We start from the raw sequence: 243,793 nt of genomic DNA, 5'->3' as shown, positions 1-243,793 counted from the left end.
AGGTGGGGTGAAGGAGTAGTATATTGTAGTTAATCTTTTCTTGGTTAGTAAATGTTTTATTCTTTTGTTAAAAGTTAATCGGCAGTCTTGCGACTCTGTTCATCCACATCTATAAACAAAAAACAAAATAACAATCTATTGAGCCAGGGTTCCAGTCTGGGACCTGATTGTCCTGTAGTAACATCAGCTGGGATATAGCAGGCTGAATAACCCACTGCTGTTTTTAATCTTTCTACACGTCATGACACAATTTTGAAGGTGGCCATGAGTGCGACTGGGCGAGCAGGGGGGAAAAGGTTGACATATGTAAATATAAACAGCGGACACAGGCCAAGGCTAGTTCAAGTAAAGGCCACTGAAATGCAGCTACCCAAGCTATTGCAGAGGTTAGAAACTAAGAGATTATGGTGAGAAATGGAGGTCAGATACAAATGTATCCTTGCAACAATTGTTTTAGCATTTCTTGTTGAGATATTTTCAAACACATGATTTTCTTTTTATTTATTTACATTAAACGCAGCTTTAAATGCATGGTTTTGGCATCCCACAAATGCACAGTTAGAAACAAAGTACCAACATTGAAATGGTTTAAAGAAATTCAAATGTTTGATGAGCAATTCCTTACAAGTTTATTTAAAACAAAATCCAAATTAAATCACATCAGTATCTTGCCAACAACAATGTAAGAGCCAACAGAGTTAAGGACAGGAAACTGCTCATCACGTTTGTTGAGAATATGAAAACTTTGTAAACTAGGTTGACAAAACAATGTTCAGCTACAGAATGTTTACAAATGGAGCCACAGACAATGAGTTTCTGGCATACTGTATTTATAAATTACCTCCAGAAGAAAAAAAAACAATTAGCAAATTGGTGGAAGGTACAAACATGAATATTTATTTCTAAACATTATTACAAATAAAAAGAGATACTTAGCCAAAACCTTTGAGCTGGTTCTTCGTCACATGTCTCCTATTATTTGCAATTTATCATCCCCCTTTGCTCTCTAACCTCATAACTGCAGCCAAAATGTTGCACATGCAGCTAGTTCCTAGGCTGCCTCTTTAGAAAGCTAAAAGGCAAGAATTCTCCCGTCCACTGTTATTGTTCCCTTCTGACTCTCCTAACAAACTGGCAGAGAATATCCATACTCAGCTCATTATCTAACTCACAATGACACGGACTGACACTCCAATTGTGTTTATTCCGGCTTCATCTCAAGAGTAACCGCACATTATTTGTAATCTTCAAGATACAGATGGGATAACTTATGATGTGCAAACCGGATGTATGAATTTTTCACAATGTATTATTTCTTTTTTTTTTAATCTATGCCTGAAAAATAGGCATCAGTGCTGGAGTCAGATGAGGAAGGGAGTGGGTAAACTTAATATTCAACTGTACACCAAGCATTACTGCTGGTAAAAGGCACACCATATACACAGCCACTTGAGGGAGCTAAAAGTATTGATTACACAGCCAATGGTTCACCAATATCAAAGTTATGCTAGTTCTTTCACAAGTGAAATGCCAGAAACTCAAGTTAACAATGAATGCTTAGTAAAATGGATACAGCCTCTGGAAGAACCGTAAACATATTTTAGAATGTAATATAGAACACTGCACACTGCTAATTAAATGTTATCACACACCCAATCTTGATTTTCATTCAAGCAAAATATTGATGTCTTAAATAGGAAAGTGAGTCATCACACACCGCGATAATGTTATATATTAAATGTAACAATTTCCAAAACACCATGCAAGTTAAAAAATTGTCTTGTGGTTGTGATTTCGGATTTTGATTTATAGAAACCCGTTTAATGCTCAGCATAACTTGAAATAGAACACGCTCATACAAGGACAACTGAAAAAGTATCCAGTATTGAAAGAATTCAAAAAAATACTTTAATTACATGGATGATGCAAGTAACATTATCCATTTATCCCTATTTTGTAAATATTAATGTTATCCTTTAGTCCCCAGGACACTATCAAGAATATTTCTCCTTCCTGGAAGTTAACATTTGCAACATTTTAATTTAATCAAAAACCCATAATTCACAAAGGAGGTGCATACAGTATATCCATTCTGTACAATGATATTTTCCCCGTAGGAAGCTGACAGAAAAGTCACTGACTTAGAGAGAACATTGTACAAAGTTGATAGTTTAACATTAAGTAACATTTGCTTATAGAATTGAATTAACATGCAAAAAAAAAGTTACCAATAACAAGCAGGTATGGCTATATGATTGGTGCAAAAGTTATTGAAGGACGTAAATAGGCAGAAATTACAATCAGAGCTGATCACCCATGCCTTTAAAAAAAATTACAAGGTAATTATGTGACTTCCAAGCATTTAGTGCTTTTTTTAAACTGACAATTGCATGTCCTGCTTGCTGCTGAATACATTGGTCAAACACATTCTCAGTTTTATTGTAACAGGGCATAGAAGCAACATAATAAGTTTCACATCTTTTCTGCAAACACTTGCTCTGTGTCCCATATTAAAGAAATTTTAGCTGACAAATTCTACTACAAAGTTTACAAAGTGTAAGTTGTTAATTATTTTTTGATAGTCTGGAGATTTCATCTTTAAGATGGTGGGATTTGCTTACTGTCCAAGAATCCAAGCTTCAGCTGCTGAGCACATCCGATTTACAGAAGATTTTGGTTTCCAAAAATATTGTTGGGATCCACATACTGCTTAACAGATTTCAGCATCCCAACACCGACATCAGAGATACTCTCCTTCAACCAGCGTTTTCGTAACTTACCCACTAGAAGTAAGACACAAAATGGTTGAGTACACACTTTATGTTGAGAGATCAATCTTTTGAGCATGGCAAATAAATACTGTGTGATAAATGATTTTATTTAGAAAAGGAGAAATGCAGTGTGTCATATGATTTATTGAGCTCCACGGACTATCAAGCTCATTAAACTCAGTGCTCCCCAAAAGAGTACAATGCTGCACAGCCCACGAGCTCGGTGCAAAATGGAGAATTAGCATCAAGACGATGTAACGATCTGAAGCATTTAATGAAAACAGTAACACTTGGTAAAACAGTGTCTTTAATTGTTTTTGAGTAAGGTGCATTTTTCTGGTCTCTGGGGCTGGTCTAACCAGCTTTTAAATTTACCAGCTATTCAAAACTGGGGTTTATTTCAGTATTCCTTACTGATTTGTAACTGGCACAGCTGAGTGCAAATCTATGCTGTGCCCTTCGGCTGTATAATTTAGCTGAATTATTTTGACCTCAAAAAAACTAGTGCAATTTTGTACTTGTATTTAATAGAAATAGAAATATTTAACTGAAATAGCTGGTGTGCACTCTACAGTCATTTCTATCAGGTAAGCATTAAAAAAAAAGTTCAGTTTATATTCATTCATTCAGCACAATAGTTCATAAATGGTGATCTTAGCAACATCACCGCACAAACCTATTGATGAGACAGCTCTGCACACTGCTGAAAAGATTACGAGCATTATGTTACTTTCAAGTGCAGACATAAATATCACCAAATAGCTACTCTAGTTACAAATGTAATTGTCCAAAAAATAACACAGTAGTTGACAGGATGCAACATATTATTGCCAATACAGGGTGTACAAACCAACAGACGTGCTTGACTGCACACCTCCAGCACAACTGAAACTCCATGTGGAATTGTACTGACGTCTGAACAGCCAGAAAACAAACATTCCTGCATAAAAAATGAAGCTGCTCAGAGCTCCAAAAGCAGAAGGTACTTGGAGTGCATCATTAGCTTTGTCAGAGTGTTAATTTGCACATCCATCTTGTCATTTTTCTTCAGTTTATATTTTTATCATAGTAAATTGAATATTCATTTGACTAGTGAGCTGAAAACCTGCAGGTCACATGGCTGCCATATTTGCAATCTTGCTTAAAATGTCTTTACCCCTTCACCTCTAATAAACAAAGTCATGTCCACTTTTCACTGTAAATCAAAAGACAATAGAAAAGCAAGTTTACAATCTGGTAAATATTCTGGGTGGGGGGGGGGGGGGGGTGGCGATGACAGGGGTGCAGCAGTGCTTGAGGAAGATAGAGGCTAAATAATAAGTGAAACTGATGCTTCTACTGTATTGTTACAAGAACAAACTCTAGCTCAATATGACCAAGCCTAGTTGAGCACAGATTTCATGAATACATCCTAATGTTAATCGGAAGTGACTCTATTGGCCAGAAACTAATAAAATGATTGAGCACTTGAAAGCACAAAGCCCCACATCAACAAGAGTTCCTAGAAAAACGAATTATTTGCGACATTATATGCCAATGTATAAATTTTTACTTCAACACTTCAAACCCAGTGAACAATGTTAAAAGGTCAAGACATTAGATGGCCTAGATTTTTTTTGCCTCGGGAAAAACTATCCAAGGGAAAACCCAGCATCTTGTGCTATGAAATAAAACACTAGAGAATAGAAAGCTAAATAGTCAGCAGGAGCGCCTGGCCATCAAGAATCGATTTCGCTTTCCACCCAAAGTAGTGTCCATTAAAGTACGAGTAATGAGTTCAAGGCATGAAATTTATTGCTACGAAAGTCATGGCTCTTTCTGACACACCAGCAACAAAGACCATTTAAAGACTCATTTAGCTCACAGATCTTACTCTGCCATTTTTGGAAACAGGCATTACTTTCACAATTTCAGGATAGCGACCGACCCAAAACTAGATGGGAATAACTTGCTTTCCCATATTCAGTTTCTAGTTTTTGAGAAAGAGTTCCAGTTTCCTTCCCTGGTTAATATACTTCATTCATTCTTACTTGTGTGATAGGCCAACTATTCAATGCACAGAATACCCCATTATCTACTTGCACTTGGGTTTTCAGGCTGATAACGGGATATAATTTCACACAGCATTCGTATTGAACATGGAAGACACTAAATAGTTGTTGATCAATCCCATTTAGTGCTAAGAATCAACATTCTAAAATGATCCTTTGTTAATGTTGTTTCTAAGTACTGTGGTTCAAATTCCACAATGGGACAGTAGCACAGAATCTACAATGATGCATCAATGCTGTAGCTAAGTTCTGCATTGCTGGAGGTACTATCACTCAAATGATCCATGAAAAACCAAGAGACAGCAGTTAATTCAAGTGTACATTAAAGATTGCATACGGTTACTAGAAGGGAATGGAGTTCTTGCAGTATCTGTGCCACTACTAAAAAATAGATTAGGCATTCAATTCTTTGCAGTTGCCAAATTAGCTGCATGCAAAATGGCTGTTGCTTTTTCCTACATAAAAATGCCCAAATAAAACATTGGACACAGAAAGAATTGGGATTTCATATCGTGCTTATGTAAATCCAGCTTTCAACAATACTCACTTCTGTACAACAGACATCTTATGAGTGAAGTTTGTAATTCTTCCAGTCTTCAAACTTAGATTACATCAGTTTTCTTCAATGCACCAATGGACAAGTAAAAGAACTCCATTTATCACAAAGTAATTGCAAGCAGACAAACTAGTCTGCCTTTCCCCAGCTAACTACTATTAATCACAATTACAGTTGAGACAGTGCAAGAGAAACAATCAATTTTTTAGATGACATTAAATTCTCAATAGAGTATACAAGGGCAAGACCTCAAGGTCAGTAAATGAAATGGATAACAATAAGAAAATTCAGCATGGTACATCTTCCAGAATAATTTATTACACCTTATACAGCTGTATGGTGAATATTTGTCTTTTTGTGCTCTGAAAATTCACGCTCAAGTTCAACAATCATTCAGTTTCATTGCTGCAATGCAACGCATCCAGCCTATGGTACGGATGTTCTTTTGATTAACTGCATTCTCCTTAATTCAGAAGAATTGATGTTTGAAAACATTTCATTTGGACTAAATGTTTTAAAGCGGGTGGGAGAGGGCAAGAGGATCAGAAAGCTTTATCAGTTTACAGCATCAGTGACTAACATGGGAAATAGTGATGAGAGTAATGGGGTTGGGTGTGAGAAGAGGGAAGAAACAATCAAAAGATTCAGAAGACAGAAGGATGTGGGAGGAGACAAAGTTCCAACAGTGCCAGAAGCAGGCCATTTGGCCCATCGAATCGGCACCGACCCTCTGAAAGAACCCCCACACTATCCCCGGAACCCAATCTAACCTTTTGGACACTAAGGGCAATTTAGCATGGCCAATCCACCTAACCTGCACTTCTTTGGACTATGGGAGAAAGTGCAAGCTCCACACAGATAGTCACCCAAGGCTGGAAATGAACCCGGATCCTTGGCACTGTGAAGCAGCAGTGCTAACCACTGTGCCACATGGTTGGGATGATTGCAGAAGTCGAGTTTAACAAGGCCGTGAAAGGATTGGATGAGTTTATAAAAATTTAATATGTTGAGAGGCACAAAATGAATGATGGTGACATGCTGAGAAGGGACGGGTTAGTGGAACTTTGTGCGAGATATGGCATAGAAGACTGAGCCTTGGACAAGTAGTAATATATGGAGGGAGAAGAGTGAAAAACTAGCAAAGGCCATTCGAATATCATGGTGACAAAGCATGGAAAAGAGTAAGTAGAGGTGAAAATAAACTTAAGTGATGGAAAGGAAAATAAAGCTCAGCTTTGCAATAATGAGGACAGTTGGGTTCACGTCTCTTGGTTCATTTAGCAATGAAGTGAACTGGAAGTGAAATGGATTTAACGGCAAGGGAGTAAAAATTATGGCAGGGATCTTACGGATGTTCAACTGTAAGAAATTGCTACTCATCCAAGATATAAGACAAGCTTGAAAGTTCTTGTAGGGTAGTGGCGGAAGAGGTAGAACAGCCATTAGCATAAATATAGGAGCTGGTACTTGATTTGTCACGCAGGTAGGTTCGATGTGGACTGGACTCGATGCAGGGAAGCTAGAAACAGACGTCTAACACCGGAGAAGATCCAACACCGTTTTATTCAACGATAGAACTGATATACATATTCAGCTGTGGGTCGACACTATACTGAACTGACTGGAGACCTTTTAGTAGCCTGACCAGACTTACTAGCTACCGCATGGTGTTTGCACTGCGCTAGCTCGTGGACTCTGACTGTCTCAGTGGCTGGGTCCCGAGAGAGCGGGAAACCTAGTGCCCTCTGGCTTTATAGTGTTAGTGTCCTGTCTGGTGATTGGCTGCACTGTGCTGTGTGCTTACTGGTCATCCTGTGTGTCAATTACTGCCTGTCTGCACTCCATTATATACATGAGTGGATATTATGACATCTCCCCCCCCTTTTTTTTAGATAAATAAATACTAAGATGTGCGTGCGTATATATATATATATATATGCCTAACTATATACAAAAGGTGTCTAAATGAATGTATATAGGTGTCGATAGTGCAGGTACATGGCAAAAGAAACAATATTTACAGAGGTTAAATCGATGAAGTCACAAAATGTACAAAAGTCCAGTCTACAGATTCAGTTTTTGTGGTGGGTGACGAATTCTTGTTGATCGCCACAGAGGTGGATCAGGAGCCGCCTGCACGTGGGTAGGCTGGATCGCTGCCATCGCAGTCGTCGCATGGGCCGGCAGGATTGCTGGTAGATCGGTGGCCTCGTGGCAGGGTACGTCCGGTTGAAGCATTGCAGGTAGCGGGCGTGGAACTTTTCGCAGTGCCCGTCTGTTGCGCCATAGCAGGGAGCCAATAGCCATGCGGACAAGGAACGATCTTGGGGCCACTTGTTTGATCACAACAGCTGTGGCTGACCAGCCGCCCTCAGGCAACTGGACACGAACTTGATCAGTTGGGGCCAGCTCGGGTAGATCCATGGCATGAGCATCGTATGTGGCCTTCTGTTGGGCCCGTGACTGCTGCATTTTCTGTAAGACTGTGAGGTGGTCAAGGTCTTGAACATGGATGGCTGGAACTGTGGTTCTCAGAGTGCGATTCATGAGCATCTGCGCTGGAGATAACCCAGTGGACAGTGGGGTTGCCCTGTATGCCAGCATCGCCAGGTTGAAGTCGGAGCCTGAGTCTTCAGCTTTGCACCGCAACCGCTTTACAATATGGACCCCTTTCTCGGCCTTCCCGTTTGACTGCGGGTAGTGGGGACTGGAGGTAACATGACAGAAGTTGTAGGACTGTGCAAAATCAGACCATTCCTGGCTGTAAAAGCAAGGACCGTTGTCGCTCATTACCGTGAGTGGAATCCCATGCCTGGCGAACGTTTCTTGGCAGGCTTTGGTTACCGCCTTCAACATGAGGTTGGACAGTTTCACCACTTCTGGGTAACTGGAGAAGTAGTCGACCAGGAGTACGTAGTCACGCCCCTTGGCATGGAAAAGGTCTACACCGACTTTGGACCACGGAGAGATCACAATTTCGTGCTGCTGCAACGTTTCTTTGGGTTGAGCTGGCTGAAACTTCTGACAGGTAGGACAATTGAGGACTGTGTCGGCAATGTCCTGGCTGTTGCCCGGCCAATAGACCGCCCCCCGAGCTCTGCGTCGGCATTTCTCGACCCCAAGGTGACCCTCATGGAGTTGGCCCATGTGTTCCTGGAGCGTAGAGGATCAGATAATTACGTCGCCAACGTATACTCGCACCCCCTCGATGCCCTCCATTATCTGCTCCATGATGCGGTGAAATACTTCGGAGGCAGATATGATCCCAAAAGGCATCCAGTTGTAGCAGTAGCGACCGAACGGGGTGTTGAACGTGCACAGCTTGCGACTGGACGCGTCCAGCTGTATTTGCCAAAAACCCTTGGAGGCGTCCAGCTTAGTAAAGAATTTGGCATGAGCCATCTCACTGGTCAACTCTTCACGTTTTGGTATCAGGTAATGCTCCCGCATGATGTTGCGGGTTAGATCCTTAGGGTCAATGCAAATGCGAAGCTCCCCTGACAGCTTCTTTATGCAGACCATGGGGCTGACCCAGTCTGTTTGCTCTGTGACCTTCGATATGATGCCCTGGTCTTGGAGGTCCTGTAATTGCTCTTCAGACGTTCCTTGAGGGGTGCCAGCACCCGGCGTGGTGCATGAATTACAGGGGTGGCGTTCGGCTGGAGCAGGATTTTATTTCGGTATGGGAGCACTCCCATTCCATCGAATACGCTGTGGTACTGCGTGATAATGTCATCTCTGTCGGCTTGCAAGTTTCCATCAGGCGAGGCCGTCGCCGGTGATGATGACATGGTGTGGACTCGCTGAACCAGGTTCAGGAGCTTGCAGGCTCGAGCACCGAGCAGGGACGCTCTGTCAGGCCCGACGATTTCAAACCGCAGTGTTGCCTTGATCGCTTTGTTGGATACCCCTAGTTGACAGGAGCCACTGGCAGCTATGGCATTGCCATTGTAGTCAAGGAGCTGGCAGGCCGGTGGAAGAATGCTTGGTCTGGCGCGGATGGTGTTGAGGTCGGACTTTGAGATAAGGTTCGCTGATGCGCCGGTGTCCAGTTTAAATCGGATGCGAGCCTTGTTAACTGTGAGGACAGCAGACCACTCGTCGTCGGGATCCACACTGAGGATCGAGAGGCATTTCGCCGTTGTGGTGGAAGGCAGCGCATGTGTAGTTATGATGCTCACCCGGTATGGGGACTTGAGGCACTCAGCATCAGGGTCTGTTGGGCTGTCGGGATAGGAATCTGGCATGCCTTGTTGTATTGAGCGGAGACCTCTGCGCCGCAGCTGGGATCGCTGGCTGCTGAGCAGTGGAGCAGATCTGCAAAGGGCTGCGTAGTGGCCAAGCTTGCCACACTGTAGACACTGGCGTTCTTTTGACGGACATTGCCGCTTTAAATGGACGGAGCCACAGTTCGGACACATCATGACGCCGACGTCAGCACGTTCCATGCGCCATCGCGCATGCGCAGTGCGGTCGGTCGACGTACACACCTGCGCAGTCGGGTTGTCGGGCTCGTCGTCCACTCGGTCGTGGCGCGCGTGCGCAGGGACCCAGGAAATGCGCGCGAAACGGCCACTCTCCTCGATGCTCAGGCCCTGCATTTGTGCAATGGCCTGCACCCGTTCCGCCTCGAGGGAGGCCAGCTTAGCAGTTTCTGCCGCCCTGATGTGGGAGTAACGATTCTTAGCATGCTCATGGACAATGCACGTTTCGATAACGACAGAGGGGGTCAACTGTTTGACTTTCAGGAGCTGCTGCCGAAGAGAGTCAGAGTGGACCCCGAAAACGATCTGATCCCGGATCATGGAATCAGCCGTCGAGTCATAGTTACATGACTGCGCTAGGATGCGGAGATGGGTCACGAAGGACTGAAAAGGTTCATCCTTACCCTGAAGCCTCTGCTGGAAAATGTACCGTTCAAAGCTCTCATTCACCTCAATGTCGCAGTGGCTGTCAAACTTCAGCAGGACTGTTTTGAATTTTGTTTTGTCTTCGCCGTCAGCGAACGTAAGAGAGTTGTAGATGTGGATGGTGTGGTTCCCCGCGGTGGAGAGAAATAGCGCGATCTTCCTGGCATCCAACGCTGCTTCGAGGTCGGAGCCTCGATGTACAAGAGGAACTTTTGTTTGAAGATTTTCCAATTGGCGCCGAGGTTGCCGGAGATGCGGAGCTGCGGAGGAGGCTGGATGTTTTCCATTTCACCGGGTGGCTGCTTACTGGTCAATGCTGATTCACTCGAGGTAGGTCCGTTAAGATCAGTATCACTCTGGTACCATGATGAGTTAGGCAGGTAGGTTCGATGTGGACTGCACTCGATGCAGGGAAGCTAGAAACAAACGTCTAACACTGGAGAAGATCCAACACGGTTTTATTCAACGATAGAACTGATATACATATTCAGCTGTGGGTCGACACTATACTGAACTGACTGGAGACCTTGTACTAGCCTGACCAGACTCACTAGCTACCGCATGGTGTTTGCACTGTGCTAGCTCGTGGACTCTGACTGTCTCAGTGGCTGGGTCCAGAGAGAGCGGGAAACCTAGTGCCCTCTGGCTTTATAGTGGTAGTGTCCTGTCTGGTGATTGGCTGCACTGTGCTGTGTGCTTACTGGTCATCCTGTGTGTCAATCACTGCCTGTCTGCACTCCATTATATACATGAGTGGATATTATGACAGTATTGACAGCCAATGATGTTACTGAGGGGCAGAATTTGGATAAGGAAGAGAAGGATGCTTACAATGGTTCATAGGAAAACATCCGAGCTGATGGGATGGCCAGAGAAGTTATTTTTAGAGATGCGCGCTAAATACATCAATTTTAGCAACCAAACTCACTTGCAATCACTTAATATCAAGCAAACAGGAAAATTCATCAAAAGCTAACTAATATTTCTGGTTTCCTGAAGCAACTTTTCTCATCGAGACTGCTAGCATCCAGTCGATGTCCCATGTCCCCTCTTTCTGCTGAATCCAACTGCACACCCTTTCTTGTCTATTCACAATCCCTTCCACCCATTATTTTCCCCCTCTCCCTCCCCATTATCCAATTAACCCCACCCTCAAAGACTCTGACCTGAATACTGTACTTGGTCGAAACATCCCAAGTGCAATGACACAGGTGACCAACAGTGCATCACATAGATATTACAACACTGAAATAGGCTAATAGTGTTTATTTATGATCCACTTGAGCAGTATTCCCAGTCCCATAACACTGTCCTAATCTCATATCCCTTCATAGAATTGTAGCATCACTACAGTGCAGAAGGAGATGCTGCATCGAGTCTGTGCCGACCCTCTGAAAGAGCATCCTACATAGGCCCACTACCCCATCCTATCCCTGTAACCCCAGTTAATCTTTGGAGACTAAGGGGCAATTTAGTGTGGCTAATCCACCTCACATGCACATCTTTGGATAGTGGGAGGAAACGGGAGCACCCAGAGGAAACCCACACAGACACGGGGAGAATGTGCAAACTCCACACAGTCAGCCGCCCAAGGCCAGAATCGAACAAGGGTCTCTGGCACTGTGAGGCAGCAATGCTAACTACTGGGATTGGATTGGATTTGTTTATTGTCACGTGTACCGAGGTACAGTGAAAAGTATTTTTCTGCGAGCAGCTCAACAGATCATTAAGTACATGAGAAAAGGGAATATAAAGAAAATACATAATAGGGCAACACAACATATACAATTTAACTACATAAGCACTGACATCGGATGAAGCATACAGGGTGTAGTGTTAATGAAGTCAGTCCATAAGAGGGTCATTTAGGAGTCTGGTGACAGTGGGGAAGAAGCTGTTTGAGTCTGTTCATGCGTGTTCTCAGACTTCTGTATCTCCTGCCCGATGGAAGAAGTTGGAAGAGTGAGTAAGCCGGGTGGGAGGGATCTTTGATTATACTGCCCGCTTTCCCCAGGCAGCGGGAGGTGTAGATGCAGTCAATGGATGGGAGGCAGGTTCGTGTGATGGACTGGGCGGTGTTCACGACTCTCTGAAGTTTCTTGCGGTCCTGGGCCAAGCAGTTGCCATACCAGGCTGTGATGCAGCCCGATAGGAGGCTTTCTATGGGCCACGGGAAATGACACCCCTTCATTTCCACTTCAACTACCTACCTAACTTATTCTGAAATATTGACAATGTCTCTGCTTGAATCTCATTCTAAATCTTTGCATTTCATCTTATAGATAGTTCAAGATTCGTCAATCATTGGTGACAGACTGTTTTGGTTTGGTATATTTCCTTCATAATTTTAAAAACCTCAAACCAATCACTTTTCTACGTCCTCTGTCCCAATGGGAACAGTACCAATTAATCAGGTTTTCTTTGTATTTTTATTTCTTCATACCAGCATCCTAATAAATCTGCACTACTCCAGTTCAATTGCCTCTGATTTTCATATTGATCTGTGCATGTTACTTCACTACAATCTTGCTGAGGTGTTATATCGGCTCACAATTGCATCTTGATGTATATTTTGCCATAAAGTCCTGAATTCCATGAGGTTTATTTCTGGCCTTATGCAATTGAGATGCTACTTGTAATATCTCATGAATCCGAAACCCCAAATCTCACAGCTTTCCTCCAGGAAGTACTTCCAAAAACAGTAAACGAAAGGCCAGTTAGCAGAACATTTGTTGCAGGGAGATTGTTCGAATCCATTATTTTTTTTTGAAAAATATTTTATTGGAGGCATTTTCAAATACATACATAGCAAAGAAGAAAAACAAAAACCAACCACGGCCATAGCCTCAACATCCTGACACTCCCCCCTCCCCCACCACCACTCTACCTGCTGGCACCCTGGCACCACCCACCCCCTTTTTTAAACTTTTAACCCAGACCACCAGCCCAAACTGAAAATGACCCCCCCCCGCGCTGATGTCTCAATAAAGAAGTCAATGAACAGCTTCCACCCTTAGGTGAATCCTCCTCTGCACCTCTGACGGCAAACTGGATTTTCTCTAAGTGTATGAACTCTGCCAAATCACTCATCCACACCCCTGTACTAAGTGGCTTTGAGTCCCACCAGCCCAACAAAATCTGTCTTCGGGCTATCAACAACGCATAGGCCAACATATCGGCCTCTCCCCACCGGCACTCCCGGATCCTCCAACACGCCAAATATTGCCACCACCAGACTCTTTGCCCCCAAAACCTTCAACATTACATCTGCAAATCCGTTATGTGGGTCCTGTGTACCACTTTAAACTGGATGATACTTAGTCTTGTAAATGACGAGGACGCATTAACCCACCACAAAGCCTCACTCCATACTCCAGCCCCCAGCACCCGACCAAGCTCCTCCTCCCACGTACGCCTAACCTCCTCCACCGGGACACTTTCTCTCTTCAACAGCTCCCCATATATATCAGAGACCTTGCACTCTCCTATTTCCTCCTTAGACAGGAGTTTGTCCTGCAGCATCATGTGTGGCAGCACCAGAAGCAAGGTCACGTCCTTCCTCATCAAGTCCCTTATTTGCAGATACCTGAACCCATTCCCCTTCAGAAACTGATATGTCCCCTCCAGCCCCTCCAGGTCTGCAAACTTCCCTCCAACAATAATTTCCGAAAGTATTCTATCCTCATCTGCCGCCACCCCCGGAACCTCATCGAGGCAAACCTATGATTGCTATAAATCGGAATTTACTTCCATTCTAAAATGCTGCCGGCACTGGTTCAACAACCTCAACACTAATACCCCTGGCAGGCTCATGGAGTATTTGACCAGCGGGAACGGAAGGCGCACCAGCAATAGTGCTCTCAAACTGGTTCCTTCACTTGAGGCCACCTCAATTCCCCCCCACCGCCCCCCCACATCACTGACCTTCAATCCCTCTCCAAGAATACCTTCCTCACCAGCAGAGCCTTACCCTCCCACACAAACCTCAAAATCATCCCATTAACCTTCCAAAAAAAGGACTTGGGCACAAAGATCGGGAGGTTCTGAAATACAACCAAAATCTTCGGCAACACCATCATGTTTACCATCTGGAGCTGACAATGGCAGCAGATCCCACCTCTTAAAGTCTGCCTTCATTCCCTCCACAAACCTCGACAAATTCAACTCATGCAGTTGGGCCAACTCTGCGCCACTTGTATCCCAAGGTAACAAAAAGCTGCTCCTACCAGCCGAAGCGGAAGCCTCCCCAAACTCCTCCCCCTGTCCCCGGGCCTTAATTGGGAATATCTCACTTTTCCCCATATTGGCCTTATATCCTGAAAAGAGACTAGACCCCCCAAAAATCCCCATGATCCTGTTGAAGCTCTCGACCGGGTCTGAAATATACAGCAGGAGATCATCTGCGTACAAAGCAGCCGCCCCCCCGCCGCTCAATAATCCTCCACCGCCTCAAGACCCTAAGCGCCATCGGCACAATTGTGAAGACAAGGAGCAGTGGGGAGCAGACACCTCTGCCTCGTACGCTGGTGCAACCCAACATACTCTGAGCTGACCTGGTTTGTCCAAACACTCGCCTTAGGCGCTTTATACAACAGCCAAACCCAGTCTACGAATCCCTGTCCAAACCGTCCCAGCACCTCGAATATGTAGGCCCACTCAGCCCGATCGAATGTTTTCTCGACATCCATCGCCACAACACTTCAACCTCTTGGTAAGAAATTACACAAAGTTGTGAACACAGCCCAGTCCATCATGCGAAACTGCCTCCCATCCATTGACTCTGTCTACACCTCCCTCTGCCTTGGGAAAGCGGGCAGCATAATTAAAGACACTGCCCACCCAAGTTATTCTCTCTTCCAACCTCTCCCATCGGGCAGGAGATACAAAAGTCTGAGAACACGCACTAACGGGTTCAAAAACAGCTTCTTCCTCGCTGTTACCAGACTCCGGAATGACCCTCTTATGGACTGAACTGATCTCTTCACACATCATCTCTACTGAGTAGTACGACACTCCATATGCTTCACACGATGCCCGAGTCTATGTATTTACATTGTGTATTTATGTATGTCCCATGTTTTTTTCATGTATGGAACGATCTGTCTGGGCTGTACGCAGAACAATATTTTTCACTGTAACTTGGTACACATGACAATAAATCAAATCAAATCCTCCAAGGACATCATAATTACAGTCAGTAACCACCAGACATTTATCAACAGCTGCCGCCCTTTCAGAAATCCCGTCTGGTCCTCACCTATCACCCTCAGCACACAATCCTCTATCTGCGTCTCCAGTACCTTTGTATCTACATTCAACAGCGAAATCGGATGGTACGACCCACACTGCTCCGGGTCCTTGCCCTTCTTTAAAATGAGCGATGTCAAGGCCTGAGACAGAGTGGGTGGAGCTCTGCCCTCTTCATCGACTCATTATACATCTTTATTGACAGGGGCCCAGCTCTGACCCAAACTTCTTTTAGAATTTGGCTGGTACCCCTTCCGGACCCGAGGCCTTCCCCATCTGCATCGACCCCACAGAATCCATTACCTCCCCCAGTCCCTGCACCTTCAGCACCCTTGAGAACTCCATCCAAAAACCACCTCATACCCTCATCCCCCACCGGAGGCTCCCAGGTATACAATTTCAGGTAAAAAGCCTCAAATACCCCATTCACCTCCTTCAGTCCAGTTACCACAATACCTCCGTCATCTCTTATCCTCCAAATTTCTCTCGACGCCGCCGCATGCCTCCTCAGCTGATAGCCAACAGGATGCTTGTGTTTCTCCCCATATTCATATTACCCCCCCCTGGCCCTGAGCAGTTGCCCCACTGCTTTTCCTGTGGACACAAGTCCAAACTCCATCTGGAGCTTCTGTCTCTCCTTCAACAGCTCCTCCTCAGGCGCCATTGAGTACCTCTGCTCAACTCTCAGAATGGCCTCCACCAACCACAACCTCTCAGCCCACTCCTCCCTCTCTTTCTGCACCTGGAGCTAGATAAACTGCCCCTTTACTACCATCTTCATTGCCTCCCACAACGTGGAGGCGGAAACCTCCCCTGTCTTATTCTGCTCCACATAGTTCCAGATAGCCACTCCTATATTTTTGCAAACCTCCTTATCCGCCAACAACCCTACATCCAAACTCCACTGTGGTTGCGGAGGACTCCCCCTTGCCACCCGCAAAGCCACCCAATGCAGCACATGGTCAGACCACGATTGGCGAATACTCCGATCCAATCATCCCTGCCAACAGTGCCTTGTCCAGGTCAAAGAAATGAATCAAAACAATCCAGGAGTACACCCGATGGACTTGCGAGAAGTACAAAAATTCCGTCACCCTAATTTCATATGATTGATTTCTAGTCACTAAAGGATGTCGAAGCCCCAACAAAAAAATACACGATGAAAAGAAGCAAGCGGTAGTCCATCTGAGAGCTTGTGTTCGGTGTGGCATTCTGTTGGTGGAAAGATGATGGGAGCTCGCCGGGTGGGGCTGCGCCCATTACGGCGGATAAGCTGGCTGAGGTGTTGGCGGTGGAATTTGAGCAGCAGTTCGCCAAGCATTTCGAGCATCGGGAGGGATTGAGAGACCCCCATTCCAAATGATAACGTGGAAGGTGCGGGGGTTGGGCGGACCAGTGAAGCGAGTAAGAGTCTTCTTGCCTTCGAAGAGCTGGAGTGCCAATGTGGTGCTGTTACAGGAGACTCACTTGAGGGTGTAGGACCAGGTAAGGGCTGGGTGAGTAAGGTGTTCCATTCAGGCTTCGATAGCAGGGCGGAATGGTGGCAATATCGGTGGGTGAGAGAGCGAGGTTTCAGATGGAGAAACTGATGGGTCAAGGAGGCAGGTACATTAGAGTAACGGGGGCTTTGGAGCAGGCCTGTACTGTGCTGTACTGTTCTATGTTCTATAATCCCAATTTGGGCATTACACGGTTGGTATAGGCCCTTCAACCCAGGATGTTGTGCCAACCATTTATCCTAATCGAAGATCAACCTAACCTACACCCCTTCAATTTACTGCTGTCCATGTGCCTGTCCAAGAGTCGCTTAAATGTCCCTAATGACTCTGACTCCACCACCTCTGCTGGCAGTGCACCCACCACTCTCGGTGTAAAGAACCGACCTCTGACATCTCCCCTATACCTTCCTCCAATCGTAGGTACAACAATTGATTAGGAAGGTGTAAGAGTGAGTTAATAGATTTAGTAAAAGAGGGATAGATCAACAGCCCTGCATTAGAGTAAAATTGTATGCTTGTCAAGTGCTCTCTCTCAAGGTCCTAATATCAACAGAATCCGCCAGCAAGGCTATTTTTTTTTTTTTAAGAAGACAGTTGGAAGATAGAAGATTACAAACAAGCTTTTTGGTGAAGGTTTAATAATAAACCTACGTAGGCAAGATTGGAATTTTATCTCACTGTTCTGTGTACTGACGAACTGTATAGTAGTCAGTATCTAGGTGGGAGTTATATTAGAATGCTCTTCCTGTGATTGCTGTGATAGAACTGTGAGAGCTGTATTAGAGCAGGGTGCTCCTCCAGAGGTTTCCTCCATGATCAAGTCATAAACAAACTATTATAACCTGTTCTTGGGTCTCCTATGGTTAGTTAAAAGAAGTCCAGCACAACAGAAGGCAAATGGAATGTCATTGTTTATTGCAATGGGAATGGAATATAAAAGTTTTACTGCAGCTGAACAGGGCATTGGTGAAACCAGGGCCAGAATTCTCCATTTGGGAGACTATGTTCTCCCGCTGAAGATGAATCACCTATGATTTGTGTTGGAACTCAGAATGGAAACCAGAGTGAAATCCCTTGACACGCAAATTTATGCACAGCGGGGATTGCGAGGGATTCCCTCGCGAATCCCGCTATCGGCCGTCATTTTGAGCAGGCGGCGGCAGGGTCCCCATCCCGCCGCAAAATAATTTTGCCATCCCCACCACTGGATTTTCTGGGTCACCCCCCACTCTGCACAGCACAAGGGTGACCCGACCATCCCCATCAGAGACCCCCCCCTTCCCCCATAAGAGATCCCACACCAGGAAACCCCCCGTTACAGAAACCCCTGCTGGGAAGCCTCCCCAATTCAGAGAGCACTGCCTGGAGCTCCCCATTGCAGAGACCCCTTCCTGGAAGCTAGAATGCCGTCCAGACAGTCCATACACCAGCTGGCTCAGGTAGAGAAAGCAACACCTGTAACTTCCTAGAAAGGGAAAAACACATCAGCTGGGTTGAAACCTCCTTTCATTCACATCCATGTGAAATTGATTTTACTAGGCTGTGATTGACAGTTTACAGACAGTCAGCGATCTGGATTGTTTAATCTCATTTTCCTTGACGCTGGAGTGGTTATCAAGTAGCCAGCTGCGAAACTAACCACAAAGTTTATAAACATCTAGGTATAATTGGCAGCGCTTGGACCACATCAAAGGCAGTTTTTGTAAAGTGCTCTCACTTCCTCTTGTTCGCTGCAGTAAGCACTTCCTTTGATGTGATCATCCAGGCAGGGTCCGTCTTATTGGACATTTCTCTGGTGGGGGTTTATGTTAGGGGGTCTCAGCAAGGGGGAGGGGGTTCTGGTGGGTGTAATGGGGAGACTTCTGGTGGTCGGGGGCCTCTGTAATGGGGGGGGGGGGGGTTCTGTTGGGGGCCTCTGTAATGGGGAGGTTCTGGTGGGGGCCTCTGTAATGGGGAGGTTCTGGTGGGGGCCTCTGTAATGGGGAGGTTCTGGTGGGGGCCTCTGTAATGGGGAGGTTCTGGTGGGGGCCTCTGTAATGGGGAGGTTCTGTTGGGGGCCTCTGTAATGGGAGGGGTTCTGGTGGGGGCCTCTGTAATGGGGAGGGTTTCTGGTGGGGGGGCTCTGTAATGGGAGTCTGGTGGGGGCCTCTGAAATGGGGGTTTTTGGTGAGGGCCTCTGAAATGGGGGGGTCCTGGTGGGGCCTCTTTATTAGGGGGGTTCTACGGGGACTTCTTTATTGGGGGGGGTGGGAAAAGAGGTTCTGCTGGGGACTTCTGTATTGGGGTGATTCTGGTGGGGACCTCTGTAATGGTGGGGGTTCTGGTGTGGGATTTTGTAATGGGGTGTTTCTAATGGGGACATCTGTAATGGTGGGGGTGTCTCTTCAGGGGGGTGGTTTCTCTTATGAGGGGCTCTAGTGGGGTGTCTTTGGGGGAGGGATGGGCAGGATTTGCATTGTGGTGAGGAAGGGGATGTGTCCGATAAACCTGGCGGTGCAATTCCTTAAAAAGAATTACCCCCTTGGCCCATCGTGAGGTACCCTATGCCAACGTCACGTTGGGAAATACCTTGCCAATGCTCTGGGCCAGGATTCACGCAGGCTTTGAGAATCAGATGCCCAGCCATTTAACAGTTTGACCCATTTGCATCCTCCCACTGGCACGGGGCGCAATCCTCGATGCAGTCGCCAGCTGGTGACCAGATCACCGCAATGGAAATGGTGCCATTTTTTTTGCCAACTCTGGATTCTCCGCTGCATCGGAACTCCACTACCGGCAGCAGGCGCTGGAGAATCCAGCCCCATAACTGGAATATGGTGTATAATTTTGGTCTCCTTATTTGAAATGGGGGGATTTCTGGTGGGGGTTTCTGTGTTAGAAGCAGCTCAAAGAAGGCGCGCTCAACTCATTCCAGAGCTGAAGGGCTTAACTTATGAGGAAAGGTTGAACAAGTTGGGACTGTACCCGTTGGAATTTAGAATGAGTGGTGATCTTAATGAAACATACATGGTTCCCAGGGTACTTAATAGGGTGGATAGTGCGAGGATGTTTCCACTTTTTGGGGAGAATAGTTTACAGGGGGACACAAGAAGTCTCCATTTTGAGCTAGAGATGAGGAGAATTTGACTGTCTGAGGGCTGTTAGCATGTGGATTCTCTTCTGCAGAAAGCAGTGGAAACTGAGTGACTGGATTTTTTCAAGGCAGAGTTCGACAGATGTTTGAGAGACAAGGGTGTCCAGGGTTAGGGGTGGACAAAGAGGAAAGCAGAGTGAGACCACAAGCAGATCAGTCATGATTTAATTGAAAGGATCGAAAATGTACCACTTTTCACCTATTAACGTTGACTTCCATTTGCCCATTTTTTCACATTCCATCAATATCCCTTACACAGATCCTGAGTTTTGTTTTAGCGTTGCCTGCAGATTCAGACACCACTGCCTTTAGCACCACATCCAACTCATGAAAGTATAACTTTTCAGTCCCAGAACAGAAACCTGAGGAACACCACTGTGAGAAATTGATTTTAACCTCCCCCCGCCCCCCCGACTACCAACCACACCATCCAACTGCTCAAACAATTTATAGGATCTATTGAAATCAACATTGGCTGCTTCAAAATGATTTCCCCTTCATTTAGATAATTCATTATTTCATTTTGGAAGAGGGGCGGCACAGTAGCACAGTGGTTAGCACAGTTGTTTCACAGCTCCAGGGTCCCAGGTTAGATTCCCGGCTTGAGTCACTGTCTGTGTGGAGTCTGCACGTTCTCCCCGTGTGTGCGTGGGTTTCCTCCGGGTGCTCCGGTTTCCTCCCACAATCCAAAGATGTGCATGTTAGGTGGATTGGCTATGCTAAATTGCCCTTAGGTTAGGTGTGGTTGCTGGGTTACGGGGATAGAGTGGAGGTGTGGGCTTAAGTAGGGTGCTCTTTCCAACAGCCAGTGCAGACTCGATGGGCCGAATGGCCTCCCTTCTGCACTGTAAATTCTAGGATTTCAACATTTTCCCTAATACAGATGTTAAACCAACTGGTCTGTAATTACCCTCTTTGGAAACTCTCCAGTCCCCCGGGCACATGTCTATTCTCAACAGAACTTAAAGCTAATTCCTATGGCCTCTGCTGTTTCTTACCTCATTTCTCTCAGGACCCTTGGATGCATCCAATCAGGTCTCAGCACTTTTGTCATCTTTTAGCTTAACTAACATCTCAAATATTATCCTTTTATTTTGGTATCTATCATCTTGATTTTAGTTGAGATTTACCCAACATGGAATCCCTACAGGGCAGAAGACGGCTATTCAGCACATCGAATCTGCATTGACCTTCGGAAAGAGCACTCTACCTAGGCCCACTCCATCCCCGTAACTCCAACCGTTGGACACTAAGGGGCAATTTAGCACAGCCAATCCAACTAAACTGCATATCTTTGGACTGTGGGAGGAAACCTGGAGGAAACCCATGCAGACACGGGGAGAATGTCCGCGGAGTTTGCACAGCTACCCAAGGTCAGAATCCAACCCAGGTCCCTGGTGCTTTGAGGCAGCAGTGCTAACCACTGTGCCACCCATGCCCATTAATCTTCTTTAAATTAGCGTACATTCCAAAATAGCAATGTGTCAGGAAAGTAAAAGGTAGTTTTAAGGCATTTATATTTGTATTGGTAAACATTAGTAATAAGGTATAGTTTTAATAATAAATAAATAAAAAATATGTGGGTTTAATTTAATGTTTCTCTCCCTGGAAGGGTAAAATTGATCATTAGATTCATGCTGGACAAAGGCGTTTTGTATGTGTGTGGATTGGTTCCAATTCCACATAGATGAGAGAGGCACTGTGGCACAGTGGTTAGCACTGCTGTCTCACAGCGCTTGGGATCCTGGTTCAATTCTGGCCTTGGGTGACTGGGCAGGGTTTGCACGTTCTCCCTGTGTCTGCATGGATTTCCTCTGGGGGCTCCGGTTTCCTCCTACAGTCCAAAGATATGCAGGTTAGGTGGATTGGCCAAGGAAAATTGTCCCTTAAGTGTCCAGGTTAGGTTACGGGGATAGGGTGGGGGAGTGGCCATGGGTAGGATGTTCTTTCAGAGGGTTGGTGCAGACTTGATGGGCCGAATGGCCCCCTTCTGCACTGCAGAGATTCTATTGTGCTTAGAGGGCTACAGCATGAAGAATAAATAAACCAGCAAACTTAGCAACTGGGGCCTTATAATGTAGAGAAGCTTTTAAGTTTTGGTTTAGCTAATTTGATTATAGTTGGAGAGAGACGGCAGCTGTCACACTTCTGCTAGAAGCAGTTGGTTTTAGAAGGCTAAAGTGGAAACATCTCTTTCAGCCTTGCTAGAAGAAAGCCATACTGTGGAGTAATGGTTAAGAAAACAGATGCCGTAAATCCTTCTGCATTGTAGGGATTCTATGATTACTGCTCAGTAAAATTACAGAGTATAAAGGCAGTGGATAGTGAGAGGCCAGAAAGATAATCGCGAGTTTGTGAGAAATTATTACAGTTTGAGAGACATTATTTGAAATGTGGAAATTGCTGGTTGGATCTCAGAGTTTGTGCAAAAGCCTTTAAGACAAAGAAACCTGAAGGGAGCGGTGTAAAACCTGAAAGCGAAACCTTGATGGAGGCAGTGGAGGGAAAGCATAACTTAAAAGAAAATTTGAAAGTGTGACTTTTGAAAGCCAAATTTGAAATCCCTCATGTGGAAGCCAAGTTCAGTGTGACAGTGTGGCTCACGGTATAAGAATCATCTGGGGGGATTTTGAGGAGGAACCCACAGGTTTCACTTGGGTTCAGAGAGGAGTGTGTCGTACCATAGTCATCTTGTGTACATAAAAGAGACTTTGTGTGTTAGTGAGGCCTTTGAAGTTTAAAATGTACTTTGTAATTGTGTTAATCTTGAAATCTGTATGGAATTAAGCTACTTAGGGTCCTGTGACTGTTCCTCCACGTTTTACAAAAAAACGTAAAGGTTACAGTCTTTTGAGCCAGGGTTCCATTCCGGGATTTTCCTATCCAGTTATAGCACCAACTAAAGTATTGAATGAATTGAGATAAGATGATATGATGAGGTAACTGCATGGACTTATCTGCATGCAGGAATGATATGTTGCGCACCCCAGATGACCAAAGCAAATCAACCCAACTACTCGGGGCCATTTTAGCATTCATTCAATTTTAAAGACATCAAGATGCATTCATCTTGCATTTTAGATACAGTTTAAAAATTCCTTTTATTACTCAATCCATTTAATTCAAATCCTTGGTTGCTGCAGTTTGCATCCTTAAGTGCAAATTAAATGATACTGAGCTGTAAATTAATTGGAATCAGTGTCATATAATCACGTTCTTAATCGGATTTCAATGAGGTACATATTATAGAAAAATTATCAGAAACTTATCAAGTACGGTTACATTGTCTCATTTGCCTTACTGTTAATTTGAATACAAACACAGTTGTGCAGCTGTGAAGCATTTGTACAAGAGGTTTTCACGGACAATGGGCCCAAATGTAACTCTATGCAGATATTGGGTTTTGAGTCAGTTAATAAATGTAATTGTTTGCAATTAGTTTGTCCATAATTGAGGTTAGAGATGGTGTGACCACCCTGCCTGTTGATCTTTACATAACAAATTAAACTATTGTGCCAACTGTTGAAATTTGCATATTTCTATTCAATAAGACTTCAACTATTGTTATCATTACTTGCCCAGCCCCACGACACCTGCATTTTTAAAACATTACAAATCCCCTGTTGCTGGGCAAGTGCGTCCTGAAGCATACAAGAAGCATACAATTGCTTCCATTGGAAATATTACATGTGCAGCTTGTAAGAAAAAGCTCAATTTTAATTTCTATGACACACTTGACTGGATATTTTGTTTTAAAGTTCATAATAGCAAGTTTCTACAAGATGATTATGAGAAGAAAATGGCATTTTACATAGGAATGCAGAGCACTGAAAAAGATATGGCAATCTAACCGGGTGGTCCCAAATATCAATATGCCTCAATCATCCACTGAAACATTAATTCAATTTTCCTATTTTTCAAACATTCGCCACTTTCAAATATTCACCACCCTCAATGTAAAGTCTAAACTGTCTGTGATTGGACAGCACTTGCTGAACAATCCTGAATGTACTAAGAATTATACCAACAACCAATTTAAGATTATCAATGTGGCTCATGCACTTGCTGAAAGCTTCAAATATTCATAGGCAGTGACCTGTCCACTAGAGGCAAAAGGAACACATTCAGGCATTGCTCCTTTTCTAAACTAAAAAGTTTGGGGGACAGCAGGTCTCTGGTGCATTCTCCATGGTAACGTGCATTCTCCATGGCAATGCCTCGACCAGGGTCAACTGGCCAACCAATCAGCACCGTTTTCTCACACAGTATAAATCGTTGCTCCCTTTGAAATATGGCATTCTTTCGTCTTCAGTGATGAGTGCAAGTGGAAAAGCTTCGACAGCTTGCATCTTTTTTCAGCAATATTGACAAAACTGCACTTTTCAAAAGACTGTTTGCTCAGTATGTAAATGTGTTCTGTGGTATAGTGCTATCGACCTTTGCAAGTTTGATCTCCCTGCCATTAGCTGGCCTTCGCTAGTTAGGTGCAACAGTTGACTTGATTTTAGTGGGGAAGATGAATTAATCAGGGCACTGTCCCATGATAGATCAGACTTGAGGCATCTCTGCCTCCACTCGCATTGGGAGAACAGTAGCTTGAGTGAAGCACCAGAAGCCTCTGGAATATTGTATTAGAAGCCTGGGGGAGGAAGGGGGAAAGCACATGATGAGAAAGCAGACTCACCTCCATGATGGTGGGAAAGGCTTCCTCCATTCTCAAGTATTTCTTCTCTGGCTGAAGCCTGATTTAATAAACACAAATTGAAACTGTTAATTAAATACATTCAGCAACACATACCTCAAGTCATTTTCAATTATATAGAATCAAAGCTATTACAATGCCACCCTTCAAGCTTTCTCTGTATATTTTAATATTAATTATAGCCAATAGTTATAATTTGGAAGCATAGAACTTGAACATTGTTGAAAAGAGAGATAATTTGCTGAGGCTTTTCGTAGATTCCCTACAGTGCAGGAGTCCAATTAGCCCATCATATCTGCACCAACCCTCTGAAAGAGCACCGTACCTAGGCCTACCCCTTGCCCTATCCCTGTAACCCATCTAACCTACATATCCTTGGACACCAAGGGGCAATTTAGCATGGCCAATCCACCCAACCTGTTTTTCTTTGGACTGTGGCTGGAAACCGGAGCACCCGGAAGAAACTTATGCAGACACGGGGAGAAAGTGCAAACTCTACACAGACAGTGACTCAAGGTTGGAATTGAACCGGGTCTCTAGCGCTGTGAGGCGGCAGTGCTAACCACTGTGCCTCCTTTGAATTCATCTTGCATTCATTAGGACAAATGCAAGAATGCCAAATAGTACAACAATTTATAATATAGGAGAAAAGGCTGCTGATTGATTAGCAAGTCAATTCTAATTGCTTTCTCCATGGCATCGCCAAAGAAGAACTAAAGCCTCCCCAAGCTCTCAGGTAATACAGAAAAAGCTGCAAGTTGCCCTTTGTTTACATAGAATGAGTCCCTGCTTGGAAAGCGTCCCGCAAGTCTAAATGAGCCATGTTGTAAGCTTGACTGATTATCTTAAATTTACTGTTAGTAAAGTTAGCTATTAGCGCACTAAGAATTGTACAAGTACTGCCCAATTGCAAAATCACATCTAGCAGTAGACACTTGTTTTGGATTTTGAGTATGGTTTGTATTCTGCCTATTACAAACAACCAAAGGAACTTGCTGTTTGATTCAATTAGCCAAGCACTTGCATGTACAGTCTACGTAACTGGCATCATATCAGCACTGAAATTCATACAGATCATTGCTCATTTGTGTGGTACACAGAATGTCTTTTCAAAAGATGATAGCACCTGTTAGTGGAAAATATCAATTGCATGGCCACTGCATAGGAACAGCATAAAACAGCTTGCAAGCCAATTCAGATTTTTGAATTTGCCTTTCCAGGGTAATTTGAAGTGGGTTGGGAACTTTTCAGGTCGGACAGTGGTGGACTTTGGCCCATTTACCATATTGCACTATACACAGCAATCAGTAATCTAATCGGGATTGCCATTGTCCCTCAGGATAGTTTTGATGTGCTGTATTTCTGCGTCAAGTTGCAATGTGAGCAAATAGCTTGGGCTCGAGTTACAAGATTGTTGATCAGGCTAATAAGAACATAAGAACTAGGAGCAGGAGTAGGCCACCTGGCCCCTCGAGCCTGCTTCGCCATTCAATGAGATCATGGTTGATCTTTTGTGGACTCAGCTCCACTTTCTAGCCCAAACTCAATAACCCTTAATCCCTTTATTCTTCAAAAAACTATCTATCTTTATCTTAAAAACATTTAATGAAGGAGCCTCTACTGCTTCACTGGGCAAGGAATTCCATAGATTCACAACCCTTTGGGTGAAGAAGTTCCTCCTAAACTCAGTCCTAAAACTACTTCCCCTTATTTTGAGGCTATGCCCCCTAGTTCTGCTTTCACCCACAAGTGGAAACAACCTGCCCGCATCTATCCTATCTATTCCCTTCATAATTTTATATGTTTCTATAAGATCCCCCCTCATCCTTCTAAATTCCAAAAAGTACAGTCCCAGTCTACTCAACCTCTCCTCGTAATCAAACCCCTTCAGCTCTGGAATTAACCTAGTGAATCTCCTCTACACACCCTCCAGTGCCAGTACGTCCTTTCTCAAGTAAGGAGACCAAAACTGAACACAATACTCCAGGTGTGGCCTCACTAACGCCTTATACAATTGCAGCATAACCTCCCTAGTCTTAAACGCCATCCCTCTAGCAATGAAGGACAAAATTCCATTTGCCTTCTTAATCACCTGTTGCACCTGTAAACCAACTTTTTGCGACTCATGCACTAGCACACTCAGGTCTCTCTGCACAGCAGCATGTTTTAATATTTTATCATTTAAATAATAATCCCTTTTGCTGTTATTCCTACCAAAATGGATAACCTCACATTTGTCAACATTGTATTCCATCTGCCAGACCCTAGCCCATTCACTTAACCTATCCAAATCCCTCAGCAGACTTCCAGTATCCTCTGCACTTTTTGCTTTACCACTCATCTTAGTGTAGTCTGCAAACTTGGACACATTGCCCTTGGTCCCCAACAGCAAATCATCTATGTAAATTGTGAACAGTTGTGGGCCCAACACTGATCCCTGAGGGACACCACTAGCTACTGATTGCCAACCAGAGAAACACCCATTAATCCCCACTCTTTGCTTTCTATTAATTAACCAATCCTCTATCTATGCTACTACTTGCCCCTTAATGCCATGCATCTTTATCTTATGCAGCAACCTTTTGTGTGGCACCTTGTCAAACGCTTTCTGGAAATCCAGATATACCACATCCATTGGTTCCCCGTTAGCTACCGCACTGGTAATGTCCTCAAAAAATTCCACTAAATTAGTTATGCACGACCTGCCCTTTACGAACCCATGCTCCATCTGCCCAATGGGACAATTTCCATCCAGATGCCTCGCTATTTCTTCCTTGATGATAGATTCCAGCATCTTCCCTACTACCGAAGTTAAGCTCACTGGCCTATAATTACCCGCTTTCTGCCTACCTCCTTTTTTAAACAGTGGTGTCACGTTTGCTCATTTCCAATCCGCCGGGACCACCCCAGAGTCTAGTGAATTTTGGTAAATTATCACTAGTGCATTTGCAATTTCCCTAGCCATCTCTTTTAGCACTCTGGGATGCATTCCTTCAGGGCCAGGAGACTTGTCTACCTTTAGCCCCATTAGCTTGCCCATCACTACCTCCTTAGTGATAACAATCCTCTCAAGGTCCTCACCTGACATAGCCTCATTTCCATCACTGGCATGTTATTAGTGTCTTGCACTGTGAAGACTGATCCAAAAAACCTGTTCAGTTCCTCAGCCATTTCCTCATCTCCCATTACTAAATCTCCCTTCTCATCCTCCAAAGGACCAATATTTACCTTAGCCACTCTTTTTTGTTTTATATATTTGTAGAAACCTTTACTATCTGTTTTTATATTCTGAGCAAGTTTACTCTCATAATCTATCTTACTCTTCTTTATAGCTTTTTTAGTAGCTTTCTGTTGCCCCCGAAAGATTTCCCAGTCCTCTAATCTCCCACTAATCTTTGCTACTTTTTCCTTCAATTTGATACTCTCCCTTATTTCCTTAGATATCCACGGTCGATTTTCCCTCCTTCTACCGTCCTTCCTTTTTGTTGGTATAAACCTTTGCTGAGCACTGTGAAAAATCGCTTGGAAGGTTCTCCACTGTTCCTCAACTGTTTCACCATAAAGTCTTTGCTCCCGGTTTACCGTAGCTAGTTCTTCTCTCATCCCATTGTAGTCTCCTTTGTTTAAGCACAAAACACTAGTGTTTGATTTTACCTTCTCACCCTCCATCTGTATTTTAAATTCCACCATATTGTGATCGTTCCTTCCGAGAGGATCCCTAACTATGAGATCCTGAATCAATCCTGTCTCATTACACAGGACCAGATCTAGGACCGCTTGTTCACTCGTAGGTTCCATTACATACTGTTCTAGGAAACTATTCTTCTAATGTAGAGCTATACAAATCCCAACATGTATACTAACAAGTGAAGATAGGCTTGTGGTCAACAGTAGCAGAGAATCCATTAGATTTCTCAACAAACACATCGAGGAAAGGGAGCGATATAAGCAGCTTTCTGCACTGAGGAGATTCTATGAAAAGTGAATTTGAGCTCACAATGGATCTAATTAAGGCATGTAAGCAAATTGTTTCACAGAGCTGCAAACTCAACAATCGCAAACGTATCGACTACTTATCGGAAATATGTACAGGGCAAAAAGTTAATTTTTTTTCCTAATCTTTATTGTCACAAGTAGGCTTGCATTAACATTGCAATGAAGTTACTGTGAAAAGCCCCTAGTCGCCACATTCGGGCGCCTGTTTGGGTACACAGAGGGAGAATTCAGAATGTCCAAATTACCTAACAGCACGCCTTTCGGGACTTGTGGGAGGAAACCAGAGCACCCGGAGGAAATCCACACACATACAGGGAAAACATGCCGACTCCACACTGACAGTGATCCAAGCCGGGAATCAAACCTGGGACCCTTGAGCTGTGAAGCAACAGTGCTACCCACAAGCAAGTTAGGGCTCTTTCTATCAGAAACACGTTTATCATGGAAACCGATAGAAACATTAGCGTGCCGGATCTAGATCCCAAGGCTACACCATCTATTTTGGCATACGTGGTGTATTAAAACTGAACTTAACTGCATGAGTTGCTAAGTTCATAAGTTTAATGAATACAGATTCAGAAAATGGCGTTGCATCTATATTGCCATGAGAGCGTTACATAGCACAAACTTCTATGGCTTCCTTCAGCGGCACGTTCATTCATAAGCTTGGTTGAGCTAAACTCAAATGGTTTAGTGAATGGCAACAGCCAGTTCTTCGTGAGATTTCAGCATACATGGTGAAGGATTCCTTCATCTTTGCAAGACTATACATGCCCTACGTACTGACAGAAATGCTTTGCCTGTGCTCATTCGACATTAGGAGCTTATTTACAAATATGCCACTAAAGGAAGCCACTACCGTCTACCACAAATCTACCTTCACTGGTCAATACACAATTTGTATAGCTCCAAGTGCTATGAGATTGGTCTCATCAGTAAACCAGTTAATGGGTACCTAGTCATTTGACAGAAATAGGTGCATCAAGGTTATGCTGCGGGCCAATGGTTCTCCTGATCGGATCATTCTTTACTGTGTATCGTGCAAACTTGCAAATAGACCTAAGGCCACTAGTTTTAGACATGAGAAATGTGCAGTCTACCTCAAATTACGTTGGAAAGGCCAAGTTACTCAAAAATTTGAACAGGTTAAGCAAGCCATTTCATACGGCTATTATGCAGTAGCCATGCATGTGGTATTTTGCATTAAAGGATGTTGTCATCAGTCCAAAATGATGTTGTACCTATCACACAATACAGAGTGTCATGCATGAACTTGAATGCTGGTGTGATGTCAAGTACATAGGTCATAAATCCCAATAATAACTAATCAAATCAAACAACATGTTCCTTCAGCTATCACAATAGGCAGAGTACAGCCATACTCAACCAGCCCAAAACAAAATGTTTACTAAATTAATAAACATTTGTTCACAGTTGAACAATCCCTTCTGTGCTAGCAGCTACACTAAGAGCTAACAAATGATATTTAGTCCAACTTGTAACATGGCACATTTACTTTTGCAAGAAGCTAAATACATAGAGAAACATTATCTGCAAACAAAATAAATATGTTCAAGCCGTGCACCTTTTCTGAAATACCTTGTAGCTGGGAAGCCTATGGTTTCCCCTTGTTTTCTCTATGGCAATGTCTCGGGCAATCAGAGTTGACTTGCCAATCAATGAGCATCCTCTTTTCCTGTAGTATAAATTGTTGTGATCATTTTAAATTTGGCATTCCTGCATTTGTCCGAATGAGTTCATGACTAAAAACTTTGACAACTTCTCTCTCTTTTCAATATTCAAGTTCTGTACCACCAAGTTTGTATACTGGATTTTGTTTCCTTCACAAAAGCTCATCCGGAATAGGATAGCAGAACACTTTAATAGCTCTACAGTAGCTGCAATAAGCATTGGCCAAGATAATTATCAGAGTCTAAAGTTTGTTTCAACAACTAGATTATAAACCAAAAAAAATCTTCAACTTTGTATAACCGTAGTGTATCTTGTGGCCTGCAGAATCTTACACCTATTTGTAAACATGTAGGTGATCAGATGTGTTTCAAAGAGTTCAGAAAAAACATAAGTTGCATAAAATAGGAACCAGTCACATATTACTATTCTCATTCTGCAAATTAATAAAAATTTTCAATTAATTCAAAATATCGTCAAAGAAAAGTCGATTTTTTACATTACACATAGCTTTAAAATGAACCAGATACAGGAGTATTTGGAGAACGTTACCTCAATTTGCTCAAACACACTAATTGGGTCACTTATACCCCTGTAATTAAAAGCAAAGTAAAAATAGACGCAAGCTCCAGCATCATAAGTTTGGGTAACTCTGAAAGAGAAACAAAAAAGTTTTGTTAGACAATCACACAAATAGTCTCCTCAATAGTTTGTTATTATATTGTTCTTACATTAATACAAGTTCACTGATAGAAATCCATGACCTGGTTTTGCACAGGGATGCTGCTGTGAGGTGAAACCAGAAGGAATGGGTTTCCTGCGAACGTCCTGCAGAATTTAACTGCAGGGCTGTTTACATTTCTTTTCTGTGGTGTTCCCATCCACGGATAGCTGAATTGACAGACTGGAGGCCTCTTGGGCAGGAAGCTTACTTCACATGGTGGGGGAATGCTTTGAAGAGATAGTTGTGGCAGAGGGAGTCATTCCGTAGTGATCTGAGCGGAGTCCTGATTATGGGGAGAGGACTGGATGGTGGCCAAGGGAGGAAGTGGGGAGTGGACGTCCGAGTTGTCCGATTGAGGCAGGCGAGGGTTGTGGCCAACATGGTAGCATGTTGGGCCTGGAGGAAGTATTCCTGCTCCTTTTTGCCTAAAAGCAGTGCTGCAAAGACACTCATCTCATGGATGTTTTCCTTCTCGCTTTCTTTCAGCTGATGAGTTTCCCAGGCACAGGACACCCAGCTGCCTATGGTTGAAAATTGAATGACTGTTAAAATGAAGGCATGCTGCCTCATTATAACATTTAAATGTTCGAACCACTTCCAATGATTGGGTTGGTTGTCTGCCCCTTGTCCCACCTTTGATAAAACCAGAATTAGGCAGATCTGGTTCCTGTTCCAGATTTTTATGCATTTAAGCCAGACAGTCCCAAGCATCCATTTTTGGACAGTTTATATCTAAACAACGGATTGACTCAGCTCTTACCATCTACTGATTGGCAGTTGAAACTAATGGTTTGACCAGGTTGAACTTCAATGCTCCATATTCTAGTCACCATGACCACATTCTGCCCTTACTCACACTGCTAATGAAACCATCTAAAACTTGGCTAATGGGATTCTCAATTTGCACCCTTCAAAAACTACAACTCATGCAAACTCCACTGCGCACTGTCTATCCTACACTAATTCCTGCCCTTCCATCACCCAACCTAATTTCCTCAACAAGTCCCTCCGTGGTCTTTCCTCTTGTTACTTTCCAAGCTCTTCTAGCACCATGTGTCAGCATATTATCCACTCTCATAGATCTGGCCTCCTTTGCATCTCCCTCAATTTACTCGAGTTATCATCTCCAAACTTCCAGTCACTCACACTGAAATGCTTTACCCAAATTCTTTCGCCTCTTCTTCTTCACAAGTCTCAAAAAACACCTGTTATTTTTTGTCACCTACTACAATCTATCTTCCATAAGTTATCACCTCTGAAGTTTGTTGTGATGAGATTGTTTGTTGTGATGAGATTGTAACATCTTATGATTGACTCTATCTTTTACAAGATATTGCAATGGTTGCTGTTGGTACGATGTTAGCAATTTTAAAAAAAAAAACTGCAGTAAGGCTGCATTTACATTAAAACACCTTTACACTGCAACAGTATTATAAAGGTAAAAGTGCACCATCACTGCCTTCAGAGGAATCAAAACTCACCTCAAGATGTGATTTTCCCAGTCACCTATGGAGGTAGTAGGAGCAAAGCAAAATTAACAGCCACCATGGAGGGGCAGGTAGCCATTTTCTTCCTTTCAAAAGTAGGCAAAGCACTCAACTTGCTTATTTATATCAACAACACTGTTTACCACTTGCCACAGAACTTCCACAAGGACCAGGAAGGATCTAAGGGCTGATTACCAACTGTGAATGGAGTGCCCCAGTTATTTATTGTACAGCTAAAAATAAATGTATCCCACTGAATTTTTGTTTATTCAGAATATAGCTTCACAATGCAAGTAAAAGAATAAAATATAATTATAATAATTACTTCCATAAATGTCAGTTCAGGACTGGGCTTGATGAACAAAGTCCCTCACTCGCTATAGTCAACATTTGCAGAGCTCAAATGATCAAATATATTTTGCCTAGTTCCACAACAGGTGCATGGGAAATAAGTTCCAACAGATTAAATGTTGCATTTCAAAGTGTTTTATTCAGCAAGGTCCGATGCAAACATGTTGGCCAGTGAGTTATTCCAAAGGACAAGACAGCCAATTATGCATTCACATGGACAAAGGACAACATAATTGCAAATCGCAGACTTGGATATTTTAGAGGGCTGAAACCACAAGAACCAAACATATTTGAGAGCAGGATTTAAAAAGAAATACTTACCTACATGTAGCAAGAGGGGGAAACTGAACACCTCTTTCTTTACTTTCTCTTACTAGTTTCTCTTTCACATTCCTGCAGAGGTCAATCACCCTAAAATACATATTCAGAGTAAATTGTTGGGTCTATTTACACTATCTGCCTAACACCTTCTAATAAAAGATGGTTGAAAATTTGTCAGTCTGAACCAATTCTTCTGCAATGCCAAAAGTAACAGCAATGAATGATTTTCTAACAAAAGGTCAAAATATTGTACCATGTACATTCATTTAGTATTCAAGTAATTCAACAGCATATATCACATCTGTTAATTATATATTAACCATAGTTGGACCATCAACATAACTGATCGCATAATGCATAACAACTAAGTTAATAACTATTAAGCTAATAACTATACTGGTTGATCCTTCGCGATGATGTACACAAGGACCCAATATTAAATGCAGTCTTCAGGTCTAGTAGGATGAAAGAACTGGGCATGCAGACTTAATTAAATTCTCATTTTAAATTCATATATTTTGTCCTTTTTTAATATAATACTTTTATTTTATATTTATAGTAGCAAAAGTTAATTGAAGCAGAGGAATTTACGCAGAACCAGCCAAGAAGCTTAAAGATGTAAACTGATTCACGACAGCACCACTACTGGCACGGTTCAATATCAGCACAAGAAATTTACTTAAGACAATTATCAATATAATGTGGACATCTAAATTTATGATGGAAAAAGCTAGCAAAATGTTTTGAGAATAAGTTAACAAAAGGTAGTTATACAGACAAGTGTACACAGGTGTAAGATTTCAAATATATTATTGATGATAATGCATTAAATACCACATACATTTCCACTTTTATTCCCAAATACAATTGACCAATGTTATTATCAAGTAACTATAAAAAAAAGGGAGGCACGGTGACGCAGTGGTTAGCACCGCTGTCTCACAGCGCTGAGATCCCAGGTTCGATCCCGGCCCTGGGCGACTGCCCGTGTGGAGTTTGCACATTCTCCCCATGTCTGTGTGGGTCTCACCCCCATAACCCAAAAGATGTGCAGAGTAGGTGGATTGGCCACGTTAATTGTCCATTAATTGGAAAACAAATTATTGGATACTCTAAATTTTAAAAAAAGTAACGTAAAAACTGCTGTTGTTAGATCCAAACTATGTAGACAATTTAGTTTCAAGGGCGTGACACAAAGGCACAGGCCTTTAAACTTGGTATACTGGCTGACTTTTTGAGTGGTTTAAATGATACAGATGAGAACACTTTCACTTAATGATGGGAAGACTTCAAATGCCATTGAATGGCACATCAATATCACTCCCAGCGCCAGTGTGAACTCAGGCTTTCCACTGGCAGCAGCATTTAGTCGCCGATTCAGGAGAATCGCAGCCACTATTTTTCCGACAATAGGTCACATGACAAAATTAGCACTGAGGGAAAAGAACATTCTAATTTTTAAAAAGTTAATTAAATTTAAAGAATAGTCCTTGGACATTCTTCGGTAAAAAAAAGACTGCATTTATATGGCACCATATCATATTCTGAAGATGTCTCAAAATTCAACAACTTATGTAGGCAAGTGTAGCAACTAATTTGCACACCGCAAAAGGTCCACATACAGCAGGTTTGTGTTAAACATGTTGATTCAGCGAAGAATTATGGTCCGGATAGAGAGAACAATCTCTTTACTCTTTAGTGCCACAGAATCTTTTCATTTCACCTGAGCCAACAATAGTGTCTCATTTGGAAGACTATACCTAAAATACTGTGGACACTGCTGGTCCAAAAGGTTAATCTTCTGCCAGTTATAATATGCCCCTCGCCAGGATTGGGTAGGGGAGAATTAAGTCACGAAACTACCTCTGAAATTGTGAGGTGCATATGAACAGCCAATGGGTCAAAACTGAATTGAATCTCTTGAGGAACTGATATTTTACTTAACCATTATGCTGATTGATGACCAATATTTCTTCAGCCCAACTTGGCATGACACAGTAGTTGAAGTATAGAATGAATGTCTGAAGATCCTCTATGAAGTGGCTCATATGAAAGTGATTGGCACATTGCGATTTATAATCATCTTAAATATTCCCACAGGAATTCAACATTAAGGATGGAATTTTACAGCCCCTCCCACTAGCAGGATCTTCCGTTCCCGCCAAAGTCAATGGAGTTTGCGTGCCCTCTCCACATTTTATGACCCCGCCCCCTGCCACAACAGGGATGTACAATTCTCTCCTAAATTGGGGTTATGTGTTGTTGTCAACAAGAGTGCACAATAACTGAAGATATCGTTCCTAATGTCTATTCCTAGAGGTACTGCGGATTACCAGAATACCATGGTAATTTTAAACTGGTGTTGGGCCTATTCCAGTGACTATCATCACGGCCAATGCAGACATGTGCATTTTGGCCTCTTCTGCAATGGATGCAACATGAAAAGATACAAGTGGTGTGTTGCAGGTTTTAAACATTAACCTTTTTCTTTAGGCAGAGCTGTACATTCATAATAGAGAGTAACCATTTCATCAACCAATAAATACTACAGAGAAGAATACAAATGCTTTTCAGTAAGAAATGTTTACAAGAATTCTTTACCGGTCCCAAGGAACAGAGGTTTCAAATGATTCTCCTATGATGTAATAGTCCATGCCCAAGTCCTGAGGATCATAAAATGCAGTGTTAAAAATAGTATATCTTATACTACCAAACAGTAACCATATTCTAAAATATCTGTTAAAAAAACATTTCCCCATTATCAGAATGAGGCATTTTTGATACAATCAGCTATAGAAATAGTGACAGCTCTGTCAGCTGTTGTCATAGTTGTAAAACGATGGTTGCACCATAGTGGACATTAGTGCACGAAAGGTGCAGGCTTGGTAACCTGCAGTCAGGTTGCTGTTGTTCCACACGCTCTTACTCGGCATAGACAGAAAAGCTTCAGTTTTTGTGATGTGGGTGTTGATTTCAGCATCAAGTGACAGATTGCTGACGGTTATATATTTGTGAAGCTATCAACAATCTCCAGTGTCGCATCGTCAATTCTGATAGATAGTGGCTGTATGGTAACATCCCCGACGATGGCATTTGTCTTTCTGATGTTAATGGTCAAACCAAACTCTTTACAGGTGTGAGAGTCTGTCCATTTGTCACTGAAGGTGTCCCTCGGTATGGAATACTCAAACAACATTGCAATTATAGAGCAACTCACTGAGGAGAACTTGTTTCACTTTTGTCTTGGATCTCAGGCGAGCAAGGTGGACCATCTTTCCGTCTGTTCTGGCAAGTAAGTAAACACCTCTGCAGCCAACCAGAAAGCATATGGCAGCAGCAAAGTGAAGAAAATGCCAAAGAATATCGGTGCCAAAAAACAACGATATTTGACACCACTTGCGCAATGTTGCCCCATCTAGCTGATTTTACTCATTTGGAGATCACATTGAGCAGTTTCGGCAGGCAGCAAATTTTTTCCGTAGCTTAAATGCATCGCCTCTGCTCATATGGTCGGATGCCTTGGTGAGATTGATGAAGGTAATATATAGTGGTTTCCTTTGTTCACAGCATTTCTCTTGTAGCTGTCAGACTGAGAGGTTTAAGTCAATTGTAGATCTTCCAATTATGAAGCTTCGCTGGGATTTGAAATGGATGCATGCAGCCAGGATCTGCCATCTGACGAGGGCAACATGAGTAAACGCTTTTTCCACCAGTCTGCAGGAAGATGCATCAATAGTTGTTGCAATCGCTGTGGTCATCATTGTTTGTGTACAGGGTCAGAATCTTTGCATCATCCACATCCTGCGGCACTGCCCCCTCCCTCCAGGAAGGACCAAGAAGTTTGTGTAGATGCTGTATGAGTGCCAGGTTCCTGTGCTCAATGAATGCCGAAGGTATAGCATGAACACTGCAGCTTTGTCCATTGCAATTCAGTAAACAGCTTTGCTCAGCTCTTCCACTGCGAGTTCAATATTCAGCCCTACCATGTCAGGCAGGCTTTCTAGGTTGCGAGTATGCTCGGTGACAGTGCTATCCCTAGAGTACGACTCAAGGTAGTGTTCCACCCATCTCTCCAACTGTTTATTGCAGTCGGTGATAACCACCCCTGCCTTTGTTTCAATGAATCCGCTTTCTTTGCTGATGGGCTTGCCACCGTTTTCTCTTTCATACCCTTGCATTTCCTGTGTTAAAAAAACTGGATATTCTTGCAAAGTTGTAACTAGTAGTCACTGGTGCACCGCCTAGCAGTCTGTTGGACTTTACTTTGAGTGGCTCTTAGCGCATTCAGAGTCTTCTTGCTCGGATCTCTCTTTGAATTAATGAGATCGGACCACTTGGCTTCAATGACAGTTTCCACGAAAATGATGTTAAACTCAAAACAGTCAGCATTTTTCTGCTCTAGCTTCCCATGAGTTGACAGTGTGGTATTGCGGGTGGTTTCTTAAAAGGAAGTTCCATTTTGCTTCTGCACTGTGCTTGGGATTTTCAAAAAGCGCTTGTTCAATTGACTCAAGGAACTTTAGTTTTTTATCTGGGTAGGCAGCATGGCTGTTGCTGCTAGGAGGGCAGCGATGAAGTGAGGCTGGTTAGGCTGGGGTTCTTTTCCTCACACCAGAGAAGGCTGAGGAGGTCCTGATTATGGTCTACAAAATTATACGGGATATAGATAGGGTAGACCAGGAAGAAACCTTTCCCCTTGGTAGAGTGTTGGGGGGGGGGGGGGGGGGGGGGCATAGGTTTATGGTAAGGACCAGGAAATTTAGACAAAAATTTGCGGAAAAACATTTTCCCCCAGAGGGTGGTGGGATTCTGGTAGGGTGGTAGAGGCAGAAACCCTCACAGCTCTTAAGAAACATATAGATGAGCACTTGAAACGTCATAGTATATAAGGCTATGGACCAAGTGCTGGGAAATGGGATTAGAATTGTTACAACACCCTGGCCGCGTGCCAGTCAATTTCAGTCCCATAAACTCCAGAGTACAAACATAAGTGAATTACCAATAATTTGTATGCTTTCCTGAGATCTGACCCCCAACTGCTCCAATAATTTACAGGCAGCAGATTTGTAAGTAAAACATATTAAAAACTGTTTATTTATAATAAAAGAGATAAGCATGTAATGGAAACAATAGAACAATGGCCTACAATCTATATATCCCTAAACCCCGTCCCACTCTCACCTAGACACACACAAGACACGGTGGGCGGGAAGGAAAGGTTCAAAAATAACAGGGGTTAAAAGGGCTGAGATGAATCTTTGCCAAGGAGGTGGTAGTCTTTGTAGTTAGAGATCTTGTAAATCATTGGTTGGATTGGATCTTTTATGGTTTTTCTCTAATTAGAACTCGCAGGCTGTAAAATATTCTCTGTGGAGTCACTTTCATTTGACTGACTTCAGTTCCATATCTTAGAATTCTCTACCTAAGCATTTAAAAGAGGGTTTCCGTCCAGTCTGCCTCTGGACGCTTGTCTGCTCCTTCTGCAGATTAAGATTAACTGTAGTTAAGAGAAAGTAAAAGGCCCTTTCTTCCAGATCTCTAGAGATCTCAGGGGAGAGCTATCACCACGTGCCTTCACCAGCTTTCCAAACAAAGATTGGGCTTTCACAGATTTGACTGGAGGCTACCTGCAGCCTTTTGATCAGAGGTCAAATTTGCACAGGCCTGGCTGGGTAGAATACTTGAGAGCATTTAAATCAGGAGTTACACTTTCACAGGACTGACAGCGAGTATTTAAATCAGCTCCTGCTGCTTTCTAGGTTTCCACAGAACTGAGATAAAATGGAGACTGCCTTCTGTTCCAGAATCTTCCGAAAGGCTCTACCAATCCCAATTGGAAACAGGAAAATGTTCCGGAATTGCAGAAGAGGGGATTGGCTGCCCGCCAAGTCCATCAAAAGAACATCACGAGCTATGCCATGGAGCGCATTGCATCAAGGGGTGTTCCTGGGTCAGTTCAAAACCAAAAGTCTGTAGCTTTAAAAACAGCCTGCAGGGCAGACATTAAAAGGAAACCAGGCTCAGAAGTTCCTTACAGGATAGAAAGGTGCTAGGTGGCCAGCGCAGGCACGAAGGGGCCTCTTTCATTGCTGTAAAACTCATACTATTTCGCCTATGAATGAAAAAACTTCAAGGGTTGCATCCTGACACTGGTCAACACCAGGGAGTAATCTGTATCACAGTCAGTGCTGTGGTAGCCTAGATGCATTGAGAATACTGTTCAGTCACATCTGGTGATGATCAGATCCAGCTGGTGCCAATGCCCTGATCTTGGATGTCTCCAGGACACCTTGCTGCATGGTTTGTTCTGAAAGGTGCCGTTACACAAAGCTCACGGTAGCAGCAAAGCTTGACTAATCTCGGTCTGTTCTCATTTATCTTTCCCAGGCCATGATGTCTGTGGCAGAAAGGCCAGGCCCACACCAACTCTTGCATTGAAATCCCCTGTAGATAGATATCCTGACTTAGGGATTCTGCTGATAGCAGTGTTAAGATCATCAAAAGAAATAGTCATGGAGCACAACATCAAAGTAAAGATACTCTTGAGGTTAACTAGACCAGAGCTGAGAGGTGGATGGAGGGAACACATTCTGAACCATTTGTTTGGGACGGGATGCTTACAACATCAAGTTAACAAATTCTTTACAACAAAACCTGCACCTTGCTCACACATTTCCTCTGAACTCTTAACCTGTCAGATGAACGTGTAATGTTTTTCTTTCAAAGATCTGCTCTCGGCAAGCCTGGTCTCTTGTAGGAATAATGATGATGTTTATTTTTCCATGATCAATATTCAAACCTTAATCAACAAATGCATTTTAACAATTCTCAGTCCTTTGCACTAGGTGGGACATCCATGCTATGAGAATAAAATAATCAATTGTTTGTACTGAATAAGAAATTACCAGCCTCCCTTCGTCTATGATGAATAATTAGCTTCTAGTTACAACAAGGAACTTTAAACTTCTCATTACGTTGAATATTAATGGTGCTTAAAAAGTTGAGAAGAATTTGAATCAAAAAAAAAAATGTCTTAAATTAAACAGGCTCACTAAAAATTGTTGGCTAGAAGCTAGAATTGTTAATGTGGATCCGTATTGAATATTTCCATCTGGTATAGAATTTATCATCTGGTTAAATTTTGTTTTCCTCAAAATTCAGCCCCAAAAAGGTTTTTGCTGTCTAGGGGAAAATGCACCAAAATTACTAAATTGAAAATGAAAAATACATCAACAAACAACATACCCGAATGTAAGCAATAACAAATGTTAGCATATAGCCCCGCTGTCCGTTATCTTCCCCAGCTGCCAGGCCCCTGTAATCAAAAACATTCATCTTAACAGAGACAAGGCAGTGCTCACAGAAATCAAAAATATTATTCATTGATATTTGCAGAGTTTTTCATTTTAATTGGAGCCAGTAGTCAGCACACTTGTTGCATTTCAAAACATATGCATAGGTCTCTGTTTTTCTGCACTTGACATTGATGAACTGGTGATACCAAAAAGTCTTCCAGTGATTGTCGGTTGATGCACAATAATTGGGGGGTAGATCATAACAAATATGAACAGAATGAGGATTTACGACAAGCTTGCCCAATATGTGGCCCAGGGGTCCGATGCGGCCCTTGAAGCAAGTTCCTGCTGCCCCTTGGTGCCAAATTTCAAAATCCCGGTCGAACATGTACGTTTGAATGAGGATTCAGCATGGAACTGCTCCTGTAACAGGCTGTCTCTTTCCCATGTTTGGGAAGAGAAATAATCTGTGATGGGAGGATCAGCAAACATTAGCGATGGTGAGTTCAGGGACTGCGAGTCAACTGCCGGAGAGCTGAGGAGCAGAACTGGGGGTGAGAGGGTGCAAAATGAGGAGAGTAGCTACAAAGCAGCTTCATGGCTGGTACCTGTCCATACAGGTTGAGGTTCTTTGCAGCTTGTGTGGATAAGGCAGGGGCTGCAGGGAGGATGAGCAAATTGATCACCACACTTGTGGTACAGAGGACCATTTAAGTTGGGGGGAGTAAAAATCAACGTAGAGGTGATTATGGACAATGGTTGGGAGATAGATTCTTCTCTCTGCAGCTAATAGAAGGATGCCCCTTTGCTCCTTGACATTTTTGATATTCAATCTCCCTCCCACTCTCTAAATAATCCCAGACCTTCCCTTTTGTGCCACCTGACCCTCTCTTTTTTCAACAACATAAAACCCATCACATTTCTACCTCTATTCGTATCCAAAGAAGTCATATTGGACTTGAAACATTAACTCTGCTTCTGTCTCTACAGATACTGTCAGGCCTGCTGAGGTTTTCCAGCACTTTGTTTTCATTTCAGATCTCCAGCATCTACAGTGTTTTGCTTTTATTTTAGTGTCTTTTTAAGACTCGTCATTCAATATATTCAAGGCTGAGGTGGACAGATTTGTGAACTGTCGAGAAGCTGAGGGTTTTGGGCGAGGAGCAGGAAAGTGCAGTTGAGTTCAAGATCAGATCAGCCATGGTCGTTTGAGCTTATTGAATAGCTGAGCAGGCTTGAGGGGCTGCATGGCCCATTCCTGCTCTTATTTCTTATGCTATATTTATGCAGCACAAATTAAAGCACGTGGGATCCAGATACTTAGAAAATAGTCAAGTAGCTGTGGACAGCTTTAGCTGTCAAGGAGCAAAGAGTGTGGTAACAGTAGTAGTAAAGAAACAAAGCATTTGTCTCCCCACATTTCTCCACAGATGCTGCCAGATCTGCTGAGTTTTTCCAGCACTTTCTGTTTAGGAGTTAAACAGGCGACCACCGGTGCGGAACGGTGGCGGTGGTTAGCTCTGCTGCCTCACAGCGCTGAGGACCCAGGTTCGATCCCGGCCCCGGGTCACTGTCTGTGTGGAGTTTGCACATTTTCCCAGTGTCTGCGTGGGTCTCACCCCCACAACTCAAAGATGTGCAGGGTGTGTGGATTGGCCACACTAAATTGCCTCTTAACTGGAAAAGAAAGAATTGGGTACTTTACGTTTACAACGAAATAGACAACCACTTATTCGCCATTTCAAATACAATGACTTCTACCTTAAATTGTATATTAATTATTATAGAGTTTATTATATCTAAGGAAGGATATGGTGGCCTTGAAAAAGGTCCAGAGAATGTTCACAAGAATGATACCTGAAAAGAAGAGCTTGGCATAAGAGGAGCAGTTGAGGACTCTGGGTCTGTACTCGATGGAGTTTAGAAGGATATGGGGGGGGGGGGGATCTTATAATAATAATAATCACTTATTGTCACAGGTAGGCTTCAATGAAGTTACTGTGAAAAACCCCTAGTCGCCAAATTCCGGCAGCTGTTCTGGGAGGCTGGTACGGGAATTGAACCCGCGTTGCTGGCTGTGTTCTACATTACAAGCCAGCACTTTAGCCCACTGTGCTAAACCAGCCCCTATCGAAACTTACAAGATACTGCGAGGCCTGGATAGAGTGGACGTGGAGAGGATGCTTCCAGTAGTAGAAAAACTAGAACCCGAGGGCACAACCTCAGACCGAAGGGGTGATCCTTTAAAACAGAGATGAGAAGGTATTTCTTCAGCCAGAGGCTGGTGAATCTGTGGAACTCTTTGCTGCAGAAGGCTGTGGAGTCCAAATCACGGAGTGTCTTTAAGACAGAGATAGATAGTTCTTGATCAATAACGGATATGGGGTTATGGGAGAAGGTAGCAGAATGGGGATAAGAAAAATATCCGCCATGATTGAATGATGGAGCACACTTGATGGGTCGAGGGGCCTAATTCTGCTCCTGTGTCTTATGGTCTTATAGAAGCTTAATGTCGTGTTGGTAGGGATATGTAACTATTGTATGTAATTGTAATTGGAACTAGAAAAGTAACCTTTTTAACTCACTATATTATGTTTTTTTTTAAAGTCTTACCCAACTTTGGCAGCAATATCATAAACATGCTTTTCCTGTTGAAGAACCTTTTCTCTGCTACCTTCAAAAAGTAGGGTAGCTACGCATAATTCATTGGGATCAAATCCCTTGAACTGTGGAAATAAAAGTATGAGATTATTAAACAGAATTGGAATGCGTGAGGAAGCTGTATCTAAAACCAGAGATATTTACACCTGAATAGTGCAATTAAAAGCACTTTTGAATTACCACCACCCGGTTCTACATGGTACATTTAGGAAATGGAAACATCCTCAATTCCCAAAATGTGTAAAATCAAATCTGGACGGAAATCTGCCATCTTTACTTGGTCTGGCCTACATGTGACCCTAGGCCCACAGCAATATGGTTGAATTTTAACTGCCCTCTGAAATGGTCTAGCAAGCCATTCCGATCAAGGGTAATAATTAGGGATGGAAAACAAATTCAGAGCTTGCCAGTGATGCTCACATTCCAAATAACCCCTACAGTTCAGAAAGAAGCCATTCAGCCCATTGAGTCTGCACCAACCCTCTGAAAGAGCACCCTACCTGAGCCAACTCCCCTGCCCTATCCCCATAACCCTTTAACCCCATCTAACTTGCAGATCTTTGGACACTATGGGGCAATTTAGCATGACCAATCCACCTAACCTGCACATTTTGGACTGGGAGGAAACCAGAGCACCCAGAGGAAACCCTTGCAGACATACGAGAACGTTCAAACTCCACGCAGTCACCCAAGGTCGGAGTTGAACCAGATCTCTGGTGCTGTGAGGCAGCAGTGCGAAGCACTATGCCACCATGCCGCCCATGAAAAAATAAAAAATTAGGAACCGAGATGTTCTGCATTTTTAGACCAAGACCATAAAACAAAAAAATTTACATATATGAACCACACATTGGAGTTAGTACACACTAGTTGATAACCACAAAACTTAGTTCCTTTGACAGAATTCTTTTTAATAAATAGGTGTACAACAGGTGGTGGTTTTCCCATGCATTTGCTTTCCCTGTCCTTCAGAGAGGTAGAAGTCACAAATTTGGAAAGATGCTGTCGAAGGAGCCTTGGCGAGTTGCTGCAGTGCTCCATATAGTTGGTACACACTGCTGTTACTGTGCTGGGAGTGAGTATTGAAGGTGAGTGGGCTGCTTTTTCCTGAAAGTTGTCAATCTTCTTAAGGTGTTGCTGGAGCCGCACACAGGCGTGAAACTATTATTTTACCTCACTCCTGGCTTGTGCCTTGAAGATTGTGGAAGGGTTTAGGGAGTGAGTTACCCTCTGCAGTAAACAGGCATCTAACTTATTCTTATAGCCACAGTATTCATATCGCTAATCCTATGAAGTTTCTGGTCAATGGTGACCCCAAAATATTAATGATGGAAGATTTCAGTAATGGCAAAGCCACTGAATGTTATGGGGACATAGTTAGACGTTCACTTGTTAGAAATGGTCATTCATACCACACTAATAACAGGCAGCGCTACTTGCCACTTATTAGCCCAAGCCTGACTTGTACAGGTCTTTCTGCATGAGGACACAGTTTCTGCATCTCAGGAATGGAACTAAATATTGTGCAATCATCAGTGAATGCACCCGCTTCTGACAATGATGGAAGAATGGTAATTAATTTAGCAGATGAAGATGGGTCTAGGACATTGTCCTGAGGATCTCTTGCAGTCATGTCCTTGGGGTTAAAATGATTGGCCTCTGTCAGTCGCAATCATCTTCCTTTGTACTAGAATGTACTCTAACCAGTGGGGCGATTTCCCCTGATCCCGCACGGTCTGCAATTTTACTAGGGCTTCTCGATACCCCACACATTCAAGCTGCTTTGATGTCAACGACAGGGCAGTCAACTTTCAGCTCAACTTATGAATTCAGCTCTTTTGTCCATACTTGGAGGTTTGAGGAATCGAACTGAGGTTTGGGGGCAAGTAGTCCTGGCAGAACTCAAGCTGAGCATCGTTTATCACTGATGCTCAATAGCATTGTTGATTAAACCTTCCATCACATTGATTATCGAGAGTAGACTGATGGGGCTGATAATTGGCTGGATTGGAGTTGTCCTGTTTTTGTCAGTTAGATTCCAGTCTTGTAAGGATACTGGAATGACTTGACACAGTACACAACTAGTCAGGAGAACAAGTCCTCAGCACTAACCAAAATATTGTTACGGTCTGTAGTTTTTGCTGTATGAAGCGCACTCAGCTGTTTCTTTATATCACATGGAATGAAGCTAATTGGCTGAAGAATGGTATCAGTGATGATGGGGATCTTCAGGAGGAAGCCAACATGGGTCATCTACCTGCACTTCTGGCTGGTGATTGTTCCTAACATTTGTCTATCACACTTACATGCTAGGCTCAATCATCATCGAGGGTAGGGATATTTGTGCTGTGTCCGCCATTAGTTGTTTAATTGTCCAATACATGCACACTGGATGTGGAAGGACTGCAGAGTTTTGATCTGATCTGTTAGCTGTGGAATCTCTTAGCTGTCTTTTTAAAAAAATAATTTACAGGATGTGAGCGTCACTGGCAAGGCCAGCATTTACGGCCCATTCCTAACTGCCCTTGAGAACGTGGTGGTGAGCTGCCTTCTTGAACGGCTACAGTCCATGTTATGTAGGCACATGCACAGTGCTGTTAGGAAGGGAGTCTCAGAATTTTGACCATTCAACTGTGAAGGAAGGGTGCCGTATTTCCAAATCCGGATGGTGTATGACTTGGAGGCAAACTTCCAGGTGGTGGTGTTCCCATGTATCTGCTGCCCCTGTCCTTCTAGATGATAGTAGCCTTGGGCTTGGAGGTGCTGCCAAAAGAGCCTTGGTGCAGTACATCTTGTAGATGGTACATACTGGTGCCACAGTTTGGCAGTGGTGGAGGGAGTGAATATTTGTGGGAAGGATATCAATCAGGCTGCTGTGTCCTGGATGATGTTGAACTTCTTGAGTGTTGCTGGAGCTGCACTCATCCTGGCAAGTGGAGAGTATTCCATCACATTCCTGGCTTGTGCCTTGTAGGTAGCAACCAGGCATGCTGCTTCTCTTGACCAGCAAACATTTTGTCTGTGTTGTTGCTTCACCAGGTTGGCGCCTCATTTTTAGGTATGCCTAGTGCTGCTGCTGGCATGCTCTCCTACACTTTTCATTAAACCAGGGTTGGCCCCAAGCTTGATGGGAATAGTACAGCGAGAGAAATGTCAGGTCATGAGGTTACAGATTGTTATGATAAACAATTCTCTTCCTGAGGGTCTATAGCATCTCATGGATGCCCAGATTGATCTGTTAGATCTAATCATGCAACCTCTAAACGGCAAACTTATCAGAAAATAACAATTCAAATCTGAATAATTCAGTTTGTGTCTACTAAAAGCAGTTAGAGTTTCTGGCTCTGGAAAGGTCTTTAGTCTAACAATATCTTGCGATTATATGCTATAACATTCCTGCTCACCTATTTTTATTGTGATTGTTCTGCTAAAGTGCACCCACAATTAGAAGTTAAAATAGCTGCTCAAAAAACACATTTTCACTTGTGGTGCTGAGGCTCCTTTGGATTGGGATATTGTGTTTTAAAAAGCTGTTGTGTGAACAACAGCTTTCGAGGCAAGATTATGACTGACAACTGACTCAAATCAATCTGGTTTCCTCTATTGAGCTATTGAATGGGATTGATGAAGCCATCTATGAATTTGTTAATCTGCTACCTTGCCAATTGTGTGTAATATGTCAAATTAAAGTTGGCTGCCAAGGACAATCTATAAGGGAATTACAGTTATGTCAGTGGAAGTAAAACAATTTGGTGCGCGGCAGTTCGAGTAGTGACTGATTCATGTTCTGGCAGTGACCAACACAAGTTTGGATAATATTTTGTAATTCATAAAATTTGTTTTGTTACAAGAGATCATTATTCAAGAGTCTTCCAGAACTAAAAAGAAGTTCAAATCCCAATGGTGACATTTTTAAATGGAGGTTGAATAAAAAAAGAGTAAAGTTGAAAATCACAAAACCTCAACTTCCCATTAGGAACAAATTCAGTCAAAGTAAGTAACACTTTAAAACTATGGAAAACCCACAAAAACTATGATTTGGGATATAATTTAGACATCAACTACAAATGCCACAGTAGCAATTTGCATAAATATATATTTAAACTTCATAATCTCATACAAAATGTCCTGATCTGTACTGGTAAGGACACCGCATAACTTTTATGGGAAACAAATAAGCAAAAATTCTTTAATTCATTCAGAATATTGTCAACAATAAAGATTTTTTTAAATAAATTTAAAGTACCCAATTATATTTTTTCCAATTAAGGGGCAATTTAGCGTGGCCAATCCACCTACCCTGCACATCCTTTTGAGACCCATGCAGACATGGGGAGAATGTGCAAACTCCACACGGACAGTGACCCGGGGCCGGATCGAACCATGTGCGCAGCGCAGTGATGCAGCAGTGCTAACCACTGTGCCACCGTATCAACAATAAAGTTAGTGCTGCATGTTTATGCTAAAGGCTGATCACCAGCTTCTGCTGAAATGTCACATGGAACTGCACACGCAGGTGCCATTTGGCCTGTGGTGTTTGCGTTGGCCTTCTGAGGAGCAATTAAGTCATCAGGTGGTCCTCCCTGACTTTTCCCCATTGATCTGTAAATTTTTCATTTCCCAATTCCCTTTTGAAAGCCTCAGTTCACCCTGCCTCCACCACAATCTTAGGCAGGCATTCCAGATCCTACTCACTCGCTGTGTAAAAAACGGCTTTCCCTTGTGTCACCATTGCTTCGTTTGCTAATTACCTTAAATCTATTCCCTCTGGTTCTCAGTCCTTCCACCAGTGGGAAGTTTCTTCCTATCTATTCTGCCCAAACGCATGATTTTGAATATCTCTATTAAATCACCTCTCACCCTTTTCTTATCCAAGGACAGCAGTCCCAACTTCTCCAAACTTTCTATGTAATTGAAATTTCTCAATTTACACAGGGAGTGAGTAGGATCTAGAATTCCTGCCTAAGATTATCCCTAAAACCATTCTCATGAATCTTTTCTGCATCCTCTTTAATGCCTTCACATCCGTCCTAAAATGTGTAGCCCAGAACCCGATGCTCCAGTTGAGGCTACACCAGTGTTTTGTACAAATTTTATGTGACCTCCTTGCTCTTGTACTGTATATTGCTACTAATAGAACCTAAGATACCATGTGCTTTATTAACTGCTTTCTCAACCTTCAATGATTTGTGCACATATACACCCAGGTCCCTCTGCTCCAGCACCCCTTTTAGAATTTTGCCCTTGATTTTATATTGTCTCTCTGCATTCTTGCTACTAAAATGAATCAGTTCACATTTCCCTGCACTAAATTTCACCTGCCATTTGTCTATCCATTCCACCAACTTGTCCAAGTCCTTTTGAAGTTCTACACTACCCTTCTCATAGTTCACAATGCTTCCACATTTCATGTAGACATGCAGACAAAATAGAAGCACGAGGAGGCCATTCGGCCCTTCGAGCCTGCTCCACCATTCATTATGCCATGGCAGATCATTAGGTTCAATACCCTGATCCTGCCTTCCCCCCAAATCCCTTGATCCCTTTAGCCCCAAGAACTATATCATCTGAATTTTGAAATTGCGCCCCAGTTGTAAGTTGTTAATAGGCATCAGGAGGAGCAGCAGTCCTAAAACTGAACCCTGAGGAACTCTACTATACCCTTCTTCCAGTTCATAAAACAACCATTGACCATGATTCTTTTTCCAGTCACTCAGTCAATTTTGTATTTATGTTCCCACTGCCCCTTGTATTCCATTGTATTGCTCACAAATCTGTTGTGCTGCGCTTTATCAAATGTCTTTTGGAGGTCCACATACACCCCATCAACACAGACGTGGGCTGGCTGCGGATGTACACAAAAGGAGATTTTGTAGCCAACAAGGTCATTAGATACAATACTATATGGAATGAATGCAAATTATTCAATTTTCGTAGGTGAGCGGTGGGGAAAAACTGAGACTGTCTGACTTAAATTGCTCTTCCTATTTGCAATTTACAAATATCCTAACAATTTTGACAAAAGCAATGTAATGATTTAAAAAAGTTCAGTGCCAGTGCTGAAATTGCAGCTTCCTTGAACAAGTTATTCCTAGCTCATATTATTTTTCTACTTTATTAAGTAGTATTACTTAATAAAGTGGTTAGCATGGTTGCTTCACAGCTCCAGGGTCCCAGGTTCGATTCCTGGCTTGGGTCACTGTCTGTGCGGAGTCTGCACATTCTCCCCATGTCTGTGTGGGTTTACTCCGGGTGCTCCGGTTTCCTCCCACAGTCCAAAGATGTGCAGGTTAGGTGGATTGCCCATGATAAATTGCCCTTAGTGTCCAAAAAAGGTTAAGTGGGGTTACTGGGTTACGCTGATAGGGTAGAGGTGTGGTCTTGGGTAGGGTGCTCTTTCCAAGGACCAGTGCAGACTCGATGGGCCGAATGGCCTCCTTCTCCACTGTAAATTCTATGATTCTATGATTACTTTACAATGTTAAAAGACTGAAAAATTGAACATACCTTGGTAATGTAGAACTTTTTCAGTCCATCCAAAAATGAAGTAAAAATTGAGGCCACTTGTGGTTTTAGTGCATGTCCTATTTTGAAAAAGCATATTTTATTTGAAAATATAGCATTCCTTTGGATATTAAATAATGAACCTATCTAAATGGGCTGACAATTTGACCAACCTATTTACAGTGCCGATAATGGATTTTGACAATCACAGCTTTTCTATTTGATTGAGCGCATTTAGCTGAGAACTTGCAAGAATTGAACACAAAAATGCTTATAATATTGTCATAAATGAAATATTGCAAATCTTCAAGGAAGCACAGAAAGTGATAAATTTGAAAAAGCCCCGTTCTCATGAATCATATTATTTGGTTTGGACATTGGACAATTTGTCACCAAGTCCTCCTTAAAATAACATCACACATTACTGAGCATTAATTATATTCTGGCAATGCCCAGAAAATGTAAATACAATAATGTTTTCAAGAATAATCATTCATGGGGACAAAAGGCACCTTAAAGTTTAAAATCTATTTTTATTGTCTGGCTAATTATTATAGTACTGAAAAGCATACAAGATGAAAACAGTACACATGTTCATCAACTGGGCCATGACATATGTTTTGAATATATTGCAATAATTGAAAGGATAATGCAATATTCAGAGCTGCTCTTTGCTTAGCCCAACTTTAAACACAGTACAGTGCAGTGAACGGTTAGTGCCGTGAACTGTTAGTTAAGAGGTTCATCTACTTTTCAGTACGTTTACTCACTTTGGCCTGGAATTTCAACTCAATTGCACTTTTTTTAATTTACAGCTCTGTTCTGTGCTATCAATGTAACTGGTGCAAATTGATTAAATGTAAATTACTTTCAATACAATGAGTATCCACAACCTTTCACGCTAGCTTTAAAAACATTTTGCTGGGAGCAGGCCTATAAAACTGGTCATGACCCAAGGTGAAAAAAATCAGCATTGGATACCCATAATTACACTCGTTTGCAGGCCTTTTGAGTAGATTCAAAAAAACAGTAAACAAGAATTATTGGCTGCAAAGGGCAGCATGGGTGGCGCAGTGGGTTAGCCCTGCTGCCTCACGGTGCCGAGGTTCCAGGTTCGATCCCGGCTCTGGTCACTGCCCGTGTGGAGTTTGCACATTCTCCCAGTGTTTGCGTGCGTTTCGCCCCCGCTACGCAAAAGATGTGCAGGCTAGGTGGAATGGCCACGCTAAATTGCCCCTTAATTGGAAAAAATGAATTGGATACTCTAAATTTTTTAAATAAGAATTATTGGTTGCAGTGACACCAATACGCATGTTATTTTTACAAAGATTTATTGGATGGCACGGTGGCAAGCACTCCTGTCTTACAGCACCCAAGTTCAATTCCAGCCTTGAGTGACTGGCTGTGTGGAGTCTGCACATTCTCCCCGTGTCTGCGTGAGTTTCCTCCAGGTGCCCCGGTTTCCCTTCACAGTCCAAAGATGTGTAGGTTAGGTGATTTGGCCATGCTAAATTGTCCTTAGGTGCCCAACGGTTAGGTGGGGTTACAGGGCGATCAAAATGAACCTGCTGCCCAGGTACCTCTTCCTACTTAGATCCATCCCGATCTATATCCCCAAGGCCTTTTTTAACTCACTAACAAGTTAATCATGGCGTTTGTATGCGGGGGAAAGAATGCTAGGATCCCAAAGAAGATCCTACAGAAAATAAAGCCTGGAGGGTGGCTAGCCCTCCCAAACCTACAATACTACCACTGGGCAGCGGCTGCAGAAAGAGTAATAGGATGGATTAAGGAGCCAGAAGCTGAGTGGGTGCACGCGGAGGAGGCCGCCTGCAGGGGGACCTCGCTCCAGGCCCTTGCCACGGCAGCACTCCCATCCCCACCCAAAAAACACTCCAACTGCCCAGTGTGGTAGCCACTCTCGAGACTTGGAACAAGCTACGGCAACAATTCGGCCTGACCAAAATGTCCGACAAAGCCCCCATCTGCAATAACCATAGGTTCGCGCCTACACTCACGGATGCCACTTTTAAAAGGTGGAGAGAGGATGGGGGAGACACTGACAGTCAGGGACCTATAACACCGACGGCAGGGTCATAACACTGGACAAACTGACAGAGATTCCAGTTAGCTAAGGGCAACAAACTCAGATACCTGCAGCTTAAAAACCTCCTGTGGAAGGAGACTAGGACGTACCCGCGACCTCTGCAACGGGCGCTACTAGAAGAACTACTGGACGCAGACATTCTAGGTAGAGGAAACTATAGCGACATGTACGAACAACTGATAGAGAGGGCTGAGACTGCACTGAATACAACAAGGAGGAAATGAGAGGAAGACTTGGGGCTCAAAATAGGGTTGGGACTCTGAAGCGAAGCACTACATAGGGTCAATTCCACCTCCATGTGCAAGACTCAACTTAATGCAACTAAAAATGGTACATAGAGCCCACTTAACAAGAACCCGAATGAGCAGGTTCTTCCCGGAGGTGGAGGACAGATGTGAATGGCGCCAAGGAGGCCCGGCCAACCACGCACACATGTTCTGGTCGCCCCAGACTTGCTGGGTACTGGGCAGCCTTCTTCGAAGCAATGTCAAAAGTGGTGGGGATGAGGGTGGATCTACGCCCAAAAGCGACGGATTTCGGGGTATCAGATCAGCCAGAAGCCAGATCTCTTCATGGGGAGGAGGGTGGTCGCCCTTGCCTTTGCCTCCCAGATCGCCCGCCATGGAATCTTGCTCGACTGGCGGTCAGCAGCACCACTTAAAGCTGCAAACTGGTTGTTCGTCCTTTCAAAATTTCTCCAAATGGAGAAAATCAAATTTGTCATCCATGGGTCGGAAGATGGCTTCCTTAAAACATGGGAGCCATTCACCCGGCTGTTCCGGGACCGGTTTGTGGTCAACATATAATTAGTAGCCAGAAGCCAGGGAGGAATGGCCAGGACAAGACAGAAGAGAGCAAAGTAAGGGAGGACCAGGGGGAGATGAAGAGGTAGCCAAACCCAGCAGGAAGGGAAAGAGGGGAGGCAGAAGGAGAAAAAGATGAGGGACACAAGGTATACTTGTAAGTATACCATGTATAAAACACAATAAAAACATTTTTTTTTTTTTTTTTTTTTTAAAAAGGTGGGATTACGGGGGAAAGTGTCCAACGGTTAGGTGGGGTTACAGGGAAAGGACAGGGGACTGGGCCTAGTTAGGGTGCTCTTTTGAAGGGTTGGTGCAAACTCAATGGGCCGAAACGCCTTCTTCTGCACTGTAGTGATTCTATGATGATTCTAAGCTTAAGGAGCTCACAACTGTATCCAATCCAGCTAGAAAATGGTTTGGTATATTGCCATTTTCAGCAACTTAAAATAGCATTATTCATGGTGAATTGCCACGGATTTAAAATCCTTATTTCTTGTGATAAACTCACTCTCATCGGTATCAATTAAACTGCACCAAGTTAGTAATCTTAATACACATGGAACTTTCTTTGCAAAAAAAATGACTTTTATAAATACAGCTGATTGCTGGTTTGTGAGCGATTTTACATTCAGTGATGTAAACTTAGGGACTAGAATTAGGGACAGATGAACACATTTCAACACAATTTTAGGCATGATCACTGATGGTACCCAAAGCAAAAACTGCACTCCACTAAAACTATTATATTAGTTAATACGGCAGCAAATCTAGAGAAATGTTTGGGGGTTCAATCATCCATTAAAAACCTGGATTAGCCAGGAGGTCAGCCAACCTGTCAAGCCTGTGCGGGCTCTTTGCAACAGCAATTTAGCTCATCCCACTCCACCCCTCTCTCCCCATAGCCCTGCAAATTGTTTCCCTTCAAATGCATATCCAATTCGCTTTGTCAACCACAACTGAATCTACCTCCCCCATCCCTTCAGGTAGCACTCTTCAGATTATAATTGTTAAATGAAGAAGGTTTTCCTCATGTCATCTTTGAATATCTTATCAGTCAGCGATACAACTCTTCCGTTAATGGGAACAGTTTCTCTTGATCTACTTTGTCTGTGCCCCTCATGATTTTCAGTACTTTTCTCAAATCTCTTCTAGAAGAGTAACCACCCCACATTATCCAATCTATTCACATATCCGAAGCTCTTCAATCCCAGAACCATACCAGTAAATCTTTTCTGTAGTTTCTCTAAAGCCTTGGCAACCTTCCTTACAGCATAGTGTGTAAAATTTGACATAATACTCTAGCTGAGATCGAACCAGTGTTTCATAATAAAATACTTGCTTTTGTACTTTATGCCTCCAATTATAAAGCCCAAGGTCCGGTATGCCTATTTAACTAGGTTTTCCAATCTGCCCTGCCATCTGCACTGATTCACTTAGGTATCACTGCTCCTGCACCCCTTTAGAATTTAACTCTTTAGCTTATCTGGACATTCCTCTTTCTTCCTTTACTTTTTTATTCCTAGGGCAGCACGGTAGCACAGTTGATAGCACTGTTGTTTCACAGCGCAAGGGTCCCAGGTTCGATTCCCAGCTTGGGTTACAGTCTGTGTGGAGTCTGCACGTTCTCCCTGTGTCTGCGTGGGTTTCCTCCGGGTGCTCCAGTTTTTATTGCCCATTTATTGCCCATCCCTATTGTCCTTGAGAAGATGGTGATGGGCAGCCTTCTTGAACCAATGCAGTCCATGTGGTGTAGGGGCACCCACAGTGCTGTTAGGGAGGGAGCTTTATTAATAAGAATAAGAATAATCTTTATTGTCACAAGTAGGCTTACATTAACACTGCAATGAAGTTCCTGTGAAAAGCCCCTAATCGCCACATTCCGGCACCTATTTGGGTACACAGAGGGAGAATTCAGAATTTCCAAATTACCTAATAGCACGTCTTTTGGGACTTTAGGATTTTGACCCAGTGAGCATGAAGGAACTGAGATATATTTTCAAGCCTGGGTGGTGAGTGGCTTGGAGGGGAAATTCCAGGTGATGGTGTTCCCATGGATCTGCTGCTCTTATACTTCTAGATGGTAGCAGTCGTAGGTTTGGAAGGTGCTGCCTACGGAACATTGGTCAGTTCCTGCAGTCCATTTTGTAGGTGGTACACAGTTGCCACTGTGCGTTGGTGGTGGAGGGAGTGGATGTTCTTTTTTTTTTTAAATAATTTTTATTAAAGGTTTTCATAAAATATCAATAACAATTTGAGAAAGAAAAAAGAACCCAACAGGGTTAAGTACAAAACACGATCTAAAAAAGCAACCCCCCAAACCCCTCCCCCTGTACATAAATAATAAATTAACATTAACACCCCGACTTAACACAACAGGTATATACACCCCCTCAGACCCTCGGGAGTGGATGTTCTTGATGGGATACCAATCAAGCGGGCTGCTTTGTCCTGGCTGGTGTCGAGCTTCTTCAGTATTGTTGGGGCTGCACGCATCCAGGCAAGTGGAGAGTATTCCCTCAGACTCCTGACCTGTGCCTTGTAGACGATGGACAGATTTTGGGGGGTCGGGTGGCGGGTTACTCCTTGCAGAATTCCCAGCCTCTGACCTGCTCTTGCAGCCACAGTATTTATATGGCTAGTTCAGTTCAGTTTCTGGTCAATGGTAACCCCCGGGGTGTTCAATCGTGGGGGAATTAGTGATGATAATGCCATTGAACGTCAAGGTTAGACTCTCTTATTGGAGATGGTCAGTGTCTGGCACTTCTGTGGCATGAATGTTACTTGCCATTTGTCAGTGCAAGCGTGGATATTGTCCAGATTTTGCTGCATTTGGATATGGACTGCTTCAGTATCTGAGGAGTCAAGAATAGCGCTGAACATTGCACAATCAGCAGCGAACATCCCCACTTCTGACCTGATGGAATGAAGGTTATTGATTAAGCTGATGAAGACAGCTGGGCTGAGGGCAGTACCCTGAGGAACACTTGCAGAGATGCCTGAAAACTTTCATCACTATCCTCCTCACAGTTCTCTACACTTGCATCATCTGCAAATTCTGAAATCAGGCTTTGTAAACCTATCCAAGTCATTAATATATATCAAGCACAACAGTGGTCCCAGTACTAACACCTGAGGAACACTAAGGTATACCATCCTCTGGACCAAAAAACAAGCAACTGTTCATCAATATTCTGTTTCCTGCAACTCAGCCAACTGCATATCCATTCTGCTACTGTCCTTTTTATTCATCGGCTTCAACTTTGCTGGCAAGCCTGTTATGCGGCATTTTATCAAGGGCATGAACATGGAAGTTTATAAAACATTGTTAACTGCATTGTCCTCATCAACTCTCTTTGTTGTCTCATGAAAATAAAAGTACTCATACCCAATTTTGTCCTGGATTATTGGTTCTAAAAGCTTTTCCATATCAGAGGTGAAACTGACTGACCTGTAGTTGCTGAGCTCATCCTTACAGACTTTTCTGAACAAGGGTATAACATTTGCAATTCTCCAGTCCTCTGGCACCACCCCTGTATAAAGAGGGTTGAAGATTGTAACCAGTACTTCCTCAACTTCCACTATTTAATTTATTTCTTATTTCCCTCAGCATTTCGGTTGCATCCCATTAGGCTCCAGTGAGTTGTTAATTTTAAGTACAGCATGATTTTCCAGTACTTCCTCTTTATCAATGTTTAGCCCATTTAATACCCTCTTTTTCACCATGATCTTTGCAGCATCATCTTCCTCGGTAAAGACAGGTGCCAATTACTAATTTCGTACCTCAGCAATACCCTCTCCCTACATGTGTGACTCTCCTTTTTGGTGGCTGATCAGCCGCACCCTTTCGCTTGCTCTTTTACTATTTATTCCTATAGAAGACCTTGAGATTCTCCTTTTATGTGAATTGCAAGACTTGTCTTTCTCTGTCCTTGGCTCAATTTCCTTTTTCACTTTCCCTCCGAGCGTCATATTTATTCAATCTGGTAGCAACGCATGTTATCAACCTATCATCTGTTTTACACACCCTTCTCGTGCTTCTCTCTTTCATCATCTAAGCAGCTCTAGCTTTGGCCACCTTACCTACCCTCTCATGGGAACGTACCTCGACAGTACTGAACCATCTCCTCTTTAAAGGCAGCCCATTGATCCGTTACAGTTTTGCCTCCTAGTCATTGATTCAGATTAATCTGGGACAGATCTATTTTTAATGTACTGAAATTAGCCCTCCACTTAAGTATTTTTTTTTTTTTTTTACACTAGATTGCTCCTTGTCCTTCAACGTGGTTAATCTGAACATAATAACACTATGATCATTGTTTCTTAACTGTTCCGCTACTGACATTGATCCACTTGTTCACACTGCAGAATGTTTAGTCACTTCGGCAAAAACTAAATGAAAACTCATTGAGAATGCAAACTTGGTGTTCATTAGTTTAGTGACCATTTCCCAAACATACAATATCATCCATTACAGCAATAAAGTTTTCATACTTTACATTTTAAACATTTAGTGGTCGCATGCAATATCACTCTCTGTAGAGTTAGAACACTTAGCCACAACACATTTCCCACGTGCCATTTAGGACTCACTTGGTAGCCTTCTCACCTGAGTCAGAAGCTTGTGGGTTCATTCCAGTACTACAGCTCAAATATTTAGGTTGACGCTGTAGTGCAGTACTGAGAGAATGGTATATGAATACACTGTTAGGTGGCATATTAAATCAAGGCTCCATATGCCCCATCAGGTGGATTTAAAAGATCCCATGGCACTATCTCAGAAGAGCAAGGGGGTATTCCTGGTGTTCTGGCTAATATTTGTCCCTCAATCAATCATAAAATAGATTATTTGATCATGATCACATTGATGGTTGTGGGATCTTGCTGTGTGCAAATTGGCTATCCTATCACCTATATTACAAGTGACTCAAACTCCAAAAAGCACTTTGTGATCTCCCAAGTTCATAAAAGGTGCAATATAAATGCAAATCTTTCATTTTACAGTTGTACTAAACTGTTGATAAACCATCATCTTCTATAATGAGCTTGCCTCCACCAAGTTAAATTCTACGCTTTGACAAAGGGTCATCAGGACTTGAAACATTAGCTCTTTTCTCTCCCTACAGATGCTGCCAGACCTGCTGAGATTTTCCAGCATTCTCTCTTTGGTTTCAGATTCCAGCATCTGCAGTAATTTGCTTTTATCCAAGTTAAATTCTAAACTGTTCACAGTATTTGTAGATGTTAAGTATTAAACTACATTGCAAAACTACATTGACTATATAATAACTGAATGCAATTTAAAATATAAGAAGCATTTAAAATTTGAGCTACAACTTGGCTTGGCCTTTAACTGTGAACTCTCTAGATAATTAGTTTCTTCTATTCAGCTCTGTGATGTGCAAACACAAAAGAGAAAAAAATCAAATCCTGAAAGCCATCAAAGTAATGAGGTCTCTTAGGAACTTCACACTGAGCCCAGCGATATCAAATCTTTCTAATATTCAGTAACCAGCACATCATTAAACATGATGTGATGTTTGGTCAAAACTACAATGGAGGATAATCCGAAATCTCAGTCATTACATTTAGAGAAAATAAAAAGTAACATAATACTAATTAGTTTGTCATAATAGATTATTCGGTGCAACAGATTGGGTAGAGTGCTGGTGGTAATGCAGTATTCTGTAACCACTGAATGGTTTGATGTATTCACCTGAGGTTTGCCATTTCGCATCACACTTACAAAGACTACTCAAGACGCAAAAAGCTGTTCACACCAGCACCCTCAAATGTTTTGAAGTTTTATGGTAACCCACCAGGGGTCACGTCAGTAATAATAGGAGAATATGGGCACATGATTGCAGTGTCTAATGGATAAAATGAACATTGATTGCCTTTTTTCCCTTTTTGCATGTTGGAAGTTTAGACTTCCTTATACAAATTTATTATTTTGTAATGAAGTAAAAAAATTCAGAAACATTGCAGAGATTAGTCATCCAGTGCTTTAGAACATTGTGTTGATCTGGAGGCATAAATTTACAAACCATAGCGAGTTCTTTGAACAACAAATGTATATCCTAGAGGGCTGTGGAAGCTCAGTCATTGCCTATGTTTAAAGCAGAGATTGATAGATTTCTGATTAACAATAACAAAGAGTTTTGGGGATATATGTGTAAAATGCATTGAAGTATCTGATCGGCCATGATCTTGTTAAATGGTGGAGCAGGCTTGATGGGTTGAATGGCCTACTCCTGTTGTTTTATAAACCAATTTGACAAATGACCAGCACTTTGACATTTATATTTAATAATCCTGAATTTCTGAGCAATTTATCACACCCGCGAACCCTCTTCAACCAGTGCTAGATCTGACTTCAGGTAATCTCAACATGTATTCAAATTTAAGTCAATAAAACCAAGTTGGGATAATCATGAGCCATTCAACAGCCCTAAAGATAGATTTCACTGGATTAATGTCCACCATTCATGGAAGGTACATGCTGTAACTTGAATGACTAGATTGGCCTTACATTCTGGGACCAGAGGCTCAAATCCAGAGGTGAGAGCAAAAGCTAATTTTTTTAAAGAAAATATATATTTATTAAAAGACCGTAACAGAATCCTTTAAGTCCGGCTTTTGCTCCCTTCCCTTGTCAATGTAATTAATTGGATATTCAGCCACAATTCTAGCCCATGGCTGAAATAAGGAGAGGAAAAAAAGGACTCCTTGTAATAGACTACATGCATTATGATGTTTGACAGTGTCATTTAACTTGGGGAGTCTATGTCTGACATTATCAATGTCAATTCATGTAGCACTGAACTATTACATCTTTAGCGTTTATAGGTCATACAATAAATTAAAATACAAACATCAAAATTAATATATATATTAATTTTAAAAAGCTCTTTCAAGAATTAATATTTGCTTACCAAACTGGAACTGTGTATTGTCCATTAGACGGATTGATGCAGGTGCACATCTCTGAAGAGATGAAAATATAAAACTAATTCTCACATTGATATCAAAATAAACTAAATAATAATTTTGAAGGGGCAAGAAATGTGTGGTTTTACTCCTGCCAAATATGCAATATTTAAATTTTTGGTGCAATACTTTAGCATTTGAACTAGAATCATAATAATCTTCATTAGTGTCACAAGTAGGTTAAACATTAACACCGCAATTAAAATAGGTGAAAATCCCCTTGTAGAGGATGTAGAAGAAATGTGGGACAACAAGCTCGTTTATATAGACTACAAACAACAGAGGTCCCAGCACTGATCCCTTCAGAATACCACTAGCAACAGATCCCCATTCTGAAAAATACCCTTCCACCGCTGCTCTGTCTTCTATAACCAAGCCAGTTCTGTATCCATCTAGCCAGCTCACCTTGAATCCCATGGTTTTAGTTTGTGTACCAGTCTGCCATGTGACCTTGTCAAACACCTTACTAAAGTCCATATAAATTACATCCACAGCCCTTCCCTCATCAATTTTCTTTGTCACATCTTCAAAAAGCTCAATCAAGTTGGTGAGACATGACCTTCCCCGTACAAAACCATGCTGCCTGTCACTAACTAATCCATTTCCCTCCAAATGTGCATACATCCCGTCCCTCAGTATCTTTTCCAAAAGCTTCCGCATCACTGATGTCAGGTTCACCGGCCTATCATTTTCTGGATTGTCCCTGCTTCCTTTCTTAAACAAGGGAATAACATTGGCTATTCTCCAATCCCCTGGAACCTCGCCTATGGTCAAAGAAGATGTGAAGATATCAGTTAAGGTCCCAAGTATTTCTCCCCTTGCCTCCCACAGTAACCTGGGGTAGATCCCATCAAGCCCCAGGGACTTGTCTACCTTAATGCAATTTAGGATGCTCAACACTTCCTCCTTTGATATATTGCCGTTCTCAAGAGAGTTCACACACCTATCCCTGACTTCAACATCCGTCAAGTCCATCGCCCTGGTGAAAACCGATACAAAGTACTCATTAAGGATTTCACCCACTTCCTGTGGTTCCACGCATAACTTCCCTCCATTGACCTTAAGTGGGCCTACACTTTCTTTTGCTCCTAATATATGCATAAAAAGCCTTGAAATTCTCCTTGACCATGTTTGCTAAAAACATTTCATGGCCTCCTTTAGCCCACCTAATTCCATGTTCAACTTCCTTCCTACTTTCACTGTACTCCTCAAGGGCATCGTCAGTTTTTAGATGCCTATACCTATCGTATGCTTCCCTTTTCCCAAGCTCAATTTCCCTTGTCATCCATGGTTCCCGAATTCTGCCATTACTATCCTTCATTTTTGCGGCCTGCTCTTCAATCAACTGGCCTTTAAAAGCCTCCCACATATCGCATGCGGATTTGCCCTCAAATAGCTGCTCCCAATCCACATTCCCCAGTTCCTGTCTAATTTGGACGGCCAATAAAGCACCCTCATCCGTGGGCCACAGTAGCACAGTGGTTAGCACTATTGCTTCACAGAGCCAGGGTACCAGGCTCAATTCCCGGCTTGGGTCACCGTCTGTGTGGAGTCTGCACGTTCTTCCCATGTCTGCGTGGGTTTCCTCCGGGTGCTCCGGTTTCCTCCCACAAGTCCAGGAAGATGTGCTGTTTGGTAATTTCGACATTATAAATTCTCCCCCCATGAACCTGAGCAGGCGGCGGAATGTGGCGACTAGGGGATTTTCAGTCAGTTCATTGCCGTGTTAATGTAAGCCGACTTGTGACATTAAAGATTATTTCATTTTTATTTAATTTCTTGTCCTTATCCATGACTACTCGAAATCTTATGAAATTATGGTTGCTATGCCCAAAATGCTTCCCCACTGAAACATCAATCACCTGGCCTGACTCATTCCCCAATACCAAGTCCACTATGACCCGCTCACTGGTTGGATTGTCAACTTACTGTATCAAAAAGCCCTCCTGGACACATCTAACAAATTGCTCTCCACCCGAGCCCCTGGCTGTAAGGGGTTCCCAGTCAATATGGGGGAAGTTAAAAGTCATCACGAGTACCCTGCTTTTTTCACACCTTTTCAGTATCTGACTACATAACTGCTTCGCTGTCTCCTGTGGGCTGTTGGGAGATCTACGGAACACTCCCAACATTGTGATTTCACCCTTCTATGGATTGGATTTGTTTATTGTCACATGTACCGAAGTACAGTGGAAAGTATTTCTGCGTGCAGCTCAAACAGATCATGTAGTACATGAATATTATTCCTGAGCTCCACCATAATGCCTCACTACAAGATCCCTTCAATGTGGCCACCCTCAACACAGTTGTGATTTGTTCCCTAATCAGCAATGCAACTCCCCCGCCTCTTTTGTTTCACCTTCTGGACCATCTAAAACAACGGTATCCATGGCAGCACGGTAGCAAAGTGGTTAGTACAGTTGCTTCACAGCTCCAAGGTCCCTGGTTCGATTTCCAGTTTGGGTCTGTGTGGAGACTGCACGTTCTCCCATTGTCTGCGTGGGTTTCCTCCGGGTGCTCCGGTTTCCTCCCACAGTCCAAAGATGTGCAAGTTAGGTGGATTGGCCATGATAAATTGTCCTTGGTGTCCAAAAAAGGTTCGGTGGGGTTCCTGGGTTACGAGGATGGGATAGGCTTAAATGGGGTGTTCTTTCCAAGGGCTTGTTCAGACTCGATGGGCCAAAGGGCCTCCTTCTGCACTGTAAATTATATGATTCGATGATTAAGCTGCCAGTCCTGACCCTCCTTTAACCATGTTTCCGTAATTGCAATTACGTCATAGTCCCATGCCATAAACCAGGCTTTCAGTTCATGTGTTTTACCCGTTACACTTCTTGCATTGAAGCAAATGCACTCCAGCCCTACAGTCCCGCTGAGCTCTGCTGCTTCCCTCTGCCTTCTCTTACTCTGCGCTATGTTTATCTCAGTCTCACTTTTTTCCCCAGTCTCTACACTTCTGGCCTGCGGTTCCGGTTCCCACCCAACTGCCACACTCGTTTAAGCTCATTCATTGTATATCGGTCTATGTTTCCATAAAGCATGACTTCTAATCCCTCAAAAAAAGAGATTTCAAAACTTTCTTTGCGAATGCCAGAATTCCAACTGTTCAGTGCTGGGTACGAATATAGCAATTTTGTTGGAGTAAATGTTCAGATGTCTTATATGCAAAAATGAAGAATAATTAATTACCTGTCGTGCTACTTCTCGTAAACAGGCCACGCCATGTTCAAAATTTGGAAACACAATAGAGCCATATTTCTGATATTCAGGCAAAGCCCTAATCTTTATTGTGACCTCTGTGACTACACCAAGTGTTCCTGAAATGAGAGAAAAGAATCTGAAAAAAGGGGAAATACACAGGAATTACAATGTTTTTAGCAGTTAAAGAGCCTTACATCACCCTCTACTAATTTAGTCAGCTCCAAGCTAAATGTACAGTTCCTATGTCTTCTGGTCTAAGTTATATGGTTTCTCTCTACATTACAATCATTGTAAAATGAACAGAATAATATTAATAAAATTAGTCCAAACTATCAGCATTTACATCAGCGTATCCAAATTATTTGGGTCACTGCACATGCAATAATGTTAAAACTTTACAACTTGTTCATTTCAGTGCCTTTCTGAAATACCATTTATGCAAAATAAGTTTGCATTTATTGATTATACACGTGAGATCTTACGATGCCACAAAAGAATGTTACGCTGTACCGCAAGATGTCTTGTAAGAACCCGAACTGGCAAACTATAGATTGAAATGGGGATAATAGTCCCTCTGGATTATATATTTTAAAAATAACCACAGTGAACAAAATAGACCTGTCAGCAGTACTTTATTATTTCCCTGTGGCAAGCTTCCAAACTTGGTAATGCTACCAGGATAGATGCCAAGTAGAGGACAGACTAAGTGTCTCACCACCTCCCTTCAAAGAAGAAAAGAAAACCAGTGGGTCATCACCCTTGGGCTGCTCTTATCTACATCTAACTATACCAGCAGAAAAGTGGGCTTGACAATCTTCCATCCTTTGTTGCCTTACAGGGGTTTACAATTCATTCTTGGATGCAAATATGGTACTGCAAACTATGTGCATGAGTCACAGAAAACGAGCATGCAGGTGCAGCAGATAATGAGGAAAGCAAATGGAATGTTGGCATTTTTCGCAATAGGAATTGAGTATAAAGGTAAGGAAGTGTTGCTGTGACTATACAAGGCCTTGGTAAGACCGCACCTAGAGTATTGTGCACAGTTCTGGTGCCCGTATTCGAGGAAAGTTGTGGTGGCATTGGAGGCAGTTTAGAGGAGGTTCACTAGATTGATTCCAGAGAGGAGGGGTTTGTCATATGAAGAGAGATTGAACAGTTTAGGTCTATACTCTCTGGAGTTTAGAAGAACGAGGGGAGATCTTATTGAGGTATACAAGATACTAAAAGGTCTGGATAAAGTAGACGTGGAGCTGATGCTTCCTCTTATGGGGCATTCTAAAATGAGAGGCCAGAACCTGAGAATAAGAGGTAGCAAATTTAAAACCGATTTGAGGAGAAACTACTTCTCCCAAAGGGTTGTGAGTCTGGAATTCGCTAATGATGATGTGCTACCGTGCTGCCCATCCACTACCCCACAGTGCGGTGGATGCAGGGAGAGTGAGTAAATTTGAGGAGTTAGAAAGATTTTTAATTCCTAATGGGTTGAAGGGTTATGGAGTACGGGCAGGATGGTGGAGTTGAGGCCAGGATGGGTTCAGCCATGATCACATTGAGGATGTGAGGCTCGGGAGGCTAAATTGCCTATTCCCACTCCTAGGTCATGTGTTCCAGGGCGGAGATGCTCTGGCTGATTTGGCAATCCAGCTCTTGGTTTGTAACATTGCAAGTAGCAGATGAGGAACATATCAGCCGTGATAGAATGGCTGAGCTGACTCGATGGGCCGAATGGCCAGATTCCGCTCCTGTATCATATGAACTTATGTGCATTTTCAAAGCCAAAGCAGCTAACAGATACATACAAATACCAAATGGTCAGCAATTGTAACTATGGTATAATGACTGGCATTTATATCTAAAATTATGTACAATGGAACAGAAAAATATGAGAAGTAAAAGATTTTTAAAAGAACATTTCTGATGAACATTCTCCACCATGGTTTTGGGTTCATTGGTCTTTCCCGATACCAGCAATTTGTAAAATTGATTCTCAACAAAACTGCCTGAAAGACACTGGCCGGGATTCTCCGAGCCTGCGCCGGGTCGGAGAATCGCCGGGGGAGATTGGGAATCACACCACGCCGCTCCGACGCCAGGCTGCCGATTCTCCGGTCACCGCCGATTCTCCGCGCTCGACGGGAAGAGTGGCCGCCGAGTCCCGCCGGCGTGGTTCACAAAAGGTCCCACCCAGCAGGACCTCGCCGTTCTGGCTGCGGGGGCCATCCTGGTTTGGGTGGGGGGGGGGTGTCTCCATAGTGGCCAGGCCCGGGATCGGGGGCTACCGATCGGCGAGCGCGCTCATTCCAGGGGGGGCCTATGTTCCTCCATGCCGGGCCCCTGTAGGGCTCCGCCATGTTGCGCGTGCAGGACCGGCTTTCGGCGCTGGAGCAGCGCACAGCATTCCGCCGCCGTTCTAGCCCCCTGAAATCCAGAGAATAACTGGGCCAGGAGGCCCGTTGACGCTGGCATACAACACTCCGGTGTTTACGCCGGCGTCAACACTTGGCTGGGATTTCGGAGCATCCCGGCCACTAGCACCATACTGAATGGTGGACACAGGCAAACAAGAAGCATTTAAGATTTGACTGGGACTGACATCCGGTGGCGGCCATGGAGGAGTGTGTCGCACATCTGATAGCTCCTGCCTGTGACGGACTTTTGGATTTTTTTCCCCTGGGGTTTTCTGGATTTTATGGGATAAATCGGTGAAGAGTGACAGTAAGGAGAAATCCTCCTCCGGTGTCTGGAGAATTGGACCAGAAGTGGTCGTGTGAGAAGACAAAGTCCTATAAGGAAGACGCGAACAAAGCTGGTAACGCGGGAAAGCATGGCGGAGAAGCAGGGCCGCGGGGAGACGGCACAGTGGTCGACGGAGCAGCTGGTGAAGTTGTTCAAAGATTGCTTCACCAAGCTGAAGGAGGACACACTGGACCCCATTAAGGCTTCGATTGATCAAGTTGTGCAGAGTCAAGTGACCCATGGGACAGCGATCCAGGAGGTGGAGAAAAAGGTGTCCGAGCACGAGGAGTACATAACCGTGCTGGAGACAAAGTTGGAGATGACGAACGACCGCCAGAGAAGAATGCAGGAGAAGCTGGAGGACCTGGAGAACAGGTCCAGGAGGCAGAATCTTAGAATTGTCAGCCTCCCTGAAGGCAGTGAGGGATCGGATGCAAGGACTTATGTGACGGACATGCTGGAGAAGTTGATGGGGGCGGAGGCTACAAGAGACACACCTCAGCCTCTGGAAGTGGATAGAGCGCACAGGGCCCTCGCAAGGAAGCCCCGAGCGAATGAGCGGCTGAGGGCGATGGTGGTACGTTTTCACCATTTCCTGGACAAGGAACATGTTCTGCAGTGGGCCAAGAAGGAACACAGCACCAAATGGGAGAACTGTGAGCTGCACATTTATCAGGACCTGGGCGTGGATCTGGCCAGGAGGCGAGCTGGGTTTAATCGGGCAAAAACAGCCCTCTTTAAGAAGGGGGTGAAGTTTGGGATGCTGTACCCAGCCCGTCTGTGGGTCACACATGAGGAACGGGACTTCTACTTTGAAACACCAGACAAAGTATGGACTTTTATTAAAGAAATGAGGCTGGAGGTGAATTAAAAGACACTGAAGCCTTGGAGAAGTACTGTGGCGGCGATTTGTTGTGCTGGGTTATATAAATATAAGTAGTGCTATGTGTAATGAGGGGATGTTTGGATGGCTAAAGGTAACTTTGTCTTGAAGGGAGCTGGTTAGGGGGGGGGGGGGGGGGGGAAGAGATGGGCTTTGGAGTTGGTTCTGTTTTTTGGGTGATGATTTTTCTAAAGTAGCTGTTTCTTCATTTCTTCACTGTTTTTTCTGATGTTTGTTTACTGGGGAATGTGATGCTTTTAAAATATGTTTGTCCACGTGGGGGGAGAGAACAATGGGGAGACAGACTGCTTGGTGCCGGGGCAGGCGCTATCAAGTCAGCATGGATCAGCTGACTCTCGGAAGCGCAATGGGGGGGTGAGCAGGTGTTAAGCTGGAGCCTGACTTGGGGGGTTGGGTTCCTAGTGTTGTTGCTTGGGGGGGGGACTGCTTTGCTGATAGGGGAAGAACTGTTACTAGGGGACAAATGGGAGGTCGGGAACGGCAACTGCCTGAGGGGGTGTTCAAGGAGGCAGAGGGCGCGAGCTCGAGGCTGGCCTAAAAAGGGTGATGGCTAGTCAGCCCGGGGGGGGGGGGGGCTGGAAGCCCCCAACCAGGCTGATTACATGGAACGTCAGAGCGCTGAATGGGCCGGTCAAGAGGGCTCGCGTGCTTGTGCATTTGAGGGAACTGAAAGCGGACGTGGCAATGCTACAAGAGACACACCTAAAGGTTACAGACTAGACGAGATTGAGAAAGGGGTGGGTCAGCCAAGTATTCCAGGGCTGGACTCAAAAACCAGGGGGGTAGTGATCTTGATCAACAAATGAGGGGCATTTGAGGCAGGGTGAATTGTGTCAGACATGGGGGGTAGGTACATCATGGTGAGTGGGAAGCTGGAGGGGGTGCGAGTGGTACTCGTGATCATATATGTTCCAAATTGGGACGATGTGGAATTTATGAGGCGGGTTGTAGGTAAGATCACAGACTTAGAGTCACATAACCTGATCATGGGAGGAGACTTCAACACTGTCTTTGATCCGGAATTGGACCGGTCAAAATCCAGGACAGGGAGGAGGCCAGCTGCGGCAAAGGAATTGAAGGGGTTTATGGAACAAATGGGTGGAGTAGACCCATGGAGGTTAGCACGTCCAAGGGCGAAGGAGTTTTCCTTTTCCTCACATGTCCACAAGGTATACTCTCGCATCGACTTTTTTGTTCTGAGCAGGGCGCTAATACCGGAGGTGGTGGATACGGAGTACTCGGCCATCGCAGTGTCGGATCATGCCCCGCTTTGGGTGGATCGACAGGTTAGTGTGGAGAGAGGGCAACGCCCACTGGGGAGACAAGATGTGGGGTTGCTCGCGGACGAAGCGATCTGTGGGCGGGTTAAGTCCATCCAGAACTACCTGGAAACAAATGATACGGGGGAGGTCTCTGCAGCGACAGTTTGGGAAGCTCTGAAGGCAGTGGTCAGAGAGGAATTAATCTTGATACGGGCCCACAGAGAAAAGGCGGAACAGGCTGAGAGGGATAGGTTAGTGGAGGAGATACTCCAGGTGGACAGGAGATACTTCGAGGCCCCGGACGCGGGGCTACTGAGGGAGCGGCGGAGGTTACAGGCGGAGTTTGGGCTGTTGACCACAGGGAAAGCGGTGGAACAGTTGAGGAAGGCAAGGGGGGTGATTTATGAGTACGGGGAAAAGGCAAGCAGAATGTTAGCTCACCAGCTCAGGAAAAGGGAGGCAGCCAAGGAGATAGGTAAATTAAAGAGTAGAGGCGGGAATATGGTCCTGGACCCAGCAGGGGTGAACGAGGTGTTTAAGGACTTCTATAGTAAATTATATGAGTCGGAACCCCCGGCTGGGGTGGAGGGGATGAGGCAGTTTTTGGATCAGTTGAGGTCCCCGAGGGTAGATAAGGATCTGGTGGAAGGGCTGGGAGCCCTAATTGAGATTGAGGAAATAATCAAGGGGCTGGAGGGCATGCAGTCGGGCAAGGCCCCAGGGCCTGGCGGCGACCCGGTGGAATTCTACAAGAGGTTTTCAGAGATATTGAGCCCACTGCTGGTGAGGACATTTAATGAAGCATGAGAGAAGGGAGACCTCCCTCCAACAAAGTCGCAGGCCTGGATTTCATTGATCCTGAAACGGGAGAAGGATCCGGAGCAATGCGGGTCATACAGGCCAATTTCTCTACTAAATGTGAACGCCAAACTGCTGGCTAAGATACTTGCCACAAGGATATAGGACTGTGTCCCAGGGGTAATAGGGGAAGACCAGACGGGATTTGTAAAGGGCAGGCAACTCAAGGCCAGCGTTCGAAGGCTTTTGAATGTTATTATGATGCCCTCAGAAGGAGAGGTGGTGGATGTGGTGGTAGCGATGGATGCGGAGAAGGCTTTTGATCGGGTGGAGTGGAATTACCTGTGGGAGGCGCTGGGAAGGTTTGGTGAGGGCTTTATTGACTGGGTGCAGTTGCTCTATCAGGCACCAGTAGCCAGTGTGCGTACGAACCGGCTGAGGTCGGGGTACTTTAAGCTACACAGAGGGACGAGGCAAGGGTGCCCCCTCTCCCAGTCACTGTTTGCTCTGGCCAGAGAGCCATTGGTCATGGCGTTAAGAGCCTCTTGGAACTGGAAAGAACTGGTCCGGGGGTGGCCGTTACTCCACAAGTCCGGTGGTGCTGGTGGCTCTGAGAACCTGGAGGCAATGGAGGAGATATGAGAGAGTGGAGGGAGCATCGGTTTGGACCCCGATTTATAATAATCATCGGTTTGTACCGGGTAGGCTAGATGGTGGGTTCCGGAGGTGGCAAAGGGCAGGAATTAGAAGGATAGGGGATCTATTTATAGATGGGAGATTTCCCAGCTTGAAAGCCTTGGGAGGATAAATTTGAATTGCCAGCAGGGAACGGGTATAGGTATTTGCAGGTGCGAGACTTCCTGAGAAAACAGGTGCCGGCCTTTCCGCTGCTGCTGCCATGGGGGATACAGGATAGAGTAGTCTCCAGTACCCGGGTGGGAGAGGGGAAGGTTTCAGGTATTTACCAGGAGCTTTCTGAGGCGGAGGAAATTCAGGTGGAGGAGCTTAAGGGCAAGTGAGAGGACGAGCTAGGAGGAGAGACAGAGGTGGGTCTATGGGTGGATGTCCTAAGCAGGGTTAATACATCCTCATCATGTGCCAGGCTTAGCCTGATACAATTTAAGGTAGTCCACCGGGCACACTTGACAGTGGCTAGGGTGAGTAAGTTCTTCGGGGTTGAGGATAGGTGTGCGAGTGGTGACCAGTGGTGTTCCACAGGGATCAGTGCTGGGACCTTTGCTCTTTGTAGTATATATAAATGATTTGGAGGAAAATGTAACTGGTCTGATTAGTAAGTTTTCAGACGACACAAAAGTTGGTGGAATTGCGGATAGCGATGAGGACTGTCAGAGGATACAGCAGGATTTAGATTGTCTGGAGACTTGGGCGGAGAGATGGCAGATGGAGTTTAATCCGGACAAATGTGAGGTAATGCATTTTGGAAGGTCTAATGCAGGTAGGGAATATACAGTGAATGGTAGAATCCTCAAGAGTATTGAAAGTCAAAGAGATCTAGGAGTACAGGTCCACAGGTCATTGAAAGGGGCAACACAGGTGGAGAAGGTAGTCAAGAAGGCATACGGCATGCTTGCCTTCATTGGCCGGGGCATTGAGTATAAGAATTGGCAAGTCATGTTGCAGCTGTATAGAACCTTAGTTAGGCCACACTTGGAGTATAGTGTTCAATTCTGGTCGCCACACTACCAGAAGGATGTGGAGGCTTTAGAGAGGGTGCAGAAGAGATTTACCAGAATGTTGCCTGGTATGGAGGGCATAAGCTATGAGGAGCGATTGAATAAACTCGGTTTGTTCTCACTGGAACGAAGGAGGTTGAGGGGCGACCTGATAGAGGTATACAAAATTATGAGGGGCATAGACAGAGTGGATAGTCAGAGGCTTTTCCCCAGGGTAGAGGGGTCAATTACTAGGGGGCATAGGTTTAAGGTGAGAGGGGCAAGGTTTAGAGTAGATGTACGAGGCAAGTTTTTTTACGCAGAGGGTAGTGGGTACCTGGAACTCGCTACCGGAGGAGGTAGTGGAAGCAGGGACGATAGGGACATTTAAGGGGCATCTTGACAAATATATGAATAGGATGGGGATAGAAGGATACGGACCCAGGAAGTGTAGAAGATTGTAGTTTAGTCGGGCAGTATGGTCGGCACGGGCTTGGAGGGCCGAAGGGCCTGTTCCTGTGCTGTACATTTCTTTGTTCTTTGTTCTTTGAGGTGCGCGGGAAGCCCAGCAAATCATGTCCACATGTTTTGGGCTTGCCCGAAGCTTAGAGGGTTTTGGCAGGGTTTGCTAAGGCAATGTCCACGGTGCTAAAAACACGGGTGGTGCCGAGTCCGGAGGTAGCGACCTTTGGAGTGTCGGAAGGGCCGGGAGTTCAGGGGGCGAAAGAAGCTGACGCCTTGGCCTTTGCCTCCCTGGTAGCCCGGAGACGGATCTTGTTAATGTGGAGGGGCTCGAAGCCCCCCGAGTGTAGAGAACTGGGTTAGTGACATGGCTGGGTTTCTCAGTCTCGAGAAAATAAAGTTCGCCCTAAGAGGGTCAATGGTCGGGTTCACCCGGAGGTGGCAGCCGTTCGTCAACTTTCTCGGGGAAAATTAAAATGTCAGCAGATGCAGTATTCCAAGGGGGTGGGGGGGAAGAAGAGGGCCGGATTGTTGTTTTATGGTTGGGGTGTGTGAAGATTGAGATGGGGGGAAATGTTTATTATACCATGTTGATGTCATTGTCCATGTTATTTTTTTTTCTTTCTAATTTTCAAGTACCTTAATAAAAATATTTTTTTAACAAAAAGATTTGGCTGGGACTGACCAGCGAAAAGCATACAGAAACAGCTAATCAATGACAATTCATGCTGATATCATTTTGCACAGATGGTTAATTTCTGCATTGCAGGGCCCAGTGGCACAACGCAAATAATAGGACCCCGAAAATCTTTGAAAGTCCTGGCGATTTATCACCATAACCCTAGTTACCCCTTACAAGGAGGTAACAGTCTGGAATAAAAGCAGAAAATGCTCGAAATAATCAGCTGGTCTAGCAACAGCTTTGGGTTTTTTTAGGGGGGGGGGGGGAGACAAAGTAAGAGTTTTAGACCAGTGACCTTTCATCAGAGCGAATGAAAGGTCAGATAAAAGGACATCAAACTGAAACATCAAGTCTGTTTCCCTCTCCAAAGAATCTGCCAGGCCTTCTGATTGGAGCCTTCATAACCTTGGAGTTCTTACTCCTCTTGTCTGAAGTGACACTCGTAAGCCAAATAAATGGACACGCACACTGACCACAGCTAAGGTTGCCAACCCCCCGGAATTTCAATTTCATAATACAATCAAGCAGAGTCAAAACGTTTTATGATTTTCTACATGTCCCGGAACTACCTACTTAATAACGGATTCTAGCATTTTCCCATTAAATGTTCGGCCCATGTTTCCTGCTTTCTGTCTCCATCAATTCTTGGATATAGGTGTTACATTTGGAGTTTTCCATTCAGCAAGGAACAGTTGGGCATCAAGGTAGCACAGTGGTTAGCACTGTTGTTTCACAGCGCCAGGGTCTCGAGTTTGATTCCCGGCTGGTTCACTGTCTGTGCGGAGTCTGCACGTTCTCCCCATGTCTGCGTGGGTTTCCTCCGGGTGCTCCGGTTTCCTCCCACTAGTCACTAAAGACGTGCGGTCAGGTAATTTGGACATTCTGAATTCTCCCTCTGTATACCCGAACAGGTGCCGGAATATAGCGACTAGGGGCATTTCACAGTGACTTCATTGCAATATAAGCCTACATGTGACAATAAAGATTATAAAACTTTCCAGAATCTACAGAATTTTGGAAGATTATAACAAAAGCACCGTCACTCCTGCCACTGACTTTAAAACCCTAGTTATGGAGATGCCGGCGTTGGACTGGATGGGCACAGTAGGAAGTCTTACAACCCCCAGTCCAACAGGTTTATTTGGAATCACGAGCTTTCAGAGCGTAGCTCCTTCACCAGATGAGTGAAGAGGTTTAAAACCCTAGGCTGCAGGCCATTAGGTCCAGGGGACTTGTCTACATTTAGTCCTCTTGGTGTGCTTTCGTACTCATTCTCTTGTGATAATGCTTTGCACGGGGCAGCACGGTAGCATTGTGGATAGCACAATTGCTTCACAGCTCCAGGGTCCCAGGTTCGATTCCGGCTTGGGTCACTGTCTGTGCGGAGTCTGCACATCCTCCCCGTGTGCGCGTGGGTTTCCTCCGGGTGCTCCGGTTTCCTCCCACAGTCCAAAGATGTGCAGATTAGGTGGATTGGCCATGATAAATTGCCCCTAGTGTCCAAAATTGCCCTTAGTGTTGGGTGGGGTTACTGGGTTATGGCGTTAGGGTGGAGGTGTTGACCTTGGGTAGGGTGCAGACTCGATGGGCCGAATGGCCTCCTTCTGCACTGTAAATTCTATGAAGATCTTCCTGGTCTTCTGCCCCGATTTTCTATTTTTATTGGGTTACTTTTAGTGCCATCTGTTGTGAAGACAAATACAAAATATTTGTTCAAAGTCTCCGCCATTCCCTAATTTCTCTATTAATTCCTGATTCATCTCCTCTAACAAAGAAATGTTTATTGTAGTGACTCGCTCGCTTTTTTTATAAGATCATCGAAGCTTTTACTATTTGTTCTTATATTTCTTGCTGGTTTATTTTCAATCTATTTTTTCCTATTTTTGTTTGATCATCCTTTGCTGGTTTCAAAACTTTTCCCAATATTTTAGCCTGAGACTGATCTTTACAACATCAAGGCCTTTTCTTTCAACTAGATTCCTTAGTTAACCACAGAAAGTCTCATAGGGCGGAATGCTGCCAAAGTGCCATGTCGGGGGCTGAGCATGTTTCCTGTTGCAGAGAGCAACAGGAAACCACGCCATACCTTCTGTCCCCGGTGTAATTAATTATGCATCCAGGCATTTTGAGTCATCTTCTGTGGCAGTACAGGCTTGATGTGGTGCGTTCCGCCGTCATATCTGGGTGCCATATTTTAAAACACCCAACATCACTGATCTATCACCGAAGAAAGAATACGGGCCTCCCAAAGGAAGAAGACGGGCCTCCCAAAGGGAGAAGACGGGCCTTCCAAAGGGAGAAGACGGGCCTCCCAAAGGGAGAAGACGGGCCTCCCAAAGGGAGAAGGCGGGCCTCCCAAAGGAAGAAGATGGGCTTCCAGAAACACTAGAGCCTGGAAGATGAACCTCCTTGATGCCACTGAAGCTGGAAGATTCTGATAGATGCTCCCCCATCCAATGTGGTGTCTCAGCATCCAGGGTCGCTCATGGCCTTCATCCTGAACTCCAGAGGTAGCGCAGGCCTTCCTCCTGACATCTGCACACAACATTGGTCCAAATGTGTTCAGGAAGCAAGGGGAAGGAGCCAGAAGGAACTGATCACACTCATCCTAAGTATTCAGGAGGAATCCAAAATTGGATTTAACTTATTATTCCTAAACCAGACAAAGGTTTCAGAGTTTGAGGATGTTCAAAATAACACATTGTGCTAAATGTTCCCCATTGTTAGTTTAGACGGGCAGCATGGTCGGCACAGGCTTGGAGGGCCGAAGGGCCTGTTCCTGTGCTGTACTTTTCTTTGTTCTTTGTTACCCAAACACAACTACCAAGTGTCAATAATAATAGACAGAATATGTTGGAAATGCTCAAGTTAGCTCAACTGTCAGCAGCAATTTGTAAAACTTAAGACAATTTTTTTAAAAAAAAATTTTAAGTACTTATCATGCAGAAAACATTCCCTCAATCACTTTAACATGGCACTTTACAACATGCCATTTGGTCCAACAAGTCTATGCCACTGTTTGTGCTTCAAAGAGCTTCCTGCCACATTAACTCATCATACCCAACCAACATATCATTTTATTCCTTTCACTCACTCATCTAATTTTCACACACTTATTTAATTTTCCCTTACTGTATTAAGGGAAGTCTGAAGTTGAAAAACTGAACAGGTAAAAACAGAAATGGTACCTTCAGATCCCATAATGAAGTGGTAAATATCAGGGCCAGTTGACATTCTTGGACCTTGACAACTTTTTTCTACTATTCCTCTTGGTGTAATCATTTTTATATACACAACCTGTTGACACAGTAAAAGCCACAAATTATTGGCTATAGCCCAGTTCAAGAAAAATATTGTGTGAAGTTAACCAAAGAGAAAATGCTGGAAAATTTCATCAGGTCTGGCAGAATCTGTAGGGAGAGAAAATAGCTAACGTTTTGAGTCCAGGTGACCCTTTGTCGAAGCTGAATTTAACTGAACTTAACCCTTTGTGTGGTTAAATTTGATATTCAGTGATTATTGCTGAAGAGGGAAGCATGTTGCCAAAGTGTTTCATCTTGTAGTTACCAAGCCAAACACAATGCTAAATTTCAAACAAGCACAACAATTTATACCACAGATTTCTTCCCACAAGTCCCAAAAGATATGCTGGTTAGGTGAATTGGACATTGCGAATTCTCCCTCTGTGTACCTGAACAAGTGGCGCAGTGCGGCGACTAGGGGATTTTCTCAGTAACTTCGTTGCTGTGTTAATGTAAGCCTACTTGTGACACTAATAAAGATTGTTTAAAAAAAGATGAAAATGCTGATGATTGGTTGTCAAGTTGACTTTGAAGACATGCCATAGATAAAGTAACGAGAAACCATAGACTTCCCGTGCTTTCGGATAATTCAAAAAAACACAAGGCATGATCATATTCCTTTTGTTTGCAGACATTATTATTCCTCCATGTAATATACCATCCTGACCAAGACATCTGTCCCAATTATTTCATCAGTACTGGATTGAAATGCTGCTCCTTGCTGCTGAATATCACTGAGAATATCAGCAGCATAAAGTCTGAAGTGGTTCAGAGCAGGAGCCCAATATAGCCTTGCCTGGGCAAATGGAGATGAGCAATAAATGCAGCACCCAGATAAAAAATGAAAATATTGGAGTTATGCTCGATTACCTTGAAGAAGCCAATCAAATGCAATGTAGTTACGTGTTTTCAAATACTCACCAGGTCTTCAATGTTACCGTAGATATTTTTTTTCATGCCTGAAGCCCTCGTAGCTACCCATCCTCCAAGGCTGCTGAACTCCATCGAATCGGGTTCATGCCCTGTGCAGTAGCCATGTTCACCGAGCTTCAACAAGAAGAGTGTATTAGATTGGCAAAAAATAAGACCAATGGAGTAATAGTGTAACATTTTATTTTGGTATGCACCCTTGAAGCAGTTTTTTTGTACATACTCCATAATCAGCATGATATCGTTCACGGTTTGTAGAAGGGAATGAATGAAACAGACCAGCCAATCTGTTATTCATAAATTGGCAACTACCATTATGGAATTTGTTTTTCACATTAAAGCATTAATTCCTTTAATTGAAATTCCATTTTCAACTGAAATGGGTTCAGAATTTGTCATTATCTATAACAGTCGAATTTGAGCACTAAATAAAAGGCTATCTCATACAAAATGCCAGATCCAATTCAAACATGAAAACTGCTGAAAAAAATGAGACACGTTCCTGAAGCTTTTCGTCATACACGCAACAGGACAAATGGCAGAATCCAAAATTCAAACAATCACAACTATTTTTAACCACATGAGAAAAGGCTACTGACTGGAACAAGTCTACTCGGATTGGTTGAGATGCAGCCGTGGTGAAAGTAACGGGGAAATGATAGGCTCGTTATGCTTCTGGGTAATTCAAAAAAAGATGCAAGACTTGTTATGGTAGTTTGAAATTTGGCATTCTTGTGATTGTCCTGATGACTGTTAGACAAAAAACCTTGGGCAACATGTTTCTCTTTTCAACAATATTCAGGTTAAATAAGAAAAATTCAGAAAATTACTGCTTTCAGACAGAACCAACAGTTTTGAAAATTATTTAGCTTGAGATTAACAACAAGTTCAACAATTTCAACATCGCAATGCTTTATGTACTAAAATTAAAACCCAAGAGCTAAAGATAAAAATTATCACAGCACAGTCACCATGAAGTTACTGTCAATTAAATCAGCTTGCCTATAAGAATGGGGACAAAAGTACTTTCAATAAGAAAGTTCTTTTGCCTTATCATTTAAATTCATAGTTGCCTCTAACAACTCATTACTATCCACCTTCAGTATCAATTATACACGCAACATGGACAAACTCAGGATTTTCCCCATAGGCAGTGTATTTTTTCCAAGAGCCATAAACAACATTAAAAAAAAATCCACATGAGTCTGATCAGATAACTAATAGACGTGGAAATTTTGATAACTTATTCTACATTGATACTTAAAACTGAATGCAGAGCCTAACAAAGACAGAGTGGACAAACTCAGGATTTTCCCCATAGGCAGTGTATTTTTTCCAAGAGCCATAAACAACATTAAAAAAAAATCCACATGAGTCTGATCAGATAACTAATAGACGTGGAAATTTTGATAACTTATTCTACATTGATACTTAAAACTGAATGCAGAGCCTAACAAAGACAGAGTTGGCCAAGTGAAATGGGAAAATAGGTTAAAAGGAAAGACAATTTAAGGAGATATTTAATTACTTTCAAAGATACATTCCACTGAGAAAGGAAGATTCTACGAGAAGGGTGCACCATCCATGGCTACCTAAGGAAGTTAAGCATGGTATCAAATCGAAAGACAGGATGTACAATGTTGCAACGATTAGTGGTAGGTCAGAGGGTTGGAAAATTTCAGAAACTAGCAAAGAATGGTGTTATGGGCCAGGGTTCAGAGAACCCCAAAGTGTATCATGGAGTTCACCTGACCCACAACTTTTACGAGATTGTGGTATGGGGAGCACACGGCCCAGTAGAGCAGAAATGGAAAAGTATTTTTTAAAGCAAAACAATGTTTATGCTATGAACTCAAGTTAACCTTTTTAAAAAAACAGTGAACATCTTAGCAACCATTAATTCAAATACAACCCCCGAAGAATACAACACTAAGTAATCCTGCCTCACGACGCTGAGGGCTCGGGTTCGATCCCGTCCCCGGGTAACTGTCCGTGTGGAGTTTGCACATTCTCCCAGTGTCTACTTGAGTCCCACCCCCACAACCCAAAAAGATGTGATGGGTAGGTGAATTGGCCACACTAAAAGTGCCCCTTAATTGGAAAAACAAAGAATTGGATATTCAAAATTTTTTTAAAATAGAGACTGGGGAATTAATCATGGGAAACAAGGAAATTACAGAGATTTTGAACTAGCATTTTATATCTGTCTTTAGAGTAGAAAACATCCCAAGAAAATCAAGAGGTGAAAGGGATGGAGGAACTTAATAAACAAATCACCATCACGAGAGAAAAAGTACTCGGAAAATTAACTGGACTAAAGGCTGACAAGTCCCCTGGACACGATAGTCTGTATCCTCGGGTGTTAAAAGAAGTGGCTGTCGAGATGGTGGAAACAATGGATGTAATCTTCCAAAATTCCCAAAATTCTCGAAAGGTACCGGCGGATTGTTATTTTTATTTGGAGAAAGACAGAAAGCAGGAAATTACAGGCCAGTATCATTAGCAAAATGCTAGAATCCATTATTGAGGCAGTAGCAGGATATTTAGAAAATCATAATGTGATCAGGCGTGGTCAACGTGATTTTGTGAAAGGGAAACAGTGTTTTACAAATGTAATAGTTCTTTGAGGATATAACAAGCAGTGTGGATAAAAAGTTACTGGTAGATGTAGTGTATTTGGATTTCCAAAAGGCATTCGATAAGATGCCACTAAAAGGTTATTCATGAAGCCCCCACCTCCCCAACCTTGCCCTCGCTTGAGGTGGGGTGATCCTCAGGTTAAATCACCACTGCTCAGCTCTCCCCCTCAAAGAGGAAAGCAGCCTATGGTCATCGGAGACTATGGCGTCTTCACCTTACCTTTCACTGAAAGGTTACTGCACAGGATAAAAGTTCACCGTCTTGGGAGTGATATATCAGCATTGATAGAGGATAGGCTAACTAATGGGGAAACAGAAAAAGCTAGGATAAATGGGTAATTTTCTGGTCAGCAAACTGTAATAAGTGGAGTGGTACATTGATCAGTGCTGGGTCTCAACTATTTATGATCTATATTAATTATTTGGATGATGGAAGTGTTTTGTCGCCAGATTAACAATTGATACAAATATAAGTAAGAAAGCAAGTTCTGAGGAGGATCTGAAGACTCTGCAAAGGGATGTAGATATGTTAAGTGAGCCTTCAAAAAATTGACAGTGGAGAATGTGGGAAATGTGAGGTTGTCCACTTTGGCAGAAAGAATAGAAAAGATTATTATTTAATTGGAGAGGAACTGTACAATGTTGCGGTGCAGAGAGATCTTATACATGAACACAAAAAGTTGAAGTGCAGAAACAGCATGTCATTAGGAAGGCAAACAGAATGTTGGGCTTTCTTGCAAGGGGAACAAGTATAAAAGTATGGAAGTGTTGCTTTCATTGTGCAGAGCATTGGTGAGACCTCACCAGAGTACTGTGCACAGTTTTGGTCTCTTTACTCAAGGATGTATTTGCATTGGAAGTAGTTCAGAGAAGTGCCACTAGGCAGACCCTGGGATGATGGGGTTGTCTTGTCAGGAAAGGTTAAACAGGTTGGGTCTATACTCTTGGACTTTAAAAGTGTCAGAGGTGATTTTGGTAAAACATAAGATTTTAAGGGGACTTGACAGGGGATATTTTCCCTCATAGGGAAATCTAGAACTAGGGAGCATAGTTTAAAAATAAGTGGTCTCCCATGTAAGACAGAGAAGGAGGTAAAATGTCTTCTTTGAGGATCGGTAATCTTTAGTATTCTTTTCCACAAGAAAATATTGGAGGCTGGGTCATTGAATACATTCAGGTTTGAGTTAGGAAAATTTTGTTCGAACAAGAGAATCAAGGATTATGGAGTGCAGGCAGGAAAATGGAGTTAAGTGTTATAATCAGATTAGCCATGAATTTATTGAATGTTGGAGAAACCTTATAATTCTTTTCCAAATCCTTTTTTTCCTTCACATTAGAGGGCAAGTTAGCGTGGCCAATTCACCTACTCTGCACATCATTTTGGGTTGTGGGGGTTAGACCCACGCAGACACTGGAAAAATGTGCAAATCCACACGGACAGTGACCGAGAGACGTGATGGAACCCGGGTCCTCGGCGCCGTGAGGCAGCAGTGCTAACCACTGCACCACCATGCTGCCTTGCTCCTATTTATTCTGATTGTATTTCATGTCCGTCCAAGCCTTTGAACTGAGTAAATTAACAGAACTTAAATTTAAGCAGATAAAATGTCTGTTCATATTTTCTACATTAAGTGGTCTGTTCTTAACAGTTGAAATCCATCGATTTTACGAAGAAAATCTGCTTACCAGATAGTGGATTTACAGTAGCAATACTACCCTCACTTGCAGGCCTTGTTGTTTACAGTAACCAATGGCAAATTTCACAAGTCCTTTGGCTACGTATTAATTGAGTCACATTACACTAGCTCAATTACTCATTGTTGAAACATTCGAGACAAGAAAATCTAACCATTACAGATGCTAGTGGATCAGCGGTTTGGATAATTAGTCTTTAGTTGCAAATACTCAGGAACTGAAATATATGTGGCGTCACAGGTGAAAAATTATTGAAACACTGCTCTTGGATACATTTTACTGCAACCCCCGAATGGGGTTTCTGAAAAAATTAATTAGTACAGGACATTAATACCAATTTTGTGGATGAGGGAACAAGGTGTATGCTCTCACTGGAAGAACTGGCAAAATTCCAGAATTCTATCCAGAATATGAGGAGTTTAAATAATAGAGCTGTAGTTTAATCAGCATGGCAGCAGATTACCATACGTGTTCCCAGATACACATCACCATTGACTGTAACTAATAGAAGTCACTGAACGCCAAAGGTACAGAAAGAGCCATGTTTACAAAAGTGTGTGCTTAAGTCAAATGTATATGGCTATCACGTTTAACTAAATTGCATTAGCAATATAATATTGCATGAAAATAACTGTAATGCATGCTCCGATCTGTAAAATGTCACAAACTACTTTCAAATTAAAAATTTATAAGAAAGTGGCACGTTGAATTCTTTTGCATATTACATTTTGCAAGCAGAATAGATTTCTGTCATGGCAATTGGCAGAAAACATTTGTAACCTGCCTGCATTAAAACCTCTTAAAAAGTGATATATCTTGGAACCATCTGGCAGGAAAAACACTGATCCTTTGTGGAACACATCAACATCTACTTGAGATGCAGCACAAGTGTTCTGGCACATCGACTGATTACTAATTCCTAATTTTCAGAATTTACTTTGTTATTCCATCTGCTCAACACCTGAGTCTAAATGCCTCAAAAATTAAAAGGAACATTTGGGCATTTCCTCAAAGATGGTTAAACCTTGGATCTTGCCTAGATTTATATTCTGGAAATGTATTACACATAATACTGATTTACAACCCACTCAGTACTAAACATGCTCTGTAATATATACCAGCATTTTCCACCAACTGATATCTTTCAAGAAAAAAGCATTTTGCATTGCTTAAATCTTCATGGCTATGAACAGTCAACAGGTCCTCGTTAACAGCACATTTAATCCTCTCACAATATTAACCGGGTGCCGAATTGATACACAGGTTCAAAATGCTTGTTAAATGATTCCAAATATCGTGTCCTCTTTTATTCAACAGGATAACAAATGCTAACAGCACACCTGAGACTCAACCCATAACAATAAAATTGACAAAGTTGGTGCAGAGATTTTCTTAATGCACTGAAACTTCAGGTGAAGGGCTAACTTCAGAACTACCTTTCATTATCCTAGCATTTTCCAGATTTAAGTGCCATAATTCAATGTTTTGAAACTATAGGAAAATAGTCTTAAAAACAGGATGGCTATGGTTTACAAACTTATCATATATTTAAAATGCAAAATTGTCTCAAAAATGTGATGAATTATACCCATGAGGGATGGTGCGAGTCTAAAGATGTGTTGAATCATCAGAACACAAGCTTTTGTCAAATCTAACTGTTGTACTTAAACGTGACCACAGAGTGGCACTATAGCAGTGCATTTTCCCAAGAATGGTGGAGTCTTGCTGAAGACAAGTCTGATGTTCTGATAAGAAGCCCTTAGGAATTTGTTCTCATGTTCCTCCCATGTTTTTGTTGAGTTATGTGACTTGCCAGACTATTCAGTTGCACAAAATTACTGCGTCATCTGTGAATTTCCAGCATTCCTTAAATGTCTTCCCTGGCCACGAGATCATTCTGCCTGGCACTGTTGGTTGCTTAGCTACCTTTCAGGAGGCTTAGTGTCTGCCCGGTACACTGGCCTTGTAAAACTGCTATCCAGTCACTACTTATGCTGCCCAATCAGAGGGGAACACAGTTGTCAGTGTAGCTTTGCCCCATCCCGGTCATTCAGCCTGTTGACCATTTGTCATTAGTGTTACTTACTAAAGCATCTAATCCCACCATCCCACATAAAAGGCATCAAATCCATCAAAGGCGGCACAGTAGCATAGTGGTCAGTACAGTTGCTTCACAGCTCCAGGGTCCCAGGTTCGCTTCCCGGCTTGGGTCACTGTCTGTGTGGAGTCTGCACGTTCTCCCAGTGTGCATGGGTTTCCTCCGGGTACTCTGGTTTCCTCCCACAAAGATATGCAGGTTAGGTGGATTGGCCATGCTAAATTGCCTTTAGTGTCCCAAAAAAAAAGGTTCATTGGGGTTACGGGGATGGGGTAGAGGAGGCGTGAGCTTGAGTAGGGTGCTCTTTACAGGGGCAGGTGCACACTCGATGTGCCGAATGGCCTCCTTCTGCACTGTAAATTAAATGATAATTCTATGAAATCAATAATCATGAATGAGTTGCAACGTAAAATGTCTTAATATTTCCTGATGCCCAGTCTTTCTTTAAAACTGTTGTGTTAGGATCCTTTCAATTTTTTTCTTTTTTCTTTCATGGGATGTGGGCATTGTTGCCCAGCCCTCACTGCCCTTGAACCAAGTTACTTGCTCGGCCATTTCAGAGGGCAGTTAAAAGTCAACCACTTTGCTGTGCTTCTGCAGTAACATGCAGGCCAGACCACGCAAGGTAAGCAGATTACCTTTTCTAAAGCATATTAGTGAACCAGATGGGGTTTTTAGGACAGTCAATAATAGTTTAATCATCATGATTTCTGGGACAAGCATTCAATTCCAATTATTTTTAATTGAATTTGTTTTAATTCAATCAGCTGCCATTGCAGGATTTTAACTTTCATTCACCTGGTTCGCACCAGTGACATTACTGCTACGCCACCGTCTCTCCCATATTTTATTATCTCCACATCTTTATTTAGTTGACTCTCTAGTGCATTCAATATATGTATTCGAAATATTTCCAACTGACTAATTTCCTTAGTATTGTTTCGCACCATTTTATACGACTGTTTTAAATTCATGAACTGCCCATTTTCAAATAATGCACGATGTTTGGTTTCCTTGTACTGTTCCCCAACCTCTCTCCCAATCCCAGTCTTCTTCCCCATTTACCCATCCTATAGCCTACCCAATTCCACTTTCCCTTCAGTTTTATTCTGATTACTCTCCCCATTTCTTATCCCCTTCCCCTCTACATGAAGTACTTATTTCAATAGTGCAGCCACTTCCTTTAGACTTCAAGATTATTCTAACATCCTCCAGTGACCTTTGCTTCTTTTGCATTCACCAACCCATAGATTTTTAACTTTCTTCTGCCAGTTTCTCTTTATACTCTGTCTTCCCTCACCCTCAAATGCTTTCTTATTCCAAAACCCCATACCCAGCTCATTATTCCTTCTCCCTCCTGTTTCTTCCTCCTCTTGTTCTCCATTCTAGCAGTCCTGGCCCAAATATTCTCTACCATATAATCCTCTTGGCTTAAAGATGGTACTTAGTTTTAAAACTCCAGGTGCAGCAACATGCAGATTAATAATCAATGAACGAGCTGCAATTTAAAATTTCAAAATGCAACATTTTCCTGCAGTTGCAAAATCACCTGTAAATGGTATTATGATAGGACCATAAAAATTGTAAGGTCCAGTCAGTTAACACTAATTGCAAAGCATGTAATGTAGTTTAATGGCCTGGAAGTCAGCATGTATTTCCTGTGCAAAGACATTCAGTGTAAGTACTCATCACGGGAACAAAAAAGGATAATAAGCAAGTTGTTTGTTAAAATGTAAGATATTTAAAGAAAAAAAAAACCCTCAAATTTAATTTAGTTTTTCCAACCTTCAAACCCCTTCAGCTCAAATGCAAAAGTCATCCATTTGCAAAGTCAGCTTTGCTAAATTTTACTTCTCATTCCATAAGGATTGCTAAACACTGAACAGACCCAATCTTACCTGTCTTTCAAGATCTTGCCCAGTAATGCCAGCCTCCACATGAGCTGTCAAATTCTTTTCATCGACCCACAATATTCGATTCTGTTTTTGTGAAAAATCAGAACAAAACCTATTTCAGACCAATAATACCTTCAACATCTACTTATGTTCAAAATATTTCACAAGCTTCTCCTTATACTTGAATCATCTAATATCAATACTTGCAATTAAACAATACATGGGACATGACACTGAACACATTTTCTTGCTGGGAAAGGTTCCATGAGTGCACACCACCCTCTAATATATTAAATTAATTACTCATTCGTTTAAAAAAAAAAAAAAATTTAGAGTACCCAATTATTTTTTTTCCCCCACTGAAGGGCCAATTTAGTGTGGCCAATCCACAACATTTTTGGGTTGTGGGGGTGAAACCCCCGCAAACATGGGGAAAATGCGCAAACTCCACACGGACAGTGACCCAGGACCGGGATTCGAACCTGGGTCCTCAGAGCCGCAGTCCCAGTGCTAACTACTGCATCACATGCCGCCCCATTACTCATTCTTAAGCATCTGCAGGGAGACCAAGCAAGATTCTTGAGAGCAGGGAGGGAGCACATCACAGCCATGTTCAATACTTTCCCCGCCCGCGATCCAAACAAGCACACTTCCAACAGGGGTCAATAGATAAAAGTTCAGCAGTAGGAATCAATTATTAACACGGGAATATAGGGGATAACTGTAGCAACCACAATACTATCCCTTGACCGAGGTCAACTGACTCAGCACAGACCACAAATCATTGTCTTCAGCCACTTAGCCATTGTAAAGTTACAATGTACCTTACAAGGTACATAACATATATTAAACGTCAGGTGTCCAAAGGTATAAACACTTAATAACAAAGCAGTTTGACTGGAAGCAACAGCAGAATTTAGTTGACCAACATCGACTGAAGTCACTGACAGTATGTGGTCCCTTCCAGTCCAAAATCAGGATATCTGTATGCAAGGTGAGTGTATTTCATTACCCTCAGAGTGATTTTTCTCATTTTAAACTAAAATCCAGCAACAGGCTTTTTAGTGATTTTAAAAATATGGAAGGTTAATTATTAACACACTTTCCCCAGATGTTTAGACTGTGATCTCAATCATTCACCTCATTCGCTCTATCACACATGCAAACATTATATTCAGATGAAGTTAAAACTGTAATTTTATAAATGGAATTTATAACTCAGTCTCCATGTTGATGCAGGCCCGATGTTGTTTTAGTTGAGTTAATACCATTGGAGTGACTATCTTTAAGAAAAAAGGACTTTCATGAAGCTGCAAGCCTCTTGTAGATGAATAGCCAGGAAATTAGTTCTCAGGTGGAATAGGAAGCTGGAGAAAGTACAGTATTTGGGTCATGTTAGAAGCCTAAACTGCAGTCACTAAAAGTTAGTTTCAGTCACGTGACTGCCCAATTCTGGAGTCCAGACCACTACGATACAATGACAGTTGACAATGGTCATTCATTCTCATATCTGACCAAACTTGAACTCAAATATTCTTTTTTGATCCATGTGGTTTTTAGAGACCAATAAATCCCATATTTCTCAAACATTGTTTCTTCCTTAAACAGTGTGATGTGTAAACCTCATAGGTGGCTGCAAGTACCCTTACTCAGGTCCAAGTTTAACTACCTTTTGGCCACAGAATCAAGCCATGTGACTGTGGACAGTATAGGCTTTAGCCATCTTAACAGGTTTTGTGGCTAATTTCACAAAGTATGATTTTATAGTCCGTGATATCCAATATCCTCATGCTTCTCCTGAGAATGGCACTGACATTCAACAGTAATACAGCAAAAATAGATTATTCCCATTGGTGCAACTTCAACGTTATTCCAAGAAGCAGTCCTGAAGTGAGCACATGCTAAATCACCTCCCTTTGAATGGATTTGTGACATCATGATATCATATTAGCAGAGCTGTCCCCATAGGGGTCCTCCCAGTACTGCAAAGCATAAATTGATCAGAAGCCACTGTTGTGCTTACACAGACAGCATATTACACCCACGCATACATGCATAGCTTACCCACTGGTGATGTCAACAAAACAAGCCTGCCAGCACATCTGTACCAGGTTTGCACAGCTGCAGAGGCAATGATTGTGATGTCAGTAAGCACCGTAAAGTGCCTTTCGCTCACCGTGCACTCTGAGGGGCATGACTTTTGAAACTTGCCTGCTGCAAGCTCCACAAGTATTGAAATTTTAAAACATGGAATTGTTTCAGAATAGAGTATTTTTGAACATTCATCTATGATTTAGAGCTTTCAATAAAATGCTGCGTTACCTACGAGAGGTTCCAAATCTCCAGAGCATTGGAGTGCTCTCAAGCTCTCATTCCCTGCTTTATTGCAAGAAAATCAATTCCTGACTATATTGCAGGAAGATAAAGCTGCCATTCTAGTAGATGGTCAGTAGATGAGCAGCAGTGGGAGCCTCATTTAGATGCACTCAGTGGAAGTAACATTAAAATACTAAACATGGCTAAAATACACCCATCATGAAGAGAAAAACTTGGCAAATGGCAGAGAGACAATCGGAGAGGGCAGAGGTGAACATAGCAATTGATGGGCAAGGATTCAGATCCACAGTAAAGGTGCACAAAGTCTAAATCACTAATGTAAATTATGAACAGCAGTGGTCCCAACACTGACCCTTCTGGAACACCATTTCTTACCTTCTACCATTCTGAATAACCTTTACTCCCAATCTCAGTTTTCTACCCTGAAGGCAGCGAACAATTCATTCTTTCACCTGACCCCATATTCTCTTACCTTATTCATTAAGGGGCACCTTATCTAAACTGTTTCAAAATACAAATAAATTACATCTACTGCATTACTGTCTATTCTATGTTGCCTCTTCAAAAAATTAATTAAAGTTAGTCAAGCAAGATTTTCATTTTTGAAATCAATACTGTTCAACAGCATTTTAATTATTATAGCTTTTCTTTCTAAATCTTCTTCAATCCTCACCTTTGGTCAGGTTTCCATTATTTTTCCTACCACTGATAACATGCTTATTGGTGTAGAATTCCTGGGGTATGTTCCCCTCCCTCTTCGTAAATATAGGAATTCTCTTAGCTATCCACCAGTCGTCTGGCACTAGATCTTTCTCTGACCAATTATTAAAATATATGTGTAGTAATGCCTCTGCTATACTCTGTGAAGGAAAGGGTATTATTTTATTATTTGGGGAGTTTATTGCGTTTTGCTGGGCAGCAGGCTTGGGTCCGTGGTTGTTTCCGTGTCCATGGCTAATTTAATTAAGCTGAGGACTGAGTGTCTACAAAGTTGAGGACATCAGAAGGGCTCAGTGTGAAAAGCAGACATTTGAAGTGAATATGGTCAAATTAGATGTTCTATCAGCAAATAAGACATGGGTAGAAATTTGCATTAGGATGTGAAGGTTTGTTGTGTTCAGTTGTGAAATTTCAAAGTGAAGTAAAAGGGAGTTTAAACTTGGAAAGGGTCATAAATAAATACGACAGTTATTACATTTTATTTTACCAAAAAGTGGGCCATGAAGAGAACATTTTTAAAGATTATATTCTGGGAAAGGAGAATAAGGTCAATGGGTAAATATGAAAGAGAAACATTAAAATACTTAAGGAGAGATGATAGAGTTCTTTTGGGAGTGATCATGTAAGACCTCCTGGAGTCTGCTGTGGGCTGGGATGGGACTGCAAGTGAGGAAAGTGAACAGCCTCCAGCCAACCCAGAAAGCAGGACCTTGTTTTGAAGTTATTTTTTTACTTTTTACAGCAGAGTGGGAGAGAGACAGACACTCTGTTACACACCTCCCGAACAATAACAGTGGGGTTGTCTTGTGGTAATACTGGAGTTTTTAAAAATTATTATACAGATTAGGGTTCGAATTTCCAGCCTTTGGGGTTTCCCGGTGTCGTGGGGTGGCTTCAATGGGAAATCTCATTGATAAGTGGCGGGAAGAGAGAATCCCACTGCCAACGAACGGTGCACCGTCGAGAAATACACAACTAAGGGACCAGAGAATCCCGCATTAAAATCTGAAATGGACTTTTGCCTAAAGGGATGTTTATTTGCGAGTCTAACCAAGTAGGAATCTCTTTGGGGACATGTTCTGTATGACTAATTTTAAATGTGTAAATTTAATCGTGCGTTTCTTTTCTTTAACTATAGGATCCTACTGTACAAGAAGGAAGCCATCCGGCTCATCGGATCTGCACCAACCCTCTGAAAGAACACTTTGTCTCTGCCACTTTCCCTGCCCTGTCCCCATAACCCTGTACATTGATCATGGCCAATCCACCTAACCTTTGAACTGTGGAAGAAAAGCGTAGCACCTGGAGGAAACCAGGTTTTAATGTCTTAATTTAATATTTAAAATCTCCAGAAGTGTGACTGGAGTTTGTGGCTCCTGACTTTAGTACAAATACTTTCTTGTGGGAAAATATAAGGTATAAAGTTGTGGGAGCTCGCTAAGTTTCCCTTTAGCATTTGGTTTGCACACCACTTGCCATCTGCCAGATCATAATTATTTTAAAATATGTGATACAATCCATTTGAACCAGAGGCGTAACCCTCTTTGAGTTTACTTGATTTATCCAATACATCCCCTTTGTATTTTAAATGCACTTATCTCAATTATTCATCTCATCACTAGTTTAGATTAGATTTAGGTTAGATTTAGATTTGTCGCGTGTACTGAGGTACAGTGAAAAGTATTGTTCTGCGTACAGTCCAGGCAGATCATTCCATACATGAAGAGCATAGGGCATATGATAAATACACAATGTAAATACATAGACATTGGGTGAAGCATACGGAGTGCAGTGCTACACAGTAGTGAAGATGTGTGGAGAGATCAGATCAGTCCATAAGAGGGTCATTCAGGAGCCTGGTAACAACGAGGAAGAAGCTGTTTATGAATCTGTTAGTGTGGGTCATCATACTTTTGTACCGATGGAAGAGGTTGGAAGAGAAAATAACCCGGGTGGGAGGAGTCTTTGATTATGCTGAATGTTTTCCCAACCCAAGGCAATGGGAGGTGTAGACAGAGTCAATGGGTGGGAGGCGGGTTCGGTGATGGACTGGGCTGTGTTCCCGACTCTCTGTAGTTTCTTGCGGTCTTGGGCCAAGCAGTTGCCATACCAGGCTGTCATGCAGCCAAATAGGATGCTTTCTACCCTGCATCTGTAAAGATTGGCAAGAGTCAATTTGGAAATGCCGAATTTCCTTAGTTTCCTGAGGAAGTATAGGCACTGTTGTTATGCTTTCTTGGTCGTAGCGTGACCAAACCTACAAAGTTCTATCATTACCTGCGGTATTTATCTTGTTCATCCCACAATGGTCCTATTCCACCACAACAATTTTTTTGGGGAATTAATGTTCTTGAAAAGTATTTTACTATTTTGTTTAATGTTCCTCAATTTAATTTCATAGATCCTCTTGACCTTCCTCATTGTTTTTGGATTCTCTCCCAGTCTCGTCATATTCTCTCACTATGTACTCCTCTGTTCTCCATGTACTTGATGCCTCTCAATTGTTTCCTTCTGCCTTGATTCAACACTGGAGTTTCACTGGTATTAACTTTGTGCTTTACTTTTAGCAGAATATATTTATCCTGCACTCTGTTGAACAGCATTTTAAATGTTTCTCAGTTTCTCTACATCCCTTTTTAATAAAATTGTTTATCAATTTATTTTCAAGTCCTATTCACAGCCTCGAAAGAGGCCACGTAAGAAGGCACTTACGAGTCAACCACTCCAGCATGGGGTTGGAGCCACAAATGGGCCTTACCAACAGGTTTTCTTCCCTGAAGGACATTAAATACACCAGTTGAGTTTTTGCAATTCAATATCTTAATGATCATGGTTATTGATGCCAGTGTTTTATTTCTAGATTTTTATTAAAACTGAACTCAAATTTCCAAATTGCAATTGTAGGAATTGAACTTTCATTTTCTGGATTATTAGTCAAAATTGTTGGATTATTAGTCCAGTGGTAAAACCCCAACATTGCAATCCACCTAGCATTCTTTTATTGCAGGAGATACGCAGGACACAAAACTTTATTGAGCATTGCTTATTTTGTACCTTCAGCACAATAATTTCTATGAATCATATTTGAAGGCATAGAAGGCTGGCTGAGTCTTATAGCTTGGACAGATTGGGACATATGATAATCATATAGGTAGGTGGGTCTGAGGGTTGCAGCAATGAGGTTTACAGCAGACTACAAATGGAGTCTATTAAAGACAAAGTCACACCTCATTATCTCATGAATACAAGATATACCTCGCAGTCCATCAAACTTTCTCTGCCGTTCAATACAATTGAGGCTGATCTTGAGCTTCAACTCCATTTGTTCACCTGCTTCCCAAATCCCTTCATTCCCTAAGTCACCAAAAATCTGTCTATGCCAACCTCAAATGTATTCAGCGACGGAGAAAATTCCGAAGATTTGCAACCTTTTGAATGAAGACATTTCTCTTCATCTCAGTCCTAAATGATTGGTCCCTTATCCTGAGACTATGCCCCATATTTGGGGACAGCACAGTAGCATTGTGGATAGCACAATTGCTTCACAGCTCCAGGGTCCCAGGTTCGATTCCGGCTTGGGTCACGGTCTGTGCGGAGTCTGCACATCCTCCCCGTGTGTGCGTGGGTTTCCTCCGGGTGCTCCGGTTTCCTCCCACAGTCCAAAGATGTAACAGCTACATCCACCCGAGGAAATAGTCTCTGAACGTCCACACTATCTATCCCCCTCGTCATCTTATATACCTCTATTACGTCGCCCCTCATCCTTCTTCGCTCCAATGAGAAAATCCCTGGCTCCCTCAACCTTTCCTCATAAGACCTACCCTCCAATCCAGGCAGCATCCTGGTAAATCTCCTTTGAACCTTTTCCAATGCTTCCACATCCTTCCTATAATGAGGTGACCAGAACTGCACACAATACTGCAAATGTGGTCTCACCAGGGTCCGGTCCAGCACAACCCCACGGCTCTTAAACTCAAGACCCCGTTAATAAACGCTAACACACGATAGGTCTTCTTCACGGCTCTATCCACTTGAGTGGCAACCTTCAGAGATCTGTGGACATGAACCCCAAGATCTCTCTGTTCCTCCACATTCCTCAGAACCCTGCCGTTGACCCTGTAATCCGCATTCAAATTTGTCCTACCAAAATGAATCACCTCGCACTTATCAGGGTTAAACTCCATCTGCCATTTTTCGGCACAGCTCTGCATCCTATCAACGTCCCTCCACCTCATCCACTACTCCACCAATCTTGGTGTCATCAGCAAATTTACTGACCCATCCTTCAGCCGCCTCCTCCAAGTCATTTATAAAAATCACAAATAGCAGAGGACCCAGCACTGATCCTTGTGGTACACCGCTGGTAACTGGTCTCCAGTCTGAAAATTTTCCATCCACCACCACCTCTCATCACCTTCTATGTGATAGCCAGTTACTTATCCAATTGGCCAAATTTCCCTCTATCCCACACCTCCTTACTTTCTTCATGAGCCGACCATGGGGAACCTTATCAAACGCCTTACTGAAATCCATGTAGACGACATCAACTGCTCCACCTTCATCTACACCCTTAGTTACCTCCTCAAAGAATTCAATCAAATTCGTGAGGCAAGACTTACCCTTCACAAATCCGCGTTGACTATCCTGGATTAAGCTGCATCTTTCCAAATGGTCATTAATCCTATCCCTCAGGATCCTTTCCATTAATTTACCGACCACCGAAGAAAGACTAACCGGCCTATAATTACTAGGGTCATTCCTATTCCGTTTCTTGAACAGAGGAACAACATTCGCCACTCTCCAGTCCTCTGGCACTATCCCCATGGACAGTGAGGACCCAAAGATCAAAGCCAAAGGCTCTGCAATCTCATCCCTTGCCTCCCAAAGAATCCTAGGATTTATTCCATCTGGACCAGGGGACTTGTCGACCCTCAGGTTTTTCAAAATTGCTAATACATCTTCCCTCAGAACATCTACCTCCTCCAGCCTACCCGCTTGTATCACACTCTCATCCTCAAAAACATAGCCCCTCTCCTCGGTGAACACTGAAGAAAAGTATTCATTCAATGCCTTTCCTATCTCTTCTGACTCCTGTCCTTGACCGGCCCTAATCTCACCCTGGTCATTCTTTTATTTCTCACATAAGAGTAAAAAGCCTTGGGGTTTTCCTTGATCCGACCTGCCAAGGACTTCTCATGCCCCCTCCTAGCTCTCCTAAGCCCTTTTTTTTTTAAAGCTCATTCCTTGCTACCTAGTAACCCTCAAGCGACCCAACTGAACCTTGTTTTCTCATCCTTACATACACTCCCTTTTTCCTCTTGACAAGACATTCAACCTCTTTTGTGAACCATGGTTCCCTCACACGGCCATTTCCTCCCTGCCTGACAGGGGCATACCTATCAAGGACACACGGTATTTGTTCCTTGAACAAGCTCCACTTTTCATTTGTGCCTTTCCCTGACAGTTTCTGTTCCCATCTTATGCTCCCTAATTCTTGCCTAATCGCATCATAATTACCCCTCCCCCAATTATAAACCTTGCCCTGCCGTATGGCCCTATCACTCTCCATTGCAATAGTGAAAGACACCGAATTGTGGTCACTATCGCCAAAGCGCTCTCCCACAAACAAATCTAACACTTGGCCCGGTTCATTACCCAATACCAAATCCAATGTGGCCCCACCTCTTGTCGGCCTATCCACATATTGTGTCAGGAAATGCTCCTGCACACACTGGAGCAAAAACTGCCCCATCCGAACTGTTCGACCAAAAGAGGTTCCAATCAATATTTGGAAAGTTAAAGTCACCCATGACAACTATCCCGAGACCTCCACATCTATCCATAATCTGCTTTGCAATTTCTTCCTCCACATCTCTATTACTATTTGGGGGCCTATAGAAAACTCCTAACAACGTGACCGCTCCTTTCCTATTTCTAACTTCAGCTCACATTACCTCAGTAGGCAGATCCCCCTCGAACTGCCTTTCTGCAGCCGTTAAACAAATACCACATGTGCAATTTTAGAAATCTTGAATATTTAAACGTTTAGGACAATAATGATGTGTTGCAATCAAGCAGATGTGTTGCAATCAAGCAAAGATCATGGAACTATTGATTTTCTATCCTGACTGATCCACATCAATGCTGAGGAGCGCCAAGCCCAAATAGATATTTTTCTTTTGCATGGTTAAAACTCATTTTAAACCAGTTTCCCAAGCAAATTTTTCAAATAAAAATTTCAATTTTTGGGGGAAGGGGGCACAAATTTTCACACAGCAGACAATCTCCCTTCATCAAATTATAGAAAGGTTACAGCGCACAAAGGATCACTTAGTCCATCATGTCTGCACTGGTTGAAAAATTGAGCCACCCAGTCTAATCCCACTTTCCAGCATTTGGCCCATAACCCTGAAGATTATGGCACTTCAGGTGCATATCCAGGCGCATTTTAAATGAGTTGGGGGTTTCTGCCTCGACTACCCTTTCAGGCCAGACCCCTACAACCCTCTGGGTGAAAACATTGTACTAATCAATTTAAATCTATGACCCCTAGTCACTGACCTCTCTGCCAAGATAAATAGGCTCTTCGCATTCACTCAATCCAGGTCACTCACAATTTTGCACATTTCAATCAAATCTCCCCTCAGCCTCCCCTATTCCAAGGAGAACAACACCAGCCAATCCAATCTTTCCACATAACTGCATTTTTCAAGTCCGGGCAACATCCTCAAATTTCCTCTGTACCCTTTCTATTACAATTACATCCTTTCTGTAATGAAGTGACCAGAACTGCACACTGTACTCAAGTTGTGGTCTAATGTTTTCACTTGTAAGCTTCCAGCATAATCTCCCTGTTCTTATATTTTACATCTTGGCTAATAAAGGAAAGGACTCCACATGGCTGCTTCTTAAAAAATATATTTTTATTAACATTTTTCAATTTATAAAATAGAAAATAGAAAAAACAAATGTACTTATATCAACCTTAAAATCAGAAAAATAAAACCCTTCACAAAACCAAAATCCCTCCCCCCTAACAACTAACGTGACCAATTCTTTGAAATAAACAATAAAAGGCTGCCATCTCCGATAGAACCCCTCTATTGCTCCCCTCAATGTTTACTTAATTTTCTTGAGGTATAAGAACTCCCATCAGATCCCCCAGCAACACCGAGGCACTGGGTGGAGATGGAGACCTCCACCACAGCAGTACTTGCCTCCTGGAAATGAGCGAGGCGAAGGCCAGGACTTTGGCTCTGGCGATGTGCAGCTCAGTCCCTGCAGCCATCAACACAACAAAACACCAGCCATCTGCATATTAAGTAGCAATCCCCGTGAACAACATGCTACAAATTAGAAACACAAAGCCTCACCCAGACTTATCGGCGCCAGCAGGAGCTTACACAAAGAGAGGTAACTGACCACCCCGAAACCGCCCATCGATCAAGGAATCGCTCCAGCATTGGAGAATATCGAACCAAGTGATTGGGACCAAGTCCAATCACTTGGAACCAGGTACAAGGTCCGCCCCGAGAGGCGGGAAGCCCCTGGGGACTATAAGAATAGGTGCCAAGTTCAAATCAACCCTTTTTCTCCTCTCCACACCCTTCGAGACCCTTCTGCTGACCCTCTACAACAGCCGCAAGAAACTAAGTCTCACTCCAACGCTCGCTACAAGATAGGCACTCCTGACTGTCGACCTGTATCAGCTTTGAATCCCGCAGGCTCAGAACCCATACGAAAGGCCATTCGTTTCCCTGACCTGGTGAGCCATTTCCAAAGTTAAGTATTGGCCTGTTAGTTGTAGGAAGTAGCTTAGAAGTAGAATTAATGTATAAGTATTGATTGCTGTATATAATAAATGTGCGTTGATTTAACTCTTACTAAGCGGTGTGTTGGATTATTGATCATTACTCGGACTTGAACCACGTGGCGGTATCAGAAAGATACCTGGCGACTCAAGAGCAAAGGTGATAGAACAAGAGTAATTAAACTAAGGCTAAAGCGAGCAACTGTGGAGATGGAGACCTCCACCACAGCAGTACTTGCCTCCTGGAAATGAGCGAGGCGAAGGCCAGGACTTTGGCTCTGGCGATGTGCAACTCAGTCGAGTCTGACACCCCAAATATGGCCACTAAAGCGCGGGGCTCCAACTCAGTCTTCAGAATTGGTGACGTGGTACTAAAGATGTGGAACCAAAAACCCACAAGCTTGGGGCAAGACCAGAACACGAGCACGTGGTTAGCCAGACCTCCTGAACAGCGTTCAGAACTTCTTTCTGGACCTGGCATGCACAAGGACGTGGAGTTCACCTTGCAAAAGGAGTTCACAAACGTGCACACACCTATAAAGGTGCTTATAAAAAGTTTCAAATGCTCCATCAACTTCATCCGGAGCAGACACCAGCCTGCTGCTCAAGTCTCTGACCTGAATAATTTCCCGGAAGGTTGCCTGCCGCATCAACTGACAAGTCAAGAGACGGCTGTCCTTCACCCCATATTCATAAGTAACCCCCTCGAGGACCACAACTGGCGGACCACATTGTCTGTAGACAACAGGTCAAACTACATCTACAGCTTTTTCCAGCTTGTCAAGAGCTCTGGCGTTGGATCATTCGAGTATCTGCGGTCCACTTCCAAAATATCATCCACCAACTTCTGCCGCTCCTCTCTCGCCTCCCTATCCATACATGTGTTGTGCGATATCATCTCCCCTCTAATAACAGCTTTCAAGGCCACCCACAGAACAGAGGGTGGGAACAACCCATTCCCATTAAACCCCTCGTATTGATCTGTATCTGCCCACAGAACCCCATGTCCGCTAATAACCCCACATCCAACCTCCATGCCAGGTACAAAGCCAAGCCTATCTCTAACACCAAATCCATTAAATGTGGAGCATGGTCTGAGAATACTATAACCGAGTACTCTGCTTTCCTTACCCCAGGAAGAGGAGACCTTCCAATCAGGATAAAATCAATCATAGAATATGCTGTATGTGCTGGGAGAAAAAAAACAAAAATTCCTCAGGGCGTATAAACCATCACGGCCCCCCCCCCCGCAAAGCTCCTCCATAAACGCCAGCAACGCCTTTGCCACCTCCAAAGGGCCTAGACCGGTCAGGTTTCGGGTTCAAAACACAATTTAAATCGCCCCTCAGAATCAACTGATGCATGTCCGATACCGGCATTGCGGCCAACAATCTCTTCATAAATATTACATCATCCCAATTCGGGGCATATATATTCACCGGCTCCACTGACTTACATTCCAGTAACCCAATGACTATCACATACCTGCCTCTTTGATCCGCCACAACCCTTTCCACTAGAAAAAAGACCCTCTTGCTCATTAAGATTGCCAACCCCAGAGCCCTGCTATTGAAGCCCAAATGGAACATCTGGCTCATCCAACCCTTCTGGGGTCTAGTCTGATCCCTCACCTTCAAGTGGGTCTCCTGCAAAAGCACCACATCGGCCCTTAAGTTCTTCAGATGAAAAATAACTTTTGATCATTTCACCAGGCCCCCTCCCCACCGCGTTCCAAGTGACTCGTCTGATCGGGGGTCTCCCACACAACGCCCCACCCCCAACCCAGCCATTTCCAATATGAGGAATTGTCCCGCCCTTACTCCAAATTCCTAAAACCTGGGTCCACCCAAGATGGCCACCAATCCCACCCATAAGGTGAGACAAAAGAAAAACCCCTGGTCACCGTCAGCACTCTACTCCTCCCCTCCCCCAACTTAAAAACTTGCAGACTACCTAACAGAGAATACGCCATCTTCGCCAACCACCCTCCCCCCACAAAACTCACACGCTACGCTCATCGAAACCCGTCTAAACAGGTCCCACAGGCCACAGGCCCTCCCCTCACCTCACTCCCTTTCACTAGCTATGACCCAACTGCTAGCGAGGTCGCCCCCGCCAAGGCTCACAGCTAAAGAACAAAGACAAGAAAAGTTCCCTCGCCTAACTCCGCTGCAAAGGAATAACCGTAACCAAAGCATTTGCAATTCTCAACAGCCCACCATGGGCCATGTATTATCCATATTGCTGTCGTAACCATTACCCCAGTCTACATTGGCCTCCCCATCCTTCACCAAACATATACACTGGACACTCCCCGTCCCCTCAGAAACCCCAAATAACCAAAAATATATACAAAACACGGAAAATCCCCAAGCAAACCGTCCCCATCCACACCCATTAAAGTCCCATTCAAACAATTTCAATTAAGTCCACGTCCTTGTTCCTTGACAAAAGCTTCCACTCCTCAGATGTATCTAAGAAATGGTCTTTCGAGTTATCCGTAACTCTCAACCTCACCGCGTACATGCACAAATGGCATTCCCATCTTATAAAGCGCCGACTACGTCCAATTAAAGTCTGCAAGCCTCTTTGCCAGCTCTGCTCCGACGCCCTGGTATATCCGGATGAAACTTCCTTCCCACCTCACTGTTCTCTTTGGCCCATTTCAGGACCTGCTCCTTCTTCTGGAAGCTATGGAAATGAACATCACCGCTTAGGATGACTCATTCTCCCGAGGCCTCTGCCGGATTGATCGGTGGGCCCTATCCAGTTCAGGAGGGGACATCTGCTCGTTCCCCACCACCCCACCCCACCAGTTTCGCAAACATTTGGGAAAAATACTTGGTTGGCCTCAGACCTTCCAACCTCTCTGACAACCCCACAATCCTGAGGTTCTGTAACCTCGACCCGTTCTCCATATCTTCGACCCTCACCCTCAGGCTCATATTTCTCTCCTCCATCAGCAGCATTTCGTCTGTTAGCAAGGTATTTTGGTTGCTATGCTAGGTCAAGATCCCCTCCACACCCTTCAGCACCTCTCCATGTTCTTTCACGGCCTCTCTCTCCCATATCAGGCCAAGCTCCTCCTCGATAGACTTTTTGAGGGTCTCTATCATCTCCCTTCATAGAAAAGTTACTGCACAGGAGGCCATTCGGCCCATCCTGTCCATGCCAGTCCAAGGACACCCAGGTGCCCTTTCTAATCCCTCCTTCCTGCACCCGGTCCATAGCCCTGTATCTTACAGTACTTAAGATGCAGATCCAGTTACTTAAGGGTCTCTGCCTCCGCCACCAACTCGGGCAGTGAATTCCAGACTCCACTACCCTCGGTGTAAAAAGATTCCTCATGTCTTCACTACACCTTCTGACACTTATGTCCTCTGGTTCTAGAATTATAGAACAATAGAACATTACAGCGCAGTACAGGTCCTTCGGCCCTCGATGTTGCGCCGACCTGTGAAACCAATCTAAAGCCCATCTACACTATTCCATTATCATCCATATGTTTATCCAATGACCATTTAAATGCCCTTAGTGTTGGCGAGTCCACTACTGTTACAGGCAGGGCATTCCACGCCCCTACTACTCTCTGAGTAAAGAACCAACCTCTGACATCTGTCCTATATCTATCTCCCCTCAATTTAATGCTATGTCCCCTCGTGCTCGACATCACCATCCGAGGAAAAAGATTCTCACTGTCCACCCTATCTAATCCTCTGATCATCTTATATGACTCTATTAAGTTACCTCTTAGCCTTGTGGATAGCACAATTGCTTCACAGCGCCAGGGTCCCAGGTTCGATTCTGGCTTGGGTCACTGTCTGTGCGGAGTCTGCACATCCTCCCCGTGTGTGCGTGGGTTTCCTCCGGGTGCTCCGGTTTCCTCCCACAGTCCAAAGATGTGCAGGTTAGGTGGATTGGCCATGATAAATTGCCCTTAGTGTCCAAAATTGCCCTTAGTGTTGGGTGGGGTTACTGGGTTATGGGGATAGGGTGGCGGTGTTGACCTTGGGTAGGGTGCTCTTTCCAAGAGCCGGTGCAGACTCGATGGGCCGAATGGCCTCCTTCTGCACTGTAAATTCTATGTTCTATGTTCTAAGTCCCTCAGCCTTTCCTCATAAGATCTTCCCTCCATACCAGGCAACATCCTGGTAAATCTCCTCTGCGCCCTTTCCAACGCTTCCACATCCTTCCTATAATGCGGTGACCAGAACTGCACGCAATACTCCAAATGCGGCCGCACCAGTTTTGTACAGCTGCAACATGACCTCATGGCTCCGAAACTCAATCCCTCTACCAATAAAAGCTAACACACCGTATGCCTTCGCAACAACCCTCTCAACCTGGGTGGCAACTTTCAGGGATCTATGTACATGGACACCGAGATCTCTCTGCTCATCCACACTGCCAAGAATCTTACCATTAGCCCAGTACTCTGTATTCCTGTTACTCCTTCAAAAATTAATCACCTCACACTTTTCTGCATTAAACTCCATTTGCCACTTCTCAGCCCAGCTCTGCAGCTTATCTATGTCCCTCTGTAACCTGCAACATCCTTCCGCACTGTCCACAACTCCACCGACTTTAGTGTCATCCGCAAATTTACTCACCCATCCTTCTACGCCCTCCTCCAGGTCATTTATAAAAATAACAAACAGCAGTGGCCCCAAAAACAGATCCTTGTAGTACACCACTAGTAACTGAACTCCAGGCTGAACATTTCCCATCAACCAGAACCCTCTGTCTTCTTACAGCTAGCCAATTCCTGATCCAAACCGCTAAATCACCCTCAATCCCATGCTTCTGTATTTTCTGCAATAGCCTACCATGGGGAACCTTATCAAACGCTTCACTGAAATCCATATCCACCACATCAACTGCTTTACCCTCGTCCACCTGTTTGGTCACCTTCTCAAAACTCAATAAGGTTTGTGAGGCACGACCTACCCTTCACAAAACCATGTTGACTATCCCTAATCAAATTATTCCTTTCTAGATGATTATAAATCTTATCTCTTATAATCCTTTCCAAGACTTTGCCCACAACAGAAGTAAGGCTCACTGGTCTATAGTTACCGGGGGTTGTCTCTACTCCCCTTCTTGAACAAGGGGACAACATTTGCTATCCTCCAGTCTTCCGGCACTATTCCTGTCGACAATGATGACATAAAGATCAAAGCCAAAGGCTCTGCAATCTCCTCCCTAGCTTCCCAGAGAATCCTAGGATAAATCCCATCCGGCCCAGGGGACTTATCTATTTTCACACTTTCCAGAATTGTTAACACCTCCTCCTTATGAACCTCAATCCCGTCTAGTCTAGTAGCCTATTTTCCTCGACAACACTGTCTTTTTCCTGTGTGAATACTGACGACAAATAGTCAGTTAGCGCTTCTCCTATCTCCCTGGACTCCACGCACAACTTCCTACTACTGTCCTTGACTGGCCCTACTCTTACCCCAGTCATTCTTTTTTTACCTGACATACCTAGAGAAAGCTTTAGGGTTTTCCTTGATCCTACCTGCCAAGGACTTCTCATGTCCCCTCCTGGCTCTTCTTAGCTCTCTCTTTAGGTCCTTCCTGGCTAACTTGTAACTCTCAAGCGCCCTAACTGAACCTTCATGTCTCATCTTTACATAAGCCTCCTTCTTCCTCTTGACAAGTGATTCAACTACTTTACTAAACCACGGTTCCCTCGCTCGACCACTTCCTCCCTGCCTGACAGGTACATACTTATCAAGGACACGCAGTAGCTGTTCCTTGAACAAGCTCCACATTTCAATTGTGCCCAACCGCTGCAGTTTCCTTCCCCAACCTATGCATCCTAAGTCTTGCCTAATTGCATCATAATTGCCTTTCCCCCAGCTATAACTCTTGCCCTGCGGTATATACCTATCCCTGTCCATCGCTAAAGTAAACGTAACCAAATTGTGGTCACTATCACCAAAGTGCTCACCTACCTCCAAATCTAACACCTGGCCTGGTTCATTACCCAGTACCAAATCCAATATGGCCTTGCCTCTCGTTGGCCTATCTACATACTGTGTCAGGAAACCCTCCTGCACACATTGGACAAAAACGGACCCATCTAAAGTACTCGAACTATAGCATTTCCAGTCAATATTTGGAAACTTAAAGTCCCCCATAATAACTACCCTGTTACTTTCGTTCCTATCCAGAATCATCTCTGCAATCCTTTCCTCTACATCTCTGGAACTTTTCGGAGGCCTATAGAAAACTCCCAACAGGGTGACCTCTCCTTTCCTGTTTCTAACCTCAGCCCATACTACCTCAGTAGACGAGTCCTCATCAAACGTCCTTTCTGCCACCGTAATGCTGTCCTTGATTAACAATGCCACACCTCCCCCTCTTTTCCCATCTTCCCGGAGCTTACTGAAACATATAAACCCCCGGAACCTGCAACAACCATTTCTGTCCCTGCTCTATCCATGTCTCCGAAATGGCCACAACATCGAAGTCCCAGGTACTAACCCATGCCGCAAGTTCACCCACCTTATTCCGGATGCTCCTGGCGTTGAAGTAGACACACTTCAAACCACCTTCCTGCCTGCACACTCCTGCGACCTTGAAACCTTATATGACCTCACTATTCTCAACCTCCTGTACACTGGAGCTACAATTCAGGCTCCCATCCCCCTGCTAAATTAGTTTAAACCCTCCCGAAGAGCAGTAGCAAATTTCCCCCCCAGGATATTGCTACCCCTCTGGTTCAGGCGTAGACCATCCCGTTTGTAGACGTCCCACCTACCCCAGAATGAGCCCCAATTATCCAGATATCTGAATCCCTCCCTCCTGCACCATCCCTGTAGCCATGTATTCAACTCCTCTCTCTCCCTAGTCCTCGTCTCGCTAGCACGTGACACGGGTAACAACCCAGAGATAATAACTGTTTGTTCTAGCTCTAAGATTCCACCCTAGCTCCCCGAATACCTGCCTTATATCCCCATCCCTTTACCTACCTATGTCGTTGGTGCCTATGTGGACCACGACTTGGGGCTGCTCCCCCTCCCCCTTAAGGATCCTGAAAACACAATCCGAGACATCACGGACCCTGGCACCAGGGAGGCAACACACCAACCGCGAGTCTCTCGCGTTCCCACAGAATCTCCTATCTGTCCCCCTAACTATGGAGTCCCCAATGACTAATGCTCTACTCCTCTCCCCCCTTCCCTTCTGAGCAACAGGGACAGACTATGTGCCAGAGACCTTTACCCCATGGCTTACCCCGATAAGTCATCCCACCCACCAGTATCCAAAGCGGTATACTTGTTACTAAGGGGAACGACAACAGGGGATCCCTGTACTGACTGCTTCCTCCCAGCCCCTCTCACCGTCACCCATCTATCTTTATTCTTCAGAGTAACTACATCCCTGAAGCTTCTATCTATGACCGCCTCTGCCTCCCGAATGATCCAAAGTTCATCCAGCTCCAGTTCCCTAACGTGGTTTTTGAGGAGCTGGAGATGGGTGCACTTCCCACAGGGGAAATTCTCCACCAAGGGAAACAATTTTATCCTGCTCACTATCTCTTCCCCTCACTTTTGTACACCTCAATGAAGTCACCCCTCAGCTTTCTTTGTTCCAAGGAAAATAACCCCAACCTGTCCAATCTCTCGATTAAGGGATTTTCACAGTAACTTCAATGCAGTGTTAATGTGAGCCTACTTATGACAATAATAAAGATTATTATTATGAGCTTCCTTGCCTTTCAAAATGTTTCTCAAATAGTTTTTGGAATTCACATGCCATTTCTCCAGTCAGTGTTTCCACTATGCTAGGAGTGGCCACACCCACTGGAGGTCATCTCCACCAACTTCCCTTCCAATGAGCTTTGCACTCTCTCTGGCTCCATTAGAGGATTACCACTCGTACCCTTCATTTCAGCAGCCTTTTTTGTAACTTTTGACATACACCCTACAACCAGTGTGTATACAATTAGATGGGTCAGGTTTGTCCACCAACTTCCCCCGGGAACCAGACAAAACAAGACCAAATAAACTCTGGTGGGAGCTCACTGAAATATGACGTTGACTAAAAGTCTCAACTGAACAATGGATTTTGAAGGGGCAACATGACTCCGGAAATTGTTCGGATGGGATTGTCTAGTTGGTCTGAAAATACAAACGCTTCTTTGTTTTCCCTCTTTAAAAAAATGAGATATTCAAATCTATCAAGTCTTAAATCAGCAAGTGATTTTTTAAAATTAAAAACGAAAGATTAAGAATAATCTCCCACAAGCCTAGCCCTTTCATAGAATAGATCACTACCGTACAGGCCATTCAGCCCATCAAGTTTGCACCAACCCTCTGAAAGAGCATCCTACACAAGCCCACTCCCCCACCCTATCCATGTAACCCCATAACCCCACCTCTTTAATAATAATCTTTGTTGTCACAAATAGGCTTACATTAACACTGCAATGAAGTTACTGTGAAAAGTCCCTGGACACTAAGCTGCAATTTTAGCAGGGCTAATCCACCTAACCTGCACATCTTTGGACTGTAGGAGGGAACCAGAGTACTTGGAGGAAATCCATGCAGACACGTGGAGACTGTGCAAACTCCAAACAGTCACCCAAGGCCAGAATTGAACCCAGGTCCCTGGCGCTGTGAGGCAGCAATGCAATAAGTATAGCACTAATTTCCCCACTCAACCTTTCATGTATTGATGTTCCATACAACTCTGCAATATGGGTGAAGGAATGCTGGCCCCATTTACAGCATAAATCGCAACGTCTAACCATTGATTTGTCCTCACGTCACAGGCTTGTAATCAAAACTATTAAATTGTCAGTATTAAACATTGCCTAAACAGCCAAGTTGTTAAATCAATTTTCTTGGTCAGCTTTTGCTGGTTTTCAAGTGCCAGCAGAATCAGCAACGGGCAATGTTGACTGCCTGTCAGGAATGGCTGCTGGACCTGGGCCTCTGCTGAACTTCACTTTAAAAAGGCACCAGCTGCTGATGCGGATTTGTCAGCCTCCACATTTGCGTCTGCGCATTCGGCTCGCATTCCGCCCGCTGCTGCGTACCTTTCTCCTTCCGCTGATGTCATTGACGTGCTCACGTCAGCGGGCTTCAGTGCTGGTTCGCGCCTGTGCAAATGACTTTGCTTGCCCAGTCGCGCGCTCTGAAACGTCCTATTTGTTCATCCTCTGCACCATTGCTGTGCATCGATGCTCTGCTCATTAGCTGTGGCCAGCCATCTCGCTCTTCCAGTTGTTGCTATTTACACGACAAACAACTCGTACACACACCATTTCACCTAGTTACCATTCCTTCTGGGTACCATCATATTTAGCATTATGGCCTTACATATATTCTCCCCAGCACCTGGTTAGTGGTCACAGAGTGAGCTGCATCAATGTCCCTGGCAGTGGTGATGTCCCAGTTATTTCAGGATGATAAAAGGATTTATATAATTCTAAAACGTTCATGAATTCAGAGTCATATCAGCAAAATAACATTCATCTCAATTGATGCATGTTAAACTTGACGTCTTTCATTCCACAATTAGATTTTGCAAAGTTTTAATGCAGGAAATTACGTCGCAAAATCTTGTTCTCATGTATGTGAAATAATGTACAGCAAAGTTTAACCTTGTGAAGAGCTTACGGACTTCCATTTGGATTGTTTCTACTGCAGCTAATGTGAATAGTCCAGAGATTACTCTATAAATCAGTTTCAACTTTTCTGCTGTATTTTAATAATCAATAGTTCTTTAGTGCTGATCACGGACCATTCACCTACATGTTTGAGAAGTGCACCCTCTGCAGTGGTGGCATCACCAAACTCGGTATTTTTAAAAAAAATCACCTCTGGTTATTTTAACAAAAAAACACATTCCAATCTTTTCAGATGAAATCAGCCTTCTCCATCTTCATCATTTTTGTGTATTATTGGCATCAATTTTCTTTGCTGATCATTGCCATTCTGCAAGTAAAGAACTAGCATATTTACAAATTTTTTGTACTGAAAAGTTTCACACATAAGGATGCCTATGGTATGACACACTAGGTCAGAATTTGCTAGCCAAGCAATGACGTGTTTAATGTGCAACCTATTATTTTATGTGCAAATCAGAATACAATTTGTGGTGGTGAAGAAATACCCCATCACCACAAACTATAGTGAAAAAAGCAATGGACTGTCACCCTCCGCGTTACTGCAGTTGCACATTAAATACTAATTAAACTGGTCACAGAAGGTTAGGGCAGATACTGAACAGCCAGTCAAACATTCCATTCAAAGGAAACAACTGAAATTGCAGACTGTCATTCCTGAAGAAAGTAAAGAGATTTTAATTATTACTTTTACTGTTTATCACTTTACCTTTATCAGATTTGACTTTAATTCACCCCATTTCAGTCTTTGTCATTCCTCTATTTTTCCCAATCCTTAAATCCTTACCCCTGAAAGTTCTGCCCATTAACTTCACAAAAACACTTCATGGGAAGTTATTTTCTTCCTTCCCTACAAACTGGAGCTGGTGCAGGTTCACTGCAGTGTTAGGGGATGTGCCCTGCAGAATAATCAGCCAGTTAATCAGTTCCTCAATGCACAATTTTGATTCTCTTCCCTCATTGTCTAAGAATTTGTTACGTTAATGATAACTAAAGCTGAGCCACTCACTGCTCCTCCCACATTGGCTCAGCCATTTAGCTTGTACTGCCTCCTCAGAAAATATGATTTCTATTGACATACACACAGTATTGAACAGTATTTGCCAAATCAAAATTACCATGTGAATAAAAGGTGTTTTGCCTGGGTTTTGCGAAAACAATACAAACCCTATCTATGTTCGTAAATGCAGACGGTTGGGTTTCTGTTTATTTTCATTTAATGGGTCTAATGAGGAGTTTAAACTACAGGACAATGATTTTTGATTTTTATTTACAAAAAGTGTATCACAGTAATTGTGGATTAAGCTCATTCTTGGTCTTCATTCAGATTGGCTTTAATAACAGCTATTTATTCAGTTGAACATGTAGATTTATTTAAATAGCTACCACTAAATTGGTAGTGTTAACTTTTCTATCCCATCAAAATCAGAAACTAGCAGCCCCCCTTGCTTCCAACCCCTACCTCTTTCTGTTGCTGATGCCAGATCCCAGACCTACTCCCCCCCCCCCCCCCCCCCCCACCCCTCTCACTCCCCCGACAACTGTAGAGTACTAACAGACCTCATGACTCCACCATGCTGTCTGATCGCAGCATTTCATCCAACAGACCAAAGAACGCCTAATGCCCTCCGGTTGGGAGCTGACACAAGCAATCACAAGGATCAAAGGTCTTTTGGTGCACTTCCAGATGTGTCAATGTAACAAAACCTAAAAGTAATCAGTGGGTGATTGATATATGGATGAGCAGAACAGAGTCAAGCTACTGGTGTATCCAAGTGCTTGGAGGACATTATCTTTTGCTCATGTTGCAATTCCAGCATCATAACAAATTTGTCACTGGTCAGGCAAGGAGATCTTAAAAGGGTTTTGCTGTCCAAATGCAGAGGCTAATGATTCAAAAGATACAAGTCATGCGCACAAGCATAGGGCAGAATTAATGAATGGAAATGTCGTGGAATATTTATTGAAAGTACCTCAAAAAGTAAAATACAGGAAACTGAACACAAAAGCTAACTTGGACCTTTCCTGGAAGCTCACCACAAATATGGACAATGTGACAGTCGGCTTAAGAAGCAATGGTTCTTCACAAATAACCAGAAAAGGCTATTTTACATGTATTAGAACTAGAAAGAAAGACTGCAAGCACAGCAAAAGTGGAAGAAATAAATTTCAAAATAGTCAAAATGTACCACAGTCCATCCTCAGATCTATGCTTACAAAAAAAAGCTTTCAACATGTAAGCATTGAAACGTTGAAGCTGTTGCAGAACAAGGCAAAGAAAGATTTAAACTGGAACTTTAAAAGAACATACTGTGAAAAGATAAGGCTTTACTGGAATGTGTTCTATTTTTAAAACACACAAAACGTGAAGTAAATTAAATGTAAATAATGCACCATTTTTGGAGGCACATCCTTCAGAAATCAATCATAAATTTGTTTGCCTGTCCTGATCGATAACAAAAGAATGCATTGAGCATGCTGGTAAATGAAGATATCCTTGGTATTTGCAAAATATTCTGAAGAAAAATTCTTATTGTGTAAAGGTAACCAAGTAAACACAATGCTGAGCCAACCTAACTTTCCTACAGGTGCACCAGCAAGTGCACTATTTCACCAAAGAGGACAGGCTAGCTCTCATATATTTTAACTGTCAATCAATAAATGCGGAACCTATAGATATGCAAGCCACATGGAATGAGTTGTATTTTGATAAACCCTCCATTAATGGAGGATGCTCAGATTTCTATTAAGCACCTCAAACAAAATTGTTGATGATAACATATATGGAACCATAGACAGCTCCATATGCTACTAATCCACCAATACAGACGGTGCTGCTTTATTCTAAATAAGGGACTAAGTTATTAATTAATAACAGCCAAATAAAAAATGCTGCAGAGCTTCAATCTAACAGTAATGTTTTCTAAAACAGGAAACCTTTGATAGTTAAATATTTCTAATCTCAAAAATCACAAAATAAAACATTTTGGATTATTCTGAAACTTGACAAACATAGAAACATTAGATTTTAAATGGACTGTATCATTAAGGAAATCCTGTGGTTTCAGTGGCAATGATGCCCTATACTCCTAATTGGCTGCCCAGTGTTTTAATTGAGAAAACTGCGGCAGAATAGATATTCTTTATTTCTCCGAACATTTGTTCGGAAATCAAGTTGAAAGAATGTTGTTCCTGGCTAGAACCATTTGAGACATTAATTTACGCAGTTTGACTGAACATATAATTGTCAAAATTAATCAGAGAGCTTAACCAGCAAATAAAATGTTTGGAGGAAGATGGTAATATCCAGATATTGAACACCTCACATCACAGGGTGTAAGATCCGTTTCTTTTCATGTCGAACATAAAAGAATTCCAATGGCGTGAATCATAACTCAGGCTACTAAACTTTAGTTCAGCTGGAGATCTAAACTCTGAGCACATTGGAAATTCACATCAGAAGACCCAGTCACTTTGTACAAAATAGATTCTAAAAACACTCTTAAAAGGATTCAACTTTCATTTTTATGAATTGTGCTGGAGTATTTTGCAGGGCCAGACTGTTTTGCTGTATTATTCAGCCAATAAATAAAACTTTCCATTTTAGCCTTACAGTGACGTGTTTGCCACTCCCTAGGTGTTTGAGGAATATGGTGAATGTGCAACTGATCTCTAATGTCCAGTATAGTAACTAATGGTAATTCTTTAACCCAGGTAAAATATCTGAAATACAGAAAAGAAAGAGCTAATTAAGAGATATGATCAGTCTATGCATACTCATTCTTCACTGGCAATACAGGACAAAAAAGTGGAGAACACAAAAACAATTTCCGTTTCTACTCGCATCAGAAAGCAGTACCAGTATTTTTCTCAAGATGGAGTTGGATAAATTCTTCCATTTAAAAAAAAATCATAAAATTCAGCACTCAAATTTTCCAGTTTGAAGAGAATTCCTGCTCAGGAGGATTACACCTTGTTAAAATTCATATTTAAAAATTCATGCATAGGTTTTGAAAAGGTTAGAGAATTGTGAAATGTTGGTTTGCTTTATCTAAAATCTGGCACTTCAACTATAGTATGTTGTGATCCTGCAGTACATTTCAAGTTGTTTAATTAACTTTGGAAACTGTTCACCAAACCGCATCACATGCTGAATTTTTTCACAAAAAAGATTTATGGTCTGGAATGTAAAAGTGACAGCATTCACAGAGCAAAGTTCTGGGAGCAGTTTAAGCATTTCTGAAAGACAATTATTTAAGAAAAGCATGTTCAACTACCATAACCCTTTTATGATCTCTCATCAATCTAGTCAAGGAGGTTTGCCCAACTTAGTGACGAACAGATCAAATTATTTTGATTTTCTGAAACTAAAATCATTATTCTTGTTTGGAAAGCTATAACAGATTAAAATTCACAAATGTAAAACAATAGATGACATTTGTTTAGTAAATGCATTTAAGCTTGCAAAATCTGAAATTATACTGGAAGCAAGACTAGTTTAATGGAATAACTTTGTATTATCAGCATCCTGGTCAGGCCAATGTGCTTAGCATCCTGTTTAGGCCAGTGAGCTTAGTGCAGCTAGAAATGTGTTTGCTGATTCATTAGTCTCCATTCAAATGCTTTTTAAAAAAAAAAAAATAGCAACCCCTGTTGCATCCAACAAATATCACTGTGCTCAATTTTGTTTTAGCGCATAAATCAAATCCCCAACCAATATCACTCGAAATGTAAAATGCTGGAATTTATGAGACCATGTCAGCTGTGGTTCAGTTGATGGTACTTTTTCTGCCAGAAGGTTGTGGGTTCAAGTCCCACTAGGACTTTGGCGCAATAATATAGGTTGACACTCCCAGTGCAGTATTGAGGGAGCGCTGCACTGTCAGGGGAGCCGCCTTTCGGATGAGATGCCACATTTGTCACATTGCAAAAGTGACTACTCATCACGTATATTTTATTGCCATCAACCATCCAGTGGTCATGAAAGGCACTACACAAATGCAAGTTTCTCTTTATTGGACAAATCCTGCAAACAAGAAAAACCATATGGCACACTTTTGATCAATATTCAAGGATAATTTAAGACATTTAATAATTCAATATTTCACTAGTATTCTATTTCTCCATTATATAAAACAGATTGATGCTGAGAGAATAAGACCAACAAACACCTATGTTTTCACAAAGTTATGCATTGCTAAAATGGAAGGATAACCTTCTCCAAAACAGCATAAAATGGAAAGACCAACCTAATATACTTCAAGTTAGCATACTCCCAAAAAAAACCTCAAACAACCAGCACAATCCAATATGAAAGTCAAGCTTCCTGATTAATTGAGTACCTGTAATCACTTCATATGGAACACAAGATATGTTGCATGAGGAAGGTACAAAGCTCCTTATGGATGCTTTGGTTAAAATAAGCATGACAAGGGGGTTGGACTTGGAAAGGTTTAAATTAAATGTTTTCTTTTATTGCCATCAGGAGTCTTTTTCCGAAAACTTTATTACATACCATCTGTGAAGTATCCAAAGAAAGTATGGTTCGTTTTTCATCTGTGGGACACTCCAGAGCATCGGAAACACTTGTCCCTCCTGCAAGTAAAGGAAATTAAATGACTGATTTTATAGTGGTTTTGCTTTTCTTTGTTTTACAAACACTTAACACTGATGGTCTCCAGACAACTCAGCGCAGATGTGCTCAGCAGGACATGGACTGCCACTCAGACTGTGATAATATTAGGAAAGTGTTGGCAGAACTGCAAAGTTGAATTACTTCGGATATATGCAAATGTTATTCAACATTTAATACAAGAGATCACTGCAAAAACAGATGTCAAAAAGTATGCAAAGAACATTGAATTTTTACATTTATAACACTGACCTCAAAGGACAAGATTTCACTATAAAAATAAGTGCAGACTATTTGAGCACAGAAACCGCAGGCAATATAGAAGCCTCGTATTACAGAATCAATATGTGTCAGTCAATGGCACATAGTCAATAACCTCAGGTTACTCGTCTCTATGGAGAAACACTGAAAAGGAAACAACAGGGAGGATAAAATGTTTCAGGAGCTCCAAATGCAGCTCTACACAGGTACATGGCTTGTTATTCCACCCATTATACCTCGAAGATGTGGTGGGAAAATCTCCAGGACACTAAATAGAGGGGCATTACTCGAAAAACATCTTTGGTTCCATTATAAAGAGAGATTCTTTTCGGTCTGTCCCAGAGATCTGTGCAAGTCAATGTCCAGAATATGGGGTATTTCATCTACTTATGCTGTTGCGTTGCAAATTAAGCTGTATCATTTGGCTGGTTAATAATCTTTATTAGTGTCACAAGTAGGCTTACATGAACACTGCAATGAAGTTACTGTGAAAAGCCCCTAGTCGCCACGCTTGTTCGGGTACACAGAGAGAGAATTTAGAATGTTCAATTCACCTAACAATCACGTCTTACGGAACTTGTGGGAGGAAACCGGAGCGCCTGGAGGAAACCCACACAGACACAGGGAGAACGAGCAGACTCTGCACAGACAGTGGCCCAGGCCAGGAATCGAACCCGGGTCCCTGGTGCTGTGAAGCAACAGTGCTAATCACTGTGCTACCGTCTTGTATTTAAGAATTCCAAATCTGGACTCTTGCCAACCAGTGCCTAAGCTCATTTCACTAAAGGAACAGTGTATGTATTCTATATCAGGCAAAGAACTCTCTATGCATGAATTTCTTACTGTTGGTTTGCAGCTGCTGAGCGTCGTGATCAGTTGACAGAAATTAAGCTGACATTCAGCTGGCCAAAAAGAAGAAGTGTTTACTTTTCTGCAGTATGGGTCTCTAGCATTGTACCCAACACCAATTACTCCCGTACCAGCCTCCCCGAACAGGCGCCGGAATGTGGCGACTAGGGGCTTTTCACAGTAACTTCATTTGAAGCCTACTTGTGACAATAAGCGATTTTCATTTCATTTCATACACCAGAAAAGGCTTTACAGCAGAGTCGTAACCTGATGTTGAAACGGGCACACTTTCAACAGGAGTCAGTGGATACGGATCAGGAATGAGAAATATGATCCATTTTCTCCCTGCCTAATCCAGAAATGCTAAAGAAAAGTGCAATGTTTCTGAAATGAGAGAGGGATACATTAGTGGAATACTGGAAGAAATCAAATTGTTTTGTGATTGTGATCCTGGGATAATCCGAGACAGGAATGTCAGAAAGATCTGATGCATCTAAGGCTTTAACTAATTTTCTCTTTTTAGTCCAAAATAAAGGTAAATTGCGCATCATTGTTCCTCTTTGTGCACTTTCAAGCAAGCTCAAGCAATATAAAACACCACCAACAGACCTCTATAGAACAAAACACCCACCCAATATTAGTTCAACCTTGATTACCACAGTTAGAAAATTGTGGCCTAGCTTGAAAAACAGCAGCATAAATACCTATTAAAGTTAAAAAACATTAATATCAGATTATGTAAGTCAACTAATCTATAACAATACTCAGTAATAGTACTCAGTTTTTGCCTTAATTGATCAATTTAAGGTTAGTGCCTGTAGATGGATTTATTTGGTGGCACCACCTGGCGCATGCGGAGGCACACGTGCAGCTGGCAGAGGGAAAAAATTAGAGTAAAAGATACAATGCCCAACAATGTTACCCTGGCTGGCGATCTTATTTTGGTGAGGGATGAGATAGATTGACAGGGGTGGTAGGGATGGCAGACAAGGAATAAGAGACAAAGGATGGGGAGGGTATTGCAGGGATACAAGGAGTATGGCATGGGAGTGGTGAATGAGATGATGGAATAGGTTAGATGTAGCAACATGGCAGGGACAATTATTTGATACAACTTATTTGGAAGTTATTCTTTGTGCAAAAAATGAACATTCACTAGATTTGAATGCAAAGGTTTTTAAAAAGCTGTCAGGTGGATTAAAAGGAAACATCAGAATTGATTCTGCAGATGAAAAACAGTCCATACCCTCCGGGGTTTCTATACAGGCTAATTCCAAAGGGGATGCCTTTGCACAAACTGCTCATGTATACACACAACTGCTCAGAAAGGAACAGTTGCATTATTGCTACAAAACATGAATCCAAAACAAGGACTCTGTCATGAACAAGGCTGGTAGTTCGGAAGCTGTTTTCTTCGATGACAGATTCTAAGAAAACAAAGTGTTTAATCCTTGAATGATATAGAGTCCAGAGGTAAATCTCCATTTTCAACTCAGGAGAAAACAGTTCCCAATAAGATTTTCATTTTCTATGACTATAAACACGTCACAAGGTCAGACTCTTGACAACAGTTATGTTTATATTCCTTGGCCAGCTTTTACACATTGACAGCTTTATGTAGCTTTTCCAGAGAAATTTTGATTCTGGCAAAGATTTTGGTGAAAGAATAACTAAGATCCTCTATTTAAAGAAGTACGTTTGCAATAAATGTACTAATTAGGCTGCAAGTATTTTGTAGGCCTCTGCTAGTTCCTGTGTATGCCTTTAGATATGTGCATCCATTCAGCAATTAGCTTAAAGTTCTTGCAGCAGCCAAGTTGTTTTGTCAATTCTAGTTTCCTGCACATCACTTAAACGATCAGCATATATTCTTGGAAGTACCAGGTTTGAACATTAGGTAGGGTAGTTTTAAACTCAAATCCATACCTATTTGGTTGAGAGACACGTATTCTATCACTCTGTTGCCAAGCCATTCAATCAAACTATTGTGCTTGTACGCCAAAATTGGTGAATAAGGTTCACAGGGTATGTGTAACAATCATAGACGGTGTCTACATCACACGCATCAGCAGAACTGCTACAGAATGCTCGTCTTCATATCAAATAAGTTGAGAAACATGGAGACAAATGAAGACAAATTAGCACAGGAACCATTTCACTAGAGTCATAAAGGTTTACAGCATGGAAACATGCCCCTTGGCCCAAGGTCCATGCCACCCAGTTTTTACCACTAAGCTAGTCCCAATTGCCCGCATTTGGCACATATCCCTCTATACCCATCTTTCCCATATAACTGTCTAAATGCTTTATAAAAGACAAAATTGCAGCTGCCTCTACTATTGCCTCTGGCAGCTCGCCCCAGGCACTTATCACCCTGAGAGTGGAAAAAAATTGCCCGTCTGGACCCTTTTGTATCTCTCCCTTCTCACCTGAAACCTAGCTTTAGACTCCCCTACCTTGGGGAAAATATATTGACTATCTACCATATCTATGCCCCTCATTATTTTATAGACCTCTATAAGATCACCCCTAAAGCTCCTACGCTCCAGGAAAAAAAGTCCCAGTCTATCCAGCCTCTCCTTACAACTGAAACCATTAAGTCCCAGTAGCATCCTAGTAAATAATTTTTGCACTCTTTCTAGTTTAATAATATATTTTCTATAATAGGGTGACCAGAACTGTAGTCAGTAACTTTTCACACAATCACGGAGTTACATTCTCAAAATTTACATTCTCAGTCACCTTTTGCTTGTATGTCATTTTTTTAGAAAAATGATGTCTTACTTACTAGTTCAATTTGTCTGGAAGTAATTCAGGGCTCTGATCTGTCATCATGATAACAGTGTTAAAGTTCACACATGGGAGGAATCAGACAGAAAGGCTACTCAACTAGGACAAGGAACTAAGTCAAAGAGTTATCATAGAATGAGGCCTGAAAAAATTGGAGTCTAACATTTGAAAATGCTTGTAAAAGTTCAGGAATAGAGAATTATGGGGCATGGGTGCATATTCCATTGGATATACAGTGCAGGAACAGATCATTCGGCACAACCAGCCCAAGCTGCTGTTTAATGCTCCATTCAAGCCTTCTCCCATTTTTCCTCATCTAAATCTAATATTTATAACCCTTCTCCCTCATATGCTTGTTTAATATTCCCTTAAATGTACCTTTTCTATTCACCTCAATGTCTGCTTGATTTTGAATATTAATTTTTTAAAAATTTAGAGTGTCTAATTCATTTTTTCCAATTAAGGGGCAATTTAGCATGGCCAATCCACCTACCCTGCACATCTTTGGGTTGTGGGGACGATGATTTTGAATATTGATGGCCTCTAATTATGCCCTTCCCCACAAAAGGAAATATTCTCCCTGTAGCCACTCGATCAAAACCTTTCATAATTTTAAAGATATCTATTGGATCACCCTTTAGCCTTCTTTTTCCAATAGAAAAGTTATCCAGGCTGTCGTCCAGCCTTTCCTGACATCCATACCAATGCATTTCTAGTATAGTAGCAGTCAAAACAGAAGGTTTTGAAAACAAGAATTAGATTTTGCCTCCTCCACACCCCACAATATTTTGTGGGTACAGAACATGACTAAGCCAACTATAACTACATTATGAGAATAGAAGAGTCAAACAAATATACAAGCTAAAACTTCAAACAGTTAATGAAAAATAGATTTCGAATTGCCTGCAAGAAACAGACTGGTTACTTCAGTGTCCAGCAGGCCCCAATCAGATGAGTATAGATTTGGAATAAATTTGAGAGCAGCATTTTTAACTGTGCTTTAAAAATTAGCTGAAGTTTGAGAAAACTGTAAAGTTACCCATTGAAACAACTATTTACAGTTACTTCTTCTTCCATCAATTTGCTCTTCTCCCCTTCCAAATAAATTATTTCCTCATTAGTACACAATTCCAAGGAGCTTTGATTAAGAGTCAGCTTCCAGTATACCTGATATGATCGTTCTCCATGTTAGCTTACGCATAACATAGTCAAACTCAATCCTGTCCCCATCTGATCTCTACACTTACATATTGCTTGCAATTAAAATTGCAAACATCAGTTGATTTTATCCTGCCCAACACCATTAACTCGGTAAAATTAGCTACCTTTGCACAAAGCAGTGACTGAACATAGAACTTTCTTGGTTTATAGTAGGTGTTAGCCATCGCTTAGTGGTATTACCCTTGTTTCAGAGGGTCCTGCTTCAAAGTCCCCTCCAGTGACTTGAAGTACATAATCCAAACTACCACTTCAGTGTTGTGCGAAAGGAATGCAGTTTGAGGCAATGTTTTTCAGATGAGATGTTAAACCAAGGTCTGCCTGCTCTCTCAAGTGAATACACAAGGTTTCATGGCACTATTTGAAGAAATATGGCCGAGCCAAATCAAACAACATGCAGTCAAAAGTGTTTCCACATTTTAGTGTTTATATAAAATCTGCTGAAATTTAAAAACATGTCACTTCTAGAACAAAGAACAAAGAAAAGTACAGCACAGGAACAGGCCCTTCGGCCCTCCAAGCCCGTGCCGACCATGCTGCCCGACTAAACTACAATCTTCTACACTTCCTGGGTCCGTATCCCTCTATTCCCATCCTATTCATGTATTTGTCAAGATGCCCCTTAAATGTCACTATCGTCCCTGCTTCCACCACCTCCTCCGGTAGCGAGTTCCAGGCACCCATTACCCACTGTGTAAAAAACTTGCCTCGTACATCTACTCTAAACCTTGCCCCTCTCACCTTAAACCTATGCCCCCTAGTAATTAACCCCTCTGCCCTGGGGAAAAGCCTCTGACTATCCACTCTGTCTATGCCCCTCATAATTTTGTTAGACCTCTATCAGGTCACCCCTCAACCTCCGTCATTCCATTGAGAACAAACCGAGTTTATTTAACCGCTCCTCATAGCTAATGCCCTCCATACCAGGCAACATCCTGGTAAATCTCTTCTGCACCCTCTCTAAAGCCTCCACATCCTTCTGGCAGTGTGGCGACCAGAATTGAACACTATACACTATAAGTGTGGCCTAACCAAGGTTCTATACAGCTGCAACATGACTTGCCAATTCTTATACTCAATGCCTCGTACATCTACTCTAAACCTTGCCCCTCGCACCTTAAACCTATGCCCCCTAGTAATTGACCCCTCTACCCTGGGGAAAAGGCTCTGACTATCCACTCTGTCTATGCCCCTCATAATTTTGTATACCTCTATCAGGTCTCCCCTCAACCTCCTTCGTTCCAGTGAGAACAAACCGAGTTTATTCAACCGCTCCTCATAGCTAATGCCCTCCATACCAGGCAACATTCTGGTAAATCTCTTCTGCACCCTCTCTAAAGCCTCCACATCCTTCTGGTAGTGTGGCGACCAGAATTGAACACTATACTCCAAGTGTGGCCTAACTAAGGTTCTATACAGCTGCAACATGACTTGCCAATTCTTATACTCAATGCCCCGGCCAATGAAGGCAAGCATGCCGTATGCCTTCTTGACTACCTTCTCCACCTGTGTTGCCCCTTTCAGTGACCTGTGGACCTGTACACCTAGATCTCTCGGACTTTCAATACTCTTGAGGGTTCTACCATTCACTGTAAAATGTTCTCAAAAGCTGGATTCTCTACAAGCTTGCATAAACGTCACCTTTTTTGTAGGTTCCATTACTAAAAACGTAAACTGATACGAACTTGAGATTTAACCCAGTGGCAGCCTTATGGATGTGTTGTGCTCATTGCTCCATGTGTCTGAAATTAAATCACAAAGCAGTGCAACCAACAGCAACAATTTACTGATCCAGTGAATAGAACACCCTCACTAATAAAACAGATGTTATAAGCCCACATTTTTTCTGAAATCTACTGACTCCTTTTGCTAACATTTCCTAAAATAATTAACTGCATACAAGCAGACACTGCAATTCTCTAGTTGCTGACTTCTAAACAAACTACTTTCAATAGGCAAAACTTTATAGCTCACTGGTGCAGGCTTAAGCTTCATTTCAGATTTAGCAGAGCTCCTGTTTCAATACCTTGTTGTTGGGAGCCCACAAATCTCTCCATAGCCTATATTTGCTATTTTCTGCTGTGTTACCCATGTCATAAGCACAGATTTAGAAACTAGCAATAACGGTATTGAGAGCCAAGCTTTTAGTTTCAAATGCACGTTCACTCATTTAGAATTTACATAAAACTACTTCTGCAATTAGGAACTGAAAAAAATTATATTAATGGCTTCTTTACTAACCTAGGTATAGCTTAAAATAAAACAAGATCTCATTCAGCTGAAACTCAAATACACACTAAGAAGTCTTACAACACCAAGTTAAAGTCCAACAGGTTTGTTTTAAACACTAGCTTTCAGAGCATTGCTCCTGCCTCAGGTGAATGAAGAGGTATGTTCCAGAAACATATATATATATAATATATATAGACAAAGTCAAAGATGCAAGACAATGCTTTGAATGCGAGCATTTGCAGGTAATTAAGTCTTTACAGATCCAGAGATAGGGGTAACCCCAGGTTAAAGAGGTGTGAATTGAATTGTCTCAAGCCAGGGCAGTTGGTAGGATTTCGCAAGCCCAGGCCAGGTGGTGGGGGGGGGGGGGGGGGGGGGGGGGTGAATGTAATGCGACATGAATCCAAGGTCCCGGTTGATCCGCACTTGTGTGCGGAACTTGGCTATCAGTTTCTGCTCGGCGATTTTGCGTTGTCGCGCGTCCTGGAGGCCACCTTGGAGAACGCTTACACGTAGATCAGAGGCTGAATGCCCTTGACCGCTGAAGTGTTCCCCGGCTGGAAGGGAACATTCCTGCCTGGCGATTGTCGCGCAATGTCCGTTCATCCGTTGTTGCAGCGTCTGCATGGTCTCGCCAATGTACCACGCTTCGGGACATCTTTTCCTGCAGCACATGAGATAGACAACGTTGGCCGAGTCGCACGAGTATGTACCATGTACCTGTTGGGTGGTGTTCTCACGTGTAATGGTGGAACCCATGTCGATGATCTAGCACGTCTTGCAGAGATTGCCATGGCAGGGTTGTGTGGTGTCGTGGTCGCTGTTCTGAAGGCTGGGTAGTTTGCTGCAAACAATGGTTTGTTTGAGGTTGCGTGGTTGTTTGAAGGCAAGTAGTGGGGGTGTGGGGATGACCTTGGCAAGATGTTCATCTTCATCGATGACGTGTTGAAGGCTGCGAAGAAGATTTTGCAGTTTCTCCGCTCCGGGGAAGTACTGGACGACGAAGGGTACTCTGTCGGTTGTGTCCCGTGTTTGTCTTCTGAGGAGGTCGGTGCGGTTTTTTGCTGTGGCACGTTGGAACTGTCGATCGATGAGTCGAGCGCCATACCCCGTTCATACGATGGCATCTTTCAGCATCTTTAGATGTCTGTTACCCTCCTCCTTGTCTGTGCAGATCCTCTTCATTCACCTGAGGAAGGAGCAGTGCTCTGAAAGCTAGTGTTTTAAACAAACCGGTTGGACTTTAACCTGGTGTTGTAAGACTTTTTACTGTGCTCACCCCAGTCCAATGCCGGCATCTCCACATCATCAAATACACACATTCAAGCATTCTAATTTATGCTTGGATTATAACTTTCATCTAATATATGTACACAAAGCAAACATTATCCAGATTTATATTTTCATGAATTTCTCTCTTCTGGAATTAAGAGATTTACAAAGTATAAAAATGATGGGGGGGGAATTACAGCAACTAAAACTTAGCTTAACACTTTGGATAAGCATGACTACGAACAGTTCAAGAAACATTCCACAAAATTCTACAAAGTCAGATTTTTTGCTACTGTAATTAGCAGTAACAGAAAACTAAAATTGCAATCAACAGTCTCCAGAGTGAAACTCTAGTTCAACAAGTATAAAGTGCTAATCCACCCATCTCGCACTCCCGTCTACTTTTTCCACTAAAGTTTGTGATCAGAAATTCCCGTAACAAATGCTTTTCGCTCAATTTCAGATATACACTAGCAAAACTACACTTATCCACTGCCACTAGCCCAGGTGTTGGCAATGGTCGTTCTTGAGCTGTTTAGAGTCTTGTGATTATTGAGCTTCCACAATGTTAAAGTAGCGAATTCCAGGATGCTTACCCGGTGATGGTAAAGGAATGGCAGAATATGTCCAAGATAACATGGCAACATTTGGACGGAAACTCAAGTGATGGCATTCCCGAGTATCCTTGTTGCTTTTGTCTTCTTCAGCGTTAGAGAAGAAATTAAATGTGATGAATTGTTGCAGTGCATCCTGCGAATAGTAATCTAGTCTTTGGTGCATATAGAGTTCAGTGAGAGAGGTGATCGAGCAAACTCTTGTCAGTTGTGGCAAGGCTTAAAAAACATAACGGGTTACATAGCAAAACCGAGTAGAATCTCCAGCAACAGCACACCGCTCCCCGATGAACTCAAATGCATTCTCTGCTCATTTCGAGCAAGAAACCAACAAACCATTGTCAACTGCCCCAGCAGCCTCGGGCACACACATGCCTATCATCAGAGTGTCAGAAGTCAGATCGGCCTTCTTGAAAGTGAACCCTTGGAAAGCAATGGGTCCTGATGAAGTCCCTGGTTGTGCACTCAAATCCTGCGCGGACCAACTGGTGGGTGAGTTCGCGGACATTTTCAACCTCTCCTACTCCCTTCCCAGGTTCCCAACTGCTTCAAGAAGACCAACATCATACCAGTGCCAAAGTAGAACCAGGCAAACTACCTCAAGTCCGGTGGCCTTGTCATCTGTCATTATGAAGTGCTTTGAGAGGTTGGTCATGAGACACATCAACTCCATACTCCCAGAATGCCTTGATCCACTGCAATTCGCATAACGCCGCAACCGGTCCACAGCAGACGCCATCTCCCTGGCTTTACACTCATCCCTGGAGCATCTCAACAACAAGGACTCCTACAACAGGCTCCTATTCATTGACTACAGCTCAGTCTTCAACATCACAATCCCAGCCGAGCTCATATCAAAATTTCTAAACCTAGGATTGGCTCCCCCCTCTGCAACTGGATCCTTGACTGCCTGACCCATAGACCACAATCAATAAGGATAAACAACAACAACCCCTCCGCGATAGTTCGCAATACTGGGGTCCTGTAAGGCTGCGTACTTAGCCCCCTACTATACTCCCTATATACACACACGACTGTGTGGCAAGATCTGTCTCCAATTCCATCTATACGTTTGCTGATGACACGACCGTAGTGGGTCAGATATCAAACAACGATGAGTCAGCTTACAGGAGGAATATAGAGAACCTAGTAGTGTGGTACAATGACAACAATCTCTCCCTCAATGTCAGCAAAACTAAGGAGCTGGCCATTGACTTCAGGAAGCAAAGTATCACACACACCCCTATCTGCATTAGTGCTGCCGAAGTGGAGTTGGTCGACAGCGTCAGATTCCTAGATGTGCACATCACCAATCTGTCCTGGTCCACCCACGTCGATGCTACGACCAAGAAAGCACAACAGCGCCTATACTTCCTCAGAAAACTAAGGAAATTTGGCAGGTCCACATTTACTCTTACCAATCTTTACAGATGCACCATAGAAAGTATGCTACCTGGCTGCATCATAGCCTGGTATGGCAACTGCTCAGCCCAAGACCATAAGAAACTACAGAGTTGTGAAACTACAGCCCAGTCCATCACGCGAACCCGTCTCCCATCCATCGACTCTGTCTACACCTCCCGCTGCCTTGGGTTGAGAAAGATGACATCATAATCAAAGACCCCTGCCACCCAGGTTATTCTTTCTTCCAACACCTTCCATCAGACAGGAGATATAAAGGTCTGAGAACATGCACCAACAGATTCAAAAACAGCTTCTTCCCCGCTGTTACCAGACTTCTGAATGACCCTCTTAAGGACTGAACTGATCTCTTCACATATCATCTCTACTGAGCAGTACTACACTCCATATGATTCACCCGATGCCTGTGTCTATGTATTTACATTGTGTATTGATGTATGTTTTTTCATGTATGGAACGATCTGTCTGGGCTATACTCCGAACAATACTTTTCACTGCACCTCGGTACACATGACAATAAATCAAATCCAATCCAACTGTTTTATTGAATTTTAGCCAATATCAGATATTCATCTATCACACCCCTGGATTCTGTACTCTTCTACCATCAAGATAAACCATCAGAGGTGGAGGCACAGTGGTAACAGTTGGGTAGATGTGAAGGTGCAGAGTCCTTAACATGATTTCAGATCAAACAATTCCAAAAGAATTTTGTTGATTATGACTTACCGCTCATAACTGACAGATCAGTATTGCTCCTTGGTTTACACCAGTTGGCAGCACTGAGGGAAGCAAGGTATAAGGTACACTCTGAGAAGTTCAATGTTCACCATCAAGGGTGGATTAGTTTCACCACCACTGGTTGAACATAAATGGCCTGTGTCAGGAGAAAAAAATAAGCAAAATGGAATAACCTGCTTTATTTGCTACAAATCCACTGATAGAAGAGACCACCAAATAGCCCTCAAGAAAAATGTATAATTTTCGCAGTGACATCTTGCTCCTTCAAATAGTGTAGTGCTGAGTCACAGGCCTTCCAACCCAAAACCAAGCATCCAATAAGCACTTGGGGATATCAGCAGAATTGTGCACCATCACAATCTGTCACCTCAAGCTTGACATCCTTCACTCTTCCAGATCAATCAAACCAGGATATGAACTTTGGCTTAATGAGCAAGTTCACAAAGGTACATCACGAGCAGAAGTACGCATACCTCAAAATAAAGGTGCCAATCTAGTGAAGCAACATGGGGTTAGCTGCATATACAAAGGCAGATGCACAGAGCCAAATGGACCCAAAACCAAATGGAACAACACAAAGAGCTGTAGCCTTACCAACTCTAGATGAAAATGGCAGTGCTCTATCAGCTAACTTAGAAGAGAAGGAAGCTCAATGAACATATCATTTTCAACCACTGTAAAGTTTTGCACGAGTGCAAGAAACAGGACTTCGGTTTACAAGCACCTTGGGGTTTGCACCCCACTTGGAGTACTGAGAGCAGACCTGGGCATCTAATATCAGGGAGAATACCTTGGCCTTGGAGGGAGTGCAACTTAGGTTTACAAGAATGATACCTGGACTTCAGAGGTTAAGTTATGAGGAGAGATTATACAAATTAGGCTGGTTTACTCTAGAATTTAGATGGTTGTGGGGTGATCTGATCAGAGTCTTCAAGATATTAATAGAAAAAGACAGGGTACGTAAAGGTAAACTGTTTCCACTTGTTGGAGATTCTAAAACTAGGGGACATGGTCAAAAAGATTTAGGGCCAGACCGTTCAGGAGCGAAGTTAGGAAACACTTCTACACAAAAAGGGCGGTAGAGGTTTGGAATTCTCTTCCACAAACGGCAGTTGAGGCTAGGTCAATTGTTAATTTTAAATCAAAAATAGTTACATTTTTGTTCAGGTATTAGGGATATGGGCCAAAGGCAGGTATATGGAGTTAGGCCACAGATCAGCCATGATCTCACTGAATGTTGGAGCAGGTTCAAGGGGCTGATTGGTCTACTCCTGATACTATGTTCCCAAAAGTCAAATGATGATCACACTCACCTCTTCCTAAGCCTCCTAACCATGGATGCTAGTATCCAGCTAATACAATTTGCTCTACGTAACAGTAAGAAGTTGAGTACATTCAGCTGGGCACAGTTATAGGTTATGGTAATATTCTGACTGTAGGCATATTAGAGCTTGCCTGCCAACGTTTACAGTGCAGTTATGACTCTGGCAACTATGCAGCAATGGCATAACTACCAGTAGAACTTATCCACAAAATAAAATAATTACTATAGCCCTACCAATATTACAATCCTGTCAATATCCACCCAGCCACATTGAAATATTTCTTACATTATTACATTTCAAAAGTACTTTTAAGCTGTAAAGTTAATTTGGGGAGATACGGAAGCTGTGAAAGATGCTATATAAATGCTGGGAATTTGAGCGGCACGGTGGCGTGGTGGTTAGCACTACTGCCTAAGGCGCTGAGGATCCGGGGTCAATCCCAGCCCGGGTCACTGTCTGTGTGGAGTTTGCACATTCTCCACGTGTCTGTGTGGGTTTCACCCCCACAACCCAAAGATGTACAGGTTAAGTGCATTGGCCACACTAAATTGCCCCTTAAATGAAAAAAAATCATAACTGGGTACTCTAAATTTATATTTACAAAAATAAATAAATGCTGGGGGTTCTTTTCTCTTTTCAAGAAGCAACACTGTGGTAAAACGACCACCACTGCCACCAACTCTCCAACACAAGTTTAGATTCCACTGAACTACTTGGTTCTAGACCTCGTCGCAGACTTCATCCAGAAATGGACACAAGATAAATGCCAAAGAGGGGCAAGAGTAACTGCCCTCGACATTAAGGCAGCACTCAACCAAGTGTGGCCTGAAGAAGCCCTACTGTGATTGGAGACATGCAAGATGATTATTGTGCTCGTCAGCATTCAATTACCAAAGCTTCAAAACATCTTTGCTGGAATTCCTCAGGGTAGCATCATTCTCCTAACCATCTCCAGCTGCTTCAATGACCTTTTCTCTGATACAAGGTCACGGGTGGGACAGATCACTGCCTATTCTATTTCACAGCTTCAGTGAGAACCACTCAGACAATGATAGAACAGGACATGGGACGACATTCATGCTGGGCTGATGGGTGGCACATATTACTAGACACCTAAGGGCTGGGCAACAGCAATCTCCAAGAATCAACCACATACTCTGACCTACAAAGGCACCAGCATCAGAGTTTCCATATCCATAACTATGGCTACAGAGCAGGCAAGATATACAGCAACAAATGGCTCACTTCCTAATCTTTAAATGCCAGTGTACCACAGTCATGGCTTAAGTTTGCTGATGACACGACCGTAGTGGGTGAGATCTCTAACAATGTTGAGTCAGAGTACAGGAGGGAGATAGAGAACCTATCAAATCAAGGTAGCATGGAATGCCACTGACTAAGATGGGTGCAGTCTCAACACTCAGGCAGTTTGACACCATCCAAAATAAAGCAATTTGCTTGATTAAGCAACTGTTACTGAACTCCATATCCAGCTCATTCAGAAGTGCACAGCGATTTCAGTAGAGTCTACTGCAGGCTTGTCCAACCTTCAGCCTGCGGACAGGATGCAGCCCACAAAGCCCCATAATCTTGCCCCAGGTGTAGTTTTCAAAATGCCAGTAAGTGGAGTAGAGGATCCTAAAAGAAACTCCTGCTCCAACCACCGGCTTTTTCACTCCAATGTTTGCTGCTAATAGGGTCAGCAAACATTGAAGACAAGCAGTCGGAGACTGGCTGGTCCAGCTGAGCTCTCTCTGGGCTGGGCCAGCTAAGGGGAAACTGGCTGTGGGCCGGGCCAGCTAAGGGAGACTGGCTACGGGCCGGGCCAGTTTAGAGGAAACTGGCTGCGGGCCGGGCCAGCTAAGGGGAGACTGGCTACGGGCCGGGCGAGGCACAATACAATGATGCTGCCCAGAGGCATGTGTGTGATGAAAAGAGCAAGAAACGCATGTGTTTGGCTCACTCCCCATCTCAGGGTTTCCATTCCCTCTCACCCCCACACATCAGGCACTCTTCACTCCCACACATGAGACACTCTTTCTCACTCTCACAGTGGGTAAGGGTGGGCAAGTGAGCACCAGAGACTGGGAATGAGGTAGACAAGAAAAACCTGGTGAGTAGTTATTTAAGGTCAATATTTGTGATCCAAACTTGCAATTTTTCTAGCCGTGAGGAGAGGAAATATGATACTTTATTGCAGAGCCTAATACCAGACTAGGGTCTGGTATATCTGAAAAGGGTATCAAGTTTTTCCTTCTGAATTGTGAAGCCATGAATTTAACAAATTATTCAGTGTTGGGGAGGTCATGCATTTACACTGCTGGTTTCCTGAAGCACCAAGCTCACACAGAGAAGTTTTATAATTAAATGCTTACCAATAACCTAAGTGCCAATATACAGCAGATAAAAACATTTAACACAAAATGGAAAGCCACAGGGGACTCACCAAGAATGACTGCCAGGAAGATCCGTTTTAGTAGTCTCTCTAAGTGGCTGCTGGTTTTAACGAGTACTGGCTGTTTTACATTTGGCTTGCAGCCAGTTGCATGAATCTCTTGCTTCAGAAACCCAACAACAATGCATTATAAAAAGTACCGTAGGATTTCAAACTGTCAGAATAGTCAAGCTCAGGATCTTTAACATATCAATATTACTGTATAAGTGTATGGATTCAAAGAGCCACTGCTGACACTACTCGATGAACATTGGCATATACCTTCAATTCCTACTTTGATGTATGCTAACATCTGCCTAAATGTTTCTTTTGATCCTTCTTTTCCCAGCTTGTTCCTCCATTTCTCCCCCAGTCAATTTCCTTCTCAATGAGTTTTGGTTTCTCCCCTAATTTTCTTCTGCCAACACAACTTTGTACTTTATCTTTTCCTTTCATTTCCCTGTAAATAGTGCTATTCACATCGTGACTACAAAACACAAACATGCATGAAGCCAGCATTAACAGCATAAAGCTGCCAGCCACTTTCGTACACAAAAATACATTAACCCAACAAGTCACATGGCACAAAACAAACCTGTCAATTAGCTGAAAGTTATCAAAAATAATTTGTGATGCTGCCAACATTACATACTGATGCTTGTGCTGCTCGAGTTAAGTAGCCATTGCCACTTATTTCCCTTAACACAAGTCATGATACCCTATCTGTAATTTGCCTCAAGTCAAATTACACAGCTCAACTCCAATACATTTTCTAAAATTAGGAAAACGTAAAATCAAGGGATTTGAAAAATATTAACTTCTTTTGACATGGGAATAGAAAACAAAGATTAAACAGAATTATTGGCTTTATTTAGAACGCAGGTGGTCATAAGCAGCCCTTTAAAAAGTATAAATTGAATGTACTTTTTGCAGCAGTATGTTGCAGCATGATAACAAATGGCCAATGTTAGAACCGTTTAAAATGCACTCTGAAAATTAGAAACACCTTTCCCGCAGATCTCCTGAAATGCAAGATGGAAACTCATGAGCAACCATAAAAAGAGTGCAACTGAAGTTACATCATGGGCAGCACGGTGGCGCTGTGGTTAGCACTTCTGCCTACGGCGCTGAGGACCCGGGTTTGATCCCAGTCCCGGATCACTGTCTGTATGGAGTTTGCACATTCTCCCCGTGTCTGCGTGGATTTCACCCCCACAACCCAAAGATGTGCAGGTTAGGTGGATTGGCCATGCTAAATTGACCCGTAATTAGGAAAAAATAATTGGGTACTCTAAATTTATTTTTCAAGAAAAATAAGTTACTTCTTCAGTGTTTCCCGCCCTACCCCCTCCTCTGACCAAAAAAAAAACACAACCGCTGTAAAGATCAAGAGGAAGACTCGAGGGCAGGTAGAAGTAGAAAGAAGTTGAACCGTGACGTCACGGTCTGCAGTTAAGGGATTGGCTGGTGACTGGCAAGTAGTTTTTCTTCTATTTTCCCTCAGGGGTTATCTTGCGGGGGCCAGTGGTTGCTGAGTGAGTGCTTGCTGAGAAGGGGAGCGAATAACAGGTACGCACTTTCTTTCTTTCTTTTTCTATCTAGAGGGGATGGCAGGGAAGGTGGTGCTATGTTCCTCCTGCAGAATGTTTGAGGTGAGGGACGCCGTCAGTGTCCCTGCTGATTTCATCTGTGGGAAGTGCACCCATCGCCAGCTCCTCAGAAACCGCGTTAGGAAACTGCAGCTGGATGAACTTCGGATCATTCGGGAGGCAGAGGTGGTCATAGATAGAAGCTTCAGGGATGTAGTTACTCCGAAGAATAAAGATAGATGGGTGACGGTGAGAGGGGCTGGGAGGAAGCAGTCAGTACAGGGATCCCCTGTGGTCGTTCCCCTTAGTAACAAGTATACCGCTTTGGATACTGTTTTGCGGGGGGGGGGGGGAACACGACTTACCAGGGGTAAGCCATGGGGTACAGGTCTCTGGCACAAAGTCTGTCCCTGTTGCTCAGAAGAGAAGAGGGGAGTGGAGTAGAGCATTAGCCATTGAAGACTCCATAGTTAGGGGGATAGATAGGAGATTCTGTGGGAACGAGAGAGACTCGCAGTTGGTGTGTTGCCTCCCAGGTGCCAGGGTGCGTGATGTCTCGGATCGTGTTTTCGGGATCCTTAAGGGGGAGGGGGAGCAGCCCCAAGTCGTGGTCCACTTAGGCACCAACGACATAGGTGCGAAAAGGGATAGGGATGTAAGGCAGAAATTCAGGGAGCTAGGGTGGAAACTTAGATCTAGGACAAACAGAGTTATTATCTCTGGGTTGTTACCCGTGCCATTTGATAGCGAGATGAGGAATAGGGAGAGAGAGGAGTTGAACACGTGGCTACTGGGATGGTGCAGGAGGGAGGGTTTCAGATTTCTGGATAATTGGGGCTCATTCTGGGGTCGGTGGGACCTCTACAAACGGGGTGGTCTACACCTGGACCAGAGGGGTACCAATATCCTGGGGGGGAAATTTGCTAATGCTCTTCGGGAGGGTTTAAACTAGTTCAGCAGGGGCTTGGGAACCTGAATTGTAGCTCCAGTATACAGGAGGTTGAAAGTAGTGAGGTATTGAGTAAGGATTCAAAGTTGCAGGAGTGTACCGGCAGGCAGGAAGGTGGTTTAAAGTGTGTCTTCTTCAATGCCAGGAGCATCTGGAATAAGTGGGTAGACTTGCGGCATGGGTTGGTACCTGGGACTTCGGTGTTGTAGCCATTTCGGAGACATGGATAGAGCAGGGACAGGAATGGTTGTTGCAGGTGCCAGGGTTTAGATATTTCAGTAAGCTCAGGGAAGGTGGTAAAAGAGGGGGAGGGGTGGCATTGTTAGTCAAGGACAGTATTACGGTGGCAGAAAGGACGTTTGATGAGGACTCGTCTACTGAAGTAGTATGGGCTGAGGTTAGAAACAGGAAAGAGAGGTCACCCTGTTAGGGGTTTTCTATAGGCCTCCAAAAAGTTCCAGAGATGTAGAGGAAAGGATTGCAAAGATGATTCTGGATAGGAGCGAAAGCAACAGGGTAGTTGTTATGGGGGACTTCAACTTTCCAAATATTGACTGGAAACGCTATAGTTAGAGTACTTTAGATGGGTCCGTTTTTGTCCAATGTGTGCAGGAGGGTTTCCTGACACAGTATGTAGATAGGCCAACGAGAGGCAAGGCCATATTGGATTTGGTACTGGGTAATGAACCAGGACAGGTGTTAGATTTGGAGGTAGGTGAGCACTTTGGTGATAGTGACCACAATTTGATTATGTTTACTTTAGTGATGAAAAGGGATAGGTGTATAGCGCAGGGCAAGAGTTATATCTGGGGGAAAGGCAATTATGATGCGATGAGGCAAGACTTAGGATGCATCAGATGGAGGGGAAAACTGCAGGGTATGGGCACAATGGAAATGTGGAGCTTGTTCAAGGAACAGCTACTGCGTGTCCTTGATATGTATGTACCTGTCAGGCAGGGAGGAAGTGGTCGAGCAAGGGAACCGCGGTTTACTAAAGCAGTCGAAACACTTGTCAAGAAGGAGAGAAGGAAGAAGGAGACTTATGTAAAGATGAGACATGAAGGTTCAGTTAGGGCGCTCGAGAGTTACAAGTTAGCTAGGAAGGACCTAAAGAGAGAGCTAAGAAGAGCCAGGATGGGACATGAGAAGTCTTTGGCAGGTAGGATCAAGGATAACCCTAAAGCTTTCTATAGATATGTCAGGAATAAAAGAATGACTAGGGTAAGAGTAGGGCCAGTCAAGGACAGTAGTGGGAAGTTGTGCTTGGAGTCCGAGGGGATAGGAGAGGTGCTAAATGAATATTTTTTCATCAGTATTCACACAGGAAAAAGACAATGTTATCGAGGAGAATACTGAGATTCAGGCTACTAGACTAGAAGGGCTTGAGGTTCATAAGGAGGTGTTAGCAATTCTGGAAAGTGTGAAAATAGATATGTCCCCTGGGCCGGATGGGATCTATCCTAGGATTCTCTGGGAAGCTAGGGAGGAGATTGCTGAGCCTTTGGCTTTGATCTTTAAGTCATCTTTGTCTACAGGAATAGTGCCAGAAGACTGGAGGATAGCAAATGTTGTCCCCTTGTTCAAGAAGGGGAGTAGAGACAACCCCGGTAACTATAGACCAGTGAGCCTTACTTCTGTTGTGCGCAAAATCTTGGAAAGGTTTATAAGAGATAGGATGTATAATCATCTGGAAAGGAATAATTTGATTAGAGATAGTCAACACGGTTTTGTGAAGGGTAGGTCGTGCCTCACAAACCTTATTGAGTTCTTTGAGAAGGTGACCAAACAGATGGATGAGGATAAAGCAGTTGGTGTATATGGATTTCAGTAAAGCGTTTGATAAGGTTCCCCATGGTAGGCTACTGCAGAAAACACAGAGGCATGGGATTCAGTTTGATTTAGCAGTTTGGATCAGAAATTGGCTAGCTGGAAGAAGACAAAGGGTGGTGGTTGATGAGAAATGTTCAGACTGGAGTCCAGTTACTAGTGGTGTACCACAAGGATCTGTTTTGGGGCCACTTCTGTTTGTCATTTTTATAAATGACCTGGAGGAGGGCGTAGAAGGATGGGTGAGTAAATTTGCGGATGACACTAAAGTCGGTGGAGTTGTGGACAGTGCGGACGGATGTTACAAGTTACAGAGGGACATAGATAAGCTGCAGCGCTGGGCTGAGAGGTGGCAAATGGAGTTTAATGCAGAAAAGTGTGAGGTGATTCATTTTGGAAGGAATAACAGTAAGACAGAGTACTGGGCTAATTGTAAGATTCTTGGCAGTGTGGATGAGCAGAGAGATCTCGGTGTCCTTGTACATAGATCCCTGAAAGTTGCCACCCAGGTTGAGAGGGTTGCTAAGAAGGCATACGGTGTGTTAGCTTTTATTGATAGAGGGATTGAGTTTCGGAGCCATGAGGTCATGCTGGAGCTGTACAAAACTCTGGTGCGGCCGCATTTGGAGTATTGCGTGCAATTCTGGTTGCTGCATTATAGGAAGGATGTGGAAGCATTGGAAAGGGTGCAGAGGAGATTTACCAGAATGTTGCCTGGTATGGAGGGAACATCCTATGAGGAAAGGCTGAGGGACTTGAGGCTGTTTTCATTAGAGAGAAGAAGGTTAAGAGGTGACCTAATTGAGGCATACAAGATGATCAGTGGCTTGGATAGGGTGGACAGTGTAAGCCTTTTCCTTGGTTGGTGATGTCGAGCACAAGGGGACATAGCTTTAAATTGAGGGGTGATAGATATAGGACAGATGTCAGAGGTAGGTTCTTTACTCAGAGTAGTAAGGGCGTGGAATGCCCTGCCTGCAACAGTAGTGGACTCGCCAACACGAAGGGCATTCAAATGGTCATTGGATAGACATATGGACGATAAGGAAATAGTGTAGATGGGCTTTAGAGTGGTTTCACAGGTCGACGCAACATCGAGGGCCGAAGGGCCTGTACTGCGCTGTAATGTTCTATGTTCTATCATTAGCTGAAGTATCAACTCCAACCTGCGTGAGGTGGCAGGGAACTTCAATTCATCTGTCAACCAGTTGTATTTGTGTGCACAATTACAAAAGCAACTTATATTGATATAATGCCTTATCATAATGAGCTTTCCAGCTGCTTCTCAAAAGGGCCCTCCAGCTCCCCAGATAATGTGAACAATAACTGTTTACAAAGACAGGAAGCAACACTACTACAGTGTCATTCTTTTGCCTCTTACAGATGCAATTTTATTTTTATTTTTTAATTGATAGGCCAAACATTTCCTAATTATTCAAAATTTCTCACTCAAATATATTAAAAGGTGCATGAATCAGACCAACATTTGATCACCAATATTTTTTCCTGGAATATTATTTTTTTTAATAACTAGAACCAGAGTTGGGCATTTCTTTTGCTTTTTCAGTAAGGATTGCAAAGGGCAATTTTGAAAGAATGAAAGATAATGCTGCAAGATAAGGTACAAAAATCTTTGAAGCTGCTTCGGATCATTGTTACTTTGCCAGAATTGTGGCAGAAACTCAGTAGAGATCCCACCACATTTCAATGAAGTGTGGTGGTGGAGTAGTAGCAGGTCCAAGAAATTTCTCAACCATAACAGTTCAACGAAAGATGTCGGTGATGAGGGAAAGTCCGGTGATGGCAACTTATAAAAATGTCCTGTTTTCCAATAGCCGGATTTGAGACATAGTATCTGTACTGACAATTGGTATTGTAAAAACAAAATCCCAAGTTAGATATTTGGAAAACACATTCTAGTTCAAAATTTCTTCAAGGGTTGTTTAACTGCATATTAAAAACCTTAATGAATTGACTTCCTTGAACAAAATTCTAAGAAACTAATTTTTCTTCAATAAGTGAACTTTTTCAAAGTTGACTCTGTTTGAAGCTCAGTTAATTAAAGTAATTAAGTAAAGTCGAGCAAACTGAAATTTAGTTTTATAATTTAACATTAATTCAAATGTACAATTAAAACTACTTACCACCAAATGGAATGATGCAAACATTGTGCTTAGAAGCCAGCTGTACTATCTTGACCACGTCAGAATGACAGCCTGGAATACAAAATAACTTTGATTATAAAAACATGTACTGTACATGGAAGAAGATACAACACCGATGGCTACAATTAACTCATAGAATCACTACAGTGCAAAGGTGGCCATTCGGTCCATCAAGCCTGCACCGACCCTCTGAAATGGTACCCTACCTTGGGTCATGCACACACCCTATTCCCTTAACCCAGTAACCCTAACTAACTTAACCTTTTGGGCAATAAGGGGCAATGGATCATGGCCACTCCACCTAACCTGCACATCTTTAGACTGTGGAGGAAATCGGAGCACCCGGAGGAAACCCATGCAGACACAGGAAAAAAGTGCAAACGCCACACAAACCGTCACCCGAAGCTGGAATTGAACCCGGGTCCCTGGAGCTGTGAGGCAGCAATGCTAACCAGTGTGCCACCGTGCTGCCCATTCAGACAACTTAGAATGTGGCAGGAGCAAAAATACAATGTAATCTGAGCATAGCTGCTCTTTATATACATATCTTCCCTATTTTAGCATTTAGAGAATTCTACGTTCACTATATATATTTAGCTAAGTATATGCCAGTGTGATTTTTTTATTGCCAACACTTCGAAACTACTACACTTACTTGGCCAAATTACTACATCCGGAACTCGTTCAACTTTGCCTTCACGTAGAGCAAAAATCTCATGTAAGCAATGGCCTGCATTTAAAACAAAGTCGCATGGTTGATCACAAAATAGTTGGAATATTTTATATCTACATAAAAGAAAAATCAGATTTCTTACCGTGGGACCGTATTAGCCTATCCTCTGGATCTTGTGAAAACGGAATGCCCAAGTTCTCTAGTTCCTTCAGACATTCTTCATTTAGAATGGATAATGGGAGATCTTGCAAATTTGGTGTAGTCTTCAAAGTGAAAAGTGTAATTAGTTTTCTATAAATTATTGTTCAACTGCAAAAGAGCATTCGCTCAAGTTAGTTTTCTTGCCAAAACCAAGCACATTTTAGAGAAAAATGCAATTTGTTTTTTTTTTTAATTATAATTAATAGGCCAAACATTTCAGAATTATTTAAAATTTCTCACTTAAATAGTTTAAAAGGTGCATGAATCAGACCAACATTTGATCACCAATATTTTTTCCTGGAATATTATTTTTTTTAATAACTAGAACCAGAGTTGGGCATTTCTTTTGCTTTTTCAATAAATCATGCAGAATCTGTTGCTTATAATATATAAGCAAGATATCAAAGGAATGTCAAAGAACTGTTGTGCATAACTTTCTTACCCTCTGCGTCGTTCTGTGCTCCAAACTTGCGCCAAAGGATTTTTCCATCCACTCCTTCAAAGCTGGCAGTACCATGCCACTAAGTCGATATCTGAGCAAGAAACTTTCACATATCAGTTACCATGAACATAGTGCTGTATTTTTACAGGTCACTACTTTTACACAAGCCTTCATGTTCTACAAAAGAATCCCGATTCCGTGAGAGTAAAGAAACTTCTGTGAACGCTTAATGGTTAATGCAACAATGTAATTGCATCATCCCACGCACACAGGAAAAAGAGGTAGTGTTTTTGACAAGTTTATGATTTTAAGTGAATTTGCGAGCTAGATATAGCCCTACAAAATGTTTTAAAAAATCAAATGCTCAACATATTAATGAACGTGAAAGTCGCCATAGTCCCAGAGGACCATAGGCTGCTCAACCGTTTGAGCGCTGACTGGTGGTGATTTAACCGAAGAGTCACCACACCTCAGGGGAGCGGCAAGGTTGAGAAGCTAAATTGAACCCACGCTGTTAGCACTGCTCTGCAACACAAACTAGCTATCGAGCCGACTGAGTTAACTGACCTGCCTATACATACTTGTTCTCAGAAGAGAATTATGGTAAAATCTACAAGATATATTTCTAGAATCAGGAACTGTTTGATATGCTTCACAAGTCAATTAACTGATGCCAAATCAAAAACCATTTAAATTATTAAATTAACCCGTTCCAATTTCAACGTCCAGTGGCAGTATGTAGGAGGAAGATGTGTGTGGGGTGGCAACCGTTGGATACGGGTTTTTCTTTTTAAACGCCCTTTTCGCCCAGTTTCTGGGAGTATTTTTGTTCAAAAACCCACTTGTTTAAGAAAATAAAGGTGCCTACATCAGGGATATGCCCAGGAAGACTGGAGTGAAGAAGGCTGATAGCGACAATTCTTCAACTAAAATCGGAGGTTTCTCAGGGCCCGTCAGTGGAAAAATTGCAGAGGCAACATCTGTGACTCCGGCCACTCCATTAACGCCCAAGATACTTATCGGCATCTTGGCAGCGGAATTTGAGAAGCAAAATCAGATAGTGTCGGGACCTCCACAAATCGATGGAAGGGGCCCTTTCTCCCATGTAGTTTACATTGGGAAAGACCAACGAGTCAGTAAAAGTGCATGGCGATGCAATGCAAGGCATGGAGGTGGCCATATCGGACATAGCGACCAGATTGCCTCTCTGGAAGCAAAGATGTCTCTGATGGTTGAGGCGAATAAAGCGCTGACAGTCAAAGTGAACCATTTGGAGATTCGTTCCAGAAGGCAAAATATCCGTGTTGTGGGGTTGCCAGAGGGGATGGAAGGCCCAACTCCCACAGAGTATTTTGCAAAGGTGTTCGTGAAAATGGTGGGGGAGGGTAGACTCGCCTCCGCTCCCAAGCTGGCTGGTGCCCACCAAACACTCTAATAAAAGCAGGGGATTAAATCAGGTAGGGGTGGAGCACAAGGTGTCCTTGAACGCAGATGACCTTCTTCATTATATTACAGACCAAGTATCCCTTTGGATGAGATAAAGAAGCAATATAGGAGTTTGGGCTCCTTCTCTGGGTAGAAACCCCCCCACCCTCCTCCCCGGGGAGGGCAGCCCATTGGGGATGTTACCTTTTCGCGTTGCCAGATCCAGCTTTTGTTATCAGGCTATCCAGGGGGCCTCCAAGCTTGAGCCTCGCTTCATAAAATAAGTTATACTAGTCTGGCCAATGGGATCAAATCTGGCTTACAGATATGGGATAACCTTCCCCTGTCCTTGGCAGGCAGGGTCCAGACTATTAAGATGAAAGCTCCTGCGATTTCTATTTCTTTTTCAGTGTCTCCCAAAGTCCTTCTTTATCAGAATAAACAAATTAGTGTCCTCTTTAATTTCAGCGGGTAAGAACCCAAGGATCAGTAGGGCGTCCCTCCAGAGAGATAGACAGTGGGGAGTAATCTGCCTTCCTATTTTTGCCTCCAAAGTGAATAACCTCACACTTATGCAAATTATACTGCATCTATCCAAATTATATTGCATCTGCCATTGATTTGCCCACTCACCCAACCTGTCCAGATCATTCTATAGGATCACTGCATCCTCATCACAGTTCACCCTCCCACCCAACTTGGTATCATCTGCAAACTGTGAGATGTTACATTTTGTTCCCTCATCCAAATCATTAATATACATTGTGATTAGCTGGGGTCCCAGCACTGATCCCTGTGGCACCCCACTAGTTACTGCCTGCCAATTTGAAAAGGATCCATTAATTCCTACTCTTTGCTTCCTCTCTGCCAACCAGTTTTCTAACCACCTAAATACCCTTCCCCCAATCCCATTTTGCACAATAATCTCTTATGCGGGACTTTGTCAAACGCCTTCTGAAAGTCCAAATATACCACATTGACTGGCTCCCCTTGTCAACTGTACTGGTTACCTCTTCAAAGAATTCAACAGATTTGTCAAGCATGATTTCCCCATCATAAATCCAGGAGGAGGGGAAGCAGATGTTATTACAAGCTATGTCCCTTTAAGGGGTCGTAACACCATAGACAAGTTGTACTTGGGTGGAGATCTTCCGCTCCGCCCAGTGCCTCGGAATGGTTGAGTGACCTCATGTCATTCTTGCATTTGGAGAAAGTCAAGAACACCATTAGGGTGCCGGTAGAAGTGTTCGACCCAAGATGGCAACCATTCATTTCCTTGTTTAAAGAGTTAGTCACTGTCAGTTGTTAAGGCCACAGTAAAAAGTCTCTCAACACCAGGTTAAAGTCCAACAGGTTTATTTAAAATCACAAGCATTCAGAGCGCTGCTCCTTCATTAGGTGTAGTGCCGGCATCTCCACATCACAGTTGTTGAAGGGTTTGGTTCAAATGTTGGGGGGTTAGGTTGGTATGGGTTTTTGATTGAATGTGTTACTTTTGCATTATAACTTGTGTTAACAGTTTCATATTTCTGGGTTTATAATGAAAAATCTTTAATAAAAATATATATTTTTTAAAACTCTCTCCAGTTTCAAAAAATATTCTAAATCATATTAATGCAAATTCTAAATCAATTCCAAGAAAAATAAATGCACTTCACAGGAATTCTTGCCATATTCATGTTTATAGGATTTAAAGTGTAAATGTCAGGTTAGGAAAAAGGGAAAAATGCAGTAATTAATCAATTGAGAAATGATACTTCCTCCCCTGTTCCTTTTCAAACTGTTGAAGGACTGGGTTGATTAGTTATTTACTATGATGTAAATTGAGCTTTGTTGCTATATTTCTTGTAATAACTTCAAATGGAAAATTATTTTGGAGGAACAGTTTGAAGAAAATCAGTTGCTTGGGATAGGAAAGGATAATTTCAGTTTGTTCCAAGATTTGTAAACTATGAATATTTACCTTCGGTAAACTTGAACAGCAATAACGATCTCGGAACACAGTGAGAAAACTTTACAGAATGAACATTTATCTACAATCTGTTTCAGATATGTAGATTTATAAGAAATAGAAAAGGAAATCTTAAATACATGAGGTTACAGGGGCTGTTTAGCACAGGGCTAAATCGCTGGCTTTGAAAGCAGACCAAGGCAGGCCAGCAGCACGGTTCGATTCCCGTAACAGCCTCCCCGAACAGGCGTCGGAATGTGGCGACTAGGGGCTTTTCACAGTAACTTCATTTGAAGCCTACTTGTGACAATAAGCGATTTTCATTTCATTTTCATTTCATTTCATGATATCTGCTCGTCATCCACAGTCACAAAAGATGTGAATTTTTCTCCAGTTTGCTAAATAAAAGTGTATGACATAGGGTATTAATGGAAATAGTTGACTTGTTCCATCATGAAGAGTGACTTTAAACTGTGCTTTAGTCCATGCTCCTGTCATTGTGGGAGTGGTGTCAAAATTGCCTATTAATGATGATGGCCAGATAGTAGGGAACAATCTAGCTGGAGACCATAGGGTACTTTACAGGCATTTCCACAAAATCCACTGACATTATTAAAGATAAGGATGTATCTGCAAGATCAATGGACTTGAAAAAACATAGGCCTGTCTCTCAATCTTGGTAAATAACAATTGTTTGACTTATCAGCTGTACAAAGAATCAAAACTTTGATAATCAAAAAGCCATCAAAACCTCAGGTTGAAAATAATAACCTGATGTGAGCCCGGGAACAGCTGCGTTTTCGTGACCTCTGGTCCTGCTCGTCTTTTATTCCTTTATTTTATCCTAGTGCACATTAGAACATAAGAACATAAGAACTAGGAGCAGGAGTAGGCCATCTGGCCCCTCGAGCCTGCTCCACCATTCAAGGAGATCATGGCTGATCTTTTGTGGACTCAGCTCCACTTTCCCGCCCGAACACCATAACCCTTAATCCCTTTATTCTTCAAAAAACTATCTATCTTTATCTTAAAAAAATTAGTGCAAGACAGATATCCCCAAAAAAGACTATTATGTCCCTGGATGATCCTGATTGGAGTTTTGCAATGAAGAGCAAAGTTAAATTGTAGAGAATCCTTGATTGACTGTGGGAGTTGGCTGGGGTGGGGCCCAGCTTGCAGTGACATTGTTGCTGGTAGAGGGCCTTTGCCCCAGGAGTGCTGTGTGCATCGGAATGGTGGTGCCATTAAGAAAGTAGGTTTTGGGATGGGCTTGAGGTCCTGGGGGTACTGATTTTGGTGTCGCAATGTGCTGGGCTAGGCCAGTTTCGGTGCTGTGAATAGTATCTTGTTGTGCCATGGCGCAAAAACCATTTCCTGAACTCTTGTGGCAATGGCATGCAATCGCTGCGTGTGAAGGTGTGCACCATTTTACCATGTTCTCATGGTCTTATCCTGTTTCTCCCTTGTTCTTTGGTTGGGCTTATCGAAGCATCATGTTATGCCTAATGATTGTTTTGGGTTAGTTATACTGCTGTTCTCCTGTTCCCCTCTATATTCATGATTGCTGAACTTTTTCTTTGTTTGCTGTGCTGTACCATTCTTGTGGTTTTGTTGTGCTGCCAAACCTTAATAAACATGCTAGATAACTGGAAACAAATTGAAACGGTCTGAATTAAACTTGCTGACACAACCTTAGCCACAGGTGTACAAAGCAGAATACAGCAGTGACACTCCATGAAGAAACAAATAAAGGCAGTGCTTTGAAACAAAATGACTTGGCTGTAATTAATGCTGATACGGTCGTTAACGCTGATACCGTGGAACTGCAAGGAAGAATTCATGTTTTGGACCATAAACTTTGAATGACAAAGCGCTTGCTCGTGAGTGAAGAATTGAGCAACGTTCGTGCTGACTGGGGGGAAAAAATTAAAAATAATCCATGAACTGGCTAGAAAAGAATATCAGGATTTCACTGTGTCAATAAGGCAAATTCTTAGAACAGTGAAAGAGAACCATAATCCGGCATTTAAACAGAAGAGGGCAATTCAGTTGTTTGACTGGCTGAGACTTCATTTTTTCCTGACTTGGACAATAAAAAACCTACAGCCTTGAAAAAGAATGGAGATCCAGAATTATACCCTGAGCAAAGTGGTTTACAAACTTCCAAATTAATACCCTATAACAATGTCATATCTAATTCTAAAGAAGAACAAAATGACATAATTAAGCCACATGTGAAAGGGAGCTGTGACACAGAATTTGGTCTTGATGTACAGCTCATACCTATTGGAACTCAAATATCACATGGATTGCCAGCAATGTTACTACAAAGTTACCCAGGCTGAACCCATTGTGCCATCTTTAACCAAGGATACCAGGAAAAGACACAAATCATGCAAAGTGAGAGGGTGATATTCTGTGATGCATAATGGAGAGTGAAGCCACTAACAGTAAAGCAAATTCTCATTTATGAAAGAACTTGTTAAGTTGAAATCCTGTTACACGAATGGTGATGATGGGTTAATCCAAAAGGGAAGAGACACAAGTATAATTATCTTAATGGTCTTATCATAAGAAGAGACATAAGTATAATAATAAAGTACTGTGTGTAGTAGGTTAGCTGTTACAACATTCTACACATTTTTAATGTTATATTTTGTACAACTTTTTAAAATTTCATCTCTTTGGTGATGACATTTCATATTTTGGAAGAGGTGTTACATATGAAGTTTGTAAGATTATGTCTGTGACAATATGGATATTGTATGGTAAATAAAGGGTTAACAATTTTATGTAAATGCATCTAAACACCAGATGGTGATCAAGAACAGTCACGTAGATCACGTGATACCCTTGATCCGGGGAGTAGGTGATTAGGCTAGATAGAGCGTAGTTGTGTGTTCAGATCTGTAGATAGAATTATAGCATAGTTCATTTAGCAACCTTTAGAAAGACGTTCAAATCTAGTTATAAGGCAGTGTTAATAAATTAGCTTTGTTAATCAACATAGCTTGATGTTCTTTGTTGAACACTGCACATCAAAGTCATCCTTATCCAAAAAGCAAAGAACATCACAATGTCCTGGGACAGTCTCTTTAATTTAGGATAAAATGGTGGCCTCAAGATGGTCATGTGACTGGTTTTGAATTTAAGCAGCAGCTTGGGTGGCCTGCTTGTTAAAGGTTAATAGGGGGCTAAGGTAGTTTTACTAGGCGGAGATTACAAGCTATGCACACTTGTAAACATGAACAGAACAACTTAGCAGAGAGAGAGTGAGAGAGAGAGAACCAGCGAGAGAACACATGAGAGCCACGGGCAGATACTGAAAGAAACTGATTGGAAGCAAAGACTCATTGGCTGAAATTATCTGTAAGCCAAATACATGTACCAAAGCAAATTATTTTAATCTCACAGTATAGCAACATGGTAAATAATACCACAAAGGTATGTATAGAAAAGGAAGGACTAACAGGTAAACTCCTACGTCTCCCTGAGCCCATGACAATGGAGACTCGTAGGCTGGAAAACACAGGTTGAGGCCAAAGGGCCCAATGTACTCAATCTCCAAGTTTAGAATTTAAACTTCAGTCCCTATCAGGAACAACTAGAGGAATCTAAACTAAAAATACTGATTGGAGACTATTCCAAGGTAATTACCCTTGCCACAAAATGGTTAAAGCTAGAAAGGAGGAGACTAGAGAGAGTGTTCCAGTCGGGGGACTAGAGAATGGGCTCACCAGAAAAAGATGCTAGAGTGTAAATTAAAAATGAGGGAATTCCAAAAAGAGAGAGGGAATTAGCTATTTCCCACCCTATTACATGGAAATGCCTTGGTGAGGTCCCAAGCACTGTGCCCAGGGAAGCTGTGTATCCCAAGCGTTTTCAGCAAAACCCTGGCCGTGTGACAGAAAGCACTAAAACATTCAGAGGCCCTGCAGGGAGCGAAATAAACCATCAAGGATAAGGTTGCTCAGGGTAATCTAGCTGGATTTAAAACGGCTGAGGCAAAACCAGTCAAATTAAACGGGGTCGGGAAAATTAATTTCAAAAGAGACGAAGGCCAGAGGCTGAATTCTCCAACAACTTCTTTGTTAGATTAAACAAGGAGCAAGATGATTCTCAGGCAGCAAAACTGATAGTGAGGGAACTGCCTCACACAGTCAAAGAGCCATATGGCAGAGCAGTAGAAGCATGTGAGCCAGGGTGTCCCAGAGCATATGCGGCCGAATAGGGACCAGCCCATCCCCACAGTAACTAAATTAGGGAAGTCTACCCCATGAGAAAGTCTACTCTTGCCACAGCCCAAAAGGCAACTAATGTTGCAGTTAACTCCCAGGCTTCCCAAACAGGTGGACAACATACTCAGTTGAGGAACAAGGGGGAAGGAAAAAAGCTGGCATGGGAGTAGCAAGCCGAAGAGGGGCAAGCAAAACCTTTCTTATCGGGGATGAATAGGAGCACAGAAAATCTCCAGGCCTGGTCAGCATATTTAAAAAGAAAAAAGCCCATATTCCTGCTGGATGAGCAGGAGGTCTGGCTGTCTGAAACATTCTTTGCATGTTGATGGTTGCTAGGAAAGTCCACAAACAGTTATAATAATAATCATCTTTATTGTCACCAGTAGGCTTACATTAACACTGCAATGAAGTTACTGTGAAAAGCCCCTAGTTGCCACACCCCTGCGCCTGTTCGGGTACACGGAGGGAGAATTCAGAATGTCCAAATGACCTAATAGCACATCTTTCGGGACTTGTGGGAGGATACCAGAGCACCCGGAGGAAACCCATGCAGGCACGGAGAACGTGCAGACTCCGCACAGACAGTACCCAAGCCGGGAATCAAACCTGGGACACTGGCGGTGTGAAGCAACAGTGCTAACCACTGTGCTACGGTGTAGTCTTGCCATATTCGGTTGGTGAGGAAATTACCTTGCCCAGATTGAAAATAAAAGGAGCTGCTCCCCTGCTGGGTACGCAAACCCACATTTCCAAATTTGGAGGCAGACATAAGAAGTAACTGCTCCCCCAGTTGAAGATCTGCAAGGCACAGCAGCTAAAGCTAGCCCAAATCCTGAGAGCAAAGATATTAGTGTTGGGTGGAGTTACTGGGTTATGGGGATAGGGTGGAGGTGTTGACCTTGGGTAGGGTGCTCTTTCCAAGAGCCGGTGCAGACTCGATGGGCCGAATGGCCTCCTTCTGCACTGTAAATTCTATGAAAAAATTCTATGATATCCCCAAACTCATCTAGCAGGGGGAAATGTATTTGGTTCCGCTATCCCCACCCCTCCCGAAGGAGTGAATGAGATAATGAATGTTCACCTCCTTGTGGTGATATGCCTGTGAATAGTTTTGTACATAGTTAGTAATGAGACCTCCAAACCTGTTCGAGGCCAGAAACGAGGAGTAAGCCAGGGGGAAAAAAAGATGAAGAACCAAAGGACTGCACAACCCGGGGGGGGGGCACAAGAGAAGAGGCAGGGTGCTGAAACCAATGGGGGGGGGGGGGTTTGAGGAAGGGGGGGATATCATGGATCGATTCGTAGAGCAGAAAAATGTAAGTACAGTTAATCAAATGAAGGACAAAACAAACCTCTCTGTAAAATAAGGCAAACTAGCATGGGCAGGAAAAATATAATGTTTATAAGCAACAACTGTTCATAAATATGAGAAAGGCCAATAAACCAACCAGCCGGTTGTGTCAGACATCGGTCATGTGATGTGAGACACTCACCAGTTGGTAGTAAGGCGTATAACAGGACAGTCGCATATAGAGTAGTTCCAGGAGAGTTTACCAAACTCATAGTAACGTTGTTTGTATAGCATTCGGTTTATTACCTTACCGCATGTTCATCAATAAATTATCGTTCTGGTTAAGCAACTAGATGTTCTGCGCATATCATTGCAACGGCATGGTCACAGAACACAACATGGAACCAAGAGTGTTGAACAGCAGAAAGGACGAGGCAAAACAGACCAAAGACCGAAAAAGAGAAGATTCTTCCACCAACCTGGTGAACTATGACTATTGCCAACTCCACGCAACAAACGACGGTGAAGTTCGAGATGGATGGTTTAACGGCACCCCACCAGCTTCAAGCCTTGGGTAACGTAAATGAAAATTGTCGTGATTTCAAACAGCAGTTTAAACACTATGTTTCAGCCCTTGGCCTGCAGGCACAGCCTGACGAGAGGTGCATTGCGTTGCTGCTCACAGTAGCAGGTCCTCAAGCAATCAAAATCTACAATACCTTCAATTTTGATAACGAAGAAGAAAGCAAGAGCTACGACGAGGTGATAAAGTACTTCGATCAGCATTGCTCTCCAAAAAAAAACTGAAACATTTGAAAGATACATTTTTCGTAAGTGTACCCAGCAACGGTTCTGGGGGAGGTGGGACCAGTACAAACTGGATGGTCCGCACCTGGGCAGGACTGGAACCAAGGGGGTGGGGGGTGTTTGCTAGTTCTGTTGGGGAGGGTTTAAACTAATGTGGCAGGGGGATGGGAACTGATGCAGGAAGTCTTAGGGAAGTAAAGCGGGGACAGAAACAAAAGGCAATCAGGGGGAAAGTGTAAGGCAGAAAAGCCATAGTCAAAAATCAAAATGGGCCACAGTACAGGGTACAGTGACTGAGGAGAGCTCAGTGAATAGGCCCAGTAATACTAAAAGGAATTAAACAGGAAGTAACAACATAAATGGAAAGCAAAGCAGCAGGTTATTACATGAAGAAAGGGGTTCTACAATGAGGACATTACCAGTTCAGTAGACAACAGGGAGCCAATGGATGTGGTATATCTGGATTTCCAGAAAGCATTTGACAAGGTGCCACACAAAAGGTTATTGCATAAGATAAAGATGCTTGGCGTTAAGGGTAAAGTAGTAGCATCGTAGAGGATTGGCTAATTAATGGAAAGCAAAGAGTGGGGATTAATGGGTGTTTCACTGGTTGGTGATCAGTGGCTAGTGCTGTCCCTCAGGAATCAGTGTTGGGCCCACAATTGTTCACAATTTATATAGATGATTTGGAGTTGAGGACCAAGGGCAATGTGTCCAAGTTTGCAGACGACACTAAGATGAGTGGTAAAGCAAAAAGAGCAGAGGATACTGGAAGTCTGCAGAGGGATTTGGATAGTTTAAGTGAATGGACGAGGTTAAGAAGATGGAATACAATGTTGACAAATGTGAAGTTATCCATTTTGGTAAGAAGAACAGCAAAAGAGATTATTATTTAAATGATAAAATATTAAAACATGCTGCTGTGCGGAGGGACCTGGGTGTCCTAGTGCACGAGTCGCAAAAAGTTGGTTTACAGGTACAACAAGTGATTAAGAAGGCGAATGGAGTTTTGTCCTTCATTGCTCGAGGGATGGAGTTTAAGACTAGGGAGGTTATGCTGCAATTGTATAAGGTGTTAGTGAGGCCACACCTGGGGTATTGTGTTCAGTTTCGGTCTCCTTACCTGAGAAAGGACGTACTGGCGCTGGAGGGTGTGCAGAGGAAGTTAATCCCAGAGTTGAGGGGGTTGGATTACGAGGAGAGGTTGAGTAGACTGGGACTGTACTCGTTGGAATTTAGAAGGATGCGGAGGGATCTTATAGAAAAATATAAAATTATGAAGGGAATAGATAGGATAGATACGGGGAGGTTGTTTCCACTGGCGGGGAAAGCAGAACTAGGGGGCATAGCCTCAAAATAAGGGGAAGTAGATTTAAGACTGAGCTTAGGAGGAACTTCGTCACCCAAAGGGTTGTGAATCTATGGAATTCCTTGCCCAGTGAAGCAGTTGAGGCTCCTTCATTAAATGTTTTCAAGATAAAGATAGATAGTTTTTTGAAGAATAAAGGGATTAAGGGTTATGGTGTTCGGGCGGGAAAGTGGAGGTGAGTCCACAAAAGATCAGCCATGATCTCATTGAATGGCGGAGCAGGCTCGAAGGGCCAGGTGGCCTACTCTTGCTCCTAGTTCTTATGTTCTTATGTTAAACCAGGTGAATCTTTTGACAGCTTTGTAACCAACTTGAGGCTGAAGGCCTAGTCCTGTAATTTCAGTAAGCTGAAGTCATCGATGATCCATGACCAAATAGTGTTTGGGATATCGAATGTTTAGCTCAGTGAGAGATTGTTACGGGAAGACATCCTGAAATTAGAAAATGCTATTACGATTTGTCATGCGAGTGAATTGGTTGCACAGCAGATCAGTACACTCAGTTTGAAACATTTTGGCGTCAACATGGAAGAACACAACGGGGAGGTCCGAGTGGGGATGTAATGGGAGGCGCTGAAGGCGGTGGTGAAGGGAGAGCTGATCTCCATTAGGGCCCACAAGGAGCGGAGGGAGCGGGGGGGAGAGGGAGAGGCTGGAGGGGGAGTTGGTGAGGATAGACAGGAGGTATGCGGAGGTGCCCGAGGAAGGATTGTTGAGGAAGAGGTGCAGCCTCCAGGCCAAATTCGACCTGGTGACCACCAGGAAGGCGGAGGTGCAATGGAGGAAGGCCCAGGGGGCGATTTACGAATATGGGGGAAAGGCAAGCTGGATGCTGGCGCATCAGCTTCGGAAGCGGGACGCAGCTAGGGAGATCGGGGGAGTCTAGGACAGGGGAGGGAGTGTGGTGCGGAGTGGGGTTGGCATCAATGGGGTCTTCTGGGACTTTTACGAGGAATTGTACCGATCCGAGCCCCCACGGGAGGAGGGAGGGATGGGCCGCTTCCTGGACCAATTGAGGTTTCCAAAGGTGGAAGAGGGACTGGTGGCAGGATTGGGGGCCCCGATTGGGCTGGAGGAGCTGACCAAAGGGATAGGAAGCATGCAGGCGGGGAAGGCACCGGGGCCGGACGGTTTCCCGGTCGAATTCTATAAAAAATATATGGACCTGTTGGGCCCGTTGCTAGTCAGGACCTTCAATGAGGCAAGAGGCAATGCCCCCGACGATGTCCCGGGCACTGATCTCCTTGATCCTGAAGTGGGACAAGGATCCCCTGCAGTGTGGGTCTTACAGACTGATTTCCTTGCTAAATGTAGATGCCAAGGTGCTGGCCAAGGTCTTAGCCACGAGGATTGAGGATTGTGTGCCGCAGATCATCCATGAAGACCAGACGGGGTTTGTGAAGGGGAGGCAGTTGAACGCGAATGTGCGGAGGCTTTTGAACATTATCATGATGCCGACGAGGGAGGGGGAGGCGGAGATAGTGGTGGCGTTGGACGCTGAGAAAGCCTTCGATCGGGTAGAGTGGGGGTACCTGTGGGAGGTGAAGAGGTTCGGGTTTGGGGAGGGGTTTGTCAGGTGGGTTAGGCTGTTGTATGAGGTCCCGATGGCGAGTGTGGCCACAAACAGGAGGAGGTCCGAATACTTTCGGTTGCACCGAGGGACGGGGCAGGGGTGTCCCCTGTCCCCCCTGCTCTTCGCACTGGCGATTGAACCCCTGGCTATGGCACTGAGGGAGTCAAGGAACTGGAGGGGGTTGGTGTGGGTTGGGGAGGAGCATAGGGTGTCGTTCTATGCGGACGACCTGCTGCTGTATGTGGCGGACCCTGTGGGAGGAATGCCGGAGGTAATGAGGATTCTTAGGGAATTCGGGGACTTTTCGGGGTACAAGCTCAACATGGGGAAGAGCGAGCTGTTCGTGGTTCACCCAGGGGACCAGGAGAGGGGGATTGGCGAGCTCCCACTAAAAAGGGCGGAGAGGAGCTTTAGATATTTGGGGGTCCAGGTGGCCAGGAGCTGGGGGGCCCTGCATAGGCTTAATTTTACAAGGCTGGTGGAGCAAATGGAGGAGGAGTTCAAGAGGTGGGACGCGTTGCCGCTGTCCTTGGCGGGTAGGGTGCAGTCAATCAAAATGACGGTGCTCCCAAGGTTTTTGTTCCTGTTCCAGTGCCTCCCCGTGTTTATCCCGAAGGCCTTTTTTAGGCGGGTTAACAGGAGTATAATGGGGTTTGTGTGGGCGCGAGGGACTCCGAGGGTGAGAAGGTGTTCCTGGAGCGGAGTAGAGATAGGGGGGGGACTGGCGCTGCCCAACCTCTGTAGGTACTACTGGGCCGCCAATGCGACGATGGTGCGCAAGTGGGTGATGGAGGGGGAGGGGGCTGCATGGAAGAGGCTGGAGACGGCGTCTTGTGTGGGTCCGAGGCTGGAGGCACTGGCAACGGCGCTGTTGCCGCTCCCTCCAGGGAGGTATACCACAAGCCCGGTGGTGGCGGCTGCCCTCGAAATTTGGGGGCAGTGGGGGCGGCATAGGGGGGGGGGGGGGGGGAGTTGGGGCCTCGGCGTGGACCCCAATACGGGGGAACCACCGGTTTGCCCCAGGGAGAACAGATGGAGGGTTTTCGGGGTGGCACAGGGCAAGGATACGAAAGTTGGGGGACCTGTTTGTGGACGGGAAGTTCACGAGCTTGGGAGCTGGAGAAGAAGTACGGGCTCCCCCCGGGGAACACCTACAGGTACTTACAGGTAAGGGCGTTTGCCAGATGGCAGGTGGTGGAATTCCCGCGGCTACTGCCACACACAGTACAGGACAGGGTGCTCTCGGGGGGGGTGGGTGGGAAAGATCTCGGAAACTTATCAGGTGATGCAGGAGGAGGAGGCGGCCTCGGTGGTGGAGGTGAAAGGTAAGTGGGAGGAGGAGTTGGGATAGGAGATTGAGGAAGGGACGTGGGCAGATGCCCTCGGGAGGGTGAACTCTTCCTCATCGTGCGCGAGGCTCAGCCTCATACAATTTAAAGTGCTGCACAGGGCACACACAAGGATGAGCCGGTTTGTTGGGGGTGAGGACAGGTGTGTTAGGTGCTCAGGGAGCCCAGCAAATCACACCCATATGTTCTGGGCATGCCCAGCGCTGGAGGAATTTTTGAAGGGCGTAGCAAGGACGGTGTCGAGGGTGGTAGGATCCAGGGTCAAACCGGACTGGGGGCTCGTAATATTTGGGGTGGCAGAGGAGCCGGGAGTGCAGGAGGCGAAAGAGGCTGGTATTCTGGCCTTTGCGTCCCTGGTAGCCCGGCGAAGGATTCTTCTTCAGTGGAAGGATGCGAGGCCCGCAAGCGTGGAATCCTGGATCAGCGATATGGCGGGGTTCATTAAATTGGAGAGGGTGAAATTCGCCTTGAGAGGGTCAGTACAAGGGTTCTTTAGGCGGTGGCAACCGTTCTTAGACTTCCTGGCAGAACGGTAGACATTGGTCAATGGCAGCAGAAGCTCGGGGGGGGGGGGGGGTTTTACTTTATTTTTGTTTTTGTTATTTACACTGGAGGGTCTGAGGGGGTGTCTATACCTGTTGTGTTAAGTCGGGGTGTTAATGTTAATTTATTATTTATGTACAGGGGGGGGGGGGGGGGGGGGCGGTATGGAGGGTTGCTTTTCTAGACTGTGTTTTGTACTTACCCCTGTTGGGTTCTTTTTCATTTTGTTACTGATATTTTATGAAAACCTGAATAAAAATTATTTTTAAAAATTAAAAAAAAACATGGAAGAACTCACGTTGATGCAACAGTCAAGAAAGCCCAACAACAGCTCTACTTCCTACGGAAGCTAAAGAAATTTGGCATGTCTGCATCGACTCTCACAAACTTCGACAGATGTGCGATTGACAGCATCCTATCCGGCTGCATCACACCTTGGTATGGCAACTGCTCGGTCCAAGGTCGCAAGAAACTGCAGACTGTGGTGAACTCAGCCCAACTCATCACACAAGCTTGCCACCCCCACATTGATTCTTTATACACCTCTCGCTGCCTCAGGAAGACAGACAGCATTATCAGAGACCCCTCCCACCCAGGCATTGCCTTCTTCCAGACCCTTCCATCAGGCAGAAGGTACAGAAGTCTGAAGACTCGAACATCCAGACATAGGAACAGCTTTTTCCCCACAGCTACAAGACTCCTCAACGACTCCCCCTCGAACTGATCTGCTCCTTGTAAGAACACTATTCATGACGCCCTCTGCTGCTCTTGCTCATGTATTTGCTGAAGTTGCTTTGTTTGGCCCCTTGTTCCGCACTGAAACCAATCACTGTTTTGTCGATGTACCATTTGTCAATGTTCTCTGTTGATTATTCTTGTGTCTATGTACGTACTGTACACGTTCCTCGGCTGCAGAAAAATACTTTTCACTGTACTTCGGTACATGTGACAATAAATCAAATCAATCAATCAATCAATCAATAAGATGCCAGTGCCATCAGCACTGTGATGCAGTTCAGTAAAAAGCGTGGTCTCAGTGCGGGTGGCCGTTTTAAGCAGCAGACAAGGTCCACCATCTTATGCCAGAAATGTGGCAATCGACATGGACCATGGCAATGTCCAGCATATGGAAAAGTATGCTCCAGGTGTGGCCGTACAAATCATTTTGCAAAACAATGTTTTTTGCGTCCTACATGGACCAAATCAGATCAGTCAACACAGTAGATGAGATGCCACCGGAGAATAGTTCTTTATTGATCTCATTTCAACCAAGGACAAGATGAGTCTGACCATAAAAAGTGAGAACTCTAGTGTTGATTAATGAACATTGATAAAATGCGAACTCGACACGGGAACAAGGGCCAACCTCAGTCTGTCCGATTTGCACGAGCTGCACATTAAACCGAAAATTAACCGAGACTGTTGATACACTGTGGGAAGGAGATTGAGGCGCTGGGTGCATGTGAACTCGAATTATGGGTGCACGACACAACTCTTATTACCATGTTCCATTGTGGACATGAAAAGCGAATGTATCATAGGAGCAGATGCGTGCGAGGCCCTGAATTTAGTTGAGTGGCTGTATGTTCCAGACAGCGAGTGGCCAGACGATTACTGCAACTTTCAACGAGATATGGTGGCGCAGCTATTCGATGAGAAACTAGCGAAAGTCCAGGCGGAGGATGGCAAATCAGATGAAGAGATGGAAGAGCCGAAGGGAATTCTAGACTTCTGCTTAACAGTCTTCAAGAAGGTGTATATACTCAGTGGTATGATACAGGAACATGATGAGCCCATATTAAAGCATCTACAAGATGTGAACATTAAATGTTCAGAGCTTGAACAGCCAATGAGATTCACTCTGGAGTTTAAGTTTGAACAAAATGAGTATTTTACAAATGAGATAATTACGAAAGTATACCAACTGCAATCGAGTCCTGACAAGTTTGAATTTGCAATCTTTAACAAACCAGAAATCACGGGATGCACAGGGTGCCAGATCGACTGGAAGAAAGGAAAAAATGTCACACTGAAAACCATTAAAATGAAGCCGAAGCATAAGGGTTGGAGCACTCGTAAAACAGTTACAAAAACTGTACCAAAAGTCTCATTCTTTATTTCCTTCAGTCCTCCTGAAGTTCCACAGCATGGAATGTTAAATAAAAGTTCTGCAGCAAGACTCAATGCTGACTTTGAAATTGGTCGCCTCCTGTGTGCAAATGTCATATTTTAGAGGAGAAGTCTTTGCAGATGATACCGACTCCGATGATGAGTACCACGATGATATTTACAAAGACCATGAGTATGATGAAGAAAGTAAAGGTTCAGAGGGTGAGCCAGATGAGGACGACGATGAAACGCAAGTCAGGTTGTTTCGCAGGAGTGACGGTAAGCTAGATGAGGAACCCTGTGAAGCGCTATTCAGGTGGTTCGGCGGGAATGACGAGGTGATCACAAAGGGTATCCAGTCTGCGCAGGACACCGAGAAGCGTGACAGCTCTAAGATGGCGTAGGCAGAGACTGAAAGTGAGATTGCAGTAGCAGACACTTCGGATGAAAACAACTCTGCTGCGAACAAACTAATAATGGAAGATATAATACCCGTTCTGGAGAAACTGGCAAACGGTGAATCATCTCAGGCCTATGAAATGGTTCTGGTAGTGAACTCCTCAATGGTCCGGGCCACTCCATCGAATGAGTTAGAGGAGCAGATGGCTGTATCTGTATGCACTCCACAACAACGGATGATACGTATGTCATACTACAACACGAGGATGAGTCATTACTCGGTTCTTCAGGAAAAGATGACTCATACATTATCATTTCAAGTGACGAGGACCCATCACTTGGGGCTCAAACACAGGATGCAGGGACAGCACTCAACGTTGGGGATGTGGATCCAACCCAGACACCAGAATGCAAGGCTCTGCAACCAGCTACTGAAGGTGCAGACTTGACCATGACCATACAGTCCCTCGGAAGTAGGCCAACACGAGGCGTCTCAGCAAACGATCCACAAACATCCGCTCACATGGTGCAGGCCAGAGGCAAGATAGGCACAACCAAAGCTAAGTGGAAAAAGAGAAGCCACAAAATTGCTCTCACGAAAAAGAGGAAGAGGAGAGTGGGGAATACCGTGAGTCCCACTTATGACCTAAAACAAAAAAAAAAAACAACACTCCTGATGCTGAACAACAGAAGTGTCTCCACATCGATGCTGAACAAGACATCGGCAATGTGGCCGACAGGTCAGAGAGTACACGGCGACGCAGCAGCAAAAAGCATTGCGTTAAAAAAAAAAAGCTGGTGACGCAGAAGACGATGACGCAGGCATGACCAGCAAGGATACCAGTCTTCAGGACGCATCGCGTCAAAAGGTTAAGGCAAAAAAGACCTGCACGGAAACCAGTCTTCCAGAAACAGAAACAATGTCGGAAAGCTGACAAAAGGCCAGAAGATCAGCGGGGTGATCCTGTCGGAGATGCACAATGCATAATGTCAGAGATGCACGATGAGCTGTGCACCAGGGACACATTCATCAGGCATATCCTGTTAATTGAAACACAGTCAAATCTGTATATACATATGTCACATGTGTAAAAGGATAATACAAATGCTGTTTTTTGTATATAAATGTAAACATCGTCAAAGGAAGGGGTTATGGTGATATGCTGTGAATAGTTTTGTACATAGTTACCTATGTACCTCCAGCTGGTGGCGTCAGACATCGGTCACGTGACTTGATACTTGCCAGTTGGTAGTAAGGCGTACAATAGGACAGTCACACATAGGGTAGTTCCAGGCGAGCTCACCAAACTCACAGAGTAACTTTGTCTGTATAGTATTCTGTTTGTTATCTTTCCACATGTTCATCAATAAATTATCGTTCTAGTCACCAACTAGATGTTCTGTGCATACCATTGCAATGGCAAGGTCACAGAACACAACACTCCTTACTTACTGTCTTTCTCTTCTCCTTAAACACACAAAAAAAGATGAAATAGAATCCATTTGTTTTCCTCCAACAGTGGAGACATGTCATGCCAAGAAGACACACAAAAAAGAAAATCTAAGAAATGTGATTGTCTTCCATTAATTTTAAATAGACAATTGCTGGAGTGATAAAATGGCTGCATTGTCACATGCTGGTTGTTCTGGAAGATTCTACGCCATTCCAATGGACAAAGGTTAGCTCTTCAACCTCCTAGAATGTGACTTACATTGTAGGAACATTCTAGTCAAGCCAGTGCGAAGAACTAGCTGACAGGATATCATCATTAGCCTGCTCTGGACAAAGATAGAGCTATTAGGACATCATCTTCAATGTTGTGCTAATGGTTCCACAGTTATCTACTCAAAATACAATGGGTTTTGACAAGGTTTTTTAAAGCACATCATTAACTGAAAGGCTAGACCCGAACAATCCTGTCACATGATGGAGGCTTGAACTGTTTGAATTGCTTTAATTATGCAACTTTTGAAATTTTGCCTTCAGCTGCGACTTAACCCAAGAGTAAACGAGAATCCAGGCTGGCAGCCTCCCTCCAACCTCCATCTCTCTCAAAATCATATCTCCAGAAAGAATCCTGTATTTCAACTACAGAATGAATGAATTACCAGAATACATTGCAACATCTTCACCCTCCTCAACCAAACTCCAAGGGCAAAGACCAGGAATTCCTCCAGATACAACCACCCGAAATAACTCACTGGACACTGGACTCTACTCCCAATAAATTAATCTGTGTTTTAAGTAACTTGCAATTTGTAACCCCTTTCCCTGTCTTTCTGCCTTGTATGCTCATGAGCGCGAATGTTGTGTCGCAATCCATCCCTTGGGTTTTGTATGTTTTAAAAGATCTTAGTTTTGTTTAATTTTAAAAAATTTGCTGTGGGGCTATTTTAACATTGGACCTCGTAGACAGAGGTTTGGGAAATGGCATAGTGTAGGTTAGATGGCTATTGTTTCGGTGCAACATCGTGGGCCGAAGGGCCTGTACTGCGCTGTATTGTTCTATGTTCTATGTTCTAAACACACCATTTCGATAAGGGAAAGGATAGGAAGGAGAAACAAATTAAATTAGAAATTAAAACTACCACATCACGGGCAGAGAAAAGGAACAGCAATAATAATTCAATTCACGTCGCCACCCTGCCCATAACAATGGGCCATGCCAGCGTACCACCGCTCTTCTTTTCCACAGCAACTCCACGGAATGTATTACCTCCATCAATTACTTTGGACTGACCCTCCTCAGAAAGGCGATCTGGATGTTATACCTAATCAGCTCTATAACAACAAGACTAGTTCTTCTCTCAGGTCTGTCGGCTGTGGCATTGCCAACAGGGGTACAGATGTGCCGTGTGCCAACAGCGACTGGCGTCACCTTTAGTTTATTTTTTCAGATTGTGGCATTGATGGGATTCTTGCAAGCCTGTTGACTAGGGAGGTGAAGCAGACAATGTTGAGGCCAACTTTTCTAATCCCTTCCTCACACAAGAAAGGTGAGCAGTGCAATCCTGAAAAGGGCTGCTCAGTCACTCAGGGGGCTGCGGAATTACTGCTTCCTTCCAGTGGAAAACCGTACAGCCGGAACCTGGCGACAGCTCCCAGCGAATTCTCACTTGCTGCAAAATCACTCACCCATCGCAACTGGAGATAACAGGGTCTGGTTTAGCACAGTGGGCTAAACAGCTGGCTTGTAATGCAGAACAATGCCAGCAGTGCAGGTTCAATTCCTGTACCGGCCTCCCCAAACAGGCGCCAGAGTGTGGCGATCAGGGGCTTTTCACAGTAACTTCGCTGAAGCCTACTTGTGATAATAAGCGATTATTATTATTATGATGGTTGACAGATGATACAACGATGAACATGACCTGCACGTGAATTGCAGTATAGCGAGGGAACGTTTCACATCATCAGCCTCAATCTCATGTCCTGATCTATTTTGGCCAGTAGCAAGACAAGTCTACACAGCTGAAGATAGATCCAGATGCAGTGGTTGAACAGGACATCCGACAGCTCTACACGTCCCATGACTCAATGCTGACCCACTCTCAAGACCGTTGTGTTTAGATTGGTCTCATCCACCCACACCCCAGAGGTAAGGAGTGATGGAAAAAACAGAACTAGGTTTTCCTGTTACATTCAAGGAACTCAAGGACCACAAAAAAAAGGGAAATTAAAGTTGCATGCTGGCTGGACAGCTCACAAGTATTTTACATGTTGCAATTTTAAATGGTCTGTTTGGCAGCATCGCAAGAAAAGGTAGTTATTGATAACATAAGCGAGCATTGGGCCAAGGACCTTATTCAAAGGAACTCCAAAAGCAAAAGCTCCAAATGGGCAATATAATTTAGCTGCATCTACTCAACAAAATCTTTCTGAATATGGCAAATTTCACGATCATTGGATAACGAGGGATATTTTAGGCCTCGTCAAAAAGAAAAAGGAGGCATTTGTCAGGGCTAGAAGGCTGGGAACAGACAAAGCCTGTGTGGAATATAAGGAAAGTAGGAAGGAACTTAAGCAAGGAGTCAGGAGGGCTAGAAGGGGTCACAAAATGTCATTGGCATATAGGGTTAAGGAAAATCCCAAGGCTTTTTACACGTACATAAAAAGCAAGAGGGGAGTCAGGGAAAGGGTTGGCCCACTGAAGGACAGGGGAGGGAATCTATGTGTGGAGCCAAAGGAAATGGCTGAGGTACTAAATGAATACTTTGCATCAGTATTCACCAAAGAGAAGGAACTGGTGGATGTTGAGTCTGACGAAGGGTGTGTAGATAGCCTGGGTCACATTGAGATCCAAAAAGACGAGGTGTTGGGCGTCTTGAAAAATAGACGGGCCTGATGGGATCTACCCCAAAATACTGAAGGAGGCAAGAGAGGAAATTGCTGAGGCCTTGACAGAAATCTTTGGATCCTCACTGTCTTCAGGTGATGTCCCGGAGGACTGGAGAATAGCCAATGTTGCTCCTTTGTTTAAGAAGGGTAGCAAGGATAATCCAGGGAACTACAGGTCTTACGTCAGTGGTAGAAAAATTACTGGAGAGAATTCTTCGAGACAGGATCTACTCTCATTTGGAAGCAAATGGACGTATTAGTGAGAGGCAGCATGGTTTTGTGAAGGGGAGGTCGTGTCTCACTAACTTGAAAGAGTTTTTCGAGGAGGTCACAAAGATGATTGATGCAGGTAGGGCAATGGATGTTGTCTATATGGACTTCAGTAAGGCCTTTGACAAGGTCCCTCATGGTAGACTAGTACAAAAGGTGAAGTCACACGGGATCAGGGGTGAGCTGGAAAGGTGGATACAGAACTGGCTAGGTCATAGCAGGCAGAGAGTAGCAATGGAAGGATGCTTTTCTAATTGGAGGGCTGTGACCAGTGGTGTTCCACAGGGATCAGTGCTGGGACCTTTGCTCTTTGTAGTATATATAAATGATTTGGAGGAAAATGTAACTGGTCTGATTAGTAAGTTTGCAGACGACACAAAGGTTGGTGGAATTGCGGATAGCGATGAGGACTGTCAGAGGATACAGCAGGATTTAGATTGTCTGGCGACTTGGGCGGAGAGATGGCAGATGGAGTTTAATCCGGACAAATGTGAGGTAATGCATTTTGGAAGGTCTAATGCAGGTAGGGAATATACAGTGAATGGTAGAACCCTTAAGAGTATTGAAAGTCAAAGAGATCTAGGAGTACAGGTCCACAGGTCATTGAAAGGGGCAACACAGGTGGAGAAGGTAGTCAAGAAGGCATACGGCATGCTTGCCTTCATTGGCCGGGGCATTGAGTATAAGAATTGGCAAGTCATGTTGCAGCTGTATAGAACCTTAGTTAGGCCACATTTGGAGTATAGTGTTCAATTCTGGTCGCCACACTACCAGAAGGATGTGGAGGCTTTAGAGAGGGTGCAGAAGAGATTTACCAGAATGTTGCCTGGTATGGAGGGCATTAGCTATGAGGAGCGGTTGAATAAACTCGGTTTGTTCTCACTGGAACGAAGGAGGTTGAGGGGAGACCTGATAGAGGTCTACAAAATTATGAGGGGCATAGACAGAGTGGATAATCAGAGGCTTTTCCCCAGGGTAGAGGGGTCAATTACTAGGGGGCATAGGTTTAAGGTGAGAGGGGCAAGGTTTAGAGTAGATGTACGAGGCAAGTTTTTTACGCAGAGGGTAGTGGGTGCCTGGAACTCGCTGCCGGAGGAGGTGGTGGAAGCAGGGACGATCGTGACATTTAAGGGGCATCTTGACAAATACATGAATAGGATGGGAATAGAGGGATACGGACCCAGGAAGTGTAGAAGATTGTAGTTTAGTCGGGCAGCATGGTCGGCACGGGCTTGGAGGGCCGAAGGGCCTGTTCCTGTGCTGTACATTTCTTTGTTGTTGTTGGGTCATGTGGCATGTTATAGCGCATGGATTGATATGGTAATTGGAGGGAAAGGGGAGCACGGAGGATGGGCTGGGGGATGTTGTTTGCCTTTTGTGGCCGTTTTCTGGGAGGGACCTTGGCAGGTGGGGGAGCACCTTGCTAGCACTGATGAGTAGGCTAGTGAACAGAAGTGGTGTGGGGCTGAGTCTTGGACCAGTTTGGCGAGGCTCGATGAGTCTAGAATGTTTGTCTAGGAGGGGGGGGTGAAGGGGTTAGTTGAGGCGGCAGGCAGTCTGTCAGTTTGGGGGTGGGGGGCTGGGAGCTAACAAACCAGGGTATTTTCTTTGTTTCACCTGTAGGGTTGCACAGGTAACCATCTTAGGTGGGCCTGGGGCCTAGGACCTGGCATGAAGGTATGACACATCACTTTGGTAATGGCTGACTTGAGGGAGGGGGGAGGGGGAGGTGGGAGGAAAGTGCGGGGTATCAACAAGATTAGCCACCTGGAATGTACAAGGCCTGGGGGCACCAGTAAAGAGAACAAGGGTTTTTGCCCATTTAAGAGTTTGCGAGCCAACATGGTGGTTTTAGAAGGGACCCATTTGTGGATACGGGACCAGATTAGGCTCGGGAAAGCTTGGGTCAGTCAGGTGTTTCACTCGGGCTTTGACAGTAGGGCCTGGGAGTTTGGTGATCTTAATTAACCAGAGGTTTCGGTTCCAAGCAGAGTGGGTTAAAGCTGATCAGGGGGCACAATACATAATAGTGGCAGGTACATTAGAGGGGAAATCGGAGGTCCTAGGTGAACACCCTGAACTGGAACAATGTATTGTTTATGAAACGGTTTCTGCCACAGTAGTTATTGTTTTTTTTCCCTAAGTGCACAAGATGTATTCAAGGATTGATTATTTTAGGAGTTGGACTATTTTCGCCGGGGTGAAGAAAGTAGAGAACTCGGCGGTGGCCATTTCAGACCATGCTCCATATTGGGTGGATCTGATGTTGGGAGGTCGGTTGGGAGCATTGTAGGGGGTGGCAGCTGGAAGTAGGGCTGCTGTCAAACTGGGAGTTATGTGCGAAGATTTCAAGGGCCATTAGGAGTATGTTGAACACAATGATAACTGGAGGTCTCGGCCTCGACTTTATGGGAGGCACTGAAGGCGGTGATCAGAGGAGAGATCATAGTGTATAAGGCACATGTGGATGAGGAGGCAAGGGAGGAGTGACAGAAACTGGTGGATGGGATTCTAGGGGTGGATCGGAGATATGACCATGGAGCTCTTGGCGTACAGGAAAGAACTACAAATGCAGTTTGATCTACGGTCCACGGACAGGGCGGTGTACCAACTGAGGAAGGCAAAAGGGGCAGTATACGAGTATGGGGAGAAGGCCCGTCATCTCTTGGATCACCAGTCATCTCTTGGATCACCAGTTGGCTCACCAACTAAGGCGGCAAGAGGCGGCCAGGGATATTGTTCAGGTTCGAGATTTCTCCACTCCGGAGCAAGTGAATGACGTGTTTAGGGCCTTTTATGAAACGCTGCATAGGTCGGAGCCGGAGGACTTATGGGGAATGGCAGAGTTTGGAGTTTTCCTAGGAGGAAGAATTGCGGAAGGATCTGGAGGCGCCACTAGGCTTGGAGGAGATTCAGATAGCATTGCAGCACATGCTGGCAGGGAAGGTACCGGGACTGGATGGGTTCCCGGTGGAATTTTAATAGGAGTTTTCGGATCAGTTGGGTCTGTTGTTGCTGGGCATGATTTAGGGATTGACGCGGGTGCCCACCCGGAGACACTGGGGCAGGTGTCGGTCTCTCTGCTCCTGAAAAAGGATAAAGGACCCCACAAAGTGTGGGTCCTATCGCCTGATCTTCGTGCTGAATGTGGATGCCAAATTATTGGCAAGGTATCAGCATTAAGGCTGGAACCTTTCCTTCTGGAGGTAGTGGGAGAAGACCCGTGAAGGGATGGACGTTGTCAGCCAATGCAAGTCGGTTTTTCTAGGTGTTGCTTAGCTCTGCAGCCGGGCCAGAATTGGAGATAATCGTATCGTTGGACGCGGAGAAGGCGTTCGACTGGTTTGAGTGGGGGTACCGCCTCACGGTTTTTCCGGTTGCATTGAGGTACGAGCCAGAGGGAGGGGTGTCTGATGTTTCTCTTGTTGTTTGCTTTGGAAATTGAGCCATTGGTTTTTGCCTGGAGGGCCTCAAATGGATGGAAGGCGGGGTGGAACATGGGGTATTGATACAGATGATTTGCTGCTGTGTGTGAGGGACCCGGGAATATTATGGGTATTTTGCAAAGCTTCGGTGCCTTCTCTGATTACAAGTTGAATATAAGGAAGGGTGAATATTTTGTGGTCGGAGCATTGGGGAGGGGAGCCAGATTGAGGGGGTTGCTATTTCGGTTAGGGGGGACCAGTTTTCGATACTTAGGACTCCAGGTGGCTGGCAATTGGGCGAGGCTTCGGAGGTTGAATTATACGTGCCTGGTGAACAGAGTTAAGGCCGACTTAGAGGTGGGATCATCTCCCGTTAACTTTGGCAGGCAGGGTCCAATCAGTTAAGATGAACATCTTGCCAAGATTTATATTTTATTTCAGTGTATCACGGTATTCCTGCCCAATTTTTTTTCGGGGGGATCGAGTAGCTTATTTCTGGTTTTATCTGGGCTGGTACGGCCCCGAGGATTCAGAGGGGGTCCTTCAGAGGGAGAAGTAGGCAAGGGGTCTAGTACTGTCCAACTTACTGTTTTATTACTGGGCGGCCGATGTGGAGAAAGTGTTGGGGTGGTGCGGGGAACCGGGGGCTCTCTGGGTTCAGGTGGAGTCTGGGTCATGTAGGAGGACAAACTTGGGAGCATTGGTAACAGCGCCACTTCTGTTGGTTCTGGCAAGTTACCCTGCCAACCCGGTGGTGGTGTCAAAGTTACAAATATGGAGGCAGCTCCGCCAGCATTTTAAATTGTGGTCCGCCTCAAGTCTAGCTCCCATTTGTGCCAACACCTGATGAGATGGCAAGGCTGGATGCAAAAGTTGGTGCATGGAAAGAAAAAGAGCTGGTGAGAGGGAGCGATTTATTCCTGGAGGGGCAGTTTGCCAGCTTGCAGTTGAAGGGGAAATCTGGCTGTCAGGCACGGACATGTTTAGGTACCTCCAGGTACGGAACTTTGTCAAGAGGTTGTTCTCTGATTTCCCAGTGGTGCCTCGTCCTTACTGCCCTCCTCCGACCAGTATGTCCGACATGTATGAACGGATCGTAGGGGAGAAATAAATTTGGTTGAAGGAAAGGTGGCATAGTGGTACGGTGGCAAATACTGCCACTTCATGGCACAGAGGACCCGGTTTCGATCCCAGCCGCAGGTCACTGTCCATGTGGAGTTTGCACATTCTCCCGGTGTCTGCGTGGGTCTCACCCCCACAACTCAAAGATGTGCAGGGTACGTGGATTGGCCACGCAAAATTGCCCCTTAACTGGGAAAAAAAATGAAAGTTTGGTTAAAGGGGCAACGGCTAAATGGATGAGTCGTTTTTTGAGGAGCCCCGGGGGGGGGAGAGAGAGAGAGAGAGATAGAGAGAGAGAGAGAGAGAGAGAGAGGATAAGTATGAGCACTGTTCAAGAGAGCCCGCACACCGCGCACACATGTTTTGGTCCTGTTCCAGCTGGTGGGTTTTTTGAGCTCCTTTTTTAGCACCAAGTCAGCGATTCTAAATACTGAGCTAGAGCCCTGTCTTTGGTGGCTATCTTTGGGGTTTCAGATGTGCTGGGGCTGCGGATGAGAGCGGATGTCATTGACTTCGCCTCATTGGTGGAGTGGAGGTGAATTCTGTTGGGCTGGAGGCTGGCAACGCCGTCGAGCGCTTCGACTTGGCGAGGGGATCTAATGGCATTTCTGCACCTCAAGAAGGTCAAATACACAATGAGGGAGTCAATTGAAGGGTTCTACTGGAGATGACGGCCGTTTATATTCTATTTCAGAGAGTTGGTCACTGTTAGCCGTCAGATGGGGTGAGAGGGGAGGGTACAACCAGGGTGGTGGGGGATGAACAAGCAAGGGTTTCTTGGATTGAAGGGTTGCTTTGGGGTTTGTATTTGGTTAAGGGCTATTGTTTGTATTTTTGCATAAAATGTTAAAAACTTTAATAAACACTTCTTTTTTAAGTCTGATACAGTTCAAGGTGGTGCATAGGGCACATGTGACCAGGGCACGTATGAAAGATTCTTCTCTGGGGTGGAGGACAGGTATGAGTGGTACTCTAGGGGACCAGCGAACCACATGCTCTGGTCCCTGCCCCAATCTTGTTAATGTCTGGGTCTCCTTTTTCAAAAGGATGTCAGGACTTCTGGGTGTTAAGTTGGAGCCGTGCCCATTGGCAGCCATTTTTGGAGTGTCAGATTCGAGCCTAAACCGCTTGCCATAGTGCAGAGGTCTTCCAGCACGTGGAGGGGGATAAATCAGGAAGGGGTGGAGCATATGGTGTCCTTCATTTGGGTGGGTAAGACCCCATAAGGAGTTCCTCCAGAGACATAAACAGTCAGGAGGTTTAGCTTTACTCAATTTATTATTTTAATATTGGACTACCAATACTGAGAAGTACGAGGGTGGTTTAGTGATCAGAGTTCCAGATTGGGGCAAAAGGAGGCACATTCTTGTAAGGGTTCCAGCCTCAGTAATGTCATTGTTGCCATTCTCTCCGGATAGATTTTCCTCAAATCCGGTAGTGGTGTCCACCTTGGAGGACCTGGAGACAGCTCAGACAGCATTTTCATTTTAAACTTACCTCCATGTCTTTGCTGGCCCCTATCTGCAGTAATCACCTAGTTTTGCCAGCGGGTTTAGGCTCGACCTTTAGATCATGGAAGGGTCAGGGTTTGGAGATTTGTTTGGGGAGGCAAGATTTGCCAGCTAAGGTGCTATCTCAAAAATTTCAACTCCCTGGTTCCAACCCGTTTAGATATTTTCAGATCCATGATTTTTCATGCAAGACATGCCTCTCTTTTCCCTTGGTACCACCATCCTCCCTAATGAAGAGAATTTAGTCTTCGGTCGGGTCTGGTGGGGGGAGCATTTTGTGTATTTACGGCCAGATCCTATCAGCGGAGTCAGCTCGGTTGGATGAGGTAAAGGGGAAATGGGAAGGTAAATTGGGTCCTATTCTGGATGAGATGGTGTAGAGAGGGGATTTCGCAGGGTCAACTCCACATCCTCTTGCGCTCAACTTATTCTGATCCAGTTCAAGATGGTGCACAGGGCTCATTTGACAAAGGCGAGGATGATCGTTTTTTTCTCTGTTGTCATAGAATTTACAGTGCAGGAGGCCATTCGGCCCATCGAGTCTGCACCGGCTCTTGGAAAGAGCACCCTACCCAAGGTCAACACCTCCAGCTGATCCCCATAACCCAGTAACCCCACCCAACACTAAGGGCAATTTTGGACACTAAGGGCAATTTATCATGGCCAATCCACCTAACCCGCACATCTTTGGACTGTGGGAGGAAACCGGAGCACCCGGAGGAAACCCACGCACACACGGGGAGGATGTGCAGACTCCGCACAGACAGTGACCCAAGCCGGAATCGAACCTGGGACCCTGGAGCTGTGAAGCAATTGTGCTATCCACAAGTCTACCGTGCTGCCCAGGACAAGCGTGAGCATTGTTCTTGGAAGCCAGCCAACCACACTCATGTTCTGGTCTTGTCCCAAGTTAGTGAGCTTCTGGGTCTCTTTCTTCAGCACTGTGTCAGAGATCCTTAATGTTGATCTGGGGCCATTTTCGGGGCATCACACTCACCGGTGCCGCAGACGGGGAGAAGGCGGATGTCCTCGCCTTTGCCTCGTTAATAGCCTGGAGCCGGGTTTTGTTTGGGTGGAGATCTTCTGTTGCGCCCAGTGCCTTGGTTTGGTTGGGTGACCTCATGTCATTCTTACATTTGGAGACGGTCAAGTGCACCATTAGAGGGTCGGTAGAAGTGTTCTACCCAAGATGACAGCCATTCATTTCCTTTTTAAAGAGCTAATCACCTTCAGTTGTTAAGGGATTTAGTTCAATGTTGGGGGGGGAAGTTAATTGGTGTTCTTGATTGTTTATTGTGTTCTTTCACATTGTAACTTGAATTAACGGTTTCATATTTTGTTTATAATGAAAAACTTTCAATAAAATATTTTAAAAGAAAAAATAATCTTTCTTACAGACCAAGTAAAATCAGAGAAAATAAACCAAACTTCCAATATATAAAAGCAAATTACTGTGGATGCTGGAAACTTACAAGAGATTCTGGTATGTGGGTAAAATCCTTATAACACCTTAATATGCCGAGTTTAGCAAAAACACACTATGTTTTCTAATTTGTCATTATGTTACACTTTCTATTGCAAAATTGAACCCTGAATATTTTCAGCAGGTATATGATTCTACAGTTGTTGGTTGCCCTATAAAACCTTGTCCAACTAGCTACCTTCATGTGTGAGCCCCAGACATGTTTTTGGGCACCAATGATACATGAAGACACAGGATCTGTATCGCCATCTCATTTCAAGACAACTAGTAAGTTAATGAGGCATGCAAATTGTTCACACTTCTGAGTGGCATTAGAACCAAACGTTCAGTTCTTTGTGCACAAAGAAACTATTATATGAGCAGCAACAAATCCAGATACCAAGCCTGAACCACAGAATTAAATGACTCTTCCAGTCTCAGGATCTAGGACACCCGCAGAGTGCTGTCCCTGAGCTCTTTGGAAGCAGATGTCACAGCTTCTTCCTCTTAAGATATAAACTGTTCATCCAAAACTATTGCAGTTTTGCCAAAACATGATCATCACATAATGGCAAAGCAAGTTCTTACTCCACTAGATCAGAATTTTCCTTTTTTTTTAAAAACATCAAAAATGCTGCTTCAGTTTAAAATAGCAGTTATTTTTTCGTTGAAATGTCTTGAGTGTTATCAAACGTCAACATACAACTTTGATGAACAGATGAGTGTACTTGGGTCTGGCAAACTCAAGATGTGCAAAGAGATTACGACAAAATTAAGTTTCTTAGCCATTTACTATCCAGTTTGGAATCCTTTGCAGTTTAAAGTAACATATGGTTAAATTCGACAACAGAAATGACAGTAAATAATGCTGCTCCATTCTTATGAAAACAATCTAGAGATTAAAGTGCAGAAAAAATGCCTTCCCTCGTGTATTTTTGCTTTCATTTGTGTATTTTGCATGGCATACTTCTAAACACTAATTAATCACCAACTCTCCAGCCAAACAGCACTGCAGCAAGCACTACCACAGCTCAAAGGCCACAGTGATCACCACTGTTTTTGTTAAATCACATTTGCACTGCAAAAATCAATGTCTTCAGGTCATGCTCTAAAGGCATTAGGCGACAACAGTGTCTGTTCTCTGTTGAGGAAAATGGTTGTCAAACACACAATTTTCTGTCAGAAATCATTTTTCACACCAGCTCGAAAACAAAATTCTGCAGGGTTTCAACTTGAAATAATTCCTTACAGATGATGGGAAGACAGAGTTATTCGTCCAAAGCTGCAAAGATAATTTCAATATATTTTTCTGCTATTACAGTACGCAAAACATTGTTTCAAACATTTGGGGTCAGGTTTTGCAACACAGTAAAGATCAAAGCCATGAACTGGGTGGCACTTTAACTACAATACCATGCAGTAATGAAATGAAATGAAATGAAAATGAATGCTGTGATACAAGTCTGTACCCTGATTATTTATGCAGCACGTTTCAGACAGCATCTATGCCATTTGCGGGGAGGAAGGAGAGAGTCAAAAGCAGAGCCCACCTCTTTTCAAGTCAATTTCTCATGCTTTCTGATGAGGGAAAAGTTAAAACATAATCATACTGGGACAAGGCTTGAAGTCCTGTACCCAATTGTAATGCGTTTGAGTCAGTTATTTTTGGTGAAATTGTGGAAACTTTATTAGAGAAGGAAATTTGCAACTCTTAGAACCATAGAATCCCTACAGTGCATAAGGAGGCCATTCGGCCCATCAATGCTGCACCTATCCTCTGAAAGAGCACCCTACCAAAGCCCACTCCCCTGTCCTGGCCCCATAACCCTGTAAACCCAATCTAACCTTTGGCCAAATAATGGTTAAATGGCAAAATATTTGGTTAAAGTAGTAGGTTTTGTAGACCACCTTAAAGGAGGCAAGCAAGGTTGAGAGCTCAATAGGTGTAGGGAAAAAATTCCAGAACTTTAGGGTCCAAAGTAATTGGACGCAAGGACACCAATGGTAGAGGGGCAATTTAGCATGGTCAATCCACCTAACGGCACACCTTTGGACTTGTCATCTTGTTGTCAGTTTAATAAATGTTCTATTATCTAAAAATAATTTTAAAATAAAGCCTGCCTCGAGTATCACTGCAGCATTATCTTCCTGAAAATTCAAATGCTTGTTCTTTTGGTTGAAAGATTACATAAAGCTGCTACTTCACTGCAAACACACACCAGCTGCAAAGACTGGGGAGATTACATTGCTTCGAATCAGACATGTTTACAAATACATGACTGAACCAGTACTACCAAATGATGGACAATGTGGGGCTTTGTAAAGATTGTAATGCATTGAATTAAAACAGAAAGTGGTCAAGTATATTGCTATTGAGAATATTCCATCCATTAAATCATTGCAAAATGTGAGGATGTTGTTGAAGCCCAACATATAGCTCTGAAGTATTATTTGTACTGGAAACATTAGCAGTATTATTTTGAGAATATCTGTAGCCATGTCTGAAATGCTGGGACTCAGATATAGAAGCTTAACCCTCCAAGCACTGCCGATGACTTCATTCATCCGCAGGCCAACAATTTCATACGCAGCAGCAAGGGATTGCATAAATTACATCAAAACCAGTATATTTGTGACGTAACTATGCTTATCTTCATAATCTTGGCTTATCATTTGTAGAAAATTCATTTCTATCCAACGAAACCCTTATTTAAAAATACATTACTCTTACCTTAGCATAGGAAAATAGATATGAAATTTGGCATGTAAAGTGCTAAGCATTGCCAAATGCAAAAGAAAATTCTTACCTTCTGCCTGTAAATTCACCTTGCCCCTTCTTATTAAATGTAAACTTGGAGTCATTATATCCCCATCCATTCCATTTCAGGATCTCCTGCCTTAAAATAAAGAAATCGCTTTAATAAGCAAAAATTGAAATATTCGAAATCTCATGAAACTAATCAGCTTAGTATTTAAAACCTATGTCAGTGCCTCTGCAGATCACACATAGTTCAGCATCTGGCATATGTGTGGTGTACTGAAAGCAACAAAAATACAACTTGAGAAGAAGTTTAAAACTGATTAACTCAACAACTGGTAGTTATATTATACCTTTAACGGATTGCAACATCCCACAACACTTCACAGGAGAATTATAAAACTAATACCAAGCCACATATGGTCAAATGGCGAAAGATTTGGTCAAAGTATTAGGTTTTATAGACCACCTTAAAAGGAGGAAAGCAAGGTTGAGAGTTCAATATGTGTAGGGAGCAAATTCCAGATCTTTAGGGTCTACAGTAACTGAATGCAAGGCCACTAATGGTAGAGCAATTATAACCAGGGATGCTCAAGAACTAGAATTAGAGAACAAATAAGGAAGGAGTGAAATCATAGGTGGATTTCAAAACAGGGATGAGAATTGTAAAATTAAGACATTGCTTGACTGGGGCCAATGTAGGTCAGTGAATACAGAAATTATAAGAAGAAACAGGCAGCAGAATTTTGACATTAGACTTACGCCTGATAGAAAGTAGAAAACTAGCCAGGAATGTGTTGGAAAGTTTAGAGATAGTAAAGACGTGAGTAAGGGTTTCAATAGCAGATGAGCGGAGGCAGGGGAACACTCAGGTGGAGGTAGAAATAGGCATTCATGGAGATGCCACAAATGTGTGATTGGAAGCTCATTCCCAGGTCAAATGTGACACCAAAATGGTGAATATATTGGCTCCATATCAAACCTTCCAGAGACAGGGATGAAGTCGGTATCCAGGGAATGAAGCTTGGAGCAGAGATTATAACAATATCATAAGTATTCAACTTAAGCTAACAATTCAACGTTGTGTAACATTACCGACAGAATCAAAATGGTTCAAATTGCGTCCCACAACTAATCACTACTCATTTATCGGAAAAGTTCCTTCCATTGGATAACTTTGAAAGTTCTCATTTTAATTGGAAGAAATTTCTGCTTATCCCGTACTGACCGTCAGATAAGCAATCTGATAAGTTAGCAACAGTGGAGTAGAGAAAGGTGTTTTTTTTAAATAAGCTTTTGTGGGATGTGGGCATCATAGATCATAGATCATAGAATTTCGGCCCATCGAGTCTGCACCGGCTCTTGATGAGCACCCTACCCAAGCCCGCACCTCCACCCTATCCCCCATAACCCAGTAACCCCACCCTAATTGTCCTTTAAGAGTCAATCACATTGCTGCGAGTCTGGAGTCACATGCAGACTATACCAGGCCAGGATGGCATGTTTCCTTCCCTGATGGACATTGAACCAGGTGATGTTTTTAAAAATGATGAGCAAAGATAGTTTAATGGTCACTGTAATGATATGTATATTGGCTGGGATGTAAAGAGTTAACAAGTTAATGATAACGCTTCTTACCACTAGAGGGAACCACAGAACAGTTATTATATATATATATATATATCATGTGACTTGGGGATTCTGGGAGTTAGGAGAAGGTTGTGAAGAAGGAATGCGAAGAGTGTCAGGCAGAGAGAGCAGTCTTGAGAAAGTCTGCTAGTTAGAGATAGCATTGTTTAATATAGAAACCTTCTACTTTAGGAATGTGAACGAAACTTAGTTAGTAGTGTGAATAAATTTATAGTTTTGATTGTTAACAAAGCTTTGAATTCTTTATTCAACACTACGCAGCCAAGCCATCCGGGTAAAGCAAAATAGAGAACACAACAGTCACCATTACTAAGATTAGCTTTCCATTCCAGAATTTAAATTTCACCAGCTGCCATGAACCATTGAACCCATGTCCCCAGAGCCTGGGCCTCTGGATTGCTAGTTCAGTGACATTTACCACTACACCAGCATCTCCCAAGATCGAGCTGGGTGTCATCAGCGTACATGTGGAAACTTATGCTTGCTTTCGGATGATATTGTTGAGAAGTCCAAAGATGACTCCTTGGTGGGCACCAGAGGCAACAACTCAGATTAATGCATTTAGTTTGTGATGGTCAAGAAAAAAAAGTAATTGTATAAGAAGGTATAATTGCAGGTGGAAAAAAATCAAATTCAGTCCTATTGATAGATTATACAGTTACAAAATAAGGAAAGCTAGGTTTAACTTTGATTTGATTTATTGACACACGAAAATGAAATGAAATGAAAATCGCTTATTGTCACAAGTAGGCCTCAATGAAGTTACTGTGAAAAGCCCCTAGTCACCACATTCCGGCACCTGTTCGGGGAGGCTATTACGGGAAGTACATGTACCGAAGTACAGTGAAAAGTATTTTTCTGAGGTCAAGGAAATGTACATAGTAGACAGAGAAGCATAATCGACAGAGAACATTGACAAATGGTACATCGACAAACAGTGATTGGTTACAGTGCAGAACAAGGGGCCAAACAAAGAAAATACATGAGCAAGAGCAACATAGGGCATCATGAATAGTGTTCTTACAGGGAATAGATCAGTCCAAGGGAGAGTCGTTGAGGAGTCTAGTAGCTGCGGGGAAGAAGCTGTTCCCATGTCTGGATGTGCGGGTCTTCAAACTTCTGTACCTGCTGCCTGATGGAAGGGTCTGGAAGAAGGCAAAGCTTGGGTGGGAGGGGTCTCTGATAATGCTGTCTGCCTTCCTGAGGCAGCGAGAGGTGTATACAGAATCAATGCGAGGGTGGCAAGCTTGTGTGATGCGTTGGGCTGAGTTCACCACATTCTGCAGTTTCTTGCGATCTTGGGCCGAGCAGTTGCCATACCAAGGTGTGATGCAGCCGGATAAGATGTTCTCTATCTCATAGCTGTAGAAGTTTGAGAGAGTCGATGCAGGCATGCCGAATTTCTTTAGCTTCCGAAGGAAGTCGAGGATCCAGCTGCACAGGGAGGGGTCAAGTCCAAGGTTGCAGACTTTGGTTATTAGTCTTGTCGGGATAATGGTGTTGAAGGCGGAGCTGTATTCTATGAACAATCTTACATAGGTGTCCTTGTTGTCGAGGTGTTAGAGTGTTGATTGTAGAGCCAGGGAGATAGCATCTGCTGTGGACCGGTTGCGGTGATAGGCGAACTGCAATGGATTCAGACCGTCTGGGAGGCTGCCGTTGATCCGTCTCATGACTTGCCGTTCGAAGCATTTCATAATAACAGACATCAGGGCCACTGGTCGGTAGTCATTGAGGCAGACTGCCTTGTTCTTCTTTGGTTCTGGTATTATGGTGGTCTTCTTGAAGGAGGTGGGGACCTCAGAGCGGAGGCGTGAGGTGTTTGAAGATGTCTGCGAATACACTCGCCAGCTGGTCTGCGCAGGCTCCGATTGCTCGCCCAGGGACTCTGTTGGGGCCCATCATTTTCCACGGGTTCATTTTCAAGAAGGCAGCTCTTACCTCTGAGGCTGTAATAGTGGGTATGGGTGTGTCCAGGGCTGTTGAGGCGGGTGGCACTGATGTGTTGGCTGACTGTTCAAAGCGGGTATAGAACTTGTTCAGTTCATCGGGGAGGGATGCTCCAGCCCAGAGATTCCGCCTGGCCTTGTTTTGTAGCCTGTGATCTTGTGTAAGCCCTGCCATAGACATCGTGGGTTTGTGTCGTTGGCCTGGGACTCCAGGTATTGTCTTGCATATACACTACAGTAGAATATAAAAGCTTTCCAAACAGCATTTGGGTTTTTATTGAAAGTAAATTCACATTGTCTGAATAAAAACGAATTAAAAAAAAAAAAGAGGAAGAAACGATGTCACAGAAGAAAAAAATGTTTTTAGATAAAGCAATGTCTTTTTCTTTGAAAAAGGAAACCACTTAGACAGCATGTTATTTTTCATTCATGTTCTAACAAACACAATTTAGTCTTCTGGTTGCCACACTACCAGAAGGATGTGGAGGCTGTAGAGAGGGTGCAGAAAGGATTTACCAGGATGGTGCCTGGTATGGAGGGCATTAGCTATGAAGAGAGGTTGAATAAACTTGGTTTGTTCTCACTGGAACGAAGGAGGTTGAGGGGAGACCTGATAGAGGTCTACAAGATTATATGGGGCATAGACAGAGTGGATGGTCAGAGACTTTTTCCCAGGGTAGAGGGGTCAATTACTAGGGGGCAGAGGTTTAAGGTGCGAGGGGCAAGGTTTCGAGGAGATGTACAAGGCAAGTTTTTTTTACACAGAGGGTAGTGGGTGCCTGGAACTCGCTACTGGAGGAGGTGGTGTAAGCAGGGACGATAGTGACGTTTAAGGGGCATCTTGACAAATACATGAATAGGATGGGAATAGAGGGATACTGACCCCGGAAGTGTAGAATATTTTAGTTTAGATGGGCAGCATGGTCGGCGCAGGCGTAGAGGGCCGAAGGGCCTGTTCCTGTGCTGTACCTTTCTTTGTTCTGATCCTGGCACGTCCAATCCACAACTCCTTCCCAGGCAATTTGTAGTTATTTGCCAGGGCGTGACTCGTGCTGCAGGTTTTGCTATGTTTTGTATGGTACTTCTTGCGGGTGGTGGGGGAGTAAGTTACAATTCAAAGCTGATGAGCTAAAAGTAACAGTTATAAATTGTATTTTATTTTACCCTTTTTATTGGTAGTGTTGATCACAAATTTAAAAGTAGCTTAATCTGGAATTTTAATTTGCCTTTGCATATCACTTTTCAATTCTGTAGTAATCAGCTAGCATCTGTTGCACTGCAGGAAGCAACAAAAATCATGGAACTTTGAATCTAATTAGAACTTCACATACTATTTTGCAAGAGGTTCATTTCCCTCAAGAATTTAACTGCTCCAGAGAAAATGGTTACCATTAAAATTATCAGTATTTTCTCCACTTAGCTTGTTACCATAGCGGTCATGCCGGACTAGTAGCCTTTCTTTGCAAAGTTACAGCCAAAGCATGAACATTTGCATGACAGTCAAAAATTCAGAATATGGCAGCTATCACAAATTATTTCCACTAGGTCTACAGATAGCATAATAATAGAATGCCAATGATAATCGATAAACAGGCATTGAATTCATATCTACACAGTCCATGGAAAGCCTCGACTTATTTAGAATGACTGTTCAGAATCAGACCAGCCTATCTTTCTCACATTGAATAACAATAATAATAATCTTTATTGTCACAAGTAGGCTTACATTAACACTGCAATTAAGTTACTGTGAAAAGCCCCTCGTCGCCACGTTCCTGCACCTGTTCGGGCACACAGAGAGAGAACTCAGAATGTCCAATTCACCTAACAAGCACGTCTTTGGACTGTGGGAGGAAACCGGAGCACCGGAGGAAACCCACGCAGACACGTGGAGAACGTGCAGACTCCGTAGACAATATAAAGCATGCACAGGTGCAACTCCAGTGCAAGGTCATGGATGACAATCTTCTGAAGTTTTTTTGAATTTCACTGCCCTACTGCGACATGCAGCATTGCTTATAACATCTGCCTCACGGCTGGAGAGCATACTTAGTAGTTGATTACTGAAAATACATTAGTGAGTTAAGTGATTTTGTTTTTTATTCTCAGTAAAGTAAAATTATCCTTAGTGTACTCATAATATCTGCCTTGGCACCTCTTTTCAAAATATTTATTACCCTGAAACTTTGTATGTTTCCAGGATAGTCCTCATGTATGCAGCTAGAGCTTTAAGGACACCATGAAAATTTTGAGACTAACATTTATACTAGAGTCTGGTGATCGGGTGCTAAGAAACTAGCTTTACTGGGTTCAAAGTTTAATCGCAATAAGCTCCTAAGAAGAATGGAAAGGAGGGGGCCAAATCCATAAGATAAGGCAGCACGGTAGCATTGTGGATATCACAACTGCTTCACAGCTCCAGGGTCCCAGGTTCGATTCCCAGGGGCAATGGATAAAAATAACCAGCAGCAAACGTTTAGACTGCATCTCAATATCACTGAAGAGTATCTGCACCTGTGACCCCTCTTTCCCCACCCATATTAACACTTCAAGGAAAATCGACAATAAATACTTTAAAATGTATTTTTTTGTTTAGGCTCACTTTTGACTGAGAGTTACTAATTGACAAGTAATACCAATCCTGTGTCATAACTGTGCCTTAGAAATTGTCAAGAATTTTAACACAAATAAATCTTCAGTACATCATGTCAAATTTTCAATATAGCATGTTAAATTGTAGTACAATATTTAATATACAATGCTACTTTAAAAAAGTCAGTTTATGCTGACGTCGCCTGATTTGTTAATAGGTCGTCTACTGCATACAAGACTAGAAATTATCATCAAGCTGAAGAATGGGCTTTAATCTTTGCTTTTCCCACCTTACACTCTGCAACAGTAAATTGCTTGGAATAATGTATCTCACAAATTAACTTCCAGTCATTGATCTCCCATAGCTTGCTCATGCTGTGAAGTTTAGGGGTTAGTAACAAAGAATTAAGCACCTTCTGGGATGTTTGCCTGAGAAACCTATACCCCATGTCTGTACACACAGTTGGGATCTGACTCTTACTCGAATTGCATTGGTTGAGAGCTTCAGAAACGCAGCACTGACATTAAATGAAATTAGAGGGAAGAGTTTAAATACAAAACTGGATATTTGTAGTTCTTCAGTTATTTTTCAATTTAAAATTAAACGTGCACAATACTATGTTAATTATGCAAAGTAAGCAAGAACATGAAATCAGATGAGGGAGCTCAAGTTGTTTGGTGTCAGCCTCATTTCAGGATTTCTGACTTGTATTCTTTTAAATTCTTTCATTCTAAATTTTAGTTTAGAGATGGAAAAAATTACTCAAACTTGAATGTTAGCTTTGCATATTTTTGATCTACTTCAAAAATAAAAATATCTTTATTCAAGGCATTTCCAATTTTCTACGAAACACAAAGCAACCATTTAAACCAAAATGTACAAAGAACAAAGCAAAGTACAGCACAGGAACAGGCCCTTCGGCCCTCCAAGCCTGCGCTGAACATGCTGCCCATCTAAACTAAAATCTTCTACACTTCTGAGGTCGTAGCCCATGTATTTGTTAACATGCCCCTTAAACGTCACTATCGCACCTGCTTCCACCACCTCTTCTGGCAGTGAGTTCCAGGCACCCACTACCCTCTGTGGAAAAAAAATACTTACCTCGCAAATCTCCTCTAAACTTTGCCCATCGCACCTTAAACCTATGAATATGGAGATACGGCCAGCTGCCTGCTGGCTCACCAGCTGAGAAAGCAGGCAGCTCTGAGGGAGATAGCAGCACCAGGTCCAGACGGATTCCCGGTGGACTTCTATAAAATATTTGCGGCTGCACTGGCCCTGCACCTGCACAGATGTTCAATGACTCGCTACAGAGGTGGACCCTTCTAGCCATGCTGAAACAGGCCTCGATATCAGTGATCCCTAAAAAAGACAAAGACCCGATGGAGTCCGGGTCATACAGACACATCTCACTCCTCAACACTGAAGCCAAAGTCGTGCTGAAGACCCTGGCGAGGCGACTGGAGAGTCACGGAGAATCAAATGGGCTTTGTCAAAGGCACACAACTAACGGTGAACATCAGACATCTGCTGAACGTGATGATGACCTCACCCAGGGTGGAGACACCAGAAGTGATCATCTCCCTGGATGCAGAGAAGGCCTTCAACAGAGTCAAATGGCGGTATCTCATGGAGGTAGTGGAATGGTTTGGGCCAGGATTTAACTCGTGGGTGAAAGTACTGCACAGCACTCCCAAAGCAAGCATGTGGACAAATGCCACCAGCTCTGAACACATCCAGCTACACAGCGGCACAAGGCAGGGATGCCCATTATCCCTGCTGCTATTAGCCCTGCCAATTAAGCTGCTGACTATCGCCCTCAGATCAGTGAAGGGGTGAAGAGGCATCCAGAGGGGAGACAGGGAGGATAGAATCTCAGTTTACGTGGATGATCTGATCCTCCGCGTCTCAAACTCCCCAGCCAGAATGAAATAATGGAACTAAGGGAGTTCGGAACCTTCTCGGGTTTCAAACCCGGAGCAAGAGCTAAATCTTCCCTGTGAACCTGCATGAGGGAGGGAAACCAGAGCTGGGGATAACTTAAAGACAGGATGAAGGAGTACTGACGGGAGGGGACCTATACGTATACGGCAGAACAATGAACCTGGGGAAACCAATGGCCAAGCTCCAGCTCCCGAAAGGGAAAGAGCTCCAGTATATGGAAATAAGGAACTTCCTCTGCAAGGAGACCACTACGTTCCCCCAACTACCAAGACACTCCCTACTGGACAGACGTCTAACCTCAGGCAAACGAGGAAACGGTAATTGCGTTGACATGTATGGACGACTGCTTGAGGAGGTATGGCTGGATGAGGCACAAGAAAATGGTGAGGAAGAGCTGGGGATAGAGGTAGGGGGAGGACTCTGAATCAAAGCACTGCACAGGGCGAACTCCACCTCCTCATACGCAGGGCTGAGCCTAACGGAGCTAACGGTAGTGTGCAGGGTGCACTTGACCGGAACTTGACCATCTACAAGTTTGCTGACGATATGACCATAGTGGGCCGGATCTCGAATAACGACGAGTCAGAATACAGGAGGGAGATAGAGAACCTAGTGGAGTGGTGCAGCGACAACAATCTCTCCCTCAATGCCAGCAAAACTAAAGAGCTGGCCATTGACTTCAGGAAGCAAAGTACTGTACACACCCCTGTCAGCATCAACGGGGCCAAGGTGGAGATGGTTAGCAGTTTCAAATTCCTAGGGGTGCACATCTCCAAAAATCTGTCCTGGTCCACCCACGTCGACGCTACCACCAAGAAAGCACAACAGCGCCTATACTTCCTCAGGAAATTCGGCATATCCACACTGACTCTCACCAACTTTTAAAGATGCACCATAGAAAGCATCTTATCTGGCTGCATCACAGCCTGGTATGGCAAATAATCGGCCCAGGACCACAAGAAACTTCAGAGTCGTGAACACCGCCCAGTCCATCACACGAACCTGCCTCCTATCGGACTCGAAACGTTAGCTCTTTTCTCTCCCTACAGATGCTGCCAGACCTGCTGAGATTTTCCAGCATTTTCTCTTTCCTTTGCCTCCCATCCATTGACTCCATCTACACCCCCCACTGCCTGGGGAAAGCGGACAACATAATCAAAGACCCCTCCCACCCGGCTTACTCACTCTTCCAACTTCTTCCATCGGGCAGGAGATACAGAAGTCTGAGAACATGCAACAACAGACTCAAAAACATCTTCTTCCCTGCTGTTACCAGACTCCTAAACGACCCGCTTATGGACTGACCTCATTAACACTACTCCCCTGTATGCTTCATCCAATGCCGGTGCTTATGTAGTTACATTGTGTACCTTCTGTTGCCCTCTTATGTATTTTCTTTTATTCCCTTTTCATTTCATGTACTTAACGATCTGTTGAGCTGCTCGCAGAAAAATACTTTTCACTGTACCTCAGTACACGTGACAATAAACAAATCCAATCCAATCCAACATGCATGAGTGGGTTCTTCCCAGGGGTCGAGGACAAATGTGAACGGTGCCATGGAGGCCTAGCCAAGCACACCCACATGTTCCGGTCCTGGACCGTCTTTTTCAAGGCCATGTCCAAGGTTGTGGGGACGAGGGCAGAGCCACGCCCACTACTGGCAGTCTTCGGAGTATCGGGACAGCCAGAACTCTTCACAGGGACAGGGGCAGCCGCCCTAGCCTTTGCCGCCCTGATTGCCCGCTGAAGACTCTAGCTCGGCTGGAGATATCAGATAACTGCCGCCCCTTCACGAACCCAGTTTGGTCCTCATCTATCACACAACCCTCCATGCGCGTCGCCAGCGCGTTTGCCAATTGCTTCACGTCCACATTTATCAAAGACATTGGACGATACGAGCTGCATTCCTGAATCCTTATACCGCCCAATCTTCCTCACCACTGCCTGTCACCTCACCTAATGCGCATGCATCCTGCTGGCCTTCTCCCCATCTTCATACAATGACCCCCTAGCCCGCTGCAACTGCCCCACCAACTTTCCCATAGACAGCTCGAACTCCATCTGGAGTTTCTTCCTCTGCTTCAACAGCCCCTCCACAGGGGGCCAGCAAATACCTCTGATCCACCCCAAAATGGCCTCCAACCATTCCGTCTTATCCCTATGCGCCCAGGAACCCCCCCCCCCGCCATTACCATCTTAAGTGCCTCCCAAAACACAGCAACTGAGACCTCTTCAATCTTATTGAGCTCCCCCACTGATCAGTCATATCCACCTTTCAATGGACTCCTCCAGGCCCTAGTCCTGCCCACACCTCAGGTCCCTCAAGATGGCTTCCACAATCACCACCCCTTACCAACTGCGCCATAACAATGTCTTCAACGTCAGTAATTCACCCCTCCCACATCCCAAACACCAAAACAAAATGTCCCACCTCCCCCAGCCCAGTCTCCTCGCCTCTCACCCAAGCCACTGACAAAGAAAACCAACACCCACAACTCCCTCTGTCTCCCCCCCTCATTTCCGTTAACTAGCCTCCCTAACAGGATGACCCCCACCAGAGGCAACTGACCCGCTTCCCCTATACCAAAGTCCCTTCCCACCCTCCTTGCCCCACCAACCCCTGCACCGCACCAATCCCTGCCTCCTTCCCCTCCCTTCCCTTGTTGCCCACACACTTTGCATTACAAACCACAGCAACAGGGGGAGGCGAAAAAGGCACAAGACTCTACATATACACAATTAACTATACAGTTAATATGGCAGAAATAAAGTCCAACCACACAACCCCATACAAAAACACACGGAGGAAGGGTTGTGAGATCCCTCCCAGAGTTCTCAAACGTCCCCCAATCTGTGGTCCCTCAAAAAGCTGCTCACCTCCTCCGGCATTTCGAAATAATGCTCCTGTCTCTCCGCTCCCCCACCCCCAACCACGCGTGACCCACATACGAGCTGGTGCAGCACCTTTCTCATGCAGAGAGCCGCCATAACCTCGTTAAACTCGGCCTGCCACTTGGCCTCCCAAGTCCTGGTATATACAAACCTTATGGCCTTCCCAGGGCACTCCCATGTCTCCTTCACCCACTTCAAAATCTTCTCCTTATCCAAGTAAGATGTAGCCTCGGCAGTTCTCCCGCTTTCGGTCTCCTCCACAGCAACGTGTGCACCCAATCCACACAGGTGGCACTTGAAGACCTTCTCTCCACCCAACTGCTCCAACATCTTGGCCACATACTTTGTGACCTGCATTCACTCCATCCCTTCAGGCAGCCCCACGATTCTCAGATTCCATCTCCTCAAACGATTCCCCAGGTCATCGACTTTCTCCCTCAACTTTTTCTGACCCTCCGCCATCATCTGCATTTCAACCTCCAACGAAGCTAAACAATTCTCATGGTCAGCCACTGCCTCTTCCACTGTCTGGATCAACACATTCTGCGCTTCCAGCCTCAATGTTTATTTAGCCTTTAATTGGAGGAAACTGGGGTAAATCCAAGGCTGGATGTTGTATATGCAATGGAACAACATAAATGCTAGAAGTGTTGCTAAAATTCACATAGAACATACAGTGCAGAAGAAGGCCATTCGGCCCATCGAGTCTGCACCGACCCACTTAAGCCCTCACTTCCATCCTATCCTCGTAACCCAATAACCCCTCCTAACCTTTTTGGACACTAAGGGAAATTTAGCATGGCCAACCCACCTAACCTGCACGTCTTTGGACTGTGGGAGGAAACCGGAGCACCCGGAATAAACCCACGCAGACACAGGAAGAACATGCCGACTCTGCACAGACAGTGACCCAGCGGGGAATCGAACCTGGGACCCTGGCGCTGTAACGCCACAGTGCTAGCCACTGTGCTACCGTGCTGCCCACATTTTCACTGGGGTGATGTGTACCAGACAATAAACCCAGCAAAGATCAAACTTTATGAAGTTAGGAAAGAAATTAACCAAAGGACAAAGTTTGAAAAATAGAAAAAACTAACTGAAACATTTCTTTAAAAAAAACTTGACATGACTCTGATCAGAGATGATTGTGTTCAAAAATATTACTCCATCCAGTATCTCAATGCAAATGACATCTGTTCCCTGAACTACTGAAAATCTATATTTGGATCTCAGTTTACCACATACATATTTTAATAGATTAAAAACCCAAATCAGTACTACATCCGCGATAAACAAAGGCACATGAAGATTAACGGTTACGGGACAGCGATTTGATAGCATATTTCAATACATTGCTGTGACAGCCAACAGCAATTTAGTTACTGCCATACATTTAGAACTAGATATTTCTTATTCTTTAGAAGTATTCCTTAATTTAAAAATAAATATGCTCAATGCTACATTCATTAAACAAAGAAAGCAGAAACATAAACAAATTCTGGTTTTTAGGATGTAAGAAAAAAAATAGTTTTTCCTTTAAATCTTGAAATCCCAGGTTCCACGAAGGTTTCAGGAAATTTCCACCATTTGTAAAAATAACCCATCATTTGTTGAGAGAAGATGATGTGTGCTCACGCAACTGCATCCAAGCAAATCAAACTAGTGTTTAGTTCTTTTCTAAAAATTGAGATAGGGATGCAACTTGATAATAAATTACATACAGCAACTTACACTTGTATGGCATTTTTACACAAAACATTCCAGGGCATTTCAAGGTGGCAAAAATACCTAAATATCAAGGACTGATGGGAGAAGATTCAGAAGCAGATGCAAAAAATACAATTTCTAATTTTACAAATGACACCAAATTGGTATTGTAGTTAACATACAAAAGATGCAACACTATATATAAGACAATATTATTAAAACTTTCAGAATGCATATGTCATTGGGAATTCATTTCAATATCAGTTGTACATCTTGGTAGGAAAGAGGCCACATACTGCTTGGATAATAAGCATCTAATGGGACAAAGGAGGGAAGTGATCCAGCAGCACACATTCACAAATCACAGTAGCACAGATTAATAAAGCCCATATAAAAACAAGTGAGCACCAGGGTTCATTTCTAGAGGTTTTGAATTGAAAAGCAGATGTGTTAAGCTTGTACTGACCAATGATTAGACCACATAAGGAGTATTGTGCAGTCTTGGTCTCCATATAATAAAAAGGGATGAAAAGGCATTGAAGAAGGTAAAAACAAATTACAAGGGTGACACCAGAACTTAGGGGTTATAACTATCAGGAAAGGGTGAAGAGGCAATGGTTTGTTTCTCTAGACAAAACTAAAAAAGGCTGAGAAACGACCGAATAAAGGTCTATAAATGAAAAGGTTTAATAGGGTAGGCGGAGAGAAAAGTTTTTCACTTGTGGAGAGAGTCCAATGCTAGAAGATATATATTAGTCATTAATAAAACTAATAGTAGGCTTGTGTTTGTGCCCGCGGGTTTGATGGTTAGATTATTTTGTTTTTGTTAAAATTTGAGGTTTAAAACTGTTAAAATTATAAATGCCTCAAAAAAATATTTTCTAAAAAAAAAAACCAATAGCAAATTCAGGAGAAACTTATTGACCAAGATCAGGTTTAGAATACAGTGTAATTTAAAGCAAATAGCGTAGATACATTAAGGAGAAGCTAGATAAACATAATGGAGAAAGGGATAGAAAGATGAACCAATAGGTTAGATGAAAAGAGGCGGCTCAAGGGGAGTATAAATATTGGGCCGAAAGCCCCGTTTCTGTACTGTGGACTCAATTACCAGCGATACCCCCCTTCCCCCATGTATGCATTTCTTTAATATCAAAAACTACTTTTAAAATTACCTTCAATAACCCATAAAAAGATGCAACTCCAACGATAAATCTGTCTCAGCATCCATGCCTATCACACATGCCTATCATAATAATAATCTTTGTTGTCACAAGTAGGCTTACATTAAAACTGCAATGAAGTTACTGTGAAAGTCCCCTCGTCGCCACATTCCGGCGCCTGTTCAGGTACATTGAGGGAGAATTCAGAATGTCCAATTCACTTAACAGCACGTCTTTCGGGACTTGTGGGAGGAAACCGGAGCACCAGAGGAATCCCACGCAGACACAGGGAGAACAAAGAACAAAGAAATGTACAGCACAGGAACAGGCCCTTCGGCCCTCCAAGCCCGTGCCGACCATGCTGCCCGACTAAACTACAATCTTCTACACTTCCTGGGTCCGTATCCTTCTATTCCCATCCTATTCATATATTTGTCAAGATGCCCCTTAAATGTCCCTATCGTCTCTGCTTCCACTACCTCCTCCGGTAGCGAGTTCCAGGCACCCACTACCCTCTGCGCAAAAAACTTGCCTCGTACACTAAACCTTGCCCCTCTCACCTTAAACCTATGCCCCCTAGTAATTGACCCCTCTACCCTGGGGAAAAGCCTCTGACTATCCACTCTGTCTATGCCCCTCATAATTTTGTATACCTCTATCAGGTCACCCCTCAACCTCCTTCGTTCCAGTGAGAACAAACAGAGTTTATTCAATCGCTCCTCATAGCTTATGCCCTCCATACCAGGCAACATTCTGGTAAATCTCTTCTGCACCCTCTCTAAAGCCTCCACATCCTTCTGGTAGTGTGGCGACCAGAATTGAACACTATACTCGAAGTGTGGCCTAACTAAGGTTCTATACAGCTGCAACATGACTTGCCAATTCTTATACTCAATGCCCCGGCCAATGAAGGCAAGCATGCCGTATGCCTTCTTGACTACCTTCTCCACCTGTGTTGCCCTTTTAATGACCTGTGGACCTGTACTCCTAGATCCCTTTGACTTTCAATACTCTTGAGGGTTCTACCATTCACTGTATATTCCCTACCTGCATTAGACCTTCCAAAATGCATTACCTCACATTTGTCCGGATTAAACTCCATCTGCCATCTCTCCGCCCAAGTCTCCAGACAATCTAAATCCTGCTGTATCCTCAGACAGTCCTCACCGCTATCCGCAATTCCACCAACCTTTGTGTCGTCTGCAAACTTACTAATCAGACCAGTTACATTTTCCTCCAAATCATTTATATATACTACAAAGAGCAAAGGTCCCAGCACTGATCCCTGTGGAACACCACTGGTCACAGCCCTCCAATTAGAAAAGCATCCCTCCATTGCTACCCTCTGCCTTCTATGGCCTAGCCAGTTCTGTATCCACCTTGCCAGCTCACCCCTGATCCTGTGTGACTTCACCTTTTGTACTAGTCTACCATGAGGGACCTTTTGTACTAGTCTACCTTAATATTTTTTAAGACACCCAACACCTCGTCTTTTTGGATCACAATGTGACCCAGGCTATCTACACCCCCTTCTCCAGACTCAACATCTACCAATTCCTTCTCTTTGGTGAATACTGATGCAAAGTATTCATTTAGTACCTCGCCCATTTCCTCTGGCTCCACACATAGATTCCCTTGCCTATCCTTCAGTGGGCCAACCCTTTCCCTGGCTACCCTCTTGCTTTTTATGTACGTGTAAAAAGCCTTGGGATTTTCCTTAACCCTATTTGCCAATGACTTTTCGTGACCCCTTCTAGCCCTCCTGACTCCTTGCTTAAGTTCCTTCCTACTTTCCTTATATTCCACGCAGGCTTCGTCTGTTCCCAGCCTTTTAGCCCTGACAAATGCCTCCTTTTTCTTTTTGACGAGGCCTACAATATCACTCGTCATCCAAGGTTCCCGAAAATTGCCGTATTTATCTTTCTTCCTCACAGGAACATGCCGGTCCTGTATTCCTTTCAACTGACACTTGAAAGCCTCCCACATGTCAGATGTTGATTTGCCCTCAAACATCCGCCCCCAATCTATGTTCTTCAGTTCCCGCCTAATATTGTTATAATTAGCCTTCCCCCAATTTAGCACTTATCCTTGTCCACCAGTACTTTAAAACTTACTGAATTGTGGTCACTGTTACCGAAATGCTCCCCTACTGAAACATCTACCACCTGGCCGGGCTCATTCCCCAATACCAGGTCCAGTACCGCCCCTTCCCTAGTTGGACTGTTTACATATTGTTTTAAGAAGCCCTCCTGGATGCTCCTTACAAACTCCGCCCCGTCTAAGCCCCTGGCACTAAGTGAGTCCCAGTCAATATTGGGGAAGTTGAAGTCTCCCATCACCACAACCCTGTTGTTTTTACTCTTTTCCAAAATCTGTCTACCTATCTGCTCCTCTATCTCCCGCTGGCTGTTGGGAGGCCTGTAGTATACCCCCAACATTGTGACTGCACCCTTCTTATTCCTGATCTCTACCCATATAGCCTCACTGCCCTCTGAGGTGTCCTCTCGCAGTATAGCTGCGATATTCTCCCGAACAAGTAGCGCAACTCCGCCTCCCCTTTTACATCCCCCTCTATCCCGCCTGAAACATCTAAATCCTGGAACGTTTAGCTGCCAATCCTGCCCTTCCCTCAACCAGGTCTCTGCAATGGCAACAACATCATAGTTCCAAATAGTAATCCAAGCTCTAAGTTCATCTGCCTTACCCGTAATGCTCCTTGCATTAAAACATATGCACTTCAGGCCACCAGACCCGCTGTGTTCAGCAACTTCTCCCCGTCTGCTCTGCCTCAGAGCCACACTGTCCCTATTCCCTAGTTCTCCCTCAATGCTCTCACCTTCTGACCTATTGCTCCCATGCCCACCCCCCTGCCATACTAGTTTAAACCCTCCTGTGTGACACTAGCAAACCTCGCGGCCAGGATATTTATGCCTCTCCGGTTTAGATGCAACCCGTCCTTCTTATACAGGTCACACCTGCCCTGGAAGAGCTCCCAGTGGTCCAGATAACGGAAACCCTCCCTCCTACACCAGCTGCTTAGCCACGTGTTTATCTGCTCTATCTTCCTATTTCTAGCCTCACTGGCACGTGGCACAGCGAGTAATCCCGAGATTACAACCCTCGAGGTCCTGTCTTTTAACTTTCTGCCTAGCTCCCTGAACTCCTGCTGCAGGACCTCATGCCCCTTCCTGCCTATGTCGTTAGTACCAATATGTACAACGACCTCTGCCTGTTTGCCCTCCCCCTTCAGGATTCCCTCTACCTGTTCGGAGACATCCTGGACCCTGGCACCAGGGAGGCAACATACCATCCTGGAGTCTCTTTCACGTCCACAGAAGCGCCTATCTGTGCCCCTGACTATAGAGTCCCCTATTACTATTACTCTTCTGCGCTTTGACCCTCCCTTCTGAACATCAGAGCCAGCTGTGGTGCCACTGCTCTGGCTGCTGCTGTTTTCCCCTGATAGGCTATCCCCCCCCGACAGTATCCAAAGGGGTATATCTGTTCGAGAGGGGGACAACCACAGGGGATTCCTGCACTGACTGCCTGCCCTTTCTGGTGGTCACCCATTTCTCTGCCTGCACCTTGGGTGTGACCACATTTACATAACTGCGATCTATGACGCTTTCCGCCACCTGCATGCTCCTAAGTGCATCCAATTGCTGCTCCAACCGAACCATGCGGTCTGTGAGGAGCTCCAGTTGGGTGCACTTTCTGCAGATGAAGCCATCCGGGACGCTGGAAGCCTCCCGGACCTGCCACATCTCACAGTCAGAGCACAGCACCCCTCTAACTGACATTGCGTCAATTAATTAAAATTAAAATGTCTTTTTTTTTTTTTTAAATACTTTTTTTTACATTTCAAAGTTACTGTCAACTATCTGTTTCCTAGCACAAGATTTCTAATAGAAATGCGATAGCTAACTATAGAACGTGCAGACTCTGCACAGACAGTGACCCAAGCCGAGAATCAAACCGGTGACTCTGGCGCTGTGAAGCAACAGTGCTAACTACTGTGCTACCGTGCCACCCAACACATTATTGTGAAGTGTTTGCTTAAAACATAAAATAATCCAAATCGGTTACGCTCCCAAAGAAGTGTTGGTGGTTTAAAAAAAACAAATAATTTTACTGAGATTGATATACATGCATTTTAAATAGAGTCAAAAATACATGACTAAGAACTGCACGCAAAATAAAGTCTATGAGGCTGTTCGTGTTAATTTATGGAATAGACTGCCACCCAGTGGGAAATGGATGGCACAGTCATTTTAACTCCCAGCCACAGGTTCAAACCCAATTCCAAAGGGCTTTCTTTTCTCCAGTAGTTACACAAGTCTTAATATAAATTGAGATTTAGACATTCAATCACGTTCAAAATCATCATTAATCTATCAGACAAAACTGTCAACTCCTCAACACTAACAATCAATCTTTTCCAAGACTTACAAGGATGGCTCATGTATTTAACTTACAGCTACAATTGGAATTGGAGGGTGGAATTCAATGGAAAAATGTCTAAGTTAATTTCTGGCGGGTTCTTCAAGGGGTTCGGGGAATTTCCCACTGCTATCCAATAAGTCACTATTTTGGGCCCGGGGAAGATTCTCCCCGGTTTAGCCCACACTTAGAATTTTTTTCAGTAGTGGGGAGCTGAAGAGATCGGGCCGCCAATTTTAAAGGGTGCCCAATCTCTAAGTGAACTTTTGGGTCCCCCACACCAGCCACCCATGGGCAATGTCACCCCCCACACCCATGGGTACTACCCCAAACCGCCCCAAGTAAGGACACACCGCTATGGGGTCCCTGAAGGGGGCTCCCCTCTTCAGGCCCTCCCAATCCCCCTTACAGAAGCCCCTACTTACCTGCCCTGCACATTCTCACCCTTCATAACTCCCATCCTCCTTTCATAGGCCTGGCCCCCCTTGGGCCCTGATCCTTTGCAGTGCCACCTTGGCATCCAGGCAGCCTTGCACTGCTACCCTGACAGTGCTCCTGCCAGCTTGGCTGTGCCGTGGTGCTCATGTTCCAGGGAAAGGGCCAGGGGGCTGCCCTGCACTATCCCTGGTCACCCGGGGGCTTTCACTGGCCCAGGAGACCCCCCAAGTGCCATTCCGCCTGGCCCACAGGAGCTCGGCTGCAGCCTCTCTGGGGAGGCAGGTAGATAGTGTGTAGGTAGGACAGAAGTAAGTTTAAGGCCTACTTTAGTAAGCGCCATTTGATCCCGCCCCTTTTGGGCGGAATTCTGATTCTGACACGTCACGGGACTTGGGTATCTCCCGCGAGGTGCAAAGGCTGCTGGGAAGGCTGCTGGGAGGCCAGCAGGAGGCTTCACCCGGGATCTACCGGCTGCATTGTGCTCTCACTCGAGCACACCAGCCACTGAATTGGACCTAGAGTATTTGGACAAACAGATCAGGAACTAAATATGACACTGTAAAAAGTCTATTGCTTTAACTTCTCTCTGACACTTACATTGGTTGCAGTTACTACAAAATGTAATCTAATTTTTTACCTATTTAGGTCCAGTTTCCACATCCCAGGAATAGGTTAAAAAAAAATTGCACTTTCAAATTTGACTCTGAACAATAACCAAATCTTAATTTGCCTGGAAAAATGCTTTTTCAGCTTTTTGTTTTGCATTTTGCTGAATCACTGCAGTGAGTTTAACCTCATGATATTATTTGAATATGTTGAACAAGGACTCCCAAGTCTCTTTGTGCTTCTGATTTCCGAAGCATTTCCCGATTTAGAAAATAGTCAATGCCTACATTCCTCCTTCCAAAGTGCATAACCTCACACTTTTCCACATTGTATTCATTTTGCCAATTCTTTGCCCATTCTCCTAGCCTGTCGAAGTCCTTCATCTACAAACTTAGCAAGTGCCTTCAGTTCCTTCTTCTAAATTGTTAATGTACATTGTCAAAAGTTGTAGTCCCAGCACCGACCCCTGAGGCACACCACTAGTCACCATCGACTTCCATCCTGAAAAAGACCCCTTTACCCCCACTCTCTGCCTTCTGCCAGTCGGCCAATCCTCTATCATGCCAGGATCTTAGCCTTAACACCAGTCTCCTATGCGGCACCTTGTCAAAGGCCTTCTGGAAATCTAAATAAATCACGTCCACTGGTTCTCCTTTGTCAGACATGACTTCCCCTTGACGAAGCCATGCTGACTCAGTCCAATTTTATCATGCACTTCCCAGTACTCCGCGATCTCATCTTTAATAATGGACTCTAAAATCTTGACAATGACTGAAGTCAGGCTAACCGGCCTCCCTCCCTTCTTAAACAGCGGTGTTACATTAGCTACTTTCCCGTCCTCTGGGACCCTCCAGGCCTCCAGTGATTCCTGAAAGATTACCACCAATGCCTCCACAATTTCCTCCGCTATCTCCTTTAGAACCCTGTGGTGTAATCCATCCGGTCCAGGTGACTTATCCACCTTCAGACCTTTCAGTTTCCCCAGAACCTTCTCCTTAGGTGATGGCCACTACACTCACTTGTGCCCCCGTTTCTCCTGAAGCTCTGGCATCCCATTAGTGTGTTCCACTTTGAGGATTGATACAAAGTAATTATTTAGTTCCTCTGCCATTTCTTTGTTTCCTATTATTACTTCTCCAGCCTCATTTTCCAGTGGTCCAATGTCTATTTTTGCCTCTCTCTTACCTTTTATATATTGAAAAAAACTCTTCCTATCTTCTTTTATATTACTATCTAGCTTACACTCCTTTAAAACTCCTTTTTCTATAAAATCATGGTTGTTGTAAAATAGCCTTGATAGGAATAGAAACAAACATTGAAAAATGTAATGCTACCGCACTGTTACAAATTGGTCATATAAATACAAACCAAGATAAAGAGCCACATGCAGCACCAGAACAGGAGGTTACCACCTTCTGGTATATGCCTTGGGATTGGGCAGTCAAAAGGCAGAGATAGGAGTACAGAAAAGTCACCATGGTGGCAAAGGAACTGGAGAGGCCAAATTTGACAGGTTTCAGGTGAACTGCATTTTATTAGAGAGGAAGCAAAATTGACACATACAAATAACCATCAAATAACCATCTCAAACAAGGGTAATGTCTAACCATCACTCCTGGAAGTTTGATGGCATTTATTGACATTGAATCCTCCCCCCCCCCCCCCCCACCCACCCCAATCAATATTGTCACTATTGACCAGAAGTTTAACTGGACCAGCCATGTAAATACGGAGGCTACACGAGGTCAGACTGGATATTCTGCGATAATTAAGTAACTCAATCCTCTACCCCTTCCACTAAGCCATTGTATCATCTGCAATGTTCAAGTTGGAATGTGATGAAATAGTCCCCAATTGCCTGGCTGAATCCATCTCCATCGACACTCAAGAAACTCAGCACCATCCAGGACAAAGCAACCATTTGATTGGCAGCCAATCCGCACGAGCATACCAAAGCCAAAATGTGCCCCCCACCCCTCTCCAACAGTACTGTGGGACTACCTTCATTGCATGGATAACAGCAAAGTTCAAGGAGGCAAATCACCACCACCTTTGAGGGAAAAAAATGTTCGCCTTTGCTTGTGATGCTACATCCTGTGAATGAATATAAAAAGAGCCCACATGCTTTGGATACTGAAATTAGAAACGGAATGAGAGAGCAAGAAATTATAAATCAAGTAAATTTAAGTACAAGGGGCAAACATGACAACATAGCAAACAGAAATTAACTATTACAGTTACAGAATGTGTAAGTAGGAGGGAGACTGATTACATTATTAGTTGATCTCCTATCAGTAATACCCAAGTCTGACATAACGACTTAACAGTCCAACTATCCGCTTATCATTGTACGAGGGTAGTTATGCACATCATAGAACTTGAAGATGAGTATGTTTCTGCAAAAACTTCAAATCAGTAGCTTTGATTGTCAGTAGCTTTGATTATTAAAAGTTTAAGTATTTAGTTACTTCAAGTTTTGTTTAAATCCCAGAAGTTGGTTGGATGAAAGTTCAATTATCAAATGGAGTATTGGGTGATGTGGATTACTGGTGTGGGGAATATAGTACTGGGCTCCTGCTGGTGTCGGCAGATGTAGAAGTAATGGATTGAGAGGTAAAAGGTCTGAGAGAATTTAGAAGCAAGTTATAAAACAACAGGGGGCAGATACGATGTTCAAATGCACTGGGAAACAATTTCCAGGTTTAGGGGGTGAGGGAGAGTGGTGGTGAGTAGAGCAGGTTTTTGGGATTGTTTTTTTAAGAACCAAGGACAAAACTACACAAATGGGGGTCTGGGTCAGAGACCAGAGTAAAACTTGCTAAGCAATCAACTGCATGTGTGACACTTCACATAAGTAACATATTCAAGTATCACGGATGAGTTAGATATACACATATCAATGACTTTCTGGTGGGCAGAATCGAAATGTGAAGCGATAATTCTTTTCATGATTGTGATAATCTCAAATGGCTGTGAGTGGCTGTGAGTAAGTTGCCAAATTAGTTTAAATACAGATCCACGTTAGCAGCAGAATAATGCATCGTGCACTAATCCGCAAAACACTCATTTTTATCTTTTTACTTCCCGAAAGCAATTTATAGTAGATTGTAAGTGTTAATTTTCTTATGAAACCTTGTAAACCTTAAACTACGTAATGAAACACAATTTTCTGAATATAAAAACAGACTCCATTTCTTTTACAGCCAGAGTCAAGAAATTATTTCTCTTCAGCTTCTGTTTTACCCTCAAATGTCGAGCAAGTGAAGTCTCTGATTACTTCGGATTCAGTGTGCAGTGTACTACAACGACACAGCAATATCAAAATATAGTAACATAAGCGTCTATCTAGCACTTAAAACAGCAATGTCTCTCTATTTATCCAGATGGTGGCAGTGTTGCACTGCCTTATCTGCCTCCGTTCCCAACTTCACTGCAAGATCAGTATGTGGTGCAGCAGGGTGGGAGGAGGAGAATTAACCTTTTCCAGACAAATCAAGTTAAAAGAGGTTTAGCAAGTTAAACTACAAATATATACATTAGAAACTTAATTTTTAAGTATTTCCAGTGTGAAATCTTTCTTAATTTATTACATTAAGGTACATTAACTGGTACTTCAGAAAGTGTGGTTCATGTTTGCAAGTATCAGAAAATTATTTTTTCAACTAATTTATACACATAAACATAAGAACATTAAGAATCAATTTGGCATTTGAAGGACAATCTGAATTAATATATTTCATAGACAAGAATTAAGATTAGAGATGGGATAAAATGTAACTTCATGTCTGGGCAACACATAGGACACCACTTCTATTTCTGAACAATTTAAATCCAGCCCAAACTGATGAAATTGAAGTTTATTCTTTCTGCGCTAGTCAAAAAAGGTAGTGGATGAAATTAACTTAGAAGCTATCCATTTCACAAAACTGCTAATTTATACAAGATTAAGAGCAACCTTTATGTGGGCATAAGGCTGGTTTGTTTTTTTTAAACTTACACTATCCAACTAGGAGGTGCCACAAAATTAAAGATATACTATCAGGTTGGAATAGTGGAAACTCTACCTTGACATCCTATATTTCATACTAACATTGCCTTTTCAAAGAAAAGGACATTTTAAAAAGACAAGTTGAAGTCATGTAAAGTGAAGCACAAAAATGCAATGTTTCAAGGAAGAGTCATAACGGACTAGAAACACAAGAACTAGGAGCAGGAGTGCCATCTGGACCCTCGAGCCTGCTCCACTATTCAATAAGGCCATGGCTGATCTTTTTGTATACTCAGCTCCACTTACCTGCCCTCTCACCATAACCCTTAATTCCTTTACTGTTCAAAAATCTATCTTTGCCTTAAAAATATTCAATGAGGTAGCTTTAACTGTTTCACTGGGCAGGGAATTCCACAGATTCACAACCCTTTGGGTGAAGAAGTTCCTCCTCAACTCAGTCCTAAATTTGCTCCCCCTTATTTTGAGGCTGTACACCTAGTTCTAGTTTCAGCCGGCAGTGGAAACCACCTCCCTGCTTCTATCTTATCTATTCCCTTCATAATTTTATATGTTTCTCTAAGATCCCCTCCCCATTCTTCTAAATTCCAATGAGTATAATCCCAGTCTACTTAGTCTCTCCTCATAAGCCAATCCTCTCAACTCCGGAATCAACCTAGTGAATCTCCTCTGCAACCCCTCCAGTGACAGTACATCCTTTCTCAAGTAAGGAGACCAAAACTGTACACAGTACTCCAAGTGTGGCCTTACCAGCACCCTATACAGCTGCAACATAACCACCCTGTTTTTAAAACTCCATCCCTCTAGCAATGAAGGACAAAATTCCATTTGCCTTCTTAATTAACTGGTGCACCTGCAAACCAACTTTTTGTGATTCATGCACAAGGACACCCAGGTCATTCTGCAGAGGAGCATGCTGCAATTTTTACTATTTAAAAAATTATCCATTTTGCTGTTATTCCTACCAAAACAAAAGCACATTAACTGTGCTTCTCTCTCCACAGATGCTGCTGGATTTAGGGATGATTTATGATGATACGGTGCACTGAACAAACTTTTTGTTGTAGAGTTGGAATGCTTTTATGAAGATGACTGCAATTTTGGACATGGGTTTATAGGTTCCTCCCAAGGCAATATTTAGTTTTTCAACCACATCAGAACTTTCCCTGAAAGAGATCAATGCAACATTTAAATTTTCTTTTGATGCATAGGGGGCGGCATGGTAGCTAGCACTGCTGCCTCACAGCTCCAGGATCCCGGGTTCAATTTCGGCTTCAGCTGACTGTGTGGAGTTTGCACTTTCTTCCCCTGTCTGTGTTGGTTTCCTCCGGGTGCTCCAGTTTCCTCCCACAGTCCAAAGATGTGCAGAGTAGGGGGATTGGCCATGATAAATTGCCCCTAGTGTCCAAAAGATTAGGTTGGGTTACAGGTATAGGGTGGAGACGTGGGTTTAAGTAGGGTACTCTTTCCAAGAGCCGGTGCAGATTCAATGGACCGAATGGCCTCCTTCTGCACTGTAAATTCTATGGTTCTATGCTCACAGTCCAGGCAGACAATTAAACTTTCATTATTTTGAGAACACACTTCAAAGCAATCATATATAGTCACATAAAAATACTTATCTTGTAATTGTCCTAAAAGAAATCAAAGAATATAATAACCCACGTATAAACTTGTTTTTGTATTGCTCTTTGGTGACAGGCTCCTGTAGTGCATTTCCTGAGGCCTGGAATGAGGCAGAGGGACTATTTATATATTTTTAAAAAGCCATCCAAGTTTTGGATAGAACCTTTCAAGTTTTTCTGCAACTATCAAGTGAGCTGTTATTATAACCCTTTTAGATTTACGTTGTGGTATTGTTTCATGGTGTCACTGTGTAGAAATATTTCCATCATCTTAGTCATGACATCACTGTGTGTAAGCAAGCTGGGCCACAAATATCAGCATCCACATGCATTAAATATTGAACATGCATACTGCAGCAGACTGGAGCGATTGTGTCTTCACTCAGCCGACAATGTAACAGCAGACAGAGATGACAGTACCAAACATCCAAAGCTCTTTAGCTCCTACTCTGTTTCTCCCTCTTCAGGTACCCAATTTATTACTGTCCTCTCATCAGTATCCAAAATGCTGACAATTACATTCCCAAACTCAAACTTTTCAAATGTTGTGCGTCATGGTTGCAGAATCACTAATTGCAAAATAATGTAGTACTTTAATTCTCAAATTCTAGAAAGACACAGTGATTTATGTAAATTGCCAGACAGCAGGAAACTTGATGTAATGAATGCACATCAAGATGGCCACGCAAGACACCAGGATTACTTTAATAAGTATTCAGAGAATAAATCTGAATCTCTTTAGCAAAGCGAGTGAGAACATTGAACATACGGTGCAGAAGGAGGCCATTCGGCCCATCGAGTCTGCACCAACCTACTTAATCCCTCACTTCCACCCTATCCCCATAACCCAATAACCCCTCCTAACCTTTTTTTTCAGGTATGATAGAAAGTTAGATACCATCTTAAACATGCTTCACTTGTGGTACTCAAGTGTAGCATTATACTTTCTGGCTAGCTTGCAATGAATTAGCTAAATACAACAAGAGTGCAGAAAGAAACAAGAAATCCTCGAAACAAACATGCAGCAGGACAAACAGCATCTGTGGGAGCAAGGTAGGGTTAGCATTTAAAATTCATGGACCACCACTTTGGAACCCCCCCAGGGATCTGGAGGGGTGAGGCGATTCCTGGACAGACTGACCTTCCCAAGAGTGGGTAGGGGGATGGTAGATGGACTGGGGACCCTGGTCAGGATCGAAGAGGTATTGGGGGGCCTGAAGGTCATGCAGTCGGGTAAAGCCCCGGGGCCGGATGGGTATCCGGTGGAGTTTTATAAAAAGTTTGCCGAGATAGTGGGGCCGGTGCTGGTCAGGGTATTTAACGAGGCAAGAGACAGAGGGGTTCTACCCCCAACGATGTCACAGGCCACTATTTCGCTTATTCTGAAATGGGATAAAGACCTGGAGGTCTGTGGGTCTTACTGGCCGATCTCATTGATCAACGCAGACACTAAATTACTGGCCAAGGTTTTGGCGACTAGAATGGAAGACTGTGTACCGGACATAATTGCGGAGGACCAAACCAGGTTCGTAAAGGGTAGGCAACTGGTGGCCAGTCTAAGAAGTCTGCTTAATGTGATTATGATGCCCCCGGAGAGCAGGGAGGCAGAGATAGTGGTAGCTATGGATGTGGAAAAGGCTTTTGACTGGGTCGAGTGGGACTATATGTGGGAGGTGCTGGGATGGTTTGGGTTAGGGGAGGGGTTCATTGACTGGGTTAGGCTGTTATATCAGGCCCCAGTGGCTAGTGTAAGGATGAACAGGATGACATCAGATTATTTCAGACTGCACCGTGGGACAAGAAAGGGTTGCCCTCTCTCCCCACTGCTGTTCGCGCTGGCCATAGAGCCCCCGGCAATTGCTCTGAGAGCTTCAAGGGACTGGAAAGGGCTGGTCCGGGGGGAGAAGAGACCTGCTGTTATACGTATCGGACCCAATGGCGGGGATGAGCGGTATCATGGAAACCCTGAGGGAATTTGGCCGGTTTTCAGGATATAAATTGAACATGGCTAAGAGCGAGTTGTTCGTAATTCAGACGAGGGGGCAGGAGAGTAGGCTGAAGAGGTTGCCATTCAGGCTGGTACGAGAAAGCTTCAGGTACTTGGGGATACAGGTGGCACGGGACTGGGGCAACTTGCATAAGCTCAACCTGTCCCGACTGGTAGAACGAGTGAGGGAGGAGGTTCGGAGTTGGGATGCGCTCTGGTTGTCACTAGCGGGGAGAGGGCAGACTGTCAAGATGACGATTCTCCTGAGATTCTTGTTCATATTTCAGTGTCTCCCTGAGATCCTTCTTTAAGAGGCTGAATAAACTTGATGTAATGAATGCACATCAAGATGGCCACGCAAGACACCAGGATTACTTTAATAAGTATTCAGAGAATAAATCTGAATCTCTTTAGCAAAGCGAGTGAGAACATTGAACATACGGTGCAGAAGGAGGCCATTCGGCCCATCGAGTCTGCACCAACCTACTTAATCCCGAGGTCCTTCTTTAAGAGGCTGAATAAAATTATCCTGGGATTTGTCTGGGTGGGGAAGGTGAGGAAGGTGATGCTCGAAAGGAACAGAAGGGAAGGGGGGCTGGCGTTGCCGAACTTCAGCAACTACTACTGGGCGGCCAACATAGCGATGATAAGGGGCACCAGTTTGGCAGACCTGGTTACGGCGCCTCTGCCGCTCGCGCTGGCACCAGCCCTATAGTGGTAGCGGGTCTTCAGATCTGGGGCCAGTGGAGGAGGCATATAGGGGAAGTGAGAGCATTGGTGTGGACCCCAATCACCGATTTCCCCGGGGAACATGGACGGTGGGTATTGACTGTGGTGGAGGGCGGGGATTGCGAGGGTGGGTGATCTGTTCTTGGAAGGGAGCTTCCCGAGCATGAGGGCATTGGAGGAGAGGTTTGGGCTGGCGGGAGGGAATGATACTTGCAGGTGCGGGATTTCATGCGCAGGCTAGTGCCGTCCTTCCCACGCCTCCCGCCAAAGTGGAGGCAGGACAGGGTAGTATCGAGGGGAGAGGTAGGTGAGGGCAGAGTCTCAGATATTTATAAAGAACTAATGGGAGCAGAAGATACACGGACTTAAGTTGGAAGAGGAGCTCGGGGCAGCGGGGGGGGAAATGGAGGATGGTAGTTGGGCAGAAGCTCTGAGCAGAGTAAACACGACCGCAACATGCGCCAGGCTCAGTCTGATCCAGTTTAAGGTCGTGCACTGGGCCCACATGACGGTGGCCCGGATGAGTAAATTCTTCGGGCTGGAGGACAAGTGTGCCAGATGCGCGGTGGGCCGGCTAATCACGTGCACATGTTCTGGTCGTGCCCTAGCCTCAGGGGTACTGGCAGGGATTCGCGGACATCATGTCCCGGGTTTTGAAAACTGGGGTGGTAATGAGTCCTGAGGTGGCAATCTTTGGGGTGTGGAAGGACCCCGGAGTCCAGGAGGAGAAGGAGGCCGACGTCTTGGCCTGTGCTTCCCTGGTAGCCCGGCAACGAATACTGTTGGCACAGAGGGACTCAAGGCCCCCGAAGACTGAAGTATGACTACCTGACCTGGCGAGCTTTCTCGGTCTAGAGAAAGTTAAGTTCGCCTTGAGAGGTTCACTATCGGGGTTCACCCGGAGGTGGCAGCCATTCATTGACTTCTTCGCGGAGAATTAACCGTCAGCAGAGGGGGGCTAGGGTAGTGTAGAGTAGGGGGTGGTTTAGGCAGGTCCGTGCGAGAATGGAGTTGTGGTTTGTACTATGCGTTATTTGCTTTTCTTTTTTGTACAGTACTATACAATGTCATTGTTATATATGCCAACATTTTTAAAAAAATTCATGGACCACATTCACAGCTGAAAGATGTTACCGATGAATAGTTTATAAGGAACAAAGCCAGAAATAAGGGCAAGGAAAACTATTCCCAAACAGCAAACATTAACGCTACCTTTATTTTTCCCTCTACAGATGCATCCTGAATTTTTGAAGGTTTCTAGCATTTTCTATTAGTCTGTCAAATTTCCAGTGTCTGCATCTTATTGCTTCAATTCACAAGTACAGAACTCAACCTGGAGCAAGTTTCATTCAGTCATCGTTAGTCAATGTAGAATGCAACCTCATCTCATCAGAATACTCCTCGGTTCCATCCATCAACAGACAAGTTGCAAAAATCCAGTATGAATGTTAAAGGGAATGAACTGTTTATATCCCAGACATAAGCAATGTGAATCATCTCTAATGTGCAAGTGTGGTGGGATCTGCTTACAGGAATCACTAACTCCACTGAACCAAATATGAAAGAGTTACAAATTTGTAACAATACTATCCCTATTGTTAAAAAAATGGAATGTTCCTATTCTGCACGAAAATCAGATCATAATCCCCATGCAGCCACTTGTTCAGTTATTAGCATCTCTTTTGCAGGTCAAACATGTTTTACCTGCTCGGGCTACTGCCCTCAAAATACCAAGGCTGACCAGCCATGGATTAACAGTGAATATAGAATAATATACTTACTTGCTGTGGTTTCTGAACTCTCATCATTACTTTGTATCAAACTCTAAGTATAGATGGATAACTTTCTACAAGATTTCTGCAGAAATCAAGATTTACTAAATCAAAAAAATAACAATTTAGGTATTTTACAAAAAAGGGAGGAAACTGCATAAATAATTGTGTTGTAATTTAACTGTGCCTTTTTCTGTCCATGACTCATTTCCATTTTTAGCAAAGTTCAAAATAAGAAACGATCTTTGGGGTTTTTTTGCTCCAATGATCCATTGCATCCCCCACCCCCAAAGTTTTTCTCATGTTTAACATCCCAAGTAGAACTTAAGAAATCATGAAAAAAAAATTGCAAAGCAATTCACTAGATCACAATATCTTCCTCTTCTAAACCCATCCTACGTGCTATTTACGAGAGTTTTATTGTAGATGTCAGCAACATTTACCCCAGTAATCAATTCCATGAAGTCACAATTGACTTGATGGGTCTACAGTTTGAGATGTCTGCTTCACCACTTATGAATATGGATATTAGCCTTTTTCCAATTCTAAATTGCTGAAGAGATGCAGCTCATATAGGCCAATAAATCACAATCATCTCTGACCTAATACCATCTGCTTGAAAATGCACTCAGCACAAACAACACACTCATTAAACACGTTGGCCGGATTCTCCGAACCTGTGGTGGCTCGGAGAATCGGAGTTGACGCCGAGATGGCCCGGAATGCGATTCTCCGGTGATCGGAGAATTGGCGGCAGTCGACGCTGCGCCGGTCGGGAGCCGTTGAAAGAGGCCCCATGCGGCGATTCTCTGTGGTCGACCAGCTGAGTTCCCGCCAGCATGGTTCACGTACGGTTCCACCCAGTGGGAGCTCGGCGTCGCAGATGCGGTGGCTGTCCTGTTGGGGGCGGGGGGGCGCCTCCACGATGGCCAGGCCCACGATCGGGGGCTACCAATCGGCAGGAGCTCGCGATCTGGGGGGGGGTCTACCTTCTTCTGCGCCTGCCCGCTATGTGGCTCCGCCATGTTGCGCGGCACTGGCGCACAAGCAGCTGCCGTGCGCATGCGTGGACCCGCGGCAAGCAGTGCAGGGCCGCGTACGGCAGCTGGAGCAGCGCGGAGCACTCCGGCGCCGTGCTGGCCCCCTGTGGGCAACAGAATCACTGGGCCAAGCGGCCTGTTGACGATGGTGTGAAACACTCCGGTGTTTACACCGGCGTCAACATTTAGCCGCATTTTTAGAGAATCCCGCTCGTTGTCACCATCTTCAGAATTACTGACCAACTTCATTCAATCAACGGCCTTCATTTCATGGTATAAATATGAAATCATTTCTATCCAGCAAATTAGCTTAATCTATCAGTAATTTGCAGGCAACAATCCAGTCCTTCAAGATTTTCTTACTTCTTTTTGCATGACAAATTTACAAACAGAAATTGCCTTACAATGCTCTCCAATGAAACGGTTCTGAGGGAATTATTTTTGTGGTATTATTTAGGGCAAACCTTGAGAATGGATAAGAAACTGGATGAAATCTAGGTAACTGGTATTCCTTCAATGAATTCAGTTACATTCAAGTTGGAGAAAAGAATACGGACTGTAATTTTCAGTGCTGAAGCCACTTGGTCTTGTTGTAAGAGCCTGCGTTTTAGACAATCCAAAGCCCAATCACAGGACCAATACTGAAGGCAATTCTGAGAATGCAGTCAAGTTAGACTTGGGTGGAGATTTCTTCTCAAAGTGGACTTCAAATTCCTGGTCTTCTCTGAACATCAAGACCATGTTTCTGGGTGAACAGTAGCAATCTTCCATCTCATAAGACAATGGATTGTGCCATAATTAACTGCGTGTAAAGCATCGCCTGATATGGCTCAGGAGCTCCACTCTGCCATGCCAGTCTCTGTCACATTTGCTGCAGAATTCTCTGGGCCCTTTTTTGCCATCCCTAATTGTCCGAAGTAGATGGCGGTGAGCTGCCTTCATGAACTGCTGCAGTCCCGGAGGTATAGGTGCACCCACAGTGCCGCTAGGGAGGAAGTTCCAGGATTTGGATCCAGCGAAGGGTGATATATTTCCAAGTCAGGATGGGGAGCGCCTTGAAGGGGAACCTCCAGGTGGTGGTGTTCCCATGCAGCCGCTGCCCTTATCCTTTGTAGGTTTGGAAGGTGCTGTCTAAGGAGCCGAGCCACAGAGAGTTCCTGTAGTGCATCTTGTAGATGGCACACACTTTTGCGACTGTTTGTCGGTGGTGGAAGGAGTGAATGTTTGTGGATGGTGTGCCAATCAAGGGGCTGATGCGTTCTGGATGGTGTCGAGCTTTTTCAGTGTTGTTGGAGCTGCACTCATCTAGGCAAGTGATCTCAATATCAGACCAAGCTAGAAAGCATTACAGACTCTTGGCGGTTGTGGCAAGGCGGTTACAAAGCAAAGCCAAGCAGTATCTCCAGCAGCAGCGCACCCCTCCCCGATGAACTCAATGCATTCTATGCTCGGTTCGAGCAGGAAACCAACGATCCGCTGTCGAGTGCCCCAGCAGCCCAGAACACACCCATACCCACCATCACAACTTCCGAAGTCACATCGACCTTCCTGAAAGTGAACCCTAGGAAGGTGACCGGTCCGGACGGGATCCCTGGTTGTGCACTCAGAGCCTGCGCAGACCAGCTAACAGATGTGTTCGCAGACATCTTTAACGTGTCCCTACTCCCCTCCGAGGTCCCCACTAGCGTTACAGACTCTCAGTGGTTGTGGCAAGGCCTAAACAACATAAGGGCTACAAAGCGAAGCCGAGCAGTATCTCGAGCAGCAGCGCACCCCTCCCCGATGAACTCAATGCATCCTATGCTCAGTTCGAGCAGGAAACCAACAATCCGCTGTCGTGTGCCCCAGCAGCCCATAACACACCCATACCCACCATCACAGCTTCCGAAGTCAGATCGGCCTTCCTGAAAGTGAACCCTAGGAAGGCGACGGGTCCGGAAAGGATCCCTGATCGTGCGCTCAGAGCCTGCGCAGACCAGCTGGCAGATGTGTTCACGGACATCTTTAACCTGTCCCTACTCCGCTCCGAGGTCCCCACTTGCTTCAAGACCACCACCATCATCGGTGCCAAAGAAGAACCAGGCAACGTGCCTCAATGACTACTGTCCGGTGGCCCTGACTTCAGTCGTAATGAAGTGCTTCGAGAGGTTGGTCATGAAGCGCATCACCTCCATACTCCAAGAACGCCTTGATCCACTGCAATTCGCATACCGCCGCGACCGGTCCACAGCAGACCCCTGGCCCTACACTCATCCCGAGAGCATCTCGACAACAAGGACTCCTACATCAGACTCCTATTTATTGACTACAGCTCCGCCTTGAACACCATAATCCCAGCCAAGCTCAAATCAAAGCTCCCAAACCTAGGACTTGGCTCCTCACTCTGCAACTACATCCTCAACTTTCTGACCCACAGATCACAATCAGTAAGAATAAACAACAACACCCCCTCCACAATAGTCGTCAATACCGGGGCCCCGCAAGGCTGTGTACATAGCCCCCTACTATACTCCCTGTACACACACAACTGCGTGGCAAAATATGGTTCCAACTCCATCTACAGGTTTGCTGACGATATGACCATAGTGGGCCGGATCTCGAATAACGACGAGTCAGAATACAGGAGGGAGATAGAGAACCTAGTGGAGTGATGCAGCGACAACAATCTATCCCTCAATGCCAGCAAAACTAAAGAGCTGGTCATTGACTTCAGGAAGCAAAGTATTGTACACACCCCTGTCAGCATCAACGGGGCCAAGGTGGAGATGGTAAGCAGTTTCAAATTCCTAGGGGTACACATCTCCAAAAATCTGTCCTGGTCCACCCACGTCGACGCTACCACCAAGAAAGCACAACAGCGCCTATACTTCCTCAGGAAATTAAGGAAATTTAGCATGTCCACATTAACTCTTTCCAACTTTTGCCATACAATGAAACCTATCTGGCTGCATCACAGCCTGGTATGGCAACTGCTCGGCCCAAGACCGCAAGAAACTTCAGAGAGTCCTGAACACAGCCTAGTGACTCCATCTACACCTCCCGCTGCCTGGGGAAAGCGGGCAGCATAATAAAAGACTCCTCCCACATGGCTTACTCACTCTTCCAACTTCATCGGACAGGAGATACAGAAGTCTGAGAACACGCACAAACTGACTCAAAAGCAGCTTCTTCCCCCGCTGTTACCAGACTCCTAAACGGCCCTCTTATGGACTGACCTCATTAACACTGCACCCCTGTATGCTTCACCGATGCCAGTGTTTATGTAGTTACATTGTGTATCTTGTGTTGCCCTATTATGTATTTTCTTTTATTTCCTTTTCTTTTCATGTACTTAATGATCCGTTGAGCTGCTCGCAGAAAAATACTTTTCACTGTACCTCGGTACACATGACAATAAACAAAATCCAAATCCAATTGTGCTTTGTAGTTGGTGGACAGGTTTTGGGGAGTCAGAAGGCGAGCTAAACACTGCAGGACTCCTAGCCTCTGACCTGCTCTTGTATTTATTTGGCTAGTTTCTGGTCAATGGTTAAACCCCCCCCCCCCCCCCCCCCCCCCAGCATGTTGATAGTGGGGGATTCAGTGATGGTAATGCCATTGTATGTCATCGGGCGATGGTTAGATTCTCTCTTGTTGAAGGTGATCACTGCCTTGCACTCATATGCTGCAATGTTACTTGCCACTTGTTAGCCCAAGCCTGGATAGTCAAAATGCAGCAAGACGTGGACATAGACTGCTTCAGAATCTGAGTCGTCACGAATGACTCGAACCATCAGAGAGTTTCTCCCCCCCGCCCCCCGATTCCCATTAACTCCAGTTTTGCTAGTGTTCCTTGATGCCACAAAATTAGTTAAATGCTGCCTTGATATCAAGGGCAATCACTCTCTGGAGTTCAATTCTTTTGTCCATGTTTGAACCAAGGCTGTAATGAGGTCAGGAGTGGAATGACCCCGGCAGAACCCAAACTGAGCATCAGTGAACGGGTTATTACTAAGCAAGTTTCACAGAATAGCATTATTGATGACCCCTTTCCTTCATTTTACTGATGATCGAGAGTAGACTGATGGGCAGTAATTGGCCAGGTTGGATCTGTCCTGCTTTTTGCGTACAGCAGGGTTTTTCAAACTGTGGATCATGACCTGCAGGTGGGTCAAGGAGCAATTGGTCAAGGCATTCCTGATCACGGGAGAAGTGCCTATTGATTGCAACTGACTTTTAAGAATGCCGGCCGCGACTGGTTTTTGAATGCGAACGATGCAGTCTTTCCACTAGAAGCGGCGGCAGAGAGCGGGTCATGTGCCCGCCACATACATTGACATCACCTGCCCTGTAATTCCATGCTTTTGGCACTAAATCACGGAGGAGAGATTGTTCCATTTTCTGTGAGCAAGCAAGGCAACAGGACTGTGAAGACCTGAAGATGGACAGTTTTGTTATAAGGAAGAGAGGGCCAGAGACAGAAACAGGCCAGGATCTCACAACTGAATCAGCTGGTGAGGGCTGCTCAGGAGAGTCCATGGCAGGTCAAAACAGTGTTAGTGCGAGCTGGGTCAGGAGAGTCCACAGTGGGACAAAGCAGTATGGTAACACAGCTGCTGGACTTGCAAGATCATAACCTGGGAGGGAGGTTTTCTAGTACTCTTCGGGAGGGTTTAAACTAATTTGGCAGGGGAATGGGAACCGGATTTGTAGTCCAGCAACTAAGGTAACCGATGTTCAGGACATCAAAGTGTGTAGCGAGGCAGTGGGGAAGGGAACACTGACAAAGGAGAGTACTTGCAGACATGGAGATGGGTTGAAGTGTGTATACTTCAATGCAAGAAGCATCAGGAATAAGGTGGGTGAACTTAAGGCATGGATCGGTACTTGGGACTACGATGTGGTGGCCATCACGGAAACCTGGATAGAAGAGGGGCAGAAATGGTTGTTGGAGGTCCCTGGTTATAGATGTTTCAATAAGATTAGGGAGGGTGGTAAAAGAGGTGGGGGGGTGGCATTATTAATTAGAGATAGTATAACAGCTGCAGAAAGGCAGTTCGAGGAGTATCACCCTATTGAGGTAGTATGGGTTGAAGTCAGAAATAGGAAAGGAGCAGTCACCTTGTTAGGAGTTTTCTATAGGCCCCCCAATAGTAGCAGAGATGTGGAGGAACAGATTTTAGAAAGGTGCAGAAGTCATAGGGTAGTAGTCATGGGCGACTTTAACTTCCCAAATATGGAGTGGAAACTCTTTAGATCAAATAGTTTGGATGGGGTGGTGTTTGTGCAGTGTGTCCAGGAAGCTTTTCTAACACAGTATGTAGATTGTCCGACCAGAGGAGGGGCAATATTGGATTTAGTACTTGGTAATGAACCAGGGCAAGTGATAGATTTGTTAGTGGGGGAGCATTTTGGAGATAGTGACCACAATTCTGTGACTTTCACTTTAGTAATGGAGAGGGATAGGTAGGTGCAACAGGGCAAGGTTTACAATTGGGGGAAGGGTAAATACAATGTTGTCAGACAAGAATTGAAGTGCATAAGTTGGGAACATAGGCTGGCAGGGAAGGACACAAGTGAAATGTGGAACTTGTTCAAGGAACAGGTGCTACGTGTCCTTGATATGTATGTCCCTGTCAGGCAGGGAAGAGATGGTTGAGTGAGGGAACCATGGTTGACAAGAGAGGTTGAATGTCTTGTTAAGAGGAAGAAGGAGACTTATGTAAGGCTGAGGAAACAAGGTTCAGACAGGGCATTGGAGGGATACAAGATAGCCAGGAGGGAACTGAAGAAAGGGATTAGGAGAGCTAAGAGAGGGCATGAACAATCTTTGGCGGGTAGGATCAAGGAAAACCCCAAGGCCTTTTACACATATGTGAGAAATATGAGAATGACTAGAGCGAGGGTAGTTCCGATCAAGGACAGTAGCGGGAGATTGTGTATTGAGTCTGAAGAGATAGGAGAGGTCTTGAACGAGTACTTTTCTTCTGTATTTACAAATGAGAGGGGCGATATTGTTGGAGAGGACAGTGTGAAACAGATTGGTAAGCTCGAGGAAATACTTGTTAGGAAGGAAGATGTGTTGGGCATTTTGAAAAACTTGAGGATAGACAAGTCCCCCGGGCCTAACGGGATATATCCAAGGATTCTATGGGAAGCAAGAGATGAAATTGCAGAGCCGTTGGCAATGATCTTTTCGTCCTCACTGTCAACAGGGGTGGTACCAGGGGATTGGAGAGTGGCGAATGTTGTGCCCCTGTTCAAAAAAGGGACTAGGCATAACCCTGGGAATTATAGGCCAGTTAGTCTTACTTCGGTGGTAGGCAAAGTAATGGAAAGGGTACTGAAGGATAGGATTTCTGAGCATCTGGAAAGACACTGCTTGATTAGGGATAGTCAGCGCGGATGTGAGGGGTAGGTCTTGCCTTACAAGTCTTATTGAATTCTTTGAGGAGGTGACCAAGCATGTGGATGAAGGTAAAGCAGTGGATGTAGTGTACATGGATTTTAGTAAGGCATTTGATAAGGTTCCCCATGGTTGGCTTATGCAGAAAGTAAGGAGGCATGGGATAGTGGGAAATTTGGCCAGTTGGATAACGAACTGGCTAACCGATAGAAGTCAGAGAGTGGTGGTGGATGGCAAATATTCAGCCTGGATCCCAGTTACCAGTGGCGTACCGCAGGGATCAGTTCTGGGTCCTCTGCTGTTTGTGATTTTCATTAATGACTTGGATGAGGGAGTTGAAGGGTGGGTCAGTAAATTTGCAGACGATACGAAGATTGGTGGAGTTGTGGATAGTAAGGAGGGCTGTTGTCGGCTGCAAAGAAACATAGATAGGATGCAGAGCTGGGCTGAGAAGTGGCAGATGGAGTTTAACCCTGAAAAGTGTGAGGTTGTCCATTTTGGAAGGGCAAATATGAATGCGGAATACAGGGTTAACGGTAGAGTTCTTGGCAATGTGGAGGAGCAGAGAGATCTTGGGGTCTATGTTCATACATCTTTGAAAGTTGCCACTCAAGTGGATAGAGCTGTGAAGAAGGCCTATGGTGTGCTCGCGTTCATTAACAGAGGGATTGAATTTAAGAGCCGTGAGGTGATGATGCAGCTGTACAAAACTTTGGTAAGGCCACATTTGGAATACTGTGTACAGTTCTGGTCGCCTCATTTTAGGAAGGATGTGGAAGCTTTGGAAAAGGTGCAAAGAAGATTTACCAGGATGTTGCCTGGAATGGAGAGTAGGTCTTACGAGGAAAGGTTGAGGGTGCTAGGCCTTTTCTCATTAGAACGAAGAAGGATGAGGGGAGACTTGATAGTGGTTTATAAGATGATCAGGGGAATAGATAGAGTAGACAGTCAGAGACTTTTTCCCCGGGTAGAACAAACCATTACAAGGGGACATAAATTTAAGGTGAAAGGTGGAAGATATAGGAGCGATATCAGAGGTAGGTTCTTTACCCAGAGAGTAGTGGGGGCATGGAATGCACTGCCTGTGGAAGTAGTTGAGTCGGAAACATGAGGGACCTTCAAGCAGCTATTGGATAGGCACATGGATTACGGTAAAATGATATAGTGTAGATTTATTTGTTCTTAAGGGCAGCACGGTAGCATTGTGGATAGCACAATTGCTTCACAGCTCCAGGGTGCCAGGTTCGATTCCGGATTGGGTCGGTGTCTGTGCAGAGTCTGCACGTCCTCCCCGTGTCTGCGTGGGTTTCCTCCGGGTGCTCCGGTTTCCTCCCACAGTCCAAAGATGTGCAGGTTAGGTGAATTGGCCAATGATAAATTGCCCTTAATGTCCAAAATTGCCCTTGGTGTTGGGTGGAGGTGTTGAGTTTGGGTAGGGTGCTCTTTCCAAGAGCCGGTGCAGACTCAAAGGGCCGAATGGCCTCCTTCTGCACTGTAAATTCAATGATAATCTATGATTAATCTAGGACAAAGGTTCGGCACAACATCGTGGGCCGAAGGGCCTGTTCTGTGCTGTATTTTCTATGTCTGTAGTTCTGAAACACCACTGGGATTTCAAATAGATGATTTCAACCAGAACCTGCAAGTCTGACAAGAGCAACGCAGGCAAATTATTTTCCCATAATGCTCAGAAGGGATAATTCCTCAATAGTTGTTGCAATCATTGTTCCTGTGCAGTCACAACCTTGCATCACGCACTCTTTCTCTCCCTCTCTGCCCCTGCCCCTTCCCATGCTCAGCACCTGGAGTTGTGCCCATTCAAGCAAGTCAATAGCTTTACTAAGCTCCTCCTTTTTGGGTTTAATATTCAGTTCTTCCAAGACAGACAGGTTTGTGCCCAAACAGGTCAATGTGATACATTGAGTGTGTGGGTAAAGGGAGCTAACATGCTTTTTGCTTGTTTGTGCTAGTTTGATTCCAATTTGCCTACACCTCAGACTATCTGCAATGCAAAAAAGAAAGCCAAGTGCATAGCCTCTCCATCGGCAAGTCCTCAATTGCTCAGAATAACACTGGAATAAAACAGAAGGCTGCTTGTGTCTATAATCTGTTGCTGCTCTTTGCCCGATAAACTGCAGAAAAGATCTGAAAACAATCTGGATCTAGATCATGTATCAAACTTGGCTTCAAATTCCTGAACTTTTCTTGACATCACAAAGACCACTTTCACTGTCTGAAAAGGCAGAAGCAAAAATCCTCGTAACATTTTTAAAATATTTGGATTTGCATTTGAAGTGCCATAACTTGTAAATTTATGGACTAAGAACTGTAAAGTGGGAATAAGTTAGTGACTATTTGTCATCCGGCATGGACAAGGATGAGGTTTTTTTAAATGTTGCTCAACAAGGAGCCAATGTAGTAGGTCTGTGAGCATAGTTAGGTGAACAGAACCTGCTGCAAGTTCAGACACAGGCAACAGAGTTTTGGATGGCCTTAGGTTAACTGGCAGTAGAATGTGAATCGGCAGCCAGAAGTCTTGGAATAGTCAAGTGTAGAGGGAATGATGTCAGGAATGACAGTTTTGGCAGCAGATGAGTTGAGACAGGGGTGATGTTCTGGAGAGGAAAATAGATGCCCTTACTTAGTGACAGTAAAAATGAGGTTGGAAAACTATCTTGGGGTCAAATTTGGCACCAAAGCTGCAGATGGATTGGCTTCATTTAAGACTGTTGCCAGGGGGGGAAAATGAAGTTGCTTGCTGGAGAATTAAATTCAGTGGGGAGCTGGAAATGAAGGCTTTGGTCTTGCCAATATTTAATTGAAGGGCTTTTCTAGTCACAGTACTCATGGATGACAGCTAAGCAATTTGAAAATTTAGCAACAGGAGAGAGAGAGAGAGAATGTGAAGTAAAGTTTAAATTAGTTTGGGCAGTGTCAGTCCTGTTCCCTGATTTGTGACAATTATTATTATTATTATTAAGTCATCGGTAGAGAATTGCCTTTCAGTTGGCTCAGGTGCCCCATCTCAAATATACATATGGGTTAAAGTATACTGCTGGAAAAAATTGTGGCAAATGGATTTCAATGCAAATGAGTGTTAACCTGCTAAGATATAGAAAAGAAGGTGCTTTCCTAATAGTGCAAAGCTAGAAGTGAGGTCTAAAAGGGATTGGGGGTACCACAAACTCAGAAGTGCAATTAGGAAAATCCAAATGATGGAGAGGTTAAGGAACCATAGGCTATTCCCTCCATGCATGCTACATTTGTCATGTCATGTCTCAAGTTACTCATACTCTATCCCCGATTATTTACTGAAACAAAATCTAAATTGCATCTGAATGAATCCAAATTCGCTGCTTGTTTCCCTCGGGAGCACCTTCCAAAGGGTGCTCTGAATGCTTCCACAGATAAGTTTTGAATGCCACGACATTGACGTTAATCTGCCAACTATCTGCCCAATTAGCACATCTCACATCCTACAATAGGACATCACATTCATAGTTGAAATCTGCCATCCTGACTTCCGGGTGCGGCTATGCAGAGCTAGGTCGCATATTCGGTAGCTCCCGCTTGGAACGGACTTTTGGGCTCTTTTACAGGGCCCCCACAGCATTTGTTTGACATTTCCCGGTGTGGGAAGAAGACTGCAGCATTCCCCTGACAGTGTATCCCAGGAATGTTATGTCTTTTGGCTACCAGCCCCGGCAGAAACAGCGAAAGATTTGCTTGAGCTGCAGGAATAGACAAAGGCCTCTTCCAGCATGCAGGCGGGGGAAGGGCGAGCTTAAAGCTGCAATCTGACTTGACTCTATCAAAGGTGAATTCTAGCAGCAGAGGGAACAACTGTGAAAAGATCTACCAAGGCCATTGAAGAAGCAGGGACGAGGCTTCCGGTGGCGGCCATGGAGGAGTAGGTCGCGCATTCGGCAGCTCCCGTCTGGAACCGACTCTCAGACCTTTTTCAGGAGTTTCCATAGACTTTTTGGGGCAGACTGGTGAAGCGAACACTGCCAAAAGGATTCCCTCTCGACTTCCGGTTGCGGCTATGCGGAGCTAAGCCACACGATTCAGCAGCTCCCGCTACCACGGACTTTCGGGCTCATTAGAGGAGCCCCAACTGAACATTTTTTTTTTTTTTTTTTGACGCAACCCGTGGGGAAGGGGAGAGGTCCCCCTCCAACTTCTATGAAACGGACCAGAAGTGTAACGGCCAAAGGAGCGGCACTGGAGCAACGGGAGAAGCGAGGGAAAGAAAACAAAATGGCGGCGGCCAGGGACAAAGGGGAGCTGCAGGAGTTCATCAAGCGCTGCTTCGAGGAGCAGCGCGAGGAGATGCGCACGGAGATGTTGGCGCCTATGCTTTCGGCAATTGAAGGACTCGGGATCACCCAGAAGGCCCACGAAGCTAAGATCCAGGAGGTACAGAAAAGAGTCAGTCAGAACGAGGACGAGCTCGTGGGCCTGTCGGTGAGAGTGGAGCAGAACGAGGCGCTACACAAGAGGTGGGGGGAAGACTCGAAGACCTGGAGACCAGGTCGAGGAGAAAGAATCTGCGAATCCTGGGTCTCCCTGAGGGAGTGGAGGGGGCTGATGCCGGGGCATACGCGAGCACGATGCTCGAAGCGATGATGGGCACGAAGGCCCCTTCGAGGCCGCTGGAGTTGGACGGGGCACATCGGGTGCTAGCGAAGAAGCCCCAGGCAAATGAGCCGCCAAGGGCGACGGTGGCGAGGTTCCACCGGTTCACGGACAGAGAGTGGGTCCTGAGATGGGCCAAGAAGGAGCGGAGCAGTAAGTGGGACAATGCAGAAATCGAAATATACCCGGACTGGAGCACGGAGGTTGCAAAGCGGAGAACGGGTTTCAACCGGGCTAAAGCGGCGTTGTACCGGAAAGAAGTGAAATTCGTAATGCTGCAGCCAGCGAGACTGTGGGTCACATACAAGGGCCAACACTATTACTTTGAAACTCCTGAGGAGGCGTGGACCTTTGTACAAGCCGAAAAGTTGGACTCTAACTGAGGGTTTGTGAGGGTGGGGGGGATGTTTTGGGGTTTGATGTGTGATGGTTGTTGTATATAGGGGTCAATCATGCGCAGGAAATGTTACATGGGCTGGGGGAGAGAGACAAGGCCACGACAGGAGCTGCGCCAGAGGGGGCGGAGCGGGCTTTGGAAAGCACGGGGTGTTTTCCCGCGCGCGGGAAGGGGAACGAAGGAATGCATATGGATTGGGAGACTCCCACGCGGGGAGGTCAATGGGACGGCGGGGGAAGCCGGGGTCAGCTGACTTACGGGAGTGACATGGGGGGAGCAAAAAAGCTAGACAGGGGTCTAGCGGGGGGGGGGGGGGGGGGGGGGGGGGGGGAAGGGAGGGGGGGTTTGCTGCTGCACTGGCCGAAAGGGAATGGGACACAGAAGAGGTGGTCGGGACGGGGGTCCCCCCTCTGGGGGACTGGAGGGTGAGGGAGGCGTGGACACGGGACTGGCCCAGAAAAGGAGATGGCTAGTCGCCAGGCATGCGGGGGGGTGAGAGCCCCTCCAATCCGGCTGATAACGTGGAATGTGAGGGGCCTGAATGGGCCGGTGAAGAGGGCTCGAGTGTTCGCGCACTTAAAGGAACTGAAGGCGGACGTGGCCATGCTCCAAGAGACACACCTGAAGGTGGCAGACCAGGTCAGGCTAAGAAAGGGATGGGTAGGACAGGTATTCCACTCGGGACTGGACACGAAGAATAGAGGGGTGGCAATATTGGTGGGAAAGCGGGTGTCATTTGAGGCCAAGACTATTGTAGCGGACAATGGAGGGCGATATGTAATGGTGAGCGGTAGGCTGCAAGGGACGTGGGTGGTGTTGGTAAACGTATACATCCCGAACTGGGATGATGCAGGATTCATGAAGCACATGTTGGGGCGCATTCCGGACCTGGAGATAGGAGGCCTGATAATGGGAGGGGACTTCAATACAGTGTTGGATCCAGCACTGGACCGCTCCAAATCAAGGACTGGAAAGAGGCCAGCGGCGGCCAAGGTACTTAGGGGGTTTATGGATCAGATGGGGGAGTGGACCCATGGCGGTTTGCAAGGCCGCAGGCCAGGGAATTTTCTTTCTTCTCCCATGTACACAAAGCCTACTCCCGGATAGATTTCTTTGTTCTGGGCAGGGCGCTCATCCCGAGGGTGGAGGGAACAGAGCATTCGGCCATTGCCGTTTCGGATCACGCCCCGCACTGGGTGGAACTGGAGCTGGGAGAGGAGAGGGACCAACGCCCGCTCTGGCGGCTGGATGTGGGACTGCTGGCAAATGAGGTGGTGTGTGGGAGGGTGAGGGGGTGCATCAAAAGTTACTTGGAGGCCAACGACAACGGGGAGGTGCGGGTGGGGGCGGTATGGGAGGCGTTGAAGGCGGTGATCAGGGGAGAGCTAATCTCCATCAGGGCTCATAGGGAGAAGACAGAGGGCATGGAAAGGGAGAGGTTAGTGGGGGAGATTTTAAGAGTGGACAGGAAATACGCAGAGGCCCCGGAGGAGAGATTACTTGGGGAAAGACAACAACTCCAGACGGAGTTTGATCTGTTGACCACAGGGAAGGCAGAAGCTCAGTGGAGGAAGGCGCAGGGGGCGACCTAAGGGTACGGGGAAAAGGCGAGTCGGAAGCTGGCACACCAGCTCCGTAAGAGGATGGCAGCGAGGGAAATAGGGGGAGTCAGAGATGGAAGGGGAGCCACGGTGCGGAGTGTGACGAAAATAAACGAGGTATTCAAGGCCTTCTATGAGGAGCTGTACAGAACCCAGCCCCCAGCGGGGGAAGAGGGGATGAGACGATTCCCAGACCAGCTGAGATTCCCGAGGGTGGAGGAGCAAGAGGTGGCTGGTTTGGGGGCACCAATTGGGTTGGAGGACCTGAGCAAGGGTTTGGGGAGCATGCAGGCGGGGAAGGCCCCGGGACCGGACGGGTTCCCGGTGGAGTTCTACAGGAAGTACGTAGACCTGTTGGCCCCGCTACTAGTGAGGATCTTTAATGAGACAAGAGAGGAGGGGACCCTGCCCCCGACAATGTCGGAGGCGACGATTTCTTTGATCCTAAAGTGGGACAAGGACCCACTGCAATGTGGATCGTACAGGCCGATCTCGCTCCTCAATGTGGATGCAAAGTTGCTGGCAAAAGTGCTGGCCACGAGGATCGAGGACTGTGTCCCGGGGGTGATCCACGAGGACCAGACGGGATTTGTAAAGTGCAGGCAACTAAACACCAATGTGCGGCGGCTCTTAAACGTGATAATGATGCCATCGGAGGAGGGAGAGGCGGAGATAGTGGCAGCTATGGACGCGGAGAAGGCCTTTTACCGAGTAGAGTGGGAGTACCTCTGGGAGGTGCTGCGTAGGTTTGGGTTCGGGGGAGGGTTTATCAGTTGGGTTAAGCTCCTTTACAGGGCCCCGGTGGCGAGTGTAGTGACGAACCGGCGGAGGTCAGAGCACTTTCGGCTGTACCGAGGGACGAGGCAGGGGTGCCCCCTGTTGTTTGCATTGGCGATCGAACCCTTGGCCATGTCATTGAGGGAGTCCAGGAAATGGAGGGGGGTGGTCCGAGGGGGAGAAGAGCATCGGGTGTTGCTTTATGCGGATGACATGTTGCTGTATGTGGCGGATCCAATGGAGGGGATGGTGGAGGTCATGCAGACTCTAAGGGAGTTTTCGGGCTATAAGCTCAATGTAGGGAAGAGTGAGCTTTTTGTAGTACAGGCAGGGGACTAAGAAAGGGGGATAGGGGATCTACCGCTGAGGAGGGCGGAAGGGAGCTTTCGGTACCTGGGGATCCAGATAGCCAGGAGTTGGGGGGCCCTACATAAACTGAATCTGACGAGGTTGATGGAGCAAATGGAGGAGGACTTCAAAAGATGGGACAGGTTACCGTTCTCGCTAGCAGGTAGAGTGCAGTCGGTCAAAATGGTGGTCCTTCCGAGGTTTCTGTTTGTGTTTCAGTGCCTTCCCATCGTGATCACCAAGGCCTTTTTTAAAGAGAGTAGGTAGGAGTATTATGGGGTTTGTGTGGGCGAATAGGACCCCGAGGGTAAGGAGAGGGTTTCTGGAACGCAGTAGGGACCGAGGAGGGTTGGCGCTGCCAAACCTAGGGAGCTACTACTGGGCAGCAAATGTGGCGATGATCCGCAAGTGGGTGATGGAGGGAGAGGGGGCGGCATGTAAGAGGGTGGAGATGGCGTCCTGTAAAGGAACGAGCCTAGGGGCGTTGGTGACGGCACCGCTGCCGCTTTCGCCATCAAAGTATACCACGAGCCCGGTGGTGGCGGCGGCAACGCTAAGGATCTGGGGCCAGTGGAGACGGCACAGGGGTGCAATGGGAGCCTCGGTGTGGTCCCCGATCAGGGGTAACCACCGGTTTGTCCCAGGGAGGATGGACGGGGGGTTTCAGAGCTGGCATCGGGCGGGGATTAGAAGAATGGGGGACCTGTTCATTGACGGGATGTTTGCGAGCCTAGGGGCACTGGAGGAGAAGTTTGAGTTATTCCCGGGAAATGCTTTTAGATATATGCAGGTGAGGGCGTTTGTGAGGCGACAGGTGAGGGAATTCCCGTTGCTCCCGGCACAAGAAATTCAAGACAGGGTGATCTCGGGTGTATGGGTCGGGGAGGGCAAGGTGTCGGCAATATACCAGGAGATGAAAGAAGAGGGGGAAGCGCTGGTAGAGGAGCTGAAGGGTAAATGGGAGGAGGAGCTGGGGGAGGAGATTGAGGAGGGGCTATGGGCTGATGCCCAAGGGAGGGTTAATTCCTCCTCCTCGTGTGCCAGGCTTAGCCTGATACAATTTAAGGTGGTTCACAGAGCGCACTCGACGGGGACGAGATTGAGTAGGTTCTTTGGGGTAGAGGACAGATGTGGAAGGTGCTCAGGGAGCACGGCGAAGCACATCCATATGTTTTGGTCATGCCCGGCACTGGAGGGGTTCTGGAGAGGAGTGGCGGGAGCAATATCTCAGGTGGTGAAAGTCCTGGTCAAGCCAGGCTGGGGGCTAGCAATATTTGGAGTAGTGGATGAACCGGGAGTGCAGGAGGCGAAAGAGGCCGGCATTCTGGCCTTTGCGTCCCTAGTAGCCGGCGAAGGATCTTGCTAATGTGGAAGGAGGCGAAGCCCCCCAGCGTGGAGGCCTGGATAAATGACATGGCTGGGTTCATAAAGCTGGAGAGGATTAAGTTTGCCTTGAGAGGGTCTGCACAGGGGTTCTACAGGCAGCGGCAATCGTTCCTAGACTATCTCACGGAGCGTTAGAGGAAGGTCGGTCAGCAGCAGCAGCAACCTAAGGGGGGGGGGGGGAGACAGGGGACGACGTCCTGTGAGGGGGAGGGGATGAGCAAGAGAAAACATGAAGGATTTGGGAAACTGGCACATCCGGGAGAGGGCCAGTGTACAAAGCTATGTAACATATCGTTTTTACCATGTATATATCTTGCTCTGTGCGATTTCTTGTTATTTTGCTACGTGGGGGGGGGATATTGTTTGTAAGTGGGGGGGAAATGTGTTAAAAAACTTTAATAAATTTTTTTTTTTTAAAGTACAATGTCCGCAACTGGAGTTGAAACATTGCTCACAATTTCTTTCTGGCAGAATGAATAGTAAATCAATAATCAAGACAAAAATTCCAGAGGATTAACAATTTTCTGGTCAGTGTATTGAAAGTCTATTACATAGCAAATAAGGGAGAAAGGAAAGAAAAATGTCAGTGCAACTCAAGACAAATGTTGAATGTGCCCAGCTATTAGGTCGCTCATTGTACCATCAAGTGCATAATATTTACCTCCCTTAAAAAGCTTGCCAGATCTCCTATTTCACCAGGGAAAACGTTGATGTCCAAACCCTTAAGGAAATTCCATTTTGCCTCCATTTATTATCTTACCTATATACAGAATACAGAACAATCAACTATTTGCAAAATGAGAAACTACCATTTTTATTTAAGATTCTTCTTGTGGTGCTGCTCAAAAGTTGAGCATCATAGCCAAGAAGCTTCCTAATTGTTTGGGAGTGTGACTGAACATGATCTTGTTCAGTTCCCACTGATTGTAACTCCAAGTAACTTAAAACCTTGACTCTGTATCTATTTTTTATTACAGGTCATCAATAAAACAGTAATTATAGGATGTCACTGTGAATGAAGATTTAACTTATTTTAAATGCATAAACAGAAAAATATTAAATCAAAGGATAGAATAAGTTACTATTCCACAATCCCATTCGTCAAGAAAACTAGCAGAAAATGCTTTATAAAAACTCATTTTCAAACTTTTGTTTCCTAAGCAATTAGCGCTTTTACATGAAATGTACTTGCAACCCTGAAGTTAATACATCTTTATAAACAAGAACATTTCAGGAAATGTACTTTAATCAGTTAACAGGAAGAAGTTTTATTTGAATGCAATACACAATATGTTTAGAACTGATTAAGTGTTATATATTTTTGTTATTCATTCTCAGAATGTGAGCACGGACAAGGCCATAATTTAATGCACATCCTGGGTGTCCTCGAACAGTCGACACCGAGATTGTCTCTTGAACCACTGCAGTCCATGTAGTCAAAATGCTCTCAGAACACAGTCAGGTGGGGTCTTTGTGGATTTTGGCTCAGCGCTGTATATCCAAGACTGAATGGTGAGCAGTTTGGAGGGAAGTTTAGATTAATTTGTTCCCAAACACCAGTTGCTTTTCTTCTAAGTGGTGGAGGTTGTGGGTTTGGAAAATGTCAAAGAAGTCTCACAGTAATGCATTCTGAATATATACAGACAACCATGGTATTCCAATGTTGAAGAAAGTGGATGTTTAACCTAAATCAGATAGCTTCTGATCAGATTCTGATCAATGATTTTTTATTTGTTGGGATGTGGAAATCCCTGACAGGAAAGCATTTGTTGCCCATCCCAAGTAGCCCTTGAACTGAGTTGCTTGGTAGGCCATTTCAGAGAGCAGTGGAGTCTGGTGCCGCAAAAAGGCCAGACATGGTAAGGGCGTTTTTTATGACAAATCGATGACAGTTTCATGGTCGCCATTATTGAGACTAGCCTTCAATTCCAGATATTCAGTGAATTTCAATTCCACCACATGGTAGTGAGATTTGAACCAGTGCCCCCCAAAGCATGAACTGGGTCTCCGGATTACTAGTCTGGTGACAAGTCAAGCAGACCAATGTGTCTTAAAACATACCAACGTTTCAAGTGGTGCTGCAACCGCATACACCCAGGCAAATGAACAGGATTCAATCATACACCTGACCTGACCTATGCCTTTAGAGGGACTTTGAAGTTAGGAGGTCAGGATGTTTTGTTTCCATTCCAGGTTTTTTTTTAAATTTGAAGTACCCAATTCTTTTTTTTCCAATTAAGGGGCAATTTAGCGTGGCCAATCCGCCTATCCTGCGCATCTTTGGGGTGTGGGGGTGATATCCACGCAGACACGGGGAGAATATACAAACTCCATATGGACAGTGACCTGGGGCTGGGATCGAACGCAGGCCCTCGGCGCCGTGAGGCGACAGAGCTAACCATTGCGCCAACGTGCCGTCCCTGTTTCCATTCCAGTTCACTGGGTTATGAGATTCCTCAAAGTCATATGTGCAATCTGTAGACTCTGCCAAATGCGGGCCAGTTGGTGCATGAAGGGTCTTCCAGGTGAGGCGTCTGTCGGTTTGTGCACTCCTTCCAACATCCCAACTTTGCCTCCATGTGCTCCTGAAATCTCTCCACGTGTTTGGTACCTTCCCAAAAAGACCTTCACCATCTTGGTCAGTTACATGCCAGGGATTCCCCATGAGTCGGTGGGGATATTTGAACTCCTCAGAGATGCTTTGAGGACATCCCTAAAAAGGGTTTCCGCTGTCCTTCTGAGAGTCCCCTGCCACAAACAAGTTCTAAGTAGAACCGCTGCTTCGGGAATCAGGTGTCAGGTAGATGAACAACATATCACAATCATCAAAGCTGGTTTTGAGTTATTAACGCCTCAATGCTGAACATGTTGGCTTGGGAGAAGCAAATTTAGAGGATCTTGCAACTGCACAACTGACTCAGCAATGAAATGTTTGTGAATGAAAAAAGGGGAGATGCCAATGCTTTCTCTTGGAGTTGGCCAATGCATGATGTGTGTGTGTGGCAAAACTGTTACTCATGAATTAAGAGCAAGAAGAGCCTAGATATTCTCTAGGTCTTTCTGAATGTGAACATGCACTGCTTCATTGTATGAAGAATAGGAATAGAGTGCAATTGATGAAGAGCCCAAATTTCTGATCTTATGCTGAAGGAAAATTATTTGTTGAAGCAGTTGATGATAGTTGGGCTGAGGATGTTGTCTGAAGAACTTCAAAGTGATATCCTGGGATTGAAGTGACTGAACTTCATTGCCAACCAAATTCCTTTGGGTCAAGTGTGACTCCAACCACAAGAGAGCTTTCCTTCTCAGTCCCATTGATGTCAGTATCACTCGGGCTCTTTGGTACCATACTTAATGTCATGTCAAGGGCAGTAACTCATCTAATTTCTGGAACTCTGACTAGGGCCCGCATGGGAAGCTTATAAAGAAGGCAAATGCACATGGGAGACAGGGTAACTTGACAATGTGGATTTAAAATTGGCTTAACTGTAGGAGACAGAGGGTGATGACAGATGGTAGCTTTAGTGACTGGAAGCCAGCATCCAGTGATGTACCACAGGGATCTGTGCTGGGTCCCCTATTGTTTGTCATTTATATAAATGACATAGATGAATGTGTGGGGGGTAGGATCAGTAAGTTTGCAGATGACAGAAAGATTTGTCGGGTGATTAACAGTGAGATTGAGTGTCTTAGGTTACAGGAGGATATAGAGGGGATGGTCAAATGGGCAGAAAAGTGGCAGATTGAATTTAACCCTGAAAAGTGAGGTGATACACTTTGGAAGGAGTAATTTGACAAGGAATTATTCAATGAATGGCATGACACTAGGAAGTTCTGAGAAACAAAGGGACCTTGGTGTGTTTGTTCATAGATCTCTGAAGGCAGGCGGGCAGGTTAATAGGGTGGTGAAATATGGGACACTTTATCAATAGAGGCAGGAAGGTTATGCTGGAGTTGTATAGAACTTTGGTGAGGCCACAGCTGGAGTACTGTAGCTGCCACCTTAGAGGAAGGATGTGATTGCATGAAGGGGATGCAGAGACAATTCACCAGGATGTTACATTTAAGTTATGAAGAGAGGTCGATAGGCTTGGGTTGTTTTCTCTGGAACAGAAAAGACTGACGGGGGGTGACCTGATCAAGGTGTACAAGATTATGAGGGGCTTGCCAGGGTGGATAGGGAGCAGCCGTTCTCCTTAGTTGAAGGGTCAGCTATGCGGGAACACAAGTTCAACATGAGGGATAGGAGGTTATGGGGGGATTTTTTACCCAGAAGGTGGTGACAGTCTGGAATGCACTGCCTGGGAGGGTGGTAGAGGCGGGTTGCCTCACATCCTTTAAAAAGTACCTGGAAGAACACTTGGCACACCATAACATTCAAGGCTATGGACCAAGTGCTGACAAATGGGATTAGGTAGGCAGGTCAGGTGTCTTTCATGCATCAATACAGACTCATTGGGCCGAAGGGTCTCTTCTACACTGGGTTTGGATCAAAGCTGTAATAAATTCTGGATCAGAATTATTTCTGGAAGATCACAAAGTAGAAATTGGCGAGCAAGTTTTGGCATGCAAGTGGCTGCTGACTCTCACTTTGCCAATGAAGGAAATTAGGCTAATGGGTAAATGGTCAGGTTAGATTTGTTAAGATTCTTGTGGATAGAATATACTTTCAATTCTTTCACGTGATGTGGGCATCACCAGCTAGGTCAACATTTACTGTTCACGCCTTCTTGAATTGTTGCTCATGTGGTGTAGACACACTCAGTGCTGTTAGGAAGGGAGTTCCAGGAATCTGACCCAGTGACAGAACGACAATGACATTCAAAGTCAGGGTGGTGTATGGTTTGGAGGGTGGACTTGCAGATGGTGGTGTGCCCATCCATCCTCTGTCTTTGTCCTTCTTGTGGTAGAGGTCATGGGTTTGAAAGGTGTTGTCAAGAGCACATGTTTGGAAAGTGCTGTCAAAGGAACCTTGACGAGTTGCTGCATCACGTCTTGTAGATGGTACAAACTGCTGCGACTATATGGTGATGGAGACAGTGAATGTTTAAGATGGTGGTTGGGGTGCCAATCAAGCAGGCTGCTTTGTCCTGGATGGTGTCAAGGGTCTTGAGTGTTGTTAGGACTAAACCCAAGCAGGTTGGCAAGTGGAGTGTTCCATCACACTCCTGAATTCAAATGCTGCCTTGATATCAAGGGCAGTCACTCTCACTTCATCTTTTGAATTGTGCTCTTCTGTCTATGATTGCGCCAAGGCTGAAATGAGATCAGGAGCTGAGTGGCCCTGGCATACTCCAAACTGAGGGTCAGAAATCAGGTTATTGCTAAGTGCCACTTAATAGCACTGCCGAAGATACCGTCCTTCACTTTGCTGATAATTGGGAGTAAACTGATGGAGCGGTAATTGCTCTGATTGGATGTGTCCTGCTTTTTGTGGAGAGGACATACCTGGGCAACGTTCACATTGCCGGGTAGTTACCAGTGCCAGATCTGTTTGAAATCTATCCCATTTAGCATGTGTTGGTGCTACACAACACAATGGAGGATATCCTCAATGTGAAGGCTCGACTTTATCTCCACAAGGATATGTGATGGTAACTCCTACCAATACTATCATGGACAGATGCATCTGCGACAGCTTGGCTCTTGAGGAGGTAAAGTAGGCTTTTCTCTCTTGTTGGTTCCCTCATCAGCTGCAACAGACCCAGTCCAGCTGCTACATCCTTTAGAACTCAGACACCCCAGTAAGTAACAGTGTTTCCAATCCATTCTAGGTGATGGACATTGAAGATGGGACATATCTGTGGAACAGCTCAGACTCCACTCACACATTGTGAGAAAACATGTTCCCTCAAGTCAATGAATACAAATACATGTGATGTCAATTAACATGAAAAGATGTTTTATACTGAATCTAGCGACAACTGATTATTAAACTATATTCTGAGAATTATCAACATTATTGTAATTGTTAGTCCTGATATAAAGTAATTCAAGACTGCTGAACTGAAAGAAACATTTTAAATAAAACTTTAACTGGAATCCAGATTTTTGACATGCCAAAGTATGATTATGTGATTATCAGGATTCAGTTAGGGATCACACCATCTTCACATCAGTCTGTTGAATGTTGTATTTTTGCAATCAACTGGAGTATCATTTCATTAATTACCAGTCATTATGTTACAATCCTTCACACATCAATTACAAAGTAGCACTAACTGCACATCCACCACCACAACAGAGGCAAAAAAGTTGAATTAATCCTACAAACAAATTTGAGTACATCAATATACAGCTGTAATGAAAGGCTTAACTACAATCCACAAGTATGAACCTCAAATAACATCAACAAATATCTGACCCATGAAAGATCTTCATGCCTTGAAATGCAGATAAAATCAAGTGGTAATCTATACATCGAAACTTTGCCACATGCACTGTTTTTGTCAGTGGTCTGACACAAGGCCACAAATAAGCACTAAATTCACTGGTTAATGAAGAGGCATATCATAGCCTCCATCTATTAACACAAATATACCAGATAAACAATATTAAGTATAAGATTCAGTCAGCCTATAAACTACTCAAACTTCACTCCTATAGTTTATTCCAGGATTCTAACTGGTTTGCACTTTGTCATTTCTATATATCTACAATTTGCAATTTAATCATTTTATTCATCTAGCTATTTTTAAGTAGATACAATGTCAAGATGTTAATCTATGTTTAAAAAACCCTGCCCAGTTTTGTGGAAATACAGTATGTAGATGTATCCAATTAACAGTTAATTTGTTTCATAAATAACTTCTTGTCAAATCTTCAGAGCACAAAATATATGCATCTTAGAACAGTACTAGTCCCTTTTTCCAGTTGTGATGAGATACACCAGGCAGAATCTGAAAGCGCCCTACTGTTTTAAAGAAAACAAAGTCCCCAAAGAGAATGTACCACTAGATGTCACAGCGTAATGTCAGAAAAAAAGTTACGTAGGCTGGAGAAACATCAGACCACCAATCGCCTCATCCTATCACTACAACCCAACACTAACTGGCATACAAGTGTCACTTCTCCATTTTATCATACTTCACAATACCGACCTAAAATGCTTCGTCAAATGAACGATTTGAAACTTTACAACTAAACAATAGTATACAATAAATTAAGTGAGTGGTTGTACAGAGGTCGCGATTGCGCCAGTGTTTTACTACTTCTGGTTTTCTCAATCAGCAATTACTCTGAACTTGTGCAGAAAGCAGCTCACACACATCAGTGTATTTATTATTTAGACATGTCACTGAAACCGTCGCCCGTCCTGGGCCTGAGCCGCAGATTCTGAGCGCAATCGCCCTTCCTGACATTAAAACAATAAGGCTCTCACCTTTAAAACTGGACCGGAACGCGGCCACAGGGGTGTGCACCTCCCCACCGGCCGGGCGGGCAGCCAACCAGCCGGGCAGCCAGCCCGACTCCTTGCCCCTATTCCCCGTCCCGCCCATTCAAACCACCACCCACCTCCTCCTGGGGATGGTCCCCGCTGATTTCGCTGCACTGTCCGCGCTCCCCGGCTCCACAGCTCGGCACTGGTTCAGTACTGGTGGAGGTGCCGGCTCGGCTCTCCGCAGGTGCCCCGCCATCACTCGCAGTCGTTGCCGGGCACGGAGCTCCCTGTGCTCTTCCTCCGCCGACGCCATTCTTCCGTGTTGTGGCTGCCAGCCGGGGTCAGAGGGGAACTGACAGCGGCTGTCCCAGCAACCTCTGCGCGCACTCAGCATCAACAGGTGGGGGTGGGAACATGTAGTCAGCATGTCAAATCCACCAAACATGGGCTTTCACGCACCGAGCTTCAAATCTCCGGAGAGATGAAATTACACACATGGCAATACTGGTTCCTCAAAAGCATTCAGCAAAGTTCCTAGTTGAAAAGCTCTTGTTCAAACTTCAGAGGGACATTATTAAATTGAATCTGGCACTTCCTAACCAAGAGAAAACCAAGGGCAGTGTGTGAGAATCATCCTCTGCTAAAGATGCCCACTCCAAAGGTGCCCCAGGGAATTGTGCTGGGACTCTTACTCTTCCTAACGCAGTGGATGGAATCATGTTGAGGCCACGGGCGTCTCACTTGCAGCTGGAGAGCTAGCAAGAGACCTTTGCTGCCTTTGTCTGCAAATTGAACCACACACCAACCAGGCAGTGGCGATGCCAGCGGTGAGCCATCCCCTGGAATGAACATTCAGGGGCACAAGTCTCACCTACCGAGTGCTACCAGCCAATCAGAAGCCAGCAGCTCATGTGCACAGCACTGCCACGGGGGGAGGAGGTGACTGCTGCTGGAAGGAAGAGGAGCAGGGAAAGAAACTCTAAGGAGAAAAAGGACAGAGTGCAGAGGGCTGGGAGAAGCCCTGACAACCGGAGACTGCTCAAGAGAAGTCCTGGTAATCAAAAAGGAGGCAGCAGAAAGTTAGTAACTCCATGCTGCAGCCCATTGGGGCAAAGGTAATCCTTTTGAGAAATAGTGTTCTGCTCAGTGTGGTCGAAGAATGAAGTTGTGCTTGTGAATTAGTGCCGGAGTGCAGATTCAGGAATCCAGGGAACGGAGTTTCAGGAGATGAAGTTGAAAGCCTGTGAGGTGGAATATCATTGATGCCATCCAAGTCGGAGCAACGTTTTAGAGAGAATTCCAAGGCAAGATCTCCAAAGGTGAAGACTGGAATCCCTCATGAAACATGTGGCTCCCAGCGGCCCTCTTCCTGATTTCTAGTTTTTTGATCAGACACTTGAGTTCCTTTGATCAAGGGACCTCCCCCTCCCTCCCACCCCCGCCCCCCACCCCAGAGGTGAGAAACTGGCAGCACATTTTTACCTCTTGTGCATGCTGCACATCAGCAGGCCCGCTCACCACTTGGTTAACAGCAGCGGCGGCAGGGCGAGGCTTTTAAGTGATCATCAAGATAAACTTCAGGGCCTCAATAGCTGGCAGAGCAGGATGGTCGATCATAGGCCTTGGACCTAATCCCGTTGGAGGTGGGAAGGTGGCAGACTTCCAGTACACAAGCATCGCACCTAATCTGATGACCTTTACCACCTCCAACCCACCACCAGCAAAAGCAGAAGATTCTGCTCAGTGACTGCCAGAGGCATCTGAAAAATAGCCCAAGGTAATCTTGGGTCAGACATTTGTCCTTGTGTGCCCAAAACTAGGCTTCATTGCGCTCATTAAATAGCGACAATATGGCGCAATTTCTATCCTTAAATTTTTTATCCTTATTTGCAATAGATCAAGAGCTTTCAAAGAGGCAAAATAAATCCAATACGTTCCTTGGTTTGCCTCATCAACAGGAAGCAATGATTTCCAAAAGTTATTGAGTTGGGTCAATTGGTTACCTCGAGCTTGGCTAACTTCCCCATTTGGGATCTCTTTTGTTCTTCTTCAATTTACCTCAGCATGTGACAGCTGAAAGTTGCTTCTTACAGCCGCTGCTTGAGGCATCTTTGTACATCAATTAAAATTTGATTCACTGTTCGGCAACGTTTATTTCTCTTCACCCTTATAGTAAGTTACACAAAAACATATTTTTTAAAACATGAACTATGGCAAAAAAGTTTCAGGGTTAAATTTTAGCAGCGCTGTTCTTTTATCTTTTAAACATGGTGTACAAAATTAAACATGTGCAAACTCCATGATACATGGATTTAAACCTTTAACGAATGATTCAATGAAACAAAATGCACATGGGAAATCAGGTTACATATTGTTGCAAATCCAGCAATTACTTCCTGCTGTTTAAATAGAATTTTGCACACCATAATGTTTCGAAATTCTATTGTTGCTTGTGTGTTCACTCTCTGTGAAGTTAAATCCCTTCAGCGATGGCCACACCCTAGATTGCAACACTTGTAAATCTGATCATAGGTTCAAAAGCATGATCAGTGCTGCAACCTCAGCTGCTTTCAGAGCTGCTTGGTCGCATTCCAAGCATTGTTTGGCATCTTTGAATTTGTCTATATATGTGTTTCTGGAACATACCTCTTCATTCACTTGAGGAAGGAGCAGCGCTCCGAAAGCTAGTGACATCGAAACAAACCTGTTGGACTTTAACCTGGTGTTGTAAGACTTCGTACTGTGCTCACCCTAGTCCAACGCCGGCATCTCCACATCATGGCTTTCAGAGACAGCAGGCCTTTATTTGGAACAGATTGGATAATGAGCATTAGAACCCCTGACAATGCCCTTCCGCAACTAAGCCCAGTAGGTTCTGATGAAGGCCCAGCTGCAAACTTCAAAACCTTGGCCGGTGCTATGTAGTCTAGCCCAGCTGGGTTTCCTGCTTGATCCCAGGCATTGTTTGAATGGGTGACGAGGGAGCGAGGGTGTTGTCACCCTGAGAGAGGGCAACATGTGCAACTCCCATTGTCATTTCAATGGAGCTGTGACTCATCCTACTGATCTGCAAGATAACAAACTGCAGGCAGTGTCCATATTGTAGTGATCTCTGTATATGAATATACCTGATCATTGTATGTAAATGTAGTACAGTAATTTTAACACTAGATGTCTCACTATCAGATGGTATAAGAACGACTTTCCCGCTCTTTCTGAGTTGCTTCAGGAGAGTGAACAGACAAGACCTATATTAGCTAGAGAGGGAGAAGTTATTTCATTATTACATTATATAGTTAGTTAGTTACCTTTATTGGATTTTATTTCTTTTACTAGTTGAGTATTAAGTGCAAAGGACTCACATAATATTATTTATATTACTCATTAAATTAGTTAAGCTTTCAAAGAAGACTATTGGTTATTTCATCAGCTCGTCTAGTTCAAAGAGTAATATATATATTACATAAAGTAATATAACACATATGTCCCACCAAGCTGTTGAAGTTGATGTAAGCCGTAGAATCTAAATGGCCCCTGTATGAGCATTGATCAAAGCTGCAAGAGCTGATGTTACAAACTCCTATGCAGAGGCACCCCACTGAGGTTACCAAATGCACCATGGTGGACTGCAGACTGTGAATGCCAATGGCCTCAATTCAACAAATTCTGAAACTACTCTTTTATACTCTCAGAATACTGAGCTAACTTTCTAAGTAGACTGTCTAATACCCAAAACAACTCCTGATGCAAGTCAGGCAGCTTCCTCGCGTAGGCTTGTCCTCAAAAGTCTATGGGCTAAACTTCACTCTGCAGGAGCATGTGGGTTTGGGAGCTAAAACCACCGAAATTGACAGCCTGTCAGGAATCCAACTCCAAATCACCTGCTTAAGAGTTTCACTGCTGTGCATCACACTGTGTGTGAACAACCCCTTTGAGAGGGCCAGATTACCACTTAACATTTGTTAACTGGGGCAGCACGGTGGCATAGTGGTTAGCACTGCCACCTCACAGCGCCAGGGACCCGGGTTCGATTCCGATCTTGGGCGACTGTCTGTGTGGAATTTGCACATTCTCCCCGTGTCTGCGTGGGTTTCCTCCGGGTGCTCCAGCTTCCTCCCACAGTCCAAAGATGTGCCGGTTAGGTGGATTGGATTTGCTAAATAGCCCCTACAAGGGTTTACAAGGTGGGGATTGGGACTAGGTTAGGGTGCTCTTTCAGAGGGCCGGTGCAGCCTCGATGGGCCGAATGGCCTCCGTCTGCACTGTAGGGATTCAATGACTCCATGAACTACTCCATTAGAGCGATATTGACAGGCCATATTTACAACTTTAACTTTGGGTCCATGAGATTCTTGGCTTCCTTGAACTTTCCAGTTAAAGCAAGGTAAGAATTCAGCAGCCATTTAGGGGCTGAAAGCATGTCAGGGAAAAATGGCAATAAGCAGTCAGTTCTCACAGCTGCATTTTTACCTGCTTATGGGAAAGAGTTTGTTCAAAGTACTTGTGCTGAGAGATTACTTGCTGTGGAGATTTCTTTAACAATGGAGGTTTTAGATCTGATCTACAGTTTGGAGATTTTTTTAAAAAATATTTTAATTCAATTTTAGCAAATTTTCAACAAACCTCCCCCCCTACAGAAAAAAGAAAAGCATAAAACACACAGATCAACATTGTACACTTACATCGCAAATTCCCCCAATGTACAACCCCCCCCCCATGAAACAATAATAAACACATACCCGAACACCCCCCCCCCCCCTCCCCCCACCTCTCCCCTGGAGGTCTGATCTATTAGATCAGGGTGGGTACTGCCTGTGCTGCCTTAGTCCTCAAATGAGGACAAAGAGTTTCAACAGCAGCAGCGGCGACAGCATGCTGCTCACTGGCCTGTAACTCCAAAGAGAAAGAGAAACAGACAGCAGAGAGGTGTAGCTCATAGGAGGTGCAGTTCACAGAAGGCATTAGAACATAGAACATAGAACATTACAGCGCAGTACAGGCCCTTCGGCCCTCGATGTTGCGCCGACCTGTGAAACCACTCTAAAGCCCATCTACACTATTCCCTTATCATCCATATGTCTATCCAATGACCATTTGAATACCCTTAGTGTTGGCGAGTCCACTACTGTTGCAGGCAGGGCATTCCACACCCTTACTACTCTCTGAGTAAAGAACCTACCTCTGACATCTGTCCTATATCTATCTCCCCTCAATTTAATGCTATGTCCCCTCGTGCTAGACATCACCATCCAAGGAAAAAGGCTCTCGCTGTCCACCCTATCCAATCCTCTGATCACCTTGTACGCCTCAATTAAGTCACCTCTTAACCTTCTTCGCTCTAACGAAAACAGCCTCAAGTCCCTCAGCCGTTCCTCATAAGATCTTCCCTCCATACCATGCAACATTCTGGTAAATCGCCTCTGCACCCTTTACAATGTTTCCATTCCATCCATTCTGATTCCATCATTGGCGCACTCCCATTTCCCAGCTGTTCACGCTGACTGAAGCCATCAGGAACTCAGCTTCAAACACCAATCCCAACCCATCGCCATCTGATTCCAGCTCCAGGAAAGGAATTGTCTGCAGCCCAACACCCACCTACACCCCCACCCCCCATACTTTTGCCAGCCCCTGAATTTCTCCCTTTATTGGCCTCAAATGTCAATTGACCCCCAAACTCTGGTTCAAACGCATTGTTACACCATCACACCTCAGCCATCTCCACGGACTGTCCGGTAGCCCAGCTTTAAAATCTTCTCCCTTTCCCATTATAACTCTTTGTATAACCTTATTTCACCCTATCCCTGTAGTCTTTTCCAATCCCACCACTAGGCCTCAACTCTTTCAGTGCCAAGTTTCTAGTTGTCCAGGCCCTGCCCTCCATTCCACCGCCCCCAGCCATCACATCCCTGCTCTGTCCCTCTTGACTGCTCCATCTCCTCGAAACTTGTCTCACTTGCCATCAGTTGTCTCTCTCGACTGCAGTGGTTTAAGTAGTAAGGGGCTGCTTTAGCACAGGGCTAAATCGCTGGATTTGAAAGCAGACCAAGGCAGGCCAGCAGCACGGTTCAATTCCCGTACCAGCCTCCCTGAACAGGCGCCGGAATGTGGCGACTAGGGGCTTTTCACAGTAACTTCATTTGAAGCCTACTTGTGACAATAAGTGATTTTCATTTTTCAGTGGCAGCACAGAGTCTACAGGCAAATGAAAAGCTTCCTTGACATGTTTCAGGAAGCTCAGGTTGTCAATTAAGATGGTGACAGACATTTGCAACCTTCTGGAACAAGTCCTGCTGCCAGCTGAACCTGGTGGCCAGGCTTTACTAGTGGCGGTCAAAATCACCACCAAAACATCTTTGCCTCTGGATCTGCCAGGGTTCTGCCAGGGACATTTTCAGGATCTTTCAGAGTTTGATACTCCATGCAGTTAGCCATTTTATCCATGGGAAAATATATCATCGCAATGGATTAGGGAATGTGGCACCAAGCTCCTATACCATGCTGACCTTCTTTGCAACCTCTAACCCATGTTTTCTTTATCTCACCAGCCAGCATCTTCCTCCTGTTATTTAAGAATAGTATCTACCTCCATGTCCTTACAGACCTCAACAGCACATCCAGAGATGTGGATGAAGTGGACTGGTGAAGCGGTGTTCAACTTTTGACCATCTGGGCACCATTCCAAAATTTGTTTCTCTCTCTACAACATAGGGCAGCACGGTAGCATTGTGGATAGCACAATTGCTTCACAGCTCCAGGGTCCAAGGTTCGATTCCGGCTTGGGTCACTGTGCGGAGTCTGCACATCCTCCCCATGTGTGCGTGGGTTTCCTCCGGGTGCTCCGGTTTCCTCCCACAGTCCAAAGATGTGCAGGTTAGGTGGATTGGCCATGATAAATTGCCCTGAGTGTCCAAAATTGCCCTTAGTGTTGGGTGGGGTTACTGGGTTATGGGGATAGGGTGGAGGTGTTGACCTTGGGTAGGGTGCTCTTTCCAAGAGCCAGTGCAGACTCGATGGGCCGAATGGCCTCTTACTGCACTGTAAATTCTATGATAATCTATGATTAATCTAGGACAAAGGTTTGGCACAACATTGTGGGCCGAAGGGCCTGTTCTGTGCTGTATTTTCTATGTTCTATGTTCTATGCAAAGGAAAAAAATCACTTTGCTCAGAATTGTTACTCTAAGCTCAACCCCAGATCAGTCAGCACAGTGGGAGACACAGTTTCCAGTGATAAAACATCATTGTTTGTTGGAGTAATAACAGAGAAGAAGAATTCTTTGGAGACATTAAAACATTCTCCAGAACTTAAGAAATTGCAAACTGATACTCCATTCAAAATAAATGTGGTTGATGAGGACAAACGTCTGCTACCACTTGAAGTGAACAGTACAGTGGTCCAATTGAAGTTAGACGCTAGTGCCAAAGCCAATTTAATCAGCATGACTCATTTAACAATCTAAAAATTCAGCCGGTTAGAAGAAATCACAAAATATCTCAGAGAGATTAGAATGGTTCAAGCATTAAATGTTATGGTGCTTGTGACCTGAGTATGGTGAAGTTTATTCCGTCCCATTCTATATTGTATCCGAGGGCTTGGATTCATTATTAGATGATCAGTCTTGTGAAGAATTAGGTCTAGTGCAGTTGGTATGTAGCAACACTCTGATGATTCTGAGAATATTATCAGCAAATTCAGTGATGAGTTCACAGGTTTTGGTACACTTCCATTCACCTACAAGATATAACTCAAAGAGGATGCGAAGCCTGTGATTCAGGCACCACAGTACCTGCACCTCTTCGGGATCACCTCAAAAAGGAGCTAGACAGAATGACAAAATTAGAAGTAATCAGAAAGATAGAAGAACTTACCAACTGGGTAAAGTTCATGGTTTGTGTAAAGAAAAAGAATGGCAATATTAGCACATGGATGGCTCCTAAAGATCTTAACGAGAATATCGAAAGAGAACATTACCAAATACTAAAGCGTGAGGAAATCATATCTGAGACGGCTGGTGCACAACTCTTTACGAAACTTGACGCATCTCAGGGTTTCTGGCAACTAAAGATAGAGGAACAAAGTACAAAGTACTGCATTTTTAATACGCCATTTGGACGGTACTGCTTTCTGAGAATGCCGTTTGGCGTAATTTCGGCATCAGAAATGTTTCACTGCCTCGGAGCACAAAATCGAATGCATCGAAGGTATACGTGTGTACGTGGATGATATCATTTTTTGGGGCTCAACCAAAGAAGAGCACAATTCGAGGTTGCTTAAAGTTCTAACGGGCATCAGGAGAAATGGGCTGAAGCTCAAAAAGCCAAAGTGCCAATTTGGAGTAACTGAGGTCACATTCCTAAGTGACAAGCTCTCATCGGGTGGCGTTGAACCAGATGAGGACAAAATCCAAGCAATTCTCAGCATGCCAAAACCACACGACAAGAAAGCCATCTTAAGAGTGACGGGTAATATTCAATTTCATAGGGAAATTCATTCCAAACCTGTCAGCAAACACAACACATCTACGTGATCTCCTGCACAAGAAAACGGATTTCACTTGGACTGAGCAACAAGAGCAAGAGTGGAGGAAACTCAAGACTTCACTAACCACCATGCTAGTTCTCACATTTTCTGACCCATCTAAGCAGATAAAAGTGTCAACAGACTAGTCCAAAGATGGTCTGGGAGCAGTTATTCCGCAACTCGAGCATGACAGTTAGAAACAAGTCACATATGCATCACAATCCATGAGGGCAACAGAGCAGAGGTATGTTCAAATCAAAAAAGAATGCCTGGGTTTAGTTGTAGACTTGGAGAAATTCCACAACTACATCTATGGGCTTCCAACTTTCACAGTTGAGACAGATCTGCGACTTTTGGTTAACATCATATAAAAAAATCTCAACCAGATGTATCCGCGCATTCAGAGGTTGATGATGAAGTTACAACGCTATAACTTCAATCTCATCTTCTCATCTACATGCCAGGCAAATATTTGTTCTCAGCAGATGCATTATCGAGAGGGGTGATACAAAGTATGAATAGTGAAATTGCTGAAGATGTAGATCTGCATGTCAATCTTATTTCCACACTACTACCAGTATCAGATATGAAACTATGTGAGATCCAAGAAGAGAATAGGAAGGATCAAACTCTTCATGAGGTGATAAGGAACATCAGTTCACACTGGCCCAGAGGTTAATGTGTGGAGTTCTACAATATAAAATCTGAACTCAGTATCATTAATGGAGTGGTACTTCGTTTGAACACTATAGTCATACCTCAATTTCTTCGCAAGGATGTATTAGAGAGGATACATGAAGGACATCTAGGGATTGAAAAATGTAAACGGAGAGTTCGTGACTCTGTTTACTGGCCAGATATAAACCAGGATATTGACAGGATGATCAGTTGTTGTGAAACATGCTAGAAGCATCGTTGCAAGCAAACGAGAACGTATGCAAATATCTGATTTTCCTACGACACCATAGCAGAAAGTAGCTATTGATCTCTTTCACCTACGAGGGAAAGATTATTTAATGATCGTAGACTATTTTTCAAACTATCCCGAAATGGCTCTACTGTCAAGCATAACAGCGAGCAGTGTAATACTGCATACCAAGTCAATTTTTGCTGGACACGGAATTCATCTTAGTGAGTGACAATGGTCCTTGTTTTAGCTGTAAAGAGTGGCAACACTTTGCAGTCACTTATGATTTAAATCACGTCATGTCGAGTCCATTGTACCCTCAAGCCAATTGAAATCTGAAAAAGGTGTACATATTTGTTAAGCAATTGTTGAAGAAAGCAATGGACAGTCAATCTGATCCATATGTCGCACTATTGAGTTACAGAATGTCACGATTGTCACATGGTAGATCGCCAGCAGAGTTACTCATGAATAAAAGGTTGCGTACCATACTCCCATACTTGGCAAAGAAGGAGGAGAATACAGTGGTACTGCAGGGAATGCAAAACATTAAAGCAAAACAAAAGCAGTTATATGATAGAATGTCTGGAACTTTACCACCTCTGAGCAGTGATGACATTGTGAGAGTAGAAGATTCAGACAATTGGTCGAGAAAAGCCATTGTACTTGAAGAAGTAGCACCTCGTTCCTACAATGTACAGACAGAGGAAGGGTTAGTTTTACTCTTGAAAATCAGAGACGATTTTCACAACAACATGATGGATGAAGAATCAGCATCAGATTCAATGCAAGCTGCTGTGTCAGATAGTTCAGCAGTTCCTGAGCATGAGAATGTCATGGAGAACATTGAATCTACAAGTTCTGAGCAACAAGGTCAAACTTTGAGAAGATCAACCAGAGTCAAAAGAAAACCTGATCGACTCAATTTGTAGATTTGGACTATTTGTACATACTATGCTTGCTGTTCTTGTATATATCACCGCCGACTGACTGCTAGAAGTCTCATTAGTATATAAGTGAATGATAGAGTCTGGTGACCCCTCAGATTGGCTGGAGGAAGCTGGAGAGAGGTTGCATGTGCTTGATCTTGCTGTTATTCATCTGGTTTGTATATAGTTTACCCACAGTTAATGTTAATAAATCGTTTTTTGCTTTAGCTACAAGTGTTCTTGTCATATAAATCAGGCCATCCGGCGACAAGAACATTACACAAACCACTGTGCTACTGTGGTTACTGGTTGCCGCTGACTCCCAAGTTTTAAAAGGCCCCAAGTGTCTCACCAGTCTTCATTAATGAAGCTAGACAATGAGTGTTAGGTGTTTGTTTAAGACTTTCAGAAGGCTTTCAACAATGTCTCACATAGTAGATTACTATGCAAAGTTAAAGAACATGGGATTGCAGGTAGTGTCTTGAGATTGATAGAAAGCTGGTTAGCAGTTCGGAAGCAGTTGGAATAAATGGGTCTTTTTCCGATTGGCAGTCAGTAACTAGTGGGGTACCGCAGGGATCTGTACTAAGACCCCAACTGTTCATATTATATATTAATGATTTGGACGAGGGAACTAAATGTATTATCTCCAAATTTGCAGATGATACAAAGATGATACAAAGCACAACAGCGCCTACACTTCCTCAGGAAACTAAGGAAATTTGGCATGTCCACGTTAACTCTCACCAATTTTTACAAATGCATCATAGAAAGCATTCTATTTGGCTGTATCACAGCCTGGTATGGCAACTGCTCGGCCCAAGACCGCAAGAAACTTCAGTGAGTCGTGAACACAGCCCAGTCCATCACACGAACCTGCCTCCCATGATTGACTCCATCTACACCTCCCGCTGCCTGGGGGAAACGGGCAGCATTATCAAAGACCCCTCCCATCCGGCTTACTCACTCTTCCAACTTCTTGCATCGGGTAGGAGATAAAAAGGTCTGAGAACACAGAGACTTAAAAACAGCTTCTTCCCCGCTGTTACCAGACTCCTAAACGACCCTCTTATGGACTGACCTCATTAATACTACACCCCTGTATGCTTCACCCGATGCCAGTGTTATGTAGTTACATTGTGTACCTTTTGTTGCCCTATTATGTATTTTCTTTTATTTACTTTTCTTTCCATGTACGTAATGATCTGTCGAGCTGCTCGCAGAAAAATATTTTTCACTGTACCTCGGTACATGTGACAATAAACAAAATCCCAAATCCAAAAGTTGGGCGGGAGGGTGAGCTCTGAGGAGGATGCAGAGATGCTTCAGTAGGATTTGGACAGGCTGAGTGAGTGGGCATATGCGTGGCAGATGCAGTATAATGTGGATAAATGTGAGGTCATCCACATCAGTAGCAAAAATAGGAAGGCAGATTATTATGTGAATGGGTGTGAATTGAGAGAGGGGGATATTCAGCGACACTTTAGTGTCCTTGTGTATCAGTCACTGAAAATAAGCGCGCAGGTGAAGTAGGCAGTAAAGAAGGCAAATGGTTTGTCAGCCTTCATAGCGAGAGGATTTGAGTCTAGGAATAGGGATGTTTTACTGCAATTGCAAAGGACGTTGATTAGGCCATACCTGGAGTATCGTGCACAGTTTTATCTGAGGAAGGATGTTCTTGTTATGGAGGGAGTGCAGTGAAGGTTTACCATGCTAATTATTGGGATGGTAGGACTATCATATGAGGAGAGACTCAGTCAGTTAGGATTATATTCATTGGAGTTTAGACAAGTGAGAGGGGATCCCATAGAAACGTATAAAATTCTGACTGGATTAGACAAGGTAGATTCAGAAAGAATGTTCCTGATGGTGAGGGAGTCCAGAATTAGGGACTGTAGTGTTACAACACTGCGGGCTAATACGCAGTCGATTCTAGCCCCACAGACCCCTGAGTCCCAAAAGTGAACTAACCAATAATCCGTATAAAATTTGCAGAATCTTTGACTCCTTGACTGCTCAGTAAGTCATTTATTTATATTTATTTATTTATTGGATAAATTTAGAGTACCCAATTATTTTTTCTAATTAAGGGGCAATTTAGCATGGCCAATCCATCTAACCTGCACATCTTTGTGTTGTGGGGGTGAGACCCACGCAGACACAGGGAGAATGTGCAAACTGCACATGGACAGTGACCCGGGGCGGGATCGAACCCAGGTCGTCGGCGCTGTGAGCAGCAGTGCAAATCACTACGCCACTGTGGCGCCCCTACAATTTATTTATAACAGAAACAAAGTTAAAATATACCTTAAATACAACAGAATAATGGCCATCTGACCTACTACCCCTCTTTTACCCTCCCACCCTCTACCCAAACACACATAACTGACGCACTGGGGGGAGGGTGAAAATAATAAGGGAATTGATATGAAATCAAAGATGAGTTTCCTTGCTTCTGTTGTTGAAGTCATTGCAGCAGGCTGTACTCCCAGGATGCTTAGGGATCAAATCCATCGGTGTAGTGCTAGAGATGGTCGTCTGGCAGATGCATTCAGTCAATACTCCCAGACAGTAGGGTTTCCTCTGGAGAGGCACTTTAACTGGTATCAATCTGGGCCTTCACTCAAAGAAACAGCCTCAGGCCTGTTTATTTCCTACTTCGTTCCCAGCTTCACCAGTTTGACCTCCAGCCTAACTGAGATAAGAACATGGATTCCCACATGAGATTTTAAAATGTTTTTAAACATCTGAACCCTGCCAGCAGCTGGTGCCTTGACTTTGGTTTCCTTGCAGTTCTGTCTGGCTGTGTAGAGGTAGAGATTTTACTTTGGATCTTTCAAAAGAATCCATTAGATGAGAGAGAGATCAGAGCTGTGACCTTCAGGCTTCTAAACCAAAACGAAAGTAAAAGAAAACCTGGTCTCACTGAGGAACATTTTAGAGACAGGAGCACCAATCACAGCCTGTCCCAGAAAAGAACCTAGCTCTTGGGGATAGCTCATTGGCCACCGATCAAGCCAGTGAGTCTGAGTCATCACTGATGTCAGACCAAACAGCACATCCTGTTGGAGCTTCCTGTTTTAAATTAAAGGTAAGCAGCTTATCATTAAAGTCACTATTATACAATGGACCAAAATTGTATTCGTGAAAAGATTAACAGAAATTAAAAGCAGAAAAAGGGAGCAGACAAGGGTTACTCAGGAGGATGCTTACAATAATTTATCCACCCAAAAAGTGGTGAATCTGTGAAGTTCACTATCATAGAAAGTAGTTGAGGCCAAAACAACTTGTGATTTCAAGAAGGAATTAGTGTCATGGGAGTGTCCCTTTAAGAAAGGTTTCCACATGTCTTCAGTGATGTCATTTGTGGGTGGAGCTGAGCTGTGGCTGTGAGGTGTGTTTTAGTTTCATTTTCAGTTTGACTGCTGTGGACTACAAACAGAGAAAGAAGTTTTGGCCTGTCTCTCTCTATTTTCATTTAAAATATCTATTCCAGTAAAAATCACCTTGGTGGTGGCTTTGGATATGTAGTTCGCATTCCATAAGGGTTTAAACCTGCTGGTGAAACGGTGTCAGAATCACAAGGAAAACCAGTCTTATTCAAGTGAGAATGCAGTGTGAGAATGCTGGGCCACACCCTTGAAAAGGGGTTTTGGTTTGGTGGATTTTGTTTTTGAATTGGAACAGTTAAAGGGGGAATTCATTAAGTGTTAGACATAGATTACTGTAGCTGTGTGGGGTATTTATGTTTGTAATTGATTACAAAATTCTTGCTGTTTGTTTACAGATATATGTTAACTAAGTTCTTGGACTAAAGCTTGTTTTGATTAAAGTGTCTGGGAAGACTGATGAATCACACCTGAAGGAAAGGCTCTTGTGCTCATCCTAGCCAAATTCAACATAAAGATTGTAGGTTAGGTGGACTTCATAATATATTTTGTTTCTTACCCCTGACCCATAACATTAGATATAGCTGTTGGTGCTGAAGGGATCAAGGTATATGGGGGGAAGGCGGGACCAGGGTATTGAATTTGATGATCAGCCATGATCATAGTGAATGGTGGAGCAGGCTTGAAGGGTCGAATGGCCAACTCCTACTCCTAGTTTCTATGTATGTTTTTTGGTGTGACTATGTACAGCTAAACGTAGTCATCCTCTCATCCAAATTGCACACACAGATTGCCAAACAGTTATTAGAAGTGAAAACCCTGATTGATTGCCCCCTTTAGCACAGGAAAGTTGAGGGCAATTATGGCAACTCCAGCTGAGATTCAGCATCTTAACCAATACTGAAAATGTATCCTTGAATCTTCCAGTTTGTTTACTTCAGTGATATACTGCCTTTTATCAACTATACCATTAAGGGAGTTCTGTAGATTATTTGCCATTTATGAGAGTGAGCGGAACACTTACATTTCTCTGCCGGTGCCACTTTAGACATAACAGCAACACCTCGAGATAAAACTTTCTAAATTTTCTTCGACCTACTAATGAAATACCTGACTTTTCCTTATTAGCCCAATTGCAACTGTGAAATCATTCCACAGGAATATGTCTGTTACATTGGGCACGATCTAATGGGAGACGCGCTCAGTGCGCTCGCAGGCACGACTTCCCGAGTCTTTCCCGACGGCCAATCTGTTGGTACCGTGGTCGGTATCTAACATCAATTAGGGGTGGAAATGATTCCCCATGAACCTCACGGCGGAAATGGTTGTCCCGCCAGCTGATTCACCTGGACGGCGCCTGTCAGCGCCCCGCTAACAAGAGGGAGCAGCACAAAAAACGCTCCTTCCGAACACACTCTGGACAGCACACAGCCATGCCACCACGGAGACCTACTCCACACTTCACAGATGCCAACCTGGCCAGGCAGCTGAACACCATGTAGGCGAGACCGAACACCCTGGTTCCCCAAGGGGGTCGGAGGATCGGCCATAGGGATGACAGTGCCATCTGGGAGGCAGTGGCAACTGCTGTCAGATTGGGCAGCTTGGGACAGCATGGTGGCACAGTGGTTAGCATTGCTGCCTACGGTGCTGAGGACACGGGTTAGAATCCCAGCCCTGGGTCACAGTCCATGTGGAGTTGGCACATTCTCCCCGTGTCTGCGTGGTTTCACCCCCCACAACACAAAGATGTGCAGGGTAGGTGGATTGACCACACTAATAATTGGGTATTTTAAATTCATAAAAACAAAAGGTTGGGCAGCCAGAGCAGGTGGACCTTAGTCCACTGCAGGAGGAAGACCAACAACCTCCACCGGGCCGCAAAGACTGTTGACACTGGTCCCCAGGCATCGTTCTCACCTGCCACCCTCATGACCCACAAGCTCCCCCACCCCCGTCTGCGAGTCGACAGTTCACACCCAGCACCACACCCCCTCCCCTAGAATAATACCACGCCTGTGCCCCAGCATCCACCAACACAACCCATCCATGTTCAGCAGTGGTGCCAGACATGTCACCTGCCATAGACACACCCCCCCCCCCCACCCCCCCACCCCGATGCATAAGGCGTACGGCTCACGATGCACTTTCTTTGTCCCCGCAGGAGAAGGTGGCACATAATAGTCAGGAAAGGGACCAGATTAGTGGCAGGATGCCGGATATCAGAGTCCTCACCCATTGTGAGGAATGGGCCTGGGAGATCGTTGGGTTGATCGAAGATAAAGCAGTCACCGACAGCGAGGTTGGCCCGTGTCGCAGATGTGAGGATCCACTGCCCCCTCACCCAGGTGACCTGTGTCCTGTGAGTTGTCAGACAAAATGCTGCTCCCTCTCTCTGACCAAATGTCCTTTCTCTAACAGGGGGCGAAATTCTCCGTTATCGGCGGAAACTCCTCCGATCGGCGCAAAAAACGGCGCAAATCCCACTTGCGTCACGTCATAAAAATGGGCCGATAGTCTGCGGCCCGAAATGGGCTAGCAGCGACGTAACGGGAACCGCGCTTGCGCAGTGGTTCACGCCGTGCAGCGTCATACGCGCTGCACGGCGTGACGGCTCATAAGGCCGCGCTGCTCCCCCCCACCCGACCGGAACACCCGACCGCAACACCCGACTTGATGGCTGGCCGTCGCTCAGCCCCGAAGTTCGAGTCACGCGATGTGGAGGCGCTCCTGGACGCGGTGGAGCAGAGGAGGGACGCCCTGTATCCCGGGCACGGCCGCAGAGTTGCCCCACGCCACAGCCGGCGTCTGTGGAGGGAGGTGGCAGAGGCCGTCACCGCTGTGGCCCTAACACCACGGACAGGCACCCAGTGCCACAAGAAGGTGAACGACCTCGTCAGAGCAGGCAGGGTGAGCCTCCCCCATATCCCCCCCTCCCCATATCCCCCATATCCCCCCTCCCCCATATCCCCCCTCCCCCATATCTCCCCTCCCCCATATCCCCCCTCCCCCATATCCCCCATATCCCCCCTCCCCCATATCCCCCCTCCCCCATATCCCCCATATCCCCCCTCCCCCATATCCCCCTCTCCCATATCCCCCATATTCCCCCCTCCCCCATATCCCCCCTCCCCCATATCCCCCATATCCCCCCTCCCCCATATCCCCCCCCTCCCCATATCCCCCCTCCCCCATATCCCCCCTCCCCCATATCCCCCCTCCCCCATATCCCCCCTCCCCCATATCTCCCCTCCCCATATCCCCCCTCCCCCATATCCCCCCTCCCCCATATCCCCCCTCCCCCATATCCCCCCTCCCCCATATCCCCCCTCCCCCATATCCCCCCTCCCCCATATCCCCCAGTGAATCCAGCCCTAACCTTAACCTCTGCAATGCACGCGCAACCGATGGCGTGCATTCATATACCTGCCTAACAATGTTGCCTTTTACCCCTGCCACCAGCCCCCCCCCCCCCCCCACAGGAGAAGCGCGCACACAACAATAGGGAGCATGTGAGGACTGGAGGAGGGCCCGCTGATGAGAGGCCACTGACCGTACACGAGGAAAGGGCCCTGGAACTGGCTGGCGGACCTGAGGACTGGGAGGTTGCTGATGCAGAGGTCGGGGCCCCACGAGCAAGTGAGCCACCAACAGCCCGTCCCCATATCCCCCCTCCCCTATATCCCCCTCCCCCGTATCACCTGATCACTGCCTGATGTCTAACCATGCATGCTTCATTGTGTATCGCAGGACCAAACGTCCAGGCACCCATCCCCGCAGATGCACACCGCCCGCAGGATGCCCCTCGGAGACCACAGGAGACGGAGAGACCCGCACCCTCCAGCATGCGACGCCCGCAGGATGCCCCTCGGAGACCACGGGAGACGGAGAGACCCGCACCCTCCAGCATGCGACGCCCGCAGGATGCCCCTCGGAGACCACGGGAGACGGAGAGACCCGCACCCTCCAGCATGCGACGCCCGTAGGATGCCCCTCGCACACCACGGGAGACGGAGAGACCTGGAGCAACAGGGAGACGACACCCCCGTCACGTGCGGGAGCGACCACCCAGCGATGAGGGGGGCAGCCACAGGCCCCCGTCACATCCGAGCCAGGACACCACTACCCAGGACACCACTATCCAGGACACCCCTACCCGGGACACCACTACCCAGGACACCCCTACCCGGGACAGCACTACCCGGGACAGCACTACCCGGGACAGCACTACCCAGGACACCCCTACCCGGGAAGACGAAATACCGGACAGTGACTCAGAGTGGATGGGTGGAGACGAGCCCCCACCCCAAAGTGCCATGGACTCAGAGTGGGACGAAGAGCACGACACAACGCCACTGCTGTCACCAACACCCTCCACCATCGCAGAAACACTCACCACAGTTGGGCACTTTAGTGATGAGGCGTCTGGTACACTCACTGGTGCGCACAACACAGCCGTCCCGGTACAGCAGGTGGAGGTAGGAGCAGCAGAGGGACCGGGCGGTCGGAGGGCAGCCCAGGCCAAGCGAACATCTGCCGCCCAGATGGATCCCGGGTTCCTGCAGTTACCACACACACACATAGATCCGATGCAACCACCGACACGGAGACGAGCGAATAGGGTGACGGGTGGCTTGCGGCGGCTGCGGTCGCAGGTGGAGGAGTCCACCCGCGTCCAGGAGCTGGGAGTGGTCCCGGTCATGCGTGCCACCCAGGCTGACACCGCACGGGTGGCGTCCGCGGTGGAGGCAATGGGTGCGACGGTGTCAGACATGGGGAACGGTTTGCGAGTCCTGGGGCCTTCCGTGCAGGCGGCGTCTGTGGCCCAGGAAATGGCTGCCCTCTCACAGGAGGCCATGAGCCAGTGCCAGCGCCAGATGGCAGAGGCGCTCAACGCCATAGCCCAGTCTCAGCAGGCCATGGCCCAGTCTCTGCAGGCCATGGCCCAGTCTCTGCAGGCCATGGCCCAGTCTCAGCAGGCCATCGCTGAGGGCATCGGCGCCAGTGGCCATGTGCGAGCTGGGCAGGGTTCGACAACCCCCTGGGCTCCATGGCTGCAAACCTGCAGACCCCTGTCAATACCAGCACGGGCCTCCAGGTCTGGCAGCGCCAGATGTCGGGGGCGCGTCGGATGGCCAGTCCGTTCGCATCCCCCACCCATGTAGAGGCCTGGGGGCCATCGGGCACCCCGAGGGAGGAGGAGGTGGTGTGGTCCGTCCCGGCTCCCTCTGTAGGGGAGGTCCCGGTACACCGCGACACCTCGGACTCCCCCCCTTCCGTCCCAGGTGCATCGGGTGGGCAACGGGCAGGACAGGCTGGCAGCTCGCCATCCCAGTCGCCCGGGCCGCAGCCTGGCCCATCTAGGCCAGGACGCCTCAGGAAACGGCCGCCAAAGGGATCCGGTGTCAGAGGGCAGGAATCACAGGAGTCCACCTCCAGTTCTGCTGTACCGTCTGGGGAACCACGTAGACGTAGTCAAAGGGCCCGTAAGGCCAAACAATTAGACACTGAGTAAGTTGGCACGGGTGCAGGGCACAGATGAGTTTTAGGGGCTAGGGCACGTGCATGAACTCCTTTGGTTATTAAAGTCAATGTTACACCTACCGAAGCTGCCTTTGTGCTCTGTCCAAAGTGTGCGGGCGTGTCATGTACGTTGAGCGCAAGTGTGTGTGTGATGGGTGGTCTTACCTCAGCCCCAGGTGAGTCTGCCCCCTTCCCCCTGGGCCGCCATCAACATCCCCCGGGCAGAGGACGGGACCGTGCGCTGCAGTGTCACAGCCGCATGCAGGGATGGTCCGGGTGGATGGTGGTACTGTGGCCATGGGTCAGACATAGTCCAACGATGTAGAGCCAGGAGCTCATCGGAGGCGGGTTGTCATCATTCTCCATGGCCTGCGATAGACACGCGTCCACCCGCAACTGGGTGAGCCCGGCCCGTTGTGCCGCCGGTGGATCGGCAATTGGGGGTGGGGGGGTGGTGTGCATGCGGGTGGGGTGTGTGGGGTTGGGGAGGGGGGTGAGGGTGCTGGGTGGGTGGATGGGTGGGGGGTGTGGGTGGTCGGCTGTTGTCATGGTGTGCGGTCTGTGGCCATACTACCCGATTCCCACGCCCATCTAGTCAGTGAAGCGGGCGTCTATCAGTCTGTCCCGTGCCCGCTGGGCCAGCCGGTAACGGTGGACAGCCACCCGCCTGTGTCTACCCCGTCTGCCCTGACCATTGCCCCCATCCCCCTCATCTGGGGAGGACTGGGCCTCTTCCTGCTGCTCCTCCACTCCGCCCTCCTCTGCCTGCGGCACATCGCCCCTCTGCTGGGCTATGTTGTGCAGGACGCAGCACACCACAATGATGCGGCCGACCCTATCTGACCGATACTGGAGGGCGCCCCCAGAGAGGTCCAGGCACCTGAAACGCATCTTCAGCACGCCAAAGCACCTCTCGATCACTCCCCTTGTCGCTACATGGGCATCATTGTAGCGGTTCTCCGCCTCATTGCGTGGCCTCCGTATAGGCGTCATCAGCCACGATCGCAACGGGTAGCCCCTGTCGCCCAGCAACCAGCCCCTCAGCCGGGGATGGCGTCCCTCGTACATGCCGGGGATGGATGACTGCGACAACACGAATGAGTCGTGTACACTGCCTGGGTGACGGGCGCAGACGTGCAGGATCATCATGCGGTGGTCGCAGACCACCTGTACGTTCATTGAATAGGTCCCCTTCCTATGAGTGAACACGGCCCTGTTCTCTGCAGGTGGCCGCACGGCGACGTACATCCCATCGATCGCGCCCTGGACCATGGGGAACCCGGCAACGGCAGAGAAGCCCACGGCCCGGGCATCTTGGCTGGCCCGGTCCACGGGGAAGCGGATGTAGCGGTGCGCCATGGCATAAAGGGCATCTGTCACTGCCCGGATGCACCGGTGCACCGATGTCTGCGATATGCCGGACAGGTCCCCACTCGGTGCCTGGAATGACCCCGTTGCATAAAAGTTCAGGGCCACCGTAACCTTGACGGACACGGGGAGAGGGTGTCCCCCGCCAGTGCCACGCGGTGACAGGTGTGCCAGCAGGTGGCAGATGTGTGCCACGGTTTCCCGGCTCATCCGGAGTCTCCTCCTGCATTCCCGGTCCGTGAGGTCCTGGTATGACTGCCGGGGCCAGTACACACGGGGCGCCCTCGGGTGCCTCCGTTGCCGTGGGGCCACGACGTCCTCCTCCCCCTCCTCGTCCTGTCGGTCAGGTGTCCCTCCAGCCTGGGCGGCTGCCGCCTGCGCCGCCTCTCTGGCACGCTCCTCCTCCTCCTCCTCCTCATCCAGGGCAACATAGACATGAGCGGCTGCCACCACGGCGGCCAACATCGCTGAATGGTCTGAAAACATGACGGCCTGGTGGGGGGGAGGGGAACGACGACATGTCATCATTGCCCATATCCCCTCCTCCCCCCAGCCAGGTGGCATGGACCGCATGGGTCCAACTGTTGGAGGCTGGCACCTGGCCAGGTGGACCAACTCATTTGCCCTCCCATCACCCACCCCGGCACGGACCCCCTCCCCAACCCCCAACTTCCACCCCAGCACGGACCCCCCCCCAACCTCCACCCCGGCACGGACCCCCTCCCCAACCTCCACCCCGGCACGGACCCCCTCCCCAACCCCCAACCTCCACCCCAGCACGGACCCCCCCCCAACCTCCACCCCGGCACGGACCCCCTCCCCAACCTCCACCCCAGCACGGACCCCCCCCCCCAACCTCCACCCCGGCACGGACCCCATCCCCAACCCCCAACCTCCACCCCAGCACGGACCCCCTCCCAACCTCCACCCCGGCACGGACCCCCTCCCCAACCCCCAACCTCCACCCCAGCACGGACCCCCTCCCCAACCTCCACCCCGGCACGGACCCCCTCCCCAACCCCCAACCTCCACCCCAGCACGGGCCCCCCCCCAACCTCCACCCCGGCACGGACCCCCTCCCCAACCTCCACCCCAGCACGGACCCCCCCCAACCTCCACCCCGGCACGGACCCCCTCCCCAACCTCCACCCCAGCACGGACCCCCCCCAACCTCCACCCCGACACGGACCCCCTCCCCAACCTCCACCCCGGCACGGACCCCCTCCCCAACCCCCAACCTCCACCCCAGCACGGACCCCCCCCCAACCTCCATCCCGGCACGGACCCCCTCCCCAACCCCCAACCTCCACCCCGGCACGGACCCCCTCCACAACCCCCAACCTCCACCCCGGCACGGACCCCCTCCCGGCACTCCCCCGGAGCCCAGCCTACTCTAACCACCCCCCCCCCCCCGCCGCACACACACAAGCCGAGACACACCTCTCCTCACGCAATCAGTCTGCGGCCACGCCATTTCCTGCCCAGAGCCAACCCCCCAGGCCGTCACTCACCTCCTCGCTGGTCGGCGTGAGCCTGGAGCACCGGGTCACGCCGATGAAAAGGAGGTTTGATTGACGTCGACGTGAACGGTCATTACGTCGACGGGACTTCCGCCCATCCGGAAGGGAGAATATCGGCAGGCCGAAAATCGGCTGCCTTGCGCAGACCCGTGACATTCTCCGCGGCAGCGGCGCCATTAACGCCCCGCCGACTTTTCTCCCTTCGGAGACTTCGGCGGGGGCGGGGGCGGGATTCACGGTGGCCAACGGCCATTCTCCGACCCGGCGGGGGGTCGGAGAATGACGCCCAGGATCTCCAAATGATGGGACCTGGCCATCCCGGGTGGCCCCCCCTCCCTGTCACCTTAGGGAACACCTCAAAGGAGAGCTCTGAGGATGCTACCATCGATGCGTCACCAGCGCAGAGACACACACCTCGGTGGGTGACATTAGTGGACAGGTTTTGGGGCACCATCTGGTTGGGCATCACACAGTTGCTGATGCACATCAGATGGAGGCAGGAACATTGAGGGAGACAGCAGTCACAGGTCTGCTAGACCCCAGGATGCAGCTGGGTACCAGTCAGATGCCAAGCCTCTGGCCAAGGTTCTCCCGGAGCTGATGCAGACACTACGACACGGCTGTGAGATATAGGAGGGGATGTCAGCCAGACTTCTAGTGAATGCATAACCAATCGGAGGAGTCGCAAAGGCTACGGGCGCAGGAGATGGCACCAGAAATGCATGGCACCGAGGCCAAGACTGCTAAGGTGGCAACTGCAGTGGAAAGCCTGGAGCACAGCGTCAGCGCCATAAGTGGTGGTGTCCAAGGCATGGCTCAGTCTGCAGTAGCCACGGTCGCTGGGGCCATGTCCCAAATGCAGATGGACATTGCCACGCACTATGGAGCATGGCCCAAGTGCAGGTGGGCATGACTGAGGGCGTCAATACCATGGTGCGGACAATGGGGAGGTGCCAGGATCTGCAGGGCCGAATGACTCACACGTCTCTGGAGCTCACTCCAGCTGCCAGTCTATCCCATGGAGTCCCAAGAGCCCCATGGACACCATCTGGGAGGCGAGAGCACTGGAGGCCGACTCGGAGCCTCCCACCATGGTGACAACAGTGGTCTCCAGCTCCCTCAAGTCCCCCCCCGTCCTGACACCAGAGCATCGAAAGTTCAGCGGGCAGAAGAGGGTGGCATAGCGATGCCAGTGTCACCAGTAGGCCAGCTGAGGCCCTACAGCCCAGGCACTTCATTTGTTTTTTTTAATTTAGAGTACCCAATTTTTTTTTCCATTTAAGGGACAATTTAGTCTAATTTGGCTAATCCACCTAACCTGCACATCTTTGGGTTGTGGGGGTGAAACCCACGCAGACACGGGGTAGAAATTGCCCCTTAATTGGAAAAAAAATAACTGGGTGCTCTAAAATTAAAAACAAAACAATATCAATGCTATCATATTCATCATCAATATCTTCCCACTCATCTTCAGTATCCTCGAGGATCAGGGTAGTCGACTACCGGAACCATTTCAGAGGCCTGAAAGGATTCACCAAGTATCTCTGGAGCAAGCTTCTCAAGATTGGCACAATGTTGTATGTTTCTAGCTTGCTCAGTAACTGGTCCTCTAAGGTATCAGCCACTGCGATCTCAGTTTTTGTTTTGGAGTGCGCCATCTCAGAGCTCCCGCCCTTCTCAGTGTCCAGCGCACGGGCCTCCCCCGTGACCACCTCATCATTCCTTCCAAACCACCGGAGTAGTGCTTCTTGGGCCTCTTCAATAAGCCTGTCCTCGCTCCTGCAAAAGAGATTCACAAGCATTTCATATTGGTCTTTATCTGGATCACCTACCACGCCATTACTTTCCTCATTGTCTTCAATGTCATCATATATATCTTCATACTCCTCATCGTTGGATTCAGCATCTTCTGCAATAATTTCTCCTGTAAAATACAACATTGCACACGGAACTATGTGTTCCCGCAGGAGGCAGCCAAATGCAAAGTCAGCATCGGGTTTTGCTGCCGAACTTTTGCTTAACATTCCACGTTGTGGAACTTCAGGAGGACTGAAGAAATTAAAGAATGATTCATTTGGAACAGTTTTCGTAACTGTTTTGCGAGTGCTTCGACCTTTGTGCTTCGGTTTAGTTTTAATCGTTTCAACGTGACAATTTTGCCTTTCTTTCAGTCGATCTTACAGCCTGTGCACCCCATGATTTCTGGTTCATCAAAGAATGAAGTTTGAAGCTTGTCAGCCCGCAAATCCATTTGGTATGCTTTCGTAATCACCTCGTTTGTGAAATACTCATTGGGCTCAAACTTAAATTCCAGCGTGAAGCTCCTCGGCTTTTCATGCTCTGAACATTTAATATTCACATCTTGTAAATGCTTTAATACGGGCTCACTGTACATGCTCCTGCATCATGCCAATGAGCACATACACCTTCTTGAAGACTGTTAAACAGAATTGTGGAATGCTCGCTGGCTGTTCCGTCTCTTTGCCTGATTTGTCATCCTCTGCCTGGATTTCTTCTGAATCCTCATCAAATGTGTACACTATGATGTCTTGTATGGATCCATTGTATTCAGCTGGCCACCTATCTTCAGGGATATACAGTTGCTCAACTAAGTTCAGGGATTCACATGCATCCGCTCTTATGATGGATTGAACTTTCAGTAACCTGTATGTCATGTCGCCCACGGCGAACTCAAGTTCACATTCACCGAAAGTCTCCATCTTTTTTATGCCGTAATATATTGGCAGTCCCGGCCAATCAGCAACTTTCAGCTCCGTATTCAGCTCATGCAAAGCAGACCGACTGAGGAGGTTGGTCCCCGTTTTAATGTCAAGGTCGCTTTGTAATAATGAGTTATTTAGGAACACCATTGTTTTCCATCTGGTTTTGATGGTGTGCAGCAAGTTCTTACTTGCTTCGCTCTTTTTTGAAATTGCGTCTTCATCTCTTTTAGTCGGACTCTTCTGGTCCTTGGTTGCAATGAGATCAATGAAGAACTGTTCGTCCGGAGGTATCTCAT

The 243,793-nt window shown here is 44.8% G+C and overlaps 1 protein-coding gene across 2 annotated transcripts; it reads right to left on the bottom strand.

Annotated features, from left to right (window-relative positions):
• Positions 1–486: 486 nt before the first annotated feature.
• On the bottom strand, positions 487–218,965 carry agps (alkylglycerone phosphate synthase). Of its 2 annotated transcripts, none has more exons than XM_072477056.1 (20): positions 218,749–218,965; positions 165,207–165,296; positions 133,221–133,311; positions 132,720–132,840; positions 132,560–132,634; positions 131,884–131,955; positions 110,100–110,179; positions 84,081–84,161; positions 75,742–75,867; positions 74,707–74,815; positions 62,987–63,114; positions 59,743–59,794; positions 49,901–49,977; positions 43,346–43,458; positions 40,683–40,752; positions 36,039–36,100; positions 33,438–33,527; positions 31,107–31,206; positions 24,852–24,909; positions 487–2,783 (listed from the first exon to the last, which is right to left on the bottom strand). In XM_072477056.1, the coding sequence occupies exons 1-20, from the start codon at positions 218,925–218,927 to the stop codon at positions 2,662–2,664; spliced, it is 1,896 nt and encodes a 631-aa protein (XP_072333157.1). In that variant the 5' UTR covers positions 218,928–218,965; the 3' UTR covers positions 487–2,661. The 2 variants fall into 2 exon arrangements, with proteins under 2 accessions (XP_072333157.1, XP_072333166.1); XM_072477065.1 differs by lacking the exon at positions 218,749–218,965 and adding an exon at positions 218,615–218,633.
• Positions 218,966–243,793: the final 24,828 nt, after the last annotated feature.

This window comes from Scyliorhinus torazame, chromosome 2, assembly GCF_047496885.1.
Source record: "Scyliorhinus torazame isolate Kashiwa2021f chromosome 2, sScyTor2.1, whole genome shotgun sequence".
Classification (NCBI taxonomy): domain Eukaryota; kingdom Metazoa; phylum Chordata; class Chondrichthyes; order Carcharhiniformes; family Scyliorhinidae; genus Scyliorhinus; species Scyliorhinus torazame.
Note: the sequence above shows the minus strand (reverse complement) of the source record. Positions and strands in the feature narration are given on the sequence as shown.

Excerpts from the sequence above, each read along its gene's own strand:
- agps (XM_072477056.1), bottom strand. The coding sequence starts at position 218,927 with ATGGCGTCGGCGGAGGAAGAGCACAGGGAGCTCCGTGCCCGGCAACGA. Across the intron at positions 132,841-133,220 it reads AGCACAGAACGACGCAGAGG|ACTACACCAAATTTGCAAGA; the intron begins GTAAGAAAGTTA and ends TTCACTTTGAAG. Across the intron at positions 24,910-31,106 it reads GTGTGTTTGAGCAAATTGAG|GCTTCAGCCAGAGAAGAAAT; the intron begins GTAACGTTCTCC and ends TTATTAAATCAG.